At 46.9% G+C, this 237,914-nt stretch overlaps 26 protein-coding genes, 1 long non-coding RNA gene and 3 other non-coding genes across 40 annotated transcripts; 15 read left to right on the forward strand and 15 right to left on the reverse strand.

The window, feature by feature from the left end:
- The first annotated feature begins 356 nt into the window (after positions 1-356).
- Positions 357-1,297, forward strand: LOC6597108. The gene is made up of 2 exons (XM_002022261.2): positions 357-768; positions 832-1,297. The coding sequence occupies exons 1-2, from the start codon at positions 360-362 to the stop codon at positions 966-968; spliced, it is 546 nt and encodes a 181-aa protein (XP_002022297.1). The 5' UTR covers positions 357-359; the 3' UTR covers positions 969-1,297.
- Positions 1,298-4,582: 3,285 nt separating this feature from the next.
- Positions 4,583-24,074, reverse strand: LOC6597107 (mediator of RNA polymerase II transcription subunit 13). The gene is given in 15 exon segments (XM_026989955.1): positions 4,583-5,298; positions 5,364-5,479; positions 5,543-5,660; positions 5,726-10,538; positions 10,614-11,248; positions 11,368-11,548; positions 12,880-13,113; positions 13,115-13,192; positions 13,246-13,371; positions 13,881-14,529; positions 14,623-15,086; positions 15,343-15,426; positions 15,493-15,586; positions 20,629-20,944; positions 23,700-24,074. Coding segments are annotated over 15 exon segments (8,361 nt in total). The 5' UTR covers positions 23,769-24,074; the 3' UTR covers positions 4,583-4,914.
- Positions 15,161-15,304, reverse strand: LOC113566048. Its single transcript, XR_003408918.1, has one exon.
- Positions 24,075-28,318: 4,244 nt separating the features above from the next.
- Positions 28,319-30,434, forward strand: LOC6597106 (decaprenyl-diphosphate synthase subunit 2). The gene is made up of 3 exons (XM_026989438.1): positions 28,319-29,203; positions 29,259-29,448; positions 29,527-30,434. Exons 1-3 carry the CDS (start codon positions 28,851-28,853, stop codon positions 30,331-30,333), a joined length of 1,350 nt encoding a protein of 449 aa, XP_026845239.1. The 5' UTR covers positions 28,319-28,850; the 3' UTR covers positions 30,334-30,434.
- Positions 30,435-30,534: 100 nt separating this feature from the next.
- LOC6597105 (methyltransferase-like protein 22) lies at positions 30,535-31,404 on the reverse strand. The gene has a single exon (XM_026989439.1). It carries the CDS (start codon positions 31,372-31,374, stop codon positions 30,535-30,537), a length of 840 nt encoding a protein of 279 aa, XP_026845240.1. The 5' UTR covers positions 31,375-31,404.
- A 1,341-nt stretch (positions 31,405-32,745) lies between these two features.
- LOC6597104 (DNA-directed RNA polymerase III subunit RPC5) lies at positions 32,746-34,297 on the forward strand. The gene is made up of 3 exons (XM_026989621.1): positions 32,746-32,778; positions 32,838-33,893; positions 33,956-34,297. The coding sequence occupies exons 1-3, from the start codon at positions 32,746-32,748 to the stop codon at positions 34,295-34,297; spliced, it is 1,431 nt and encodes a 476-aa protein (XP_026845422.1).
- A 99-nt stretch (positions 34,298-34,396) lies between these two features.
- On the reverse strand, positions 34,397-35,026 carry LOC113566003 (nucleoside-triphosphatase THEP1). The gene is made up of 2 exons (XM_026989622.1): positions 34,978-35,026; positions 34,397-34,923 (listed from the first exon to the last, which is right to left on the reverse strand). Exons 1-2 carry the CDS (start codon positions 35,024-35,026, stop codon positions 34,397-34,399), a joined length of 576 nt encoding a protein of 191 aa, XP_026845423.1.
- Positions 35,027-35,155: 129 nt separating this feature from the next.
- Positions 35,156-37,330, reverse strand: LOC6597103 (polycystic kidney disease 2-like 2 protein). The gene has a single exon (XM_002022256.2). It carries the CDS (start codon positions 37,328-37,330, stop codon positions 35,156-35,158), a length of 2,175 nt encoding a protein of 724 aa, XP_002022292.2.
- Positions 37,331-39,250: 1,920 nt separating this feature from the next.
- Positions 39,251-73,691, forward strand: LOC6597102 (glypican-4). The gene is made up of 9 exons (XM_002022255.2): positions 39,251-40,012; positions 67,102-67,266; positions 67,598-67,832; positions 69,455-69,611; positions 69,684-69,950; positions 71,404-71,704; positions 71,744-72,026; positions 72,101-72,270; positions 72,341-73,691. Exons 1-9 carry the CDS (start codon positions 39,703-39,705, stop codon positions 72,787-72,789), a joined length of 2,337 nt encoding a protein of 778 aa, XP_002022291.2. The 5' UTR covers positions 39,251-39,702; the 3' UTR covers positions 72,790-73,691.
- An 8,049-nt stretch (positions 73,692-81,740) lies between these two features.
- Positions 81,741-83,373, forward strand: LOC6597100 (protein bfr2; the record flags this gene model as incomplete). The annotated part of the gene is made up of 4 exons (XM_026989623.1): positions 81,741-82,068; positions 82,108-82,390; positions 82,465-82,634; positions 82,705-83,373. Coding segments are annotated over 4 exons (1,230 nt in total), but the record flags the coding sequence as incomplete, so codon positions are not given.
- A 9,216-nt stretch (positions 83,374-92,589) lies between these two features.
- Positions 92,590-93,972, forward strand: LOC113565983 (protein PFC0760c-like; the record flags this gene model as incomplete). The annotated part of the gene is made up of 3 exons (XM_026989563.1): positions 92,590-93,209; positions 93,284-93,453; positions 93,524-93,972. Coding segments are annotated over 3 exons (1,239 nt in total), but the record flags the coding sequence as incomplete, so codon positions are not given.
- A 6,664-nt stretch (positions 93,973-100,636) lies between these two features.
- On the forward strand, positions 100,637-102,049 carry LOC6603885 (protein bfr2; the record flags this gene model as incomplete). Its single annotated transcript, XM_026989624.1, has 4 exons — positions 100,637-100,964; positions 101,004-101,286; positions 101,361-101,530; positions 101,601-102,049. Coding segments are annotated over 4 exons (1,230 nt in total), but the record flags the coding sequence as incomplete, so codon positions are not given.
- Positions 102,050-108,462: 6,413 nt separating this feature from the next.
- Positions 108,463-109,877, forward strand: LOC113566004 (protein bfr2-like; the record flags this gene model as incomplete). Its single annotated transcript, XM_026989625.1, is given in 5 exon segments — positions 108,463-108,790; positions 108,830-109,112; positions 109,187-109,356; positions 109,427-109,536; positions 109,539-109,877. Coding segments are annotated over 5 exon segments (1,230 nt in total), but the record flags the coding sequence as incomplete, so codon positions are not given.
- An 11,647-nt stretch (positions 109,878-121,524) lies between these two features.
- LOC6597120 (venom dipeptidyl peptidase 4) lies at positions 121,525-190,346 on the forward strand. 5 transcript variants are annotated; one of them, XM_002022241.2, is made up of 12 exons: positions 155,664-155,791; positions 180,004-180,117; positions 182,943-183,665; positions 186,616-186,870; positions 186,933-187,709; positions 187,768-188,221; positions 188,291-188,511; positions 188,577-188,746; positions 188,806-188,966; positions 189,033-189,238; positions 189,304-189,468; positions 189,531-190,346. In XM_002022241.2, the coding sequence occupies exons 2-11, from the start codon at positions 180,070-180,072 to the stop codon at positions 189,418-189,420; spliced, it is 3,132 nt and encodes a 1,043-aa protein (XP_002022277.2). In that variant the 5' UTR covers positions 155,664-155,791; positions 180,004-180,069; the 3' UTR covers positions 189,421-189,468; positions 189,531-190,346. The 5 variants fall into 5 exon arrangements, with proteins under 5 accessions (XP_026845599.1, XP_002022277.2, XP_026845598.1 ...); XM_026989797.1 differs by having other exon boundaries at positions 189,304-190,346; XM_026989798.1 differs by lacking the exons at positions 155,664-155,791; positions 180,004-180,117; positions 182,943-183,665 and adding exons at positions 121,525-121,872; positions 128,373-128,952 and having other exon boundaries at positions 189,304-190,339.
- Trnam-cau lies at positions 122,382-122,453 on the reverse strand. The gene has a single exon. It is a non-coding gene; the product is annotated as a tRNA-Met (tRNA).
- Trnam-cau lies at positions 122,815-122,886 on the forward strand. The gene has a single exon. It is a non-coding gene; the product is annotated as a tRNA-Met (tRNA).
- On the reverse strand, positions 123,059-126,400 carry LOC6597096 (venom protease). Its single transcript, XM_002022251.2, has 2 exons — positions 125,664-126,400; positions 123,059-123,885 (listed from the first exon to the last, which is right to left on the reverse strand). The coding sequence occupies exons 1-2, from the start codon at positions 126,011-126,013 to the stop codon at positions 123,114-123,116; spliced, it is 1,122 nt and encodes a 373-aa protein (XP_002022287.1). The 5' UTR covers positions 126,014-126,400; the 3' UTR covers positions 123,059-123,113.
- On the forward strand, positions 135,815-136,736 carry LOC6597094 (protein PIH1D3). The gene is made up of 3 exons (XM_002022249.2): positions 135,815-136,023; positions 136,088-136,338; positions 136,409-136,736. Exons 1-3 carry the CDS (start codon positions 135,894-135,896, stop codon positions 136,670-136,672), a joined length of 645 nt encoding a protein of 214 aa, XP_002022285.1. The 5' UTR covers positions 135,815-135,893; the 3' UTR covers positions 136,673-136,736.
- Positions 142,075-142,574, forward strand: LOC6597093. The gene has a single exon (XM_002022248.2). The coding sequence runs from the start codon at positions 142,075-142,077 to the stop codon at positions 142,555-142,557; it is 483 nt and encodes a 160-aa protein (XP_002022284.1). The 3' UTR covers positions 142,558-142,574.
- Positions 147,097-147,705, reverse strand: LOC6597092. Its single transcript, XM_002022247.2, has one exon. It carries the CDS (start codon positions 147,703-147,705, stop codon positions 147,256-147,258), a length of 450 nt encoding a protein of 149 aa, XP_002022283.1. The 3' UTR covers positions 147,097-147,255.
- LOC6597091 (myosin-1) lies at positions 147,840-150,015 on the reverse strand. Its single transcript, XM_026989575.1, has 2 exons — positions 149,951-150,015; positions 147,840-149,856 (listed from the first exon to the last, which is right to left on the reverse strand). Exons 1-2 carry the CDS (start codon positions 150,013-150,015, stop codon positions 147,840-147,842), a joined length of 2,082 nt encoding a protein of 693 aa, XP_026845376.1.
- LOC6597124 lies at positions 154,350-154,880 on the forward strand. The gene has a single exon (XM_002022245.2). It carries the CDS (start codon positions 154,362-154,364, stop codon positions 154,800-154,802), a length of 441 nt encoding a protein of 146 aa, XP_002022281.1. The 5' UTR covers positions 154,350-154,361; the 3' UTR covers positions 154,803-154,880.
- LOC6597123 (thioredoxin-2) lies at positions 173,124-173,635 on the forward strand. Its single transcript, XM_002022244.2, has one exon. It carries the CDS (start codon positions 173,176-173,178, stop codon positions 173,599-173,601), a length of 426 nt encoding a protein of 141 aa, XP_002022280.1. The 5' UTR covers positions 173,124-173,175; the 3' UTR covers positions 173,602-173,635.
- Positions 190,347-190,967: 621 nt separating the features above from the next.
- LOC113566030 (protein roadkill) lies at positions 190,968-192,528 on the reverse strand. The gene has a single exon (XM_026989805.1). The coding sequence runs from the start codon at positions 192,524-192,526 to the stop codon at positions 191,627-191,629; it is 900 nt and encodes a 299-aa protein (XP_026845606.1). The 5' UTR covers positions 192,527-192,528; the 3' UTR covers positions 190,968-191,626.
- Positions 192,529-192,541: 13 nt separating this feature from the next.
- Positions 192,542-200,113, reverse strand: LOC6597119 (transcription factor GAGA). 4 transcript variants are annotated; one of them, XM_026989803.1, is made up of 7 exons: positions 199,902-200,113; positions 197,346-197,811; positions 196,936-197,280; positions 196,639-196,862; positions 196,387-196,416; positions 194,571-195,131; positions 192,542-192,604 (listed from the first exon to the last, which is right to left on the reverse strand). In XM_026989803.1, exons 1-7 carry the CDS (start codon positions 200,091-200,093, stop codon positions 192,542-192,544), a joined length of 1,881 nt encoding a protein of 626 aa, XP_026845604.1. In that variant the 5' UTR covers positions 200,094-200,113. The 4 variants fall into 4 exon arrangements, with proteins under 4 accessions (XP_026845604.1, XP_026845603.1, XP_026845605.1 ...); XM_026989802.1 differs by lacking the exon at positions 196,387-196,416 and having other exon boundaries at positions 194,571-195,127; positions 196,725-196,862; XM_026989804.1 differs by lacking the exon at positions 192,542-192,604 and having other exon boundaries at positions 193,787-195,131.
- Positions 200,114-200,224: 111 nt separating this feature from the next.
- Positions 200,225-204,397, reverse strand: LOC113566031 (tRNA-splicing endonuclease subunit Sen34). The gene is made up of 6 exons (XM_026989806.1): positions 204,334-204,397; positions 204,189-204,275; positions 203,866-204,126; positions 203,694-203,801; positions 203,324-203,639; positions 200,225-200,285 (listed from the first exon to the last, which is right to left on the reverse strand). Exons 1-6 carry the CDS (start codon positions 204,380-204,382, stop codon positions 200,267-200,269), a joined length of 840 nt encoding a protein of 279 aa, XP_026845607.1. The 5' UTR covers positions 204,383-204,397; the 3' UTR covers positions 200,225-200,266.
- Positions 204,398-206,082: 1,685 nt separating this feature from the next.
- Positions 206,083-210,011, forward strand: LOC6597118 (alpha-1,3-mannosyl-glycoprotein 4-beta-N-acetylglucosaminyltransferase B). Of its 2 annotated transcripts, XM_002022239.2 has the most exons (4): positions 206,083-206,477; positions 206,857-206,919; positions 206,997-207,055; positions 207,210-210,011. In XM_002022239.2, exon 4 carries the CDS (start codon positions 207,398-207,400, stop codon positions 209,156-209,158), a length of 1,761 nt encoding a protein of 586 aa, XP_002022275.1. In that variant the 5' UTR covers positions 206,083-206,477; positions 206,857-206,919; positions 206,997-207,055; positions 207,210-207,397; the 3' UTR covers positions 209,159-210,011. The 2 variants fall into 2 exon arrangements, with proteins under 2 accessions (XP_002022275.1, XP_026845325.1); XM_026989524.1 differs by having other exon boundaries at positions 206,860-206,919; positions 206,997-210,011.
- Positions 210,012-210,869: 858 nt separating this feature from the next.
- LOC113566018 lies at positions 210,870-213,444 on the reverse strand. Of its 2 annotated transcripts, XR_003408888.1 has the most exons (6): positions 213,388-213,444; positions 213,210-213,313; positions 212,957-213,146; positions 212,788-212,890; positions 212,721-212,725; positions 210,870-212,656 (listed from the first exon to the last, which is right to left on the reverse strand). It is a non-coding gene; the product is annotated as an uncharacterized LOC113566018 (long non-coding RNA). The 2 variants fall into 2 exon arrangements; XR_003408887.1 differs by having other exon boundaries at positions 212,788-213,146.
- Positions 213,445-215,170: 1,726 nt separating this feature from the next.
- Positions 215,171-222,155, reverse strand: LOC6597117 (tyrosine-protein phosphatase non-receptor type 23). The gene is made up of 10 exons (XM_026989945.1): positions 222,023-222,155; positions 220,957-221,706; positions 217,889-220,900; positions 217,284-217,823; positions 216,631-217,224; positions 216,434-216,562; positions 216,197-216,378; positions 215,951-216,138; positions 215,763-215,882; positions 215,171-215,700 (listed from the first exon to the last, which is right to left on the reverse strand). Exons 1-10 carry the CDS (start codon positions 222,104-222,106, stop codon positions 215,588-215,590), a joined length of 5,712 nt encoding a protein of 1,903 aa, XP_026845746.1. The 5' UTR covers positions 222,107-222,155; the 3' UTR covers positions 215,171-215,587.
- A 1,000-nt stretch (positions 222,156-223,155) lies between these two features.
- Positions 223,156-230,918, reverse strand: LOC6597116 (1-acylglycerol-3-phosphate O-acyltransferase Pnpla3). 2 transcript variants are annotated; one of them, XR_003408880.1, is made up of 8 exons: positions 230,759-230,918; positions 225,049-225,731; positions 224,807-224,973; positions 224,641-224,749; positions 224,483-224,571; positions 224,146-224,414; positions 223,898-224,040; positions 223,690-223,746 (listed from the first exon to the last, which is right to left on the reverse strand). XR_003408880.1 is itself a non-coding variant. In XM_026989646.1 (7 exons), exons 1-7 carry the CDS (start codon positions 230,916-230,918, stop codon positions 223,565-223,567), a joined length of 1,659 nt encoding a protein of 552 aa, XP_026845447.1. In that variant the 3' UTR covers positions 223,156-223,564. The 2 variants fall into 2 exon arrangements, 1 of the variants encoding a protein (XP_026845447.1); XM_026989646.1 differs by lacking the exon at positions 223,898-224,040 and having other exon boundaries at positions 223,156-223,746.
- Between the last annotated feature and the right edge of the window lie 6,996 nt (positions 230,919-237,914).

Below are 237,914 nucleotides of genomic sequence, written 5' to 3' on the forward strand. Positions count from 1 at the left end.
GATATGAAGGCTTATCTTCCACTAAACAAGAGCTTAGGAATAATGAACAAACCCTCCACAAAGAGAATGAAGGTTCCCTAATTTACCTGGAATTAAATATATTACCATTCATCTGATATAGCGTAAGAAGAAGAGAAAATATATTATGCAAGTGATTAAGAAAATATTCAAATTTCTGTGACCTCTGCGGGCTACCTCTTCCCAACACTCCAGCCCAGCTTAAGTTTTGCGTTGTCGCACACTGTCATTGGACAAAACGAAATTTCCCTCCATTTTTTTTTTTGGTTTATAATTTGCAATCGACCGGCGTAAGCTTTTCCAAAATGCAATTTGAGCGTGGCAAAGATAAACTCTGCAAAATGTCCATGGATATACGCTACATGACAAAGTCCTGGCGAAGTTTCGTATGCAAGGGCCGCACTGCCATGAAAAGTATTTGCCACCTTCGGAAGCTGATTTCCGATGCGGAGTATCGGTTGAACAATCTTCACAATGAACGTGGCCTTAGAACGGGGGACAAACAGATTCGAGTGTTGAACGAACGACTGGCCAATCCCATGGCCACGATGAAAATGATTCTGGATAAGCTGCTCATTATCCGGGACAAGACCTGTCAATATTTGAGCACCACGCGCATGTGTATGGACGATGAAATTCTTTGCAACTACGAGATAACCCCGAATCTAAGGACACCGCAGCTGCTGGAGATCCTCGAGTTCCTCCGCTCGCGCTTCGATCCCGAGTGGGAGGTCAAAGAGATGGTAGTCCGTGAGTATCAGTGGTAATATCCGCGCAGCCGCAGCTTGCTACATATATCGCTTCGTTTCACAGTGGCCTTGGACAACATTGGCAGCGCCGAAGATATGGAAATGCTGATAGATGCCTGGGGCAACTGCCGCCATGCTGGCGGAGAGGAGTTTTCCCAAAAGCTGAACGAATACTTGGATGCGCTGATGGGCAACCACTAACGCAACGGCCACCCGCCATTTTTATTCTAAGACAATCACACAGCCAAACTGAGAGATACAAAGAAATGAATACTATAAGTTTGATACATACATAAGCCATAATGAAACTAGATATCTGCCTGAAAGAGCGATTGATTGCTAGAAGCCAGCGATGCCAACACTTCCAGAACGATCCTGAGCCTGGGGAGGAAGCAGAAGAAGAGCAGTTTCCTCCTCCTAGAGAATGTCCCCATGATGCGACTAATGAATACAACAAAAACACTGAATGACCTGAGAGAATCTCCACCTCCATCGCCTAATTAGCGAATGCACGAACTGAATTTTTTTTGAATTTGATGTTAGTTTTTATTTGAAAAAATGTTCTTGTTTTAGTTTTTGTATTTGGTATCGCCTGTAAAAGGAATTACAAACAATGTCGTCAGTTATTCTTTCGTTTCGTCATCTTAAAAATCTTGACCCACTTTTGACCTTTGCTATACATATACATATATGTTATATATGCGGTTTGGTTGGTTTTCTTGTTTCTTGTTTTTTTTTATTTTTTGTTGGTTTTACTCTGGATTGGTGGCAAAACAAAACTTAATTGTAATTGCACTACAACAACATTTTGTTTTTGCCCAATATATATAAAGTGTACTTGTATATGTATATATATGTATGTATATAATATGCAATTCTGTAGCTAGATTTTGACAATCATGTTCTCATTCCGATCCTAATTTAGGTGTGTTGTGTACATATATATATACTATATATAGTGTGTGTGTGTGTGTGTGTGTGTGTGTGTGTGTGTGTGTCCGTGTGTGTAACATGACACCCTTTTTTTGTGTGTGTTTTGTTTTAGAAACAATTGCATCTTCGGGGGTGTGTTGTCTACTTCATCCGTGCCATCCATCAAAACCACGTCATCTTTTAGGCTCTCCAACTAAGTTCACTTAATAATTGAATACTTTTAGGCTAGTAAATGGTTTTCTTTGCCTTCCCCTCCAACGCTTAATGCACTTAGTATTTGTTCGAATCCTCCTCCTCCTCCTCCTCCACTCTCTCTCTCTCTATCTGACTTATTCTCTAGTTCTCAAGCCCTTAACTAACTTTACAATGAACATCTCGTGTATATAACTTTTTCTTTTTTTCTTTTTTCTTTTTTTTTCTTTTCTTTTTTTTTGTTTGTTTGTTTGGTTGTTGTCTGCTAGTCCTAAACCGCACGGACATTAATTGGTTTTACTTATGCAGTTTTTTTGGTTTAGTTTTTGTTGTTGTTTTTTTTTGTTTGTTTTCCTTTAGGGCTAGTGTCTTTAATTTTAGAAAATTTTCAGCTCGTAAATCGAGTTGGCTTATTAAAAAAATCTGTTCCCACCATGTTTTTGGTTTTTAATCATTATATATGTATATATATTTTATTTAAGTTTTTCTTTTCTTTGCTATGAATGCTTGTTGTCAATTGTTGCGGGGTTCTCTCTATCTTTGCTTGCTGCCTTCCCTCCCTCCTTCTTGAACATACAATATATATATATATATATATGTAAATCTCTATTTTTGTTTTTCTTGTGCTTTACACCCTTTTATTGCTATTAATTATTTGCTCTTTATTGGCGGCCCCCAGAATATTCCAACCGGGGAAATAATCGAGAGTGTTTTGTTTTTGGTTTCTTTTTTTTGGCGGCAACTCAACTGAAACCTTAGCTAGGAAAAAACTCTTTAAGCGCAATCACATCAATCAGTGATTGTTTAAGCGTTTTCTTATGTACAGCAGCGTGTGATAATGCTTTTGCGGAGGATATGGATATGGGGGGGAGGGGCGTTGGTTTTCAAGAGCGCAGGAAAATAAAAAATCACAAATCAAAAACTGTTTGCAAATATGTTTGTTGTTTATTACACAAAAAAAAAAATAGTAGAATAGAATAGAATACTAAATGAAAAACCAAACTACTTAAAAGATATGCATGTGTGTGTGTGTGTGTGTTTTTAGGAGTTAGGCGGGGGAGAGGATGTTGTTGGTGTTGTTTTTGTTGTTGTTGTTGTTGGTGTGTGATAATTACTAGAAAACCGTCTTTGTAATCGTACTTTCTTGTTTATACAATTTATGCTAATTAAAATACACAGGTAAAAATATAATTTCATTGTTTAATAATTGTTTTTTGTTTATGTTTTGTTTTTTTTTTCTCATTACTTTTAAACCTAAGCCTAGCGAAAATCGTTTCAACGTGCAAAATCAATTTTGTGGTGTGTTTTTTCTTGTTGTTGTTGTTGTTGGTGAGTGTTGGTGTTGTAGAAAGCTATCCTTTTTGTTTTTGTTTTCGTTTTCGTTTTGTTTACAGGCATTATATATTAATTTGTACACATTTTCTTTTAAGTATTTCCATTATTTGACAATTGGCTATGTGAGTGGGTGTGTGGGGCGTTGGGGGGATGCAGGGGGAAGTACAAGAATCGCCCTAGGGATTACACGAATATAGTACAGTACGACGAATACAGACGAAACAGAATACACAAAAAATTCAAAAAAAATAAAAAAATAACTGATCCTAACGCTCATCATCTAACTCTACATGCTACTCCTCTCTCTATCTCTCTCTCTCTCTCTCTCGATCTCTCTCCGATCTGCGCTTGGCGTCCAGATATATATAGTATATATATATAGTGTTATATATATGCAATTTTACAGTATACCGTTTATATGTTTCTGGTTTTGGGATGGGGTTTTGTTTTGGATGTTTCCTCTTTTTTTTTGTTTGTTGTTGTTGTATAATTTAAATTTAAACTAATGCTCACTTCGCACAAAAAAATTTACACAATTTATTAATTTAATTTAATTAGACTTAAACGACTCCTCCGACTGCTCCTCTGCACTCCATCCAATTTGTTGTAAACTAATCCTAGTATTTGTATAATTACACGTTTCTTTTTCGCTTTTTTTTTGCTTTGCTTTGTTGCTGCTTGTTGTTGTTGTTGTTGTTGTTGTTGTTGCTGTTGTTGGTTGTTGGTTTTTGAATCGGTTTTGTTGTAAATATGTACAAACTGGTTACTTAATCCTAAACATGCTCTCCTTCGATCCGATCCGACCCGATCCTCTCTCGTCCTTTTGCGTATTTTATATGCTCTATGTGTATGTATAATATATGCCTACGTGTGTGTGTCTGTCTGTGTGTGTGTGTGTGTGGTGGTTGTGGTTCGCTCCTCGATCATTCATCTGCTCCTCTGCTCATCCTCCCACTCCATCAAATACGTTCCTTCTTGTATATTTATAAATATTAAACACTAATCGAACGCCCAGGCCTATGTATATGTATAAAAAATAATATAGGTGTTAAAAAAACAAAAAAAAAAAAAAAAACAATCTTGCAAACGACAGACAGTCCGTCTACACTTGTCTACACTCTTTAAACTTTACACATGACAATTCTCGATAGTTTAATAAATAGTAATGCTGTTGCTGTTCAAGACTTATGGGTAAACTCTACTCCTCCTATCCTCTATCTATCTTCTATCTCCTATCTCCTATCTGCTACAGCTGCTACTGCTGCTCTCTCTCTCTATCTCTCTCTCTCTCTCTCTGTTTGTCTCTATCTTTCTGTGTGTTACAAGGCCCTCCGGTTAAGTAATGCTAAGTAATCTGTGCGCTGCTGTTGCTGGTTGCTTCAACTTTTATTTCTGTTTTCTTCATCTTCTGTGTCTAATTTCATCTACGGCTAATGGTTGCTCTGTTGCTGTTGCTGTTTCTGCTTCTTTCTTGCTGTTTGATTCTGTTAACTTCGATTGTTTTGTTTCCTTTTTGTGGTTTGGAGCTGGACTTCGTTTTGGAGTTTTTGTGGAGTTGTTGTGGAGCTTTTGTGGTTTATACGGAGTATGTATAGCTAGTGGAAGTATAGCAAACGGAAGCATGCGACTGCGTTTAATTGAAGATTGTGAAATGGTCTTTCGGTCTTTCGGTCTTTGATTGAGGTCCTTAGGCTATAGCTGCCGTCAGATAGTACAGATCCATTAGCGTCTGCACATTGATGGGCAGACAGGAGAGACGGTCGTGCGTGTTGGAGTCGAGGGCCAGCCAGGAGAGGGCGTTGTATCCCTCCAGCACGAAGCGGAGCACGTCCGCCGTCAGGCTGGAGTCCAGCGGATGGTCATTCGCCGACTGATGGGCATTCGTAGAGTTGAGAATATCGTCGGCTATCTGGATGTTCGGCACATGCAGATGGAGTGCGGTTTTCAGGAAGACCGGACACACTTCCTCCAAATGCGGACACGCGGACCAAAACCAGGCGGGCATGCGGCCCGTCGGTGCCGTTGAGACCATATAGCCCACCGATATGGGCTGCTGATTGAGGGATCCCACCTGAAAACGATCGAAGAAACGGGCTTTAGAGATCCATCTGAGGCCAGTTAACGGGTATCCCTTACCTCCTCCACTTCCTGGGGCGGGGTGCACTTGAAATTGTTGCCACCGGCGCTCTGCCAGCTACGATTGTCCTCCATGCGCCCCGGACTGCCGTGATTCGACACGCGATCCATGTGTGCTACAACGGGAAGAGGGATAGGCATTAGAATCGGCAGCAGATTGCCGGAGAGCATCGACTCACTGTCTCCCCAGAAGAGTTCCCCGATATCCGCATCGCTGAAGTCCTCGTTTCCCTCCTCTTCGAAGGTGAGAAAGTCATCATCCACCTGGGGCTCGTTCTGGAACTGGCGGGTAAAGGGCTGCACAAGGAAAAAAAATCGATTAGCAACGATCCTCGAGAGAAAACCCATCTCAGAGGACTCACCGCACAGACAGCACTCGTGGGAAAGACCAGAATGTGGGTACAGGTCACATCCTGCGGCGTGGAGAGCGGATTCTGCATCGAAATCTGGGAGAAGCGTTCGTCGGGCGTAAACTGGTCGGGCATCACGCGCAGCTTGGCGTCCGGCTCGAGGGTGACGAGGCAGGCGCTCAGGATGGTGGGCGGATACATGAGGGTGCACTGCTTGCACATGTCCTTGAACTGCTTGGAGGCCTTCTGCAGCTGCTGCTTGCTGAGCAGATAGCTCCACGACTTGAGCTCGCTGTGGCCGATGCGGCCAATGCGCCCGATGACCAGGCGCCACATCTGCGACGTCTGCGAGATGATGCCCATGACGAAGTCCATCAGCTTCTTGAGGGCCACATAGCGGGCGGGTGCCTTGCGGCGACGGGCGCGATTCGGCACGTCGATGTTGATGCACACCTTCTCGAGCAGCTCGCCGCGCTCGTCGGTGGCGGTGGCCAGCAGCCAGGCCTGGTCCTCGCTGAGGCAATAGTTGCAGTACATCACCGAGTAGCGGTGCTCGTTCTGGCCGTGCATGCTCCCCGCCGAGCGCGAGAAGTCCGTCTTGTCCGTCCGCTCGTACATGGGGGCCAGCACAAAGGGGGCGGTGTACATCTTGTAGGCCCGACGGTTCGGTTCGTCCTTGGTCTTGAGGAAGGCCTCCATGTTGGCGGCCGTGCCAAAGCCCGTGAGGCTCTTCACCGACTGCGCATGGACCAGATGTCGCCGGCACTGCGAGAATATGTTGAGCGCCAGGCACTTGATCTCGTCCGAGAAGCGTTTGCGGTTGCCGCACGGCCCCAGCTCCATCACCGCTTCCAGCGATATGATCTGGATGTTCATCTGGGCGCGCACCGAGTCCGGCACGGCCTTCAGCAGCTCCGCGTAGCATCGGAGCAGCGCGATCAGAGCGAGGCGCTCCAGCTCGCAGCTGTCCGAGGCGAAGGTGAAGGGGTTGACCACGTACAGGACGATGGCTGCTGGATTGATGTCCTCCAGGGTCTCGCCCACGCCCAGGGGATCGCCCAGTATCAGGGCTGGCTTGGTGTCGCCACCGGCGCTCCCCTTGACGCCGTCCTTGCTGTCCTGTTGGTTGTTGTTGCTGCTGCTGCTGCTGCTGTCCAAAGTCGGGGCTGCCGACAGCGGCGTCTCTGTGCCCGGCTCCTGCTTGATGGGATCGTTGTGCAGTGGATCCGTTCCAGAGCCGCCGGAGTGGTGGCCGCCTTTCGAAGAGCTGCCTCCGCTGGCACTGCCGTCGGGCGGATTGAGCAGCGTCTTGTCGCCGGGCACGCGACTGAGGTACGGCGCCAGCTGGTGGAGGAAGGCCACCGCATAGCGGCGGATCTGCTCGGCCAGCGGATGATCGAGGGTCCGCAGCCAATCGTCCAGCGGCGTCTGCTCTCGCTCTGGCGGCACATTGCGGCTGGCGGCCACCTGGAGGATGCCCTCCCAGCCGCGGATCGGGGTGTGCCGGCCCAGCTTGCACATCTCGTAGGTGCTGCTCAGCTCCCGGAAGTAGCTGCGCGTGCAGCCCGCCACGTGCTCGTTGTCCGGACACACCACCACATAGACCACGTCCCGGGCATAGGAGTACGGCTCCAGGAGGAACTTGTCCCAGTAGTGGATCGAGTGCGGGGCCACCGAAATCCAGTCCTTCTCGTAGCCCACCACCACCGAGGGTATGGGCTGCGGCTCGCACTGGCCGGAGGCACGGCCCGCCAGGCGGTGGAACTGGCGCCACGTGAGCGGCCCGCTGACCGTGTTGTAGGAGCTGGCGTCCTTGGAGCCTGCGGCCCCGCCGCGCGACTTGCAGTGGAAGGCGTTCTGCAGCATCGGCTGGATGGAGTTCATGGTGCGCACGATCTCCTTGTTGCTGCGCGTGAAGCCCACGGGCAGGTACGGCCACTTGTGGACCGTGAGGCAGCCGCTGCCGAGGATCGACAGCTTCTGGCGCAGAGCGGGCGGATGGGCGTGGAAGGCGGTGAGCTGTTGGCTCGAGTTTCCGTGGAACTCCAGCATGTTGTCCATGCGCTGGTGCTCGAAGGCCATGCGGGCCTGCTCCAGCGCCAGGCTGATCACATCGTGGGCATCCATGAACTCGAGGACATTGGCGATGGAGGCCATCGAGGCGGCCGGGGCGCCGCCAGTGCCGAAGAGGCGTCGCTGCCGGGACATGCGTCGGCGGTGGGACTGCAGGGCGCGGTGCACGGAGCTGCTGGATGTCTGGATGATGGAGCACTGGTCCAGCAGCAGGTCGAAGATGGCATGGGCGAGATGCTCCAGCTGCCCGGCGCTGGCCGCTGCTCCCGTGACCTTCTCCAGAGCGGAAGAGCTGCTGGTGTCGCCGCCGGGCCCGGACGCCGCCTTGGCCTGGTTCTTGCGGCACAGGCTCTGGATGAGGCTGAGCAGCGAGGGCTGCTTATTCCGGCCCGGATCGTCGGCTTTGCCCGTGATCTCCACCTCGTCCTCGTAGAAGAGTCCTGCGCGGTGCGAGAGCCTGCGATTGACGACGGCACTGAAGCCGCAGGTGCACTCGACGGGATCGTCGTCCACGTAGCCGGTGATGTGCGGATTGCTGCTCGGCGGCGTGCAGGAGGAGGAGTTGGAGCCGCCATTGGGCCCGTGGCCGTGTCCGGAGCCAGCTCCGGGCATCGACGAGGAGGCGGGCGACCCTCCAAAGGCACTGATCATCCTCAGGCCGCCGCCAAACGAGGCGGCCGATGAGGAGGAGGAGCTGGGCCCGTTGAGCAGCCTCTGGCCGGCCGTGGCCGCCGCATTGGCGGAATGTGCGGGGAACGGATTGAAGCTGACGCCCGGCAGCGGGACGTACACCCCGGAGTCGGCTCCGCGTATGTTCCCGATCTTCTGGGTGTCCGCATTGCACACGCACACGCTGCTGCTGTCGAAGTTGTGGTCGCGGAACACGTTCAGCGCCGTGTCGTACAGCAGGATGTTGACCAGCACCGAGTTGACCTCGGGCAGCTCCTGCAGCAGCCCGGAGGGCACCGCCACCGCCGATGCTGGCCCACTGGCAATGCCCGCATCGCCAGTGTAGGGCATCATGTTGCCCAGGTGGTGGTGGCCCGCTCCTCCAGCCCCCGATCCAAGGCCGTGCATGCCCGACTGTATGTGGTGCATGCTCTGCGGCGTGTGCGGATGCGGCTGCGCCTCCTGCGAGTGGAGCTGCCGGTTCAAGTACGAGGAGGTGGATGTCGCCGGACTGGCCACGCCCAGGTCGTACGGATACGGGGGCGGCGGATGGGTGGGCGTCTGCCGCAGCATGGGACTGTTGCGGGGGAAGGGCACTCCCACGCCGCCGGGTCCCGGGGAGATGGGCGACATGCCCGCCCGCTGCATCAGCTGTTGCATGGAGCTGCCGGGCGGCGCCTGGGGGCAGTTCAGCTGATTCAGCAGCAATTGGCTGCCGCCGCTGCTCAGCGGCTGGGGCACGGTGGAGGGCGAGGGCATGGCCGTTTGCGGGGTCCTGGGCGCCGCCGACAGCAGTTCGTGCAGCTGCTGGTGCCTCTGGTGCGCATGACTGGCCGCCGCCGCCTGCTGCTGCTGCTGGTGCTGATGCTGCAGCTGCTGGAGCTTCTGCTGGTGCAGCTGGATGCACTGCTGGAGGGCCTGGTGCTTCTGGTGCTTCTGCTGCTGGGCGGCGGCTACCTTCGCCATGGTGGCCGCCCGCGACTTGTGGGTGCTCCACGTGGGCTTGTAGTAGCAGTTCGTGGGCATGCTGATGCTCGGCAGCGTCTGGCTGGGCAGGTTCGTGAGCGGGGCGTAGCGCGAGGAGCCCACGAACTTCTCCTGCTGCGGCGGCCGGTACACGTAGTTCCAGTCGTCGATGGGCTCCTCCAGGGGGCTGCCCAGCTCCACGTTGTACTCCTGCTTGAGCAGCTTCAGGCTCGACTGCGTGCCCAGGGCCACCACGGCGGACACCGTCGTCACAGAGGCAGAGGCGGATGCGGCAGCGGCAGCGGCCGCAATGACCGCCGCCGGCACCTGAATGGGGGGAGCCACTGCCATAATACTGCTGGTGTCCACACTGAGATCCGTCATCACCACGTCCGTCTGGCAGGGACTCGAGTTCGGGTGCTGCTGCTCGTGGGAGGGCGGCGTGGGAAACATCTTGGTGAGATCCTCCGCCTGGATGTTCCCAGCCCCAGAGCTGGCCACAGCCGCGGCCGCCGCTGCGGCTGCCACCACAGCACTGGCCACCGCTGTGCTCCGCTTGAGCTCGTCGATGGTGTTGGTCACGGCGCTGCAGCCGCCGTTCGAGGGATTGTTGGAGTCGGGCGGCGTGTGGATCTGCACGCTGCTGCACTCGTCGTTGGAGCTCGTCTCGAACAGCTGCTCCAGGTCGTTCAGCGAGGGATTGAGGCCCTCGGCGGTGAAGAGATTCCCTCCGCCGCCGCTGCTGGCGCCTGTGGTGCCGCCCGACGATGACTTTGTCTCCTTGCACGACGGCGAGTGGAGTCCCGGCTCTGTTTTGATGTCCAGTCCGTGGAAGAAGCTGCTGCCCTCGGCCTCCGCATCGCTGCCGTTGGCCGTGCTGTTCACGATGCCCACGAGGCCACCGCTAGAGCTGCTTCCCGCTGCCCCTCCACCGCCTGCGCCTCCGCTGGCCGCTGCCTGGACGTCCAGGGAGAGCAGCTGCGAGCCGTAGACCGCTCCGGGCGAGGGCATGAGCGGTTTGACGTGCGTGTGGCCCTCGTAGAGGTTCTTGGCGTACCGCGTCCTCTTCTGCTTGGACGTCTCCTCCATCTTTGGCCGCTTCACGGTTAGGTAGTCCCTGAAAGAAGCACAGAAAATCCAATGTTTAGCAATCCAAAACGGATTATGCGATCACATGCTCTCCGCCACTCACCAGTTCTCCTGGAATTGAAAGTCGTAGATGACCTCCTTGAGCCACTCGTCGTCGTAGAAGCTGTCCGGGTCCTTGAGCTTCAGCTTCGGCGGCTTGTACAGGCTCAGCAGGTTGTTGATGGCGTCCGTGGTGGACGTCACCGTGGTCCCCCGCACCGTGCCGGGCTCTGGCTTGATTGGTATCTGATGGGCGGCCGGCGTCTGTTGCTGCATCTCCAGCTTCTTCACGCTGATGGTGCCGCACTGCGCCGTCGTCGTCGTCGTCGTGGAGGCCGCTCCACCCGGTGTTCCGGCCGTCCCCGAGGCGGCTCCTGCGGCGGATGCGTTGGCCCCGCTCGTCGTCAGAGTGCCGCCCGCCGTGGGCGTCGGTGGCTGCTGCTGCTGCTGCTGGGGCGGCACGCTGCCGGGTCCGGTGAGGGACTGCGACGCCCCACCGCCTGCCGCATGGTCCGTGTAGGAGGGCGGCTCCACGCTGGGCGTCTGGTGGACATACGGCGAGGCGGTGATGCTCTTGTTGTCGTGCTGGTCCGTGGGCGTCGGCGCGGGCGTGTTCTTGTCCAGCAGGTGGTCGATGGGCGTCGGCGGCTGCTGCAGATTCGAAACGGACGTGGGCGCATGGGGGCTCATGTTGAGAAGCTGTCACGAGGATCGGGTGGTAGAAAGCAGAGTGGATTTTCGGGGGTTAGTAGGGCAGCCAGGCGGGGGGGAGGGGGTAGCTGTGCTTCTGCATTTTTTGGGTCGTCACTTGCACTCACTTGCTCTGCGGGCGGCACGGACGTGGGCTGCGAGTGCGCCGAGTTCGGATGGGGCGAGGGCGCCGGCGTGGCGGGCGATCCCACGGAGGCCACCGGCAGCGACGAGTCGCCGCCCAGGGAGTTGCGTGAGTACGTGGAGGCGCCGCCATGCGGAGTGCCGTGCGGCGTGCTGCACAGGTGTCTGTCGAGAGAGAGAGAGAGAGAGCAGAGTGGGAGTCTGGTTAGCAGGGATGCCGTCTGGAGCCGTCTCTCGGGGGTTATGTACAATGCTCAAGCTACGGGGCTAAGCTAGCCATGGCGTAAGTACTGATTAATGGACGAGTATGCAAAACATCGTTAGGCAAAAGTATACAAAATAAAACCACATCCAAGGCGGTTAGGGGGATCTCTAATCAACCAGTTCTCTAGGTTTACATGTGCTATATCCAATATAAAATATAATGTCTATAATCTATAAAATGTTATTTACAGCGAAACCAAAAAAGAAACATCTGGGCATCCTGCTGCCAGGATAACGAGCGTAAACGAGCCTCTATGTCATGCAGAATGCACCGAAACCAAAAACCAACCAAAAAAAAACAAAGTAATTCGAATTGAAGTTCATTCGAAAGATGGCAAATGCAAGTGGGTGGGTGGTTGGTGGGTGGGTGGCAGCGGGGTGTAGCCAATAAACTAAGGATATGGTTAAAGGAAAAATGAAAGAATAATCATCACATATCGCATCATTGGCCACGGGTCTGTCATGAGGTCAAAACAGTGTTGATTATGGCTTTTGAGTGTTGCGAAATACCATTCACCATTTTCACCCCTCTGGGCTGTCAAGCAGTGTCTCATCGGTCGACACTGTCAAGCAGTTTTGCGCCTCTTTAGTGTTGCACAATTTTGACACTGTCAGGCAGTGTTCTCTTTTTTTTTAGTGTTGGAAAATACCATTCACCGGAAACGGAATAAAACAGTCGCCCAAACACTTTCAAGACATGTTTTTCGATTTTTTAGTGTTGCAAAATACCATTCACCGAACCGAAAACAAAGTGAAAAAGTGAAATAGTGAAAAACTAGAACTAGCACTTGTTAATGCAAAATGGCAAAATGATTCGTGGTGTTGTGGGGTTGGGTGTGAGTGTCGTGTGTGTGTGTGTGTGTGTCGTGTGTGGTTTTTAATTTGTTAATTATTTAAGAGGCAGCAAAGGTGGAAGGAGAAATAATGCTCAAATCTTGCAACCAACCAACAATAAAAGAAACAATAAAAAAGTATAGGGTTAAACAGAGCGGAGCGTGTTGTGTGTGAGAGAGAGACAGACAGAGAGAGAGAGAGAGAGACAGAGAGAAGGAAGACAGACAGAGAGAAGAGTGGGTTAGAGAAGGAGAACGGAAGAGGAGAAGCTTTATAGCGGTTACTAAAAAACGCTAGCCAGCACTGGCTCTCCACACACACACGCACACGCACGCACGCACACAAACACTCGCTCGCTCGCTCGCACACACACACACACACACAGCAACAACACAAACCTTGCTTTTGGTGTATTGGTGTCTGTTGCCGCCTTGTACCTGGCGGCGACGACGGCCGAGGACGACGACGACTGCGTCAGCGTATTGAGTAAACGCTTGTGGAACGGCACATTGTGGCGCCTTGGGGCAGAGGAAGAGCTCGAGTTCGAGTTCGAATTCAAATTCAAATTCAAATTCAAATTCGAGTTTAAAGTGTTGGTGGTGTTGGTGGTGGAAGCAGAAGAAGAAGAGGTGGTTGTGGTGGTGGTATTGTTGTTGTTGGAATGATGCGTTGCTGCCGCTGCTGCTGCCAAGGCGGCTGCTGCTGCTGCTGCTGCGGCGGCTGGTGTTCCGGGACGCTGCTGTTGGTAATGATGCTGGAAGGACGACTTGGAGCTGCTGCCACCGACAATTCCTGCGGCAGCCCGCAGTGACGGAGAGCCCAGCGGCTGCTGAGAGAGAAACTGTTGCTGCTGCTGCTGCTGCTGACGCTTGCTGCTGCTGCATTGGGCGCTGAAAGTTGTTCGTTTTAAGTTTTAGACACACTGTTTTTGTTTCCCTTCCCCGTTTCGCGACCAAAAGCTGTCTGCTGTGTGATTTGGGTACAGTACAACAAAAGAACAAAAAAAAACAAAAACAAAAACAAAAGAAAGAGAGGAGAAGGGGGATCTACCGCCTATCGCATGCATATATAATATAGATATATATATATATCGACAAAAAAAAACAAATAAAGGAACAGTTAGCTATCGCGATCGCACTGCTTGCTAGGGGGGGGTGGGGGGAAGGCATGCCATCAAAGCAGGAGCGAAACGGAACGGAACGGAACGGAGCGGGGTGCTCCGTTACATCGATTAAATCAGGGCATACGAGAGAGAGAGATAGATAGATACAGAGAGACAGAGAGAGAGAGAGAGAGTAGGAATAGGAGTAAGAGCAAAAGTAAGAGAGAGCGAGGCCTCTCCATCCATTTCAACGGTTATCTGCTTGCTGTGCGGCTCTCTCTGTGGATCGCGACTTACTTGGTGCATATACAGGGCGCCTTCTGCATGGGATCCACAAAGTTCCACAGCTTCTGGCGCTGCTGCTGCTGCTGTTGCTGCTGCTGCTGCTGGATCTGCTGCTGCACCAGCTGCTTGGAGTCCGCCGGAGGCTTGTTCTGCTCATCCTCATCCGGAACGCCTGACGTCGCAGACGCTGCAGATCCTGATGCCGCCGCCGCCGACGCCGCTGCCGCCGCCGCTGCTGCTGCTGCTGCCGCCGCCGCCTCCACATGAAGGGTATTCATGACGCAGTCCTGCCACGCACGCTCCGGCATCTCGACGGCCGCCGCGGCAGGTATATGAGTATTGTGGGTGTTGAAGGAGAAGCCCGAGGTCGGGCGTTGGTCGTAGTAGGGCTGGAAGGAGAGGCGCTCCAGAGCGCTGACGGCCTGGGGCACAGCCTTCCGCGAGGCGCCGCCATCCTTGGCCTGGGAGGCACCGGGTGGCGTGGCCGCAGAAGCAGACGCAGACGGAGCTGGAGGACAGGAGGCCGAGGAGAGGGCAGCTGCCTCAGCCCCGGACCCCACACCCGCACTGGCCCTCTGCAGCTCCGCGAATTCCAGGTGCTCCATGTCGTCCAGATCCGTGACTAGTACATAATTCGTAGGATGGTACATCTTATGGCCACCTGGAGACGGAAACGGAAATGGGATTGGGAATGGGAGAAAGGAGCGGAATGAGTTGCAGTTCCACACTTCTTCGGGGCGAGGGGGACACTCACCCGACACCACCTCCACGACGGGGGGCACGTCCGTGTTGTCCTTATTGCACAGCGGGAAGAACGAGGCCCAGTCCTCGAGGATCTTCTCGGCCACGGGGTCGTTGGCCCTGTAGCTATTGCCCGTGAGGATGGCCGCAATGCCGAAGGGGGCCAGCATTACCTTGCGCGCATGCGCTGGCGGCGCGGCCTTCGCCTCGGCCCCCTCATTTGGTTCCGTTCCGCTGGTTCCGTTCGAATCCGGTGTCTGGCTCTGGCCCGGTCCCGCTCCCGAGCTGGATCCTGCTCCCGATCCCGATCCCAGGCCCGACTGGCCGCTGGAGCTGGCTGCGGCAAACGCTGCTGCCGCCTCGGCCAGATGCTCCTTGGTCAGGGGCCGCACGGCGGGGTGCTCGCGCAGGTCGATGGAGGCGCACACCGTGTCGCCGTGCACGAAGAACGTGAAGGAGAAGGACAGATGCTGGGAGCTGTAAAGTAGCGCGATTAGCGAGGATTAGCCAAGGACATCACAGAAGAGGGTCAGGGAGAGGGGCAGGGGGGAGAATGTAGCAGGAAGAACGATGCAGTGCCACAGACTGGGATGCCACTGCACAGAGTTCCTGAGGTCCTTGCTCTAGGATGACGGGGGGGAATGTGAAACGGCCAAGCTGTCAGCGTTGCCACATCGTTTGTCCCTGCATCCACAATGGGAAGAGAAGCCCTCAGTGGAACGACGGCACTCACCTGCGTCCAAAGAGACGATCGCTCGACGTGCAGGGCTGCACGAACCATTTGCCGAAGCGCACAATGTCCTTGGTGAGCACGAATCTGCAAAGGAATGGGAGATTGTTAGATATTTCACATCACCTCTCTCCCACCGCGATCTTCGCTTACCTTTCCATCAGATTGTGCAGCGCCTTGAAGAGCAGCGAGCGGCACTCGTACGTGAGCGCGCCCTTCCAGGTGCCATTCCAAAGCGCTTGATTGGCTGCAAGGAAGAAAAAAAAAAGAGTTGCAATTAGCCAGTGGATTCCATGTGGATGCTGAGCGGTGGCAGCGGGGAGGCCATTCCATGCCAGTGACGAAAGCAGCCCCAAAAAGGTGCCTTGCGACTTTTGGGTTTATTCCAATGTAACTTATGGAAAAATACCCAAAAAAAAAACCCGCAACAATGAACAACGAAAAACAACCATAGAAGCTCGCTCTTTCCCTCTCTTTTGGCCTCCCTCGCTCTTGCTCTCTCCCTCTCTCTATCGTCTGTCTCTTTCTGGGGAAAAGTCAACGACGCAACGCACGCCTCGAAAAACACTTTTGAGGCAATTTATTTTTGTTATTGTTTGGTTTTGCATTGTTTTTGTTTTGTCGAGCCGCAAATGACAAATGGGCAGGAAAGAGAGAGGGAACTGGATACATCAGAAAGAAGAAGCAGTGCAAGCAGTGAAACAGTGAAATATGTAAATGCAACATTTGCCAGAGAGAAACGTGAGAAGAACAAGAGGAAACACTCAAACACTTGAGAAGGTAGAGGAGGGGAGGTAGCGTCATGAGAAGAAGGAAGTGGAGAGAGAGAGAGAGTGGAGGGAAAATTAATGGCAAGCAAGAGGGGAGGGAGGTTTAAATCACTGGAAGAAAGGACAGGGAGACGACACTTTGAGAATGAATCCAAGGCGGAAGTGCAAACCCTTGAAACAAAAGAGTGCCAGCTGTAGGGGGAGGGGAGAACACACACACAAACACCGAGAGAGCGCCGTGTAGAAGGGCCAAGAAATTTTTTGGAAAATTCCAAGCATCTCTCAAACGCGCCGCCTACAAGCGAAGAGAGAGGGAGAGAGGAACCACCTACACACACACACACACACGCAAACACCTCTGCTGGCGCTTACAAGGAGGCACTGCTTGCGTCTGCTGCCTCAACAAATGTTGCAAAGATAATTACGTAAAGGTAAACAACATTATAAATAACAAAACGCAACAAAATAGAGAGAGAGACAGAGAGAGAGAGTGAGAGTACATAAAAAAAAGTGAGGAGAGCAGACCAAAGAGCCACAGAGTGGAGGCAGAGCAGAGCAGCGAGTAAGAGGAAACAGAAAATAAAACACAAATGCAGCCAGGCAGGCAGGCAGCGGCGCCGATTTGAGCAGATTTACAATGTTGCGTCTTCCTATTCGTTTTTCTTCTATTGGCTACGGCTGCTGCTTTTGTTGCTGCCTTTACAAGCCACTGCGTCACTGCTTTTGCGGATTACAATATTTGTTTGCATTGGTATTCGTAGTCGTATTGGTGTGCATACTATGTATTTCTTGGGCGAGTTAGGTTTACTCTTCTTTCAATGAGATCAGCGTAGGGTTTTTTGCTTGGCTAAAGCTCACACTCGCACGCAGAGCCATACAGAGGCGAGAGGGCAATGTACGATTATGTTTGTGTGTGTGTGCGTGAGAGAGTCTGGTCTGGCGAAAAAGTGTAACTGTTGGCCGTTTGCCTGTTGCCTCCCTCCGCCCGCCGCCGTTCCGCTCTCAACCAACCAGCCAGCCAAGCCAGCCAAGCCAGCAGCCGCCCAAAGCCGGCACTCGGCTCGGCTGTGAGGTCAGACCATCGGCCAAACGCCAAAAGTTCAAAGCTCGCCCAAAAAGCCCACTAGGGTAGGCAGCACGGCAACACAGCACGCAAGCAGTGCAGCCTCTCTTAGCCACTGCTTCGGGTCTCGGCAAACAAGCAAAAGAAACGAAACGAAACGAAATGGAACAAAACGGGACGACAAACAAAAAATAAACACACACAAAAAACGCCAAACGCAACAACAAGTCCACACAGACACTGCTCCTCCCTCCCCCCAGCGTCCGCAACGGAAAGTCCGGCTTCGTCTGCAAACCATCCCTCCGCTTGCACTCCCTCTTAAGCACAGCTGCTGCAGCCGACGCATCTTCGGCTGTAACAGGAATCGGGAATCGAAGCGACGAACCGACGACGACGGCTCAATGCAAATTCCACATACATATCTCTCGCATTGTATGCGTATGCGTGTGTGTGTGGGTGTATTTTTTTTAGCACGTGTGGTTTGTGCACATGTTGCTGCCGAAAGACTCGCTCAGAGAGAGCGTCAGAGAGAAAGAGAGTGAAAACTATAGCGAGTGTGTTTGTGGGAGAGAGAGAGAGTAAATGTATCTGCTGCCAAGCGAACGATAATTTGGTGGTTGGAGAGTGACGGAGAGCGAGAGAAATGTTGTTTGTAGCAAAAGTGCCGCTAGCTAGGCTCTCCGCTCTCCGCTCTCCTGTCTCTCTCTCTATCGCTGTCTTGTTTGTTGTTTGTGGTTTGAAAAAAACACAACAATAATGGTATTTTAGGTTAACAAAACCCCCCACCCCATCCCACTCACGAACCCTCTCACTCAATTACAGGTGGATGGAATGTCACACAACAGCCGTTATGTTTAATTGACGGGGGAAATGGGGGGAAAGATCGGGCGGTGGGGACGGGACTGGCATTTCATTTGCGTGCAGCAACAAATGTTGAAATCAAGGTCAATAATCTGCCGCTGCCGCTGGCGCTGCCGCTACCGCTGCGAGAACCGCGCGCGCATTATGAAAATTGTTTAGTATGCGAAAAGGCAAAAACAAAGACAGAATCAAACACACAAAAAAGCAGGTAGAAGAACCTCCACACGAATGCAAAACTTTGCAACAACAAGAAAGCGCAGTGTAATTAAAGCTTGCTTCCAAACCAGTTTAAGCTCTCGGGAGAGCGACAGAGTCTCTCAGTCAAAGACAGAGAGCATATGAGAGAGTGGCACGTATGTAATTATTGGCTCCAATTGTGGAGCGCACACACACATATACACACACACGCACACAGTAAGAGACAGAACCAAGTGACAGCTGTTTAAGGTAAAAAAAAACATGCTATGAGGAATGCAACAACAACAAATACAATGACAACAAGTAGAGCTGGTGGGGAAGAGGGAGAGGGAGAGTCCGACGCATGTTGGAGATTGTAGGCAGCCTCTGCCACCGAGATGCGTAGGCGTGTCTACGTCTACAACACTCTAATGACGTCGTTGGAAGCGACCAACATAAGAAGAGACCTACAAAAAGGCAAAGCCCTGATGATTGCCTGGGAATGTGGCCAAGGCTCTGCGTAAAAGAATGCTTTGATTTTCCATGAATGGCGGTTTAGCTTTAAGCAGTAGATTATACCGGTTGTGTGTGAATAAGATACGAAAATTATAATTTAAGCACAGCAAATGCGTTTTTCTAACAAGTAAAACTGTACTGCCTGGCGGTGCAGCCATTAATAACCAATATTAACTTGACAATTTCTAGAAACAACCTTTCCCTCACATTTTAGGTCCACTGTGCCTGGGTTTGCTGAGATTTGCGGCGTTGCCATTTTCACCTATGTAGCTTGAAAGCAGCGCTACTTACTACCCACAGCAACAGCAACAGTAACAGCATTGGGACGCGACGCGACGCGACGCTCGCTCTCATCTCCCTCTCTCACGCTTTCTGTCACAATTTCATTCACACGCACACTATACACACTCTCTCGCACACAGAGAGACCGTTTTCATGCGTGTGTCGGCTTCTCGGCCCGTTTTGTTGTTTATGGCAGTCCGGTGGCGGCCGCAAAGTAAAAGGCTATAAAAAGAAAATGAAATTTCGCACACACACACACACGCACGCAAAGGCAAGCAAACTCAAGGGGTGAACGGGAACAGCAGGAGCGAGACAAAGTCATGTCAATGCAATTAGTCAATGTCCTTGTCATTACGAGAAGCAGGCGACAATGACAAAAGCACAAAAAACAAAGGCAACGAGGCAGCGAGGCAGCGACGCGGCCGCGGCAATAATTTCATCAGCGAGAGACGGGACAAGCAGAGCAGCGACGTCGCGTGCATTCAACTCAAGGCAGCGGACAGAGGCCAGGGCAGAACGCAGACGACGCCGACGTCGCAGCCAGAGAGCCAGGTTAACGGTAAACGTAAATGAGACGCGACAGAATGACGTAGTCGAACAAGGTACACAGATTACGGCGTTTAGTTCTGGGGGTCGGGTCGGTCTCTGGTTATGGAATTTGCCGTAGTCCCACAGCCCCATCGTGAGACGAACGGACCAACGGAACAGAAAACAAAACCCAATTCCGAGTACCACCACACCATAGTTTTTGTGGTCAGAGATAATGGTGGCAATAGCAAAAATATTGAATAAATAGTAGCCACACCAAATAGCTGATAAGAATGGTGCCGAATGATGGCCGCGCGCACTGCCCGAAGGCCAGCCATGATGTTCGTGTGTACAGAACCAAAAACCCTCCCAGTCCGCCCACAAGTAGGGGAGCCAGTAAAGAGAGCCAGAGCCAGAGCCAAGACCAAAACCAGTGAGAGCCAGCCGTTTTGCATAGTTACGCCAGAGAGCGTAAGAGTGGACAAGAGAGAGGGAGAGAGAGAGAGCGAGATACATAGTTGGCAGAAGAAAGAGAGCGAGAGAGCACCGCAAAAATACTGCAAGTGACAGGTGACGTTTCACTCGTCTTTGTCTTGGCTGGAGGGGGCAGTGAGTGGGCGAAAGAGGTACGGCCGCCTACGATTGACGTTTGTTGCTGTTGCTGTTGCTGTTGCTGACAGACGCTGACGTCGACGCCAACGTCAACGGCAACGGCAACGCCAAACTCACCACCATACCATGTGAGTGACGTCGAAAGGAGAACAATAATCATCTGCGGCAATCGAAAATATCTCGCGTGTGTTTGTGGCCTGTATTTGTGTTTGTGTTTTGAATGTTTTGAGTTTTCTCATTCCGAGTCACACACACACACACACACACACACACACGCATGCATTTTGGTGCTGCTGCTGTTGTTGCTGTTGCGGTGCATGCGATGCGGCCTTGAAGCTTTTTATTCAATTCATCATCGCTTGCACGTGTGTTTGTGAGTGTGTGTGAGAGAGAAGGAGACTGAACGAGTGCATATAAAAAAGGGATCCCAAAGATAATACACTCCATCAAAACAGGAATCTTGAGCGTTTATCAACTTACCCGCTACTCTCAGCAATTCGGCGTCGACCAGGTCACTGAGATCGGGCTCCTCCCCGTACCAGAATATCCACAGCTCCTTAGCGGCGGCCAGCGATAGGGGCGGGTGGACCTTGGTCGATGTGGTAATCTCAAAGGTTAAGGCATTCGGATCGGTGTTGTCCGGCTTGTGGGACTGCACCCGGCGCCACACACAGAGCATGTCCGCCTGGATGCATCGCGAGTAGGAGCGCAGTATGGGATCGGCCAACGGATCGCTCGACGCATTCGGCCGTTCCCCATTGACGAACTTCCGCCATTTTATTCCACATAAATCAGTCTGAAAGGAAGAGTTAATGTTTCAATTAATTATCGTCGCTTTTTATTGATTGTCCGTCCAGATCCCCAAACGATTGCCTCTGAAGGCGGGTCGGCTAGGGTCGGGCCGGCCATTGATAAGCCCCAATCGAAAGCAAATAATTGTGTAATATTGCCAATCGATACGGATATCTACGCAGGAAAGTGTCTGCGCCCCCGTCACTATCTATAGAGGCCTGCGCCATCCCATCCCCACTACTGCCCCTGTATTTGTAATAAATCCACGATTCAGCTTTGTTATTGCAGCTGCAACACGACTTTCACAACTGTGGATACAATACAATATAAACAGACGCAGACCTACAGACGTGTCAGCGAAGCAAACAAATTTCAATCTCAATCAAATTCGTGTTAATTCCTCTTAAATGGATGTCCTTTTGTCGGTATCTTCTTGGTACAGAACTTGTACAAGTTTTAAAGCAGCTTTGGGGGGGAATTTCACAATAATGCCAAATACCATCGATCTTCGGCCACTTCAAATTACAAATAAACAATAATACCTGTTTCAATTTAAGATATTCATGCATTTGGCCCTTTTCCCCGTGCAACCCCCAACCCCCCCGGTTTTCACTGCAATTCCCTCTCATTAAATCGTTTAGGCATGGCATTTATTTCCTTCTTAGCAGAAATCCCTTGTGAACTTTAATAAACATTTATTTGACCTGTGGGTTGGTGGGGATGGGGCTCGAAAGTATGGTTTCCCCAAGGGTATTTTCATTCCTGTTTGGAAGATACTTCGTTCTGGGCATAAAACAGAAATGCTCATCCCATAGTCTCAGTGTTTCACAGCCGCGCAGATCACACACACACACACACACACACACACGAATTCCACGGCGCTGCACTTGGCGGCGGCGGCCCCAACGGCAACAAAAGAAGAAAACGACCAAAGCGAAGCTCGAATCTGCTCGAAACTCAAAACAAAAGCACGAAAAAAAAGGCAGAGAGCCACAGCAGAGGCAGAGGCAGAGTCAGAGGCAAGACAAGAAAAACTTGAGCAACGAGAAGAAGAAGGACAGGGACGGGGACGGGGACGGGGAAGGGGATGGCAAGCTAGTGGCTTGGGCCTGGCCAAGTCTCGGCTTGGGGTCGTCATTGGCGGCTTCCGCTGAGTATTTTTTTTTGTTTTTGTTTTCGTGTTGGGTCTTTGGCTGGAAACAAGTTGCTGGCTGCTTGAATTCGGATTCCTCTGCTTGGCGGCGGTCGCGCCTGCTGCTGCAAGCAGTTCACAAATCAATGGCCCGTGGGTGCACAAGCGAGATAGAGCCAAAATAAATAACTGCACCGCTCACAGACACAGACACAGCCAAGCGGACAGACAAGCGGACAACACACAAACGCACACAGACACACAATAGCAACCGAAAGGTATTCCCCCAAACCACGAATGAAACGGAACGAGCCGGCCCCCATCCTCTCTGCCGCACCGCACCTTCTGGGGCTTGGGCCATACACTGCTTCGCCCATAGCCATAGCCATAGCTCTCTCGTCGGCCCACCGAAAAATGTTCCACATTCTTCCGTTTTTTGCTTCTTTTTCTTTTTGCATTGCTGTGTTTTCATTTTCGCTCTCATTTCGTCTGCCTGCCTGCCGACTGACTGCCTGCTGGTGCTGCCACTCGCTGCTTTCTTGCTTCGTTTTCGTTTTGTTCTTTTATTTATTGGCTTTTATTTTTGGGGCGAGCGCTATCGCATTTTGACCATAGCACTTGTACGCGGAGATTCTTTGGCGAATTCCCCCCCGTACATTGTCTCGGGGCAGAGCCCCCAACAACAGTTGTATGTAGGTTTCTGCCTGCTGTCTACGTCAGCGTCTCTGCCTCACCATACCGCTTTGCAATATTCATGCGCTCTCTCAGTCTTGGCCTCTCTCTCTCTCAATGTAAGTGTATAAGTGAGAGCGAATGCTGCTCTCCTGCTGTTATCACGACATATTTTTTGCTTGTGTTTGTTCACGCGCGCGTGCCTCTCAAGTTCAAACTGATTTCTGCTCGTTCTCTCTCCCTCTCTCTCTCTCTCTCTATCTCTGTCGCTCGTTGCTCTCTATCTCTCTCAGAGAAAGTTTGGCGCGTTTGTTATTGTTTCGTTATTTCGTTGGCGTCGAGTCTCTTTAGGGCAGCGACGGCGGCAGCGGCAGTGGCGGGGGAGAGGAGATAGCAACGGCGAGTGGAGCACGTTGACTTGTACGCACTGTCGTTGACGTCGTCACCGTTTGTTGTCCGTTCCGTTCCGCTTCTCATTCCGCCTTTCGGGGGGATATTCATTAAAGAAACAAAAAAAAAAAAAAAAAGAGAAAAGAAAAGCAGCAGCAGCAGCAATCGCGGGGCCAACAAACTAGTCGCAGTCGCTGCCTCTGTTACTTGGAGAACCTGTTATGGGGAGAGGCGGCAGTTGTCTCTTTTGTGTCTATTCCTTCGCAGCAACACTTCCTTTTCACACAAACGCGCACACACACACACTCTCCAGAAGCATCTACTTCCTTCTCACGCTCTTTTTCACAGCGGCTACTTCCTTCCCACGCCACGCTCCTCCTGCAGCTACTTCCCCTTCACACACACACACGCACGAACACACAGACACACTTTTGCTGCAGTGACAGCAGTGTTTTCCAAACGATCGTAACACTCGCCGTGTGGGTGGTTCCCTCCCCGCTCCTAAGGCCCTACAATTCGCACTGACCTAGATCTTTCCGTCACAGTGGGACAAATGGGTACTTACCAGGGCATAAAAGTTTGTATGGCAATCCTCCAAACTAGCGCCGTTTGTCTGATGGTTTTGATGCGTCATAGTTCTTGGCTTTTCTTGTTTCCACGGCAGCAGCACCTCATTTTCTCAAATGTGTGTTTTATTTTGTAATGGATTACTACTGTCTCTCTGGTATTTTGCACATTTGCGTTTTGAATTTGTATACTTTTTACTTTTTTATTGATTCTGCTGCGACAGAATATGCACACATACACAACTACACATAGAGGCACTGCAGGCAGACGAACAGTAAGAGAGACAGGGACGCACAGAGATACACAAAGTGAACGGTTTACTGCTTCTTCTTCTTCTACTTCACTCCTTCTCCTCCTCCTCTATGATGTTGTTATTGCTGTTGATTCGTTTTTGTATTTTGTATTTGTTGCTTTTTTGGTTAAATATTCAGTTATATTTTCCTCTCGTTCTCTGCTTTTCTTTCACAATTATTTATTTAAACGTTAACGTTGTTGCTTTGGCAATGACACACACACACTGCAGCACATTTCTGGAAGATAAAAAGCATTTATTAGATTTCCACGCACCCATTATCTACCGTTGTATTCCACTACACACTGCATCCACACACTCACACACATACACCCCCAACAATAATGAACAATAATTTGTGCTTTTTCTTTTCTTATTGTTTTTGATTTTGGCTTTTGGCTGCTGCTTATTTGTTGCTACTGTGGCTGCTGCTTTCCTCACTCACACATGTACTCGCCCAGAGAGCCGAGCCACACAGATACACGGCAATTACAAGGGTGGACGACGAACGTTCGTTCTCATTCGATTGCTCTCTCGCTAGTCTGTCCATTCATTCCGCTGCTGCTCACAGTGAGAGAGAGAGAGAGCAGTGCTGAGAGCGTGACTTTTTTCAAGGCAGTCGGCAGCGGCGACGTGACGACTAAAAGAGCGAGTTTCATACATATATATTTCTAGAAACACAGTCACACACACTCGCTTACACCGACGCACGACTCGCGACGATGAAAGTCGTTGGGGTTTTCGTTAATCGTTGATGTAGACAAAAAACTAAAAAAAAAAAAACCTGGCAAGTTTTTTTTTTCAAAATTTCTCATATGCATGGCTTCTGGCTGCCTGAACCACCCCACCCCCCACCGTATTCACCCACCCAACCAACCATCCATAACTCTTTAAATGCGTCGCCATTTGTCTGCTCTGCTCTGCTCTTCCCTCCACTGCACTTTGTGTATACACTTTTTCGGTATTTCGATTTTTCGATCGCCGCTCTGCATTTCTCGAATACGGTAAATATTTGTGGCTGCTTGAGGAGTCGGGGGGGAGGGAGGGAGGGTGAGCAGCAGCAGGCAGATGAGTAATACACACACACAGGCACTCTTACAGAGAAGCAGCAGCAAAGACAGGGACTGGGAACGTACTGCTTGGCACTTTTTTGTACACAGCTTTGCACTAAATACACGAAAAAAAAGAAAAAAAAACCAGTGCGATTGCGATTTTAAAACACACATTATTTTTAATATTATTACTCAACGTTTAACGTATATGTGCACCACACCACACATCTCTCTCTTTGCAATCGCCTTTTGCTGGCGTTTCGCACAACACACAACACAAATGACGAGTCAGAAAATTGTAGACCGACTGCGGGCCGACCCGAGACCAACCGTGTTCCGTTGGCTGCTGCTGCTGATGGCTGCGCGGGGCTGCTGCTTCTACTCTGCCACACACAATGGAAATTTTGCTCGCCTAGCTGTGCCTCTGTCGCTGGCTCTGCTTGCTGTTGCCACTGCTTCGAAGTAGTTGTGTGAGCAGCGAGTAGCGAGAAGCAGCAGCAGCAGCAGCTAAAGAAGATTTGTCAAACACTCTCACACACACACACACGCTCGCACAGAGCAACAGAGAATAGCGGCTTTTGCTCTTTTTGCAAAGACCACAGAGAGGGAGAGAGAGCGTCCAAACAAGTTTTATTGCACTAGTATGTGTTTTGCATGGCGGCGTCTGTTTATTAAATGCGCGGCTCTCTCTATCTTGCATCGCATCGCCTCTCTCTCTGACGACACTATCGAATGCTGGTTGGGGATGCAACCAGATCGATTGGGTCCTAGGTGTACCCTATATGAAAAAAAATAAACTGTCTTTTTTTGTTTAAAGATTATAGCAAAAAATCAAGACAGATTCCATAATTTATGCACTATACAACACTGCACACACACACACGCAGTGCGAAACGTGATACATAGACAGCATTCCTCTCGCATTCACACACACACAGTAAAACACACAACACATCCATATAGCCAGAGCAGCAGCAGTAGCAACCACTTTCGTAGTTTTCTTTTCGCCCCGTTTTCTCTTGTTTCTTCGCAGTAATCTGTGTGTACACATCGGATTTTTGACTTTGGGGATACTAAAAAAAAATAGACAAAAAAATGTTACAGTTGTTGCATTCCCCTCCAGGGCGACTCTGCGGAGGCGGCATTTCCTTTTGGTCCTTTGAATATCACCTCCTACTCCACCTCCACGAACACACACAAGCAGACAACAGCCGCTGTCTTCCTTCCTCTGCAGCGGCAAATCGACCGCTTAAGCGATTAAACTATTAGCCGCTTCACCAGCAGGAAACATTTAAATGCCGCAACATTTTGCGGGAAAAAACACATTCACAATCCCCGTGGAACGCAACGGCACTTGATACTGTTATTTATTTTAATTTGTTGCAGCGCAGCTATCTGCGGTATCCCCTCCACCGCACTAACACACACACACACATCCAAACACACACGCAATCGGTCTCTCTCCATTACACACTGGCATCGAACGGGTTTTTTTTTGTTTTTCTGGGTACATTTTTGGAGACATTTCTTATCGCTTTATTCTGGGTTTTTTCCGTTTATTTTTGTGCCACTTTCTCACGGGAAAAATCTGCGATCGATATTTTTTGTAACAAATTTTTGCAACAAAATATCAGGGAAAAACTGGCCGGTGTGACCGTCGAGCGTTACGGAAAAATACTACGGCTGCAAAGTACTAGAGCTGGCACGACCATCGATTTATATATCGATATTTCTATCTAAAACCTTAGTGTAGTGTGGTGTGGGAGGGATTTGTAACGAATCAAATGACAAGTGCCGCTTTTGTGGTTAGTAAAATTTATGTGAAACGGGGAGGATGTTTATTATTTCACCTGACCAATACCCTTGTTGTACTAATTATATTGTAATGAAATATTCATGCGATAGGTGTAATCGTGAACTGAGTACGAAAAATACCAAAATATATGAAATTCGCCTGAGGCTAACGATGCTATCACGATAACAAAATAGCTATCGACAGTTGTACACCTCTTATCAGGGTGACTACTTACTTACTTCTATTTTTACGTGAAATTGAGTAGGAGGTGTACTTATAGTATATTTGATTAGTAGATGGTATTTCATCAATCTATTAAATTTCAAGTATAAATGTATATTAGGTATATTATTATTCCGCTGGATTGCATTGATATCCTTGTCGCTCATTCACTATTAACTTACGCGCGCTGTTCTACTATCCTGTCGATAGTATCGCTATCCCTTTGTTACAATTACAGAATATCTGTATATCCCTGGGAAGGGGATATTATAGAATTCAGGAAATGTTTGTCAGCTCAGGCTCCAATGAATGCAGAAACTAGGCCTTTCTGGTTTAAAGCTATTGACGATATTTCCAGTTAGTGGTCTTTTTACAGAGACCAAGAATAGATATTGGCATCGAGTTATATATACACGAACAAATTATATGGCTAAATAGGTTTAAAGCTTGTCAATCTGAGAAAAAGTTATTAGTAATTTTTCAAATCAGCTTGGAAAACCTAATTTTAATATTGGTTAAGGAAAATAGGGTATAAAGATGTCCATACTCAGAGCGGATACCTGTTGACCAACACACATGAACACTTACGTTACATATACACTTCATTCTTATTTAAGACACAATCAAATGAAAGGGAGTAATTAAATTAGGAAATATTATAGAAAATTGATTCATTTATCGACTAAACTATGATTTCAGTGCTGAATGTCCTAGCTACCTAGTACATAGAACGATTAGCCCACTGTCGACGAGTGGGTATTTTAAAACCTTTACAAAAATTATGAATCTTGAAAAGCTTTAGCGCAGTTGAGCTGAAAGATATCGTGGTATTTGTTTAAAGTAAATATGAATAAGACGTAAAGATGATAAAGATATACAAGGAGAATTAAAATTATCATTGAATTCCGCGATTTAACTCAAGTCGTTATCCTGTTTAAAGAGAGGGGGCCTAAGTGGGCTATGTTCTTTTTTCATTAGTATATTAACGATATATTATGAAAATGAGACGGTATATGTCCGAAGGTCAGACGGTCACACTGCTGCTCTCTCCTGCTCAGACATGCAACAACAAAATTAGTCGCTATAGAGAGGGGTATGGACAACAGACGAAAGCAACCATGGCAAATTGCAAAGCTCGTGCGAACCTCACCTCGGCGTGTTTGGGGACAATATGCTATGAAGTTATGGTATGTTAGGCAAAAGGGGTGGTAGGTACCTTGCAAGCGTTGGCTTTTCTGGGCCGTTTTGCCTCTTGTCCGTACCCCATTTTTCCTCAGCAATTTCCCAAAACGGGATTGATGCAACGGGTCAAAACTTCCAATTTTTTTGAACCGAACGGTTGCTGCGCGTCCATGTGTCGAATTTTTGAATTCAGACAAGTCCGTTGATCCAAACATGCGGCCCTGTTCAAAAACCTGTTCCCGCTAAATACCATCGCGCCGTTGCACCACCGTTGACGCCTCACCCGAAATTCCATGACAAAGCGTGGGGCTATAAAAACAAACAGATTTCTTGGCGGCCGCTTGAACAACTGTAAAAGTGGGCCGCCAGCAAAGAAGCAGCAACAACAATAGCAGTGGCAGCGGCAGCGCTGCGACGCAGCCAAAACGAGAGTCGAGACGTCGCGTCGTCGGAGATTTCACTTTTCGATTCGGAGCGAGCGAGCGGTTGAACGGTGCGCAGCCAACGATTTCTGTTTAATTGAGACTGAAAGCCAGCTTAGAGGAGCACTTTGTACCTGACCCCAACCGAAGCGAGAAACACCCCGAGAAACCCCACGATAACGAGATGTACCGCGCCAGTGGACGAATTATGCAACAGCTGCGCCACAGGATGCCCGCGCCAGAGGGTCGTCTGGCTGTGAGCCTGGCCGCGCCTGCGCTGAAAACTTTCACTCTGCGACAGCAGCAGAGGCATGAACAGGTGCGCTGGACTGCAACGTCGACGGTGAGCAGCAAACAGGTGACGACACCGCCGCCCAGACACGACTGGAATCGTGCCGTCAGCGAGGCGGAGCGAATTGTCGGCTATCCAACGTCGTTCCTGAGCCTGCGGTGGCTCCTGAGCGATGAGATCGCCAATGTGGCGCTGCATCTACGCAAACTGGTGGGCAGTGCCCATCCCCTGATGAAGACGGCCAAGTGAGTGCATCATCCATGAAGTCCTAATCCTCGTTTCTAAATCGCTGTATCGTAGGCATCTGCTCTACAATGGCAAGAACACGATGCAGGCCTGGGGACTGATTGTGCTGCTGGTGTCCAAGGCAGCCGGACATGCGCCCAGTGTGCCCGATGTGGAGCAGGACAAGAGTGCCGGCGTCCTGCACTCCCAGCGCGCCCTCGCCGAGGTCACCGAGATGATACGGATCTCCCATTTGGTGCACAATGTATGCTGATCCTTTCCACTTTCCATTGAAACGATTCTCTAACACAAACCCAAACCCAAACCCACTCTTCTCTCCCAGAGCGTGGTGAACCTGCAGTCCAGCACGGAGGCTGGCCAGGATGCGGCCACCTACGACGACATGTCGTTCGGCAACAAGATCGGCCTGCTCACCGGCGACTATCTGCTGGGACACTCGAGCGCGGAGCTGGCCAATTTGCGCAACCAGGAGGTGGTGGAGCTCATCTCCTCGGCCGTGCGGGACTTCTCCGAATCGGAGTTCATCGGGGAGCGGGACGAGCAGAACAATCCGTTGCCCTACAAGCCGGGCACCTTCCAGCGACCCTCGCTGAGCGTGGCCGTGGACTTCAACGAGCACGACGTGATGACGCCCATGCCCATTGCCCAGGTGCTGGGCAATCCCGAGCAGGAGTGGGAGTGCCGGAACATCCTGAATGCGGGCAGCCTGCTGGGCAAGTCCTGCCAGGCCTCGCTGAAGCTGGCCGGCCAGAGCGAGGAGCTGCAGCGTCATGCGTATCGCTTTGGCAAGCATCTGGCCCTCGCCTGGCAGGCCTGCCTGGACGCCGAGCCCTTCCAGTGTCCCACCCTGCCCCTGGACACCACCTTCAGCCTGGTCAGTGCCCCCGTGCTCTTCCACCTGGAGCACGATCCCAGCCTGTACGCCCAGCTGGAGCAGGGCAAGCAGTCTGTGGACAACATCGACTACGACAAGATCCACAAGGCCGTCCTGGCCGGCCCTGCCCTGGCCAAGACCAAAGAGCTCCAGAGGAAGCACACGGCGGCTGCTCTGGCCGTGCTGCAGCACTTTCCGGCCACAGACGCGCGGCAGGCTCTGGAGAACATCATCCTGGCCATGCAGGATCTCTGACCAGCAGCAGGCACCAGCATCACAATTTCCATGGGTTCAGGTTATAGTTAAGTAATATTTATCACTCCATCCACATTAAAGGGGACGGCTCACATAATACATTTGGGAATACTCTCTTCTCTGTGTGGGGGGGATTGGTTTCGGTTACGTTTATTCATGAATGGCAGGGAACAGCCGGTGGTATGCTCCAGCGGCTAGCGGCTAGCGGCTGGTGATCCTCATTAGAATCAGCTGACGGCAGCGATCGTAGTCAAAATACTGCGGAAAGTCCAGGGGCAGGTGCTCCAGTTGCCACGGTTTGTGGGCTGTTTGCTTGAGGAAATACTCGTACATGGGCGCTACCGAGTCGCAGTCCTCGAAGGTGAACACAACGCGCTTCTCGAGGGCCATGTAAATCGTCTTGGGCCTGCCAGTCGGTCGTCCTCTGGCCAGGATCTGATCGACAACGGTCACGAAGGCGTCGGTGAGGGTGTCATCGTAGATCACATCCGCAGCCAGAATCACATCGCTGGCATCGATGGCGGACAGGAGCTCTGGCGCCTGCTCTTCTCGGGGTATCAGAAAGTTGAACTCCAGGACCGACACCTGGCTCCTCAGCAGGCCTGCATTCCGCTGCACGTTTCCACGGATAAGCTTCAGGATGCAGCCCAGATCCACGTCCGTGCAGTAGACCTGTCCACCGCTGTGGATGGCCGCTGCTATGCTGGTCAGTCCCACGCCGGCGCCCAGCTCCATTATGGTCTGGTTGGCCAGCTGCTCCCGCTGCGAAAACAAATAGTCCGCCAGGAGCAGCGCTCCGCGCCACACCTGCAGTCCCACCAGCTTCAGCTCCGTGGCCTCGGAATGTTCAAGTTCTATGACGCCCCGACGCGGCCGTGGCACGTCCAGATCGCCATCTTTATCGGCGGTGGTGCGCCCAATCCGCTCCAGCTTCTCGTCGGGATACCGGAAACGGAACTTGGAGACCACTTTGTGGCCATCCTCCGTCTTCGTCGGCTGGTAGTTGGTTTCACTGTAGATTTCCGATGTGACCGTGAACATGATCGCGTGTTATGTGCGCCCCGTACATATACATTTTATATATTATATCTAGAATTTTAGGGCCAAAATTGTTCTCCAAGGTCTGGGGCACAGATCACAAAATTCAAAATATACCGTAAATATACTGACGAATTATTTGTATACAAGTTGCATCATATTCTCGTTTTTGATATTCGCTTCATTATTACTAGCTAGCTAAGACTCTCAGCTCTGAACTTATAATTTCATCTGATTATTAAATCAATTTTCTCCAAGACTGGTTAAATTAAAGTTTTCATCTTTAGTGCATTGCTTTTAAAATAAGGTTTAAACAAAAACGGTCAACAAAATGTCCACTAAATTAATGTCTTTACATTGTAACTACACTATTAACTACATTTTTATGTAATTACCAAAAGCGACACCTGAAGGGGAAATGTGTACGTTTTTGGCCATTTTTTTCATATAATTTTTTCATAATATACTGCAAAATATTAGAAAATACTAATACTAATATACAAGTGGAGATGTTTTCATGTTTGTAACTTCTTGTATGCTTTTTATTGAATTTACCTCCTACAAAATGTGGTGCATTGAAACTGCTATGCATTCTCTAAGCTAACTTTTATAATTAATACGCCCCACAATAGATGAAATATACCATTAGATACCAAGAGTAGTTTTTCGACTTCAAGATTTATCAAAAATTAGCTCCAATCGGTATCGTAAATTGATTTTGAATTTCGACTCGTTTCCCACGGCACAGTGAGCCAAAGACAGGCTCAAATTGTTGTTAAGAATTGTTTTATCAGGGAATATAATTATGATAATAACATATTTTTTATTTCCAATTGCACCATTATAATATAAATTACAATCAAAATAATTAGAAATAAATAAATAGTTTAACAATGTAGAATAAAATATGAACTTTTATGAAGAGATCTTGATACAATTCAGTTAGTTACTTATAGTATTATCACCAATTAATTTCAATGTTTTCGCAGTGTTATGTATGTTTTTTGTGGAGTTTTCGTTGTTCTTCGACCACTGTCTTCCAAAGCAACAAGTGCTGGAAAAGCACCTAAGATTCAGTATTTTGAATGTTTTAGTATTTTTCGGCTGTGGTTTTGTAGTATTTTGTCAATTTCATCAATCTATTGAAATTCATTTTCAACGTTATATAGAAATCCAATAAAAGCAATTATTTAAAGTAAGCCAGTCAAGTAGAAAATTGATCTGTTAATCGTATAACTTTATATATATATATTTCGGTATATTTCTGAGGGTAGGACGGTATATTTTATCGATAAGTCTGCGGTCACACTGGTGGCATGCGGTATTAAGTGCTCCTCAAATCAACAAAAAATTAGCTAATTTTATTAATTAAAAATGGACGAGGAGGAGGATCCGATTGTGGAGGAGGTAAGTCCGAGTGGAGTACCAACGTTTGTAGCCATAACTCAATTGCAAATCCCCCCCAGATGCCCGTGTTTCTGTCAAAGACCCTGCACGACAGCTTGTACCTTTTCCAATACCCCACAAAGACGGAGCTGCCAAACCACGACGAGTCCGTGGTCATCAACTGCTGCGTAAAGCCGTTCACCCAGGAAGTCAAGGTGGACTTCGCCCTGAACACGGAATCGAAACACTACGATCGCTTTAAGGGCGAGCAGTTCGCGGTGGCCGCCGACGGGAAGAACACATTCGGCGCCTTGCCGTCGAAGGGCGGTGAGCGGCCCACCTACAAGCGTGGGATCATGGACAAGCAGGCCTTCACCAGCACGCGCTCGCTGACAGACATTTCCAAGTATATTGTGGGCATCTACGCGGATAAGGAGATGCACCTATCGCCGCTGACAAGCATTGTTCAGCTGCGGCCCGCCCTGAGCCACTTCGACAAGGAGGACAAGCGCAAGAAAGCGGAGCAAAAGGCCCAAAACGACGATGTGGACGACGACGAGGTGCTGCAGCAGGTCACAGTGAAGTTCGCTCGCGACAAGGGAGCCGCATCCAAGAAGACGAAGGAGGAGCGTGGCACGTACGACAGCTTTGTCCAGCGCATTGTTGACGAGCCGTGGTGCGAGACATTATGGCACGCCCGTACCTCAGCCGCGGTGGAGCTGGAACGCCAGAAGCTCTATGCCACCAACCACCAGTCGAACCTTTCGCTGACTCTCAGTTCCAGCGACTACCTGCACAAGCTGCTGCCGTACAACGAGAACGTGCAGAAGGTGGACGAGTCCAGTGTGCTGCCCGTGTACAACAAGGCCATGCTGAAGACTATGCCGCTGCTGGACCAGCTGCGTATCCTGCTCAAGGACGCCAGGATGCTGTCGTTCGGAGATGTCCTCCAGATACTCATGGAGCAAGTGGATCCCCATGTGACGCCCGACAAGGTGCTGGCCCTGCTGCCCCAGGTCGGTATTCTGCTGAACGGCAACTGGGTGCCCAAATCGGAGGTGGTCTTTCCCGAAAAGATGCTTTCCCACGCCAACGGTGTCACTGCCGAGCAAATGATACGCGCCAGGGACTATATAGTGAGGCCTGAAACATTACATACATATCCTTCATTTGTCTATAAATGTCCGACCCTCTGCAGCTCTATAGATTCTCGCGAACGGCGTGCCTGCACCGTACACAGGTGATGGCCGCCACCCAGCTGCCGCCCGCGGAGACCTTCGATGTCCTGAGGACCGTGGCCAAAGTGAACACTACGAAACGCTGGGAGCTGCTGCTGCCGCCGGACAAGGAGTTCGAGCAGAAGCATCCGGAACTGGTGCAGCGCCAGGAGCTACACTGGCGCGCCTCGGAGCAACACTACAACGAAATGGACTGGGCCAAGGAGACGAAGCGAGTGCGCAAGCGCTCCACCCGCAAAAGCGAGTCCCAGTCCTCAACAGCCATGCCACCGCCTGCCCCAACAACACCAGCGGAAGCGTAGCACCACCACAGGGACCACTGGGAAATTTGACGATGATAAGGAGGTGGTGGAGGAGGAGGTGCAGCCCCTTGGGTGCTAATAAACAGACCAACAAGATTATTATGTTAAAAATTTCCACTGTGTAATGCGCTCCGTAATCTGACCTACCAGGGAATCCCGATTGGTTTTGGTCACCTCGAAGATGACAGCGCCGGGGGCGCTCTTCAATCGCTCCACCAGCGGCATAGACTGGCGGGTCGTCTGTGGAATGGTGGCCAGAATGGGGCGTTGTTGCTGGAGGACTTTGGCTATGGCAGTTTCGAAGCGCTTGCTCAGCAGCTCCATTTTGCCCACTTCATCGATGACCAAGAGCTCGCAGCCGGAATGACTGCCATCGAGCAGTGGCAGCGTCAGATCCTCAAAGTCCTTCACATAGACCGAGTACTTGCCCACTTTGGGGCGTCGCAGGTTGTCCAGCGGCCGCTCCCGCGCCAGTATTCCTCGCTCGCCGGTCAGGGTGACCACATCAAAGCCGATGCGCTGCCCTTTTCCATCGGCACGCACCTCCTCCGTGTAGAATCCCTGGAGCTTGCTCTGCTCGCTCAACTTTGAGCAGATCTTACGAACCAACGTGGTCTTGCCAACACCTGAAGGGATACTGGAGATGAAGGGGAGATTGCTGGGTGCACGACAAGACTTACCCGGGGGCCCTGTGATCAAAATAGCCGTTAAAATATTAGTTTTTTCCATTTAATAATTGTTTCGTGGGGTAGTGTTGGGAAACGTCAGCAGAAATGTCGATAGCATGTTATCGGATATCCAAAAACAAAAACAGATGTAATGCGCGGGCTGGAGGTTTTTTTGTTCTATACGAAATATTTATGCACGACTAAATAAACGCCATTTCTGTTTGGGACGAATTGCTTCTTCAGCTTTTTCACCGAAGAGCCGCAGACGCAGCAGCTGCAACTGGGTCTCCATGTGCTCGCCAACGAGAAGCAGTTGCTCGCCGCGCATCTGGAAGTCGCTTTCCTCCTTGGCCTCATCCACAATCTTGATTTTCTTGCGGCGACGCTGGAATCGAATCTTCCGCTCAATGTAGTCCGTCGTGATGCTGATATTCTGACCGACGGTGCGCTTGTTTCGCTTGTATCCCCGCCGAAAGCAGGGCAAACGCATGTAGAAATCGAATAGGCCTTGATACTCGACGCGCAGGAACTGAAAGAAGTCAAGGTGCTGCACCTCCTCCAGGTCGCGCCTTTCCTTGGCCATCGTGAAGTAGTTGTTGATCATCGCCACGAACACATTGATCAGGACGGTGCAGATGAAGAAGCCCAGGATGGCGTACAGTATCAGTCCGACGGCCTTGCCGCCGTGGAACATTTCGCTGGGATGGATGTGGGAGCTGAAGCCGAACGAGAAGCACATGCAGGTGATCAGGCTCTGGAAGAAGCGATTGAAATAGATGCTATTGTTCCCATTGATGATGACCATCATCATGCAGAAGCCGAACAGAAAGATCAATATCATCATGGCCATGCTGACCACCGGCTGCCAGGCCATGCGCAGCGTTTGGTTGAACAAATGAAAGACATTCGCGAACTGCAGGATCCGCCACAGCCGCAGCGTTGTCAGACAGATGAGCACCCCGATCAGCATATGCACGAGCCCTTCGAGCCGCGATCCTCGCCGAAAGTCCACAAAATCCATGTTCCCGAAGACACTCACATTCTTGAGCATTGATCGGACCAGCGAGGCGCGAAAGAACATCACCCAGAGGACCACTGCATTCAGTCCGAATATCAGCAGGTCCATGATGTTCCACACGTTCTTGAGGGTGCGCGAATCGTACCACACCTTGTTCACCGTCGCCTTCCCGAACTGCAGCAGCACCAGTATGTAGATCATATAGACGAACAGGTCGTACCATTTGAGATGATCGAAGTCCCGCAACAGGACGTACCCCTCCACGCCCACGTGCGGCAGGACACCCCCGAAGGGCAGCTGCTCCAGGCGCAGCGTGATCACGCTGAACAGATTCATGTCCACATTGTACATGGTGAAGTCTATAAAGATCGCCGACGTGTTCCTTGTGAGCCAGTGCTGTTCGGTGAGGAAGTCGAGGACCATCTTGGTGCTGACTTTGCTGCGCGACAGCAGTGTCGAGTAGCCCCTCAGCTCCGGATAGTAGTCGAAGAAGCCAATGTGATGGAAGTTCAGCAGGAAGCTATCAATCGCCAACCACTTCATGGGCACCCAGGGGCGTGTGACGCGCCAGTGCAGATCCTCGTACGGCACCACTTTGTAGGGCTTTTGCCAGCCGGGCAGGTAGGACGAGTCCGTGTATTCGGGAGCACTCCAGCCGATCTTGCGGCTGCTCCGCCGCAGCTGCCGCACGCGGATAACGCCCAGCATCACCCATTGCTCGGCGTGCACCCAGGGGGGGCTGGTGAAGGTGGTGCCCAGGGTGGTGGAGTTCGTGTCGAAGGTGTTGATCAGATTGATCTCGATGTAGTCGAATAGCTGATTGATGTGCACCAGCTCCTCGAGGCCATAATAGTCCGTGTGATTGAACAGCATGAGCTTCTTGATCATGTCCGAGCTGCGGTAGACGCGCGGCTCCCAGGTCGCCAGCATGGCCAGCATCAGCCAGAAGTAGTAGCGCCCGAACAGCCACAGATCCCTGCTGATCTCCTTGTACATCTCGTTCAGCTTCTCGTTCCGATACTGCGAGGTGATCAACAGGTTTCGCCGCTGGCGCTCCACTTTCTGCACCAGAAAGTCCTCCCTATCGTATTCCGGCCTGCTCTTGTCCATGTCCGGCACATAATGATCCCGCGGCCAAATGGTGCGATCCACTGCGATGATGATAAACTTGATGGGATCTCCGACAAGGTACTGGAACATCAACACCATGATGATCCTAACGCCGTTCGTCTTGTCCCGCACCAGTTCCTGGTGGAAACCGAACCGAATGAAGATCGATCCAATGCATATCAAAATAATAGAGATGGTGATCGTGAACAATATTAAATGGGATCTAAAGGGCGTCATTTTTCCCAATTATATTTACTCTGACACCCTCTAGATTGCTTTGTTTCTCTATACAATATTCTCCATTTACGATTTGACAACGCGTGGTTTTTATCTTAAATCTGTTCTGTTTAAATTTTTTAATAATATGTAACCGAAAAATCTGTACGGCCATTCAAATTTTTCATCCACCCAGGTATCATTTAACACGAATATCGATATCGATAATCTGAGTACAAGGCTTTATTGTGGGGATTTCTGAAAGTGATTTTGATTAAACTCAGTGTAGTTGTTGCAAGGGGGGCAGCTTAGCAATACAAAGAAAAGGACAATCGGCTAAAGATTAAATCGCTTAAGTTTAGTACTCAGACAACAGACTAATTTCAGTAGCTAACTAGTTAATCGCTAATTAGTTGTCTTAGTGGACAATTAGTAATGCAATGCATAGGTTATCTAAACTTCGGAGGCCAATCGTACCTGTTGCACAATAATAATATCGGAACAATTCAATTCAAATTTTGTATGACCATTTTTCATGACGTATGACCATTTGTAGAGTTCGATTACTGGAGAGATTTTAAAGTTGATAAAAGCTAATAATAGTCGCAATATATTTAAGGTATTCTTAAGATATATTTAACCATATTTTTATTTTTATTTTATATCTTATTTCTTATATATTCAGATCTTTTTAAGGCCAAGTACTTAAATCAACAAAGATTTTCATCACACAAATCACCACCAATTCAAAAAGACATAATTTTTTGCTGCTGTTTGTTCGCCGACTAGTTCTCAAAAACACTCATTACCAATACTTGATTAACTAAAAATTATGATATGAAAAGTGTAAGATTCTATCATTTTTGCAGAAAAAGCTGATTATCTCGATCATATTTCTCCCCAACTAAAAAGCACATAAATCGCTTTCACTGCATGCTTTTCTCATAGGGGCATCTCTGTTTTTGCAGCTAGTCAGATCTGAACACAGAATTACCGATTAATACTAGAAAAGCAACCGATGGTATTTCCTGGGATCGAGCGATATAGCGATTTCGTAGCAGAATAGGCGGTAAATTTAAAATGGAGGGCAGCAAGCGAGGCCAGCTAATTATAAAATTATATGCGGTCGAAGAAAATCTGATTATACGGATACAATAATTTATTCATTTTATATCCGGTTAATATATATATGAACTATATTAGAGGTGCCATAAACTGCAAAGCCAACCGAATTCCAATACTGTAGGCTCTCTCGGTTGGTTTCAAAAACTCTAGTGCTCTGCCTGGAGATTTAATGTAATTCTCTATGTGGGCAGGGCTGAAGTTTTTAGTAAGCCCGCATTATTCAACGGAATATCAAAATTGAGCAATAGGAACGATTACTCTCTTGCGGTTTTTTTGTTTGACCTTTTTCGCCAAAGCCTTTTTTAGGTGAAATCCAATAAAAAAAAGTATTTATATTAAACCAATCAAGTAGAAAATTAGGTTCATTAATTGGATAAAATTATGTGGGCAGAGCTGAGAGATCCATCTAGCTTGTAATATTCGATGGAATATCAAAAACTAGGAATATGTATAAAGAATTTCAATGCATCAGTATATTTACGGTGTATTTTTAAGATGAGACGGTATATTTTGGTATATTGCTGAGGGTCGGATGGTATATTTTATCAATGAGTTCGCGGTCACACTGCACACAATATTATCAAAACCTCCAATTTTTTTGAACCAAGCGGTTGTTGCGCGTCCATGAAACAACAGGACAGTGTCGAATTTTTTTTGAATTTAGAAATGCCCGTTGTCCATATATGCGGCCCGAAAATATCTATTGATAACTAACAAAAATTAAAAACAATCTTGTCGAGTTTTTTTTTTTTTATTACGAAAGTCCGTTGATGGACCATAAAAATATAAAAAAATCCGGCCCTAAAATATCCATTGATATTCTAAAAAATAATAAATAATAACGAACTCGCGTCGTGATCTAAGAAAGCTAAAGAAAGTGAGATGAGATTTCGTACGATCGGTTTTTGACAAATTCTTTTGGTGTCGGTGTCGCCTAACGTTTGCACTTTCGAGATTGGTTTGAGGTTTGAGGCACAAAAAACAACACAACAACAGCGAGAAGGTCGTCGCCGGTAAACAGCAACAAAGTAAACGCGATGCATTAGTGTGATTTTTTTTGCGTGTGTGGGGGTGTCAGCGTTTGCCCGAAAATATTTACCGTTCAAACAACAGCAAAAGCCGGCAAAGAGTCGTCCGCTCTCTCTCTCTCTCGCTCTCGTTGTATCGGGCTTACTCTCTCTCTCGCTGTGCAAACTGCTTCCCGCCGCCCCGCCGCACTATTGTGATAAGCTTTTTTTTCCGGGTGCAAAGCAAAAAAAAGCAACAACATGTGTGCCACCATGCAAAAACAACAGCAGCAACAATGTCCGCCCTGCAGAAGAAGAACAGCAACAAATGGCCTCCTTGTGATACTCAGCTGCCTTCTGCTCCTGCTCCTGCCCAGCCACCCAGTGACGGCCCAGGAGGGTATCGCCCCCGCATCCCCCCCTCAGGTGGCCGCTCTGGCAGCCCCGAGTCCCGCCGCCGGGGGCGCCCCCTCCATCCTCGATCAGTTCAGCCCCAACTGCAGCGCCGTGACGCACATCTTCCAGGGCAGGGGTATCGATGCCAATGAGATACCGCAAAAGCCCAGTAACGGTAAGTGTTGTGGGTAAGGGACTGTCTCTATGGGAAACAATTTAAGTGTAAGTCTTCGAAAAATTCGGTTCTAATTTGTCAGATTCGAGCCCATTGGGAAGTTTAGTGAAAAAAAAGTTAATCTAAAGAAAAGACCCCTCAAGATTCGATCGGATAGAAGTTATTTGTTCACTCCTAGGAGTTACACAACATTTCATAATATTACTAAACCTCGAAAGATAAGAAAAGAAGCCCCGAAGACCGAAGATCGAAAAGAGCAAAGAACAAAGAGAACTTTGAATTGGGCGATCCCATGATTCATGCCGCGTCTGCGTCTGCAGCAGCCGCACTCCTCCGCCTCTCGCCCTTCGCCTCCCCCGGTTGAGGAAATGAAATTCCACGCAAATCAACTCAAAAAAGATTCAACACAGCGCGGTGGGGGCGGGGGAGAGAGGAGAAGCATCCGAATACCTTTACAGCCCGAGGCGATGAGCGATGAGAGATGAGAGGGAAGAGCAGCGCAGAGCAGACCAGAGCAGAATTCCCCGGTGGAGAGCGCTGTGTCCAGTCGGCGGTGCTGTTGGCGCATGCGTGACTGCCCCTCCCCCTCTTCCTCTCCCTCTCCCTCTGCCGCTCTCTCTTCCTAGCAAAGGGTTCCAGTTTCCAAGACCAGTCCAAAGCAGAGCTGAAAAATCTCGAGAAATTCCTTTTCGATCGAAAAACAAGAATGAAGTGCGGCGCATAGGAGACCGAAGCCTGCGATACCCTCCGAATGTGGTCTCTGACCGATGTTTCCTAGCATATCTTTACTCAAAAGTTAAACTGAATGGCACGCGGAGTAATATCTGCGATGAAAGGGTATCAAAAGCGGCTGGGAGCAGAGATATTGCACACTCGAAAGGAAAACGGCTCTTCTCTTTTGGGAGTGCGAGAGCAAGGAGGTTGTCACACCGCTTTTACAAGCTGTTCGGTGGGAGTGGGGACGAGAGTGGGGCCTCGACCTCGGCCTAGGCATGGACCTACCTTCCATGGTTTCGATCCGCCTGTGGCTTTTTACTTAATTTGTATAAATCCTGAATTAATCACGCTTAATTGCAATGACTCTCTCGGTCTCGCTCTCGCTCTCGCTCTCGCTCTCGCTCGTTCTCCCGCTCTCTTGTGCATTTCTCTGATCTTCTGCCCTGCCGTCCCGCTGTCCCGCAGTCCCGCAGTCCCGCAGTCCCGCAGTCCCGCAGTCCCGCTTCCCCTTCCATTCGCTTTGTTTGATTTGCGGCCAGGTAAACTGTTGCAGCCTCTCTCCCTCTCTCACTCGCTCTCTCTGCCCGTTTACCTGAGTGTTGCTTTTGTTTATTTTTGGTTTTCAGCGTTTCTTGATTTGCTTTTGTACCCTGTGCTCGGACACAGAAACCAGAATAAGTATTTTTATTCGAGGGTATCTGCCAGTCGGTTCTCCTAGTCTCCATCCTTTCTTGCTTTTATCTTTTGGTCAAATGCATTGCGTTTTCGTTCATAATTTCATGGAAATGCATAGGGCTGGGGGGGGGCCCGGCACTGCTGTCTGAGGGGGAAAGGAGCGAGCGCTACAGGTAGAGAAGAGTGGAGAGGAAGAGTGGCGTGGCGTGGAGTGGGGAGATGGGATGGTCAGTGTTCTTTTGCGTTCTCTTTTGTGTTTGGTCTTTGATATTAATCAAGGTGTCATTGAAATCGTTTAAATTATGCAGTTTGGGATTTTTATATGTGTGCATGGCATGTATGTGTGTGTGTGCATGTGTGTGTGTGTGTCGGTATTTCTTATGTGAACCTCGCGCTGTCTGTGGCCCTCTCTCTCTCTCTCTTTCTCCCTCTTCCTCATTCACAATATCAATAACTTATCCAAACAGCCTCTGCTCTTCGCTCTTTTTTTACTCTTTTCTCTTTCGCTTCTTTCTTCATGCGCGCTGTGAGTCATAAATCTCGCCGTCGACAGAGGACAGAGGGCGCTGGGCAGAGGGCGCTGGGCTGTCTTCTCTTCGTCCCACCTTATCCCCGTTCTTCTGATAAGCGCCAGCATTTAGATAAAGTCCCTCCCGACTTGGACCCGTTCCCAGGCCTCAAACTGTGTAACTTTGCCCTCTCTCTCTCTCCCTCTCTCTCTCTCCCTTTGGTCGTACGAGTATGTAGGTTAGTTTTGCTCGTGAGGCTGTGTGCGTGATACTTGGGCGCTGATAAAGCGATATTTCCATTTCCAAACAGACTTTTGATGGAGCGGCAGACCCATTGGGGCCGCTACATTGTCTGAGGGTAGTTATGCGGACTGCCCGGGAGTGTCCATGGAGGCTCCTTGGGGCAACTGCCCGACACCTTCCATGCAACAGCTGCCTGCCACTTAAACGCTTCATTAAAGCTGCACTTCCTGTGCTCTCGCCCATCTTCTACCCCGCCCTCTCCTTCTGCCTCATCATCATCAGTGGTAGGCAGGCACTTAGCTGAAATTGTTTGCACAATTTAAACAGTTCACAAAACATTATAATACGAGTATCAGCGGACAAGGAAGAGACCGAGAGACGATTGAGCATTCCCCACTCCCTGTGCGCCCCTGTCGCTGTCGCTGTCTCTGTCTCTGTCTTGGCCAAAAGAAATTTGCAGTGGAGCTGATGCCAAATCCGGAGACTGGCGGCGGCTGCTCCATTTTGTTGGCGTTGCATCCGCCGCCGTTGCTGGAGCGGCAGTGGCAGTGGCAGTGGGGCCAAGGCATGACTATTAATCATTTTCCAGCAACCAAAACCTAATGGCAGACACTCGGTGGCTCTGCATCCACAACTCCTTCGGTTTGCCCTTTTGCTGCATTGTCGTCGCATTCCTTGGCCGTGGAAGAAGGAGGAATCGAGGAAGGATCGGCGAGGATCAACATTAGCATATTTAGTCCTAAGAATCGCCATTAGTTGGTCTCTAGTGAGGCCATATAATCACAACAGATTCATGATCTTTGGGTTTCGCCTACAAAGTCAACACTTGCCCTCCTCCTCCTTCTCCTCCTCCTCGTCGAACCCTGGGATCAGGGGAAGTATCTGGCGATCTGGGGAATAAATATCGCGCAATTAGCCGACACTCGCACGAGTGTGTGTATCCCTCGGAACGAGCGAGGAATGAGGCTACAACAAAAGGCAAAACGTCAGCGAAATTTCAAACACTGAATCACGGCGATGGTGGCGATGCTTAGATGATTCGATGGATGGATAAAGTGAATGAAAACGAAACCAGAACGATCATCGCCCCCTCTCTTTCCGGCGGAGGATACCAAAAATAGAGGTTGAGAGCAGTTGCAAAGAAGATTCCCAGACGAAGCCGAAGACAGACCCAGAAACATTCCCAGAGTCATTCCTAGGAGCCTCAGCGGGTCAAACGTGGCCACTTTAAGGCCAGAGAGAGGGAGGGAGAGAAGATGAATGCCTGTGTGGTCTCAACACTGTCTCTCTCCCTCTTGTGTCTCTGTCTCTGTCTCTGAGGCAAGCAACTCCTTAAACAAGTTCTTGCGTGCATTCCATTTTCCATTCCAGTGGAACAGAGAGTCCGAGCAATGAATTTCATATATGGACAAAGCCAATGGTGGAATGCCTTTTCGGGAGGGACACGAGAGCCACAGAGAGGCAGGGGGCGGAGGCAGGAGGCACAGTTTTAGCTAATTTTGTGTGGTTTTAACCCAACACCTTCCCGCCCGGAAAGGATATTCCACACACTCCTTCTCTCGGGCGTTTGGGCCTTTTCTCACGTTCCGCTTAGGTCTGGCCGTAGATGGTAATTACACAAGCCACGGCCCAGGCCACGCCCCCCGAACGGCAGCCAGCTCCAAATAACAATTACATTTAACATGTTTATTAATAAGCAACATGGCCAAAAAGGGGGGCACTGCGGAAGGGCTTTGGCGGCACCATTAGAGCCCACCCCACCCCACTCCAGTCCAAAAAAGTAAAAGAGAAGATAATTAAGTAGTTGGAGCCTCCCTTGTGTGTGGCACACACAAAACCAATGCCGGCTCTACGAGCAGGGGGGGTAAACAGTGGATTAGGGCCTTGGATCTTTGCAGAACATTTCCTGCTCCAGCCTGCCACCAGATCTTGGCCCAACCCCATTAGCCGTTTCGATGCAGTAACTCCCTCAGACGCTGTTTCCCATGGCCAGGTCCGAGAGGCCAGGCCAGGCCAGAGTGGGCCCTCGGCGGCGGGCATGACGAATGCCAAATTGCTGCAGAGGCCGGAGAGAGACTCGTTCGGGGCCTGGACTGGACCCGACTGGCGGCTCTGGGCTCTGATTTAATTGGGTCACACGAAAGATTTGTTAATTTGCGCCACCTACTTTGATTACACTTTGCAGATAGCCGCGGGGAGGGGGATGCTACGCCTTGGAATGTCCGCCCCGTCCTCGAGCGGCTCTGGCAAGTCTGTAATTAATGCCGGGCAGCCCCTACGTGCGTGCCCAAAAGTTCAAGACCTTCTCCCTGGCTGCCAAAAACCGTAGGATCTTTGCTCACTGGCAATTACAATAAAATGCAATTGCCTCTGCCTCTGCTGCTGCCACGGATACGGACTCGGATACGGATTCAATTTCCTACAGTTCGTTAAGGGTTCGGGTTCGGGTTCGGTTCCATGCAAATAACCTTGGCCATTTGTTGTGCTCTCCTCGCACTCCTCGCACTCCTCGCTCTCCTAATCCGGCAAATAATGGTTTTCAATTAGTTTTGGTCCAGTTTCTGGCTCAAATGCTCAAGTGGAGATGAATGTGCAGCTCAGGGATTGCTCAAGCGAGCAACAAAGAGAAAAAAGGTTCCATAATCTGCTAGTCCTAATCCTCCTCCACCTCCTCCTACTCCTCCTCCTCAGAGGCAGCCCTGCCTCGCATCGTCTTAAATCTGTTGACAATTTTATTATACAAAACACATTAAATGCCCATTTAATAGAAAATACAAAAAACGCGTCTCGAAACAAATTAATTCTCGTGTGTAAAATATTTTACAATGAACAAAGTTTCGATGGCCATAAATTTGTGGGTTTTATTGACCAAAAGCTACCGGAAACCCGTCAGCGCTGCTGTCTGTCCCAAAATACAAAAAAAAATGCGTAGAAGTCGATAAATTTGGAAGACAACAACCCACACACAATCCGCCGAAGAAGAAGATGAAGAAGAAGACGTCTCCACGTCCAAGTCCGGCGCGGCGCTTGGCATTATAACCAGATATTGCCTGCCTGCTGCCTGCCTGCTGCTGTTCCCCAAACGAGTTTCTCGGTGGATGGCCGCTGGCCCACGCCCACTCCCAACTCCCACTCCCACGCCCGGAGATGTCTTTGCCAGAAGATAGACGTTAAAATGTTTATGCATTGCAGTTTATGATATGCGAAGATGATCCTGCAGATCCCCCCTCCTCGAGAGCGAGAGAGAGACACAATCGAAGGGCAAATAGAGACATTTCCGGCATCAGAGAGAGGGGGGGAGAGGGGAGAGACAGAGCAAACAATGAGACGAAATCCGGCCCAAAGCAGTTGTCCTCATTGTCGTATTGATTTTGGTGTATCGCAGTATCTCATAGATATATATTGCATTTTTTATCAGCTATTTGTTTTGGCTGTTCGCCGGGGTGGCAGTTGCAACATTTTGCGGCAAAAGGTAGGTTCATTGAAATCGAATGAAAGACCAGCGACAGCAAAAGATACGCAGATAAAACGCGGAGCGGAGCAGGGCAGGGGGAGCGGCAGCGGGAGAGAGAGAGATAAAGAAAATCTCTTCTTTCACCTCGACTCCGATTCATCTTTTGGTTTGTGTGTTTTTTTTTTTGTTTTTTGTAGTTTTACCGACGGTCTGCTCTCGTGTGTATCCTGTCTGGCGGCAGTCCTCCTCCTCCTCCTCCTCCTCCTCCGGGGGTTACCTGTTTCACAGTTGAGTGGCCTTCCTTCATTCCATAGTGTTGGATTCTTTATGGCCATTTGCCAGAGCCAGAAACAGAGCCAGAAACAGAAACAGAGCCCGAAAGAGATACAGAAACAGAGCCGTATCTTTTGTCGGCATCATCCATCGCTTCCATCGCTGTAACTCATTTCCATTCAGTTCGTAAATTGTGCAAAAAGGATCAACGGGATCCAGCAGGATATCGTATCCTTCTAGTATCCAAGGATCTGGGTCAACTATCTGCAAGGGAATTGGGGGGAAAAGGGCAATATACGGGGATACACCCGTATTTAAATTTAAAATTCGGGTTTTTAAATGCAAAAATAGTGAAATTAAAAATTTGATTTGATTTTAATTTGATTGTAAAATAAACGTATTAATAATTCGTTTTTATTCACGGATCATATTTAATCTAAATATAAAAACACTTGAAAATATATTATTTATATTACATTTTTTAGGAAGTATATTTTATTTGAATACGAAATATATTTCACTTAAATATGAAATATATAATATGAAATAAACAATATAATATATATATGAAAAATATATTTAATTTAAAATTATGAAAATATTTGTATTTGAAATACGAAAAGATTTGTATTTTAATTACGAGAATAGCACGAAATATTTTTATATTTTAATACGAAATATATTTTATTTAAATACGGAATATATTTAATTGAAATGTGAAAATATTTGAATTTTAAATATGAAAACAATTGAACTTAAATACGAAATATATTTAATTTGAATGTGAAATATAATTTACTTAAATATGAAATATATCTCATTTACATACAAAAAATTTATATTTAATATTAATATGAAAATATTAGTATCTTAAATGCGAAATATATTTAATTTAAATATGGAAATATTTGTGTTTCAAATATGAAAATAACACGACATATTTTTATTTTGAGTACGAAATATATTTAATTTAAATCAGAAAATATTTGCATTTTAATTACGAAATATATTTAAATCAGGTACTTTTTTTTTAAATTTTCTTAGTGTAAATATTTAAATGTCACGGTTTCTTTTCTCTGGGTGTATGCATATATATATTTGTATTCCTCCTTACCCCCTCAGCCACCCCCTTTTTGGATCCACTTAAATCTCTCTTTGGATCGCTTTGATTTTCTTCTTTTTTGTTGTTGTTGTTGGTTTTTTTTTTTTTTTTTGGTAATTCAAGCAGCAAAATTGCAGTTAATAAGAGACTGAACGAAAATGAATGAAAACAATTCGAAAAGATACTTTTAAGTAAACTGCTCACGCGCTCACGAGGCAGCTATCGAGTGAAAGAGGGAGAGGGAGACAGGGAGATATCGATGGAATGGCGTCTGGAGGCTCACCCAAGACGAGGCCTGGGTCGAGAGGCGTCCGAAAGGAACTCAACCTGAATTTATGTGTTTCATTAAAACCGTTATGGGACGCGTGTTTCGCTGCCATTACGGGAACGGGATTGGGATCGGGCAGTGGTCCGAGATGGAGATGGAGATGGAGATGGGAGGGGGGAGCAGCATGATGGAACATTACACTGTAATGATGTGGACTCCTCTCTGGTCGCTCAGTCGGTATCTTTCAGATTTCTTTTGCGCCTTGGACAATGCCTAAATGCTGGCTGTGGCTGTGGCTGTGGCTGGGGCTGGGGCTGCGGTTGTGGCCTCGTTTCACTTTGGGGTTTCAATTATCCGAGATTGAGGTTTTATTTTTTTTTGCAGCGGATAAAATGTTGATGATGTTGTCCAATGTGCAGATCCCGAAGGTTTTCTGATGAAAGTTTTGCCATAGCATCTGCTGGCCATTGATCTGTGAAGGGAGCCATCCAGCCCCCCAACCAGCCCCCCAACCAGCCCCCCAGCACCGTTCAGTCTGTCACTGCTCTACAAGTGAGATGTTCCAAACGATTGACTCCGATTCCACGTCCACCCCTAGTCTAGGGCCCACCAGTCCTGGCTTTGGCCTGCGATCGCGTCAAGCGGCTGAGAGCCAAGTTCAGCGGAAAACCCAGAGAGCCGGACCCCGCAGCCGCACCCTCACCCGCAGAGAGTTGTAACTTCCAAACTCAGTCCCAAACCCAGTCCCAGTCCCCGTCCCCGTCCCATGTGTGTTTGTATCTACAACACCTTTTACCAAGAAACAACAACAAGCAGCAGCAACAATTACAGCAGTCACCACCTTTGGTGGTTTCCACTCCTCAGTCCGCAGTCCTCAGTCCTCATTCCTCGACGGCGTCGGCGCCTTGTGAACCTGCTCAAGAAGTCTCGGATCGCCAGAAACTACCTAAGCAGCCGACACCAGAGAGAGAGAGGGAGAGAGAACCCTTCTCCATGGAGAGTACAGGAGGTGGGGGCGGCGGCCATGGAGACCTGTTGTTTATTGTCTTATGACTGGGAAGTTATAAAACAAAGCGTCAATTGACGACTGCCGCCGCCGCCGCCGCCGCCGACTGACTCGCCGACTCCTTGAACCTTCTTTGGGGGCTCTTTGGCTCTGAGAAATTTACATGAATGTTTGCCCCACCCCCCCGAAACACTCCACTCCCGGGGAGTCCGGGGAGTCCGGGAGTCTGTTCAGGTCTTTCGAGCATTAAAAATCAATAATAAAAGCATTGCATGATCTGCCGCACTTGGACGTAATCCAGGGCCATCTTCAAATGTGATTTAATACAATTTTCATTTGCTTTCTTTTGCAGGTAAGTACCCCCCTTCACCCTTCCCCTACCCCCTGCCGCCATTTCCTGTACAGATCAACGGGGATCCGCTGGTGGCAAGCGGCGTCTGCAAATTAATAATAATCAAGCCCAAATTACACAATGACACGCACTTGATGATGTCCCCCGGTCCCCCCTTACCCCGGTGCCCCCTTACCCCGGTCCCCCCTTGCCCCGGTGCCCACTTGTGCTCTCTCTCTCTCTCGACCATCAATTAGGCACATCTTTCAATCAACCGAGCGACAGACAGTACGTACGGGCCTGAAGCCGATGAGATTTTTGAGATGTACAAAGAATTAGCGCTAATAATTAGAAGACAGCTCTCGAGAACAAAAAGATACATTTGATGATCAGCAATTACCACACGCCAACGCTTAGACCGGAGTACCCCCTGCCCCCCTTCACTGCCCCCTTCGACCGCTCATCCCCTCGACTTTGATGTCTCGAGTACATAATCATAATTTGTATTTTTATCTCCAGTTTGACAGGTGCGCGGGTTGCGGTTGCGCACATTTTCAGCCACTCTGCCGCCGAGTATCTGAGTATCTGAGTATCTTTCGCTGTGAGTGTGGCTGTGTGGCTGCTCCTTTGTTGTGTCTGCATTCCACATATAATTTATGGTAATCTCCAACTTGTCGGCAAATGTCGCTTAATTACGAGAGACTCTAGGGCCTCCCCTCCATTCAGCCCCTACGGAATGGGCCCCACGAACGAATGAAGGACCCTTCAGAGAAAATACCGTCTGGGAAATGGGTGTTTTTATATAACGATAATTATATAAAAATGTGAGTTCAAGGATCTCAGAGACTGTAAGGGCTAGAGCAACCAAATTTGGTATCCACACTCCTGTGATATCGGACCTTGACGAGTTTGATTCAAAATTTCGATACAACCCCTTTTGCCCCCGCAAAGGACGCAAAGTTGGGGCATCCACAAATCTCAGAGACTATTAAGGCTAGAGTAACCAAATTTGGTATCCACACTCCTGTTAGATCTCACTATTAAACGTATATTTCAAAATTTCGTTTCCCTCCATTTTTTTTTTAAAGTTCTTAGAGTTAAAAAAAAAAAAAACACTAAAAATTAAAAATAATAATTAAACAATAAGAATCCAAAATAATAATTATTCATTAAAAATCAAAAATAATCATTATTCAATCAAAATCAAAAATAATAATTATATAATAAATATTTTGATCAAAAAAGAATAACAATTCAATAAAAATAATAATTATTCAAAAAAAATCAAGAATAATAATTATAATAATAATTATTCAATAAAAATCAAGAATAAGAATTATAATAATAAATTTTCAATAAAAATCAAGAATAATATTTATAATAATAATTATTCAATACAATAAAAGAATAATAATTATTTAAAAAAATCAAGAATAATAATTGTAATAATAATTATTCAATAAATATCAAACATTTTGTCTCTCTCGCACGCACTCTTTGTCCTGTCGTGCAATGTGAGCGCCGTCTGCCGGAGGAGAGCCGAACTGCCTAAGTATCGGGTATAAATGTAGAGTTGCGGTCGCAGCAGCAACACACATTTTTCCGCCTCGTTTTTTGTGTCTTTAAAGGAAAAGACTTTTTTCCGCACTCCCCGTGGCATTCCATTCCCACGCATTCCGTTTTCAACCAATTTCAATGCTAATTTGTCATCTCTCCCTGCCCCCCGGTGCCCGTGGCAACCCCCCTCCCCCCACCCGCTAGCCACTCATTAACAAATTATGCAATAAAGGGAAAGGGATGCCAAAAGCTAACGACGTGCCAATAAAACTTGTCCGCTACTCCCTCCTCCTCTGGAATCCCCTGCTGCCCCTGCTCCCCCCCTCCCCTGGTTTCTCGCTGCCACTCGCACTTAATTAAGAACTTCATTTAGCACCTTTGACTGGCCCCAGCAGCAGCAGCAGCAGCAGCTCCAGCCCCCAGCTCGCCAATTCCAGGCAGGAGCCGGTTTTTGGGGCCAGGAATTTAATCGCGCTTTGCATATCGCCCTCTACACGGCCGGCCCTCTGCGTTCCTTGGGCTCTGAATCAATATTTTGCTTTCTCACGCTATTTTCGGATGCAAGACCAAGACCAGGTCCAAGACCAAGTCCAAGACCAAGACCAAGACCAAGACCAGGTCCAGGTCCAAGCCCCGAGAAGAAGTCGAGCAGGAATGCTCGAATGCTGGAATGCAGAGCACACAGTTGGCAACAATTCTGCCTGATTGCATTCGTTGCCAGGCCAGAGCGCAGCGTCTCTCCATCTCCCTCTCCCGCTCCCGCTCCCTCTCTCTCCCTCTCGCTCTTTCCAGGTTTAAATGGTATCACATGTCGACGTCTCTGGTTTTTGCTACTCAAGTGCATTTGCATGGCTGTGCCTATGGCTGGGCCTATGCCATTGATACTCTCCCCTCGGCGGTGGGGGGGGGGGCACAGTTTTTTCTCTGATCATTTGCTGGGGCTGGGCCCCTGAGAACGTGTAGAACGTTTTTTTTGTAGAGCAAACAAAAACCTAATGAAATATGCATTCTGTGTGGCATTCCTGGACTTCTTAAGGGTATTCCAGGTTCTTCTATTTCCAGGACTGGCTGGGGCATGCCCCCATGCCCCCCCTGCGCCTCCCATCTGGCTGCATTTGATGATAAATAGGCGCAAAGGTAAAAAGCCAAAACGTGAATGCGAATTTCGTAAGTCTCGACTCATGTTCAAGAGGCACAAACTGGTGGAAGGCACAAGGTGCGGGGGCAGGGGCCGGGGGCGGGGCAGGATGCGGCAGGTGAGGCAGTCGCTGCTGCTGCCGCTGCTGCTGTGTTGTTGTTGTTTTTTGCATTTCAAGTGCAGGCCGGGCCAAAATGGAGGCGAGAAAGGCAGTTGAGGTCGAGTGCCTCCTTCTGCGCTTTGGCTTTGACTCCTTTCTGTGCGGAGCCTCTTCGGTGGCAGCCGCTGGTTGTTTTTTGCTTTATGCGCTGGCATGTTTGTTTGTCAACCAACACACACACACACACACACACGCGTCTCGACAGGAGCAGCAGCAGCAGCAGCTGTTGCCGGCAAACAAAGGGGGGTATGCCCCGAGGGCGGACAGGGGGGCAGGCGCAGGCGCTGGGCACATGGCAATATTTCATTACCCACAGACTGTCGCAGTCGCAGTCGGAGCTGCCTCCACACTTTTGTGCCGGCATTTGAGGCATTCAACGTTGGGCCTCCACCTCCGTGCCTCTTATCTGGCCACAAAGTTGCATGCAACAACAACGCTTACGCACACCAGAGGTGGAGAGGGGGGGAGGGGGGGGGGGGGGGGGGGAGGGGGAAATGGATACACACCAGATTTTATGATGTAATCCAATATATAGAAAACGATCAGGCTTTAGAAAGGACAAGGACAAGTCCTTCCCTGCCACAGGGACAGGTGCCACGCCCCGTCTGATGGGCGCGAGAGGCAGATGCAAAGCTCTCGTCCCCAGCCACGTTTTTACGCGCATCTGCAAATTAAAAACGCATTTTATTTGCGTTGTGTGTGTGTGGCAGTGGCAGCAGTGGCACTGCCAGTGGCAGTGGCAGATGCAGGGCTTGGCTTTGACAATGGGCCAGAGACAACACTCGACACGGGCGGCGCATGGCGACAGGGCCGTGTGCCCCCCTCCCCCTCCCCCCTCCCCGCCGAACAAGCGAAATATGTTGCAAAGTCTTGCACTTTTTGCCCCAGAGACGGGGGACACACGGGGCGGGGAAGGGGAAGGGGAAGGGACACCCTACCTGTGTGGAGGGGCTTAATTGTTGGGTTGTGTGTAGGATACACAGAGATACACGACACAACTCGACACTCGACGACAATGGCGATGCTGGAGGGGGCACAGAGGGGGCACAGAGGGGGCACAGAGGACCCTGTTGAAATCAAAGCTTTGTGGTGCCGACATGATGTGTGCTGTGTGGATGATGATGACAGGTAGCCGAGTGTTTAATTTATGTCTTTTTAAGCACTTTGCCCAGCCGCCTCTTCTGCATAGAAACAAAGAGAGAGAGACAGAGACGGGGAGACAGGGAGAGGAAGATGCAGATGCAGAAGTTGCATCTGTGGCCGTTGATAAGAAAATGTTGGAAAAACTTTTGCCAGCGAGTGGGTATTTTTCTATTAATCAAAGCTGCTGGAAACCCACTTGCCTGCAGATACATTCTGTATCTTTTGGCAGGCAATCACAATGGTCCTTATTCTCATTCTGCCCACAATCTGAGAAACATTAATTACGAAACACTAAAAGCATTCCCATTCCCACATTCCCACAGAAAAAGGGAGCTCTATAAATTTGTGCGACTCCTGGGACTATTATTAGAGCTAATCATGCGATATCCTCGATGCCCCGCTGTGCTGGGTGTTTGGTTACCAGGAAGAAGGCGGCACGGCCATAACAATGGGCCTCCCTCGAAAGGGATAATGCGTAACGCAGGATACGGCACCAGAAGAGCGAGAGGTCGTTTCCTTTTTGTTTTTTTTTTGGGAAAATCCCAATCAATGCAGCGCAACGAATCGGCCCTACAATGGAGGCACCACCGGACAACTGCTGGACTTCTGGGCGACTTCTGGCCGACTTCTGTGCGACTTCTGGGCTGACTGACAGCTCTCAGACCACTGGAAAAATGTGTCAATTTGCAGCAATCTAATCTCTGTGTGTGCGGTCCGACGACCGGCCCGAAATTCCATTGAAATACAAGCATTCTCCTTTTGGCGTTTACCATTTAATCAATTATTATGGAAAGAGCATATATAGTACGTTATCTTTTGGCATTCTGTTTGTACAAATCGATCACCGAACGAAACTGGCACACACGGAATGGAGTGGAGTGGATCGGATCGGATCGGTGGAGTGGAGGAGTGGAGTGTTGCTTGCTTTCAAAATCCTCAATTAGTTGTACACATAAATCAGGCGAAATCACAGAAACCCTTTCTTCTAGCGGGAGTGCGGAACGCCTTTTGATTTGGGTTAAAGATTTCTTGTCAACGCGTGGAACGGGGGGGCGGATTGATAGCCAAGGTTTGAGGGGGCGGGGGGGAGGCATACCCTATCCCCCTGTGCTAAAAAATAGAGATACAAATATATCTTTTCCTAGGCAGAGCGTGTGCGAGAGATGAGTGGCCCCCGATTTGTTTACCGGCGATCGCTCGATGCCCTACCGATGATATGTATAGAATGTGCTAATGAATTAATTACCCCTGTCCGAACCCAGCTGCTGGGCAGGCGGGGGAGGGGGCGGGGGGTAGGCCCACAAATATTATTTGATTTTGTTAATTGTCGAAATAAAAACGTGGCCCGCAGTGGAATGTGTTAATGGCCTTAATCGGATCTCGAAAGAACCCATTGAGCAGCGACGAGTCTCCCCCTCCCCCTCCCCCATCCACCGCTCGGGGAGCAAAGTTGCAGAGTCATATCCTAAAGCGTCTCCCATGATCATTGGCTGTTATTGGTTGTGGCATTGGCGATGCGAAGCGATGATCTTATCATCAGAGCATCAGGCCCGAGCAGGCCAGAGCAGGGCAGAGCAGAGTGCGGCCTACAACTCAATTTTTTGGGTTCCCATCTATCTGAATCGTTCATCCAATCACGTCCGGTGGGTATTTTCTTGTGAGCGTTTGCTTTTCGACCTGTTCTTAATGGCTTTTCAATTGAGCCATTCAATTGTTGTTATTAACGTTATTTGTTTGTTTATTAGGTGGAATCGTAGTCTGGGTCTCTGGGTTCTAGGTTCTATATTCTAGGAATGGGGAGGGGAATATGACACTTGTGGCTGAGTCGTGAGAGAGTTGGGAATGAGTGGCCGCATATTTCAGGCCATTAAAGTCCCACTTTGGGCCTAATAAACCCAACAGCCAGGCAGGCTCACACACAGCACCGCCCCAAGAGGCAGCCTAGAGGACCCAGACCTAGCCCTAGCCCTAGCCCTAGCCCTAGCCCTGGACTGGCCTCCTTGGATCATGTTGTAATGCCACCACGTACAAACGTCAATTAAATAAATACAAGATACCAAAAGCGTTGTAAACGCCCCGATCGTGGGCTCCCCAGACACCGCCAGACACCCAAGAACGGGTAAGGGGCGGGGCCGGGGGCCGGGGGCGTTGGGGAGGAGGAGATTCATTCTGGAGCCAAAGAACGATTCATAAATTCTGAATTTTCCACTGCCTCGGCGACTGGCGACTGCCTCTGGACTCTGGAATGTGCTCTGGCCGGACTCTCTGGCCTCTCTCTCTCTGTCTCTCGTTTATTTTTGGTCTAGAACGAGTTTTCGTTGCATACCGCTCCCCGTGGCGACTGCAGTGGCAACTTCCTGTGGCCACTCCAGCCGCAGAGTCGAGATATCCGCCGTAGGAGGAATTGTCATTCGCGCAAATTTAATCAAAGTGCCTGGAACCACGAGGAGGAGGAGGAGGAGGAGGAAACTTGAGAAGCTTTTCATTTATTTGCTCACTCAATTAGTGGCAGGGCCCTCTCCTCGTCGGATCATTCAGTTTTTCCTGTTTATTTGTACGATCTCTACCTCCCTCTGGCACTCGCCTGGAGGAAGGCAAGGGGGGGGGGGGGGGGGGGGCTGGCCTTCTGTTTAAACTCTTTTTTGCATTCCTTTGATTTCCGATCGAAATGATAAATGAACGTCCGCCCCTCCCCCCCTCTCCCCCTTGGCTCTTTGATTGTTCTGTTCGATTCGATTCGATTCGAACCGACTCTCGATGTCTCTTAATTGTCCAGATTCGCTTCCTAATGAATTTTTAATAATTTCCAGCTCTGTTCTCCACTCTATGCAAATTAATTTGACACAATTCTGTACAAAACATACACATGTCTCTCCCTCTACCTCCCCCTCTTCCTACCTCTCAGATCTGCTCAGATTGGTTCCGCTTGCGTCATTCGATATCGGCAGATACACATGTATCTATGTATCTGGGGTACACGCATTTGGGTCTTTGAAAGATAGACGCACCCTAGGGTGCTTTAGACCTTAGAATACCCCAAAAGGAAACCTCCCCCTGAAGGTATCCTCCCGTTGAGAACCTTCTTCTAAGAGTCCTTGCCATGGCAATCGTCTAAGGAGTGCCTGACAAGCGACTGTGTGTTTTGTTGTTGGATTCGTGGGATCGCAAGGCCCAACACTTTCCCTGGGCTGACTTCTCGCTCTCTCCCAGTGTGGCTTGGCAGCAACTCCGATCTGTTTCCAGAAATAGGCATACCCCAGATACAAATACTCGTCCCATCCCCCTTCCAGTGCACACATCTCGAATCTCTTCGCGCCACTCGACTCGCCTCGACTGGCCTCGCTTTAATGGAGTGCAACACCATTCAATTCCGATCAATTGCCATTGATTGATATCAGCCACACCGAGTCGTTGCAGAAGGCGCTGTCTGGGGGTCTCTGGAGGTCTCGGCAGCTGCATTTTGCGCCCAAACACTCGCCCTTCCCGCCTGTTAATTGCTGATAAATAAGCCAACAAATTTTCAGCAATAGCTTTGCGTCCAGCCGCAGACGCACACACGCACAAAGGGACTTGGGGCAGGCATCATTTGCATCTCTTTTGTTGCATTTCAATTTAAATAAATGTCTTCGGGGGGGACTCTCGAGGCGAACAAAGGCGCAGAATGCCATTTTTCATAATTTGCGGTTGTCAGCAAAAGGTTTTTCCTTTAGTGGAGGGGAGTCGAGGGGAGTGGAGGGGAGCAGAAGTCTGATAAATGAATGTGGGATGGAAATCCTGGGCGAACGACTTCCTGGAGGGCACCTGAAAATTCCGTGGAAACCGAAACGAAACGAAACGAAGAAAACACTCGTAAATTTGTAAGAAATTTGTTGTTCTGTCGGCAAGTGTCGCGATCTATCCCCCACCCCACCCCCAGGGCGGGAGGGGCAGCCATAAATCGTTTAAGAGGAGCGACAGAGAGGCAGAGAGGGGGGGAGGGGGGCACACGCCCACCAGTGGAACTGTGGCACTGTGGAGCGTGGAAGAATTGCCACAAGTCTGCCACAATTTATTTAGTTTAGTGCACTTGTCATTAAAGATAATTTATAAGTGGTGGCAGACAGACATGAGCCGAGGGTGCCCCTCCCCCCCACCACCACGTGGGCGTTGTAGTAATTGGGAGGGAGGGGGAGAGTGAGCCAGAGATCTGTTGCAACTCCAGCAAGGGGCTGTGTGGGTCTTGAGTGATATCTTTATTTGATGGTTTCCCAAGTGCCATAAAAGCTGATCTCGCCCCTCGGATCTGATGACATTTTTGACTGTGGCCTGTGGCCTCTTCTCTGGCCAAATTTATGCCGCATTGCTGGCCATTAACTGTCAAATAAAAGCCTGCTTATTGGACGTTCGAAACTCATTAAATATGCCGCTCTGGGGTCGGCTGGCCAAACAGCAATTTGTGTGATTAATAATCGTAATCATCGGAGAAGAGTCCGGCCCACAAATTATGTTGTCACATGCGAAACAGAGGAGGCACCGCGGCGGCTCTAACAGGATTATGTGGCATGCCACATTAGCATTTTCATGCCATCGCCATCGCCGTCGCCATCGCCGTCTCCTACCTGCTCGGACATGGCCTAATTTGTTGTCTCACTCTCTCCCGTTTCTGCCTGTTTCACAGCTGGAGTTCAAAGGTCGATTCTCTCTCTCCCTCTCTCTCTCTATCTTTTTTTTGGGGAATTTATGCTCGATTATGTCCACATGGACCTTTGCCGCTCTCCCTTTTTGTTGTTCTTCTGCAGCTGTATCTATGTATCTGTGTATCTGTGTATCTGTGCTCTGTGATGCGTGGAACTGCCATCGATTATTGATTTAATTAATTATCAACGCTCTGTGTGTGTCTCTCTGCCTCTCTCCCTCTTCCCCTTTTGTTGCCTTAATAAATATTAATAAATTCCATTTGAGATTTTCTTTTATTGAAAATTACTTTATTGTTGCGCTGGGCACCCCCCCTCCTCCCCCCCAGCGGTGCTAAATGGATTCTCAAGAGCAAATCAATTGTTTATCGAGAAATTAATTTTCCCCAGAGAATCCAACAACACCTGTTGCACATCTCTGTAGCTGTAGCGGCCCTTAAAATCTGTATCTTTCAGATACTTTATCTTGTGCACAACCACAGACACGAGAGTGTTTCAGGTCTCGTCGCGTCTCTGATTTCCCAGATTCATTACCGACCCGAACCGAACAGATCTTTGAAAATCCCACAAAATTAAATCATTTATGAGCTTTAAAATGTTGGCCAATTTATTTGATGCTCTCCCAGCTCCCTCTCCCCCTCTACCACCCCTCTGCTTCTGCTTTTGGGTCGGCCACTAAATTGTTTTGTGGTTAGCAGCAGCAATTTGAGAGAGAGAGAGAGAGAGAGGGGGAGAGAGAGAGAGAGGTGGAGAGATTTGGTTATTATTATTTTTTTTTGTTCCACCACGAGTACCTTTTGGCTCTTTGGAGGAGATCGCAGCTCAGCTTTTATGGCTTTTGCGGTTGAATGTTTTGCGGTCTGCGAAATGTCTGAGAGCCGGGTACGGGTACGGGTACGGGTACGGGTTCGGGTGGGGGGCAGGCACATCCGAGCCGGGGGCTGATGGGCTTATGAGTCGCTCTTAAATGCTCTTTTATGGCTTAAGCCAAGTTTTCCAATTGAATCGATGACTCGTCTCTGGCGCACTGCTCACATTTTTAATTGGAACACAAAAAATGTACGTCCAAGCTTGACAGCCACACGTACCGCAGTCTCCAATGTCTGTGGCAGTCGCCGCAGAGTTGCAAAAACAGACAACACTCGACCAGAGGAACGTGCTTTGAATACTCACTTCTACTATATCGAGAGAGTGCCCCCGTAGCCCCGTAGCCCCCACCAGACGCTGCCTGCATTCAGTAAATCTCGTGTCTCTCTGTCGCTCCGTCTCTCTGCCTGTCGCTGGGCTTTTATCTCGTGTCCGAAATCGACTTTTAAATCCAGTCAAAACATCAGGCCGGCCATCAACTGTGGGCCTCCCTCTCCCCCTCCCTCCCTCTCTCTTTGATGGTGCGAAAATTGAAATTTCGGTCTATTTCGGAGGTCCCTTCCGACCCCGTTGAGAATCCTACGCCTAATGGGATCCAATCACAAACTTGATCCCATGCCATAATCCGATTAATCAGCGGATCTCTTGCCTCACCACCCGACCCGCCCGGACCCGCCCGGACCCGCCCGGACCCGCCCGGACCCGCCTGGACCCGCCTGGACCCGTCCGGACCCGCCCGATCCACTATGAATAAATGCCAAATAAATAACAGAGCGGGCAAAAGTAAATACAAAAATAATAATAATGATTGTCAATTGGAGAGGTAAACAGAAGCAAAAGCCGAGTGTCTGGACCCCGTCTCCCGTCCCCTGGCCCCCAGATGGAGACGGGTGCGGTGCGGTGCGGTGGTTGCCTTTGAAATCGAATCGATGGCGAATCGAACGCCATTTCTCAGCTATTTCTGTCTGGATTTCGGATTTTTGTTTGTTTTGACCCGCCGCCCGCCTCCTGCCGCCTGCCTCCTTCCGCCTGCCTCCTCCTGCCTCCCGCCTGTGTGGTTCATTCAAGCGAAATTAATTAAACAATAAAATTTGATTAATGGCATTGTTCGGGGAGCGTGTGTGTGTGTTTGTTTGGTCTCTGTTTAACCTGTTTTGCCGTTTACGCATATTTTTCGTTGCGGCCACAATCGACCCCCAAAAAAATTGGACAATGGGGCGTATGAGCAATGTGCACAGAGCCCGAAAATGTCTCGCACAGTTTGTTTCATTTTCCCGTAACTCACTAATTAGAGCATCGTAAATTGAGTGTAAATTTCGGCACACCACTCGAGACATACCCTGCACACGCATTCCGAAGGGGAAAAACCAGCGTCTAACATTCCATATTTCGTGTATTTCGTATGGAATGCAATGCACTAGAGTGCGAATTCCTTTTGGCAATTTTGCATTCCCTGGAAAAAACATCAAACATCTGATTCTCTGATTCTCTATCCCATATGGTTCCTAAATATAACCTTAAATCCTTTATTCTGCCCTAAAACATTGCAAAGAACTCGTCTTTATTCCACCAAAACTTCATGAAGAATCCTAACGCATGTGTCGGTACGCTTATGGGACATTTGTGCAAGAAATGCTTGCCTTATTTTGAAATATTATTATCTTTATACACGTACTGAGTGCTGCTGTTTCTGCTGGCTGGGTGTACTCTTTTCTTAAGTAAATTTATTCATGTCCGTTACTCTTTTCCTTTGCATATTCATATGCTTTAAACGTTCGAAAAGAGTATCATAGAAGCGAGTCTTAGCTGTTGTTGGCGTACTAGAAGAGTAATACTTGTACTCTTTGCTTAAGTGGGTCTCTGGCTCTCCGTTACTCTTGTCATTTGCTTAACAAGATTAAAAAGAGGATCATGGAAGCGAGACCTCGGCTTTGGTATGTTAGGAGTGTGTCTGTGCCTTGTCTCCGTTGTTCCAGGCTGTCCGTTACTCTTGTCCTTTGCCTATTCCTATGCTTTAAACGCTCGAAAAGAGCACCATAGAAGCGAGTCTGCGGCGTTAATCGCGCGGCTCTGTGGGAATTAAAACTACCAGTGGATGATTAATGAAGTGAAAGCCCAACCAAAGGTAACCCCGCCCCCCCAGTGGTAACCCCAAACCGAAAGCTATGTACTCCATAGTGCACATAGATGGATCTTTCTCTTTGTGGGCGGCGTTTGAGGAAGTGGTGCTGCCAGAAAATCTGCATTTATCAAATTGACAAATGCAAAAGACTCCATTCAGCGTTGCACACACGCGTGTGTCTGTCCGTGCGTATTCTTTGGGCGTTACCGTGAGCTTTTCTTTCCTTTCTTCTGCGGAAAAAAGATGCATCTCTTTTTAGATAATTTCCTGTGGAAATTATCTTTCTGTCAAAACATTCCTTTTCACAACATTCGCATGAATAACGAACTGGGCGTGGGGTGGAGGAGGAGGTGCAGGCGGAGAGCCATTCGTTGGCTGTTGGCTCTTAATGTTGCCTCCGGGTGCATGCAACATTTAGCATGCTCCACCTTTGGACTCCTCACCCTCACCCCCACCCCCCCCTCCGACCCCTACCATCCGACTACGTATAATTATACAAAACGTAGGCTAAAATGTTGCATGGGAGATTTTCCTATTCGTTTTTCCCTGCCTGTGCCTCTGCCTCTGCCTCTGTGCCTTCGTCTCTGTCTCTGTCTCTTTCGCTGCTTTCTTCACGAACAGGGCGGCTCTTTTAGGCGTAATTAAAATTACTCGACTGCAAGCGGTGCAGAGGCGGTGGAGGCGGTGCAGCGGTGCAGCGGTGGAGGAGTGGAGGCGGTGGAGCCGGTGGATGGGGCATGGGGCGTATGTTTGTGCTGCAAAACACGTTCCGTGCAACTTTCAAGAAGTCTTCCTGGTCCGCGAGGAGGTTGGAGGTCGTCTCGTCTCGTCTCAGTCGAAATGCTTTCTGCCTGATGAAGTGACGACAGCGACACCGGCACAGACTTTTCAAAAGTGTTGCACATGTTTTCTTCACTCATTTGTTCGGCTGCCAAGATGTCTGCGGCAAGTTGTAACAATCCCAGCCCCCCCCCTGCCCCCTGCCCACGCTCCACGCCATTGAATGACAATTTCAAAATGCGCAAAAATGTGCGAAAATGTTTCACACATAAATAGCACAGCGGTGGGCAGCGGTGCACAGAGGGCGGGACGGGGGGCGCAGAGGGGGGCACCCCAAAGAAAATAAACATTTTCCTTTCCATTGGCATCAATATTTTTGTGAGGCGTAATTAGCAGCAGCCCGGGGGGGTGGGGGGCACCGGGGGGGAGGGGTGTCGGTGTCTGAATGCGAAACATCTGCTAATGGAAAAGCGTGGAATCCCAAGAACCAGGGCGGCCCACCGAACTTTACGAAACTCACCGAAACCCCGAAAATCCGTAATCATTTGTGCCGCTGATTATCTGTGAATATTTGGGCATGTATATGCCCCTTCAACAGGCTCTCCGTCTGTGTGATTTGTGCTGTGCTGCAACCAGATCTCTGACCCAGCCACAGCCCCGGGGGGGCAGACGGGTGGTCCGCGTCCGAGTTCGATGAAAATCTGTAAAATTAATTAAGTGCGAGGCGATGGGGAGTGCGAGAGGAACTAATCTCAATGGCAATCGCAGTGGTCCAATATTTGTACAAATTTCTCTACAGCCTGCTGTACGTACGTGTATCTCTATTTGTTCGCGGCGGGTGGTGGTGCCTGCCTGCCTGCCTGCCTGCCAATTGAGTCATGTGTTGCACCGTCCAGCGTCCAGCGTCCGAGTGGAGTGGAGTGCCCTGTGGCTCCGTCTGAGGCAGAGGCAGGGGCTGGGGCAGAGGCAGGGGCACCATTTGTTTGTTTCCATTCGAAGAGGGCTCGCCCGCCCGTGCATTCCTGTGCATTTTTGAAGTGCACGGCAAGGGCCATTAAATAAAATCCAAATCAGAAACAGAAACAGAAACAAAAGCGAAACAATTCTGAAAACGATTCAGATTTAATTGCATTTTTCTGACCTGAAAAGTAAGCCAAGAGCCGAAGCCAGAACCAGAGCCAGTACCACTTTTGTGCAGTCGAAAAGAAAATCTTGTGTTCCAGCAAATGCCTGGGAGAGCCTGCTGTGTTGACCCAATAAATAACCCAAGTCCCCGGCCCCGCCCCGCCCCCTTTCGTTGCTCATTAAATGAGCCGCCGCCCCACGTCACGGGCAGATGTTGCTGCCGGAATTTGAATAATGCCAAAAGGCCCAAAAGGCGGCTCGTAGGAGAAATCATTTTCAATCTACGTGCGAATTCAAAAAAAAAAAAAGAAGAAGAAGCCACCCCAGTGGGTGGTGGGTGGTGGGTGGTGGTGTGATTGCTGGCTCTCGCTTGCTGGGCGCCTAATTAAAACTCATTACCATAAGCATCAGAACTTGAGCAAGCCACAGACCAGGGCCGTCCCGGGCCGGACGGCAGAGACGGAAGGGACTGCCAGTCAGGAAATTTAAATCAATTCACAAACAAGCCAAAGAGAGAGCGGGAGAGAGAGAGCGCAAGCGGGACAGGAGACAGGAGCGGCTACCAGGCCGTTTAACCTTTTCTTTGGCTAATGCAATTTCCTTGCCAGACGGCGGCATTTTCTGCTTTCGATACCCTGTACTGAAGGGGTGTCTGTGTTCCAGCCACAGTTCCGATGAGGACTATTCCATACTGATCACTTTTTAGCCCATTGTTTTTTGGTTTTCGTTGGATTATTTTTCACAATTTTGACGTGGATTATCCCGATTATCGCTGGTTTGCAGAACTTAAACGCGCTCGTAGTTCAGTCGATGAGGACTTCTTGTTGTGCCCCAAAACATCGCTAGTATCCTCCTTTTTAGGGGTCTTCCAAGCAGAGTTGGTTCCATCTATGGAGCAGAGGGTATCGCTTGGTCGGCTACCCAGCCCCAGCTCTACTGCAACCTTCTGCCTTGCTTCTGTTGCTGTTTCTTTTTGGCTTCCGCTTTTTTGGGGTTGAATTTGCCTGAAATTTCCGCACTATCCCACCCCGCTGCCTGCTTCCTGCCGTGTGGCAGTCACCCACCCCTGCAGCATAGTAAAAGTGAAAGCTACATGCGTGCAACGACCCCTTTTTCATATGCCCCGTATGCCCCGTTCCCACCCTCTTGCGTCTGCCAGCGCGCTCTCCCTCTCTCGCTCCTTTGGCAGCTCTCTGCTCGCTTGACACTCGCTCTCGCTAGCTCTCTGTCTCGCTCACGCTTTGTCTGGCTATTCATTTTCCCTTTTGCACTGTTTGCTGTTGTTCTTTTCGTCGTCGAAAAGTTTTCGGCCACATGTGCAACAGTTCTGCCGTCGTCCTGCTGGCGGCTTCTGGGCGCCTGTTCCCGTGCCGGCTCGCATTTTTGTGCCAGGCCAAAAAGGACGAAGCGATGAGCGAGTTTTGCTCTCCCTCGCTCGCTCTCGCTCTCTCTGTACTTTGTAATGGCCATTGAAACTCAACTTAAAAGTAAAGTTTGCACAGCATTTCAATAGAGAGTGGCGTAGGGTTGGGGCCAGGGGCAGGGGGCAGGGGCCAGGGGGCAGGGGCAGGAAGCTTGAGTTTTAGTTTTTGGCGTCTGCTTTTGTCTCGCTGCAACTTTTCTGTTGTTTGTTGCCGTTTCCACTTGCCGGCTCGGCTTTGTTTCCGTTTCGGGTCCGGGCCCGGGTCCGGGTTCTGGGGCTCGCGCCAACTTTTTGAAATGTTTGTTGTTGTGCGCGCCTCTTTATCTCCAAGTGGAGCACAAAGAGTGGAGCCACGATGGGGTCGAAGGGGTGTACAGGCTGGAAAGCAGAACTGGGACACTTACTCGGAATCCCATACAGAGTGCATCAATGGGAAAAGCAATCAGTACCAAGGAATACCTGCAATTATCGATATCCTGCACACTCGTACAGCCTTTTAATGGAAGCCATATCCCCCCCATACACCTACCATATTTTCCTTCTTTTACATTTCCCCAATTCAAACCAGAAATCTGTGTATCGATGTTACAAGCCCGTACAGCAGGAAGCATAACGAAAATGTGCGTGTGAGCAAGTCGCAATTGCGTAAATCTCAATCAAAAGAGGCACGAGATGAATGAAATCAACAAAGAAAATTGACACTCACAGGAAAAATGGCGGGACACTCTACCGAGTACATTGTAGAAAGTCTTCCGCTTAACCGAAAGTGCTGATTGGTGCTTTGAACCCATTGTCATGCTCTGAGAGTCAAATGGCATGTTTGGAGCAGCGGAAAAAGTGCAAAAGCGCAACAGAAATAGTTCGCAGCACTGCGGCAAATGGTTTGTCGGATCTCATCACGACATATCCTTTGTTTTTTCTCGTCGTCGCATAGTACCATTGAAGAGCAGAGAATTTCGGTTGCTTTGTTTATCATTTTGTGTGGGTGTTGGGTGGTGTTTCGTGTGGGTTTTGTGGGTGGCAGCTACTCGTAAGTTTCGGTGTCAAGCACCCTGTTGAGTGCCAGTTAGGGCCTGCTTTTGGCACTCTCTGAGAGTGCTTTGCTCCCTCTGTATCTGTGCAGAGATACGTGTGCCGAAAGTATGCCGGATGCCGGCTACCGACGACCGACTACCGGCTACGGCACTCTGGGCGCCCATTCCTCACTCACCCCAATTGTTGGGCTCGGCCTTCCTTCTGGCGGGCTCTTCGTTATCGCGGCTGGATATTGACTGCGATACGCCTGCTAAACTTTCGCACCCTTTTAGGGCCCTCAGGGGTGGACGTGGACGTATCGTCTCGTCTCGTCTCGCCTGTCTACGGGCGCCGCTGGGGCAATTGCTTCCTTCGTTTGTTGATCGTTACAGTAAATCATTTGAAATGAAATTTCACTGCCACTGCCATTTCCACCTCCGCTTCCCTCCCCCAGCTGGAAACTACGGGTAAGTGGATTGCGCGTAGGAAATGGAAAACATGTGACCATCTCCCAACCCCTCTACTGCTGCCGCTGTCTCTCTACTCTTTAAGGGGGGTGGATGGGATATTCCTGGGTGGTTTTTGGTTACTTTTTTGCTTGTGCCAGCCAAAGCTTAAGTTTTCTATTAGACAACAGGGCCACGGCATGGCCACGGCAGCGCCACGGCATGGCAGGGTGATTTTTACAGCGTCAGCTAGAATAAAAAGGGAAACCGTAAGCCATATCCGTAAGTTGAGGTCATTTATTATGCTCATGACACCTTCCCTGGCATCCAGCATCCAGCTTCCAGCCTCCTCCCCTCCCCCTGGACCTGGCATTCCCCTCGGTATTGCCGCCTCATGGCCACATTTGTTATCTGGAATCTGGAAGCCCTCGTCTCTGGTACACCCATTGTTGTCTGCTGGCCAAATTATGCATCAATTCATAAAAATGGCTGGCAACAGTCCCGTTACTTTAATGCCGTTACAGTGTTTATCGATTGCAGCCTAGGGATGGGCGAAAGAGCCGAATGGATTTACCACAAAATGACTCGAAAAGAAGGGATATATGGATACATTCAGTGATGGACGATTAGCCGGGACTCCATTGCCATTAGTTTTATTCGTATGTGCTTCGTAGATACTTCTTGCTCGTTTCAATTATGCTCCTAGCTCGCTGTCGAGCAGTTCCATCCTACCGCAAATTCAATTAACCCCCGAAAATGGTCTCCGCACCAAAGCACCGAAGAAATCTGAGCAAAACATGGCCCAAACGACACACAATTAAAACGGGGACCACAAACTGTGAGCCAATTTAGATAAGCCCAAGGATATGTGTGTGTGCAGCCCCCAACCAGCCTCGGCAACGGCAACCCCATCTGGGCAAACGACTGCCTCTGCGCCACACTCCATTCATATCTTGTGCAACATAACAATTAGTAGAGACCATAAAACGAGGCGGCCGGAGTGGGATGTTTTGGGAGCACGGAGCCGGAGCCGGAGCCGAAATCGAGTTGAAGTTGAAGTTGTTTACATTCCCCAGTCGAGAAATGTGCACTAAAGTATCTAAATTTATAAGAGAAGAATACAGAGCAGAACGGAGGGGAACGAAAGGGAGGCGGAGCGGGATAGGGGGGCACATGCATATGCACTCCCGCTCCCGCTCCCGCAGATGCTGTGCCCTGCAGATGAGGCATGCAACCTGCCACCGGGCAACGGGCACCGGGCACTGGGAATTTATGACTACAGTTTAGAGTAAATACCGAAAAATCTCAATTTGAGAACCGAAAATATACGAACTTCCAACTTGTGTTTGCCTTCAATTAGCGTGGAACTTTCGGCCTGGCCCGGCATCTAAATAAACAGAAAACCGAACCAGCAGAAGCTATAAAAAAAAAAACCCCCGCCCCCCCCCCCCCCGACGAGTCTTCATGGTCTCCAAAATGAATCCATCGGTGCATGGAACTAATGCACTCTCCCTCTCCCTCGCTCTCCCTCTCTCTCTTAAGAAATGTGTTAAATGTTTGCGTAAATAAAACAAGCAGAGAACCTGGAATTCTCAAACAACATCACATCTCCTACTGCCCGTGCCCGAGCCGGAGCCAGGGCCAGGGCCACGCCCATAGTCGTCGTGGGTCTTGGGTTCAGGTTGGGCTTCGTTTGTGTTTTTCCGCTTTTCCTGGGAAACGCTGTTGGCTGGTCAGGCTTTGGTTTTTTGGTATTTGGTTACCATGTCAAGTGGCAGGTTACCCCTCACGCGGCCCACTCGAACCCCGACCCCACCGCCACTGCCAGGCCAAGAGTTCCAGGAATGTTGATACTCATATTATGCATGCCCCTTCATCGGCGACTACCTATAGAAGAATGCGTCTCGGAATTGGTCTAATGCTCATGCAAACAAATTGCATTTGTGGGGAAACAGAAGCCAACGATGTGTGAAAATGGAATGCATAACAGATCTTCTCTTTTCTCTTTTCTCTCTCTCGGAACATTTATTAATGCCATCTCTCGTTTGTTCTCTTCCTGGTAGAACGCGTCCTGCGCTACTGTGAATCCCCGTCGGTGGGTACCTGCTGCACCTACAACATGGAGACCCGCATGGCGATGCAGTCGCGCCAGCAGCTCGAGGGCCACACCAAGGAGCAGATCACCCGAATGTCGGGCATACTGGGCAGCAAGGCCGTCAAATTCAATGGTAAGTCACTCCGCGAGCCACTTGAAGGGGACCTCCCCGCCTCCCGATTAGCGATGGTTTTTCGGGCTGCCCCACGCCACTGCCACTGCCACAATCGTGCGGGCCTCGAGTTACAGACAATGTCAAGTGGCAGACGACAATGCGGATGTTGTTGGGATCTCAGCGGATGCAGCATGCAACAGAAATACAAATAAAATCGAATTCTAAACATTTAGTCGGGCGGATGTGCGCCATTTTTCCCATCCCCCAATCCCCATTCCCCGAGTCCCCCCCACTTTCTGAAAATTTCTCTCTAATTTGATTTTCCTCTCGCTCTGTGTCTATCTTGCAGATATTTTCAGCGAACTGCTGGTGGAGTCGAAGGCCCAGTTCCACACGATGTTCATGCGTACCTACGGAGTGATCTACCAGCAAAATTCGTACGTCTTCTCGGATCTGTTCAAGGAGCTGGAGAACTACTTCGCCCGCGGCCGGGTCGATCTGATGGAGGTCATGGACAAGTTCTTCAACACGCTCTACCAGAAGATGTTCACCGTCCTGAACACCCAGTACGCCTTCGACGAGAAGTGAGTCCCACACGAAACAAAGACAAACGTGTGAAACCGCAAAGTGTCTCGGGCTGTCAGCCAGCGACGATGGAACTTTGACATGGCCCAGAGGCAGGGGGGCAAAAGGCAGGGGGGACCGGCGACCGGGCCTGGTGTGCAATTTCAGTTGACGATTCAATATACTTTTACTCGGAGATCCCTACGCCCTAAAGTGGCTTTTGTTTTGTGTGTTTTTGTCTGAATTTGATTGCGGTTAATACGCTTAAAGCATAGAGAAAACGACTCCGCGACTCCATCCTACACGCATCAGAGATCTCTCTTCTGCCCACAGTGTGTAGGCAGGCAACCCACCCAATCATCTGCCCGATGCTTAGAGCAGCCCCCCCCCCACACATAGAGCCATCCGATCCGATCCGAACCGAACCGAAACCGCACTTTATGCCAGTTCCTGTTCCTCAGTTGCTCTCATTTCCGCAGACACAACCACACACAGAAAAACATTGCGCCCTCTTGGCTCATTGCCCTGGAACGGTCTAGGGATGAGGAAGGAGTAGGGGCAATGGCAGGGGCAGGGACAGGGGCTACTCCGGTAACCAACGACTTGGCCAAATGACTTTTGGTGCTGCCCCAACCCCAGCCCCAGCTCCAGGACAAGGCTCGTGTTACCCACGCGCTTTCCCATGCCAACTCTGGCTGTGACATTGCTGGCGATTCGGTTTTATTGTCATCGTTTTAGTTTGTCGTACGTGCTTTGGCACGTTGTTGTCCGTTTATTGCCATTGGACAGGCTGGGGATGGCCGGGGCAGGGGCCAGGGGCAGGGGCAGGGGCAACAACCACAGGAATAGCGATGTCGCGTAATTGCCGGCACTTGCCCTGCCCCTTTGGCTGTTGCTTGGGCGGTTTTTTGTTTGCTCTGGTCTGTGCGGTTGGTCGCTGCAACTGCTCGCCGGTTCTCTCCCCCTTAGAATGGAGCAGCGAAGGCCCAGGCACTTAATGAGGGGGTAACCTCAGCAGTTGAGCAGGCGATAACAAGGATATCGAGTGGATGGAAGGGCAAGCAAAGACTAGAACCCCATTAGAAGCTGGCAAACTCTTGGATCTGCCCTCGCCCGCCCATATCTTGGGTGCTGTGGCTGCTGCGGCTGCTGCTTGACTGATCTGTCGGCATTGTGAATGCAGCTGGCAGTAATTTCTAAATTGTTTAGCCGTGCTGGTAGTGGTAGTCGATGGTCGCTGGTCGATGGACACTGCTGCTTGACCATGGTGACAGGGACAGGGACATCGTCAGTCCAGTCGGAGCCGAAAGCAGAAGGCAGAAGGCAGAAAGCAGCCGTACAAGTGCATTGACTGTCATGCCTGATGGCCGAACAACCGTAGGACTAGACACACACCACACACACACACACACACACACACACTCATATCCGGTCCTAGGTGCACCACTTGATGGGCGGGGGGGAGCAACAGCACATGGCGCGGCGGGCAACTATTTTTATGATTTTTCCGCATAAAACAGTGTGTGTGTGTGTGTGCGTTGTGTGGAGGCGTTGAGCCATGCCATTTACAAGCGCAGATTTCCGCTAACAAGCAATGCAAATGTGTACATTTTTCCTTTAATTGCTCTTCTCCCCTCCGTAGATACATGCGGTGCGTCAGCGAGCACATGAAGGAGCTGAAGCCATTTGGGGATGTGCCGGACAAGCTATCCGTTCAGATCAAACGCTCCTTTGTGGCCACACGCACCTACGGACAGGCCCTGGCCACGGCGGCCGATGTGGCCAAGAAGGTTCTCAATGTGAGTTCTAGCCCAAAGATGTAGAAAAAACACCATTTAATATCTCTCCCTCTCTGCCTTTCGACCCTTTAGATACGCCTCAATGCCGACTGCACGGGCGCGTTGACCAAGATGCAACACTGCGGCGCCTGCAAGGGATACACGGAGAAGCCCTGCACCAACTACTGCGTGAACGTGATCAAGGGCTGCCTCCACTACCAGCACGAGTTCGACGGCGAGTGGGAGAACTTCGCCCTGGCCATGGACAAGGTGGCCGAGCGGCTGCTCGGCTCCTTCAACATCGTCATGGTCGTGGAGCCCCTGAACATCAAGATATCCGAGGCCATCATGAACTTCCAGGTGGGTTCTGCTCCGCCCTGTTCTGGCGTACATCTCTGTCGGGCGGCATTAGCATAAGCCAATGAATGGCAATTTGCAACTCGTTTTCGGCCACAGCAGCTGCCGGTTGACTCTTTAAGACTCTGCGTAGTGGGATTTTAAATTATGCTCGCATAAAACTGTCACGGTCTCGGATTGGTTTATGGACGAGACCCCAACCGGGGGGAAACCCGTGAGAGACGGCAGCAATTGAGTTTCGGGGCAAATGAAATATACAAACGAGTATTCTAAAATGAATTTGTTGCCTCATTAAACATACACTCGCACTCTGGGATCGCGTTTAGAGGTAGAGGTCATGGAGATACCAAGATTGGTACGCAGATGGGAAGGTGTGATCGCTGGGCACCACTACACATGTTTCCCGGACTCCTGAGAGTCTCCTCCTTCCGATCTAGTCGACAAAACTATCCCCGATCGAGATACTCAGCGGGCTGGAAAGCGACTCCTTCCGATCTACCACATGAGGCCGTGTGCCGTGACATTTACACAGAATTCCGAAGAATAGTTCGCAGATGAATGGCCATAACTTATTGAATTCTGATCACTGCTATATGTATATATATTTTAGCCCGCCCTCCGGGGTCTTCTGGCCAGATGATGTGCTTTTCTGTTTGTTTTGTGTGCCATTTGAGCGATTTGATTTATTTGGACAACATTTGGCTCGCATATGAATTTAATTTATATTTCCATCTCAAATTTATACATTTCTCGTTTCATTTTTCGCTGCCTTTTGTTGTTACCTATTGTTGTTGTTGTTGTTGTTCGGCATTTTGCTTTTAATGTGTTTACTTTTGGCAGTATGTATTTGTTTGTTGCTTTTTGTTGCCCGTTAAAGGCTATTTTGGCAAAATGCGAAATAGTTTTTAATTTTAATTTGAATTCTTATTCATTTTCCTCTCCTCTCCCCTCCTCCCCTCCTCCACGACTCCGACTCCGACTCTGTCTCTGTTTCTGGCGGCTGCCTAATTTGAAGTTGGCCGAAGCCGCTTTTGATGATTGCAATCTCGTGCGGATTGGCTTGGCCCTCGAAGAACGGGATATCCAGCATTTACCACTTGACCCATCCCGACGTAACCTCTTCCATTGCGGGCACAAACAAAACATACATCAACCGTAGACTGTAAACCGCGAGTGGCTGATGGATGGGTATCGTATCCCCACGTAGGGGAAGGAGATGGGGATGATAAGACAGTAGTCGGACAGGCAGAGGTCTCTGATCGCTCGAGTGGCTCTCACTGAGTAGCTGGTGGCAATCAATTCTTATCTGCGGAATGGGGGATAGGTCAATAGAACCTATTAATAGCCATTAAGAGGCTATATTCCACGGGGTGTTAATGGAATTGATTCTGAATGTGTGACCTTTAAATGGGGATTTTAATAAAATTTAATCTCGAACTCTTTGTTTTCATTACAGGACTCTGGCCAAGACATCACCAACCGCGTGTTCCAGGGCTGCGGCAGACCCACTCTGAGACGAGCCAAGCGTTCCGTTCACCCCAAGCTCCAGGCAGTCCAGGAACTCCATGTGGAGAGCCCCGCCGAGGCTGACACCCTGGACATAGACGCCACATTGGATGAGGCGATTGTGCTGCGAGAGCGGAGAGCTGCAGAGCCAGGCTCCCAGGAAAGCTCCGTCTCACAGCAGTCCCAGGAGCAGGGCGTGGGCAAGAATGGTGGAAACAATGGTGGAGCTGGAGGCGGAGGAGGAGGAGGAGGTGGCAGCGGTGGTGGTGGTGGTGGCGGTGGCGGTGCAGGTGGCGGTGGCAACAACCGTCGCCAACAGCAGCGTCGGAAGCAACAACAGCAGCAGCGACGCAAGCAGCAGAACAACCGCAACGACAACGACGACGATGAGAACGAGAGCGGAGGCGGCGGACGCGAGCCGATACTGGACAGGATCGTGCGGGACATTCGGCAGCGGGTGAAGGAATACAAGAAGTTCTGGTCGAATCTACCGCACTCCATATGCAGCAATGAGGACATAGCTGCCAGCTCCGATGTGGATGTTTTGTGCTGGAATGGACACACCATCGATAGGTACGACACCAGAAGATAGCAGCACGAGTACGCGAGTTACCAGAGCCGTGTTTAACACATCATTTCCCCTGTAGATATATGCACTCGATCACAACGGAGCACGGCTCCAACCCGGAGTTCAGTGGCAACCCGGCCAACACCCGGCAAACGGCTCAGATGTCCTCGCAGCTGTTCCACCTGAAGAACGCCGTCAGCCACCTGCGCAATGCCTACAACGGTCAGGACGTGGAGTGGAGTGAACAGGGTAGGTCGACAGAAAATTCAATAGGGCACGCCCACTTATTCCTAATTCGTTTCTTTTTGTTGTTCTGCAGAAGAGCCGTATTTGGGCAGTGGAGCTGGTTCGGGTTCCGGTTCAGAGGACGACGAGGACGATGACGAGGGCTCTGGCCTGGGTCCTTTCGAGCCGAGCCACAAACCCGATGTGGACCGACCCTCGGTGGATGCCGACAACGATGACGACGAGGATGGCCATCCTCAGATTCCCACACACACATCCCGGCCGAATGTGGACGAGAAGAACCCCTTGGTCCATCCCACGCACTTCGATCATAACGATCTCGACGATGATCAGCATGGTGAGGGCGACGACGACGACGATGAGCTGGAGGGAGGGCATGGCGACGGCGATTCGAATGCCGATGGCGACGCCACTCGCTCGTCCAGTGCACCGGAGAAGATGACGCTACGTCGCGCTCTGGTTGTCTATTTGCTGCCTCTCTATATGGCGTGGTTCGGTGGCGTCTGCGCCGATTTGCTGTGATTAATCAATGTGCGACCTCGCAACCTGGAGCTCCCGCCTCCCGCCCCCACACCACACCTCTCAGTCATTCATCCGTGAAACAAAAAACAAAAGAAAACGTTATTAGGAGAACTACAACTTTATATACGAAATGCGAGTCCAAAATTTTATAAAAACTTTTGATGGAAGCAATCAAAATGCAATCAATCGGGATAGGATTAGGTGTAGGCGTAAGCGTGCCAGCTTAGGAGGATAAGAATTTAGAGGAGGAGCGAGAGAATACGTAACGATCCCCCAATATAGTTCACTAAGAGCCCCACTACCCCTGCCCCAGCCTAGTTCTAAGTGCGAAATTCTATTTTCTAAGTGAGAGAGTGAGAGAGCGAGAGAGCGCGTGAATGTGTTGAATGAATGCAAGTGAATGAATGTGAGTACGAGTGCGAGTGCAAGTGAGTGCCTGTTCAATGTGATCGTTTAGCAAAAATTAACTATAAACTGTGTAGCCCCTAGAGACCTAAGCGATAAACACACACACCTACAATTATAATTTGTATTATATTTATGCATATAGAGAACAGCACAGCACAGCACTGCACACACCTCTGTCTGTCTCAGAGCGAAATCAATTAACCCGAAAATTGAAAGCAATAACTAATGTCAACCGTAACACTGACCCCTAACCTGAGTTAATCCTTAGTCGACTTATCGTATGGCCATAGAAAAGGGTCCGTCCCCTCATTTGTATCTTTCATAGACACCCCTTAACAAAATATATGTATCCTTATATAAATGTATTTATATGGGTTGTTTGCGTGTGTGTTGCCTAGACTTTTGCCAGAAAAAAAACGCATTTCAACTAAACACACTTCGTAAGCCTAAATATTTATTCTAATTTTTTGATTTTGAATATTAAAAAGAAAAGAAACCACAAAAATACAAAAAGTAACATGGAAAATCTATGCAGTTTTAATGTGAACTGGAAAAAGTTAAATTTAAAAAAAAACAACAATTGTGTCGGCAGAGGGAAGGATGTGCCGACGACACAGGAAAGCGAGACAAGGGCTGCGGATCTACCCAGTACTCAGTCAGCACTTTCATATAACTATGAGAGCTTATGATTTATGTAATTTGTACAATATATTTTGTACATTCGCGCCACAGTTGGTATCGCAGTCGATGCTTGACTCGCATGCATTTAACGTCCGATGCTCATAGATTTTAATGATATATTAGGTTTATGGTGGAAGTGGATGTGCAACCCGATAAAGTGTATATATTCTTGATCAGCAAGAAAAAAATAATAATAGATTAGGGTTATTCAGAAAGCTTTTATTTACTTGTCATCGAATGACATCTTAAATGTTGATGCATTTTGAAATTCATTTCAAAAGTGGAATGAAGAAGTACTTCTTCATATTAACCCACAAATAATGGACGGACCCACTTACAGATATTACATACCCTACGCACTCTGTTAACCAGCCATTACCTCTGCTCAATTTCCCCTATCGGTACTCCAATATCTTCCGCTTTAAAGGTCAGTTCCAACAAAAGACTTAAATTTCAATTTACTGGCGATAAAATTGTGGGAGAACATAACGCGTCGTGGTTAAAAAGCAATGTCAAGCTTACATATGTACTGACGGAGCACCGTACCGGTTATAAAAGTCAAGTCGCAGCCCTTGCCGCGGCTAACAGCGTACCGCCTTGTCTTCTTTTAGATTAACATGCTGCATGGTAACTACATGTTAACAGTGGCGCTTTGGCATGTGAAATGCCGTATGTACTGTTAAGCGCAAAAACAGACGCACTTAACGGTCCACTAGATAGTCCGGTTGAACTGGGGATTTCCTGAATCTGTGCGCCAGTTTAAAAGTTAAAACGGTACGAATCTTGGAGTTTTTTAAAGATTATTTTTAATGGCTGCTACACATTTCTTGGTGAGGTTTGCATGTTTTTTGCAAGACTGTCCGAATATTAGGTGTTATGATGTTGGGTTAATGTGGATTGTTTGGTCCAAAAGTGTCTTTGGTCGATTAATAGTGTGATATTGAAAGGTTTTTCATGCTCCTCAATAAGTGCATCGTCCACCTTGTCCATCTTGAAGTTCTCCTTAAAGTCGAAGTCATCGTCATCTGTTTCATCTGCTTCATCAGCTTCATCTTCTTCATCTTCTTCATCAGCTTCATCTGCTTCAGCTTCTTCATCAGCTTCATCAGCTTCATCAGCTTCATCAGCTTCATCAGCTTCATCAGCTTCATCAGCTTCATCAGCTTCATCAGCTTCATCAGCTTCATCAGCTTCATCAGCTTCATCAGCTTCATCAGCTTCATCAGCTTCATCAGCTTCATCTGCTTCAGCTTCTTCATCTTCTTCATCAGCTTCATCTTCTTCATATTCTTCATCTTCTTCGATTTCTTTTCTATCGAAAGTTTGGTTCAATTGTTGTAACGAAGTCCTCAAAGAAATGACGCGATTCAGGAGATTATCCAAGCGTTGACCCATTGATTCCATCCCCTGAAAGCTGGCATTGGGTTTGGCTGCACCTTTTTCCTCTACTTCCTGCCCGGCAGAGCTGGTGCACGGCTGCTTCTCACTCGATTCTGATGAAGACATTTTAATATTTTCGAAAAAATGTATTTTGATTTTCAGTTGATGTGTCTCGACTTTTGCGGAAATTTATGTTTTTCTCAGGTTTTTGTAGTCAGCTAGTAAGAGAGCATAAAACTCCAAGCCACCCGAGACCGAGACCAAAAAGAATCTCGATATCAGACGAGGCTCTTTTGAAAAATAATCAAGTTGTCCCTATTGCGAACAGCTAAACCAAACACTATATAAAATATATTGTATAAATTACATAAAACATAAGCTCACATATGTACTGACTGAGTTCCGTACCGGTTATAAAAGTAATTTCGCAGCCCTTGCCGCGGCTAACAGCGTACCCGCTGGTTGTATATTACATCACATACTACATGGTGACACCATGTTGACAGTGGTACAGAGGCTCTGTGGCAGAATTAAGTAGTGTTAGGCGCGCAATCAGCGGCACTTAACAGTACCATAACATAGTTCGGTTCAACTCGGCTCAAACACTGCTTTGCTTATTTATCCTTCATTTTGATCACTATTTATGATTATTTTATAATGATAATTATTTCATTAGCTGAAACTTGCATTTTAAGCTCTTGGAGTTTCTATCTAATAGGTTAGGTTAGGTCAACCCGGACGGCCCTCAGCGGGGCCACGCATAGGCCAATCTGGCCCTTAGTTATCCGGATAGGGGGGGTGTATGAACCGTCGCGGGAGTGTTTATGTGGTTTTAAAGTCCCCGAGAATCGAGGGGTTTTTAGTCCTTTTGGTCCTTTTGGAGGCATCTTCCAGTGATGCCAGCACTGGGGCGCCCAGGTATCTCCTCCTTGCCCTTGAGAGAGCCGGACAGTAGCAGATGAGATGTTCCAGGGTTTCGATAGCCCCAGGTTCATCACATTTCCTACAACTGTCTCTGTTGGTGATGCCTAGCTTTGCTGCATGTGCAGCAGCCAGACAGTGACCTGTAAGTATTCCCACTAGCAATCTACAGTCCTTTCGTGGTAGGTGCAGTAGGTAGTGGCTAAGTTTCTCGTTGCGTTCCTTGCACATTATCTTCGAGGTTCTGCAGGTGGTGGTACTGCTCCACCTGCTATCAGTCGCCTTCCTTAGCTAGTACGTCCGCCGCTTCGTTTCCTTCGATGCCCTGGTGGCTGGGAACCCAATAGACCCGCACTGTCTTTGTCGTGCTTAGGATGTCTAATGCCTCCCTGCTCGTCAAGACACTTCTGGAACTGACCGCGGACGACTGCATGGATCTTATCGCCGCTTGGCTGTCGACGAATAGGTTGACCGCATCGTGTGCTCGTTCGGTGAGGAGAGCGACCTCCGCTGCTTTCCCGATGGCAAAAACTTCTGCCTGGAATATGCTGCATTGGTCCGGTAGCTTATACGACAGCCTTATTTCAGGGTCTGTACAGTATAGGCCCGCTCCTACTCCTGCGTCCATCTTGGAGCCGTCTGTGTATATATTGAGGTGCTCAGTTTGGTCCCCTCCAATTTTGCAGTCTTCAGGTCCCAAAGATGTGGTTGTTTTGACGTCAAGGCGGGTTTGAGGGGTCATGTAATCAGTTGATCTACTCATGTCCCTGCCAATTGAACTGTGCCCGTATCCTTGTATCGATAGATTTCCTGATGCTATAAGGCGTTGTGCTGCCTTTCCCGCAATCAGGCGAGCGTGAATGTCCAGGGGGTCGATTCCGAGTACAGTTTCGAGTGCTTTTGTTGGGGTTGACCTCAGCGCCACTGTAATACAGAGCAGAGCCTGTCGCTGAGCCTTTTCCATAAGCTTATGGTATGTCTTCTTTTCAGTAGCCTGCCACCACACTAAGGCTCCATACAGCAGAGTTGGTCGCACCACCGAGATGTAGATCCAGTGCATTAGAGCAGGTGACAGGTCCCATGTGCTGCTGAGCATCTTCTTGGATGCATAAAGCGCAATAGTAGCCTTCTTCACCCTTTCCACTACATTGGGCCTCCATGCCAGCTTGCTGTCCAGTACTGTGCCTAGGTATTTCACCTGTGATTTTGGAGTCAGCCTAGTTTGGTCAATTTTCGGGGGGTCCATATCGGTACCTTGTACCTCTTGGTAAAGAGGATGAGGTCCGTCTTGTCCGCGTTGATACTGAGTCCTACCTCTTCCGCCCACTCACGTATCTCCCTGAGTGTACGTTCCATTATTGAGCTGAGGGTCGATGTAAATACACCCGTAATAAGTGTGCTTATGTCGTCTGCATAAGCTGTTATTTTTGGGGCCTTCCTTTCAAATCTCTTAATGAGGTCGTCGACCACCAAATTCCACAGTAGTGGCGACAAGACTCCACCTTGAGGTGTGCCTCTGTGTGCCCCCTTTACCATGGAGGCAGTGCCCCACTCCGATTGCACCCGTCTACAACTTAGGAGTTTTTTGAGCCAAACGTTGATTGCAGGGTGTATGTTATTCGCTTCTAGGCGACTTGTTATTGCGGTTGTGGCCACGTTGTTGAATGCTCCTGAGATGTCCACAAATGCTCCCAAAGCATACTTTTTGTTGTGAAGGGCGCTCTCGATGGTGGCTAATAGCGAGTGTAGTGCCGTCTCCACTGATTTCCCCTTGGTGTAGGCGTTTGTTGGTTGGTTGACATCAGTCCCCCTACCTCATTCCTGATGTGTAAATCCAACAGCTTTTCTAGTGTTTTTAGTAAAAAGGAGGTAAGGCTTATCGGTCTGTAATCCTTGGGACTCACGTGGCTGCACTTTTCTGCCTTAGGGAGGAAGACAACTCTCGAGGTTCTTCATTGGATGGGGATATAGCCCGTACTTAGGCATGCTGAGTATATTGCGAAGAGCCATGGGGTAATAACCTCTTTGGTCAACTGCAATATGGCTGGGAATATCCCGTCCAGTCCTGGTGCTTTTATGTCCGCGAAGGAGTCTATGGCCCAGTGGATTCTCTTAGTGGTTAACAGACCTATTGGGGGGTGCTGTTCCTCAGTTGCTAGGTCCTGATGCTCCTTGGCGTCAGTGACCTCGGTGCATCCAGCGAAGTGCGCCTCCATTATTGCTGTTAGGGCTTCTTTACTGCCCTCTGTCCACTGTCCGTTGTCTAGTTTTAGTTGGCTCTGTACTGTGGGCTGCTTTGAAAGCAGCTTCCGGAGCCTAGCCGTTTCGGGCCACGAGTTCCTTTGTGCCTTACGTATTTCCTTCTTGTAGCTCCTAAGTAGGATTTAATATTCCTCATTGACAATCTCTTCGATCTCTTTTTTTTTGGCGATCTTGAAGAATTCCTTGAGGTTGTTCCTTTGGAGAGAGAGATCTCGGCTCCACCAGAGTGGCTTGGACCTCCTCTTCGTTCTCGAGGGTTTGCACGATGCATGGTAGGCGTTCAGTAACTCGTTGGATAGGGTCTTTAGGGACTTCTCTATATCCTCCGCGGATTTCACTGAGCCCGGATTCGCGAGCTTCGAAGTAACTGTCTTTTTAAACTTTACCCAGTTTGTGTTCCGGGGGTTTCTATAGACTGTTATCTTCGAAGAGTGTTTGAATTCGCACTTGAACTGAATGTACTTATGGTCTGAGAAGGATGGTCTTTCGAGGACTCTCCAGTCAGATACCAAGGTACTCTTTCCCGTGACAAGAGTTAGGTCTAGCACGTTTGACGAGGTGGGACCCACGAAGGTGTGTTCCTCCCCCACGTTTTCTACGTCTAAGTTAGTGGATAAGATAAAGTCTAGGAGTGACTCACCTCTATCGTTGATGTCAGGGATTCCCCACACATTGTGATGGGCGTTGGCGTCTGCACCGATGAGGAGTTGGAGATTTTTGGAGCCGGCTTCTGTCCCCAGACTCCTAAGTTCTTCCGGTGGGGCGGACCTGTCGTGTGCCATGTAGCAGGAAGATGCCATTAGGCGCTTTTCCTCGCTCTCCAGCATCACCACCGTCAGGTCATCCGTGCTGTAATGAGACATAAGATGAGCATGGATTCCCTTCCGTACGAGTACGGCGGTTCAGTTCCTGCTTACCGATGTTGAGTAGAGAAGGCTGTAATTTGAGGACTTTAGTCCGGCCACAGAGTTGCCTGACGCAATCCACGGCTCCTGGACTAAAGCTATGTCGGCGGGCCCTTGCTCCATGGCAATGAGGAGCTCCGCCGACGCAACCTTGCTTTTATGAAGATTGAGTTGCAGCACCCTTAGTGTCATGGGTGGCTAACTCAACCTCGCACGACGGGTTGACTATGATTGTCAGGTCACCGTCCTCCTCCTCCTCCGAGTCGTCCAGCGCAAGACCCTGGGCGGTCTCCACTATGGTCTCCAGACCTAGGTCCTTCTCGACCTCGCCTGCCTGGAGGGTGTGCGCATCTTTGTCCTCGGGGTGGCGCTTTTTCAGCCGTAGGTATACGCTACCTACGCCCCACGCCATCTTCCCGAACTTGGGATACAGGATGTCCTCCGCCTCCTTGCTGATCTGGAGGATCACGTGCTGGCCCCCCTCGTTGTGTAGTGGGCTACCGGCATGCAGAACCTTCCAGTCAGCCGTTGGCACGTCCGGATTTTGCCTCTGCAGCAGCTTCAGTGCTCGCTCCCCCTGGACAGCAATGGGGAAGAGCACCTTCGCCTTTGGTATGGACTGGATCAGCTCCCTGTCTACCACCTCCAGCTTGGCCCCCTCCCACAGAGCTTCCAGTAGGGACACCTTCTGCACCAGCCACTGCCGCGTTGGGTCGTCGTTACACTTGAGGATTTTGACCCCGTTCAGCCATCCCGCTCCATCGAACGTGGGCATGGGAGCGCTAGGGTCCTCCTCCATTCGCGAGAACAGTTCCTCGACGAGCTGCGCGTGGACTAACTTCCACTGCGCCGCCGTCATCTTCCCGTTCTCGTCGCTGCGGTCGATCAAGGCCACAATGAGATGTCTCTTGGACACCTCGCTCATGGCCTTCTGTCTCGGCTTCCTCGTCTTCGGCTGGGGGGTGGCCACCTTGGGCCCGCGTTGCCGCTTGCTCGCCGGAGTGTCTTTGGCAGCATTCTCGATCGAGCGTTGCCTCTTGGTGGCCAACATCTCCTCCACCTTGTTGGCGAATCCACCGTTGGTTGCCTTCATCTGGGGCAACTGCGCGTAGTGTTCGCGGCCCTCCTTTACCCGTTGCTCAGCCCAGGCTAGCTTGGACTTCTCCTCTTGGGAGATATCCGCCTTGCCCCGGAGCCGGCTCAGTAACTTGAGGGCCGCCTTATACTGAGCTTTTGCCTTCATCCCCTCCCTGGAACGCTTCGGACCTTCCCTACGCAGGGAGCTGGTACCTGGTTCCGGCGAGCGGAGAAGGCATAGCGTTTTATGCCTGGCCGCCAGGCACCTCTAGCCATGGCCTTGGTTCAGTTCCCCCGACTTTAGATCGGGAAGACGATGGACCATAGCCTTAGCTAGACACTGCATTACCCCGGGCAGGGCAAGCGACAGTGCATTATCCTCGCCCGGGATAATGCAGTGTCCATTGCCCAGCCGGCACCCTCGTGGAGGATTCAGCTAGAGGGTTTTTGCCAGACAGATTCTATCTAATAAACGATAATGTAATGTTTTGTTACAGTCTTAGCCCTCAAGTATGGCGCACTTGCTTAAGAGGAGCCAGTGCCTTGTACCCCTTCCGCTTTTTCCGTACACATGGAATTGGATGCTCATCAAGCTGCATAAACCTCGTGGCCAAATAGAGCCGTTTGCTCAAATTTATACATTTCTCGTTTCATTTTTCGCTGCCTTTTGTTGTTACCTATTGTTGTTGTTGTTGTTGTTGTTCGGCATTTTGCTTTTAATGTGTTTACTTTTGGCAGTATGTATTTGTTTGTTGCTTTTTGTTGCCCGTTAAAGGCTATTTTGGCAAAATGCGAAATAGTTTTTAATTTTAATTTGAATTCTTATTCATTTTCCTCTCCTCTCCTCTCTCTTCCTCCCGACACCGACTCTGTCTCTGTTTTTGGCGGCTGCCTAATTTCAAGTTGGCCGAAGCCGCTTTTGATGATTGCAATGTCGTGCGGATTGGCTTGGCCCTCGAAGAACGGGATATCCAGCATTTACCACTTGACCCAACCCGACGTAACCTCTTCCATTGCGGGCACAAACAAAACATACATCAACCGTAGACTGTAAACCGCTAGTGGCTGATGGATGGGTATCGTATCCCCACGTAGGGAAAGGAGATGGGGATGATGAGACAGTAATCGGACAGGCAGAGGTCTCTGATCGCTCGAGTGGCTCTCACTGAGTAGCTGGTGGCAATCAATTCTTATCTGCGGAATGGGGGATAGGTCAATAGAACCTATTAATAGCCATTAAGAGGCTATATTCCACGGGGTGTTAATGGAATTGATTCTGAAAGTGTGACCTTTAAATGGGGATTTTAATGAAATTTAATCTCGAACTCTTTGTTTTCATTACAGGACTCTGGCCAAGACATCACCAACCGCGTGTTCCAGGGCTGCGGCAGACCCACTCTGAGACGAGCCAAGCGTTCCGTTCACCCCAAGCTCCAGGCAGTCCAGGAACTCCATGTGGAGAGCCCCGCCGAGGCTGACACCCTGGACATAGACGCCACATTGGATGAGGCGATTGTGCTGCGAGAGCGGAGAGCTGCAGAGCCAGGCTCCCAGGAAAGCTCAGTCTCACAGCAGTCCCAGGAGCAGGGCGTGGGCAAGAATGGTGGAAACAATGGTGGAGCTGGAGGCGGAGGAGGAGGAGGAGGTGGCAGCGGTGGTGGTGGTGGTGGCGGTGGCGGTGCAGGTGGCGGTGGCAACAACCGTCGCCAACAGCAGCGTCGGAAGCAACAACAGCAGCAGCGACGCAAGCAGCAGAACAACCGCAACGACAACGACGACGATGAGAACGAGAGCGGAGGCGGCGGACGCGAGCCGATACTGGACAGGATCGTGCGGGACATTCGGCAGCGGGTGAAGGAATACAAGAAGTTCTGGTCGAATCTACCGCACTCCATATGCAGCAATGAGGACATAGCTGCCAGCTCCGATGTGGATGTTTTGTGCTGGAATGGACACACCATCGATAGGTACGACACCAGAAGATAGCAGCACGAGTACGCGAGTTACCAGAGCCGTGTTTAACACATCATTTCCCCTGTAGATATATGCACTCGATCACAACGGAGCACGGCTCCAACCCGGAGTTCAGTGGCAACCCGGCCAACACCCGGCAAACGGCGCAGATGTCCTCGCAGCTGTTCCACCTGAAGAACGCCGTCAGCCACCTGCGCAATGCCTACAACGGTCAGGACGTGGAGTGGAGTGAACAGGGTAGGTCGACAGAAAATTCAATAGGGCACGCCCACTTATTCCTAATTCGTTTCTTTTTGTTGTTCTGCAGAAGAGCCGTATTTGGGCAGTGGACCTGGTTCGGGTTCCGGTTCAGAGGACGACGAGGACGATGACGAGGGCTCTGGCCTGGGTCCTTTCGAGCCGAGCCACAAACCCGATGTGGACCGACCCTCGGTGGATGCCGACAACGATGACGACGAGGATGGCCATCCTCAGATTCCCACACACACATCCCGGCCGAATGTGGACGAGAAGAACCCCTTGGTCCATCCCACGCACTTCGATCATAACGATCTCGACGATGATCAGCATGGTGAGGGCGACGACGACGACGATGAGCTGGAGGGAGGGCATGGCGACGGCGATTCGAATGCCGATGGCGACGCCACTCGCTCGTCCAGTGCACCGGAGAAGATGACGCTACGTCGCGCTCTGGTTGTCTATTTGCTGCCTCTCTATATGGCGTGGCTCGGTGGCGTCTGCGCCGATTTGCTGTGATTAATCAATGTGCGACCTCGCAACCTGGAGCTCCCGCCTCCCGCCCCCACACCACACCTCTCAGTCATTCATCCGTGAAACAAAAAACAAAAGAAAACGTTATTAGGAGAACTACAACTTTATATACGAAATGCGAGTCCAAAATTTTATAAAAACTTTTGATGGAAGCAATCAAAATGCAATCAATCGGGATAGGATTAGGTGTAGGCGTAAGCGTGCCAGCTTATGAGGATAAGAATTTAGAGGAGGAGCGAGAGAATACGTAACGATCCCCCAATATAGTTCACTAAGAGCCCCACTACCCCTGCCCCAGCCTAGTTCTAAGTGCGAAATTCTATTTTCTAAGTGAGAGAGGGAGAGAGCGAGAGAGCGCGTGAATGTGTTGAATGAATGCAAGTGAATGAATGTGAGTACGAGTGCGAGTGCAAGTGAGTGCCTGTTCAATGTGATCGTTTAGCAAAAATTAACTATAAACTGTGTAGCCCCTAGAGACCTAAGCGATAAACATACACACCTACAATTATAATTTGTATTATATTTATGCATATATGTAGGAAACAGCACAGCACTGGACACACCTCTGTCTTTGTTTGGTCCAAAAGTGTATTTATGTGTTACATTGAGAAAAGTTTCTTGATTTAGTTACTGTGAAGATCTAAATCTTCAGTCTCGTCCACCTTGTCCACCTTGAAGTTCTCCTTAAAGTCGAAGTCATCGTCATCTGTTTCATCTGCTTCATCTGCTTCATCAGCTTCATCAGCTTCATCAGCTTCATCAGCTTCATCAGCTTCATCAGCTTCATCTGCTTCAGCTTCTTCATATTCTTCATCAGCTTCATCTTCTTCATATTCTTCATCTTCTTCGATTTCTTTTCTATCGAAAGTTTGGTTCAATTGTTGTAACGAAGTCCTCAAAGAAATGACGCGATTCAGGAGATTATCCAAGCGTTGACCCATTGATTCCATCCCCTGAAAGCTAGCATTGGGTTTGGCTACACATTTTTCCTCTACTTCCTGCCCGGCAGAGCTGGTGCATGGCTGCTTCTCACTCGATTCTGATGAAGACATTTTAATATTTTCGAAAAAATGTATTTGGATTTTCAGTTGATGTGTCTCTCGACTTTATCGGAACTTTATGTTTTTCTCAGGTTTTTGTAGTCAGCTAGTAAGAGAGCATAAAACTCCAAGCCACCCGAGACCGAGACCAAAAAGAATCTCGATATCAGACGAGGCTCTTTTGAAAAATAATCAAGTTGTCCCTATTGCGAACAGCTAAACCAAACACCATATAAAATATATTGTATAAATTACATAAAACATAAGCTCACATATGTACTGACTGAGTTCCGTACCGGTTATAAAAGTAATGTTGCAGCCCTTGCCGCGGCTAACAGCGTACCGCCTTGTTTTCTTTTAGATTAACATGCTACATGGTAACTACATGTTAACAGTGGCGCTTTGGCATGTGAAATGCCGTATGTACTGTTAAGCGCAAAAACAGACGCACTTAACGGTCCACTAGATAGTCCGGTTGAACTGGGGATTTCCTGAATCTGTGCGCCAGTTTAAAAGTTAAAACGGTACGAATCTTGGAGTTTTTTAAAGATTATTTTTAATGGCTGCTACACATTTCTTGGTGAGGTTTGCATGTTTTTTGCAAGACTGTCCGAATATCAGGTGTTATGATGTTGGGTTAATGTGGATTGTTTGGTCCAAAAGTGTCTTTGGTCGATTAATAGTGTGATATTGAAAGGTTACATTTTCCGCTTTTCGAGTGTTTTTATGTGTCAAATTGAGAAGAGTTTCTTGATTTAGTTACTGTGAAGATCTAAGTCTTCAGTCTCCGAAGGTTTTTCATGCTCCTCAATAAGTGCATCGTCCACCTTGTCCACCTTGAAGTTCTCCTTAAAGTCGAAGTCATCGTCATCTGTTTCATCTGCTTCATCTGCTTCATCAGCTTCATCAGCTTCATCAGCTTCATCAGCGTCATCAGCTTCATCAGCTTCATCAGCTTCATCTGCTTCAGCTTCTTCATCTTCTTCATCAGCTTCATCTTCTTCATATTCTTCATCTTCTTCGATTTCTTTTCTATCGAAAGTTTGCTTCAATTGTTGTAACGAAGTCCTCAAAGAAATGACGCGATTCAGGAGATTATCCAAGCGTTGACCCATTGATTCCATCCCCTGAAAGCTAGCATTGGGTTTGGCTGCACCTTTTTCCTCTACTTCCTGCCCGGCAGAGCTGGTGCATGGCTGCTTCTCACTCGATTCTGATGAAGACATTTTAATATTTTCGAAAAAATGTATTTGGATTTTCAGTTGATGTGTCTAGACTTTATCGGAACTTTATGTTTTTCTCAGGTTTTTGTAGTCAGCTAGTAAGAGAGCATAAAACTCCAAGCCACCCGAGACCGAGACCAAAAAGAATCTCGATATCAGACGAGGCTCATTTGAAAAATAATCAAGTTGTCCCTATTGCGAACAGCTAAACCAAACACTATATAAAATATATTGTATACATTACATAAAACATAAGCTCACATATGTACTGACTGAGTTCCGTACCGGTTATAAAAGTAATGTCGCAGCCCTTGCCGCGGCTAACAGCGTACCCGCTGGTTGTATATTACATCACATACTACATGGTGACACCATGTTGACAGTGCACTGTACCACTGCAGTGGTACAAACCACTGCAGGTTTGGGGGGTCATGTAATCAGTTGATCTGGTCATGTCCCTGCCAATTGAACTGTGCCCGTATCCTGCCCGTATCGATAGATTTCCTGATGCTATAAGGCGTTGTGCTGCCTTTCCCGCAATCAGGCGAGCGTGAATGTCCAGGGGGTCGATTCCGAGTACAGTTTCGAGTGCTTTTGTTGGGGTTGACCTCAGCGCCACTGTAATACAGAGCAGAGCCTGTCGCTGAGTCTTTTCCATAAGCTTATGGTATGTCTTCTTTTCAGTAGCCTGCCACCACACTAAGGCTCCATACAGCAGAGTTGGTCGCACCACCGAGATGTAGATCCAGTGCATTAGAGCAGGTGACAGGCCCCATGTGCTGCTGAGCATCTTCTTGGATGCATAAAGCGCAATGGTAGCCTTCTTCACCCTTTCCACTACATTGGGCCTCCATGCCAGCTTGCTGTCCAGTACTGTGCCTAGGTATTTCACCTGTGATTTTGGAGTCAGCCTAGTTTGATCAATTTTCGGGGGGGTCCATATCGGTACCTTGTACCTCTTGGTAAAGAGGATGAGGTCCGTCTTGTCCGCGTTGATACTGAGTCCTATTATGGCGCTGAGAGTCGATGGACATACACCCGTAATAAGTGTGCTTATGTCGTCTGCATAAGCTGTTATGTTTGGGGCCTTCCTTTCAAATCTCTTAATGAGGTCGTCGACCACCAAATTCCACAGTAGTGGCGACAAGACTCCACCTTGAGGTGTGCCTCTGTGTGCCCCCTTTACCATGGAAGCAGTGCCCCACTCCGATTGCACCCGTCTACAACTTAGGAGGTTTGAATGAATTCAAGTGAATGAATGTGAGTACGAGTGCGAGTGCAAGTGAGTGCCTGTTCAATGTGATCGTTTAGCAAAAATTAACTATAAACTGTGTAGCCCCTAGAGACCTAAGCGATAAACACACACACCTACAATTATAATTTGTATTATATTTATGCATATATGTAGGAAACAGCACAGCACTGGACACACCTCTGTCTTTGTTTGGTCCAAAAGTGTATTTATGTGTTACATTGAGAAAAGTTTCTTGATTTAGTTACTGTGAAGATCTAAATCTTCAGTCTCGTCCACCTTGTCCACCTTGAAGTTCTCCTTAAAGTCGAAGTCATCGTCATCTGTTTCATCTGCTTCATCTGCTTCATCAGCTTCATCAGCTTCATCAGCGTCATCAGCTTCATCAGCTTCATCAGCTTCATCTGCTTCAGCTTCTTCATCTTCTTCATCAGCTTCATCTTCTTCATATTCTTCATCTTCTTCGATTTCTTTTCTATCGAAAGTTTGGTTCAATTGTTGTAACGAAGTCCTCAAAGAAATGACGCGATTCAGGAGATTATCCAAGCGTTGACCCATTGATTCCATCCCCTGAAAGCTAGCATTGGGTTTGGCTGCACCTTTTTCCTCTACTTCCTGCCCGGCAGAGCTGGTGCATGGCTGCTTCTCACTCGATTCTGATGAAGACATTTTAATATTTTCGAAAAAATGTATTTGGATTTTCAGTTGATGTGTCTCGACTTTATCGGAACTTTATGTTTTTCTCAGGTTTTTGTAGTCAGCTAGTAAGAGAGCATAAAACTCCAAGCCACCCGAGACCGAGACCAAAAAGAATCTCGATATCAGACGAGGCTCATTTGAAAAATAATCAAGTTGTCCCTATTGCGAACAGCTAAACCAAACACTATATAAAATATATTGTATAAATTACATAAAACATAAGCTCACATATGTACTGACTGAGTTCCGTACCGGTTATAAAAGTAATGTCGCAGCCCTTGCCGCGGCTAACAGCGTACCCGCTGGTTGTATATTACATCACATACTACATGGTGACACCATGTTGACAGTGCACTGTACCACTGCAGTGGTACAAACCACTGCAGGTTTGGGGGGTCATGTAATCAGTTGATCTGGTCATGTCCCTGCCAATTGAACTGTGCCCGTATCCTGCCCGTATCGATAGATTTCCTGATGCTATAAGGCGTTGTGCTGCCTTTCCCGCAATCAGGCGAGCGTGAATGTCCAGGGGGTCGATTCCGAGTACAGTTTCGAGTGCTTTTGTTGGGGTTGACCTCAGCGCCACTGTAATACAGAGCAGAGCCTGTCGCTGAGTCTTTTCCATTAGCTTATGGTATGTCTTCTTTTCAGTAGCCTGCCACCACACTAAGGCTCCATACAGCAGAGTTGGTCGCACCACCGAGATGTAGATCCAGTGCATTAGAGCAGGTGACAGGTCCCATGTGCTGCTGAGCATCTTCTTGGATGCATAAAGCGCAATAGTAGCCTTCTTCACCCTTTCCACTACATTGGGCCTCCATGCCAGCTTGCTGTCCAGTACTGTGCCTAGGTATTTCACCTGTGATTTTGGAGTCAGCCTAGTTTGGTCAATTTTCGGGGGGTCCATATCGGTACCTTGTACCTCTTGGTAAAGAGGATGAGGTCCGTCTTGTCCGCGTTGATACTGAGTCCTACCTCTTCCGCCCACTCACGTATCTCCCTGAGTGTACGTTCCATTATTGAGCTGAGGGTCGATGTAAATACACCCGTAATAAGTGTGCTTATGTCGTCTGCATAAGCTGTTATTTTTGGGGCCTTCCTTTCAAATCTCTTAATGAGGTCGTCGACCACCAAATTCCACAGTAGTGGCGACAAGACTCCACCTTGAGGTGTGCCTCTGTGTGCCCCCTTTACCATGGAGGCAGTGCCCCACTCCGATTGCACCCGTCTACAACTTAGGAGTTTTTTGAGCCAAACGTTGATTGCAGGGTGTATGTTATTCGCTTCTAGGCGACTTGTTATTGCGGTTGTGGCCACGTTGTTGAATGATCCTGAGATGTCCACAAATGCTCCCAAAGCATACTTTTTGTTGTAAAGGGCGCTCTCGATGGTGGCTAATAGCGAGTGTAGTGCCGTCTCCACTGATTTCCCCTTGGTGTAGGCGTGTTGGTTTGTTGACATCAGTCCCCCTACCTCATTCCTGATGTGTAAATCCAACAGCTTTTCTAGTGTTTTTAGTAAAAAGGAGGTAAGGCTTATCGGTCTGTAATCCTTGGGACTCACGTGGCTGCACTTTTCTGCCTTAGGGAGGAAGACAACTCTCGAGGTTCTTCATTGGATGGGGATATAGCCCGTACTTAGGCATGCTGAGTATATTGCGAAGAGCCATGGGGTAATAACCTCTTTGGTCAACTGCAACATGGCTGGGAATATCCCGTCCAGTCCTGGTGCTTTTATGTCCGCGAAGGAGTCTATGGCCCAGTGGATTCTCTTAGTGGTTAACAGACCTATTGGGGGGTGCTGTTCCTCAGTTGCTAGGTCCTGATGCTCCTTGGCGTCAGTGACCTCGGTGCATCCAACGAAGTGCGCCTCCATTAGTGCTGTTAGGGCTTCTTTACTGCCCTCTGTCCACTGTCCGTTGTCTAGTTTTAGTTGGCTCTGTACTGTGGGCTGCTTTGAAAGCAGCTTCCGGAGCCTAGCGGCTTCGGGCACTTTCTCGATGTTGGAGCAGAAGTTTCTCCACGAGTTCCTTTGTGCCTTACGTATTTCCTTCTTGTAGCTCCTAAGTAAGATTTTATATTGCTCATTGACAATCTCTTCGTTCGCTTGTTTGGCGATCTTGAAGAATTCCTTGAGGTTGTTCCTTTGGAGAGAGAGATCTCGGTTCCACCAGAGTGGCTTGGACCTCCTCTTCGTTCTCGAGGGTTTGCACGATGCATGGTAGGCGTTCAGTAACTCGTTGGATAGGGTCTTTAGGGACTTCTCTATATCCTCCGCGGATTTCACTGAGCCCGGATTCGCGAGCTTCGAAGTAACTGTCTTTTTAAACTTTACCCAGTTTGTGTTCCGGGGGTTTCTATAGACTGTTATCTTCGAAGAGTGTTTGAATTCGCACTTGAACTGAATGTACTTATGGTCTGAGAAGGATGGTCTTTCGAGGACTCTCCAGTCAGATACCAAGGTACTCTTTCCCGTGACAAGAGTTAGGTCTAGCACGTTTGACGAGGTGGGACCCACGAAGGTGTGTTCCTCCCCCACGTTTTCTACGTCTAAGTTAGTGGATAAGATAAAGTCTAGGAGTGACTCACCTCTATCGTTGATGTCAGGGATTCCCCACACATTGCGATGGGCGTTGGCGTCTGCACCGATGAGGAGTTGGAGATTTTTGGAGCCGGCTTCTGTCCCCAGACTCCTAAGTTCTTCCGGTGGGGCGGGCCTGTCGTGTGCCATGTAGCAGGAAGATGCCATTAGGCGCTTTTCCTCGCTCTCCAGCATCACCACCGTCAGGTCATCCGTGCTGTAATGAGACATAAGATGAGCATGGATTCCCTTCCGTACGAGTACGGCGGTTCTGTTCCTGCTTACCGATGTTGAGTAGAGAAGGCTGTAATTTGAGGACTTTAGTCCGGCCACAGAGTTGCCTGACGCAATCCACGGCTCCTGGACTAAAGCTATGTCGGCAGGCCCTTGCTCCATGGCAATGAGGAGCTCCGCCGACGCTACCTTGCTTTTATGAAGATTGAGTTGCAGCACCCTTAGTGTCATGGGTGGCTTACTCAACCTCGCACGACGGGTTGACTATGATTGTCAGGTCACCGTCCTCCTCCTCCTCCGAGTCGTCCAGCGCAAGACCCTGGGCGGTCTCCACTATGGTCTCCCGACCTAGGTCCTTCTCGACCTCGCCTGCCTGGAGGGTGTGCGCATCTTTGTCTTCGGGGTGGCGCTTTTTCAGCCGTAGGTATACGCTACCTACGCCCCACGCAATCTTCCCGAACTTGGGATACAGGATGTCCTCCGCCTCCTTGCTGATCTGGAGGATCACGTGCTGGCCCCCCTCGTTAGGTAGGGGGCTACCGGCATGCAGAACCTTCCAGTCAGCCGTTGGCACGTCCGGATTTTGCCTCTGCAGCAGCTTCAGTGCTCGCTCCCCCTGGACATCAATCAGCAATCAGCCCCCTCCCACAGAGCTTCCAGTAGGGGCACCTTCTGCACCAGCCACTGCCGCGTTGGGTCGTCGTTACACTTGAGGATTTTGACCCCGTTCAGCCATCCCGCTCCATCGAACGTGGGCATGGGAGCGCTAGGGTCCTCCTCCATTCGCGAGAACAGTTCCTCGACGAGCTGCGCGTGGACTAACTTCCACTGCGCCGCCGTCATCTTCCCGTTCTCGTCGCTGCGGTCGATCAAGGCCACAATGAGATGTCTCTTGGACACCTCGCTCATGGCCTTCTGTCTCGGCTTCCTCGTCTTCGGCTGGGGGGTGGCCACCTTGGGCCCGCGTTGCCGCTTGCTCGCCGGAGTGTCTTTGGCAGCATTCTCGATCGAGCGTTGCCTCTTGGTGGCCAACATCTCCTCCACCTTGTTGGCGAATCCACCGTTGGTTGCCTTCATCTGGGGCAACTGCGCGTAGTGTTCGCGGCCCTCCTTTACCCGTTGCTCAGCCCAGGCTAGCTTGGACTTCTCCTCTTGGGAGATATCCGCCTTGCCCCGGAGCCGGCTCAGTAACTTGAGGGCCGCCTTATACTGAGCTTTTGCCTTCATCCCCTCCCTGGAACGCTTCGGACCTTCCCTACGCAGGGAGCTGGTATCTGGTTCCGGCGAGCGGAGAAGGCATAGCGTTTTATGCCTGGCCGCCAGGCACCTCTAGCCATGGCCTTGGTTCAGTTCCCCCGACTTTAGATCGGGAAGACGATGGACCATAGCCTTAGCTAGACACTGCATTACCCCGGGCAGGGCAAGCGACAGTGCATTATCCTCGCCCGGGATAATGCAGTGTCCATTGCCCAGCCGGCACCCTCGTGGAGGATTCAGCTAGAGGGTTTTTGCCAGACAGATTCTATCTAATAAACGATAATGTAATGTTTTGTTACAGTCTTAGCCCTCAAGTATGGCGCACTTGCTTAAGAGGAGCCAGTGCCTTGTACCCCTTCCGCTTTTTCCGTACACATGGAATTGGATGCTCATCAAGCTGCATAAACCTCGTGGCCAAATAGAGCCGTTTGCTCAAATTTATACATTTCTCGTTTCATTTTTCGCTGCCTTTTGTTGTTACCTATTGTTGTTGTTGTTGTTGTTGTTCGGCATTTTGCTTTTAATGTGTTTACTTTTGGCAGTATGTATTTGTTTGTTGCTTTTTGTTGCCCGTTAAAGGCTATTTTGGCAAAATGCGAAATAGTTTTTAATTTTAATTTGAATTCTTATTCATTTTCCTCTCCTCTCCTCTCTCTTCCTCCCGACACCGACTCTGTCTCTGTTTTTGGCGGCTGCCTAATTTCAAGTTGGCCGAAGCCGCTTTTGATGATTGCAATGTCGTGCGGATTGGCTTGGCCCTCGAAGAACGGGATATCCAGCATTTACCACTTGACCCAACCCGACGTAACCTCTTCCATTGCGGGCACAAACAAAACATACATCAACCGTAGACTGTAAACCGCTAGTGGCTGATGGATGGGTATCGTATCCCCACGTAGGGAAAGGAGATGGGGATGATGAGACAGTAATCGGACAGGCAGAGGTCTCTGATCGCTCGAGTGGCTCTCACTGAGTAGCTGGTGGCAATCAATTCTTATCTGCGGAATGGGGGATAGGTCAATAGAACCTATTAATAGCCATTAAGAGGCTATATTCCACGGGGTGTTAATGGAATTGATTCTGAATGTGTGACCTTTAAATGGGGATTTTAATGAAATTTAATCTCGAACTCTTTGTTTTCATTACAGGACTCTGGCCAAGACATCACCAACCGCGTGTTCCAGGGCTGCGGCAGACCCACTCTGAGACGAGCCAAGCGTTCCGTTCACCCCAAGCTCCAGGCAGTCCAGGAACTCCATGTGGAGAGCCCCGCCGAGGCTGACACCCTGGACATAGACGCCACATTGGATGAGGCGATTGTGCTGCGAGAGCGGAGAGCTGCAGAGCCAGGCTCCCAGGAAAGCTCCGTCTCACAGCAGTCCCAGGAGCAGGGCGTGGGCAAGAATGGTGGAAACAATGGTGGAGCTGGAGGCGGAGGAGGAGGAGGAGGTGGCAGCGGTGGTGGTGGTGGCGGTGGCGGTGGCAACAACCGTCGCCAACATCAGCTTCGGAAGCAACAACAGCAGCAGCGACGCAAGCAGCAGAACAACCGCAACGACAACGACGACGATGAGAACGAGAGCGGAGGCGGCGGACGCGAGCCGATACTGGACAGGATCGTGCGGGACATTCGGCAGCGGGTGAAGGAATACAAGAAGTTCTGGTCGAATCTACCGCACTCCATATGCAGCAATGAGGACATAGCTGCCAGCTCCGATGTGGATTTTTTGTGCTGGAATGGACACACCATCGATAGGTACGACACCAGAAGATAGCAGCACGAGTACGCGAGTTACCAGAGCCGTGTTTAACACATCATTTCCCCTGTAGATATATGCACTCGATCACAACGGAACACGGCTCCAACCCGGAGTTCAGTGGCAACCCGGCCAACACCCGGCAAACGGCTCAGATGTCCTCGCAGCTGTTCCACCTGAAGAACGCCGTCAGCCACCTGCGCAATGCCTACAACGGTCAGGACGTGGAGTGGAGTGAACAGGGTAGGTCGACAGAAAATTCAATAGGGCACGCCCACTTATTCCTAATTCGTTTCTTTTTGTTGTTCTGCAGAAGAGCCGTATTTGGGCAGTGGAGCTGGTTCGGGTTCCGGTTCAGAGGACGACGAGGACGATGACGAGGGCTCTGGCCTGGGTCCTTTCGAGCCGAGCCACAAACCCGATGTGGACCGACCCTCGGTGGATGCCGACAACGATGACGACGAGGATGGCCATCCTCAGATTCCCACACACACATCCCGGCCGAATGTGGACGAGAAGAACCCCTTGGTCCATCCCACGCACTTCGATCATAACGATCTCGACGATGATCAGCATGGTGAGGGCGACGACGACGACGATGAGCTGGAGGGAGGGCATGGCGACGGCGATTCGAATGCCGATGGCGACGCCACTCGCTCGTCCAGTGCACCGGAGAAGATGACGCTACGTCGCGCTCTGGTTGTCTATTTGCTGGCTCTCTATATGGCGTGGTTCGGTGGCGTCTGCGCCGATTTGCTGTGATTAATCAATGCGCGACCTCGCAACCTGGAGCTCCCGCCTCCCGCCCCCACACCACACCTCTCAGTCATTCATCCGTGAAACAAAAAACAAAAGAAAACGTTATTAGGAGAACTACAACTTTATATACGAAATGCGAGTCAAAAATTTTATAAAAACTTTTGATGGAAGCAATCAAAATGCAATCAATCGGGATAGGATTAGGTGTAGGCGTAAGCGTGCCAGCTTAGGAGGATAAGAATTTAGAGGAGGAGCGAGAGAATACGTAACGATCCCCCAATATAGTTCACTAAGAGCCCCACTACCCCTGCCCCAGCCTAGTTCTAAGTGCGAAATTCTATTTTCTAAGTGAGAGAGTGAGAGAGCGAGAGAGCGCGTGAATGTGTTGAATGAATGCAAGTGAATGAATGTGAGTACGAGTGCGAGTGCAAGTGAGTGCCTGTTCAATATGATCGTTTAGCAAAAATTAACTATAAACTGTGTAGCCCCTAGAGACCTAACCGATAAACACACACACCTACAATTATAATTTGTATTATATTTATGCATATAGATATCAGCACAGCACTGGACACACCTTTGTCTTTGTTTGGTCCAAAAGTGTATTTATGTGTTACATTGAGAAAAGTTTCTTGATTTAGTTACTGTGAAGATCTAAATCTTCAGTCTCGTCCACCTTGTCCACCTTGAAGTTCTCCTTAAAGTCGAAGTCATCGTCATCTGTTTCATCTGCTTCATCAGCTTCATCAGCTTCATCAGCTTCATCAGCTTCATCAGCTTCATCAGCTTCATCAGCTTCATCAGCTTCATCACCTTCATCAGCTTCATCAGCTTCATCAGCTTCATCAGCGTCATCAGCTTCATCAGCTTCATCAGCTTCATCTGCTTCAGCTTCTTCATCTTCTTCATCAGCTTCATCTTCTTCATATTCTTCATCTTCTTCGATTTCTTTTCTATCGAAAGTTTGCTTCAATTGTTGTAACGAAGTCCTCAAAGAAATGACGCGATTCAGGAGATTATCCAAGCGTTGACCCATTGATTCCATCCCCTGAAAGCTAGCATTGGGTTTGGCTGCACCTTTTTCCTCTACTTCCTGCCCGGCAGAGCTGGTGCATGGCTGCTTCTCACTCGATTCTGATGAAGACATTTTAATATTTTCGAAAAAATGTATTTGGATTTTCAGTTGATGTGTCTCGACTTTATCGGAACTTTATGTTTTTCTCAGGTTTTTGTAGTCAGCTAGTAAGAGAGCATAAAACTCCAAGCCACCCGAGACCGAGACCAAAAAGAATCTCGATATCAGACGAGGCTCTTTTGAAAAATAATCAAGTTGTCCCTATTGCGAACAGCTAAACCAAACACTATATAAAATATATTGTATAAATTACATAAAACATAAGCTCACATATGTACTGACTGAGTTCCGTACCGGTTATAAAAGTAATGTCGCAGCTCTTGCCGCGGCTAACAGCGTACCCGCTGGTTGTATATTACATCAAATACTACATGGTGACACCATGTTGACAGTGCACTGTACCACTGCAGTGGTACAAACCACTGCAGGTTTGGGGGGTCATGTAATCAGTTGATCTGGTCATGTCCCTGCCAATTGAACTGTGCCCGTATCCTTGTATCGATAGATTTCCTGATGCTATAAGGCGTTGTGCTGCCTTTCCCGCAATCAGGCGAGCGTGAATGTCCAGGGGGTCGATTCCGAGTACAGTTTCGAGTGCTTTTGTTGGGGTTGACCTCAGCGCCACTGTAATACAGAGCAGAGCCTGTCGCTGAGTCTTTTCCATAAGCTTATGGTATGTCTTCTTTTCAGTAGCCTGCCACCACACTAAGGCTCCATACAGCAGAGTTGGTCGCACCACCGAGATGTAGATCCAGTGCATTAGAGCAGGTGACAGGCCCCATGTGCTGCTGAGCATCTTCTTGGATGCATAAAGCGCAATGGTAGCCTTCTTCACCCTTTCCACTACATTGGGCCTCCATGCCAGCTTGCTGTCCAGTACTGTGCCTAGGTATTTCACCTGGGATTTTGGAGTCAGCCTAGTTTGGTCAATTTTCGGGGGGGTCCATATCGGTACCTTGTACCTCTTGGTAAAGAGGATGAGGTCCGTCTTGTCCGCGTTGATACTGAGTCCTACCTCTTCCGCCCACTCACGTATCTCCCTGAGTGTACGTTCCATTATGGAGCTGAGAGTCGATGGACATACACCCGTAATAAGTGTGCTTATGTCGTCTGCATAAGCTGTTATTTTTGGGGTCTTCCTTTCAAATCTCTTAATGAGGTCGTCGACCACCAAATTCCACAGTAGTGGCGACAAGACTCCACCTTGAGGTGTGCCTCTGTGTGCCCCCTTTACCATGGAGGCAGTGCCCCACTCCGATTGCACCCGTCTACAACTTAGGAGGTTTGAATGAATGCAAGTGAATGAATGTGAGTACGAGTGCGAGTGCAAGTGAGTGCCTGTTCAATGTGATCGTTTAGCAAAAATTAACTATAAACTGTGTAGCCCCTAGAGACCTAAGCGATAAACACACACACCTACAATTATAATTTGTATTATATTTATGCATATAGATATCAGCACAGCACTGGACACACCTTTGTCTTTGTTTGGTCCAAAAGTGTATTTATGTGTTACATTGAGAAAAGTTTCTTGATTTAGTTACTGTGAAGATCTAAATCTTCAGTCTCGTCCACCTTGTCCACCTTGAAGTTCTCCTTAAAGTCGAAGTCATCGTCATCTGTTTCATCTGCTTCATCAGCTTCATCAGCTTCATCAGCTTCATCACCTTCATCAGCTTCATCAGCTTCATCAGCTTCATCAGCTTCATCAGCTTTATCAGCGTCATCAGCTTCATCAGCTTCATCAGCTTCATCCGCTTCAGCTTCTTCATCTTCTTCATCAGCTTCATCTTCTTTATATTCTTCATCTTCTTCGATTTCTTTTCTATCGAAAGTTTGGTTCAATTGTTGTAACGAAGTCCTCAAAGAAATGACGCGATTCAGGAGATTATCCAAGCGTTGACCCATTGATTCCATCCCCTGAAAGCTAGCATTGGGTTTGGCTGCACCTTTTTCCTCTACTTCCTGCCCGGCAGAGCTGGTGCATGGCTGCTTCTCACTCGATTCTGATGAAGACATTTTAATATTTTCGAAAAAATGTATTTGGATTTTCAGTTGATGTGTCTCGACTTTATCGGAACTTTATGTTTTTCTCAGGTTTTTGTAGTCAGCTAGTAAGAGAGCATAAAACTCCAAGCCACCCGAGACCGAGACCAAAAAGAATCTCGATATCAGACGAGGCTCTTTTGAAAAATAATCAAGTTGTCCCTATTGCGAACAGCTAAACCAAACACTATATAAAATATATTGTATAAATTACATAAAACATAAGCTCACATATGTACTGACTGAGTTCCGTACCGGTTATAAAAGTAATGTCGCAGCTCTTGCCGCGGCTAACAGCGTACCCGCTGGTTGTATATTACATCACATACTACATGGTGACACCATGTTGACAGTGCACTGTACCACTGCAGTGGTACAAACCACTGCAGGTTTGGGGGGTCATGTAATCAGTTGATCTGGTCATGTCCCTGCCAATTGAACTGTGCCCGTATCCTTGTATCGATAGATTTCCTGATGCTATAAGGCGTTGTGCTGCCTTTCCCGCAATCAGGCGAGCGTGAATGTCCAGGGGGTCGATTCCGAGTACAGTTTCGAGTGCTTTTGTTGGGGTTGACCTTAGCGCCACTGTAATACAGAGCAGAGCCTGTCGCTGAGTCTTTTCCATAAGCTTATGGTATGTCTTCTTTTCAGTAGCCTGCCACCACACTAAGGCTCCATACAGCAGAGTTGGTCGCACCACCGAGATGTAGATCCAGTGCAATAGAGCAGGTGACAGGCCCCATGTGCTGCTGAGCATCTTCTTGGATGCATAAAGCGCAATGGTAGCCTTCTTCACCCTTTCCACTACATTGGGCCTCCATGCCAGCTTGCTGTCCAGTACTGTGCCTAGGTATTTCACCTGGGATTTTGGAGTCAGCCTAGTTTGGTCAATTTTCGGGGGGGTCCATATCGGTACCTTGTACCTCTTGGTAAAGAGGATGAGGTCCGTCTTGTCCGCGTTGATACTGAGTCCTACCTCTTCCGCCCACTCACGTATCTCCCTGAGTGTACGTTCCATTATGGAGCTGAGAGTCGATGGACATACACCCGTAATAAGTGTGCTTATGTCCTCTGCATAAGCTGTTATTTTTGGGGCCTTCCTTTCAAATCTCTTAATGAGGTCGTCGACCACCAAATTCCACAGTAGTGGCGACAAGACTCCACCTTGAGGTGTGCCTCTGTGTGCCCCCTTTACCATGGAAGCAGTGCCCCACTCCGATTGCACCCGTCTACAACTTAGGAGGTTTGAATGAATGCAAGTGAATGAATGTGAGTACGAGTGCGAGTGCAAGTGAGTGCCTGTTCAATGTGATCGTTTAGCAAAAATTAACTATAAACTGTGTAGCCCCTAGAGACCTAAGCGATAAACACACACACCTACAATTATAATTTGTATTATATTTATGCATATAGATATCAGCACAGCACTGGACACACCTTTGTCTTTGTTTGGTCCAAAAGTGTATTTATGTGTTACATTGAGAAAAGTTTCTTGATTTAGTTACTGTGAAGATCTAAATCTTCAGTCTCGTCCACCTTGTCCACCTTGAAGTTCTCCTTAAAGTCGAAGTCATCGTCATCTGTTTCATCTGCTTCATCAGCTTCATCAGCTTCATCAGCTTCATCAGCTTCATCAGCTTCATCAGCTTCATCAGCTTCATCACCTTCATCAGCTTCATCAGCTTCATCAGCTTCATCAGCGTCATCAGCTTCATCAGCTTCATCAGCTTCATCTGCTTCAGCTTCTTCATCTTCTTCATCAGCTTCATCTTCTTCATATTCTTCATCTTCTTCGATTTCTTTTCTATCGAAAGTTTGCTTCAATTGTTGTAACGAAGTCCTCAAAGAAATGACGCGATTCAGGAGATTATCCAAGCGTTGACCCATTGATTCCATCCCCTGAAAGCTAGCATTGGGTTTGGCTGCACCTTTTTCCTCTACTTCCTGCCCGGCAGAGCTGGTGCATGGCTGCTTCTCACTCGATTCTGATGAAGACATTTTAATATTTTCGAAAAAATGTATTTGGATTTTCAGTTGATGTGTCTCGACTTTATCGGAACTTTATGTTTTTCTCAGGTTTTTGTAGTCAGCTAGTAAGAGAGCATAAAACTCCAAGCCACCCGAGACCGAGACCAAAAAGAATCTCGATATCAGACGAGGCTCTTTTGAAAAATAATCAAGTTGTCCCTATTGCGAACAGCTAAACCAAACACTATATAAAATATATTGTATAAATTACATAAAACATAAGCTCACATATGTACTGACTGAGTTCCGTACCGGTTATAAAAGTAATGTCGCAGCCCTTGCCGCGGCTAACAGCGTACCCGCTGGTTGTATATTACATCACATACTACATGGTGACACCATGTTGACAGTGGTACAGAGGCTCTGTGGCAGAATTAAGTAGTGTTATGCGCGCAATCAGCGGCACTTAACAGTACCATAACATAGTTCGGTTCAACTCGGCTTAGTGGTTCCAGAAAACTAATGAACTAGAAGTTGTGAGGCGCGGGAAATTCAAACACTGCTTTGCTTATTTATCCTTCATTTTGATCACTATTTATGATTATTTTATAATGATAATTATTTCATTAGCTGAAACTTGCATTTTAAGCTCTTGGAGTTTCTATCTAATAAACGATAATGTAATGTTTTGTTACAGCCTTAACCCTCAAGTATGGCGCACTTGCTTAAGAGGAGCCAGTGCCTTGTACCCCTTCCGCTTTTTCCGCACACATGGAATTGGATGCTCATCGAGCTGCATAAACCACGTGGCCAAATAGGGCCGTTTGCTCAAATTTATAAATTTCTCGTTTCATTTTTCGCTGCCTTTTGTTGTTACCTATTGTTGTTGTTGTTCGGCATTTTGCTTTTAATGTGTTTACTTTTGGCAGTATGTATTTGTTTGTTGCTTTTTGTTGCCCGTTAAAGGCTATTTTGGCAAAATGCGAAATAGTTTTTAATTTTAATTTGAATTCTTATTCATTTTCCTCTCCTCTCCCCTCCTCCCCTCCTCCACGACTCCGACTCCGACTCTGTCTCTGTTTCTGGCGGCTGCCTAATTTCAAGTTGGCCGAAGCCGCTTTTGATGATTGCAATGTCGTGCGGATTGGCTTGGCCCTCGAAGAACGGGATATCCAGCATTTACCACTTGACCCAACCCGACGTAACCTCTTCCATTGCGGGCACAAACAAAACATACATCAACCGTAGACTGTAAACCGCGAGTGGCTGATGGATGGGTATCGTATCCCCACGTAGGGGAAGGAGATGGAGATGATAAGACAGTAGTCGGACAGGCAGAGGTCTCTGATCGCTCGAGTGGCTCTCACTGAGTAGCTGGTGGCAATCAATTCTTATCTGCGGAATGGGGGATAGGTCAATAGAACCTATTAATAGCCATTAAGAGGCTATATTCCACGGGGTGTTAATGGAATTGATTCTGAAAGTGTGACCTTTAAATGGGGATTTTAATGAAATTTAATCTCGAACTCTTTGTTTTCATTACAGGACTCTGGCCAAGACATCACCAACCGCGTGTTCCAGGGCTGCGGCAGACCCACTCTGAGACGAGCCAAGCGTTCCGTTCACCCCAAGCTCCAGGCAGTCCAGGAACTCCATGTGGAGAGCCCCGCCGAGGCTGACACCCTGGACATAGACGCCACATTGGATGAGGCGATTGTGCTGCGAGAGCGGAGAGCTGCAGAGCCAGGCTCCCAGGAAAGCTCAGTCTCACAGCAGTCCCAGGAGCAGGGCGTGGGCAAGAATGGTGGAAACAATGGTGGAGCTGGAGGCGGAGGAGGAGGAGGAGGTGGCAGCGGTGGTGGTGGTGGTGGCGGTGGCGGTGCAGGTGGCGGTGGCAACAACCGTCGCCAACAGCAGCGTCGGAAGCAACAACAGCAGCAGCGACGCAAGCAGCAGAACAACCGCAACGACAACGACGACGATGAGAACGAGAGCGGAGGCGGCGGACGCGAGCCGATACTGGACAGGATCGTGCGGGACATTCGGCAGCGGGTGAAGGAATACAAGAAGTTCTGGTCGAATCTACCGCACTCCATATGCAGCAATGAGGACATAGCTGCCAGCTCCGATGTGGATGTTTTGTGCTGGAATGGACACACCATCGATAGGTACGACACCAGAAGATAGCAGCACGAGTACGCGAGTTACCAGAGCCGTGTTTAACACATCATTTCCCCTGTAGATATATGCACTCGATCACAACGGAGCACGGCTCCAACCCGGAGTTCAGTGGCAACCCGGCCAACACCCGGCAAACGGCGCAGATGTCCTCGCAGCTGTTCCACCTGAAGAACGCCGTCAGCCACCTGCGCAATGCCTACAACGGTCAGGACGTGGAGTGGAGTGAACAGGGTAGGTCGACAGAAAATTCAATAGGGCACGCCCACTTATTCCTAATTCGTTTCTTTTTGTTGTTCTGCAGAAGAGCCGTATTTGGGCAGTGGAGCTGGTTCGGGTTCCGGTTCAGAGGACGACGAGGACGATGACGAGGGCTCTGGCCTGGGTCCTTTCGAGCCGAGCCACAAACCCGATGTGGACCGACCCTCGGTGGATGCCGACAACGATGACGACGAGGATGGCCATCCTCAGATTCCCACACACACATCCCGGCCGAATGTGGACGAGAAAAACCCCTTGGTCCACCCCACGCACTTCGACCATAACGATCTCGACGATGATCAGCATGGAGAGGGCGACGACGACGACGATGAGCTGGAGGGAGGGCATGGCGACGGCGATTCGAATGCCGATGGCGACGCCACTCGCTCGTCCAGTGCACCGGAGAAGATGACGCTACGTCGCGCTCTGGTTGTCTATTTGCTGGCTCTCTATATGGCGTGGTTCGGTGGCGTCTGCGCCGATTTGCTGTGATTAATCAATGCGCGACCTCGCAACCTGGAGCTCCCGCCTCCCGCCCCCACACCACACCTCTCAGTCATTCATCCGTGAAACAAAAAACAAAAGAAAACGTTATTAGGAGAACTACAACTTTATATACGAAATGCGAGTCAAAAATTTTATAAAAACTTTTGATGGAAGCAATCAAAATGCAATCAATCGGGATAGGATTAGGTGTAGGCGTAAGCGTGCCAGCTTAGGAGGATAAGAATTTAGGGGAGGAGCGAGAGAATACGTAACGATCCCTCAATATAGTTCACTAAGAGCCCCACTACCCCTGCCCCAGCCTAGTTCTAAGTGCGAAATTCTATTTTCTAAGTGAGAGAGTGAGAGAGCGAGAGAGCGCGTGAATGTGTTGAATGAATGCAAGTGAATGAATGTGAGTACGAGTGCGAGTGCAAGTGAGTGCCTGTTCAATGTGATCGTTTAGCAAAAATTAACTATAAACTGTGTAGCCCCTAGAGACCTAAGCGATAAACACACACACCTACAATTATAATTTGTATTATATTTATGCATATAGATATCAGCACAGCACTGGACACACCTTTGTCTTTGTTTGGCCCAAAAGTGTATTTATGTGTTACATTGAGAAAAGTTTCTTGATTTAGTTACTGTGAAGATCTAAATCTTCAGTCTCGTCCACCTTGTCCACCTTGAAGTTCTCCTTAAAGTCGAAGTCATCGTCATCTGTTTCATCTGCTTCATCAGCTTCATCAGCTTCATCACCTTCATCAGCTTCATCAGCTTCATCAGCTTCATCAGCTTTATCAGCTTCATCAGCTTCATCAGCTTCATCAGCTTCATCAGCTTCATCAGCGTCATCAGCTTCATCAGCTTCATCAGCTTCATCTGCTTCAGCTTCTTCATCTTCTTCATCAGCTTCATCTTCTTCATATTCTTCATCTTCTTCGATTTCTTTTCTATCGAAAGTTTGCTTCAATTTTTGTAACGAAGTCCTCAAAGAAATGACGCGATTCAGGAGATTATCCAAGCGTTGACCCATTGATTCCATCCCCTGAAAGCTAGCATTGGGTTTGGCTGCACCTTTTTCCTCTACTTCCTGCCCGGCAGAGCTGGTGCATGGCTGCTTCTCACTCGATTCTGATGAAGACATTTTAATATTTTCGAAAAAATGTATTTGGATTTTCAGTTGATGTGTCTCGACTTTATCGGAACTTTATGTTTTCCTCAGGTTTTTGTAGTCAGCTAGTAAGAGAGCATAAAACTCCAAGCCACCCGAGACCGAGACCAAAAAGAATCTCGATATCAGACGAGGCTCTTTTGAAAAATAATCAAGTTGTCCCTATTGCGAACAGCTAAACCAAACACTATATAAAATATATTGTATAAATTACATAAAACATAAGCTCACATATGTACTGACTGAGTTCCGTACCGGTTATAAAAGTAATGTCGCAGCTCTTGCCGCGGCTAACAGCGTACCCGCTGGTTGTATATTACATCAAATACTACATGGTGACACCATGTTGACAGTGCACTGTACCACTGCAGTGGTACAAACCACTGCAGGTTTGGGGGGTCATGTAATCAGTTGATCTGGTCATGTCCCTGCCAATTGAACTGTGCCCGTATCCTTGTATCGATAGATTTCCTGATGCTATAAGGCGTTGTGCTGCCTTTCCCGCAATCAGGCGAGCGTGAATGTCCAGGAGGTCGATTCCGAGTACAGTTTCGAGTGCTTTTGTTGGGGTTGACCTCAGCGCCACTGTAATACAGAGCAGAGCCTGTCGCTGAGTCTTTTCCATAAGCTTATGGTATGTCTTCTTTTCAGTAGCCTGCCACCACACTAAGGCTCCATACAGCAGAGTTGGTCGCACCACCGAGATGTAGATCCAGTGCATTAGAGCAGGTGACAGGCCCCATGTGCTGCTGAGCATCTTCTTGGATGCATAAAGCGCAATGGTAGCCTTCACCCTTTCCACTACATTGGGCCTCCATGCCAGCTTGCTGTCCAGTACTGTGCCTAGGTATTTCACCTGGGATTTTGGAGTCAGCCTAGTTTGGTCAATTTTCGGGGGGGTCCATATCGGTACCTTGTACCTCTTGGTAAAGAGGATGAGGTCCGTCTTGTCCGCGTTGATACTGAGTCCTACCTCTTCCGCCCACTCACGTATCTCCCTGAGTGTACGTTCCATTATGGAGCTGAGAGTCGATGGACATACACCCGTAATAAGTGTGCTTATGTCCTCTGCATAAGCTGTTATTTTTGGGGCCTTCCTTTCAAATCTCTTAATGAGGTCGTCGACCACCAAATTCCACAGTAGTGGCGACAAGACTCCACCTTGAGGTGTGCCTCTGTGTGCCCCCTTTACCATGGAAGCAGTGCCCCACTCCGATTGCACCCGTCTACAACTTAGGAGGTTTTTGAGCCAGACGTTGATTGCAGGGTGTATGTTATTCGCTTCTAGGCGACTTGTTATTGCGGTTGTGGCCACGTTGTTGAATGCTCCTGAGATGTCCACAAATGCTCCCAAAGCATACTTTTTGTTGTGAAGGGCGCTCTCGATGGTGGCTAATAGCGAGTGTAGTGCCGTCTCCACTGATTTCCCCTTGGTGTAGGCGTTTGTTGGTTGGTTGACATCAGTCCCCCTACCTCATTCCTGATGTGTAAATCCAACAGCTTTTCTAGTGTTTTTAGTAAAAAGGAGGTAAGGCTTATCGGTCTGTAATCCTTGGGACTCACGTGGCTGCACTTTTCTGCCTTAGGGAGGAAGACAACTCTCGAGGTTCTTCATTGGATGGGGATATAGCCCGTACTTAGGCATGCTGAGTATATTGCGAAGAGCCATGGGGTAATAACCTCTTTGGTCAACTGCAACATGGCTGGGAATATCCCGTCCAGTCCTGGTGCTTTTATGTCCGCGAAGGAGTCTATGGCCCAGTGGATTCTCTTAGTGGTTAACAGACCTATTGGGGGGTGCTGTTCCTCAGTTGCTAGGTCCTGATGCTCCTTGGCGTCAGTGACCTCGGTGCATCCAGCGAAGTGCGCCTCCATTATTGCTGTTAGGGCTTCTTTACTGCCCTCTGTCCACTGTCCGTTGTCTAGTTTTAGTTGGCTCTGTACTGTGGGCTGCTTTGAAAGCAGCTTCCGGAGCCTAGCCGTTTCGGGCCACGAGTTCCTTTGTGCCTTACGTATTTCCTTCTTGTAGCTCCTAAGTAGGATTTAATATTCCTCATTGACAATCTCTTCGTTCTCTTTTTTTTTGGCGATCTTGAAGAATTCCTTGAGGTTGTTCCTTTGGAGAGAGAGATCTCGGCTCCACCAGAGTGGCTTGGACCTCCTCTTCGTTCTCGAGGGTTTGCACGATGCATGGTAGGCGTTCAGTAACTCGTTGGATAGGGTCTTTAGGGACTTCTCTATATCCTCCGCGGATTTCACTGAGCCCGGATTCGCGAGCTTCGAAGTAACTGTCTTTTTAAACTTTACCCAGTTTGTGTTCCGGGGGTTTCTATAGACTGTTATCTTCGAAGAGTGTTTGAATTCGCACTTGAACTGAATGTACTTATGGTCTGAGAAGGATGGTCTTTCGAGGACTCTCCAGTCAGATACCAAGGTACTCTTTCCCGTGACAAGAGTTAGGTCTAGCACGTTTGACGAGGTGGGACCCACGAAGGTGTGTTCCTCCCCCACGTTTTCTACGTCTAAGTTAGTGGATAAGATAAAGTCTAGGAGTGACTCACCTCTATCGTTGATGTCAGGGATTCCCCACACATTGTGATGGGCGTTGGCGTCTGCACCGATGAGGAGTTGGAGATTTTTGGAGCCGGCTTCTGTCCCCAGACTCCTAAGTTCTTCCGGTGGGGCGGGCCTGTCGTGTGCCATGTAGCAGGAAGATGCCATTAGGCGCTTTTCCTCGCTCTCCAGCATCACCACCGTCAGGTCATCCGTGCTGTAATGAGACATAAGATGAGCATGGATTCCCTTCCGTACGAGTACGGCGGTTCAGTTCCTGCTTACCGATGTTGAGTAGAGAAGGCTGTAATTTGAGGACTTTAGTCCGGCCACAGAGTTGCCTGACGCAATCCACGGCTCCTGGACTAAAGCTATGTCGGCGGGCCCTTGCTCCATGGCAATGAGGAGCTCCGCCGACGCAACCTTGCTTTTATGAAGATTGAGTTGCAGCACCCTTAGTGTCATGGGTGGCTAACTCAACCTCGCACGACGGGTTGACTATGATTGTCAGGTCACCGTCCTCCTCCTCCTCCGAGTCGTCCAGCGCAAGACCCTGGGCGGTCTCCACTATGGTCTCCAGACCTAGGTCCTTCTCGACCTCGCCTGCCTGGAGGGTGTGCGCATCTTTGTCCTCGGGGTGGCGCTTTTTCAGCCGTAGGTATACGCTACCTACGCCCCACGCCATCTTCCCGAACTTGGGATACAGGATGTCCTCCGCCTCCTTGCTGATCTGGAGGATCACGTGCTGGCCCCCCTCGTTGTGTAGTGGGCTACCGGCATGCAGAACCTTCCAGTCAGCCGTTGGCACGTCCGGATTTTGCCTCTGCAGCAGCTTCAGTGCTCGCTCCCCCTGGACAGCAATGGGGAAGAGCACCTTCGCCTTTGGTATGGACTGGATCAGCTCCCTGTCTACCACCTCCAGCTTGGCCCCCTCCCACAGAGCTTCCAGTAGGGACACCTTCTGCACCAGCCACTGCCGCGCTGGGTCGTCGTTACACTTGAGGATTTTGACCCCGTTCAGCCATCCCGCTCCATCGAACGTGGGCATGGGAGCGCTAGGGTCCTCCTCCATTCGCGAGAACAGTTCCTCGACGAGCTGCGCGTGGACTAACTTCCACTGCGCCGCCGTCATCTTCCCGTTCTCGTCGCTGCGGTCGATCAAGGCCACAATGCGATGTCTCTTGGACACCTCGCTCATGGCCTTCTGTCTCGGCTTCCTCGTCTTCGGCTGGGGGGTGGCCACCTTGGGCCCGCGTTGCCGCTTGCTCGCCGGAGTGTCTTTGGCAGCATTCTCGATCGAGCGTTGCCTCTTGGTGGCCAACATCTCCTCCACCTTGTTGGCGAATCCACCGTTTGTTGCCTTCATCTGGGGCAACTGCGCGTAGTGCTCGCGGCCCTCCTTTACCCGTTGCTCAGCCCAGGCTAGCTTGGACTTCTCCTCTTGGGAGATATCCGCCTTGCCCCGGAGCCGGCTCAGTAACTTGAGGGCCGCCTTATACTGAGCTTTTGCCTTCATCCCCTCCCTGGAACGCTTCGGACCTTCCCTACGCAGGGAGCTGGTACCTGGTTCCGGCGAGCGGAGAAGGCATAGCGTTTTATGCCTGGCCGCCAGGCACCTCTAGCCATGGCCTTGGTTCAGTTCCCCCGACTTTAGATCGGGAAGACGATGGACCATAGCCTTAGCTAGACACTGCATTACCCCGGGCAGGGCAAGCGACAGTACATTATCCTCGCCCGGGATAATGCAGTGTCCATTGCCCAGCCGGCACCCTCGTGGAGGATTCAGCTAGAGGGTTTTTGCCAGACAGATTCTATCTAATAAACGATAATGTAATGTTTTGTTACAGTCTTAGCCCTCAAGTATGGCGCACTTGCTTAAGAGGAGCCAGTGCCTTGTACTCCTTCCGCTTTTTCCACACACATGGAATTGGATGCTCATCGAGCTGCATAAACCACGTGGCCAAATAGGGCCGTTTGCTCAAATTTATAAATTTCTCGTTTAATTTGTCGCTGCCTTTTGTTGTTACCTATTGTTGTTGTTGTTGTTGTTGTTGTTGTTGTTGTTCGGCATTTTGCTTTTAATGTGTTTACTTTTGGCAGTATGTATTTGTTTGTTGCTTTTTGTTGCCCGTTAAAGGCTATTTTGGCAAAATGCGAAATAGTTTTTAATTTTAATTTGAATTCTTATTCATTTTCCTCTCCTCTCCCCTCCTCCCCTCCTCCACGACTCCGACTCCGACTCTGTCTCTGTTTCTGGCGGCTGCCTAATTTGAAGTTGGCCGAAGCCGCTTTTGATGATTGCAATCTCGTGCGGATTGGCTTGGCCCTCGAAGAACGGGATATCCAGCATTTACCACTTGACCCATCCCGACCTAACCTCTTCCATTGCGGGCACAAACAAAACATACATCAACCGTAGACTGTAAACCGCTAGTGGCTGATGGATGGGTATCGTATCCCCACGTAGGGGAAGGAGATGGGGATGATAAGACAGTAGTCGGACAGGCAGAGGTCTCTGATCGCTCGAGTGGCTCTCACTGAGTAGCTGGTGGCAATCAATTCTTATCTGCGGAATGGGGGATAGGTCAATAGAACCTATTAATAGCCATTAAGAGGCTATATTCCACGGGGTGTTAATGGAATTGATTCTGAAAGTGTGACCTTTAAATGGGGATTTTAATGAAATTTAATCTCGAACTCTTTGTTTTCATTACAGGACTCTGGCCAAGACATCACCAACCGCGTGTTCCAGGGCTGCGGCAGACCCACTCTGAGACGAGCCAAGCGTTCCGTTCACCCCAAGCTCCAGGCAGTCCCGGAACTCCATGTGGAGAGCCCCGCCGAGGCTGACACCCTGGACATAGACGCCACATTGGATGAGGCGATTGTGCTGCGAGAGCGGAGAGCTGCAGAGCCAGGCTCCCAGGAAAGCTCCGTCTCACAGCAGTCCCAGGAGCAGGGCGTGGGCAAGAATGGTGGAAACAATGGTGGAGCTGGAGGCGGAGGAGGAGGAGGAGGTGGCAGCGGTGGTGGTGGTGGTGGCGGTGGCGGTGCAGGTGGCGGTGGCAACAACCGTCGCCAACAGGAGCGTCGGAAGCAACAACAGCAACAGCGACGCAAGCAGCAGAACAACCGCAACGACAACGACGACGATGAGAACGAGAGCGGAGGCGGCGGACGCGAGCCGATACTGGACAGGATCGTGCGGGACATTCGGCAGCGGGTGAAGGAATACAAGAAGTTCTGGTCGAATCTTCCGCACTCCATATGCAGCAATGAGGACATAGCTGCCAGCTCCGATGTGGATGTTTTGTGCTGGAATGGACACACCATCGATAGGTACGACACCAAAAGATAGCAGCACGAGTACGCGAGTTAACAGAGCCGTGCTTAACACATCATTTCCCCTGTAGATACATGCACTCGATCACAACGGAGCACGGCTCCAACCCGGAATTAAGTGGCAACCCGGCCAACACCCGGCAAACGGCTCAGATGTCCTCGCAGCTGTTCCACCTGAAGAACGCCGTCAGCCACCTGCGCAATGCCTACAACGGTCAGGACGTGGAGTGGAGTGAACAGGGTAGGTCGACAGAAAATTCAATAGGGCACGCCCACTTATTCCTAATTCGTTTCTTTTTGTTGTTCTGCAGAAGAGCCGTATTTGGGCAGTGGAGCTGGTTCGGGTTCCGGTTCAGAGGACGACGAGGACGATGACGAGGGCTCTGGCCTGGGTCCTTTCGAGCCGAGCCACAAACCCGACCCTCGGACCGACCCTCGGTGGATGCCGACAACGATGACGACGAGGATGGCCATCCTCAGATTCCCACACACACATCCCGGCCGAATGTGGACGAGAAGAACCCCTTGGTCCATCCCACGCACTTCGATCATAACGATCTCGACGATGATCAGCATGGTGAGGGCGACGACGACGACGATGAGCTGGACGGAGGGCATGGCGACGGCGATTCGAATGCCGATGGCGACGCCACTCGCTCGTCCAGTGCACCGGAGAAGATGACGCTACGTCGCGCTCTGGTTGTCTATTTGCTGCCTCTCTATATGGCGTGGTTCGGTGGCGTCTGCACCGATTTGCTGTGATTAATCGCCCCCACACCACACCTCTCAGTCATTCATCCGTGAAACAAAAAACAAAAGAAAACGTTATTAGGAGAACTACAACTTTATATACGAAATGCGAGTTCAAAATTTTATAAAAACTTTTGATGGAAGCAATCAAAATGCAATCAATCGGGATAGGATTAGGTGTAGGCGTAAGCGTGCCAGCTTATGAGGATAAGAATTTAGAGGAGGAGCGAGAGAATACGTAACGATCCCCCAATATAGTTCACTAAGAGCCCCACTACCCCTGCCCCAGCCTAGTTCTAAGTGCGAAATTCTATTTTCTAAGTGAGAGAGTGAGAGAGCGAGAGAGCGCGTGAATGTGTTGAATGAATGCAAGTGAATGAATGTGAGTACGAGTGCGAGTGCAAGTGAGTGCCTGTTCAATGTGATCGTTTAGCAAAAATTAACTATAAACTGTGTAGCCCCTATAGACCTAAGCGATAAACACACACACCTACAATTATAATTTGTATTATATTTATGCATATAGATATCAGCACAGCACTGGACACACCTTTGTCTTTGTTTGGTCCAAAAGTGTATTTATGTGTTACATTGAGAAGAGTTTCTTGATTTAGTTACTGTGAAGATCTAAATCTTCAGTCTCGTCCACCTTGTCCACCTTGAAGTTCTCCTTAAAGTCGAAGTCATCGTCATCTGTTTCATCTGCTTCATCTGCTTCATCAGCTTCATCAGCTTCATCAGCTTCATCAGCTTCATCAGCTTCATTAGCTTCATTAGCTTCATCAGCTTCATCAGCTTCATCAGCTTCATCAGCTTCATCAGCTACATCAGCTTCATCAGCTTCATCAGCTTCATCAGCGTCATCAGCTTCATCTGCTTCAGCTTCTTCATCTTCTTCATCAGCTTCATCTTCTTCATATTCTTCATCTTCTTCGATTTCTTTTCTATCGAAAGTTTGCTTCAATTGTTGTAACGAAGTCCTCAAAGAAATGACGCGATTCAGGAGATTATCCAAGCGTTGACCCATTGATTCCATCCCCTGAAAGCTAGCATTGGGTTTGGCTGCACCTTTTTCCTCTACTTCCTGCCCGGCAGAGCTGGTGCATGGCTGCTTCTCACTCGATTCTGATGAAGACATTTTAATATTTTCGAAAAAATGTATTTGGATTTTCAGTTGATGTGTCTCGACTTTATCGGAACTTTATGTTTTTCTCAGGTTTTTGTAGTCAGCTAGTAAGAGAGCATAAAACTCCAAGCCACCCGAGACCGAGACCAAAAAGAATCTCGATATCAGACGAGGCTCTTTTGAAAAATAATCAAGTGGTCCCTATTGCGAACAGCTAAACCAAACAGTATATAAAATATATTGTATAAATTACATAAAACATAAGCTCACATATGTACTGACTGAGTTCCGTACCGTTTATAAAAGTCAAGTCGCAGCCCTTGCCGCGGCTAACAGCGTACCGCCTTGTTTTCTTTTAGATTAACATGCTACATGGTAACTACATGTTAACAGTGGCGCTTTGGCATGTGAAATGCCGTATGTACTGTTAGGCGCAAAAACAGACGCACTTAACGGTCCACAAGATAGTCCGGTTGAACTGGGGATTTCCTGAATCTGTGCGCCAGTTTAAAAGTATAAAACGGTACGAATCTTGGAGTTTTTTAAAGATTATTTTTAATGGCTGCTACACATTTCTTGGTGAGGTTTGTATGTTTTTTGCAAGACTTTTTTTGTCCGAATATCAGGTGTTATGATGTTGGGTTAATGTTGATTGTTTGGTCCAAAAGTGTCTTTGGTCGATTAATAGTGTGATATTGAAAGGTTACGTTTTCCGCTTTTCGAGTGTTTCTATGTGTCAAATTGAGAAGAGTTTCTTGATTTAGTTACTGTGAAGATCTAAATCTTCAGTCTCCGAAGGTTTTTCATGCTCCTCAATAAGTGCATCGTCCACCATGCCCGGCAGAGCTGGTGCATGGCTGCTTCTCACTCGATTCTGATGAAGACATTTTTATATTTTCGAAAAAATGTATTTTGATTTTCAGTTGATGTGTCTCGACTTTTGCGGAACTTTATGTTTTTCTCAGCTTTTTGTTAAACTGAATGTAAAATAAAGATTAATTCGCACCAGTCAGCTGCCCGCTGGTTGTATATTACCTCACATACTACATGGTGACACCATGTTGACAGTGGTACAGAGGCTCTGTGGCAGAATTAAGTAGTGTTATGCGCGCAATCAGCGGCACTTAACAGTACCATAACATAGTTCGGTTCAACTCGGCTTAGTGGTTCCAGAAAACTAATGAACTAGAAGTTGTGAGGCGCGGGAAATTCAAACACTGCTTTGCTTATTTATCCTTCATTTTGATCACTATTTATGATTATTTTATAATGATAATTATTTCATTAGCTGAAACTTGCATTTTAAGCTCTTGGAGTTTCTATCTAATAAACGATAATGTAATGTTTTGTTACAGCCTTAGCCCTCAAGTATGGCGCACTTGCTTAAGAGGAGCCAGTGCCTTGTACCCCTTCCGCTTTTTCCGCACACATGGAATTGCATGCTGATCGAGGCCTAGGCCCAGCAATGCTAACACCCCCAGCACAGGAGCCTGCTCCTCGGCGTCGGAGTCAGCGTTAGCTAGGGTTTTTCCAGCCAGGCAAGCTCCATTTACACTCAATGTTAATGTCGAAATAACATCCATATAGGAAGCATTCAATAAAGGCCGCACTGGCAGCCAGAATTCGCAGTCCCAGACGGCTGGGTATCGTTCTCAGCAGCAGAAATATAAACGCGAAAATCGCCTCATCAGAATCAGGATTTCCTGAATCTGTGCGGCAGTTTAAATGTATAAAACGAAAAAATGATTTTTATTATTATTTATTTATTATCTTTACTGACTGCTACACATTTCTTCGTGATGACGCATGTTCTTTATAATACGTTTTGTGCCCGACTGACATTAATTTTAAGGTGTTAGTGTTCCTAGTTTGGCCCAATAGTGTCTTTGTTCGACTAATAGTATGACATTTGGTGGTACTTTTGTGTGTTACATTGAGCAGATTTTCTCGATTTAGTTACGGTCAAGATCCAAATCTTCAGGCTTCGCAGTGGTTTCAAAAAGTGTATCGTTCTCAGATAACTGGTCCTCCTTAAAGTCCCAATCATCGTCATCTGCTTCATCTTCTCCGATATCATTGCTATCGAAAGTTTTGGTCAATTCTATACACGAATTCTCCAAAGTAATGACGCGATTCAGCAGATGATCCAAGCGTTGACCCATTGATTCCATCGCCTGAAAGCTAGCATTGGGTTTGGCTGCACCTTTTGCCTCTACTTCCTGCACGGCAGAGCTGGTGCATGGCTTCTTCTCACTGGATTTCAATGAAGACATCTTACTATTTTCGAAAATATTTATTTTGATTTTTGTTGATGTTTCTCAGACTTTCGTTGAACTGAATATGAGTGCGATAAATGTATATCTCGGACTACTCGGATCTCCGATCTCCGATCTCCCAAATAAAGATTCATTCACAGCAGCTAGTAAGAGAGCGTAAAACTCCACGCCACCCGAGGCCGAGACCGAGACGCAGACGGAGACCGAAAAGAATCTCGATCTCTGACGACGCAGACCTCCATCGGCATCGGCATGCGTGCAAGTTAACGTACCCAATTCCATTGAGCTCTTATACGAGTTGTAAACAATCTTTGGTTTTCCAAAACGAAAACAATTTCAATCTTGGGCCTCCGCCTAATTGATTTCTAAGATGTACAATCTCAAGCGCCCCCGCCGCAATCCCATTCTTTGACACTCGCCTAAATGGAAAACCAATGTTTGCCCACACCCGGCTTCTCATAAACAATCTCACTCCCGGCTTTCTGCAGATCCTGCACTTTAGGCCTTTTACAGTTCTCTCTTTGGATGACGAAATCTAATACTCGGGATGGCGAAATCAATTGAAATGTTTATAGAAAAACGATTCCCGAAAGGGATCAACGATGCAAAGATCAGAAAGTTCAAATCAGTCTTGATCCAGCAGCGACACCGCAAAGTCTAGCTAAATATTAAGATCGCGCAATCCCTTGGCCCGGAATTCCTTTGTGACCCTCTACTTAAATCTATATCAGTGAAGTTCGAAGTAAAATAAAAACTTTTTAAAAACACAATCCGCTACCGCAGTTGTGTAATTGGCGCCCAACGTGGGGCGACGTTGTCTAAAAAGCACCGAATGATAAAAGTGTTGCGTCGTGCCGAAACCCGAAGGACAATTAATTAATGGAATAAATCCTTCAAAATTAAAAACGCGGAGTGACTGTGTGATATAGATAAAAAAAAGTGAGATAAAAAGGAAACAAACCGGAGCTTAGGGTGTGCAAAAACAAATACAAATACAAATACAAATACAAATACAAATACAAATACAAATACAACGCAAAATACAAATAAAACAAAAAGCTAATCAAGGCAATTCGTAAATACAAAAAAAACCAAAGAAACCCAAAGTTTTTAAAAAAACAAAACCAACAAAACCGACAAAACCAAAATACAAAGAAAGTGAAACGATCAGCGAAGCCAAAGAAGGAAGACCCCCAGAAGACCCAGCTGAGCAAAGAAATTTAAGAAGGAAGACCCGTTCGAAGATCTGCCAAACTAAGAAGGACGACCCCTACCGGATATTTCGTGAGCAAGAGTTGTATTAATAAATATATAAGTTCAATTAGGATATATAAGATTATAAAAACTAACATATAAGAAAAATTAAAAGTGGATCAGCTAACTTTAGATTTTGAAAAACTAAAAATGATTAACTCTCAAGCAAGGACCGATCTCACAGCAGATCTGGTCAAACAATTGATAGCACTTCAAATTTCACAAGTACAAGAGCAAATTGTAAATTTAAAACAACAAATAGAAACTAAATCCGATCAGGTATCGGATTATCAGGCAGAAACAATAGACGAGACAATAAGAGACGACACCACATTGAAGGTAATAGAATCCCTACCAATTTTTAATGGTGGATTAAACCAATATGTAGGATGGAGGGAAGCTGCAGAAACTGCAGTGAAGTTATATAAGAAAGGAAGTAAGCAATATTATATTGCATTAACAATTTTGAGAAACAAAATAACAGGACCAGCACATGACGCACTGACCAACCACGGGACAGTTCTAAATTTTGATGCCATACTTTCACGGCTTGACTTTGTTTACAGTGACAAGAGACCTATTTACATAATAGAACAGGAATTAAGCGTTCTCCGACAAGGGAACCTTTCAATTATAGATTTCTATAACGAGGTTAACAAGAAAATGACCTTGTTAATAAATAAGACAATAATGACTCACGGAAAGGACAGTGAGATCACCAAGGAATCAAATAAAAAAATTAGAGACAATGCCTTACGCATTTTTGTCACTGGCCTAAACGGCGGCATTGCTGAAATCCTATTTTCATTGAATCCCCCAGATTTACCGAATGCCTTAGCAAAGGTACAGGAATTGCAATCTAATAACATTCGGGCCCAATTTGCCTACCAATTCAGCGGTCCCAGAAATTCAGGGAATAATAATTTTAATACCTTAAGATTCAACCAACGACAACCTAGGACTAACAGTTCACCATTCGACCAAAAAAGGGATTTGCAGAGGAATAACATGTCTTGGGGACAACCCTATTTCTTGGGTAATAGACAACAAAATCAGGCCCCAGAACCAATGGAGGTAGACGAATCTATACAAATCCGGAACCGACAGAACAGCAATCAATTCAGGGGAAATAATAACAATAGAAATTATCGGGAGAATACTAACGGTTATTTTAGGAGAAATAATAACAATTATAGCCAAGCCCAGCATTTTAGGGCAAACGTAGTCCCGAATAATCAGTCTAACGACAATCCAGCGCAGAAACGAAAACTAAACGAAATGTCGGAACAACCGGCTAATAAAGCAATGAGGATAAATAACATTGAGGAGGATCATTTTTTAGATCAGCCCCCGAAGTAGGTCTGCCCTACCTAAAAAGAGTAGACAAAAAAATAAACAGAGAATTAAAAGTTTTGATAGATACGGGAGCAACTTCCTGTTATATAAAAAAAGGAATTTACGACAATAAAAATGAATTACCAATCTATAAGAAAGTTGCTACAGTGAATGGGTTTTCAATAATTAAATATTTCCATAATATAACAATTTTCAACACAAAGCAAGTGTTTTATGAAATAGATGGAATGGAGGCAGATTTACTAATAGGATTTAACCTATTAAAGAAAATCGGAGCGGTTATTGATACAGGAAAGGGGACTTTAAGTTATAAAGACAATGAGGAGAAACTAATATATGACGAGGTCCTTTCTTTAAACAAATTAACCTTTATAGAAGGAAAAACCATCCTTCCGTTGAAGGAATATATAATAAAAAAATATTTTGAAGAAGAAAAAGAAATGAAAAGCGATTCAGTAAAGGTAGAAGGAAGTTTATATAGCTTGGGATCAAAAAATCCTGAGCACGCCGACGAAGAATTATCCGTCAATAGTTTGGGATTCAAATATCCTGAGCCCGCCGTCGTTGAATTATCCGACATCCAAAGTTTTAATAGTTTGGGATTAAAATATCCTGAGCACGCCGTCGTTGAATTATCCGACACTAAAAGTTCGAATAGTTTGGGATTAAAGAATCCTGAACACGCCGTCGTTGAATTATCCGACAATAAACAATTTAAAAGTTTGGGATGCAAAAATCCTGAACGCGCCGTCGTAGAAATATCCGACATTCAAAATTATGCAAATTCTGAATTGAAAAAAATGAAATTGTATAACACAATAACCTACAAAGAGGACAATTTAGAAAATCTCAGAGAGAAAATGGTATCTATCATCGAAGAAGACCATGCCAATATAAATTTACAGTTACCGTTCAGAACGGATATAAAAGGAGAGATTAACACTGAACACGATAGACCGGTATATGGCAAGCAGTATCCATACGCTTATTCGGTTAACGATTTCGTTAATAACGAAATAAGTAAAATGTTAGATGAAGGTATAATCAGACCTAGTAAAAGCCCATATAATTCACCGGTAATAGTAGTACCAAAGAAGGGAGTAAATGAGGACGGAACTCCTAAGCATAGATTAGTAATAGACTTTAAGAAACTTAATGAAAACACTATACCGGATAGATACCCTATGCAAGATCCTTCAGTAATCCTTGCCAATTTAGGTAAAGCGAAATATTTCTCGGCCATTGACTTAGAGTCAGGTTTCTATCAGATTTTAATGAGGGAATCAGATATTGAAAAAACATCTTTTTCCATAAATAACGGCAAATATGAATTTCTAAGAATGCCTATGGGATTGACGAACGCTCCCAGAATTTTCCAAAGGGCAATGGACGATATACTTAGAGAACAAGTTGGGAAAACTTGTCACGTTTATATGGACGATATAATAATATTTTCAAAAACTATAGAACAACATTATAAAGATCTAATTCATATAATTCAGATATTGCAAAACGCTAACATGAAAATTTCACTTGAAAAGTCTAAATTCTTTCAATTGGAAACCAAATTTCTGGGATACATTGTTTCCCAAAATATCATTAAAACAGATCCAGACAAAATCTCCACAATACAAAACTATCCAATTCCTAAAAATATCAGAGAGCTACGTAGCTTCTTAGGACTAACAGGGTATTACAGAAAATTTGTCCGAAATTATGCCACAATTGCCAAACCTTTAACAAAATATCTGAGCGGAGTAAATGGGAAAGTTTCACGAAGGGCATCCAAGAAAGCATTAATACAGCTGGATGAACCAGCAATTGGAGCATTTAATAATTTAAAGGACAGTTTAATAGCACATATTGAATTAGTACAACCAGATTACAATAAAAAATTCACATTAACCACAGATGCATCGGACATAGCAATAGGTGCAGTTTTGTCGCAAGATGGGAATCCCATAACATTTATTTCTAAAACTTTAAGTAAAACCGAGCAATTATATGCTACTAATAAAAAAGAATTATTAGCTATTGTATGGGCATTAAAAAATTTGCGAAATTATTTATACGGAGTGAGTGGAATTGAAATACATACAGATCACCAACCTTTGTCCTTTGCAATGTCGCAAAAAAATCCAAATGTTGAAATGAAACGTTGGTATTACTTCATAGAAAGTTTCACACCAAAAATCATTTATAAGCCAGGCTCAACTAACGTAGTAGCGGACGCGTTATCTCGGATTAAAATAAATCATATGACAGATAGTGATGTCGACCAGACAGAATCAGAATCAGACATAAATACTCAGCATTCAGCAGAGAGTAGTTTCGAAAACGTCATTCAAGAGACTAGCAAGCCTCTAAACCAATTTAAACAGCAGCTACTATTAGCGCAAGGGAGATTCACAGTTCATGAGTTAGTAAGAGTTTATGAAAATACCCGACATATTATTGAATTTGATACGGTTGACAATCTGCTAATCATTTTAAAAGAATTTATTCAGCCTCACTTAACCACAGGAATACACTGCACTTTAGAAGATTTATACCTTATCCAAAATAAGCTAAAGGAAAACTTCATAAATAAATTTCTCTTCACAAGAAAGTTCCTCCAAGATGTAGTAAATTCAGAAGATAAAGCTATAATTATAGAAGAAACACATTGCAGAGCCCATAGAGGACTAGACGAAAATTACAAACAAATAACTAAGCTGTATTATTGGCCAAACCTGCACAAAAAATTAAAAGAATATATAAAAAATTGTGAGATCTGTAACAAAAACAAATATCGGAGACACCCTGTAAAAATTCCAATTGGGGAAGCTCCCATTCCAGCAAAAGAAGGAGATCAATTACACTTAGACATATACTATGCCCAAAACCTAACATTCATAACTTGTATAGATTCTTATTCCAAATACTTGGTGGTCAAGGAAATTCAAAGTAAATTAAACATTGAAAATAAGGTAATGGAAATTTTACAACACTTTCCGTTAGCAACATCATTAATGACTGACAACGAACCAAGCTTTACTTCAGCACAATTTAGATCATTCATACAAAGAAGTAACTTAACTATTTATTATGCTGATCCCAGACACAGCACCTCAAATGGTCAGGTAGAAAGGGTACATTCCACACTAACAGAAATAGCGCGGTGCATCAAGGATGAACTAAATCTAACAGATTATTCAGAAATAATAATAAGGGCGGCACTGAAATATAACCTGACGATACATTCAACGACCAATCAAATGCCATATGACATATTGTATAACAAAATAGAACACAAACATAATCCAATATTACTTAAGGAAGCTCAGACCAAAATGCTTAAGATACATAACAAAGATAGAAGAGAAAAAGATTATAAAATAGGAGAAGTAGTCTATGAAAAGAAATTCGGGGAAAGAAATAAACTTCAATCCCGATACAAAAAGCAGGTAGTTAAGGAAAATCGACCGAATAAAATTATAATCAACAATAGAAACAGAATTATACATAAAGATAACATCAAATATTAAATATTTTTTCCAGAAAATGTATGCGAATATACTAATACTGACTTTTGTTATATTGACGACTGCGGAAGTAATTGACTATACGCATAGTGACTATCTATTGCTCAAAGACGACAGAGACGTTTACACTTATGAAACATACGCTGAACTTTTCCATATTACTAATTTGAGTTTTTATAGAGAGATAATTGATAAAGAATCCAAATATGTCAACAAATCAATTAATTCAGACGATGAGTGGGAAATATCAATGGACTTAAGTCTATTAAAATTAATGATTTCAGAATTAGTTCCAAAACGGAAAGAAAGGGGAATAAATGAATTAGGTACCATTTGGAAATGGATAGCAGGCAGCCCTGATCATGACGACTTTTTGAAAATACAAAATAAAGTAAATGAATTAACTGAAAATAATAATAAACAATTTGTAATAAATTCCAAATTTTTCAAAGAAATTGAATTGCTATCAAATTCATTAAAGAATGTCATCTTCAATGAAGAAACGATACTGAGAAAGCATCGTTTAAAATTAATAACTTTTGACCTACTAAATTTAGTTGATACCATAACCCTCTTAAAAGTAAACATTTTCAATACAAAAATTTTAAATAAAAACGAAATAGAGGACATTTATAAGCATGAAAAACATAATGTTGAACTGTCTGATCTGTTGGACATTGCAACGGTTAAAATAATTCGAAATGCAGATTTAATAATCATTTACATAAAATATCCTCAAATTAAAGATATTTGCAAGTTTTACCATGCAAGAGCCATCTCACAAAATGATGGAATGTTAGTTATAAGTGAAAAAGTTTGTGAATGTAAGGAGAAATACTATTTAATGAATAATTTTAAAAGTGAAACTTTTAACAATTACGCACAAATAAATTTAAAGAGTACCTGTTTCACCAATTTACTTAATGGCTTTAAAGCCAACTGCACTAAAAAAAGGGAAAAAAAACAAAGAAATAGACATCATTCAGGATGGTGCCATATTAGTTTCAGGCAAAAATATCGTAGACAATACTACTTTGTTAGGATCGTATCTCCTTATATTCAACAACACAATTGTAATAAATAATATAAGCCACATAAATGATAAGGGTAAAATTCTAAAATATATATCGCATCATAGATATAGCGATTTTGAATTAGTTGATTATATACAATCAAATGATAAGCAATTTTCTTTTGATAATGTTAATATTTTAAATCCCCTTATAACATTAGGTAATACGGCCTTACCATTAACAACATTATTTTTAATCATTTTGATATTGTTAATGTTATTTTACTTCTGCTATAAATTAACCAAATTTGTACTTATTAAATCAATAAGAATACCGTCAGAAGAAATAGTGGAAAGCAACATTCAAATACTGTCAGAAGAAATTAGAGCTCTATCAGAACTTCAAAATGTATCGGGACGAAACATTTAAGAATGGGGGGAGTTAACGTACCCAATTCCATTGAGCTCTTATACGAGTTGTAAACAATCTTTGGTTTTCCAAAACGAAAACAATTTCAATCTTGGGCCTCCGCCTAATTGATTTCTAAGATGTACAATCTCAAGCGCCCCCGCCGCAATCCCATTCTTTGACACTCGCCTAAATGGAAAACCAATGTTTGCCCACACCCGGCTTCTCATAAACAATCTCACTCCCGGCTTTCTGCAGATCCTGCACTTTAGGCCTTTTACAGTTCTCTCTTTGGATGACGAAATCTAATACTCGGGATGGCGAAATCAATTGAAATGTTTATAGAAAAACGATTCCCGAAAGGGATCAACGATGCAAAGATCAGAAAGTTCAAATCAGTCTTGATCCAGCAGCGACACCGCAAAGTCTAGCTAAATATTAAGATCGCGCAATCCCTTGGCCCGGAATTCCTTTGTGACCCTCTACTTAAATCTATATCAGTGAAGTTCGAAGTAAAATAAAAACTTTTTAAAAACACAATCCGCTACCGCAGTTGTGTAATTTGCACGGTACGTTCATGTGTATTTCTTTGGGTGCGGGGAACTTGTATCTTTTTATCTCGTGGAGCTTTCAGTGAGCGAGCGAGCGGCGAACGGTAAACAACAGCTGGCGAGGCAGTAGCCGCGGGACCGCGACAAAACAGGGAACAAACAAGAGATTGAGAAGAAAATTTCGAAGCGTCAACCTGAACAACAGGCCCACGAAAATGTGTCTGTGAGATGAGCAAATTTCGATCCAGTGCAAAATTTCCATTTGAATAATTACGCAAGGCGCCGCCGACACGTGAGTGCAGGAAGACTGATGTCTTGAGATGAAAAGTGGGCAAAAGCGAAAGTGGAAATTGAAGTCAATGCTCATACAGAGTACAGATCTGCATATATCTCTGTGAATATTTTAATATTTAGCCAATCTCTTGAAGTGTGAGGCAGATACAGTATTCCACAGCTTCGTCTGAAACAACAGCAGTTCCAATTGCGATTCCAGTTCCCCGTAAGTTTCATTAGGCAATGTATTAAAATTTCATAAGCAAACAGTTGGGATCGGCTCCTCTCTTCTCTTCACTTCACTTCTCCATTCCTTTCCACTCCACTAGAGAAGTACGAGTATATGTACGTTTGACTTTTGCAGCCATCGCCGTCGCTTGAGAGCCGTTCATCTTTTATTTGGCCCCTTGTATTTACAGCTGTTTGATGGTAACCGGTTTGGTAGCCAGCTAGTCAGTGCTTCTAACGATATTTCCTTTTTGGGTATCAGGCCGCCGAAAGCTATACAAAAGCCAAATTAACCTGCCTGCAATTCGGTTTCGAGCTGCAACGAGTTGTTGAAGGTTGTCGTGGCACATTATCTGGGCTTCCAAACTGTGTTCTTTGCGCCTCGTTAGGCAACTGTAATTTAAAATAATGCTATGCACATTACCCATCTTGTAAAGAGTTTTTTCTGATAAAAGAAACAAGAAAAAGAGAAAAAAGAAACGCGACGGGCGATACTTACAACAACATTAGCAGAGCAAGGTTTCGATCCTCGGACCTCTGGGTTATGGGCCCAGCACGCTTCCACTGCGCCACTCTGCTTGTTGCCGTTGGACTGCCAGAAACTAGTTACGGCTTCTGTGCTGCCGTCAGCAGAGCAGCCCGTTCCACCCCGCAATGCTTACACGAAACATACCCTCTTTTGCAGGAAATTGTTGACAGTGGAACTTAGTAAACCTTTTGTTTTTGTATTTAAGCAGATAAGATATGGGTTTTGTAAATTATCTATAAATAAATCAGATAGCATTGTTTTCCTCTCAAATAAAACGAGATAAAACGCGTAGAATAAATAAATCGTAGTCGAGTACTGTGGATAATAAATACTTTAGCCAAACGGAAAAAGAATTTTGCACTGCTTGCCAGCCGTAGGGTGTATAGCGCTTTAGACACAACGGTATCAACGAGCAGAGTGGCGCAGTGGAAGCGTGCTGGGCCCATAACCCAGAGGTCCGAGGATCGAAACCTTGCTCTGCTAACGTGTAATTTCGTTGTAGCGATTCTTTTTGTTCTCTTTTTCTCAATTTAAATAATTTTGAAAACATAAGTGTATGTTTTTTGGATATCTAACCTACTGCATTGTTTAACTTTATTCAGTTGTTTTAATATAAGAATGCAAAAAAAATAGAAAAAAATATATGGACTACAAAACTAAGAGATAAACTAAAACTAGGGCGATGAATCGTTCACTGCCGTGACTAACAGTCAGTAATCCTCGTCGCAGAAGCAGCCATCCCGCGAGTTCTCCACAATCCAGTCGAGATACTTAGTCACTCGAGTGTAGACCCCCGGATAGTTGGGTCGCGCACATCCATTTCCCCAGGAGACGATACCGATCTGCTCGAACCGTTTGTCGTCCGGACGCAGCCGAACCAAGGGCCCGCCGGAGTCGCCCTGACAGCTGTCGCGTCCACCCACTCCCGGATAGCCGGAGCACATCATGTTCTTGGTGATCATCTTCTGGGTGTAGTTGGTTTGGGCCACGCACTCCTCGTTGTCCAGCACCGGGACCTCGACCTCCTGCAACAGGCACGAGGGCTTCCCGTCCTCCTTGAGGGTGCCCCAGCCGGTTGCGATAGCACGGGTGCCCACGAACAGCTCGTTGCGCTGCTCCACGCGTGGCAGGCAGATGGGGCGAATGAAGCTGGTGATGGGCACCCTGTCGTTCAGTCGGAGCAGGGCGATGTCGTTGTCGAAGTTGGAGAAGCTGAACTTCTGGCTGAAAGCGCGCAGTACGAAGCGCGTTTCGGGCCGCTCCTTGTCGTTGCAGCGGTCGTGCTCTCCGAAGGTCACCTTGATCATGAACCACATGAACCCCTTGACGCAGTGCGCCGCCGTCAGCACGTAGCGGTCGTTAATCAGTGTCCCGCCACAGTAGAACCTATTGAAGTAGCTCAGCCGAGCCATCCAGGGGTACTCGCTGACCCCAGCCGTGGTGCCTCCCACTATCCTGGACTCATCGTTCCGCTCGCCACATCTGCAAGGGAGGAAGGGAAAGATAACGATCAGATTGATTGGGTGTTGAAAACCAGTTCAAATGGGCGCTCGGCTCAGAGTTCAGAGTTCAGCAACCTCGCCATAAAGAAAGTGTCAAAGTCTTTATGACCGGCCATAAAACAAATGAGCGATTTTTGCAGATTTTATTGCTGTCATCTTTGGAAAGACGACGCGTTCCATTAAACAGGTTTTTAATTGCCGAAACCATGGACAAAAACAGAGAAAGAGAACTGCATTCAGAAAAAAACCGAAAACTCCACGCCAAGGAAGCGTAACAAGTTCGTTCTCGTCTTCTTAGTATGTATTTTTTGGCCACACAATCAATCGACAAGCCCCAAAGCCCCAAAACCCCAGTGTGTGTGTCTGCTTAATCGTGTCATTGCCCCAAAATGGTGGCCCCGGCAGGCGAGAGGCGTCCCGAAACAAAGAAGTAAAATGTGCGACGGCGACCCACTTAGGAGACGGCGCAGAAGAAGGCGAAGACGCGGCATTCCCCGTGCCTCCCTCGCAGACAATAATGTGACGCATTCGGATTGGATTGGGCTTACGCCTTATAAAGCCAGGCCTGTGCCTGGGCCTGGGCCTGTATAAATTACAAGTATTCATGTATCTGTGGGCAGTACAAACATTCGTTCTTAAAGCCCAAAACAGAGCCTGTTATCAAATCGTATGCAAATAAGTCTTTTTTATTCTTTTAAACGCAAAAACGAAGAAATATTACGAGTATATATATGAAATAAAACAGGTTTTATGCTTTTAACAGAACAGAACACAACAGAACAGAAGATTGAATGGTTAAGAATGGATTAACATTAAACTTATTGATTGTTATTAATGATTGAGGGGAAATTTTCAGAAATATATGAGTATAAGAGGCGTCACAGCCAAAGAGTTTTGATTCAACCGATTGCCCACTTTTCCCACAAGTAATCCTTGGGATTCCTTTTATCCAACCTCGTCAAACCGAGGCTGCATAGCCTTATTAGATTCTGTGGCCAATTGTTCAGCTATTTTTGGCTCAACAGCTCCTCCCTGAGGAGTACGTTTCCTGTCCATCTCGTGCCTTCCACTGACTTCTTAAGTACCCTGGGGTACTTCCTTATGCCAAAAGCCACAGCTGAATTCCCAATTGGCAATGCAATTTGTTTAATAGTCTCTGGAAGAATGCATTCCAAATACAATTCTTCAGTGAGAGAGACAGAGACTGACTTGGGGGTCAACAAAATTCTTGGCATTGAAAGCGGTTACCAGATAGGGGGAAGAACCTTTTGCTGTAAGTTTGTTGCGCACCGAGTAGGATATAGTGGAGTTAAGAGCGTGTACCTGTGGAATCTGTGTGGGTCTTGCTGACTAGAATATCTATTATAGTGCATGGTATTCTTTTATGAGTGAATTTTTGGTTGAAAAGTCTTGAATCAAGAGATTGTCTTTTGCTAAATATGGATTCCACGCAGACTAACAATATTTTAAAGCCTCAGCTATGTTCTGTGTATGTTCCAAGAGATGGGCTTCAAGGAGAGATGAAGATGGGGAGATTATCTCTTCCAAAGAATATCGACGCGATTGCGTGATCTCCTCCTCGCAGGCACTCAAATATATCAGTGACTTTAACTGTTTGTGCCATTTGTGTGCCGGGACAATGACAGCCCCAAAGTTGTTTGTCACTTGGCTGTTTGTGTTGTTGGTGTTGTTGTTGGTGCTGTTGCTGTTGGCTAACTGGAAGTTGTCATCATGACCATGACAGCTTTTGTGGCTCACCTGCAGGAACATGTCGGAGATGTTTGGTTCTGAGCTGCCGGCGAATTATTGCGATTGAAGGAACCAAGCCAATTCTTGATCGGATTTTGCCGGAATACAGGTTTACGGCCGCCACCGCCGGCTGCTGCACCCAATGAGGAAGCGTTGACTGCCGCTCCAGCTCCAGCACCAGCTCCTATTTTCAGTTTCTTGGGCTGGTGTTGAGCTGCTGCACCCAAGGCCTGATATTTGCCTGGTATGGAGGATAAAGATGATGTCGTTGTGGATGTGGATGTGGCTGTTGTTGAGGCCGGGCCAATGCAGGAAGCGATGGCCAGCATTAATGGCCAGTGACGTAAGTGGAGCATCATCTTCTACTCGTTCTGATTCTTCTTCAGCTGGTACTGGTACTGCCACTGCTGCTGCTGCTGCCGCTGGGTTATGCAATTTAATGCATGTAAGGCTAATGAGCCTCTGCTTGAAACAATCCTCTTCGCTCCTCTCTCACCCGGAAAGCGGGGTTCCGTTACGAATATATTTCGATTCTAGTTCTTCTTGTTTGATGGGACTTTTTGGAATTTCTTTCACACTCCACTTGATAATTATGTAAATCAAACACAGCTTATTCTGCTACAGCTACAGTATCCGCTGCTGCGAGTTGTTCTCGACAATAATTGAACTATTTCCCACTCGCTTTGCACTTGATTCAAACTGTCAACAAATCTCGCCCTAATCCGAGATTCCTCGATCTCCACATATGTACATATGTATGTTCGTTCTCTTTCTCACTGTTTCTCTGTCTCTGTCGCTGTCTTTGGCGGCGTTTGTTGCTTTTTGCTTATTTGTTAGCACCGCACACGCGAAAGTCTGCAAACCGACTGATTTGATACCAACGGCCGCGCCTGCTCCAGACCCCAAGGCCCCCGAAACAGCGCAGTCGACGCTGAAGCTGGCTCCGCCGCAAAGAAAGTTGCGCATGCGCACGGGATGCGTTGGCGCTGGGAAGCGAGCAGAGGAAACGCAGGCAGGCAGAAGAACCCACAGAGAGAGAGACAGTAGAGGCCGACACACAGATAGACAGAGAGAGGGAGACAGTTGGAGTTCGTTGCGTTCTCAATATGCTAATATGACAGTTTGGTTTGCAGTGTGTGCGTGTGTGTGTGTGTGTGTGTGTGTGTGTGTTCTTGATTCTTGTCGGTCCCGGTCCGTCTCTATCTCTGGGTCTGGGTCTGGGTCTGGGCCCTGTCGTCAACATCGTCTGTTTAACGTTTGTTTATTATGCACGAAGCGTCCATACACCGTAAACATTTCAACCGATAGCTGGATAGATTAATACATCTGAATGAGCGATAGCCAGTTTAAAATCATTAATACTATACATAATTATCCAACAAAAGGGAAGCAAACATACAAACACATTTAGAACCGAATCAATCATTTTTCCGAGTGTAGAGGCAGGCTATACAAATTTTCTAATGGCGCATAAACACTTACAAAGTGAAAATGGAAACAAGTATCCACTTCTCAGCCAAGACAAACATCCTTAAAGTTGGGCAAATACAGTTAATGCTCTCTGGGGTGGACAGCCGCTGGTCTATTACTCATTTGTGTCCACCCTAAGAACCTGGACTAAGAGATGTTTCAGTTGAGTCCATAACCGATATACCTATTGAGGAAGGGTGGCAAGGGTCACATATGGCTTACGATCTGGGTCTTGGATCGATTGGTACACTTCTTTCACCACACACACACACAGCAGGGCGCCAACTGCGGTATTTCCTTCAACTTGTTCATCATTTCTTCCCTTTCATCTTTTCCGACACCTTTTCACTTGTTCAGATGCAGCGAGGGAGAGGGGAAAATCCGACTGTTTCTTTTTATTTTTTCGCATTTTCATGTTCATTTGCCGCTGCATGAATTAACACAAAAAAAAAACAACAAATAAATAAAGGAAAACGGCTGGATAATTTACGAGTAACTTTTCGCATTTGTGCAGCGAGTGGGGCTTAATTTGAATTACTTTAAATGACTGTTGACCCAATTAAGTTAAATGGAAATTGGAAATTGGAAACTGCAAACTGGTTAAACGTGTCCCTCGTCAAATCATTTAAAAACATCATTATAATGTATCGAGTGCCTGCTGTCATACTATGAAATTTTTAATTGTCATTAAATTACATTAACTTCTGTCCGCAGCTTGGGCATAATGCATGATGATGCTCGCAAACAATTGAAACAAGAGCATTATTTATCTCCAGTAGAGTGGAAAGCCCATACTCAGATTTGTTCAGAATCGACATTTAAGTTCTTCAAGCTATCTCTCTACAAAAATGTTTATTGTAAGTTCATTGATTTGTAGGGACTCTTTAGCAATTGTCAGGCGGAAGAGGCTCTGCCTGCATTTCAATTGGTTCACCATATCTCGATGAAATTTACTTCAAACATGTTCTCCGAATTTCACTGCAATTCTCTTAATGGCACTTACTTCCTCATTCCCAGTTTTCTGTGGCATGTTCTTCACCTGTTGCAAGTGCAACTGAATCGCTGAATTTCCATATACGCCCAGGGCAAACATAATCATCGACGCTTTTCTTGTGGAAAACTCAACAATCCATGCCGAAAATCAGAGAAAAGAGATTTCAATAGGTTCCTTATTAATTGAAAGCATGCATGCAAATTTTCCCCTAACTGAATTTCTTTTTTACATACATATGTACTCGTATTTTGCAGCACTCGTAATTGTTAATTGGAGAGAAACGAAGTGAGACACCCCGGATACGTGAGCAAAAGGTTAGAAACCCAAGAGAGCAGAAAGCGATTCCCTGACATGCGAGGCAATCATTGCATCACAGGTTTCTAAGAAACGGAGATTGGAGCAGATTAGGAGGAGTAGCCAAGCAGGATGGATATGAGGGGGGCCAAGAAGTCGCCCGACGAGGCAGTGCCCAATCCCAGGCCCAAGCGACGGAGCAGCTATGCCGGACGCACCGCCCCGGTGGCGGCCATCCATGGGCGTGGCAGCATAGGCAGCATAGGCAGCATAGGCAGCGTGAGTGCCGGGATCTACAAGGCATTCCGAGAACGCTTCCTGAGCAGCGACGATTCAGGGGACTACCGCAAGTTGAGGCAGCGCGATGCGGAGGCCGGCCAGCAAGGATTGGATCCATATCAGTCCAGTGGCAGCTCTGGCGAGGAGGGGGAGCCCAGCAGCAGTAGCAGCGTGGAGGATCTCTTTGCCAGCGAGACGGAGCGCCGCCAGTGGCGACGCAGGTCTGCGGGGCATCGTCGCAGAGGACCAGGCCGAAAAAAGGTAAGTGTCTCGACCAGTGTCTTCCCAGCTAAGCCTCTTGGCTGGCTGCTTTCCATTTTGATATCTGATTCAGCCAATTAGGGATTCTCCTCAGGTATATCGCTCGATTACAGTTACATACTTGTACATACATACATACCGTATGTATGTATAAGTAGTACGTACGTGCCTTCAGACGTAGAGAGGAAACCGAAATCGGTCGACTCTCGTTTGAAATGATAGCATATTCCCTTTACAGTTTCGCTTTCGTTCACTGACTCTCTCAATTTGCATCTGATTTTATTCATTTCCATTACTCGATTTGATAATTGTCATAATCGGAGTGGTGTGGCCAGCGTGTAATGAGGTGTAATTTGGTAATGGGGTTAGTGGACGCCATGCTCTGTTTCAGGGGGTATGGGATTTATTTTCGTTTTCTGCTGGCGGCGGGCTATTGTAGTGATAGTTATACGAGTAGTGATAGTATCCATGAAGTGAATTTCGTTTCATTCATTTTAATGATTCCAGCTGGCTTGGAGCCGCCCCCTACGGGTCCCACTCTTTCCAGTGGGTTAATATTATTATTTTAATTATTATTTCATTATCTTTGTGTGTACCATTTTTATCGTTTGTTTTATATTTAATTTCAATGTGAAAACGTCACCCACTACAAATCTACATCTAAAACGAGTGGGAACGTTGTGATGTATGATTTATGTAACTTATAGAATATATTTTACCTATAATTATACGTAAACACCGGGATTGGTATCAGAGTCGATAACTGCCGAATGCTATCTCTTTCTTTCGGTATCGCTGTTCGCAGAAGGAACAATTGGATTTAATGGTTAATGCGGGGAGGGCAGGTCTCTCCGCCATCTCCCTGAATGGGAAGAGATGGGAAAAACGGAGAAATAGATAGGAGCCACGACCGGCGCGCCGGTTATGCTCTGATTTTATTTCTTGCACTTTTCTGATTAAAATTTAAGAATATTTTATCTGTTTCGATTTTGCTCGACTGTTTTGTATTCCGCTACATCTTTCTCTCCCTCTCACTTCTCAACATACTCCAGTCGTTATATCTCGCTCCTCCCCTCCAGGGCGTGGCAAGAGGGGGCACGAGCCAGAGTGGGTGAGAGAAAGGGAATGAGCCCCGCATGGAAGATGTAGCATGGCCTTTTAGCCATGATAATGATCCTATACCGATTCTGCGTTTTCGGTTTTCTCGTATCTTCAAAATTGTGGATGTCAAAGATTTTCGACCTTTATATTCCATGAGTCTGCACCGAAAATTTGGTTGCTCTGGAACTTATGGTCTCTGAAAACTAGGCATCAAACAAGGCAGACCGATGGACAGACGGACAGACAGACATGGCTATAAAAATTCGGATGTTGATGCTGATCAAGAATATATATACTTTGTGGGGTTGGAAACGCTTCCTTCTGGCTGTTACACACATTCACCACAAAACTAATGTATCCCGAAACTCCTTGAGTACCGGTACTATGAGGTTTACCAATACATAGATGGCTCGATTACTGAATTTATGGAATATTTCACTACGCTGTAGTGTACTGTACTAATCCTTGTAATTAATTTTTAATTTTTGGTTCTATGGACGATTTGTTTGTGACTGCCATCATGGCTCTTTTTGAGGGAATTCCAGAGCATTTAATTGCAACTATTTCTTTTAACGTATTTTATTGATCACAGAAGAAACATCAAGCCAAAAATATTTGTAGTTAATTTTATTTATTTTATATATTTATATATGTATATCCATTAACCAGCCAAAAATAATCAAAATACTCCCCTCTAACTCTTTTTAGCCACTGCTTTAGCCCGTTCCACTTTGCAAGTTCCTCTTTCAAGCCAGCTGTTTTCAAAAGCTCTCACTTTGTTTACAAACAAAAGCTTCGTTCGGCGTAAATACTCCATTTGGAATCTATTTTCTCTTTCCAATCTTGTTCTCTCTTATTCTTCGAGAGCGTCTCTACTCTTTTCTTTTCTCTTCTTTCTTCTCTCAAATAATCTGGCCGGCTGTTGGTGTTGTTGGCAGTGATGCCTTTTTAGCATATTTCAAGCTATGTTAAAGCCACGTTCCGGTTGTTGAAAATCCTAAGATTATTACGATTTAAGGCCGGTTGCTAATGAATTCTAAATCGCACATAAATACCAAATCTTATGAGCGGGGAAAAATATAAATATATTTGCAAAAATCTGCGAAACGGAGCGGAATATTCTTAAGCGATTAATTTATTTTACAAGAAGATTAAGCTAGGTTTCTATCGAGTATTTACGCAATAAAGTACGGGTCGCGAACGTACCATACGTTCCATATGCTTGTTTTACTTTAACACCTCACATTTTCTCATAAATCACTTAATCTTTCCTTAACTGAGAAAACTGAAAAAGTTGAAAAAGTTGCTAAGAATGTTTGAAATAAACAAACAAGTTGGGGTAAGCCGTTGAAAGAACGGGGAGACGCCTCATGGTCATTCATGGTATTGAAAGATACTGAGAACAGTTACAATCGAGTTGTGCGTTTGTAATATGAAATAAAGCCAATAAAGTGCGCGGATGGATCATCAGATGACGGTGATGCTATCTACAACCAGTAGGGGGAAGCCTTTTTGGCTTTTACCCTGTGAATAAGGATATTTGGGAATTCCGAAACGAATTTGCCGAAAAACCAACAAAGCTGTTCCCATGCAAATGGCAGGATCTGTGAACCCAAAACAAAAATTTAGTAGCTTTTTTACAGAGACTTTGGCGAACAACTTTTAACAAGAATCATCTTTCTTATAGGAGAAAATAGTAAACGAAGTTTATTATATATAAATATAAAATAAGAAAATAAAACGAATAAGTGCTTTTACTTATTTTAATACGTTTTCAAATCAAAGTTCATTAAATGGTTAAATAACTTAAGTTTAATTAAATTTAAAAAATATTATCGGAACAAACGTATATGGAAATGGGTTTATATTAGCTTTTATGTATATATTTCGTGTCGTTGGACTTTTCCACGGAAATGCCATAAACTTTAAAACTTTTTTTTCTAATCAGACCTCAAATACTAGATATCAATAGCTGGAATGGGAATGGATATCAATAGCCGTAGGAAAAGTCTTGTGGGAAAAGCATGAAGTGAAGCATGGCTTTCCAGTTGAGCTGGGAGAAACGCTACGGCAATTAATTTTTACAATTTTCAGAACCAATTTTGCTAGCTGGCTGTAAGTGTTGGAAAGCATAATTTTGTGACGACTTTAGAGACGGCTACGAACACCTATTTTACGTGTTGTCTATCACGCTATCTTTCTCTTCGAAGCTAAGTTTGCAAATGTCTAATGTCATACAGCTATTACAGATGTCGAAGGCATATTTAATTAAAATATTTCAATTTCCGAAAGAAAAACAACTTTTTTTTGCAAAACAATTTGGGAATGAAATACTTTCGCTAGCAGAAATGTGTGAAACCTGTAGAAACCGGCTGCTAAGAAATTTAGCATTTCTTTTACAAATATTCCACGAGTTTTTTGTGAAAATCGTGACGAGAAATTTGTTCAGAGTCTACATTTCTGCCCACAAATGAGCTGTGTGCAAAATACAGCCGATGATACTTCGGAAATGTTGAAAAATTGTATGTTCACCGACGAAGCTAAAAATAAAATAATAAAACAGCAGGATAGTATGTATTTGCTGTATCGTTAATCTTTTATATTCAGGTTTCGTTTAGCCTTGGCCCAATTTTTAGCTTATTTCTTCTCGGTTTCAGCCGATTTTGGCAATTCCGGCAGCACTGGTTGTTGGCTTGGTGTTGGGTGATTGTTGGCGGCTATTTCGTGGTACTTTAAAGTCCACTCCGCTGGAAGTTGCGCGCCTTTTTGGCTTGTGTTTTGTTGCTATTGCTTAGCAATTTCTTTTTTGTTCTTCTGTATAAACATTCGACACGGATAAAGACACTGAGCGAGGGAGAGAGAGTGAAAGCGGAGAAAGAAGAATTTAACGTTTATAGTTTTATTTTTATGCCGCTACTTTTTCTAGCTGCTTGCTCCTGTCCTGCTCCTGGTCCTGCTCGCTTGACTGCACATCCTGTTCATCGTGTTTTTTCCATTTCGGAATTGTGGCCGGGTGCCTCTACTTGTTTTTTCTGTTGTTCTGGCCAAATGGCTGCTGCTGTGTCTGCTCGGGGAATCATTTGACTTGGCGCATTCATTTCACACACACGCACACCGATACCATTCTTACACTACAAAAAACCAGAAGAAATACATATTTAGATCACATTTCAAGAATCACCTAACTTGAAGCAAAATGTTACTCTTGCGGGATATTATAACTTCAGTTGGGGAATCCTTTCTAATCCCACAAAGTTCTCTATTTATTTGTTCTACATACATATGTATATGTTCTGTATGGGCAAATTTTGTCTCTCCGAAAGGGCCTCGGAAAAGGGACTGCTTTCTGTAACTCGAGTTTTGTATGCCAAAGTTATAATATATAAAGCATATTTTTCGAGTGTATAAAAGAGCAGATTGTTCACAGAAAAAAAAAAAAAATGAATGTATAAATAAACAGCCGAAAAATTGTGCGCCAGTGTGTCACCAAAGAAAAATGCAATCAACAGACCCAGATCTTTGACGGTACCCCACCCCGTCGTAAGCCCCATCGCCAGTTCCAGCTCCAGCATGAGTCCCAGCCCCAGCCCCAGCCCCAGCCCCAGCGTATGCTATGTATATTTTCCGCCTTCTATTCAAATCTATCTCGTGCTCGCCCCCTATTCCCGCTCAGCAGGAGAAATATCACGTAACTGCCCCGCCAGGTGCCCCTCCTCACACACACACACACACACACACACACACACACACACACAGACACAGACACATGTGCCCGCTGGTGCTGCTTTCCATGATTTATGCACGCTACTTAATGCCTTCTTAATTACATTTTATGTAACAACCAAAAATAATAATATCTTGCTGAAAAACAGCAGACAAGAATTCAGAGGTGGAGAAGGACCCACACAAATCGCATTCCTCGGGCGGGGGGAGGAGGTGTACGGTGTAGGGGTGTAAGGGTGTAAGGGTGTGGGCAGCACGTCACGTCCCAGCTGCCAACAAAATGCGGAGACCGATTTCACTTTCACTTTCACCCTACTAACTGCAGCTGCTGCTACTGCTGCTGTCGCCCAGCCCGCCCAGTGTTCTATCTTCTGAAACAAAAATCTATTTGGCAATGGCCTTGTGGGTGCGGGAAAATGGATGCTCTCGGAGAGGTCCCGCCAGCGGGTTAGCCGGGACAGACGGCCGTGTGTATTCAGTCAACACAAATTTCCCTTGCCTTTTTCCCTGCTCTGCAGTTCATTGAAATGTGTGCGACAACCAAAATACAATTACACCATGGATTCATGTTGATTGTCTGGATGCGTTGCGGCATCTGGGTATCTGGCTGCCCTGGGGACCTTGGGGACTCTGCGGATGTGATGGCACTGGCGCGCATTCCACAGAAAAGATACCCTGTGCCGACAGTCGATAGTTGTTGGAATACTCGTAGAATGGCTGGAAGTTGTATGTGTGCGCGGAACAAGGTTAAAATTCAGTTACGTGATGTTTGCAATGCTGTTGAAGGGCAGCTTCGAAAAAGAGGGTTTTGTTTGGGTTCCTTTCAACAGCAGGAGGCTCTGTGGGGGGCTCTCTGCGGTAGAAGGCACAAAGGGCCGAACCTTTAGGCTCAAAACTTGTCCATACCGTAATCTTTGGAGGGAAATAAATTGTGCTAAGAACACATCGAAAATTCGAAATCAAAGCACACCCAGTTGTAAATTGATATAGTTTGCTAGCAAAAAATTAAATATGCATGTACTTTCCATCATTGGTATTCAGCTCTGGTTCAGTAGGGAACCAAATACCTCTGGAATCGCTCAAATTTGGAGACAGGATAATGTCAGCTGCAAATGACAGACCCTTGGGCGGTGGTCAGGTCGAGTGTCGCTAAATAGCGCTGTCAAGTGCCAGAGGCTCTCCGTCCTTGAGCAGGGATGAGAATCCCTTTCGTTTTCGCTTTCACCGACAGCTCGTGTTAAACAAATTAAACACGTAGCTGGCTAGAGGACAACAACGCGAACTCTGAAAATCTGTGTTCTTTTTGTCCAATGTCGAATTCAGACCCCACTGCGCTATGGCTATGGCTTTGGCTGTGGCTATGGCTTTTGCTGTGGCTCTCGCTGTGGCTATTGTATCTGAGCCTTGTTGTTAACGGGGCCCCGTTTTCATGTTTTTCACTGTTCGCCTCCCACTCCGGCAGACGGAAAGTCAAATTAGCGTTGACCCAGTAGGGGGCGCGTGAAAAATGCAAATTTCTGTTTGGCTGTTTATAGTCGTAATTTCTGCGGCCCCTGGCCGCCACAAGGTCAAACCTAGAACAATAATTACACAATTTATAATTCGCAAAACAATTGTTTCTGACAAGTGAAATATTTTGTTCGAGTGCAGTTGGCCCTCGGGCGAAAAGTTTCCCACTAAAATGGGAGCCCAAGTTTATAATTGAAATAGCCCCAGTGGGGCCATAGCGTCGGAAGCCGTTGAAGCCGGAACTGCGCCGGAGGGTAGGAAACTGGGAAACTGGGAAACAGGTCCGACTCTACGATTTTCCCGTTGGCATAGTAACCTTTTCTATTTATCACATCAAAATAAACAACGACTGAACCGAGTTGGCCGTGGAAATCCTTCTCCGTATTTTCATGTGTAGGATTTGGGGATCCAACCGATTTTCCTCAGTTGAAGTCGACAAGCCGAGCCGAAAACTTGAAAACAAAAACTGTATAAATATTTCGAGTTTTATTTTACAAGTGCGAAAAGATAAAGTGACAAGTGCTAAGAAAAAAAAAAATAAATAAATTTATAGAAAAAAAGAATTTGAAATACTTCAATACTTTTACTCGCGTGCGGGTCTCACAGCAATGTCGGTCTTCGACAATCCCGACCAGCTGCGTCAGCTGCAGAACCTTCTGAATCCCCGGCAGACTCGTGCCGGCATCGACTGCAGCAGCAGCGAGGATGAGGAGGAGTCCTTGGTGGTCCACAAGCTAAGTGAGTAACCGCGGAAAGGGCCTATGAAAGAAGTGTTTATAACAGAGATCCCTTCATGGTCCAGCACCTGGCAGCATTGGTCCTCAGGCGCCAACGGCAGCAGGATCGTCCGCTCAGGCCAAGGCCAAGAAAAAGAAAAAGCCCAATCCATTGGCCACTCCCCTGGTTGAGGAGCAAAAGAAGCAGCCCGATACCCTCGAGGAGTGGCAAGAGCAGCAGGAACGTGAGGACACTGATATTCTGGAGACGAGAAGGTGTCCAGAATACACCATGACTTACAGCCAGGCCGTGGGCACTGAAGATGTCTTCCTGCAGGTTTGCCAACCTATCACTGTTCGCTGGTGAAAGGCCGCTTAGTAATCACTCGCACTCGCACGCATTTTAGATGGGCAATCGCACCGGCTCGTCCGCCAGCTGCGAAGACCTTATTCTGGACATTCATCTGCCCGATGAGGAGACGACAGTCGACAAGATCAAGCTGACTCTGCAGGAAACGGATCTGGATCTGGCCACCGCCCTCTATCGGCTCCACCTGCCTCTGCCCCATCCTGTGGACGTGGATCGATGCCAGGCCAAGTACAGCACGGAGCTTCGGAAGCTGCGCCTGACGCTTCGCTTGCGTCGGGAGCTCGATTATGTCAACTTTTAGACATAGAACACAGTACACACGATACACAACACAACACATGACACACGCTACACGTTACCCGCTACACGCTACCCGCTACACGCTACCCGCTACACGCTATCCGCTACACGCTATCCGCTACACGCTACACGATATACGCTACACGATATACGTTGCTCGCTAAACAACGACAGAAATTCCATTTCCCTCAACATTTTCTACACTGTCTCTTTTCTGCCCCTTCTGCACCCCTCTGCTGTTGGTACACAACTTCGAATACAATCGCAGCACTCTAGCACCCGGCAGCGACGATTCCTTTTCAAACGCGACCTTTGAATTAATTTGACCTTTCGCAACCCAACCAGATCGAACAAAATTTGATGTGCTCGTTGAGCAAACGTGAAAGCCAAAATTAAAATTGTGAAATAAAAATTATTAAAATGTGAGTACACCACTGCAGTGGTTTGTGTCTAGTGCAATTCATTGGTCTTGGAAAAATTTGCCGCAAGTGGATTTGTCGCATTTGCAATTCAATTGGCGGTACGTTTCGAAAATAGCGTATACGCCGCATGGGCCGCATGGGCCGCTGTCGCACTCGCTGTCGGGTCAAATGACGAATTACGCTCAAACGGGGCATGAAGTACGGGTATTCCTCGGCCTCTCCGGTGCCTCCGATCCTTTATGACGCTGTCAGAAATCACTTTGGCTAAATATTTGTCATACACAGGCAGCCAACGGCATACGAAAGTACATATACAAATACAAAAAAGTATGCAAAAAAAGCGAAAAAGTTGAAAATGGAGATTTCATTTTACTACGGCAAAGACTTTGTCAGGCAGAGCAGTGGCTCGGGAGGTTGGGGCCCACAATTACTTCCCGCTGGGTCTGTGGCTGCGTCTTGCCTCATTTACTCTGACTGACGCTGGCAGATTTCAATTTGTGCGCTCCGGGCAAGCTGAGCCCACAATCTCCTAACGCCGGCCTCCCGCAACCTCCCGTCGCCCTCGGAGACATGATAAAGTGTCGACTAACCTCCCTTTTTTCAAACCAAACAAAACCAAACAAAAACCAAAAAAGTTCACACAAGAAAAATAAGAAAATTCACAAGTTTTCGGCCAATGGAAATGGAAGTGCGTGCATTGCCTGGCGAAATAGTTCGGACAGGGCCAGAGGACCGTGAACCTAGGACGGAGGACGGAGGACCTTTGACCTTCGCTTCTTCATTCTTATTTTCCTAATGAAAGTTTGGCCCGGAACTATGATGATAAATCATCAGACAGGGCCTGGACTCCACTCCTGTCAACGTGGAACTTTCAATTCACTTTAAATGCCACAGCCATGGGGGCAGGTAGGGCCAGTGGGGGCAGTGGGGCAGGAGGTGGAAAAGGAAAGTGAATTATTACACAATTATTTATATTTCCTTTTCGAGCGCATCCAATTATTATTAGTAATGACAGCTCAAAATTGATGTCTCAAATTATATCCTTTGATTTAATTACTCTCAAAATCCCAAACAAAAATGAAAAGCAAACGGCACTGGAAAAGTTTGTGGCAAGTATTTTAAACTGTATTGAAATTTCACCAGTATTTCCCAAAGACGACCGACGCGTCGGTCTTAGGGTTTTCCTGGCGTTTTCTTGGGGTTTCCTTCCGTTCAATGAAATTCAACAGGGAAAACAAACAAATCAACGAACCACCAACAAATTTTCCATGTGTTGATGCTAAATTTCAACGAGCAAACAAAAGGAAAACTACCCCTCAAAAACAGAAAACTACACAAAACTAACAGAAGGGAAATGACAAAAAACACATTTTTTTGTCGGCTCATTTAAACAAACGCACGTTCCAGCATCATCATGATCATTCGGGCAGAGCCGCACCCTTCCTATCATCTGTCAGAAGGGGGTCCGGTCCGGTCCGGTCCTGTCCGCTCCGGTCCATTCACGCAAATACAAATAGAACTTCAAATGCAAATAGAGAACACAGATTTCAAATGCAAATTGTGCTCACTATTCCGATGTGCTATGTGTGGAGAGACGGAGCCGGCAGTCCGGGACGGAAAAATTGCCAAAAATGTTTAAATTGTAATAAAGTTTGTGTGCAGCACTTAAAGCCGCAGCATATTTATCCTTGAATGGAGGCATGTCCTTGGCTGTGCTTCTGCTTTTCAATAAATAATTGTTGCACTCGGCCACACTTGAAAAATGTAATAAGCAAAGGCCGCAATATCCTCAGTGGCAATCAGTTCCGCTGAGTATTGACGAGTGGTTAGCCAGGTGGAAACCTCTAGTGTGTCAGAAGCGGCTGATTGGAATGCAAAGCCAAGGCACATCGTGGAACAGTCGGCGGTCGGTGGTCGGTGGTCGGTGGTCGGCCCATGGTTTTTCCTTTAAATTTCCATTTTAACTCGGCCACACTTTCGGCCCTCCCTTCTTTGCTAATTGCCTTCAGATTATTGTTAACTCGGATTACAGCTTAAAGCCCGTTTGGCAACAAGTCACCAAACTGAAACCGAATCTTTCCTGGGACGTTCCTGTCCTGTCCTGTCCTGGCGTGTTGGTCACTGGAAACTTTTCTCTTTATAACTTTTTGTTTCTTTTTTTGGTCCGTGGCTCGGTTCCACATAAATCCTGAGGTTTTTTTTTTAATGACCTGTAAAACCATTTCCATGTCGCCACAGTTAAGAGGAAAAATCTGAATAAATTTCGGAGAACAGGAATAATAAATACAACGTGCAATATTTTGGCTTAAGGGATTTTAAATTTGGGGTAAATCTGTGAGAAGAAGAGAGACAAGTGAGAAGAGAGCTAATTGAAAATAATCTGGCGATAATTTATTAAATATATTTACAGCCATTCTCTGCTCAATAGGCAGTAATGTAAGGATTGGTCGAGTCTGCGCGTTTTTTAAAGAGGCAGAAAATATTTGTAAGAAAAATACATAATTTCACTCCTTAAGTAACCATTCATACAGGGCATAGGTGTGTATGTCTTTATGAGTATAGAGTTCACTCTTTAGAGAGATTTTGTTTCGTCATCCCATTATACACAAGCTGCACGCGCAGGGCATCGCAATTTTCTCACGCAGTTTCTTCGACATCCGCAATTTACCAATTTTCGTAGAGAATACTTTTCACAGCTCATTAGTACTAACAAATTAGAGGGAAAAACAGAGAAAAGAAGAAGGCAGAACGCAGGCACAAAGCCACAAGAAGGAAGAACGTGCAGGCGGCGAAGGCGGCTTACAAATATCACACATACGCCATGTACGCCATGTGGTGCGCTATGTTTTGCCGTCTCCTGTAATTGTAGCTACATCTGCAGCTGGAGAAGCTGCCGTGCCTTGTTGCTACATGGCGAAATAACAAAATCATTGTGGAATTTAATTAAGTTGCTTGGTCGGAGTCGCAGTTGGTTTAGGGCAGCGCAGAACGACCCCATTAACACATTTTTCAAGTTTAATTCAACGTAATAACAAATTTTGCTAGAAGGAGCTAGCGGAAACGACCGGGAGAGTGGGCCGAGTGGACCGGGTGGGAGCTGGCACTCAAGCAGCCATATAAATTACAGACAGACATGAGCGGCATACGAGAGCCGTAAGGATACGAAAGTGTTGCCATTAAGTCGCACACGTGTTGGCCCACGCCCACGCCAGAGCAGGGGGCAGGGTAGGGGCCATAGGATAGAAAAGTCAGACCAGTCAGAGCAGAAGTGCCAGCGGCAGATGATGGCTCTTCTCTTTCGGCATACTTCCTCAAGTGGCTTCTATTTCCCCCCCAACCCCTAATTAAGACAAATGTAAAAACTACAACAAAAGCCAGCAAAGGCCACCGAAAGTTGATAAAAAGACATTTTCACTTTACTTCTCAGCGACCTGGATGTTGACACACGGCATTTACGAGTATGTTTGCTCCGACATTGTCACGTGTCTCGCCCAGAAGACAAAAAGTGAAAGAGCGCCAACAAAAACAAAGGAAAAGACGAGGGCGAAGGCGATGGCAATGGCAACGGCAACGGTGAAGGCAAATGTCAAAGTCTAGCTAAAGTGAATGGCTTTTCCTTCGTTGGGAAGGGGCTGGGCTGGGCTGGGCGTGACCTTTTCACATTAATCTCAAGCATGATGGGATTTTAATGTAGGAAACACTCCTTATAACTATATGGTTATTTATTGTGATGGATCTGACAGATGTTGCAGGGACAAAACGAATGAGAAATGGTTGGACAGCATTCAATTAGATCATCAATTAGTTATGTGTCTGCGTGGAAGCCACATGTTGCAATGTGATTTGGGCAACAGATTAGCCAACAGCTTGTCCGTGGTCTGAATGGGAATTTAATGGCGAATTAAAGAGCGGCATGAACTGGTAATATCAGTGCCCAAGCTCGGAAAAGAATGAAAGGAATCTAGTTTCCATGAAGCCCACGATGGACCATTTCTAGCTCGACTTCTGTTCATCTGGCATTGATAGTTGATAGAGTCACAGAGTACCTGAGTCCCATATCAAGGGGGATCTGTTCATACCTGGCCACAGCCATAAACATGCCTTTAAGCCCATTCATGGGATAGATATATGTGTACATAGAGACATGGCATTTATTTCCCTTAAGAAAGGCTCATTTGTAAGTGTTTTTATGCGTAAAGGAATTTATTATAAGAGGACTATGGACTGTGGAAAACCATTGCAAAATACTTAAGCAGATTTATTGGTTTATTGCGCTGGGGGAGAAGATCGGAGCGAGCGGCGACAAAGGCCAGCCCAGAACGAGTATGAAGAAATGGCGGGCCAATATTTAGCACATGAAGGCGAAAGCAGACTGAAAGAGTAATGGCACCGAAGGAGGAAGCGGCAGTGCCAGTCCCCCCAGCTAGGCGAGAGAATGAATGCTGCATTTCCGTCTTTTGGGTTTTGTCTTCTTTTTTACGCTTTTTGGTTTTTCGTTTTTCGTTTTTCGTTTGGGTTTCAGTGGGGTTCGAGCTGTGTGTGTGTCTGTGTGTGAACCTCGAGGACATCGTCATCAGCATCACTCTCATTGCAGTCGTTAAGTTATAGACTTTGATTTCGTTCCCTCCATTCAACTGTGGCGCAACTTTTATCCCCAACAGACCCCACCCTTCGCCAAGTCGTTTCCGAGATTTATTTGCCTGGCGCCCTGGCAACGACGACAACGACAAAGACGGCAACGACGGCAGTCGACATCCATATCCTTTGGTCGTTTTTCTCTTAAATGGCTTTAATTGATTTCAGCTTTCATATCTCAGCTGGACACATTTTACACTTGATTTCGCTTCAAGGAGGCGACGACTGGATGGATAGCTCTCTGTGACATTTCCCCCTTTCGTTCCAATTCCAATTACTATTCCCATTTATAATTCTCAATTTCTGAATAACTAAGCTCAAATATATATATATTTGTTTTTCTAAAATGTCCGATAAACCATCAGAGGAATCTCTGAGCAAGGTCCTTTTTAAAGACGTGCAATTCGAGGAGGGCTCCGACAGTGATGTCGACTTGGCCTTGGGAGCTCCAGGTACTCGAAAGCGTACTGAACAGGCCAGAGAGTTCGATCAGATTATGACTGGAATTCAAGAGCGAATGGCGCGGGTCATGAGTCGCGTGAGTTTGAGCTGTACTATGATTAATCAGCTACACCGGGACCTGAAGGCCAAGCTCCCCGGCAAGTTGGGGGATGAGGACGAGGCCAAGGAAGCGGGTGGTGACGGTGAATTCCAGAACACCGATTTCGATAATGCTGCCCTGGAGAAGATAACTGAAGGTCCTTTACCCCTTCAAATTACCGAGGAGATCCTTACAGAAGAGGGGGAAGACATGCAACTTGAATGCCAATTCAAAAATGCCCAAGAAAACCGGTCTACTTCTGAAACAATTTACGGATTGACTAAATAAAAATACCTATCATAATACTATACACAAAATAAATGGTTTTCCCTTCTTTATTGCCATTAAAGTGGTAATTCTCAAACTAAAGCTGCGCCCAAAACAGAATATCATTCATATGAATGTGAACCCTTCCACAATAATCTGGGCCCCTTTGCCTGACATTCAAAATTTATTTGAGACTTTCTTTACGCACACAACTCCCCAGCGAGACCTTCCTGCTCTGCTCAAGTTCTGGCTTTGTTCTTTCGGCAACAAATAAAGTTTTCATTGACCGCCCTTCAAAAATTGTACCCGAAGCACTTCCGAGCAGCTGCACTTTGTCAAGGGCTTTTTGTTTTCCCAAAAACTTTGCCGAACCTCAAATGAAAACCAGAGTCGGAAAATTTGAGACTGAGAATTTGCATTTTGGCCCACACAAAGACAGATTGCCTGGGGCCCCGACAAATATGCTAAAAGCAATAAATATGAGAGAGAGAGCATTCTCCAAGTTTCTCAGCTTCTGGCCCGGCTATTGGCAGAATCTGTGACAGGGTCGAACCCGAACCCGAGTCCGGGCCAAAGCCAAAGCCAAAGCTGAAGATAATTCGCCATAAATTGTTGACACAGCAGCGTTAAATTATATGAAATATTTTTATTGTTAACTTGCGAAAATGTCAAAAGCATTTTGTCAGATGGCAAATCTCGACGGCAACAGCAACAAAAGGCAACAATTGCGCAGCGCGTTTATCACTTCAACTGCTGCAACTGTGGCACGTTGCAGCTGCTCCCCCCACGGGGAGCTGCCACTGCTGCTGCTCCTCGTTCTCTGACATTTTGTCATAGTCGGGGAATGCAACTGCTATGGGTATGGGTCGTAGTCGTAGTCGTAGTCTCGGAGTCTCGGAGTCCTGTACTCCTTCACAGTCGTTCATTTTGCAACAACTTCAGCTTCACGCTTAAGTTAACTCTGCCTCAATGTTGTGTGTGTCTCTTCTGTGCGTGTGATAACCGACTTGGCGGAGGCCAACTCGCTCGGATGAGTCAGTGAGAGTGGTTCTGGGTTCTGGGAGTGCTCAGATGCTCAGAGCACTGCAAGGAAAGTGCTGCACTGTGCTCCGAGGCGAAGATAAATTGTAAGACTTTATGCTGACTTTTGGCGGAGAGGAACCCAAAAGGCTGCCTACAAAAACATGGCAGGGCAAGACTCCAGAAATCATTCAGTGACTGAACGAAAGAAGACAAACGGAATGATTGAAGATACTTATTGGTTACAATCAATTACTGTTTTCCATATCTGGTCTGCCAGATGAGAGGTGAGAGAATCATTTAACGCCTCGTGGTTTTGTTTAATCGCAGGAACCAATGAACTATGTGTAAAGATTCAAAGCCTTTCATCTAAGGCCGCGTTCATTCAGGCGACATCTAGCCTGGGTGTTTCTGATGATGGACCAAGTGGATCGCGTTGAAGTTCTGTCCCAAGCAACTGTCCCGACAACCCCAAAACCAAGGGCTAACCCTAGAAGATTCGTTCAGACTGTAAATCATGCTGAAAAAATCATCATGAACTCACGCACAGGTGAACAGCACTTGGAATATGTAGCCCACATTGAATAAAAGAGACAGAGCCAAAGCCAGTCCCATTCAATCCCCAAGTTCAATGTTACCTGTCACAGGCAGCGGACAAACTAATAACGATTCGATAATCGCTGCTGAAAAAGTGAGTGGGAAATGAGCATTCGTGGAAAATCAATCGCATTGAAAATGAAACCGAAATTGAAACTGAAACTGAAGCTAAACAGGGCTGCGGTTGATGGGCTTCGACTGAGAAGTGTCCTGTCATGCCATGGCTTTGAAGCTCCTCCTGATGATGATGATGACTAAGTCCAAATGGAGCTGTCCATCTACCAAGGACTCGAATTCTTTTCCTGAGTGAAAAACTCTTGGTTGTAATCTGTGGAAATTAGCATTTCAATCAAATCTTCTTTTATGTGTCTGACTTGTTTTATGCCTCAACGACAGCGACAAGGGCATCCCATCCTCCAAAACCTCCTGCCCATTCCTTTGCTCATTCCCATCCCCATTCTCAATCTCAATCTCATCAACCTCATCATTCCTATCACCATCATCATCATGGGTAGATGAAAATGTATCCGTTCAGTTTATGCATTTGACGAGCCTCGAAAAAGGAAAATTGTCGAAATTGATTGATTAAATATTTATTCATACGGAAGTGCTTAGCGTGTTTGCCTCTGCCCCTTTGGGGATTCCTACATATTTATGAGCTGTGCTGTGTGGTCTTTCCAAGGAACTTGTTCGGTTTTTTCTGGGTCTCTATTTTCGGTATTTACCCCCCGACTGTGCCATTAATTTAGTTAGCTTGGAATCTCTTTTGGGCCCGACTCAGCTGCACGGTTGAATGAGTAGTTGAGCTTCATAAACACACAAATAAAGTGCTGATCCAAACAGGTTCTATTAACCAATTTTAACATACTGATAAAATATTAAAGTAATTACCTATATTACCTATGTATATCTAGAAACCTAGAGCGATTGATCAGGGCGCATCAAAAATCTCTAAGCATTGAAAGCATTCCCACTGAAGGGTTTCTTGTGTGTGGATTTTACCAGACACCCTCATCTGCTCATCTCTTCTTATCCTGCGGCGTTTCCTGGGGCTTCCCTCATTAATTCGGTTAGTTTTCGGCACTTAAAGTCAATCAACTGACCCGCAGGAAATCTTAATTAAACAAACTTGTTTGCGAAATCTCTCACAAATGGCCTCAGTAACGCACACAAAGGGGCCGAACCCACGGAGAAGTTTGCTGCGGTTTCCGTCGGTATTGAACCAATTCCGGATACACTTAGCCAGAGCATGAGGTTGAAAGCATACAGGATACAGGCTCACAGATACCCACAGACTCCCGTTCTGTGGGGTGGGGAGACGTGAACAACGGTTTGGTGATGTTTTGACTTTGATTTTTGGCTTTTGTTTTGACTCAAGCTTGGCCAGACCCCGACCCAGACCCAGACACATCTGGTCTAAAGGAAACTGTTGTTGTCTGTGAATAGGTCTCAACAACTAAGAGGTGTGGCTGCACCTCTTACACCACTTTCGGTTTGCTTTCGGGAACGGCAGAGTCAGAGCCAGAGCCAGCACTTTTCATTATTCCAAGTTGGGTTTGTTCTGTGGCCCCGGCCTGGTCCGACTTGGTCCGACCTCTGTAGGCCATTAAAGAGCTAATAAATTTTCGTTCTCCTATCAATCGATGGCCGAGCAGAGACGTAGGCCCCATAAAGCGGATTTTAATGGCAATGTTAGCCGTGGCAGCCACATTGGGGCACAACTACGGGTAGCAGGCATCGAAGTAAAAACGGAAACTCGAGCAGGTCCTCCTATCATTTATGGGGGAAAGAAAGTGCCATGAAGTTTGCCATTTTATGGGCTTACAATGAGTGCAGAAAATGCATCAGAATGACGATCCGATTGAGGTGAATGAGCTCTGTTCAGCTTGAACAAGCTTAAAGAAAACTAAACTTCATTTTCATTCAATACGCAAGTTACCTGCTCTTCTGGCTTATGGCTTCTGGCTTCTGGCCGCCCTCCACTCCATCTGAAAGTCCTCTCCACTCTGTCCTCTGGGTACTCTGGACCCCATCATAATGAATGACCGCAGCACTCACTCAATGAACACCTTTTGAACCCAATTGAGGACCCCTGCTTGTGTGTCCTTATTCAATGGAACAGAGCGCACTGCCTGCCCGCATTTCTACCCCTTGGGGTAATAACGCAAAAAATAACAGAAAACAAGAATAATAATGAAAAAGAAAAGTTTCGTTTTCCCCTTGATATTACTTTAAATATGCAAAACTTCACTGTTTTATGTCCCTTCCCAGTCCCGCCGTCCAGCCGTCCAGCTGGCCAGCTCCCGGCTACTTGTTCCTCTAACGAAGTGCGGGGATTCCCCTTTCGAGGCAAGCTAACAGGCAACACAAAAAATAATGTTCAACTTGGGCCCGCACAAATACCCTCGGCAGGGCAGAGGGAAAACGCAAAGTTGGAAAAGCGTTGGGAAAAACTTGCGTCTGTGTCTGGTCCCGGTCCTGGCCCTGGTCCTGGTCCAGGGCCACTTTTGCATTACATTATCTCAAGTTTTGCGCTGGCAATTTCTCATATTTTCCCATATTCTTTCGCCTGTCCCGAGTATTTGTATTTACCCATTGTCGTGCACATAAACATGCATCTGACTTGTTCCTGTTCTACGAGCATCATCGTCCGCCCGTCGTGGGGCCCAGCAAAGGACATGTAGTCGACATTCCGTCTGCCAAATACCCGTTAGTTAGGAACGAATCGCCAACGCGTTTGATCACTGCCAATGGGAGCATCATTTACCCGCCTGGAATCCACGACAGAGAATGGAACAATGTTGGAAACAGCTTGGATCATCGGAATGGGAAGGAAACAGTGGTCCGTTGCACACATTTCGCGAATAACATATATACCCCTGTGCTCTAAGACTACCGGGTATGGAAACAGTGAAAAACTTTGCCTTATTTTCATGTCAAGCCAAATTAGTTTTGAAAGTTGCTCAACTTCTCTGTCTCGTCTTATGGTGACAGTAATTTTTAATAAAAGCTGCCAAATGTCGAGAAAATTTGCAATTTGTGCGTCCCGATCACCGGCAGCCAAAACTTTGATTGTTGCACCATTGTTCCGAAGATTTCTTCCTAGATTCTCCAGGTAGTCGGCGGTTTCTCCTCTGGAATGCTATAGTCCCTATTCCGTTGACGATGGGCCAATCCGCTTATGTGTTTGGCGAGCGACACTGTGCCTTCCAGCTCGCGCTTGAGCTTAATGCATTTGGTGCGTATGTCGACGTAGGAGCTGCGCAGCTTCTGGCCGCTTCTGGCTTCCGCTGGAGTGTTCATCTGGTTCCCCTCCGAGTCCTGCAGCAACAAGGAACTGCTACTCAAGTCAGGGCAGCTGCTTGTCTCTATAGTAGAGACTGAGCCCAGGCAGTCCACGGAAAGGCGACCCTCGTCTGGATCACTGTTTTTGCGGCTTAGGCGCTCAACGATATTCAGGCAGTCTCCGAGGTCGTCCTTCAACTTCTGGCACTCCTGCAGGCCAGCATCGAGACCCGTCTCCTCACATCGCAGTGCTTTTGATTTAAACATTTCGATTGAACATTTTTGACTGTAAAATCTGAGCACCAAGTCAAAGTAGCTAAATACTCAAAGTGGGGTTCAGTTTCGATTTCTAAAAGTATAAAAACACCGCCGGATTAGCTGTCAAAGTTTAATACGAACATTTAATTTGGCTGAACGAATGGGGTCACCACGTCGATCCCGCCCACCCAGGCCTCTACCCTCGTTGTGGCTCGCGTCGTACTCCGTGGCTGCTTCTCTGTGGTTGTTTCTTGGGGCTTGATCGCCCTCTCCAGATCCTCAATGCGATCAATGAGATCATCTATCGAGTCCATGGCCTTGCACTTGGTAAGGCAACTCTTCACCTGGATCTCCAGTTTTTTTTGCCTTTCCAACGCATCATCGAGGAGTTTCTCCAGGTCCTTAATGCGCTGGACTACCTTCAGCGTCTTATCAATATCCTTCCTCAGGTCTTCGACAGCTTCCTCCAAGCGAAGCAGCCGGCTGTTGAGATCTTCTGTCATGGCGAACCTATCCTTGATGGTTTTCGTTAGCACCGCAATGTGAGCCATCATATTATCCAGCTGAGTCTGAAGATTTTCAATATCTTTCGTGGAGTTGTGCAGATTCTGTTGGAGTCTGTCCAGATCCGTCAGCAGGTCATCATTGCCACTGCCATTGTCAGAGTCTTTTTGGGATCCAAGCGCCTTTATCTTTTCCAGAGCTTCATCCACCCTTTTTTTGAGGTCCCCCGTTTGCTTTTCCAAATCACTAATGTGATCGGTATAGGTTTTATTTGTTTTTTCGACATTACTGCTTAGGTTATCCGCATCATTCCCGATACCATCGAGGAACTTACAGCAGTGCCTGGACCTGTCTACTTGTATCTGCAGGTCTTTCACCTGCTTTTCGAGATTGTTTCCCTTTTTTAGCCCATTTTTACTGCTATCGGCTGATTCTCCCGCTGGATTCTGTCCTTTAATAGCCTGCTGAAGCATAGTTTCTATGGTGGCTAGCAGTTTTCCAATCTCTTGACAAGATTTTATTTTCTCTTTAATGCCGGAAGACCCTTCCGAAGGACTCAGATCAGCAATCCTTTTGGAAAGATCCTCGACTAATTTCCGTAGGGCTTCAACTCTCGTTTCCAAGTCGGAAGTGCTTGCGTTTGATCCTCCAGTCGATCCATTGCCGCAGTTCTCTTTGCACATGTCAATGGCGCTCGCTATATCCTTCAGTCTATCGTCCATTTTCTTCTGGATGTCCTTCAGTCTGTCGTCCTGATCCTTTTGTCCTTCTGTGAGATCCTCTAGCTTTTTGTCAATCTCCTTGGCCTTGTCGATAGCTTCAGTCTTGTCCTTCTTAGCTTGGCCCTCTAAATCTTGGAGCTTCTCACCGAGTTCCGCGCAACATTTGGTGCCGACACCTTCTCCGCTCTTTCTTAATTTCTCCTCAATCTTTTCCATCTGCTCCCGTAAATCCGCCAGTTGCTCCTCCAGGTCTGCTTGCTTTTTCTTCAGCTCCTCCGCCGCCTTGCCTTGCTCTCCATTAGCTTTGTCCAGCTTCCTCCGAAGCTCCTCCAAGTTTTTCCCCAGATCCGCTTTCTGTTTCTTGAGGCCCTCAGCCAGCTGGTCACAACAGCTCTTTATGTCCTGGTTAATGAGCTTTCCCATCTGGCCCAGAATGTTGTCCAGGTCCTGGCCCAACTCCCCGACCAGCTTGAGGGGGTTTAACTTCACCTCCGTCGAGCTAGCTTGGTCTTTGGCCACGCTGTTTAAATAGTCCACGATCTTCTTCATCGTGGTCTTCTCGTAGAAGCAGCAGTGCTCCACCGGGGCCGTGTTGTTGAGGCCGACTAGCAGTTTGCCCAGACGCTGATTGAACCGCGTTACCTTCCCGTTCAGCACCACCTGGAGGTTGATCCATCTCGCTATCTGGTTGAAGTCATGGCACTCCTTGTCCACCGCACTTGTGATGTTTCCCGGCATGAGGCTGGAACTGTTGGCATAGTCATAGATTATTCCTCTATCATCGTTGTTGCGGTACTTGCCAGAGCTCGCCTCCGTAATTGCTGATAAGAGAAGCAGCAGCGACTTCAACGATATCTGTGCATGACATTGGCAGTTTTTAGTGAGGCTCTCGCTCTCTCTCTCTCTCCCTCTCCCCCTCCGTCTATGTAGACATCTGCCCGATTCATTGAACTCACCTTTGGTTTCATTTTTGTCACGTTTGTTGCGGTCCACATTGCTGTGCCACCGGTCGGCCAAGTTGTACTAACGGGCCCCCACCTACAGCAGAAAGGTCTGGGTTCTCTTGGAGTAGAGACCACCAATCGATTTGCATGGTGCGTTCATTAAAAGAAAGGGTAGGCTGAACAGTTCCAGCACTAGCAAGAGAGAGTGTCTTCCCGCAGAACACCTCCACATGAAATTAAGACCCATAACGCCTTATAGAGTCGGAAATCTAAAAGGATATTTAAAATACAAGTTCCTACAACGAAAGTTCGCATGGTAGGACATTTTTAGAGAGCACTCGCAGAACACTTGAGCCTCCCCGATTACTTTCTACAGTCGCGGGGCTTATCCAAAACAGCGAATACCCCTAGTAAATAGAAGGATGAATTATGCGGCCAACCCAATGCAATTCCCAATGCCCAGAGCAGCATTTACTCGTTATCATCGCACAGGTTGTGGGCCCTGTGCCACTTGAAACAGATACCCAACAGGGAACCCCAAATTGCAACTCTAAACCGTCCCCAGCCCTATATCTCTTGTGCTTCCTTCTGGCATCCCGACTTTCGACTCCCCGAGGGCGGGGGCGGAGCGAGGCGAGGCAGACAACCTCAAATGGAAAACAATTTCAGCTACGCAAACATGGCGAGTAAGCTGGAAAAAAGAAAAGCATAAAAATTAAATTGCAAAGCGGGAAAACCCCTGAAAAATGGGGAAAGCGAAACTGAAATCACAGCAAATGTTGGAAATAAAAGTGAAATATACTTTTGTGCTGCGCTCTGGGAAACAGACGAGTAGCGCAGCACAGCACAGCAGGGGAGGCAATCCGGAATAATTTCAGCTCAAGGTGTTTGCTCAGCCATCGAGGCAGGCGGAGAGATTAGTTTAATTAGTCAACGATTCGCGTGGCAACGTGGCGTATGCGTCTTTCCGCAGACACGTGCCGTGCCACACACAAGTGAAGAGGCGGAAAGCAAAGCCTCCCAACCACCCAACCACCCAACCACCAAACCACCTAACCACCAAAAATGCAATCGAACTTTTCGTGTTTGACTTGCGATGGCTGCCAAGTGACACGCACACGGACACGGCCACGGACACGGCCACAGACACGGACACAGACACGGATATGGATGCCTCTGACACCCAAGAGGAAGTGTCCGTGAGACAGCGGTGAAAGACAGATGCAAATGATAGGTGTTGCGAGTGTGCCCTGGGGGAGTCGGGGAAACTTTTGTAAGTAGTTGGCATAGTTGAGTCGAGCTCCAGCTTCCAGCTCTGCTAGCGAGTATTGCGACACGGCTGTAGAGCGACAGTTAATAGTAGGGATAATGAGTAAAGTTCAAGGCAATCTCCGCGATGCCAGGCAACTTTTTATTCCAACACAACTACACAACTTTAAGGCAAACATTTTTCAACATCTTCAATCACTTTATCCACTCATGGTCCCGAAAAATTAATAGAAAATGCTCGGTCGAGTGTAAAATTTTCATAAAAGATTGTTTGGCATTTCGTGCTTCTCTTTTATAGCTGGCATTTTTATATTGATTTGGGTCGAAAGCTATTTAGACTGTCAAATGACTTACGAGCATTCCATCAAGTTTCATTGGAGTGAAGTGAGGCGGAAAACTTTATATACTCCTTGGTTTTTATTGTATTATATTATTATTTTATCGCTGCGGAGGCCAACGAACAAGAAGAAGCATCTCCGATCCCAAGTTATTTGGAGGAAAACTGTTTTGTTGCCAGGGATAATCTAACCAAAGGATCGCGGTTTCTCCAAAGTTTTTGCATAACTCATAGCTTCCTCAGTTACGAAATATACAGATTTAGAGGGCATTTAAACTGAGGCGAACCGAAGTTGGATTCCTTACTGATTTTCCATTTTGGCGGGCTTATTCGATTCGAACTCATACACGTACCCACAGTATGCATGTAGCCGATATTATGCTATAAATTATTGACCTATCTGAACCTCTCTCTTTTGTGACATTTAGCCTTTAGTATTCGGTGTTCATCATCAATAATGCTGGAAGTGCTGAAATAGCTGAAAAAGGTTTGCTTGATTGAATTACAAAATAAAATAAAATAAAATATAATGAAAACCTAACCGAAACTTGTTGGCCGAAATACAAAGCCAGACAGACAGACAGATAGACAGAGAAAGTCAGAGAGAGAGAGAGAGAGAGAGAGAGAGAGGGAGAGTCCTTTCCTTCATTGGTCGCAATAAATCACCTTTCAACCGCACATCAATTTCAAACTGGGCTGGCAGGACAGCTGGATGGCTGGATGGCTGGAATAGAGAATGGTTAACTGCAATTCTGGAGCCAATTTCGGCCTGCTGTCAATTCCGTTCTACGTTTGGCTTAAAGAGAAAACGTGTACAGGCTATGGTATTTTGTCGGAAGTGAACTACAACCCTTGGCAATGACATTGGCAAGGTCCACAAAGGGCGGCTTAAATTTGTCAATTAAAAGCTTGGAGATGTCGGAAGGTGATTGCCATTCACATTTTCTGCAGATAAAATAAAAATGAATGAAAAGAAATGATAAGAACGAATATGAGCTGAGAGTATGTGGAATTTTACGCACAGCTCTCCTCACTGAATCGATGAGCAGTTTAGTCTATCGAAACCAGAACGTTTCGTGTCCTTTAAACGATTATAGTGTGTACTCCTGTCATGCTCCCCAGCCAGGCGAAAATACTTTAGGCATTGCTGCATGATGTCAGCTTCCAGTTAAAGCCAAAGTGTACTACTTTGAAACAGTGTTTCCAAAAAGATGGTTTATCTGATATGTGTGTGCATGTATGCACATGAGTTCGACACCAGCTAGAAAATGTGGAGAGAACTGTGGAAAATTCGCAAAGCTTTTTCCTTTGCGATACCAGATTATGGGTCTGTGTGAGTGTCTGCAGTCATGCATAGGAATAAGCCGATAAAGCCCCGACAATTGTGTCATCGAGTAGCATTTTAGTTTCGGGATTCGACTTAATGCCTCTTGACTTCAATTTGCATAGTCGGCTTAGGAGCGCCGGTGGAAGAAATGATTGAATGGAAAATTGATAGAATTTCCCATTTACATCATGGCTGCTGGGGCGAGCTATGGGGGGAAAAGCTAACTAGTTTGCAACCAAAATAATGATGTTTTGGGCATATTCAAATTAAAGTGTGTGCTTTCTCGCTCTTTGGAGAGGCCTAAAGTAAATTATTTATTAACTGTTGCCACTCCACTTGATGACTTTTCGATGTGCCGAGCTCCCTTTTAAAGTTGATCCCTTTCTGGCGTTCAATTAAGGCCAAATCTTAAGCTTCGCATTGTGACTCCTCTCAGCTTAGCTTCCTTCTGCCTTCTTAGACCAGCTGACAGAGCAGAAAAGGCAGTTACCAACCCCACTACACCCTTATCATATTGACACTGACCTAGACCGCAAGGCGGCCGGGGCAGTCGGGCCAGTATTATTTGCCTATTAATCTAATTAGAAACCATTAGGGAATATAATTTCGTCGCACCGATGTTCATATACTCTCGAACGTCTACTCTTAGACGATAAATAAAACATACCACCACGCAACATTCCAAGCATCTTTTCTGGCTACTTCTTGACCTATCATCAATCCCATGGCCAAATGGTATAGTGACACCTCAGCTATAGAGCCGAGCATGCACACTGATTTTATTATACTCTCTTCTTGGGCCCCCATCTTCAAGTCCCCCTCTTGAGGGAAAATCAAGGACTTTGACCAATTAACAAAGGATTTTTTCCACCATTCTGGCACATTTAAAATTGAATGAAATAAAAGGGCTACGGATAAAGAGATTTAGGTAATGTGGCAAAGGAATCCCTTTGGTTGGGGCACCAAGCGAAATGATACTAAAGCTCTTAGTCTTCACTTTGCTTAATCGCCTATCCCGTACCAAAGGACACGCTGGTGCCCACAGGTCGATCAATTATGAATGCACCACCAAGCAGAATCAGAATCAGAATCAGAAGCAGAGGCAGTGGCGGAGGCGGAGGCGGAAGCTGAAGCCAACGATGCCATCATAAAAGTGTCCTTCCTCTGGTGTACTGTGGTGTACTGTGGTGTCCCTCGGCCTCTTGAGCAGCATTAAATAGGATAATGACGATTATGTTTATTGCGACATTGATTTTTCGCCTGCCGGTAGAGGAGGAGAGGTGTGGCCTGTGGGAAACTCTCATAATGTTTAATTGATAAGCCACCTAATCGGCTTACTCAGTTAATTATTATAATTGATGACAATCATCTAATTGAGCAACAAACCCAGCAGGCTACAGTTTCTCCTTCACCCTCCCCCTAGGCATCCAACATTTGAAACTATCAGTATAAGCCCCAGCTCGTACGGAATAACAAGTTATAGTCCTACATTTAAATAAAAATAAAAAAATATTATATTTTGTGTGTATTCTGTGTATTCTGTGAATTCACAAGTACGCAAGATGCCTATGAATATCAGCAACCGCTTCATGATGCTGGAATGTCTTCGGGAGAATGCGGCCAACAGGCGTATCGAGGATCAGGCCCTGTTGGATCGCATCAGTGCTGCCCTAGTGAAATCCCGCGAGAGTCTCCGGAAAATACAGGATATGAACAATCAGCTGAAGGTGATAAATATTTCTGTTAAAAATGCCCTGGCCTCGATCCGTGACCCAGCGCCAGCCGATGTGGCGTATGTTGTCAAGGATATTTACAATATATTGGTAGACAATGTCGTTGCGTCTCTATCCAATCCAGTATATGCATCCGTGGCTCAACGTCTGGAATCTGAAACGATCATCCCATTGGACTCTGCTCCAGCTCCAGAGGAAGTTCCCCATCCAGACTCGGACCCTCAGCCTGTTGCAGAGCCTTCTGCTTCTCCTGAGCTTTCTTCTGAATAGACGCTGCTACACCGTTGACGACAGACACGCTGACAATTCTATACACACCTACTATGTTTTCAAATTTGTGTTATTTTTTTCGTATTAATTTGTATTAAAATTTGGGTTTGAATGCAGAAATTAATAGAAAGGACTTTGGCCACTCCAGTTTTTATACTCGCTTCGCTCATGGCTCGAACGACCAGCAAGTTTCCTTGACTTTCCCATTGTTAGCACAAACTAGTCCTTAGACGTTGAAAATCCTTAATTATATAATCGGTATAAATTATACAAGAGCCGGAGACCGGACTACAAATCCCATACTTACGAGTATTTAGATCTATGCCCAGTTCTGCGCTGGTCTCTCCATTGTACAATTATTGTTTGTGTAGGAACTTTGACAGGCCACAGCTGGACGAGACGGCCAAGGCAGGAGCTGGAGCTTGAGCAGGAGCTGGAGGCTAAGACAAACCCATTTCGTAATCCGAGTCATGTGCACTTTCTGAACAATTTGTCGGCGATTTGCCGGCACGCACACACACGCGCACCAGCACACCGATACCCATACGTACATATGTACATATGTATGCACATCGCCCATACGCAGAGTGTGACCCAAAGAGGAGCATGGTCGTGCACTCTTAACGAGGCTAAATGACCAGAAGAGCAACCTGTTGCGCGAGCCCACTCTCTCTGGGCCCTCGCTGTTCTGTTTTGCTATGCTCTTTCGCCGGCTTTCCACTCACGGCAGGTTTCGCTCTGAGCCGATTCCGCTCTGCTCCGCCAGCTCTGGCTGAACGCTCTGCTTCTGTCTCTGCCTCTGCCGTTCTCCAGCTGAGGCTGAATTCAGTTGCTGCTTGACTGTCGCCACGTGCGGTTCGCTTCGTTTCGTTTCGGTTCGGTTCGGTTTCGGTTCGGACTTCGAGAAAATCTCCTCCGCGGAAGTCAGTTTTCGTGTGGTTTCTGCCTCCGTGTGCCCTGTGCCGTGTGGCGTGTGGGAGTATCCATCTGTAAGTTCGACCTCGCGTGTCTCAACCAGCCTCAGATACTCAGATACTCAGATAATTGCATCGAGCGCTCTATTGGGCTCGATCTATTGGCATTTTGAGAGGAATTCCTCTGCAATTGCCGCCGAGCAATCATCCATCTGTCTATCCATCTGCCTGGGTGTCTGGGTGTCTGGTTCTGTTCCCCTAACTGTGTCTGTGTCTGTGTTTCCCTTCAGTTTCCATTCAAATTAACAAGTTCTGCAATTCCCATACCCATTCCGACTCTCTGACATCCACCGTAATCAAATTTCGCCTAGTTATAATTCCGATTCCGTTCTCAACCGGAAGACGTGCCCGCCGCCGTTTTGTCTGCGGAACGAAAATAGGAAAAGCCAACTAAAGAGCCAAAAACGAAATAAACTTTTCCAACGGCACTACCAAGCCGTAAAATATATTTTTTGTTTTGTTGTAGCCGCATTTCTTGTTTATATAAAAACAACATCAGCAACAGAGAAACCAAAAAGCAAAATGCCAAAAAGCACGAATGCAAGCGAAGACATTTGCCGTCGAGTGTTATGAAGTGGTTACAAACTTGGCTTGTGCCTGTCTAAACAAAATACATAGTATATACTTATGCATATATGCACTATATAGACGTGCAGTATGTGTATGAAAGAGTTTTCCTTGGCTTCCTGCCGAAAAGACAAAATGATGCATTAAACTAATTGGAAAAGCTCTGCGGTTCTGCCAGCCAGAATCGAGAAGAGCCCGTAAGAAGTGATCAAAGGAATGTGTCAAGTGGAAGAGCATTACAGAGCCTGAAAGAAAATTAAATTAATATCAATAAAATGCATATAGAAAAGGAATATTGTATACTGATTAGAAAACAATATTTTCTTTAAATTAGTATTTTTTTTTTAATATAAAGAATATGTATGTTTATAAAAGATATTGGCTATACATTTTTTTTTTTTTTTTTTTGAATGCAAAAACAAAAGTGATAATATTATCAAATACAGCCAAACTTGAATATTCCTAGTACTTAATAAGAATACCAAAGTTTATAAAATAAATATAATAAGTATAAAGTAAATTTCATTCACCACGCAGCTTGTTTTTCCATTTAACTCCCCTTCGAAATGCTGCATATTAATTCATCCATGCATTGTCCCAAGATTTTGCATATCCACACGAACTGCACAGAAAGCAGAATACTAAAAGCATTATTTAAATAATGATTGGCTTTCCCAGAAAAGAGCTTAGTGATGTTTTGGGCCAAAAGGTCAAAACCCAACAGCTTCAGAGCGAATTAGGGGGGGAGATAAGGCAACTGATAAGGTGTTATAATGGGGGAATTCCTCGGAAAGACCTGTGTGCGAGGAGGAGGAGGAGAAGGAGGATGGGAGACCTCAAAATTTTCACAAATAATTGAAAAATAGAACTCGTGATGCTTTCAGCGTACGAGTACGAGTATGAGTATGAGTGTGAGTATGAGTATTTCTGTGAGTGCGGGATTGCGAGCGAGCATTCAACCAGCTGTCCACGAAATCTAGGCCGTTTAAATTGCTCCACGCTCTCAGCATATACACACATTCACACTATTCAAACTATTTTTAGCAGTGTTCTATAGATACAAGCCACTCGGCGTATGAGTAATATTCCAAAAACTGATTGATGAAAGCCCAACATCGAATTTATGGCCACATTCAGTGAAGAAAACTCACCTTAGCAACCGCTTAGCGCCACTGGGCGGATTCCAGATTTGCTATCTCATTCGGCAAATAATCTACGCTAGCTTAAACAAAAAAATCCCATTAAAGAAAGAGTTCCCCTGCCAAAACAGAAATAAAAAGAGTAATCATGCAAAATTTTCCCGATTCAACAAAAAGCCAACTGCAAACACACAAGCTCGTACTATATGGACCTGGAGCTGTGCTACATACATATATGGCGCTCCAGTCAGAGCTTATCAAAACAAAAGCCGACAAAATCTTGTATTTTTTGGTCTTAGTTTTATTTTTTGCATTCATTTGTTCTCTCGTTTATTCTGGTTTTGGCCCGCAAAAAGTTCGTTTTAATGAAATTAAATTAAATTAAAGCGAGCTTTTAAAAGTTTTCAATCGAAACAAGTCTACAAAAACCGTTGGGCAAAATGGAATTGAGTCATGATATATTTATATTTATATTTATGTGTTAGCAATACAAAAAGAAAAAATGTAATGGGGCGTGGCTAATTAAAGCTAAAATGTCATTCGTTTTAACAATTTATTTCCATTTACATATACATATTTGGGAGGTATGCAAACTAAACACCGGTTCATCGGTGCATTGGCTCATCAAATTTAAATAAAATCAAATTAGTTTCGGCAAATTTCGATTGAAAAAAGGATTCCCAAACCGACTGCAATCTTGCACAATGAAATCTGAAATATGCAAATAATCTCAGTGGCCAGCCATTTAGCATTTCAGTGACACGCTCGACAATAATAAAACATAAATGCAGAGTAAAAAACGGGGGGAAATTAATTGATTTAATATAATGAAATGACCACAAACAACCAAAAACACTCGACAAAAGGAAAAGCGGACGGGAAATGTGAACGTAAAACTGTAAATGGAAAAATCATGAAAATAATTAAGCTGCCGCCAGCTAAAACAACAGCGGACAGGCCCAGGGCAGGACAGAAACTTAACAGCTTTATGCCGCAGCCGCAGCCGCTGCCCCTGCCGTTGCCCCTGCCGCTGCCTGTCCCGTTGCCTGTGCCGTTTCTGGTCCTCGTTCTGTAAGCTTAATTAACACTAGGATTGTGTCTGGGATGGGGATTCTCTGTGGGGTGGGGGTGGATGCTGGGTGGTGGGGGCAGATCAGCCTGGCGGCGCTTAATGTCAACAATAAGCTCGAGTGGGGCTGTTGCACTTTTCATTCCCTCCCAGGCCTCTCTTTGGGCCTTTCTCCTACTCGTACTCGTACTCGTCGCCGTTCTCGTTCTATGAATTTTGAGCATCGGATTTCCAGTGCAGATTCTGTGGCAACAAATCTCCAGCGATAGTCACGGAAATTGCTTAAATGTTGCAACGAAAATAACCGAATAGCGCGTTTAATTTATGCAAAAATTCAAAATTTGTTCGACTGGAGCTCTCTTGCTCCCCTGAAACTTGTTGTTTTTTGGTGGCTGCTGGCTCCAGCTCCAGCTCCGACTCTGACTGTCTCTGGGTGGCAGCTTCATTGCGCATTCAAGTGGCCCCGTTTGGCAAATGAAAATGAAAATAAAACCAGAACTTGGCCATCGCCATGCCCAATTGAGTTCGGTTGAGCTGACGGAGATTGGCCCCGTTTCCGTCTGCCCCAACTGCCCCGGCTGCCCCAACTGCCCCGACTGCCCCGACTGCCCCGACTGCCCCGGCTGATTTGACAAAAGTACTGCATTGGTTTTCTGATCCCTGCTTGACTGGCATAGTTTTCATTACCGTCGACCAAATTCCACAGCCTCATTTGAGGCGGGAAAATTGCGTATGCGTCGCGTGTTGCCAGTGCGATATAAAAAAACACGCCGCCTGAAATACAGGCCCCTATTAAAAGGCAAATAAACAAGGCAGGGACACATTGACACTACGATACACGCAAGTATCCGAGCGCGTAGAGGGGAAGGGGCCAAAAGGTCCGTCTTCTTGAGTTTCTTCACACGAAAACTCATAGAAGGGAGGGCGTCTAAGGGGCAATGGAATACCCTAGATAGTGAAGAAGAAAGTGTCTCCTTTATGTGATTCGATGCACAGCATACACGATCTTATTCGGATACTCCAAGTTCTACAAAGGCCAGGCCAAAACAAAAGGGCGGTTCCAGCACGATCCTTTGGCACAGCTGAAAGGGGTATCTGAGCGGTAATCAACCGTCACATTCCGCTTGAAACGGGCTAATTAAAGGACCATTCCGAATGGTGAACACATTTTCGTTGACCGAAACCGAGTCCGAGTCCGGGTCCTGCTCTTTCCCTGGCTCCCTTCCCCCCCCCCGTCTTAGCTGAGTGATTAATTTTAATATTTATAATAAAATGCTGAAATGTTGGACACGCGAAAGGAGCAAAGCGCGAGGTGAGAAGCTGAAAAAATACTAAAACGGCCCACGCAAATGGCTTTACAAACGTGTGCCGTGCCGTGGCGTGGCATGGCGTGACGTGGACGGAAGGATGAGGGTGGAAAATCTGCTGAAAACATGCTCACTTTTATATGGTTTATATGCTCCATGGATCCCATATGAACTGCATAATGAGTGGCATTGGGAGGGGGTGCGGCGAAGGGGTGTGTCCAACAAGTATAATTAACATTGAAAGCCGAGCGAGTGCGTCAAATGAGAAATGTGCAAACAAGTGAGGCAACAGGAGGCGTATGGGTATTATGGGTATTATGGGTTTTATGGGTGTGGGTGTGGGTGTGGGTGTACGCGTGGACGTGGACGTGTTAGCCCTCTAATACTTGAACACTCCTGCTCAATGGCCTTTCATGCAAACCTCACACATAGGCACACAAGCAAACACAAAGACCTTTTCATATTTAGATGAAAATGGCAAAGAGTCCTGTCCTTCTGTCCATCTGTCCTTCCGACCTTCCGTCCCCCCGTCCTTCGTGTGAGCGAATAGCTTTCGAGGCTGATTAAAGTACAAATGTAATAGATTCGTTTTTGGTAAAAACCACCAGTAAATCAGTGTTGACGCCTTGACGCTTTGAAAATTGTAAATTTAAACCAAAAATTAAATCACACTCATTTCAAAGGGACAGGCCATGACGGTAGTAATTACATTGCACATTGCTGCAACTGTGGCAGTCCAATGAGGCATTTCCAATTGCGGCTTTGCGGCAAGGCCTGTGGTCGGTGGCATTGTTTATGGACCCTTTGCCAGAGAGTTTGCCGGATTGTGTCTAATGCAAAGTTAATAACATTTACCTCATTGCGGTATTTTCGCTGGACAATTCAATTAAATTCGATTGGGCATCTACACGCTCATTTGACTAGATTGTTAATAACCAGAATAGAATATATACATGGCCGTGGAACGGAGCAGATGGACACCGAATTTAATTATAAATATTGGCTCTGTTTGTCCTATCGATTGGGATGGAGCTTAGCCTTCTGTAATGAGTAACATGATCCGAAAGGACGAGCCTGTAGCCGAGCAATGCAGATGTCTGCCGCTCGATCTTAATAGGGAATGCAATTCAATACCAATTAAAACCCGACTAAGATCCATATGTGGGTAGGTACTTATTTTTCAAGTTATTTGCACTTATCATTCCGCACTCCAATCGTGGCAGTGCTCTTGCCAAGCAGCCCAGTAAATCAAATAAAATCTACTTAACTCTCGAGTATTGGACGCCTAAGCCTCAGAGTAAATACCAGAAGAAATAGTAAAACTAAAAACAACATCTGAAGCGATAGCAGCCAAAAACTTTTTATTAAGCGTTTAGTGGCACATCCGACATCCATTGACTGACAGAGACAGACAATGAGACAGAGCCAGAGAGAGAGAGAGCGAGAGAGAGGGAGCCGGAGCATTCTCGTTGGGATTTCCTTTTTTGGATAGCTTGTACTGTGCGCGCAAGTGGCACTCCAATTAAAATGATTGTCTTAATGCTTGGCCCAGCGTCAGTGGCTATTACAGCCCGTCGAGTTGATTCATTCAGTCTAGTTTTTGGAGAGTGCTCCATCCGGCAAGCCCCCCGCCAGTGCCCCCCCATTGCCCACTCACTCATTCGCCCATTCTCTCGCCCAGTCGGTCCGTCATTGCGCTCGGGGCAACAAAAACAATATCATCACTTAATGTGCTGAAAATAACGCACTTGCACGTACTTGTCTAATTTATTTGATTACCCCAACAATTTCTGCAAATTTTTATTCTCGCACTTCTTTTCTGCGAGTAACTGAAGTTTCAGAGAGAGAGAACAAAGGCTGCAGCCTTTGTCTAATTTAAAGTTTTCTGTCGGGCGGGGAATGTCGCGGGGGGAACGCTCGTTCGCATTAGTCTAATCGGATTCTCGAGTTTATGGCTAAGAACGGGGCAATCTAATCGGTGAATTATGCCAGTATTACGGCATGCTCTGTTTTTGAAGGGTGGCAGAAGTGTGCAGCTCATAATTCAGAAACTGGCGATAATGTAGTTAGAAGCTAAGAAAAGACTTTCCTGTTCGAATCCAGTGGGTAAACAAAATATTCTTTATTTTTAAATTTTAACGAATTTGAGATAATACCAGGCTTACGAATTAACCATGTTTTTAGTGTCATCACTCTCTTAACATTGCCATTAGGCATCACTGAAATGCACATTAACATTGTGCAGCACTTGTATGCCTTAACTTTTATCTACTGGCACACAATTAATTAAATACGTTTTTAGTGTCATTATTCTCTACATACCATTATTATTGCCATTATGCATCACCAGATGGCATAATATCAATGTGCAACACTGTTATGCCTATACTTTTATCTACTGGCATTCATTTGATTTGATTTTATTCATCTTCTTTCACGAAACAATTAGGTTTTTAGTATTATTATTCTCTACATTCCATTATTGTTGCTATTTTACAACACTAGATGGCACAATATCATTGTGCAACGCTGTAATGCCTCTACTTTTATCTACTACATTATCTACATATGATTTCTTTTAACTTTTTCACAAATCAACTATGTTTTTCGTGTGATCACTCCCTTAATGCAAAAAATCACTGTGCAACACTGTTATGCCTCTACTTCTATATACTGACATTCATTCCATTGGATTCCTTTCATTTTCTTTCACCAATGAACTATTTATTTAGTGTCACTATTCTCTACATTACATTATCATTGCCATTATGCAACACTAGATGGCACAATATAATTGTGCAACACTGTTATGGCTCTATCTCTCTCCACTGACACTCATTATGCAGCTCTTGTCTGCCAAAGTTGGCAGCTTCTCGTCAGGACTTGGAAACTAATTATCTCTTTCCTCCCCCACTGTTTACCAGCCCCCCCATCGACGGCCCTTATCGGCACTCTTTTTCCGCCCCTTACCAAAACACTTCTGGACTTTGAATTTGAATAATGCGGCTAATTTTGGCATGCAAAACGAATTAGCAAATGCAATGACCAAAGTTGGTCGGCAGTTTTTTGTTTATCAAATGTGTATAATTTCATCAGCAATCAGCAGCAAAAAGTACTCCACATCACACCGGCCATATAAATCACATGTCTGCCCGCTTAAGCAGTCATCGATAGCAGGAATACCAACTTGAGCCCGTCAACGATATGATTATCAGGGACCGTTTGCGGTTGCTAAAGGGGTGCTTGTGGCTGGATTATCTAATCAAGTACCCGCCGTCCTATAAATTAGCAGACATCAGAATTAAGTGTGACTTTCATTCCGTGATGCACAAATTTCAAAGGTTCTCCCCCGAGCCAAGGCCCAGGCCCAGGCCCAGACCCAGACCCAGACCCAGCCAAACTAGGAGTACCAGCGTAGACCGAGTTCAGCTAATTCCGGACAAATACTCGTAGATTCTGTATCTATTTGCAATTGAAATTTGCGTTGAAATTTTCATTAGGCACGCAAATTATGCCTAAGAGGAGGCCTTTGATGGTGCGGCTCCGAGTCCCAGCAAACAAAAGTATTTGCAACATGTTTGCGAATGCCCAAAAGACAAAAGCAAGGACCAAGACTCCGATATTATTTGCAGCTCTCCCACTACCGCCAGATGCCCATTCCAGGGGCTCCTCTTGCTCCAGCTCCGGCTCCATCTCCGGCTCCAGCTCCAGCTCCAGCTCGAATTGCAAATATTTGCTGTAGAAGGGAGCGGGCTCAAAATCAATATTTAAATTTTCGAGCAACTATTTTTGGAGGCTTTCTTGGTAAACACACATAGAGAGAGATTGGATGGGTCCTGCTTCTGCCTCACAGCGCCCATTATGGATATGTGTGTGTGTTGGTGTTTCTGTTTGTGTTTGCTTAGAACAAAAGGAACTTTGTGGCCAAAACCTTGTAACAGTTTATACATAGAGCAAAAGAGACGCTAAAAAACAATTGCAAAGAGAGGCAGACAGGAACGACTGTTGCTAATTTGTTGCTTCTTTCCTTCCATGGTTTGCTTTGATTTGGTTCTTTTTTCCATGTTTCCCCCTTTCCATAATAATTTATAGTGTTTTGGGTAGACCATGGCAATTTGTTTGTAATCAGCTGCAGGCCTTTCTCCCCTGATTAGCCGGAAAATCAAAGAACTTGAGGCAGACAGTTTCCCTTTGCCCCGTTTTCGAAGGTGTTTTCAATTAATCTTTCAATTTAATGTGATCAAAATTGTGCAACTTTATAATCCTAGCGCACAAGTTTATAATCATCCAAGTTGAACTCAACTTTTGCCACTCGAACCCGGAAAAGTGTGCTAGAAAAATTTGTAGCCCATGCAAAACGAACTCAGTGAAATTTTCGATAAAGTTTTGTGAAGGACAAAAAAATGGATTCAAAAGTACGAAAGTTTGGAGGCCGCCATCAGGCCAATTGGGGGTCCCCGAATCTGGGCGGCAGACTCATTTGATTAAAATTTGTGCGTGATCTTCGGTCAAGTTGCCTTGTTATTCATTCGCGTATTATCATAATAATCAACTCGTCAGTTCACTGGACCTTGTGTCTGGCCAGAAACTTTTACTTTTGCTTTTGTTTCATTGATAATTCGTTGACAGCCCTCGAGAAAGTTCCCTTATTCGGGGAAGTGGATGGAAAAGCCATAAATTGGCCCAGTGGCGGCTTGGCAAACATAATTAGTGTTACATCGGTCTATTATAAATCAAAATGATCCGGCCTGAATTGTGGGGGGGGGGGGGGTATAAAAACCATTTATTACCGAATTAAGGCACAATAAAAATAGGGAATATACATATCACACTTTTAGGAATGTATTTGGTTCACACTTTTCATTTGAATTTTCAGCCAGATTTCACTGCTATTGTTCTTCAATTGCAAGCTTGATATCCTGCAATTTGCTTCCCCTCCACTGCCCTTTAATCTCCTGATCCTGATCCTGCTTCTGCTCCTGCTCCCGCTCCCACTCAATCCCCCCAAACAGCTCCCGACAGACATCTAACCTGGGGTGGTGCTCATCCGGGCTTTTGTTTTCCATTCTGTTGATTCCCTATCTCAGCAGAGACACTGGCACATTTTCAGCTTTTTGTCTTGAATTATAATAATATTGTAAATATTGGATTTTATTGGGGGAGTTTCTGCTGACGGAGGCTTAAAGGTTTACCTGTATAGTAGGTTGTTTGCATTTCCTGTTTCCTTATCATTTTTATTGAGGCCATATTGGGCTTTTTTCGGCCTTCGCTGGGGCTCAACGTGTCCGCTCTTAGGCTGAGGGCGCGCAGAGTAAATTCTTTAACTGGTAGTTTGTCAGGGTCCTGTAAGTTTATTATTATTATTATTAAAACTATTTTTACTGCCAGTCCAGGGCGTGGGGGCGATTTATTTTGCCATTTCGTTCAGCTAAACTTGACCCAAAGTGTCCGTATTTTTATTACTCTCGGGTTGCTTATTAAATGCAATCTCCCTCCTTTGTGCGGGAGCGACATTATGTATGAGCGTCTGTGCATGTGGGCTGCAAGGACACTTTCGGTGCCTAGGTCCGCAGGCCTAGAGCCTTTTTGCCTTACATTAAATTAAATTTATATGCTTATTTATGAACTTGCAACAATAAAATATTTTTGCGACAAATAAAACTTGAGCCCAACGAGGTGGAATACGAACGGAAAGAGACAGGGAGAGGGAGAGGCAGAAGGAGAAGGGGAAGGGGAAGCAGCGCTGCGCCAGCTGTGACGCAGAACTATGGAAAAAGAGCGAGAGACAAGTAGAAAGCGAGAGAAAAGAAACAAAAACTGGAGGAAAATAGAGTGAGAATGGAACATGAGGTGCGGCCATTTGTAGTTTGATGGGTTTTCTGAATGGCGACAGGAAGAAAGGACCTGCAGGCTGCAGAAGTGGGCAAAAGTAGGCAGAAGTAGGCGCATGGAGGAAAGTTGGGTCGAAAATAAATTGCTTCGTTGGCTTACCGTTACCTTGAGGGGTGGGGGCGAGATGAGTGAGCAACCAACCCACTGTTGCCAGTGCCAGCATTTAAGGCCAGCCAACTGGCTCAGAATTGTATTATTGAGCACTGGCTAGAGGTTTTTACTCCCTTGATGCGTCATAATCCAATTTATGTGACAGAAACAAGCACTCATCCCAATGCATAGATTCCTTTAAGTGTTAAAGCACACCCTAAAAACTCTCTCGAATCTCAACCGATCGTCAAGTACACTTCAAGCCACTTCAGTATCGATTTCGTTCAATATACCCAGGATACGTTTTCAAAACTAATTACATTTCACACTTTAAGCCCTTCTTTCACCCATTTTCCAACCAACCAAACACACACACACACACATACATATATAGGTATATGTATGTATGTATAGCTCAATGCCACAAATGCCGAAGTGAATCCTAATTGAGCCATTTAATTGTCATATAAATCTTAAATTGTATCGCCTAGAGGCAGTCTCGAGCCCACAGCCACCGCAGAGACAGCGGTGGTTACGTTCTCCAGATGAGAGAGGGGGAGCGAAGGGGAAGCAATCATCTTTAATTTGACGCGACTGTACTTGAATCTGTACGATGCGAAGGGAGTGACTTCTTGTATATCGTAACCATTTACGATATTCAATAAACTTTTATTCCCAACTTCTGGATGGACATTTTAAAGTATTTTTCTGTATTTCTCTCTGGTCAGGGACACACTGGCTCTGGTAAAACAGTTAATTGAAGTACGTACTTGAGAGCAGTGCAGAATTGTGAAAGCGGGAGAATGAAGAGCGAGTGAGAGAGAGACAGATACGGATACGGAGAGAGTGAAAGCTTATAAACTCTCAGCCAGTAGTTGGCTTCCAATTTGTTCCACTAAGTCGTTTTTAGTGCAGCAGCAGCCCTCTGTTTTTCCGCTTTTCCCACCACACCTAAGCCGCAGCTCATGAGCGGACCATCGGGGCGGCGAACGTGGAGCTGTTTTCCACATTTAAAAAATATTTGTTTTGTTAGTTTTAGTTTTGCCCTACTAATTTCGAGAGCTGTAAATGGAATCCGTTTTTTCCGCTCTGCCCGACGCCCGAAATGATGTGTTCCCTAAATAGAAGGTGACTTTCAGTTTCCGACCAACTCTGGCCATGATTCCATTCACTGGACCAAAAACTCCCAAGGAGTGTGCCTGTAATTGCTGCACGTTTTTGCATTAGCCCCATTTCAATGGGCCGCATATGAAACGTGTTCCAGCGCCTGGGGACCAAACTAGAATTTCCAAATTTCTTTGCAGCTTCTGTTTGATATGTTCGGTCTCGGTCCCCTTTACTCGGCTCCCTGCACCCAGCTCCCTCCCAGAGCTGGAGCTGCAATGGGCTGGCAAACATTTTAAGCTCTTGGCAGGCAAACAAGGAGCTCCTCTGCTTCATGGGAGGAGGTCTGGCTGGCAAACCAATTCCAATGCTCATTTGGGGGGCCGGGCTGTTGACATTTTAATAAAAATTATTCGTCGCATTGCAGTCGAGGAGAGAGGAGATTGGATTGCACGGATCCAAGGGAGAGTGAGCAGATAAATGGATCCAAAATGCATTCATTGCATCCCAATCATTGGGGCAACTACAATTTAAGGAATCTCCAACGACAACAGAGCCCAGCAGAGAGCTGGGGGAAATTTATTTGAAACGAGTGTGTCCCATGGGATCGTTTAGTTCTCTTCACCGCCATGTTAACCGAGTTTTTAATTGGTTTTTAATTTATTTACTAAAAATGATGCATGCCCTTAATTGGTATTTCTTTCCGAACTCTATACGAATTTATGACATAATTAAAATTCAACACTCTCAGCCATCGCCAACCCATATTTAACTGTGCAAATATTGACAGCCGCCGACAGGACGGGACAGAGAGTGAGAGAGAGAGAAAGAGAGAGAAAAGTCACACTCTGAAAATATTTTTACAAAAAATTGAACACAGAGACTCGTAAATTTTGCCCACAAACATCGGGCTCCCATAAAGTGCACATTTTTTCAATTTAATGGGGCCAACGAAGACCAAAAACGACATTGGCAAAACGGAAAATAATCCCAATGCAAATGGGGTAAAAAAGGAAGGAAAGAAAGAGCGAGAGGGCTAGAGGGCGAGAGAGAGAACAAGAAGATGCTGGCAGATAAATTGCATTATCGTTGATTTGCAAAGAATTTATTGCATATAAACAAATTGCTGACGCATCAAATCTATTGTTTGGATATTTCTCTCCCGGGGGAAAATTGCAAAGCGAACGGAATGAGAATCAAATAGCAATCAAATCGTTGAATATCCACAAAAGAAGGCATTTCGGACAAAATAATTCTTAATAGAGTGTGGGTGAACAGAGCATAAAAATGCCATGAAAAACCTATCGAAAGGGTCACAAAGGCATGACTGAACATTGCTTGGGACGTGTCCACGAAGGGCGAGAGCACTCCGAATGCTCCGCTATGCTCGAGATCCTTCAACCACTTTCGATACATTTCGTAATGGTTTCATAACCACCAATGACTTTGAGTTCCAGCTATAAACTGAAATGAACTTTTACAACTGATAAGAAAAGCATGCGAGAAAGTCACATTGCAACTATAAAGATTGTAAGATTGATAGAGCCGGACGATAGCTACCCGTCCCGTCAAGAACACAGCCCCCACTATGAACTAATCTAATTGATTCCATTATACAATACCATACCATAGGCTAGATTGTGTCGGTTGTACGTTATGGGCGACGCCTCCAATTATACCAATAAACTCTGGCAATCCATTAGAAAACGTAGCCCCGAAAGCACTTCAGTCCTTAAATATTTCCGCACAGTTTGCTTTTGCTGTACTTGCACTTTCCGGGCCCCAAGCCTCTAACTAATTTTGCTCTCACTCGGGGAAAACCCATCCAAACATAAATTCTGTAGGGTCAGTTTTCGGTCGTACAAAAATTCTAAAAAAAAAACCAAACAAAAAATAATCAAAAAAAAAAAAAGGAGAAAGCGAAAAAAGTTGAAAAATTGTTTTGGTCTGGCTGGCAGAAGGAAATGTCGGAACGGAATTAAACGGGCTGCAGACTCGAAGGGTTCTTAAGGGTTTTCGTTTTCGTTTCCTTAACCTTGGCGGGTAACTAATGGGTTAAGGCAACTTAGAAACAGATTCGGATCCAAGGAGCAGCAGTGGCAGCAATGGCAGCCACGGCAGCAGCCACGCAAGTCTCTCGTTAGGCGGCGGGAGAGACCAATTGACACTGAATTTAATTCCGCATGAAGTGTTATACCATAGCCTGACATTTGAATTGGTAATTTCAGTGCCAGTGCCAGTGGTGGATGGCACCTCCCCAGCACCAGCACCAGCACCAGCGCCAGCACCATCCCATCTCCTCCCATCCCCGTTTGCCATATCCTCTGTTGCTTAGACCACACAACGGAAATTGCCTTTTTTGCGCGACTTCCGTTTTTGTGCGATTTCTGCACGCAGCATCAAGCGATACTTTAGTAAGTGACAGCTTGCCATGCTCCCATCCCAACCCATCCCATCCCAACCCATCATCCCGTTCCAGCTGGATCTGGCTGCTTCTCTGTAGGCTCCAGGATCCAGGCTACCGGCTCCTGGCTCCCGGCTCCAGTTCCAGTCCTACTTACCGCGACACTTGGCATGCCACGCATAAAGCTGTCAATGTCAATGTAACGTGTTAATTTCAAAGTGGTTTAGTTTGTTGACGCAGCTTGTTAGGCGTCCGCCTCCACTCCCTGCGGATGGCTCCCTTCTGCCGTCTGGGGCACAAAATGTTGGAGCACATGTGCTTATTATGCCACTCGCTCTTTTGCGTTAAGGGGGTTACTCAGAGGCTGCCTCCCTTATCCCTTTTTGCCGGCTGTCTGTGTTGTCTGATGCCTGCTGCAGATGATTTCTATCGTGGAATTTGATTGATTGAAACCTGGTTCACGTGGGGGACGCTACGGGGGCCTGCACGAAAGCGGCCGGGGGCAGAAAAAAGCAGCTGGTTGTGGCATTTAACTTAGTTGGAGCTGTTAAAGCCTGCGGTCCAAATATTTGCATTTTAAAGTGATTAATTATTTAGGAACTCCAGGCGGGAAAGAAACGATTTGTTATGTACAGTCACCGCAAAAGTTTATCGTCAGAGATGCGGTTCTACATATATGTATAAACTACATGTGTACACAAGTTGATGGCGTAGGAAATAGGCTTAAACGGATACAAGAGAAGCAGACTCAAAAGCCAACAAATACCGTTTAGGTTAATCGAAAGCTTTGAGGTATTAGAAAGTGAAATGGGCCAGGACAGGTAACTACACACACATTTCACCCCACGGCAACGGTACTCGCTTCCATAGGGTCGATAATAGATTGTGGACTCGTTGCAAAGCCCAAACATAATGGGACTTCAGGGTCCTGCCAAATCCACAAACCGAATGCAAATCCCGTTCCCTACACCCGGAACAGAGCCACAACAGCCACGCCCACATTAGCAGCTTGTAAAAACTGTAAATGCTCCGAAGACCCGGCCTTGTTCGTAGTCCTGTTTATGCGCCAACGCCTCCTGGCAGTCCTGCCCAACCTCATTACAAGGCTCAGGCCCGCCAAATGCCAACTGTCATGTGGTTAAGGGTGAGGGTGCTGCTGGTGTGACTGGTGCCGTTAGGCACCATAAAAGCAGTCGGAAAATGGGGAAAATCTCCAGCTTTGGTTCCAGCGTCAACATTTTTGGCAGCAAATAAAATTTGCTTGTGTTTTTCGAGAGATTTTCGCACGTTGACAAGAGGCACGCGCGCCTGGAGATGGGGGAAGCAGCTCCATTGAACCTTATTGTAGGTTCTCCCACCTCCACTCGCAGGCAAATGAGTGTGCAACGGAGGCCAGGCAGTGTCGGTGGCGGTGGCAGTAGGCAGTAGGCAGACTGTAGGGCTGTAGGGCTGTAGGGCTGTAGGACTGTAGGTCTGTGGGAAGCAGCAGCACTGCGACGCACTCAAAATCTAAATGCATGAGACTTTCATTGTCGCCTGGAAGAGCTCATAAACTTGTTAAATGAAATTGCCGTTTGGTGTTGGTGTTGGTGTTGGTGCTGCTGCTGGAGCTGTTGTTGTGGTTGTGCTTGTCTTTTGTGTTTGGATTGTTCATCATTTTGTCAGCCAACATCTGGCATTGACATGCTTAAACGTGTCTCCATAATGCTGTTCATGTTGTTCCTCCTCCGAATGGCCGACAAACAAAAGCCAATTACGAGTATGTGGCATGGCAGCCAGAAACATCTGCCAACCTGCAAAACAGAGCGCTGAAGAAAAGTTTTCTAACACAACCGCACCCGCACTGAAGGGGCTGAAGGTGATAGAGCCTGGAACATGGCCGTTTATCTGGTCATGGCTTTGGCTTTGGCCGATGCCGATGCCGATGCCAATGCAGCTGCACACTGAGGGCTGTGCAGCTATGCGGCAGGAATTTCTGGGATTTCTAAACAAATTTTATGGTCTTTGGAGCGGAGAGGAAGACAGGAATAAGATTTGCCACATGTAACCATCAACATGAAACTGTCTGAACTAAGTCCAGAGTAAATCCATCACATACTCGCACATAACACACACGAAAACCATTCAAACATAATTTAGAATGCTGATCTCCTCAGCGACAAAAACTGCTAGCCAAATATGATTTGTGGCACGCGACCGAAGGCGACAAGAGCGACAAGAGCGACAATAATCTAGGGCCCATTGCATTGCCGACCCCATTTTGGAGCTGACCGCAAAAGGAATACTCGTACATATCTTTATTCCACATGCGGACCACATGGCGTATGCGCAATAAAAATAACTGAATAACTGACTAGCCTGAAAGGAGAGACAAAAGAGGACTGAGGGCTGAGGGCCGAGGACTGAGGACTAGAACGGAGGACCGAGAGTGACTGAATGACTGAGTGAAAGTACACTTGAAGCAATTTGTCTTGCCAGATACGTGACTTATTCCACTCGCCTAGTAAGTACTTCAAGAGCAATATTTTCGCTAGATGGTTATTCGTATGGCTGTGACTGTTGCTGTTCCTATTCCCGCATTTTTATAGCATTCCATTCCTCGTTGGCTGGGTTGTGTGTCAAGGTGCGACGAGGTCAGCACTTTCGCTGCCAGAACAAAAAATCACACTCACAAAGCGGATGTAAAACTGATTGCACAACGTGTCACTGCGATTCCCGTACTATTCCATTCCATTTGTTTCCGCCGCTTTTGGCCTCTAAGCGCTGCCGCACCGTACTCATTAGGTTATGCAAGATGAAAACATAGACAGATTCAACGACAGGGCGACATGAACAGTGGGATTGAGAGGACTATTAGCGAGAATCTCAATGTCAAGAGCTAAGAGCCTTAACTCCCACCCACACACCCACACACCCACACAGCCACACGCACAAAACACAGTAAATTCAGCCAAAAGATACACTTGAAACGGGCTTAGAACGACGCCAGCAGCGAGAGCAGAACAGAACAGAATACCACACAAGAATACACAAAAAATCGAGCAAAGCAAAAGAAAGGCTTTAAGCAAACACACTCACCAGATAGCAGACACCCGCATTGTGGCGAGCAAACACATGCCACAACATGCCACAAGGAGTCTTTTAGGGGCTGGGAGCCTTATACACACTCAAGATGTTGCGGTGCATTTGTCTTAATTTGTGACAAATGCATGACAGAGCAAACAAGCGGCCAACACCAAGAACAATGGTAGTAATAGCCCTTGCCAGCCGCATCATAGATGCCCTCACCTAGAACCCCTACTAATACCTTCTAAACAAAATTCAGCTCTTTAGTGGGGGAATTCATCATCATGAAATATATACTTAAGTGCAGAATTGTCTGAATTTGAAACCAATGATCATGATGTGAAGCTTTAATTCATGGATACTCTATTGAGGTTTTCCCACCAATTTGGTAACCTTTTCTCTATCCTTTGATAGATGTAGAGTATACAAAATACAAGTACCATTACGAAGCTGTTCAGCAGAAAAGTTCAACCAAAGCCTGGTGGAAAGAAAATAAATCTAACCCGCAAAAGAGCAGAGTGTAAAGTGCTGGCCCGTGCAAAAAAGTGCATCAAGAGATGGAAAACCTCCCAAGCCCAAACCCAAGCCCAGGCTCCAGAAACAACAAAAAGAAATAAGCATTGCACAGATAAATCCCGAGCTCACCCAGCTGGGAACTCATTGTCACAGAAACATACACAAAAGATCTCACAGAAAATTGTAAACTTTTGGACAAAAATCATTCCATTTTAGGCCTAAATTCAATTCAGAATATCAGATCCATGGCTAACGCTAACAAGAAGGTAATCGTGGTGGAGTCGAAGACCAATTTCGAAAACATTATCGGCGAGGCGGGCAACAAGCACGTCCTGGTGGAGTTCTTTGCCACCTGGTGCGGCCCCTGTGCCCTGATCGGGCCCCGGCTCGAGCAGATGGCCAACGAGTATGCTGGCCGCATGATCATCCTCAAGATCGACGTAGACGACCACGAGGAGCTGGCCGTCGAGTACGAGATCACCAGCATGCCCACCTTCCTGATCATCAAAAACAAGGTGACCCTGACCCAGTTTGTGGGCAGCAACGCGGAGAAGGTCGAGAGCAACGTCGTGAAGTTTGTCGGCAAGCCGGAAGGCGTTAAGACGGCCATCCCCGAGGCTGCTGGCACCTCGCGGGCCGTGACCGAGACTACCAAGATGGATAAGAACTGAACACTTAATGCTTAATGCTCTAAATTAAATATTAGCCACCATTCCTTGAGCCTACTATTGGGGGTCTCAACGACTTTTGGGGTAGACTCAATTGCACATATACATATGTAGGCTTGAGACTAACCAAGTTTGATAATTGGTTAGAGATGCCACGGATGCAAATGGACCTGTGTATAAGGTTGGTGGTGGAATCAACTGAACAGTTGTAGTATTTTTGTCACCATTTTCAAACATACGAGTAGGTAGAACCAAAGAATCCCAACTAAGTTGAGTCCCACTGGGTGCTTTCCCTGAATATGCTTTCTAATTGAAGGACTCTCGTATCATCTGCCCACCTGCCACCTGCCACCTGCCATCTGCCATCTACCATCTGCCACCTTCTGCACGGAAAACAATGAACCCTTTTGTTTGCCCGAATTCAGTGTAAATCTGCGATCTATTTTATACCCAAGCAGCCATTGTCTCCATCCATTGTTGGTTCCGTAAGCCGGCCGGCCATACATGTGCGAGTACACACATATGTGGGACACTCGTCTCATCTGTTGTTCGCATTACGCATATTTCAATTAGATTAATTAAGCAAAAGCCAAAGCCAAAGTTAAAGTCAAGCGGCTGGACGACCCTATGCTAGGGGAAGCGGCATCTGGCATCTGGCGGGCGGCACCAGCTTTGAGCGTGAATCGGCGATAAGTTGTGGAAGAGAGACAGAGAAAGAGAGGCTGGGACTGAGGCAGAGGCAGAGAGACGAAGACAGCTTATGTCCCTCGGGGCCTGACAGCTGTAAACTGACACTTTGTTTTACTTAACCTCCAGCTGAGTGATGCACCCAGAGGCGGGAGGCGGTGTTAGAAGAGGAGAGGGCCAATGCTCACTTGCCAACCACCCCCCCGCCCTCAGAACTTTCATTCCTTTTAACATTCTTAAGGACCTTATTGAAAACTTATTTGTGTCTCTTGCTCTTTTTTCCCGTTCGCCTCGCATTGCTGCCTGCAGTTATACCCGATACTCAAAATGAGTATAGGGGTATATTAGATTGGTGGTGATGTGTGTAACGTCCAGAAGGAAGCGTCTCCGAACCTATAAAGTATATATATTCCTCATCAGCCATGTTGTGCCCTTTGAGCCGTGTCTGTCCGTCCAGACTTCTGTTATACATATGTACATATGTATGTCACTGTTACAACTTTTAAACTTTGAAGATACGAGAAAATTAAAAACCCATAATCATGGAGAATGACTATATCTACCAGATTGCCGAATCCAGATCAGATCGCATCATTTTTACAGCCACAAGGAACAAATCAATTTGCAGTGGCTACGCAGCGCCCGACGACATGTTCAGACACATTTTCTGTCTCTCTCGCACGCACTCTTCGTCGCTCAATGTAGCCGTACTGACTATGTGTGTATGCATCGGGTATAAATGTAGAGTTGCGGTCGTCGCAGCAGCTCACAACGCTCCCTCTCGTTTTTGTTTGTGTTTGTGTCTTTTTTTTCGTGCTTCTGCTTGTGTTTTCGTTTCACCGTAAAATCGAAAAGCTTCGCTGCATTTAATATAGCGAGAGCGAGAGAGCGAGAGTGGAGAGTGGAACATGGAGAGTGGAGAGTGGAGAGCAGGGAGACAGCGTGATGCTTCCTTGACTTTCTTCAGCCAGAGACATTTGCATTTTTATTAAAATGAAAAATTGCAGCAGTTGCAGTTGACTGAAATGCTCTCCGGCTCTTCCTCCTGGAGCCAGAAGAGTGGCAGCAGGGACTGGGCGGCGGCTACGGATGCCAGAGGCCAAAGCAGTTCAATTCCATTTAAAGGTGGTTAAGTTCCCTTGCCAGCGAAAAGCACTTCTGTCAATGATCTCCACATTATCGCAAACTTCGGCGGGGAATCCTTAAATTCAGATCCATCCCGGCATATGGGAATGCGGCGGTTAATCATACAGACAGATAGCCCGCAATGTCCCGCAAACTGCCATAAAAATCTTCAATTTTAAATAGCTGCTTCCTCAGAGACCCGCCTACCAACCTCAGAGATAAACAACGCAGAGCAAATCTCTATCCATATGCCACACTGGGCATATGGGAGGTGCCATTGTGTGGAGGACATGTGCGCGAGGCAGCTGGCGAGTGTGAGCTATAAATTTGGAACTCGACCAATACCGAGTCTGGTGGAAATTTATACATATTCTAAGCTCTGTCTTGCCCACGCCCCCTCCTCCGCACTGCATCTCTTTTGTTATGCAAGTTAATCCTTTTTATGGCTATTGTTCAGCGCATCAACACGCCCCCTTCAGGAGAGCAAACGCAGCAGCAGCCGCCCATACCCATGCCCACACCCACACCCATGCCCACGCCCACGCCCACGCACATTTGCTACGTATGAAAGGAGGCAGGGACATGGACATGAGCGGGGTAAGGGTGAGCAGCAGCAGCTGTGGCACATGTCAGTGCATTTTTCAACGGCTCCAAGAGGCGACACTGCCAGCCAACATATTAGCTGCCACACATGCCACACTGTAGGGTATATGGTGGGTGGCGTAGAAAAGGTGGGAGGGGAATTGGGATTGGGACTGGGACTGGGATTGGACTCCAGCTTGGGTTGATGCATGTGCATCTACTGCTGATAGTCGGAGCTCAAATCTGGCGCATGTTGCGGGCGGCACCAAGTGTTGTGTGGCATGCCGCAAATTCATTATTTTTTCCCTCCACAGACTCCTCCTCCTCCCTACCGTCGGGCTCTGCACTGTATAAACACTTCCACACATATAAAGTGCTGCTAAGAGTGTGGGAAACAAAGGAGAAGAAGGCGCCACTGGATAAGGGAACTTTAAGTCTTTCAACTTCCAACAAGTGGCAAGTGCCAGTGCCGAGCAGCGGCAGGATCGAACAGAGCACAGAACTTTCAAGGCAGCCATCCACTTGGGTCCATAAAGGTCCCGCCAACCACCTGGGCCACGAAAATCGTTTAAGTGAGGTTACGTGTCACAGAATAAGGGGACAGGTTGTCATCCAATAAGGTTATGTGACCATAATAGTGCACATCCTTCTGTTCTTAAACATATACATAAGCATAAGCATAAATCGTACAAAAGCAAAACATTTGCCCAACAAAAAACTCTATTTTTTTGCAAATTCCTTAAACATATTCGCACCATCAAAGCTTAAAGCAACATAATTTCAGTCATACGATCCAAGTTTGGCGTGTTAGGACTACGTTGGGTGTTAGGGTACGTCTTCTCCTCAAACCGCCTCAGGCGAGCCATTCGTCAAGGTCCTGATGGCTTTCATCTTCATCATTCGGATCGCTGCTGCACTGGCTGCAGTCGCTCACGCTGTTGCCGCGTGTCGGGACACGAGCCAGCACCGTTTCAGGAATGCGGCTCCACTCGTTCTCATCGTCCTCTGAAGAGGCGGTGCTACTGGCTCGAATGTCCGGAAAACCCATAAAAACCTGATTATCCCAAGCCAACCGGTTCTCCCGATGCTCCCGATGCTCCCGAGTCGCCTGGATATGTCTCCGTATAATGAGCCGACGTCGTTCAGAATGGTTCCAAGTATAGTTTCTCCTCAGGTCGGACATGTTCCGTCTCATGGCCAAGGGGAAGCGAGCATGGCGCGATAGCGACGAAGACGAGCGTGTCTGCAAGTTTGACAGAGAGGTCGAGCGGCTCAAAGGGGCCAGTAGGCGTGGCCGGGATGGCCGCACACTCACATCTTCCGACACCGATGGCTCCGAACTGGTCCAGCCCCTTTCTGCCCCGGTGCTGACGGCCCGTTCATTGAAGTTCAGCAACACAGAGCTGGTCATCGAGCTCGATCCGCCGCTGACAGCCACGGAACTAGAAGACGGCGACGGCGAGACTGCCACGGATGCTGAATTGGTGTCACTGGGATTCAGCATGGGGTCGAGTTCCATCGGTGCGCGTGCGGCCTCCTCTGAGGTGTACTCTGTGTTGTTTTCGGACATAATTGCTTGAGAAGAATTAATTAATGTTGCTGCAGTGTTCTGAATTTGACCGAATTTCAATATGGAGTTTTATTTGGCTTGTCATATAGACATCGACAAAATGTGGAGACAGAGTTATCGATACGAGGGTGATCGATAGGTGTGAAATATTCATATACGTAAAGCCAGTGTGGCAGTGTTATCCGTTCCAATTCCAAAAGCCCATATGGCAAATTTCAAAATGGTTTGCAGGCACTCGGCCCTTAAAGAATTAAAGATTTTGCTGGCTTTCTTGATCGCATTTTCATTTATTTTCAATCCTTTTCGTATCTATCGACCACAATTAGCTGCCAGTGCTACCCATACCCGGCCTTGCCATCTTTTACCACAAAAGAAATTCAAATGAAGTGAGGGGGTCTCAGAACTCTTTCCTTGTTGCCCTGACTGACTGCCTGCCCTGCGGTCTTTCAAGTTAAGTGGATTGTACAAAATTGATGAAACCTTTTCCGAGAGTACCCTCGCTGTATCCCTGTCCCTGCTCCTTCAATGGCCGGCTGCTTGCCCATCAGCTGCCTGTCGGCTGCCACTTGCAATTTCTTGTTCTCGCACTTGACAAATGCACAAATGAAAAATCAAACAGTCTGCCAGCGAGCACATTGGAGATGCTGGATTAGTAGACACCCAGACATCCGGACCGGGCACATGCCGCCCAGTACCAGTCCCAGTCCCTGTCCCACTCCCACATCAGGGGCAGGGCGATTTGTCAGTTGAGAGCGGCTTATACTCAAATTGTTGTAATTCCTCATTCCGAGCCAACAAATTACTTTCCGCTTTTAAAGTCATTAATACTTAATGCATCTAGGCAGCACCACAGCTGGGACCAGCACGCTGCGACATCAAATTCCTGGCGAACCGCAAGTTAATGAACTTAAATGGTTCATTTTTGGGTAAACATACAGTTTACCCAGTTGCCTAATGGACAGAGACTCGGATTTATTCGGGTCTCATAAAACAAACATGTGGCAGTGCGTTTTCTCTTGCTGTAGTCTGCCAAAGGGAGCTCTTTCTTTGGGGTCAAGCCAATACTTTTAAGGCGATTGCAGATGTTGCAAAAAGCGGAGAGTCCTAAGCGCAAGCTTTTAACTTATTTGTCCAATCAAACACAGTCTGATCAAATCTCTTAGCCAGATAATCGAAACACAATCACATCTTTGCCTGTTTGAACTCTTTCGGCGGCTTCGAGAGTACTGAAAGAGGTTGTACCTCCCTTCTCTCTGCTCTGTCCTCTCTCCTTTGACAATTTAGACCATTTATCACAATTGTTCTTTCTGTACTTGGGTTCCACTCCCCTTGGGGCAGGTCCTCTTTCGCTGGTATCTCTCGTATCGTTCCAGTTCGCTTTGCCCCCACTCACCTACGCCGGCTGTCTCTTTATAGCCTGCTACGCAATTCAATTTATTTGGTATTTCTTATTTCTTATTTATTTTACTTTTTCCTTTTTTCGGTTCTTGGGTTCCCAGGCTCCCAGGTTCCCGGGTTCCCGGCTTCCCGGGCTCTCGGGCGGTTCTCATCGCTTTGTTGTTTGTTGCCGGTTGGCACTGACAATTGAAAACCGCAGCCAAGCAGCCGGGAGGACAAGCAACCAGGCAGCCAGGCAGGCAACCGAACAAACAAATAAGCAAACAAACATTTCCGAGTATAAACGTGGCCATTCCCATTCCCGTTCCCAGCGCCGTACAACGGGGCGTATGAGTTACGAGTTATGTGCAATGCGACGGGAAACAAACGAAGCGAAGCGAAGCGAGGCGCACTCTGGCTGTCTGTGGCTGTGTGTCCCTTAAAATATCCTACTACTATCTCCGCCTCGTGGCTCCGTCTTCATTTCAGCCCCAATTGGATTTTCTGGCTTTGTTTATTTGCTCGTTTAAATTGTTTAATTTGCATTATGTGACAGGCAGGGGCGCGGGCGTGGGCATGGGCGTTACTTTTTTATTCTTATAAATGCTGGGCTGGGCTGGGCTTGGCTCTCGGGATGCCAATTCGGATCAAAGGAATGTAAAATATATTTGAATAAATGTAATTAAAAAACAGCTACAAAGGTTCTGTTGTGCTGTGCACAAAGAGTCATAAAAGAGCAAACATTTGATTGCCTAAAAAACCAAAATAACATCGCCAAAAAGTGATTCCAGCAAATCCATGCTGCAGTTAGAATACACAAAATACATCATATATAAATAAATATCACTTTTGAAACAGATGGCATTTTTTGAAAGTATGTGCGAAGTGGAAATACAATTTTGTGCTTTTGGGCAATAAATCAAGACAGACTGGTATAATGTCAGGGCAAATACGGAAGCGGAAAAATGTGAAATGGGAATTTCAGAACGGGAAACTGCAAAAAACGTTATAAAATAATTGATTTTTAAATGCATCTACAACAATGGTCTTTTGTCCCAATACAGCTGCGAGCATAAAACACTCTTGATGCAAATAAAACGCACAAATTCAAGTAATTAAAATCCAATAAAATGTCCGGCAATGATGTTTCGGTGACTGAGACAGCACAAAGCGATCAGGTAAGAAACCCTCAAATCCCAAAACGGTCTAGCAACCATTTGAATCCCCAACCTGCCTCTACGAATGAATAAATCCTTCCTTCCTCTGTCGCTGTTTTTCGCCAAAAAAAACCTACTGCATGCCAACAAAAACTACAAATAAATAACACTATTCCTAGTAGTTGTGATACGTATCCTTTGATCCCACGCAATTTAAGTACCAAAGTTTATTTACATGTTCGCCGTTTGATTGCCGGCATGATGCATAGTAATGCACGAGCCGAGTATTTTCTATGATTTGCGCAGACAGATTTTCGGTTGAGTTTTGATCCCCGCATATTTACGAAAACAATTGTTTGCGTTGCATATTTTATGGTTGCACTTTCGCGTGCCGATGACAGAAGGGAGGCCGATGAAGGGACGGCTGCCTGCCATGTTTGCATATTCATTTTGCCCACAAAGGTTTCTATTCTGTATGTATGTATGTATGATTTTTTTGTTTGTTGGCATAAATTATGCGCTACGCCTATTTAAGTCCATTTTGGAGCATTTGGTTATTCACGTGGCACTTAAAAATATTTATGCATCTGGTTGTTTTGTTGAACTTTTATTGCCTACTTTTTCGCCACACGTAAACACCCATGCACACACACACACACACACACAGACAGACACATATACTATATCCTAAATACATATACCATATATATGTATGCATGTGCAGATCTGTTTCTGAAATATAATTTATTATTATGGTTACGCATTTGAATTTTTGTGTTTTCGCTCAAATGAAATGCTATTTCTAGGCCAGACCCAAAGGGCAAAATGTTGCCAAGTTTTAGGTGCCAAAATGGTGGAAAGGAGATATGTAGGTGCAAGCCGAACAACTTTTACAGAACAATTATTGAGTCAGCATTAAGCTGTATCTGTGTATCTGTGTATCTGTGGGTGCATCTAAACACACACACATATATAGCATATTTCTGGGACGGATACCTGGGACTCTTCTCCTTTTCCGATTTACTACTTATGTATATTTATGGTATAACGGAATGGCACCCCAGAAATTATACGAGTACTTCTTCAGTACTGTGGCTGCCAAAAATTAAGCGATTGCTCTCTATTTTTGGCGCACTGATCAAGCTCTAATCAAATAGGGCCTCAAAAGCGGCAGTCAGCTCATGGCAAATTGTTTGGTATTTGCATATCATTTGTATACCCAGACCCCAGATACCAGACCCCAGACCTCTTCTTCTCGTAAAAGAGAACTAAAAGACTGCTCATTACGCCAGACGACCTCAGAGGAAGGAGCACGGAAAAGGGGCAATGCCAATGTGTGGATAGTGGGGCTGGCGCTGGGGCTGAGATAGAGACAGAGACAGAGACAGAGACTGAGTGCAAGAGACTGGAGAATGGAGAAGAAGCTGCTGGCTCGACCAAACCGTGACACAGTTAAAGGGCGAGAGTGCACAAATTTTGCTGGTGCCCTGCCAACTGGGCTAACGATTTTGTGTCCCCTTTGTCTGTGCGAGCACGACTATATATGGCCTATCTGTGCGGCTCTGTGTGGCTCTGTGTGGCTCTGTGCGGCTGCTGTGTGTGAGTCGGTCGACATTTGGTCGTTATTTGATCATCATTAGCGATACGAATCGGGTAAGGTCGGTCCGTGAGTCCGTGGGTCCGTGGGTCCGTAGGTCCGTACGTAAGTATTGTATGGCCGTGCTGTATGTGGGCGCCTCTTCATTGCTTCATTGCCCTTTTATACTGCTTCAGCCCCAGCCCCAGCCCCAAACACTCTTCATGCCTCCTGCTCTCTCTGGGCAACCAATGATGTCCGGGTCCGCTTTGCTTGGCTGCATCGAAAGTTGCAACAAAAGTTTCCTTCCCTCGCTGGCCCGTTCCCCTTTGTGTGTTGTGCTTGACTTGGCTGGCTCTTTGATTAAACCCAAAATCCGCCGGGAGTGCTGGTGGGGGTGGCGCCGGGCACCGAGCACCGGGCACGGGGGCCAGTACAGAGTGTTGCATAGTCAGAGTGTAATTAAATATTTGCGGTGAGCACCGCTCGCCGACCATATCGGGCTAATGTATTTGGTGCAAAATCTCACTTGGGATTTTTGTTCTCTTATTTTGGCTTTAGCTAGTTTCGGCCCGCCGTAGTTTTTGGCTTCTTTTCAGTTTGATTTCGTTATTTACTTTATAAGGCTTTTCGGGGCGCAAATTTCATTTCGTTTCATAACTTTGTTGGTTCAGTGTTCCAAGAATTTGCCGTCTGTTTAAGTGGGACTCTAATGTACGACGAGTAGTAGTTGGGTCTCGTGATTGCGACTTTCGTGGGCTCAACATTAATTTGGGTATTACATTTGAGCCCCCCAAGAGTCAACTTTTATGATTGGGAAAACTGTTGGAATCTCTTAAGAGCTCCATTAAGTTTGAAGTGTACTTTTGTGTTTCGTTGCAAACTATTTAGTTCAATTTTTAAATTACTTACATGCTTCTTCTATAATCTTAAAGCCAGTTTACTCGACTAGTTTTAATTTTTGCATGCCCTCAATAATACTTGACCACTAGTGACACTTCTGTACCGCCAATAGGCCTAATCTGAATCTCCTTCAACAGAGCTGGTTGGAATATGATTTATCTCCCACTCCTTTTGCCTTGTTCCTTTTGTGTTCTGTTGTTTTCAGTCGTGTTCCGTCTTGTAGTTAATGCCTGCCCCTTTGTTGCTTCTTCAATTCCACTTACTTTGAACCAAAACAAAAACAAAAAACACACGTACCGGAGCATCCTGGGATGGTGCTATCCACTAGCCAATTTTATATGTGTGTTCCCTTTCTCCTACGGAAAAGTATCACCTGCCACCCACTGCCAATGCGGCTGCACATCATCAATATTATCGCTACCAAAAGCAGCAGCAGCAGCAGCAGCAACCACAGCAACAAAGCTGCATGCGACAGCAACAGAGACAATTGCAGTGGGAGCAGCAGCAGCAGCAGCAACAGCAACAGCTTCAACACCAACTGGCAAACAGCTCCAGCGAGTTTGACGAGTTCCATTGGCCCAGCAAGCAGCCGCAGCAGGGAGGCAGCGCCGGCGGAGGGGGCAAAATCTATATAACACCTGCAGACATTCCGCCGCCGCCCCATCCGCCCCATCAAGGCGGCAACAGTCACCACAATGGCAACAAGAGCCGGCAGCACCATGCCCATCCCCATCCCCATCCCCACCAGCATGCCCACACCCACCAGCATGGACCATTGACAACGCCGCCACACCGAACCCCGCCGCACCGCTGCAAATGTGAGCATCCGAGCATCGAGCTGATGGGCTACGAGGAGGCCGTCATAGCCAGTGCCACCGCCACCAACACCGCGGCCAACGTCACTATGCACCGCCACCAGCATCCGCCCTACTACTACAAGGCGGGCACCGCCACCGGCACCGGCACCGGCGCAGGCACCCGGCGACCCAGTGGCAAGCTCCACGAGTCGATGCTGGGCGGCGGCAGTAGCCTGGACGACGACGACTTGGCCAGCGCCGGCAGCTTCGGAGATGGCATGTCGCGGTTTAAGGTAAGCCCGGACACGAACACACCTGGTGGGCCCTGGCTGCTGTTCAATTAAATTGCCTTGTCAATAACTGTGGCCAGATTGTCCGCAATGGCCGTCCAAGATAACACACAAGACAACTGCGGCCGATACGAGTACGAGAAGGGGAGAATATGAGCCTAACCGCTAATTTGTCAATAGGGGCTGGGGCTCAACAAGTGGCAGGCTCGACTGTAGGCACCGTGCCCCATCTTCTCCACTCCATTGTCCCGCCCTGATGGTGACTCCATCAGACCCATGCTAATTATTCCCACCCCCCCGGGAGCGCGACTTGTTTATGTACCTAATTTGTCCAACACGTTAAAGTGTGTTCTCATTTAGTAGGGAAAAAAATAAATAAACCAGTCAGAAGGGAGAGCCGGAGAGCCTCTGGCAAATAAAAATTAATTAATTTTTTTGGGACAGTTTAATGAAAAAACAAACGACAAATGGCCACACACCAAGCCCCTGGAAAACCTTGGGCGGAGGAAGCCAAGGCCGGACAACAAGTCATACAGTTTTTTGCGGAGTCGCACAGGATATCTGTCGAGAGCCCCAAATAGTTGTCAAGCCCCTCACGTCACGGCCATTATGTCCGAGCGGCAAAGCAAAAAAGGGGAAACAGGGAAAGCGAGAAGCTTAACAAGTAACAAGTACACAAGTCCACAAGTCCACAACATGTGGGGCAAAAAGAGAAGGAATTTTCGAAGCGAGAAAAACTTCAACTAATTGCCGGAAGTCCAGAAAACGATTCCGGCAGCGTTCCGGAAAACGTTTCCATGGCAAACTCTTTGCTCTCGCAAACCTTTCAGTTTCATATTTATTAAATGAATCGCAAATTGGTCGGGGGATAGCCGGAGGGGGCCTCGCACAGGTGCCCAGAGGTAAGCTTACTAATTGCGCCATATTGTGCAACGCATTGAATGGTACTCGTAAATCCCAAAACAATCAAGCGAACTCGAAAAAATATGCCAAAGTACTCGCATGAATAGAAGAATGGACATTGAAATGATGGGACTCGGCCAGGCGTTCTCTCGACGGATAAATTGATTTTAGCGGGTCCGGGCACCCGCCCGGGTACGGAAACACGAAATGGGAAAGTTGACATACTCTTCCACGGACCGAGGCAATGAAGAGCTTTCCATTGGAATTAATACAAACTACATAGCCAGTATTTCTATATCATAAATCCAGTAGGTTATACACATGTACTAAGGGCTCCTCACACTCGTACGAGGCGCCAGAGCCTGCCATCGGAAAAGAGTAGCACGAGTTAAGGATTGGTAAATCGGAAAACAATTTCCATTTTGAATGTATCGCCCTGGCCTCAGTTGCCATCAACGGAAACCCTAAAGGAAACATAAATCGTATGTACATGTGTGTGTATGTACATAAGCTCGTATAAAATGCTGCAAAGTTGTAAGTTACGTGTCTTCCACATTGCCAGTTGCGCCTCCATGGGGCTATATATTATAGACTGTCTGCCAGCAGAGATTGGGTGGAGCACGGGGCTACGTACGTGGTCAATGGGGACTTTTCATACACGTGTCGTTGGGTTTTAGGTGCCAGGTTTTGGCAGGATTGCGTTGCTACTGTAAACCCCCGATAAAGTACGAGCATTAGCAAGTACATATGTATATATTTTGTATGTTAATGTGCGAATGTCAAGAGCTGCACTGGAGCTGGAGCTGGAGCCCGTTGCAACTGGTTTTTCTAGAATTGTGCCCTCTATAGACTTAGCTGAAGCTGGCTAAATGGCAATAGACTAGACTGTTGGCCATTGCACAGAGTATTGCGAATAAGAGACATGGAATTTATTTATACAAAAATACTCGATCTTCAAAATATCACCTTGAACAGGCCAACAGACAAATCCTATTAAATAATCAACCAAAACGGTCACGCTCGGAATGAAAAATTCCATTTAATGACAGATTTCAGCACCTACTCGTACTTTCAATTAAATACAAAGTTCAGAAAAAAACAAAAGCACTATCATTTCTTTGTGTCTTTGGGGCGCGGACAGCTGAAATTTGTCGCTCGCGCAATTGAAAATTATGTAAAAGAAACTACAGACTTGGCAATACCCAGAGACCAGTCAAAGCTTATTCGATACGTAAAAAACCATTTCTGACTTTATTTGCTTACGTCATGCGACCAGTCCGCAGTCCCCCAGTACCCAGTCCCCAGTCCCCAGTCCCCTGTCCACTGTCCACACCTCTCTTACTATACAATGTCCAGAGCATAAACCAGTTGGCGGCGACGGAGACGGCGACCCAGTCTGGAGTTGGTTAACAACAAGACTACTTTCATTTTCGCTCTCTGTTTTCTGTTTTCTGAATTTTGCTTTCGTGGCTCATTTGTTACTGCTGCTGCCTTTTCTCTCCCTGTGTGCACTTTGCTGGGTTTTCGGCGCCGCTTTGAGTGGAACTCGGAGATGCGAAAGAAAAAGTCATTGCGCATGCGCAACCATACTTTCCATTAAAGCGCACACAGACACTCTCCTACACCTACTGTACATTCGCTTAGACGTGCCCAGGGTCTCTGATTAGCCCGAAAGATTGTATCCAAATTGGCCAAGTGCGCGTTTCCGACCAGCTTGCACCGTTTTGGTTAGCTGAGAAGTCGGCTGGCTTGTTATGGACGTCCCAATGGGAATGGAGGAAACGAAACACACTCTAAATGAAAGCCGATTTCCCCGCTTAGACTCGACGTAGGGGTCAACCAACTCCGCACCTAATGGATCGTTCCAATGTGGAATGGGTACGGGTATTCATGAAAACGTTTTTCCCCACTTTTGTAATCTTTCCTGTGCAACTTGGGAAGTTGGATTCGAACTCAAGGGATATCTTTATCTGATCTTTATTTTAAGACAAAGATTCCACAATTTCGTGATACTAATCTTTCCCTGTTCCTCCCCGCCCATCAAAAAAAGAACCTCATGCATTCCAAGGAAAAAAAGCGACGAGTCCGGATCATTCTCAGCATTGTGACGGCTGTCATATTCGTTGCTCTGCTGGCCACCGCCCTCGTGTTTATCCTTAAGGCGGACGACGACAATGGCAGCAGCTCGGACAACTCTGGCAACAATGGAATAGACCTGGAGGATGTGCTAAGCGGTCAATTATACGCCAAACGCTTCAACGGCAGCTGGAGCAATGACAACAGTGTGCTCTACAAGGATAATGCGGTAAGTGGGAATAACAAGGATAGCGATTCCACAACACCTACATGGGTTACTCCACCTCGCAGTCCATCATGGAGTACGATGTCAAGACGGGAGTTCGCACGGCGCTGCTCCACAATGCGGCGCACTATGTGCTGTACGAGAAGTCCGCGGACGGGGAACTTCTGCTGCTGGCCAAGAACTACAAGAAGAACTTCCGGTACAGCTTCCTGGCCGAGTACGATATCTACAACTTCAGCACGAACCTGATCAAGCCGCTGACCATTCAGAACCAACAGCTCTATCTGAGCATGGTCCAGTGGGCGCCGGTGGGCAATGCCCTCATCATCAACTACGACCGCAATCTGTACTACAAGAAGAGCGCCCTGGAGCCGGAGATAGTCATCACCAGCGACGAGCAGGCCGGCATCCTTAACGGCATTCCGGACTGGGTCTACGAGGAGGAGGTCTTCAGCTCAAATGTGGCCACCTGGTTCAATCCCTCGGGCACTCAGCTGGCCTTCATTAAGTTCGATGACTCGTCGACGCATCTGATCAACTTCCCCTACTACGGCGATGCTGGGGACCTCCGCTACCAGTATCCCCTGCACCAGGTGATTGCCTATCCCAAGGCGGGATCCTCGAATCCCCGTGTCGAGCTGGTCATGGTCGATCTCCAGCGTGCGGTGTCCGGTGGGGATTTCATCACCACCATGCCCGTCCCGCCTGCTCTCAACACGGAAACGGATTACATTGTCACCGTCGTCAGCTGGGTGGACGATGCACACGTCCTCTCCATCTGGATGAATCGCATTCAGAACGCCGCCTATGTCGTAACCTTCGATGGACTTAATCGGAAAGTGGTAAGTGCCTCCCAGGGCCGGTTCTGCTCCCCCAACTGTAGCATATCGTCCCTCGTAGATCTACAGCACGGAATCAAAAACTGGCTGGGTAGATCTTTACACGGCTCCCTTCCGGAACCGCAATGGATCCCGACTGGCCGTCGTCCTGCCCCACAACAACTACAAGCATCTGCAGCTGCTCAGCTCCAGTGTCAGCAGCGCGGAGCAGCAGCAGCTGGAGCCGCTGACCGAGGGAAAGTACGTGGTGGACAGCATCCTCCACTGGGACGCCACCAACGATGTGATCTTCTACACGGCCAACACGGAGGAGCACCCAGAGCAGCTGCATCTGTATGCCATCAGGGCCCAGGCCAAGCAGAACGCCAAGTGCTTGACCTGCAAGCTCATCAAATCGGGTGATGTGGAACAGACCTACTTCTCGGCGACGTTCAATGACAATAACCATATGGTGATCACCTCGCTGGGACCTGGCATTCCTACCACCCACCTCTACGAATGGAAATATGTGGACTGTTAGTATAGATACTCCAATGGAATAGGATTCACATCCCCTAACATTTTCGATTGTTCTATGCCTACAGCTCAGGTTGTCGTCACGAATGTGCTCGACTGGGAGACAAATGAGGCACTGCGGGCCAAGCTGAAGGGCGTGGCCCTGCCCACGCACAAGATTCTGACGGTGAACATTGACGGGGGCTTCCAGGCCAAGGTTCTCCTCCAGCTGCCACCCAATTTGGATACCAGCGGCAACACCAAATACCCCATGTTGGTGGATGTCTATGGGGGACCCGACTCGTATTCCGTAAGTTCAAATGACTGCAGCCACAGCCACTACTCGTAAGTTACTCTATGAATTGTGCTGCTTAGGTAACCAACAAGTGGATGCTGGACTGGGGCACATATCTAACCTCGAACCAGTCGGTGATCTATGCCAAGATTGATGGGCGTGGCTCGGGACTGCGCGGCGAGAGCCTGCTGCACGCCATCTACCTGCAGTTGGGCACTGTAGAGATCAGTGATCAGATCACGGTTACTCAGTAAGTTTTCTCGCAAATAACCCGCTCATCTCTGGCTCACACGTCCCCCCAATCTGCAGGAACCTCACCGAAATTTACAAATACATTGATCGCGACCATATCGGCATTTGGGGATGGTCATATGGTGGCTATGCTGCGGCCATGGCTTTGGCCAACGATGGTGATGAAGTGTTCAAGTGTGCGGCTTCCATAGCTCCGGTCACAGACTGGGCTTACTACGGTGGGTGAACTCTTGGCCTCCATCCATTAGGGACCCCGTCTAAAAGAAACCCCTCTTCTTTGGCAGATTCAATTTATACGGAGCGTTATATGGCCCTGCCCAATACGAATGAGGTGGGCTATGCCAACTCCAGGCTGAGCACACGGGCCCAGAAGTTGAGGGGCAAGAAATATCTGCTGGTCCATGGCACACTCGATGACAATGTGCACTACCAGCAGGCCATGATCCTGGCCAAGAACCTGGAGCGTCACGATATACTCTTCAAGCAGATTGTAAGTGGTCCACTCTACACGTAGCTACTCGAATCTCGATTATTGACTATGTGTATCCCTTGCAGAGCTATGCTGACGAGGATCACGGTCTGTCTAATGTGCGCCCGCATTTGTATCATTCATTGGACCGCTTCTTTGGCGAGTGCTTCGCCAGCAGTCGCCTGATGAAAAGTGCTAAATAAACAACGCAAAAATGCCAATATGCGAAAATGCAATAATATAAAATAAAGGTAATATACGTATGCTCGTAATAGAAGAGAAGTTATAGGTATTTATATCAAATCCTGATTAGCTATGCCCACAACAGAGAGGAACATTTTCCAATGCTAGCAAATGATAAACTAAGCCACAAATTGGTACTTAAAAAGTTATTAGATTTCTGCTTGAATTCAAAAAAAGTAAAACAGAACAACATTAAACAAAGTAATTAATCCATAGTGTTCAGTATGTTGAAAAAAGGAAAACTTAATGCAGGTCCAAAAATGTTATAGGATAACTTGGTACAATAATAATGATATTTCCAAATTGAATTTTAAGAAGTTTTAAACCCTATGGACACCAGATCCATGCTACATTTACTTATAAATGTAGTGAGTATAGTATAGAGCGAAATGCATTTTTTTTTTTTTGTCTAGCTAGTGCCTGATTATAATGCTTAAAACATAAATATTTAATGTAGATATTGCAATTAAAATTATAAAAATTTAAACGTGTATTCAACGAAACTTTTCAGGCGCTCCATTTAATGCTTACCGATTCTAAGTAGGTCAAAGTTCGCTTGATGAAACTATTGCTGCAAATTGAAAGCCAGAAATAGAAAGTAGTTTGTAACATTTTATAGTTTTTTAATTTGCTACTTGTATAAAAACAATGTTAAAGAACTTGTACATATTTAAATAAATAGTTGTTTAATGGCTTTTTTTTAGAAAGAAACATATTGTGTATAGGCAACAGTTAAAAAGGCAAGCAAACAATAAACATAAATAAATATATTTAAATGCATTTTTAATGTGGCTCTGCTTGGAATACGGCTGTCCGCAAGGGCAACCAAGGGCTGCTCGAAAGAAATAATAAACTGATACAACTAAGTGTTAGGGGCTCCGAATTTGGGAATATTTGTGAATCATTAAATAAATAACCAACAAAGGAAACACACTCTTATAACTATAGTATTTAGTCCTCTTATCTAGAGCATTGATGATCGAAATCCGGGGCGGGGGATAATTTAAAAGTGAGTCAAAAAATGTAAGCATTCGAACTCTAGCAAGAACCGGAACCAGAAGATGGCCTCCTGATGCTGGACCTTGCAGAACCTTGAAAAGAGCAGAAGGACACACGAAGCTGGGAGCCGATTCAAACTTTTCTTTGCTTCATTAGAACTTCGAGTACACTCCCAAAGCTTAAATTACCTATTACTGTCCATAGAGTTGCAGAAAATAACAGAAATTCAATGACATTTTACTTTCAGTAGAACGGTTCGCTTTATTTCCTTAGCCCCAAAAACCGGGTTACATCAATATTTTTGCCTGTGGATAAGACGCGCATGTGTCGGTCTATTCCATTTGTAATCCTAAGGGCTCTTTTCTGCCTCAACAGTTTCAAAAAATCGCATTACAATTTTTGGGAAATGGTTCGGTTTTTCGGGTTTTCGGTTTTTCTCTAGATTGAAGTTGATATTCGTATATTACAATTGATTACGTTTCTATACGTTCTGCTGGTTGATCTGCAACTGAACCATAAATAATGCACCTTAAACGGTTAATTATAATGTGCAGATAGCTGGATCGAAAGTCGTAAACTAATTTCTATAAATATCGGTATTCGTATGGTACAAAAATAATCTGTCAATTTTATCAACTATTTAATTGAACGTTTCCATTTCCGTTTCGTTCTGTAAATTTTAATTTAATATTTTCAATTGAAAATACTTTCCTACTTGCCACAGAATATACATATATCTAATATATATATGTACAAGTCTAAAAATGGTATTCATTATATTCTATGTTCTATATTGGATCATAATCATTATAATTAGATATATTTGATATAATACGTGTATGTACAGTATATGAATTGGACTTTCCCAAAATGTGTAGGTTTAAGTAGGTTTCTCTAGCGAGAAAAAATGTGAATCTTAACAAAATAATAAATGTCCGAGTACTTGGTAAGTCTTATAACAGAATAACCTTCTTTTACTGCTGGATTTTTTTTCAAAAATTACCGAATTAAAGCTATAAACAGCGTTAAAACCGATTGCATCTATCGCCAACACATTTTGGGAGTGGCTTCCAATAGCTAAAACTTATCTAATATTACTTAAATCTCTATTAGCGGTATATACTCGTAGTCGTATAATCTATATATGTATTTATTTTGGGATTTCTTTTACTGGAGATAAACCTCTTGGACAACTTCATGTTGCTGCTGTTGCTGCGGATCGTGGAGATCCTCCTGCAATTGCATCTGATGGTGATGCTGCTCTTCGATTACCCCGCCATCGTACTCGATCAACTGATCAGCCTCCGTCTGCTGATTATGATCGATATTCATCTGCTCCTGCTCCAGCTGGTGATGATCCACCAGCTGATCCTCCTGATGGTAGTGGATGTGATGCGGATGATGAGTGAAAACGAGAGGTGGCGGCGTCGTTGGCGTTGCTATGTGCTGGATCGGCTCGTGCATGGCTGTTGTGCTGGTCGATGTCGATGCTGTGGCGGTGGTCGTTGTCTGGTGGTAAGCTGATTGTTGGTTCCGTACAATATGACCAGCGGCGGTGACACTGGTGACGCTGGCGCGCTGATTGGTTCGCGTCAACGTAACCGTCACCTCAGAGCCCAAACCGGCAAACGAGACAGCTGGCGTGGATGTGGATGTTCCAGAAGCAGTCGAGGAAGATGCAGTTGCTCCTCCCCCAGCTGCTGCTGCCGCCGCTGCTCCTGCCGTGGCTCTGGCCTGGAGGATTTTACGAGTGGGCAATTGGGACGTGCTGTGGTTGGAGCCAGCCGATGTGGATGCTGCTCCCGATCCCGTCTGGGATCCCGACTGGGGCACGTAGTTGATGAGCAGAACACGCTCGCCGCTGGTTGTCTGCGCTGCATGGCCGCGCAGTATGCGACGCTGAAGTGTTCCTGCGCCAGATGATGCTGTTGCTGCTGTCGATGTTGCTGCTGCTGTCGATGGTGTGTTGCATCTGCTGTTGCTGCTCACTGTTGTTGCCGTAGCTGCCGTCGCACTACTGTGCGCCGGCTGCCCACTCCCCCCGCCTCCTCCAGGGCCGCTGGTCATATCGTTGGATCATCATTACGTATTGTTACCTCCTTTCAAAATGAAAACCTTCTTGACCAAAATGTTCTTATTGTTGCCCTGTTGATGATTGTTTCATTGATGGTTGATGTTGTTGATGGATTGATTGATGGCATGAACACAGTTTTTATACACATAGATTTCGATATTGATTCGATTTTGATTTTGATTTGGTTAGATGGTGAGTTATTAACGAGGCAGCGAGAAAGAGAGAAGAAGACAAGATAAAACGATTCGTTAATGATCTGGTTATGTGTTGTGTTATGAGGAGGTGTTGCGTGGGGTGGGGTGGGGGTTGGTGGGGTTTTGTTCTTGTGGTGTTGGTGCCTTTTGGTCCTTTGGTCCAATTAGTCACCATTCGTTTGGTATGACTACAGATCCAGTTCAATCAGTAGTTCCTTGTGTCAAACTTAAAAAACAATTAGCGTGCAAGTTAATTTTCTACTCATGCCCAATGTTACAAATGAACCAAAAAAGAAAGTGTTGAAAGTATAAAGTATATAGATTCGCCATCACCAAAACAAATACTCGAACATAAAAAAATACTTTTTGAAAATTTTGTGTTTGTTTAAACAGTTTTTGGTTTATTTTCTGGTTTTTTTTTTCTTGTTTAAATAAAATTAAATTTTATTTAAGTATTTAAAAAGACTAAAAATAGGTTTACAAATTCCAGATAGATGGAACATTCTCGTGGCGCTCAAATTTACACAATTAAATCATAATTTCAGGAGGCACTCCATCTATCTGAACGAGCTCTGGGGGGTTCAAGGATCAAGGGTTCTAAGGTTCAAAAAAAATGTTCAACTATTAAAGTTAGGAAATATATGAATGTATACTAGATATATAAAAAAAATTTGTTGGGTTTAAGCAAAGACTATACAATACCAAGTCGTTGCATGAGGAACAAATGCTTTTTCAATTTTCGTTTGACGCTTCATGGTACGGGCGCGCGGGGCTAGTACTTCAGTTCTCTTTTACGCTACCTTCTCCTCCGAAATGCTACTCGGCTTCGAGTCGGTGTGTCTCGAGAGAAAGAATACAAGCGTGGTCGCTGATGTCTTTGGCGCGGCAAAGTGGGGACTCAGCCGAAATAGTCAAAAAATTTTATGAGATAAATTTAATGTACTCATCTAATAGAGAATTTTCCAATCGAATTTTCAAGATAGTTTTAGTTTAATAGATATAAGCACTCAAAGTTTAACAGCTTTTTGGTCGCTCATGCAACATCTTGGTATTGTATAGTCTTTGGTTTAAGATTAAAATTAGAGCGCATTGTTCTTAACCAGGGAAACGTCAAAGCCAAGGCCTTTTGATTGGTTGATTGGTTGATTGGGCCACCGAATGGATCGAGCTCTTATACAAGCACATTCTCTCTTGAAACGATTATTTAAAAATCTTTAAGCTATCTATGTAAATACAGTACGAATATTTAACTAAATTGGTTTAAACTTTAAAGCCAAGGTGCTGCTGCTCAGGACAGGCAGAGCTACCGCTATCGCTAGCCCTGGCGCTGGCGCTGAGCAGGAGAACCTTATGAAAGAGACACACTACGCAATATTGCAAGTTTTCAGGGGGTTTCAGAGTCTGACTAGCGTACCTCTAGCATTGGGACGTGGATCAAACTACGAGTATCCAGAATTAAAATAGCAATATGCAGATAACCATATCCGATAACCATAGCGCACTTAAACATAAATCTAGCAACGAAACTAAATAGGTATGTGTAGGTAGAGCGAAATCAACAATTAAGGTCATTGAATTGTACAACAAAATGGTAATAGCTAGAGGCTCGTGGTGTACGGCAAGAGCGGGGACAGACCCGCCCCTGGCCGTCCATCGAGAGCCAGTTTTGACTTTCCCTTCGTTTAGAAATGAGCTACGCAAGCAGTTTATATACGAGTAGAACAGATTATAATAATAGATTCTACGTTTCGGTCTTGTCCGATCAGAGCGTCTGTTGGGGTTGTGTTTGCTGTTGTGGTGGCTGCTGCTGTGGCTGCTGTTGTTGGAAATCAGTCATATTCACCTGATTCAAGTTGCCTATGATCTGATGCCCCTGCAGGGTCTGCACCTGGGCAATCGACATCGGCGCCCCACTCTCGCTGCCGTCCGCCGCCTGGGCCACCAGCTGCTGCTGACCGGCCGCCTGTTGCTGCACTGCCGCCGCCTGGGCACTCGTCGTGGCCGTTGTTATATTGCCGGACGAGTCTATGATCTGATGATGCTGCAGCTGTTGTTGCACCTGAACCTGCTGCTGCTGCTGTTGCTGTTGCTGCTGCTGCACTTGTCCTCCCGACGAGGTGGTGGTTACTGTCATTGTCGGTTGCTGCTGCTGCTGTTGTTGTTGCTGCTGCTGTTGCTGTTGCTGCTGCTGTTGTTGTTGTTGCTGCTGCTGCTGCTGTTGTTGCTGGGCATCGGGATCTTTCTTCACCTGCACACCTTGCAGCGTGTGCAGGGACTGCACCGTCTGTACCTGGGGGACTCCTCCTGCACTCGAGCTCAGCGCTGCACTCCCACCCGAACCAGAGCCCGATCCCGAACCCGAACCGGAGGTGCCGCTGCCCGACTTTTTGCCACTGGATGCTGAAAGGAAGGCAGGAGGAATAGCAGATGAGAATATTGGCTTTGCTTTGTGGCTGGAGCTACTGAAAGGCGAATAGTAAAGATTAGGCTATAGATATGGCGGACGACACTACGGGCTGTCACTGTCTCTGTCTCTCTCTCACTCTCTCTCTCTCTCACCTGAGACTACAACAACGCGGCCTTCAAAAGCTACAAGTAGGGGAAAGATGTACGAGTACGAGTACGAGTATGTGTGTGTAGATGTAGATGTAAGTGTGGATGCAGATGTGGATGAGTGTGACATTAGGGATGTTAGGAATGTTGGATCAGATAGATCGTGAAACGACTAAACTAAGGTTAAGTGTCAAAAATAGGTTAGTAAAAAGATGCAGAGATTTAAATGCGAAATGGAAACATTTAGTTTAGAAACTTTTACAAGGGTAAACCAAAAACAGAACAAAACACATTCAAAAAAATATGAAAACACATCGAACACTGAATGGACAATTCTTCAAACTCATTCAAGGTTTATCGGGTTAGGAAAAGAATAGTTAGGAATCGTGGAAAACAGTATTTTCTTGCACAAAGAACAAAAGCCAATGGAAAAAAACGTAGCATTGCACACAAAAAATGAAGTCCGTGCCACAGGCAGTGATTAATTTTGTTTGTTATATAAAAAAATATATAATATTTTATTAAACAATTGGTTATATAATAGTTAAAAAAAGCAGCTTAAACTGATTTCGATCTGCGATTGTAATTGTACAGCTATTCTTTACAACAAATATATTTGCGACACTAATTACAATTATTTAAGTAAATTAAATCGAGTATTTTTTGAAATTATACTCTCTTCGCTTCTCTTTATCTCTATCTATTCAAATATGCAAGAAAATACTGCATACTACTAGTGATTTTCGATTAAGGAATGGAATTTTGAAAAGCTTGGAAAAAAAAACTTACGCAGTAAAAGAGGGCAAAAAAAATATACGGGATATGAAGACAAATCGATCAGATCACGGGGATTTTTGCTTTTGGTGTTATTTACAAAACGTTTCTGTATGCGTGTACGACTGTACATGTGGATGAGTGTGCGGTGTGTATGTGTGTGGGTAGGTGGAATGATGAAAGGCGCGACAGGCTGTAGGCAGGAGCCAGGAATCTGGATTCTGATGCTGATGCTGCTACTGCTACTGCTGCTGCTGCTGCTGCTGCTGTTGCGGCATGAACACCTGATCGCCCACAATGTGTATGACGTTCTGCATGCCCTGCTGCGCCTGCTGCTGCGCACCGCCAGCCCCACTGCCACCCTCGTGCTTGATATTGACGCCCATTATGTGTGTCTGGCCTCCACCCGCCATTGCTGACGTGGACATGTGCTGCTGCGCTGTTTGATGGTGCTGTTGCTGCAGTTGTTGCTGCTGCTGCTGCTGTTGCTGTTGCGGGGGAAGCACACTCTGCGCCAGGATGGTGGCCGATCCGGCGACTGACGCATTCGATATCACTCTCGTCGGCGTCAGGCCCGCTTCTGCTTCTCCTTCTCCCACAGTAGTGTCGCCCTCTGTTGTGGTGTTCAGCTCGGCGCTGGTGTATAGTGTCGAATCATTACCGGACTTACTTTTCTTCTCCTTCTTCACCCCAGGCTTGGCGAAGTGCCGCAGCTCGAGATGGCGCCGCAGGTTCCGCGACTGACGTATGACAGCATAGCAAATGGGGCACGTAGCAGGTTGTTCCGATTGAGAGCGAGAGCGAGGTTCTGTAAACGGAAACGACCAATATGGCTTTAGACTAAGGACTTTAGTCCCTTCCTGACGGATGCTGCGACTTACTTTCTGTCCCGGGCGGGTGTTTGGTCCGCTTGGTCTTTGGCGTGGATGTCGTACCGCTCGAATTACCTCCGGACGTGCCCGTGGTGCCTGTTGCCGTCGTGATTTCGCCTGTGGCCGCGTTGGCCGACGTTACCGGTATCATGTTGTTCGGATCCATGGTCACAATCGTTTCCACCTTTTGCCCTTCGCTTTTTATGATAGGCGTCGACGTGAGCATCTGGCCCTCGGATCCGTTCTCGCCAAGAACTTGCTGCTGTTGCACCACTCCACCGCCGCCGTGGGATGAGGTCGGTGTGCCTATAATCGTATCCATTCCTTCAACTTTGCTGATTTTCGGAGCCGTAGCTGAAGTGTGGAAAGATTTGATGATGAAATCTCTGAGACTGGGGCTTTGCCTTGATTACACTTACGTGACATTTTCTTGACCCTGGGTTTCCGTTTTCGTGCCGGTAGGAAGGCCTGAATTACCGCCTGGTCGTGCTTTGCCGCATCCGTGGTCACAATCGTTTGCTGTTGTCCCGCTGCATTGGTCTGGGTGGTCGCCTGCAGAATCTGTCCCTGGTGGTGAATGTCCTCGACAACCTGGGCGTGCACCGTCTGCTGGGGGGCCGTGGCAATGGTCGCTATCAACTGGTCCTGGTCGTGGTGCTGGGGTATCATGTGCTGGAGCTGGATCGAGTGCGTGGTGTAGTCGTCCTTGGTGACGGTTTGAGGCGCCAGTCCCTGGATATTCAGGCACTGGGCAGCCTGAAGCAGGGAGGGCAGCTGGGCATGGTCGACGCTCACTTCGCCGCGGTAGACGAACTCAAGTAGTGCCTCCAAGTCGTTCGCATTGACGCCGGCCAGCATTACCACAGGGTGTTTGCATGGTGTGTTCTATGAAATATAAAAGATATCAGGGAAAGCAAATGAAAATCGCATTCGTCATAAATGTGAAGAATAAACTGGTTTCAAAGGAGCGGCAAAAGCAAATGAAAATCTTAATAAATCAGTGCCAACAAAACGATGGCATTTGAAGGGGGGTTTGAGCGCGTCAAGTGCGTGGAGCAAGACAAATGCCGAGACGAGACCCAACCGAAACAAAAACAGACAACGACGGAGATAGAATCCCAACGTGCTCGTACTCTCACAGAAACTCAAAAAGAGACGGGCACTCTCTACTCACTCACACATAAGAAAGCCAATGCCAACCGGCTTTTACTTTTCCCGCTCTGCACATTCTGCAGCAGGATTGGAGGAGGTAGGACGAGGAGATGCTGACGAAAGAAAACAGAGCTCAAAAGAGCGCACTCCTCTCCCTCTCCCTCAACCTCTCCGTCTCCGTCTCGCGCTCAACACGTTTAATTAGCAAACGTTGCTCGCTGCTGCAAAGTCGAGCCTTACACACAGAGCAAAACCAATGCCATCTCTTTAAATGTCATTTACTGCTCTGCTCTGTTCTGGTCCCTCTCCCTCTCCCTCTCCCGCTCCCGCTCCCGCTCCCACTCCATGATGCGCTCTTTGAACTCTACACTCCCTTCTGCTGCTGCTCTTGTGGCTTGTGGTGCCTTGTGTGCCTCTCCTCTCCCTGCTACGTTACGTTACCCACCACCGTTCCATTCATTCCACATGCTCATCGATTTTTCTCAGTTGCATTTCGCTGCGAGGGAGCGGGAGCAACAAAGAGAAACCTCCATGTGTTCTGGCCGCGTGTGTGAGTGTAACGAGATCAGTACGCCGCACATCTCGCTGGCGACCGACGGATTTTGGACTCTTGCAGAGTTCACAGCAACAATAAGAGCAGCATTTTGACATTTCCCCGCCGTCGACTCTGAGCGCCGTTTTTAAAAATTACGCTCTGTTTACTTTTTTCACTGATGCCGGCGTCAGGTGTTTGGCCGCCAGTGCTCTGTTTTGGTCATCCGTATGATAAGAGAGGGTTTCTAGCCATGCGAAACAATGGTCTCAAAGAATCTGATTCGACTGAATAGCGGGAAAAGCCCCCCAACGTAAATACATATGTACATATGTATGTATTCTAATGATTTTGGGACATGTAAATGTAATTTTCGATAAAAACTACAGCGGACTGAGGAAAATTCATACAATCATTCCATGTATACAAAATTTGAAAAAAACATGGCCTCACTGTTGAACAATCCCCCCATCGACAGGTTCAACTGTACATTCAGCCAGCAACAGCAGAAAAGAGGTCGCGCTCGTGTGCACCCAACAACAGCAAAAGCTAAAGCTCCAACAACTATACCAACACTCTGGCAGCCGTCGCCTCGTTGCTTCGATGCTTTTGGCGCTCTCGTTTGCGCTCGCTCTAACACATTCGAACAGAAAGTTGGCGCAGCAGCTTTTTCTGCTTTGACGGACTGGTTCTCTCGCTCTCTCACACTCTCTATCGCTCTGCCTCTCACTGTCCTCTCGCTCTCTCACTCTCTCAAATGTAGTAACTTTATGAAAATAAGAAATACAAAAAAAAAAACAGAAAAGTTGATAAGAAGCAGGGGAGAAATAAGAACTGAGAGGGGGCCAGAAGGTGGGGAGAAATGAGAACTGTTAAGGGGCCAGAACGAGGCCTGTGTGGGGCATTGGCAACGTCAGCGACGGCGACGGCGCAGAGTGCGCAACTCATTCAACTCAATTGACAGTGGAAAACTTGTACCAAAATCTCTGAACAGAAAGTATGAGACGGAGAATTGTATTTTTGGAGCAGAGAAGAGCAGAGCAGGGAAGAGCGAATGCTCTGCCATCTGTAAGTGTGTGCATGTGTGCGTGTGAGTAAGTTTCTCTGAATGCTTTTGTGGGAGCCGCGCTCCAAACATTAACCTATTTTTGCGATGGGTTTCTCTGTTTACAAACTGTACGCGAGTCAAAATCTCAGACTGGCCACGTTTGTGGTTATGTCGCCCCGACTCCACACAACTCTCTCTCTCTCTCTCTCTCTCTAGCTCTCTCCACACTCTACTCTCGCTTACCTTTAGCAAATCCAGGAGGAACGGCGAGGCGGCACAGAGCACTATTTTGTGGGCCGGAAAACTGCGTCCCCCGGCGGCCAGAGTGCAATCGACAAGGTCGCCATGGCAGCGCAACAATTGTATGGCCGATACCAGGCTCGTGCCGTAATCGCCCCAGGTGAGCGAGTACAGCGAATTCATTGGCAACGACATCAGGGCTGTCGTGTCCAAGTCCAACAATTGTTGTTCCTCTCCAGCGTTGTGGTTGTATTCACTGCTGTTTGTCTCCAACACGACGGCTGTTCACTCAGCGATGGGAGGAAAAGTGGGGGCGAAGAAAAAGTGTTTCGTTCAGGATTCGCGAATCCTGAAATCCCTATCCCTCCTCACGGCGCTTTCACGAAACTGAAAAAAATGTAAAGAGTAACCAGATGTTAGTGTAACTTTTAGACACAGCTCGTGTGCTCTCGCTCTCTCGCGAGAGTTGGAGCCCCCGTGAGAGCGAGACAACTCATGTGTGAGCGCTCCCAAGAATTTGTTTTTGGGCACCCCCCCCAAACCTACCAACCGACCGCCCGACCGACCCGACCGCCATAAAGCATGACTTTTTCGACGTGGGGAGAAAAATTGTTTCAAAATTTGTTGCTGGGAAAAATCACACAAAAATAGCGCGCCAACACACGAAAATACTCATTGAAAACGGCACAGACACTCGCGCAGGCACACACACGCACACATATATACGTTTTATCCACAATTGTACAGTCGAGCCCTGAGCCACGCATTTCGTTTTTTCTCGCCATCTACTCTCCGTTTTAAATGTTTTATAACAAACCTAGTGTCTCTTGGTGCTTGGTGTTATTTCTGTTAATTTTTTCCCGCTCCCGGAGCGCACACTTTTTTGCTGAAATTATCTTCTCACCGGAGCGCAAAGAAAATCTGCCCGTCTGCAGTTGGTGCTTTCCCCTCTCGTTCACTTCTCACTTCTCCTGACTCTTGATTTTCTATTTCTTTCTGTTTGTTTCACTGTCCACTCGCCAACTGAAAAACTCGCACTGTGAGCTCTGCTGAGCAAATCGCTTCGATCGAATTACGTTTTCTGCTCTGTTGCTGCCAGCGCGGCGACTTTCTGTCTCTATACGGGGGAGAAAATATTTTCTGGTCATGCGCTCAATACATGCACACGCTTCGCTTCGCTGTGCTGGTGGTGGTGGTTCCCACGGTAGAAATGTTCGTGAGGTGTATCCGACCTGGCGAGCGGCCTCCATTGCTTTCATCATTTTGGTGATATTGCTTGTGCTGTTGCAAGGCAGAGAGGGTGGAAAACAACTTAGGCCAGCTGATGAGCAAAATGGCCGAACCTTGCATAGTCATACCATGGCGTGTATCTGTGTGAGCGCTCGCTGGCAACGCTCTTGAAGTACAGTTGTGAAACGGCATTGCCAGATGCGAGCGGACTTAAGTGAAACGTTCACTAAAGAAGAGTATTTTTAGGCAGGGAGCGGACCAAGATAGTAAACAAAACTATAAAAGGTGGTAAATATTAAATAATGGAAATACTGTTTCCCTTCTACACACATTAAGAAGACGTGGAAACAGCTGTGCAGCGACAATTTTTCAGATACAAATATGTGCATATGTATGTATGTATCTGATGCCCCACCACATCAGGTTCAGAAATGATAAAAATGGTAAAAATATGAACTTTTCGTTTCAAGATTTAAAAAATGAAATTTAAAATATTTTGAACGGGAGTAGACAATTTAAGTTAGATTTCGAATTGGAATCCACCTCTTTAAAGTCAGATGCATGCTAGAAAGCGAAATATCAACAGATCCTGTAAACAATAATAACAACTACCCGAGAGAAAAGCCGGCTCGGCTCGGCTCGCTCTTACGCCCTCTGAATTCTCTTTTTCTCCTTCCCAATCACCTGTTACTTTTGACATATCTCAGAGATAGCTCTGACCCTATTTTTATATGCAGATCAAGTCCCGCTTAAGAGCAGAGACCGCGTTCCGTTGTTTTGGTTTTCAACGGCAGGCGGACAGGCAGGCAAGCAGGCAGGGGAGACACAATGAGAGGAGAGGAGAGTCGAGTAGAGTAACATCCAGTACCAGGGAGAGTTCTATCCATTCTTTCCACCTCTCAGAGACCAGAGTTTTGTTTGTCTCTGAGTGCGCTGAGAAGCAGTAGAATAAGTGAGCACCCACCCGAAAAACGCAGCGGCAGCAACGGCGCGAATTCAAGATTACAATTTTCTCTGTTTTGATGCTGTTTGTGGCGGGACCATGAGAAAATGAGAAACGCACCCTGGGCAAAATGCCCATATTCTGGGCATGTAGTTTGAATAAAATGATTTTCTAGTTATAGACCCCTAATCAGGAGAAATATGGATCACATTTTATTTGGGCGTCATTCACTGTTATTAGGGCAAAAATGGGCCTCTACTAACCGACTTAAAGCCAAAGAATGTTTATTTTGACCACTGTGCGCTGTTTGTAATGCCTTAACCGTTCCAATCAGCATTTAAAGTGAGCGTATTTTACAGCTGGCAATGCTGGCAGAGAGGGAGAGCATGGCGAAGAGTGTGGCATGAGTTGGTGCTTTGTTTTTAGAGGAGAGCATGGCATGGAAGGGAAGTAGAATGAGCGTGTGCAGAGGACAGTGGGCCACATTTCATTTGAAGCTGCCTAAAAGTTCCCATTCTCCTCTGGGCTTGCTGAAATTTGCTTATTGTTGGTACCAGTCGCACAGAATGGAATAAATGCTCCTATTACAATGCACCTGTATGAAATGAAGAGCTCAAAAAAATGCATAATGTAATTCAAAGTACCAGAGTGACACTCGACCCACTGTGAGAATGCTCGACAGAAATTCGAACGGCACGACTTTGGCTGGCCTTCCCCGCAACGCCACGCCCGGTCAGACCGCTTATCGATGTTGTTTCTATTTAAAACAAAACCAAAAAACATGAAGAATTCAGCACAAATTTGTTGAAAACAAATGCCTATCGCATATTGCGGTGGCTCCGCCTGACTGTGTTCATGGGGGCCTGCATAAGTATTAGTAGGAGGGGTCGCAAAATTCAACTCATTTTGCAGGCCAACGCATGTATCACTAATTAATTGAACAATACTTTAGTCTTTGCCTCCTTTCCCACTGGAGCTCCGAACGGAATGGAACCCATCGCATCACATTGCATACCGTAAATGAATTTAACACATGTGCTCAGAAACAAACTCTTAAACCAGAGACACTAGACACGGCTGTGCTCCTGCTCTCCTCTGCTCTGAGCAAGACAGCGAAACGCAGAGAGGAAAGGTTAGAGAGGCAGAGGCAGAGGGAGAGAGTGAGAGTAAGAGTAAGAGGAGAGGAGAGAGGTTATCTGTTATTCTATCCAGTTTGCCTCAATATTTTGGGTTTACCCGCCACTCACTCTACCTGCTTGGATTGGACCAGGCCACTGTTTGATAGGTGATTCCTTCACCTCTCTTCTCATAGGCAAACACGCAGCTCTTGTTCACAATCACCGAGAGACGGACTTTGGCAATCAAGTCCAAGGGTCTTATCGGTGAGGTATTTTGTACAATCACGATGTGCGAGGCATGGTAGATAAGGGGATCTCCGGGATAGACTAGAAAATCTGCGCCGAATGCCTCGCCGGAAGTCACGAACTTTCCCCGCAGCCAGAGGTCCCGAAATATTCGGTACCTGATGCAACTGGTGTCCACAATTGGTCCTGGAATAATTTCCGCAGCTGTGGGAAAAGAGGTAGTAGTTAAAGGGCCTTAAATCTTCGAATAAAACCTACTGTGCTTGCTTAGGTGTTGGCAGGGAACTTCCATTAGCGCATTCTGTAGGTCAAACTTGAAGTTGTCCGCCACTTCCTTGAGCACATCCTCTCCGTCTAAGGCAGCAGCTGGAAGGAAGAATACGGGAGATTGAGTACAGATACATTTATTTTATAATTCATATTTCACTACCTTGCGTAGACAGACCCTGCTTCAACAACTTGTTGCGTTTTCCAAGCAGAATCTTGTCCATATAACGCTCGGTCTCTCGTAGTTTCTCCCCCTTCAGGGCATCTGCCTGGCCCTCCAAACGCTCTTTAAGGTCGGCTTTATATTCCGCCAGTTCTTTGGGCGTAGGAGATGTACTAAATGTTTTTGATTTATTGACCAGCAGAGCTATGCCCTCGTCCAGGATCAATTGTGTCTCGAATTTCGTGAGCTCTACGGGAAGAGCTATAAAGAAGAAGGTTTTTTGAAATTCAATTGTTTGTATGGAAACACAAAGCAATACCCACTGGACTGATTGGGGCTCCAGCCTTTGGTGTTCGCCGTGCCGACGAGAGCGCCCATTAGCCGATGTTTGGTTCGCAGCTCCATGTAATCTAGCAAGTGCGGGATGTAAGTGGGTTTCCATGTTGTGTAAACTGTTTTCCTGCTTACCATCCACACTAAATACATAGCCAGTTCCATTTAATAGAGTTAAATACATTTTTTTCACGCTATTGTCTTGTTATTGCCGCCTATGATAAAATATACCATCTGACCGGCAGAAATATACCGGCTCATTTTCAAAATATACCGTAAATATACCGATGGAAAAACGCGCTTAGCCACCTTGACCCCCCTCTATTTAAAAAGGTGATCGGATGTAGTTTATCCGCGGAAAATTATTCTGTGTTTAAACTCTTCTTGTAGATCCACCCTTTCTCTTTACCTTAAAACAGAAAACACCACGGTATCGTTAGCCTGAACTGCGCTAAAATTATTCAAGTTTCATCATTCTAATTTTAATACCCACTGGTTGACAATGGGCTAAGCTAATGGTTCTCAATCATCAATCAGAAATCATATCCCTCTATTTTTATATGCGGTTTTATATTACTAGCTTCATATTACTTTTATCACATTTTCATCAAATTTGTATACCCGGTACTCGAAGAGCATAGGGGTATTTTAGATTTTTGGTTTAAAGCATGTATATAAAGTATATATATTCTTGATCTTGATATTTTTCTTGTTCGACGTCTAGCGCCTAGTTTGACGAAACTATCAAAATACGAGGAAGCCGAAAGCCGAAAGAGGATCATATAGAATTATCATATCTACCAGATTGACGAATCCGGATCAGATCATTATTATAGCCAGAGTGAAGAACATATTTTCCGTGGGTAGGCAACCCCCTTCCAACCGCTTACTCATTCTCTCTCACTCTTCTTCGTGCGAGGGAAGCGAGATAGCAACAGTTGTTTTATTTCGACTGCCTGTTGGACTTCCTTCCCACAAAGATCGAAAATCTGTGGCATTCACAATTTTGAAAATACGAATCCGAAACTAAAAACGCAGAATAATATCTACTAGATTTTCGAAAATGGATCATTATTACATTCAGGAGGAAAAAATGTAATTGCAGTGGCTTTGCTACGACAGTGCAGAACGTCAATCGTTTGCTATCTCTTTTTACTACTTGTCTCTCTTAAAGCCGAGAGAGCGAGTTAAAAAAGTGGATAGTCATCATTACAGCGGACGACACCACCTTATAGTAAATTCACCTTGGGCTGGCTGGCTGAGCCTGGGCTCATGGCGGGCGGAATGCCAGAGCCGAAGACCTGGTATCCGATCCAGCAAATTCGTTTGGAACATATTCGTTGTATGAACTTACACATCTTTTTACCGCATATTCTATAATTAATTTTACACCCGGTACTCATTTAAGTAACTTATGTTGAGATAAAAAACATGTTGATTGCTTATTTGTGTCAAAATAAAAGGAGATATCCAATATTGCGGTGCTTTCTCCGTCCGTCTGAGAATACATTCTTGCTTGGTTGCAAAATTTGAATTTGTAAGCGATTTTATTTGTAAACAAACACAAAACAGTGTGACCTTAGTGCATGTAGGCCTGGTCTCACTTTTTCCCTATCGAATTTTTTGACACTTTTAGATGGTGCAAATTTTCGTCGAGCGGAGTACTATGCTTTTAGGTCACACCTTGCCTCTTTTTATAGCTTTTTAAAGTATTTGTTGAGAATTAATGCCAATGATAATGCTTAAAATGCTAATTTTTGAATATTTTCTAGTATTTTCCAGTATTTTTTAAGACGCGTTATAGACACACCCTCCTGTCCAATGCACCATTATAGAAATAGTGTAGAATATCAACACAATCACGGATGGCAGCGCTGCCGACGTCGCTGCTCCACTCGTTTTTTCCACTCACTTGTTCCACTTTTTGTTCCGCGAGCAGCTGCTCGGACCCGCCTGTTGTTTTTTGTGCTCTCGGGGGCGTTATTAACCGAAATTCCCCGCCGTGTTAATAACGCAATATGAAACAATCGTGCGTGTGGCAACCAATTGTAACATTTACATAATAGCCAGCCAATGCGATCCGAAAGCGATGCAAAACCAAACCTGAGCGAAAACGTATGGCGAAAAAACGACGGCAGAGCAACATATATGTAGTGGGGAAGGGTCAGAGAGGCCAAAGAGGAGAGGGGACTACACCCATCGTACAAAAAGAGCAAAACTACGTTCAATCTGTTCCTATTTAATGTTTACTCGTTTGGCCGTTTGTTCAGCAATTAAATGTGAGTGTTGTGCGCGATGTGCGGGCTGTGCAGGAGGGGGTGGGGTGTGCGTGCTTGGGTATTTGGTTTATTTCCCCAAAATGCCGAAACGAGTGCGAACTTGATGATCGGATCGGGGCAATGCTAATGTTCACACCTTGCCCCAAAAGGTGGGAGAACGAGCCGGGGGAGACTGCCCGATACCCTTCCTGAAATAGACGAAAACCACTCCCACCTGCACTCATTCACACTCTGCCCTGTTTGAAAATACCCTCCCCATGTGGCCCCTCCAATTGAGTCTAGGCCAATTGATACCCTACATATGTACATGCATATTTGTACGAGTAGGAGACTGAACCGGCAAAAACAAGCTATAAACCGCCCTCCTTCTTATTTTCAGCAGTCCCACCGATCGAATCCCGGCGACAAGGACAACGCCTTTGCACTCAGGGCTCTTGGCCATGTAAGTCGATTGTCATCGTCTTGAGTACGTATTATATAACAAAATATTATTATTTCCTTCTCCCTGCTCCCGGCCAGGCCATGTGGCGAGAATTGCGACAGCTGCCGCCACCTCCATCGTTAATCCAGCGGCTGGGGTAAGGCAGAAGCAGCGAAACAGAAACAGAAACGGCAACAGAAACAGCAACAGCAACAGAAAGCTGTTAAACGTTGCGACCTTCGCCAACAACCCACAACCCAGACTCCTCCCCCAACCAAAGCCCAACCCATCTAATGCCGTTTTTGTTGCAGTGCCTGCATTAGTCATCGGAGGAACGAGGAGGATGACAGCCGCCCCAAGGGAAAAGCGCCACAACGAACCCCAAGCGGAAGCAGAGCAGCCATCAAGCAAACAGTTGGCTAATTAATATAATAGTCAGAGCCAGAGGCAAAGGCAAAGGCAGAGGCAGTGAAAGAACGTATCGTATCCACTGGACAAAATGTTCAAGATTAGGCAGAGGAATTGTATGCTGATTGTGACGGCCCTCGTGCTGGCGCCCTGCATTGTGATACTGATGGTGATGGCACCAGAACTATCCACCGAACAGTCGCTGACGCAGCGCCTGGCCGAGTGCCATATGCGGCTGCAGTACCTGGAGTCCATGTACAGAGCCAGACAGGAGGACGTGGCCCTGCTCTCGCAGTACTTGGGCCAGCTGCAAGCGGGAAACGGGAGCGCGGCGAGTCCTAGTCCCCCGCCGCCGCTGCCAGTGGCTAATCTGCTGGACGGACTCAGTCCCGAGGCGAGACAACTGCTGAGGAATGCCTCGCACGCAGCGAAAGGTGGGGGATGGAATGGCACGATGGCCAGGGGCCAGAATATACGACTGCCCAACGCCTACCACTTTCTGCCCCATCTCCTGGACGATGCGGGCTCCCTACGTCCAGCCTACCTTCAGAGCAAGGGCCGCACCGATATCAGCATCGTTCTGGGGGTCCCCACCGTGCACCGGGAGAAGCAGTCCTATCTTCTGGGGACTCTGCACAATCTGATAGAGAACATGAACGAGGAGGAGCAGAACGAGACCCTCATCATTGTGTACATCGGCGAGACGGACATCGAGGCGGTGCAGCTAATAGCCCGGCAGATCGAGACCAGCTTCGAGCAGCATGTGGAAAGCGGACTTATCGATATCATTGCGCCGGCGCCCAGCTATTATCCCAACTTTGAGCGGCTGCGCATCACGCTGAACGATCCGCTGGAGCGGGTGAAGTGGCGAAGCAAACAGAACCTGGACTTTGCCTACCTGATGGCCTATGCCCATTCGAAGGGCACCTTCTATGTGCAGCTGGAGGATGACATCCTGACCAAGCGACAGTTTATAACCACAATGAAAAAGTTTGCCTTGATCAAGAGCGCGCTGACCAAGCCGGATCAGCCGGCCTGGTTTGTCCTGGACTTTTGCCAGCTCGGCTTCATTGGCAAGATGTTCAAGAGCGCCGAGCTGCCCTACCTGATCACCTACTTCCAGATGTTCTACAACGATAAGCCCGTCGACTGGCTGCTCACATACTTCATCGAGTCGAAGGTCTGTCGCACGGACAAGGACCAGAAGCACTGCAACCAGGAGAAGGCCAAGTACTGGCAGCACTTCCGCAAGTCTTTGTTCCAGCATATCGGCACCAGTTCCTCTTTGAAAGGAAAGGTCCAGAAGCTGAAGGACAAGCAGTTTGGCAGCAAGGTGCCGCAGTACTATGCTCACACCCACAACCCCCCGGCGCTGGTCAAGTCAAACATTGCGCCGTACAAGAACTATCTGCTGAAGCGCGCCTATCGCGGAGAGTCCTACTTCTGGGGTCTGCTGCCGCAGCCTGGTGACCTGGTGCAGTTCGTCTTTGAGCAGCCTACGCTCCTGCGACGATACCTCTTCCGCAGCGGCAACTCCGAGCATCCCTCGGACCGGTTCTACAACACCACCGTGGAGCTGCTGCCGGCGGACACCCTTAGCGAGAACTCGTCCGTGTGGAGCAACTACAACACCACCACCGACGGTTACTTGGTAGTGGGCTCCTTTGACCACTTGGGCGTTGCCGAGGGCCTGCTGGACCCAAAAATAGGGGCCATCAAGGAGCTGCGTCTGCATGTCCACTCCGACAGCGAGAACTGGGCCCTGCTCAGTGAAATTGAGCTGCAGGAGCTGACCGCTGACGGCAAGTCGGAGGCGAATCTGGCCAAGCCGCGCTTCGTGGCGGGCAGCTGATTGCTGCATCGCCACAGGCAGCGTCAGGACGTGGAGGACTAACTACTCCTGTTCCTGCTCATGCCCCTAGTCCTGTGTCTATATCTGTATATCTGTGTGTATATTTTTCGAATGATACTTTTACCCTCGATTATCTATCTCAATGTGTAAATAATCTCCAAGCATGTAACGCTCTCTCTCTCTAAACTGTAAGCAGTCAATGGATGGGCTGGCTCATGGCATGGTCTCTCCAGATATCTCCAGCATCCCCAGAACCAATTTGTGAGTGTACCACGAATGTCCCGAGCTTGCAGCCCTACCCCGTCCGCACCAACAGCAGTCTCTCATTGTATTCCTGCATTGTGCATCCAAATGGATTCTGTACGCTCCAAGTTCCCCTTCCAAATGTTCATACTCATAACTGAAGCGGATCCGTTCCGTTTACCCCCCAATTCCTAATTTATGCGAATATTATCCTATGGTTTATTCTGTTTTAGTTGTAAGTGTTAACTTGATTTTATTGGCAGATGAAAAAGAGACCATTCCATTTTGCTTTTTTCCATTTGCTGAATCACATGATTTATTTAATGGCTGGCATCGATCAAAGTGTTTATTTATTGTTATATAACTTATGTTTATGTTTCCCCTTTTTCCCCACATCTCTTGCTTTCAAGAACTTCTCTAGGCACGCCTCATTCAGCTGTAGACCGCCATAGCCACATAAATATACGAGTATGTATGCATAGACCTAATAACAACAACAAAAATTAAACGATTTTCTAGCATTGTTGCTTTTTTACTGTGATTTGTTAATAATTTTTGCATAAAAATGAACAAAACTTAAAAACTAAATTATACATACATAAATACAATACATATAAATATATACATATATACATACATATACACACATTATTATATATTTAACGAACGCTGATTAGTAATTGTAAAAGCGAAAATTCCAAAAATGATTAAGAAACGAAAACTTATACAATCGAAATTGGTTTGATCGAATTGGAAATGCCAAATTTTTTTGATAGAATATGAAAATGAAAAGAAATAACAAGAATGATAAATATTTCAACTTAGTTCCTGTTGAGTAAAGAGTAACGAGTAACGAGTAACGCGTAACGAGAATTGTAATATATAGCGGCAAAGATACCTATGTTAAACACTTTGTTCGGGCGCCTCAGGCCCTGGAATTGTCTATTTTCGAAATATAAATACAAACATAACAAACTTTCCCTAAAACTAATTTTGAACGCTGCTATATATGATATAACAAATAATTTAGACTGCTTTCGATAATGTGAACAAATTAAATTGCTTGATATTGTATACACGATATACACATGTACGAGTATATATTATATATATTTTTATATATGACAACAATCAGCAACAATAATTTACAGCACTTGCGCTCCTCATATTCTCGAACAATTCGTTTTGCCAAATCTCAATTAGCAAGCTACAATAATAGTTGATAGTGGAAGTGCAAGCAAGTGGATGTTGATCAATTTCGAATTATACATTAGCTGGCATTGTACGAATAGTGTGCCCCCCTCCTCCCCCCCTCCCCCCCCCCCCCCCCCACCCCCACACACACACACACAGCCGTTGAAAACAACTCAAAACCTAATCGACAAACAAACGAACAACAAAATAAGCGTGTAATATGTGTATAAGCTTAATAAATAATACAAGTATTTCAGAAAGGAAGTAAGCTCAGTTTTATTACGGGTGTTGAGGGGCGGCAAGGGTACAGCCACAGGAGCATCTTTCAGCTACCGCCCATGGCTTTCACACTGAAACAGTATCTGTATCTCCAGTAATTACTGATCGCCGACAGACGACAGACATCTAGAGGAGCTGAAAGGACTCTGGATTCTGGACTCCCGCGACAAGTAAAAAACTTATCCAGCTGACACTGTGAGCCAAATCGCCACTGGATCTCATATTGTGCTGGGGCTTGTAAACATTTAAAAGAAAACGAAATAAAAGTGAATCCCAAACTGTAAGGAATTGGTGTAGAAGAGTTCTTTTAATATGGTTTTAAGATCAGGGCCATATAAAATGTATGGGTGGAAAGGAGGAGAAAAGGTGGACACTGAAAGCGACAGTTGAAAGTCATTTGGCTGATCCGATAGGAATCATGATTCCTTTTAGAATTGGGCTTTCAAGCTGTTACCATCGACCGCATCGACCGCTCTGTGAGAGTATTTTTAAGCGATTTTTTTACCGAACGGACAGTTCCAAATCTAAAGTTCCAATCAGTTAAAGAGAGAGGGGATTAAGGATTAAATTTTTCGAATTTATGCCAGAATATCGGCCGTCTGGCCCAAGCGGATATTCCATATTGTTTTGTGGTGCCCAGGCTGTGTGACTCAGAGACTCGTTTCTCGGATTATTAGCTTTGGCAGTGAAGCAGCTAAACGAAGCACAGCTGATTCTACAATTACAAAGATCGAGAGAAAGGGAGATAAAAGTTACATCATTCCATGCCTTGGCAAGCAGCACATTATTCTGAAAGGGATAAAGTCTCCGAATGTCGTGTACACGAGTTAGCAAAATGGTCAAAATTCTAATTTCTCTGGTAAAAATTCGAATTTAAAGGCATAGTCAGCCACTAAGAAGTGCAAGACCAGGGCATGAGAGATCAGCGATAGTGGTTTATGCAGGCACGTAGGGTAGAGCGAGAGAGAGCACTTAAATTTGTGAGAGCCGAGTCAAAGAAGAGAGAAGATAGTGAAGCTGCGATCTCGTCTGAAGGAGTAAGCGAGAGAAAGCGACGCTGACCCACGACGATCGTTGCACGATCGGGCCTATCTTTGTCACGTCCAAGCTTTCAGCTCTCCAGGTGTCCCCGACGCGATCACAACGTCGTCCAACAGTCAGTCAAAATAAAAGAACAACTGTTGCTGTCTCGCTTCCCTCTCACGAGGAAGAGTGAGAGAGAATGAGTCGGCGCTTGGAAGGGGTTCCGTAGACACGGCAAATATTTACTTCACTCTGGCTATAATAATGATCCAGATTCGGCAATCTGGTAGATATGATAATTCTCTATGATTCCCAGCTTTCGGCTTTCTCGTATCTTTTTGGGGCGGACGGGGGCATAAACAAATTTTGAAAGAATCTTTATTCAGTGTGATATCACAGACAGACTCCGTCATTGCAAAAAATTAGGTTGCTATAGCTCTTATAGTCTCTGAGAACCAGGCGTCAAACAGACAGACATGGCTCGTCTCGCTTGTTGATGCTGTTTAGGAATATGGGGCTGGAAACGATCGCTACCCACGTTCACCACAAAACTAGTATATCCCTAAACTCTTCGCCTGCAGTACGGGCCTTCGATGCTGCTGACACGTCGATGACAGCGTCACTACCCCCGATGACATAAGCGATGACACACCATACGCTACATTATCAGGGCGATGTCTCAAGGCATTGGTCATCTAGCAGCTCGGAAAAATCATCATATACATATGTATAGATGAGTGATGAATTACGCGTTTCAATCTGTTAAATTCAAGAAAATTTAATATTCATCTGGGTTTTTTGATCTTTCATTCTTCAACTTTACCGCCGCTGAAATAATATGGATAAATTAATTAATTATTATGTTTTCTTTAAGGTATTGTTAGACCTACATTTCTTGAAACTTCTTCCGAGGCTTCATCCAAATGATACGACAACATCAGCCTCTCGTGCAGCACATTTTTTAGGCAGATTTTTTAGATGGGCTCGTCCCCACTATGTTCCGTAATTTGTTTATCTAATAACAGAAAATAATGAAGAAAATGATATGCCACCACTCACAAAGAAATCGGTGAGCTCCGGAGTTATAATCCGTGGAAATGCTCCAACTCCACCGTCGATTCTATCAGGAAACTAATTTGGCTGTCTGCTGCCTCTGGATCTTTTATACCCTGCAATATAATAAGGGTCACCGCCTCCGCCACAGCTTCCGTTAGAACGTCAATTTTTGATTTTAGTTCGACAATTTCTTCTGAAATAAAAAAAAGAAAAATATTATTAGTATACACATTAAACTTTCAAATCGATAACTTACTTTTAAATGCAGCAATTATACGTTGCTCTGCTCTGCTATAGCGTGCAAAGTAATTAAAAATACATGTACATTACGCGATATTGGCTGTTCCTTTGGCACAGGTGCTGTGAAAACAATGTTAATTAGGGCTTAGGTCTTATGTATTTTAATGTATTAAACACGTAAATGATATACTTACGCTCTGCATCCAAGATAAAGCGCTTCATTTTTTGCGTGGGTGTATTTTCCATACTGAAAATGTAAATAAAATACGTCTCATGCTAAATATTTTCACTGTCCACATTTAGATGTCCGCTACTGTATGTATGAACAATTACACCACAGCTATTTTCCTTTACATATGTATATTTTACTAAGCTACTACTAATTTGGTTTAATTGTATGAAAAGAATTTGCAAAACAGTTGTTTCGCCAAAAAAAAACAATGTGCAATGTATGTAGATCAGCGGTGCGCTGTTCATTTACGCCAACAACAAAAACAAAACGCATGCCTCGCATACGAGGGCTACTTTTTGTTGCTTTCGTTTTGTTCTTTGTTTTGCAGCAATTAATTTCGCATACGAGAAGAATAAAGACACACAATGTGAATGCAGCGAAACATTAATGTAATGTGCACACAAATTTAACATTTTATACAATTGATATTTGCATTGTTTACTGGACACACAACACAAATTTTTATTTAAACACTGCACTTACCTGATAATAATAGATAATTTATAGATTTTTCAATAAATCACAACGCTAATTGTTCCTTACTCTCTTGCGCCCACGCAAAGCGAAAAAAGCAACAAAGTTCTGCCGACGCAGGCGCCAAAGAGACGAAAAGAAAAAACGAAGTTCCCTTCTACTGCGCAGTGCGCACGGTCGGCAGAACCGAATTCTGTTACGGCGCGAGCGGAAACGAAAGAAGCAAAGAGAAAACAAAGGGTTCGATTTGGCTAGCGTAATCGCTTAGATGGCATGTTGAAAAGATAGAAAGATAAAACTATTAAAATCAATTACCTCGCGGGAGTTCCTTGAGCTGGATGCCCAAGGAGATGGCTTATCTCCTCCGAGAAGGCAGTCTTCTGCGCCTGCCTCCTAAGGCCGGAGCCGGCGTGGGAGGAGCGGCAGCACTACGTCTGCCAACTGATGTCCAACAGGCATTTCAGCCTTCTCCCAGCCGCCCTGCTGCGCTTTCTCGACACTAGGTGGGAGAGCCACATGATCGCTGAGGTTTTCCAGTCGGCCCACTTCCAAGACTGGCTGGCCCTTGTGCCTCTGACTGTTTCTGGCACTCACTTATTTTGCGGCCTCCCCCCTTTCGCTCTTTGGGAACTTATGGGTCTGATGAAGTCTCTGCTGGCTTCGCTTAAGAGGCCTTCCTGCCCCATGTACATATGTATATTGGACCAGGGTCCTGAAGACTTCGCGTTGATTGATTGATGACACATGCCTGGACCAAAGCCTCGACTTGGTTTGATGTGCTCCGGCCAATGCCAATGCGGCATCAGCAGCTTTGTGCCCTGGTCGTGCGAGCTTGTCTGTCATTTTGTGTGTTGGCTGCTTTCGGACTGCCATTAAATATATTTAGGATTTATACTATGAATTTGGCTCTGCCTGGCACTTCCACCGCACATCCAGTGTGCAGACATTTACGGGTGCTGTATCCTAGGCAAGGCCTAGCCCGAAGCGCCTTTACGCCAGTCCAAGTGTACAACTCTGTAACACCCGATGGCTGACGTCCCGGGAAGTATTAGAAGACCAATCCTTTTTGGAATCGGCTCTACAAGGCCAAAGCCATACAGCAATACCTTCAGTTTTGAGCTATGGGACCGTCGTATCGCGTGATCTTCTAATTCCATTTCGTCTCGCTGAAAACATAATTTCCCGAAGCTGTTGGCCATACATTCTTAGTGCAAAACGGAACCCAGGAAGCGGCCAAGTCCGACTGGGCGCATTCGTTTGATTTGATTTGATTTGATTTCGAATACGTTTTATTGATTGACAATATCATTGATAGTATAATATGTATATATATATAGATAGTGGTTTGAAACGCTTGACAATATTCAATAAACATCACGATCGCCTCACCATTCGTTTTGGTTCGAAGCAGACATTCCATGTAACAGTAATAGGGACAAAAATACAATACAAATTTCAAAATGGTTTCGATATTCCTCAAATACTTTGCTCTCTCCTCGCATTGTTTGCAACAATGTCGGATTACTATATGTATGCTCCATGCTCCTCGTAGCTGTGGGTGAGAGCGTATGCATAGTTGAATAGTTGTATAAATACTCGATTTGATTACAGTATGGGGTTAGGGGGGGCTATTTGTAGGCATATTACGCCGTGCAGCTGCTCAATTGGTTCGGTTCTGGTTCAGTCATTTATTTAAGTTTCCAGAGTGCATCCAATTCGTTTAGAGGATCCTTGGTCTCCTGCTGTTCCTTGGCGTTGACCTGCGGTGCCATTTTCATTTGATATGAGGTCATGATGCCACCTGTAGGATACAAGCAATTGGATTTCTGTTTGATGTCGGTTGGAATGTCGGTGGGCACTTACGCTGGTTGAGCACGTTGTGGGCATTGCAGAGCACGATTTGCATGGCCTGCTCCAGGATGGCCGAGTCCCGCAGCGAATTCTGACGCTGCGCACAAATGCGGGACCAAACATCAACCACATCTGGTGGGGAGAAGGCACATTAATCAACAATCTACAGCTAATTATTTCCCCCCCGAACTCAAACTCACTTATCAGAGTGGGTTGCTTGCTCTGAGTGGCTATCAGGGCGCAGACGCCAATGACCACCATCTCGGAGCGCTCTGAGCCCGTCAAACAGCTCATGATCAGGGGCGAACTGGGTGCACTGGCTGCCTGGCAGCGCTGCCGATGTGTGTCCAACGAGTTCTCGGCTATGCCCAACAGTTGGGCGCAGGACCTAGATTGATAAATGCTGATAAGTCCCTCTCAGAGGAGGAGTAGTGCCAAGTACTTACCCCTTGGTCCACTGCTTCAGCTGCAGCAGCGACAGCTCCAGGACAGGATCAGCCCCATGCATGGACAGCCTCAGCTGATACTCGGAGCAGTGGCTGAGCTGCTGCAGCTTCACACAGGTCACCGTGTAGTCGTCGTAGTGAGTGGGCTGATCCAAAGCCTGCGGCCAAAACGGATCGAAGAGCTGCAGGACAGAGCAGAGTTAGTGAAGGACATACATGGTGGTGGACAAGTCCCACCTCGTTTGTGGTATGCAGGCAGACCACCGTTCGCGACTTCTCCGACCAGATCATGGACCAGAAATCGTTGATCGTATTGGCCTGGGGCGTCTGAGCAATGATGAAGTTGGGACATCTGGCGCTCAAGTTCTGGCAGGGATATTAAGTGGATCGATCTTAGTGGAAAGGGAAATGGAATACTGACAACAGCAACACACCTTCATGTAGGCCGCATTGATGTAGTCATCTGTCTGCTTGTCCAGCTTCACGCGCGCATGGTCGAAGGGCAGACAGTCCAGAGAGCGATTCTTTTCTGGGAACAGCTTGGCAATGGTCGTTGATCGCTTGCCACTGGCACTCTCCTTGTCCAGCATCTGCTGCAGCTCGTGCCACTTGGCCCCCAGCTGGGTCTTGCCGTTGAGCATCTTAACGTGCAGATTCTCCAGCAGCTTCTCGTAGCTCTCCACCTCTTTCTGGAAATATTTGGTGGTCTTCTCGTCGGTGAACCTTTCGGATTGGAATGCAAAGTTATTGGGATGTCCATTGGCGGCAGGCCTGGGCTTGGGCTGCTTCTCGCTGCTGACGGAATGTGTGAGCGAGACCGAGTCCCAATCAAAGTTATCAAGCGAACTCAGATCCGAGCAGTTTGAAAGATTGTCCAGGCTGGTTGTCCTTGCCGGCGGAGCTACTGGAGATGAGTCTGCTGCTGGGGCTGGGGCTGGGGCTGGGGCCGGGGCCGGGGCTGTGGCTGTTGCTGCTACTGAAACTGTAGGAGGTGATGTCTCAGGGGATGTCTCAGGGGGAGCAACAGGCTGAAACAGATTACATGGATAGTCACTCGTTTCTAAGGGATTCCGTCTCATACGCATACCTCCACAGTGCTCTCCGTTTTGATGGGTGCCGACACCTGGCTGCCTGGCGGAGTTCCACCAGCCACCAGCTGAGGCTGCAGCAGGGGCTGCGGCAACATCGGAGGCGGCACAGCAACAGAGCAATCTATATCCAGGTCGCTCAACAGGTCAACATTGCTGGGAGCAACAGGAACAGCAGCAGCAGCAGCAGCAGCCGCATCCTTGGCCGCGGCCGAAGAGGCGTAGGGCGCACTGCTAGTGGTCGTCTGAGTGTTGGCAATGCTGGTGGCTCCGCTCTGCATGTAAATGGAACCCGATGGACGCGGCGTAGGCTTCGGGGTGGGCTGCTGCTGCTGCTGTGGCTGCTGTTGCTGCGATTCAGGGACTCCTCCGATGTGCTCGCTCATGGAATGATGGCCGTAGGGTGGCGTGTAGTAATTGGATGTGTCTGCTCCTCCTCCCGGCTGCTGGGGAGCTGCTTCATTGGCAGCTGTGGCTCTGTCTGGGCCTGTGGCTGTGCCTGTGCCTGCTCCCGCCTTGGTGTGCGAAACAATGGGCGACTGAGGAGGGAAATCGTGAATATAAATGTATGTCGAAAGGACTCTACTGCGACGACTGTACTCACATCGAATCCTGTGGCTGGATTACTGCGATTGGCACTCTCCGAGTCCGTAGTCCCAACCACGGCTGCCTGCTGCTTTCCACTCTGGCTGAACTGATAGTTCAGGGAGCCCTGCGGCTTGGAGATGTTCTCCTGCTGGTAGCCACTGCTGTACTCGTAGGCGCCTGTCTGCGGATTGTAGCTGTAGCCAGGATGGTTGGAGTAGCTGATGTACGTGGGAGCGGGAGTTGCAGCGGGAGCGGGAGCTGGAGTGGGAGCTGGAGTGGGAGCTTGAGCTGGACTGGAGGCTACCGGAGGATTGGAAGCGGTGGCAGCAGCTGGAGCCGGAGCAGCAGCAGCAGCAGTCGCGGGATATACTGTCGCTTGGAGATCACCGTATTGCTGGGGATACTGCTGGGATGCTGGCACCGAAGGACCCGGCGAAGATTGGTGTCCCGCCGTGGATCGGGGGGATGCCTGGACAGCCTGCGATGGATACAGCGAGGGTTGTTGAGGCCCATAGCCCATGGCTGGCTGCTGCTGCGCAAGATATCCGGAGGGTTGCTGAGAATATACCATCGACTGCTGCGGTGTCTGCGACTGGGACTGGGACTGGGGATATCCCGGGGGCTGCGGCTGCTGCTGCTGGGGCGTCTGGGCATGAGGATAACCGGTGGCTGGTTGCGGTGCCTGGGATTGGTGATATCCTGGGGGCTGCTGCTGCTGGGGCGTCTGGGAATGAGGATAGCCTGCGGTAGGCTGATGCTGGAGCGTCTGGGACTGCGACTGCGACTGGGCATATCCAGCAAGCTGTTGCTGGGGCGTCTGTGATGGGGGATATCCCGTGGACTGATGAGGTGAAGCATAATTCATGGCCTGCTGAGGCTGCTGCGCAGAAGGATATCCCGCCGAGGGCTGGTGATAGGCCTCTGACGATTGAGGCGGATATATCGAGGCAGGGTGTGGGTAGCCTCCTCCTCCCGTTTGATAGGCCGCCGAAGGAGCGGGATTGACCACGTACGGGGCCTGCAGCGAAGCTGGTATCTCGCCGGGATTCGAGCTCGATGATGTGGCCACATACAGGGGCTGCTGGTAGTTGAATCCCTGCGCGTTGGACGCTGCTGGAGCTGCGTAGGGCAGCGGAGGCTGCAGGGGCACTGCAGCATTCGGATTGTAGTTGTAGTTGTAGGCCGATCCCGACACCGATCCCACCTGACTGCCGTCCTGCGACTGCTGCAAATTGAGCTGCCCCATGGCCCCGTGGAGGGTCTGCGAGTTGGGCGAAGGCTGCGCCTTGTAGGCCGGCGGAGCGATGTTCTGCTGCTGCTGCTGGTACATGGGATTCGTGTAGCCCGCCGCACTGGGATCGTAGTACTGCTGCTGCTGCAGGCTGTACGGCGGCGGGGGCTCGTTCGGCGGAGCCGTCGCATAGGCAGAGCACGCCGCCTGCGTGGGATTCTCCGAGCCCACAGGCACTGGACGCACTGTGTGCACATACGAGGAAGCTGCTGCTGCTGCGGGAGTAGCAATTGTGGCATCCGGAGTGAGCACCATGCCGGAGGCAATGCTGGCCGCGGTGGCTCCCTTCGCCTTGAGGTAGTCCCGTAGCTTTGGTGTCCCCACTCCTACTCCTACTCCTACTCCTACTCCTCCTCCTGCTCCCCCTCCACCATTGACCGCTGGCGGCACTTCGGCTGCGGGTTTACTGGGCGTGACGGCGGCCCTGACGCTCTGCATTCTCTGCTGCCGCTCCTCCGACTGCACGTCGCGGGCGGACTTGAAGCGGCTGAGCAGCTTTTGGATATTGCCCGCCAGCTTCTTGTAGAACTCCAGGCCCTTGGCGGACTTGGCCAGCAGATCCTCGTACACATCGTAGGAGGCTGCCAGCGAGCTGTAGAAGTGCTCCCGCTTCTGCTTGACGTCCTGGAGGGTCTTCAGCACGGGCGCGGCCTTGGCGTAGTTCTCGGTGAGCGCCTGAAGAATGTTCTGCTGGGCCAGCAGGTTCTGGTCCAGCAGCTGGGTGATCCTTTCGTGCTTGGCCATCTCCGCGACGAACAGGGCCTGCAGCCCTTCCTGCCGCCCTCCCCCGTGCGCAATGACCTTGCCCGTGATGTCGTCCTCGTTTATTGCTATGCGGAGGTCGGCATGGAACTGGGCGCGCTGGGCCTTCATCTCGTTGACCTTGTTGAGGACCAGCTTCACGTCCTTGAAGATCTCCGCGGTGTTCAGCTCGGAGCTGAGCTTGGGCATCAGCTGCTGGATCTCCTGGAGGGGACGGGCCAGGATCTTCAGGTTGTTCACGTGCAGGCTCATGGCCTTCCGCAGGGTGTTGTTGGACTCCCCGGCCCGGGCATGGGCCTCGCTGTACTTCTGAAACTCCCGCGTCAGCTCGGTGATGTGGGCATTGGGTGTGCGCTGGACACCGCTGGCCGCCTGGAACTCCCTCTCCGCCCTGGCCTCCTCCTCGAGCATGTGCGTCAGCTCGCCGAGATTCGTCTCCACGTCGGTGGTGATCTCGGCCAGCTGCGACATGGCCTCGATCAGGTCGCTGATCGCCGTCTTGTTCGCGTGCAAGGCGGCGCAGCGGTCCACGATCCCCTGGGGTAGCTTGTTGGCCTGCTCCTCGTTGATGTTCAGGTTGTCGAGGGTGAGGGAGCTCATGTAGCTCTCCAGCTGGGCGTCCTTCTCCTCCAGCAGGGCCCCGTACTTGCGCAGCAACTTGGCCTTCTCCTCGCTGTACATGGAACTGGCCTCGTGCGCCTTCATGGGCACCAGGCGGGCAAAGATGTCCGCCCCGGCGTACTCCTCATCGGTCACCTGGAAGCCAATGCCATTCACCAGGTTGGCCCCCTGCACAGCGGCAATGGTGGACAGCTCTGGCACGGCCTCGTGGTAGATGAACTCGTTCTCGTTTTTGGCATTCTTGCGCTTCGCCTCTACCACGTCTGCGGTGAAGCTGAGGGACTCATTGATCTCCGTTTGATCGGGCAGCCCCTTGGACTCTTTGCGGGCCTCCTCCAGCTTATCCCAGCTGGCCTGGAATGGAATTTATGGGTTATACAGTCAGTCTAGAGGGAGCTCTAGGTACCCACCTGGTAGAGCGTTACGCGCTCGCCCATTTGGCGCTTCTCCTCCGCGTTCTGGCCCTGGTACAGGTAGAGGATGCAGTTCAGATAGTTGATCTTGAAGCGCACGTATTTCTTCCACAGCTTGTAGACAGAGGCGTTGATGACCTGGGCCACAGGACCATCGTCGCCTCCGGTGAGTAGAGCTGCCAGTGCGGCACCGTAGTAGACAACAATCTGGGCCGTCACCTTGGCCACAATGTGCGGCTTGCGGTTGTCGATCAGCGACTTCTCCAAAATGCACTCCTGCGCCTGGGCGAGGCACACCTGCTGCTGGTAGACCAGCAGCTCGGTGGTCATGAAGTCGCCGCCATTGTTCACATTCGCATAGCGTTCCCGCAGCTCATTATAGGCCCAGGCCGCGGCCTGGAAGTCAGTGCACGCCATTTTCATGCCATCGACATCGCCGCGCATCGCCGAGGCCCCCGATTGGGTGTGGGAGGCAGCGATGTTGAAGAGTACGGCTGCCCGCTCGTAACGTATATCGGTGACCTCGTGCACGGTACTGTGGTGGAGGTCCTTCCAGGTGAAGGTGAAGATCCCCTTGTCGGCCAGCTGGGGGAAGCGATTCTGCAGGGCGTGAAGCTGGCAGTAGTAGCGCTTCATCACGGGTGCTCCATCATTGGTGGTGCGCATGGCCTGATTCCGCAGCGTTTCCAGGGCATGCACCTCCTTCGAATATGCCTCGGGATCCTCATGATAGAACTCGGCTATATACTGTGGGGGGGAATAAGACGGGCAGATCAATTATTTGCTTATGACTCGGCTCACGGGTTTGTTTTCCCTCTGCCCACACATCTGGGAGGGCTAATCAGACGATGACTCAGCTCAGAGCGCACATAACAAAGGCAGGCCAATGCACAGACCGAGTTGCAGAGGGGCAGTGTGGCGGAGGGGATGTCTGCCGACTTTTTACCAGCTGCAGCGCAGTTATTTCGCTTCTCGAAAGATACTTGCAATTTTCAGGGGAGTCTATTGTTGCTATTGTTGCTGCTCTCTCTCCATTTTCGGCTCTCTTTTCTTGGGTCATTACCTTCTTCAGAGGCGCAAAGGAGGTGCCCTCCGGGCTGGATTTTAGGGCAAACCATAGCATATGCAGGCGTGGCACAGCTTCCATGGTGAGTCCGCCTCTCTGCCTTTTCACTCAGTGTATAATTACAATTAATTGTTTTCTTTGCAAGTAAAATTTAAACAAAAACAACAGGAGTAGATTCTGTCCAGTGTGACCGCGGATTTATTGATGTATATGTTATCCGGTCCAAGCCTCAGAAATATACCGAAACTATTTCCCGTATTTCAAAATATACCGTAAATGTACTGACGAATAATTGAAGTCCCATCATACATATTCCTCGTTTTTGATATTCCGTCGAATATTACTAGCTAGATAGAATCCTCAGCCTTGTCCACATCATTTTATCCAATTAATGAATCAATTTTCTACTTGACTGGTTTTTTTAACTGCTCCTTTTTATTAGATTGTGTCTAGAAAAAATGTTTTAGCGAAAAAGGCCAAACAAATAAAACGTAAGTGAGTAATCGTTCCTATTGCTCAATTTTGATATTCCGTTGAATAATGCTGGCTTACTAAGACTCAGCCCACGTAATTTTAGTCTATTGATGAATACATTTTCTATATGATTAGCTAGTTTTTAGTCCTTGCTTTTATTGAATTGTGTTTAAAACAAGGTTTAGGAAAAAAAGGTCCACAAAAATAAGTAAGTATGGAATGTCAGGTAACTTCTCCCTTCATTGCTGCAGGGAAATTGTACAGACGAAAAATCCCTCCACGAAGGGAGGATATCCTACCACAAAATAGAGAGCAACTTCCAAAAAACAGAGAGCAAGTCCTACCCAACTTGAGCGCCCAATAGAAATTGCTTGAAGGTGAATGAGCGACAAGGATATTTAAATGCAATCCCTTGAAATAAATTATGCAGGGAAGTACGATTTGAGAGAGACAAAATTTAAAAAACCTGCAAGTGGAAGTTTCTGTACCCTTTGTTCAAAAGTATACATACATATGTACGTTTAAAAATTGATTACAAGAAAAAGCAGTGTAGCCTTCCGTTGAAATGTATCGAACTTTAAGAATGGTATCTTTTCCCGAAAGTTATCGGTCGTGCAATCGTTATTGGAATTTAAATTTTTTAATTGAAAATTGTATTTTGTTTCTTCGCGATTTATTTTATTGTATTTTATTTTATTTTATAGTTTATCAACTTAGATCTAAGACAATTGGGCATGGGTATTACAAGTCGTGTGAGGAGAGCGAGTTCCGCCTCCATTTCTAATAACAAGAAGGCAATTACTTTCTAATTGCCGCTTACAGGCTGACGGGATGTGCGGGGAGAGGGGATACAATGGCAGCATACGCGCTATGTTAAGTTAGGTACATACGTTGGTCGTACTAAAACTAGGATTACATTCTAATGGAAACTAAGGCTACAAAGGCCTTTCGCTTTGCTACGAGCCGCTTTGGAGATGTTTCGTTACAGTTCATATGACGAGACTAAAGTTACGTTCGCTGCTAGCTGCTGGCTGATGGCTGCTGGCTTATGGCTCATCTCATCTCTCATTCAATTTCTATGTACATGTCGTTGTTTTGCGTAGAGGCACTAAAACTTTGATCCGCCTCGGGATCACTGAGGACACTAGCGTCTGACTCGGCCTCAAAGTCCAGTCGGGGAAGAAATTGTGGCGCGTTCGTTGGTTTCGGTACATCCACGTTTGGCGTCTGAGCATCGATGAAAAAGTCTGCGAAGAATACAAATGAGTTAACATCAATTTTGAAGACATCATACTATATTCGTTGTGTGTTTTGTTGTGGGAATGAATGAATGAATTTTTTACGGGGAGACAATCAACATGTGTGGTGTGGACGTTCAATTTGGATCATATCATTTACCTGCCAATGGTATACGATTTGGACTTTAAGAAGGCTAAATATACATATATGAGGTGCATGAAAAGTACGATGAATAGTGTGCTTGGATGGAGTGCTTTAAAAGGCTACGTCGTGCAGTTCGGGAGTCGTGGGCATGATTTGTACTGTAAGAAAGTTTTGGTTTTCGTTCAATTTACAAATAATGTTGAATCCCGTCTAGTGGATGATACGATGCGTCGTACTATGATGGGGCTGTTTGGGCTACCAACCTGACTCGACGCCATTCCACTCGCTGACGACCGTGTTGTGGCTGTGCTGGTGGGGATTCGGATGGTCCTCGACGGAGCCCTCGTAGATCTGCAGGTCGGTGGCCAGTTCATCGTGCTCCGTCATATCATCGAAGTCGAAGATCTCGGTCACCTTCACCTTGTTCGTGTTGTTGTCGGTGTAGTAGTAGGCGTAGAGAGCATCGTTGTGCGTGGTCATCTTGAGAACGTGCTCAAAGTTGTCGACATCGTCCTCCAGGGGAGTGGCACCGCTAAAATTCGTTCATTTCGTTCGTAAGCAACTGTTCTTCTGAAGGCTTTTCGTTCTAAATCTCCTTACCACTCATCCACCAGAATGGAGACTCTGGGTCCATATAATCGGTTCGAGTGAAGCAGTCCAGTGGCATCGAAGTGCGGCTGATCATACAGCTGCAAGATCATGCGGTCAAACGATTGTTACTTTGTATTCCTCCAGTGAAATGGTTCAAATCTACTCACCGTGAATTTATTGAGCAGGCGTATTTGCATGGCGTTGTTCAATTGGTTGATCAACTCCTCCACCATTTGTCGCGCTTGCTTGGTGAGTTTGGGTGTCAGGGTCGTTATTCTGGGGAAAGTTCGAGAGTTACATTCGATTCGACAGTGTGTGCTGGGGCGAACCTACTTGGATATGGTGGCCAGGAAAAAGTCCATGGGCACTGTGGCTGGCAGCGAGAGCAGCTTGATGCCCCGATGCTTGAAGATCCAGTTGGCCAGGCCCTTGTTCGCCTGCTCGATGTAGTCCTGTATCACATCCAGAACTGTTTGTGGCATGTTTGAGCTCAAAGCGTCCTGCAAATAGTCAAAGGCATGGACTGTAAGATGAGCTCTGCTTACAGCGAGTGAAAAAGGTGTAGAGCCTCGTACCTTTCTATGCTTTTTGCACTCCCTGCACTCTGGGTCGAACTCCTGCGGCTGGGCCACTGTCTCGGAGACGACAAACGTGGACTGTACCGCCACGCAGCGGCGGCAGTTGATTAGATTGTTGCGATGCAGGAATTGTAGGGCATCATCGAAGCCCTGCTGGCAGAACTTGCTGAGAAACTCGGGCCGCGGCGGGAACAGAATCCGTACAAATCGATTGATGTTCTGCCTGGAGATCTCGATGCTGGTGTTGGCCCAGTTCAGGTGGAACAGCTGGGAGCTCTGGTCCCGCGGACAGATGTCGCTCTCCCCGCAGAACGGACTGACCGTGATGGTGTTCTCGTCCAGAATGGGCAGATTGTCGGAGAAGGCGCCGTCCATGTAGCGAACGCCCCGGAACCGTGGCGGCAGAATCCCCGAGAAGCCCGGTATGAAGCACGCACAGAGCAGCGCCTGCAGCACCTCCTCGCGCGACTCAAACTCGGAGATGATCACATTCTTGCCATCGTAGACGCGGGTCAGGGAGATGTGCAGCCGTCCGTTGACGCGCTTGTGGGCGTCGTCGGGCAGATGCTTCTGCAGCCCCTCCAGCAGGCAGGTCTGTATGTTGAAGGAGGGACTGAAGGGACCCAGTGAATAGCGCCGCGCCTCGTTCACCACCCGAAAGAAGTCCGATGTCATGCTGCCTGCAAAGAGAGGAGGTGCGAAGGAGGACGCTTTCGATTAGTAGTTGTCGTATTTTGATAGTTTCCGCTAATCAGGCTTGTATAATAGATTTTGTTTGTGCCTTTGTTTTTGGCGGGGCTATCAGCAGATCTGCCGTGTCTGATGATGCTCTGGGGTTTGTGCGTCATTGTGTCATCCAAAGGGTCACATAGTGTTCCTGGCTTTGGCACTGCCGCTGCCATTGGTGCTCTACTCGGTTATGATAGGAAATGACGCGCAAGCCTTGAGTGCCTTGAGTGGTTTGGAAGTGTTTGTTTTTATTCGACCCCCAAGGCACGCAATTAATTAACGCGCCCGCTGATAAGCCACGCAACTATGGAGCCCCCGACCACCATATGGTTTATACGCATACACACACACATGTAGTGTGGAATCGCAGATACAGTGCGTTGCCTAAATGTATGTAACTATTCACTCCTCCATCGGATAATAGTTACGAAAATCCACCAGACTCCACAGGAGTTATGCCAATAATATGCGAATATTAAAAGTGCCATCGAGTTATGAAACGCACTGTATGTGTGGTACATTAGTTTCGCGTGTGGCCTGTGCCATGTGCCAATGCTGATAAGAAAACTGCTTCCCATGGCCCAGCACTTTCCAAATATTTCGATTAGATTCGAACGGAGAGGCAGAGGCCTACATCGAATGATAAGGCCACCAAACACACACAGAGAGAGAGAGTCGTGCACATCTAAAGATCTGCCTTCCATGTATTTAATGTATTCCAGAAATTGACGCAAAGCGAATTAAAATCAGGCCATCAGACAAGACAAAACGATAGTCTGGTCTGTTGTCTGGGCTTTGGGGTTTGGGGTCTGCCCGATAGCCCCCTCGTGTCATGTGCATTGGTACTAAGATAAGGGGGAAAAACTAACCATAGTTAGTTACTGATTATATGATGATTTAATGCATCTTATCGTCGATTATGAAAGCACCTAGTATCTACAATATGTTTGACATTGAACTATCAATTGAAGTTTGGAATCGTGCCGAAGAGCTGGCCCGTGGCCACAAGTGTGGGGTCCCATTCCCTCCCCTCGCCCCCGTTGCCACCTACATATCAAATTTGTTTTCGTGATATTCTGCTTTCCGTTCTGTCAACAACAATAAACTAGGGAGGTACATACATACATACATATTTCTATGCAAATAAACAACGCTATCGGATTATCGGATTACGTGCAGTCTTTAATTGTTGTTGTTATTGTTTTGCAGGGGACAAATAATTAATTAAGGGATACATTTATATGAGAAGAATCAGAAGATCATTTCCAGATTCATTTCTCTCATTGCCCGTCGGGCAAACGTAACCGCAAGTCAAGTGCACAACTGGCGGTTGCACATAACGGGAAACCGAACAGCCACAAAACGACAAACGTGGAGACAAAGAGAAACGAAACAGAGAGCTGCTGCTGCAACAAAAATACATATGTACATATGTATATGCATGTGTACAATTTCTTGGGGGCTCGACTCGAATGGAATGGATAAACAAACAAGTTTTCATCACATGGCACGGGTGCGTGTGCGAGCAGACAAGATACATATGTATGTACATGTACACGACATACAACACAAACGCATGCATTTGTTGCTGCTTTCCATGGAACGCCGAAGGCAACAAACTTTCAACAAAAGAGAGGTGCCAGAGGGCAGCGGCTTCGGGAGCGGGAGCGGAAGCGGCACACACCCCCGTTTCGCTGGCAAGAAGCCACGCCATGCTCCGACTCGACTCTCCATCTCCTCTTCCGCTCGCACTTGTGAGGGCAAAAAAAAAAAAACGCCTCATCACGTGATATTGTGGTTGTATTGGGAAAGAACTTCTGCTTCTTCCGCCTCTACGCAATGTGTGTGTGTGTGTGTGTGTGTACGCACAGTGGGAACAACAGTTTTATGGATATAGAGAGACAAGAACTGTTCGTTCAATGAAGCTTAAAAAGCTTCCCACCGAAAGGTGGGCATACTTATTGTTTGGACTGTACAAGTTTTCTGTTTTCATGTATATGTATGTAGGTCACGTTGCAATGTCAGGAGAGGGCAGGCGAGGCCATGCCCGTTCTGCACTTGGCAACGGATTTTGGGATGCATTTTGGGAAATGCTACGACTTTCTTTTGCTGTTTTTCAGGGTGGTTTCAAAGCGAGAGGGGGAGAGGGACAGAGAGCTGTGCCACAGCTGCCCTTCAGCTGGATTTACGCGAATGAGAAGCAGCTTGTGTGTAACGCTATCTACACGCTCTGCCGATTAGTTTTTTGTGCCGCAAAAGAAACTGTGTCAATCAACAATGATGCTATAATGCTCAAACCCCATTTACATTGCCGATTGATTGTGTCCGAGATCGCTGAAAGATACGCCGCTCATAGAGGACCCCACCACAAAGCAGTCGGCTGATAAGCGGCCATATGCATATTATAAAAGCCAGCTGCAAATTAACTGTAAATACACACATATGTACATGCATGCGTATGTACATGTGCATTTGTAATTATTTGCTTTGTGCTCTAATCGGTTGGACATAGGGAACTAAGCCCCAAAGCAATTGACGTCAAGTGCGGTGCAGGGATATGTATTTATATTGTTGTATTATTATAAGTGCCAGTATGTACATAGATAATGATCAATCTAAGCCAAACAAAGAGCTCATTGTGCGACTTAAATTAACACACAATCTGCACTTGACTCATATTGCAATATGTAACAAAAATCGAATCACCCAATGTGCATATATGTATGTATGTACGTATATCTGATACACCCTAAACTTGGACTTTGGGCGACGGCAATCAGAGGACACGGCATGGCACGGCACGGCACGGGCACGGCACACAATAAACATGACTCCCACCACATGATAAGGTACCGGTAAAGGTAATTTCTGCCGATAAGCAATGAATACACATACAGATTCGTACGAATGTGTGCGCGTGTGTGTGTGTGTCCGATGATGAATTGCAGTTAAGATTTCTAAAATTTTTGATTGCAGGAGAGTAACACGACGCTTGAAGGTCGGCCATTGGCTTGTATTAACTAAAAATAAATACATATACATATTTGCATTTAGAAATTCCGCCGCAGGTCTGACTTTGCTCTTGAACTCCATGGAAAATCAATCAAAACAAGGCAATTTACACCCACTGATAACATCTCGGGGAACAGGCCCTTGGCAGCGTCATTGCAGTGTAACTAAATATGTATTGTATTTACAATGCGAAGAATATTGAAAACAAAAATCAGATGATCTCTAAACAAGGGCCACACGAATGAATGCCGGACTCGTTCGAGTGGTTCGCGAACAGGAAACCACGGCTGATAAAAATGGTTATAAAAGCGCGATCATGAATGGGAATGGGAATGGTTTCAACTTGAAAGGCTCTTATCAGCCAAGTACAGTTCGTTTCATAAGGTAAAATCTGATTTGTGGCGCAGTTTTCTCTGGTCATCGCTTCCTAAATGTGGGCCCGGGGCTGGGGCAAGGTACATTTCGGATAATAAAAACTTTCACATATCCCATCTGCTGGCGGAACAAATCATCTCTTTGTTTTGCGGCTACGCTACTGTACTTAGAACCGACGCCAAGCCGGAGGTTACCCAACTAAAAACAATTAAAAGTCCACACTAGATGCAGCACTTGGGTGAATCAGAGATCAAAATGCAGTCGACCAAATTTAATTGCCGCAATTAAAGTGGTTACTGAAATTACGGTTCCCACTGTCTTGTGTGCGTGTATGTGTGTGTGTGTGTCTAACGAATTGCTTTACCTGTTACAAATGCACAGGCATCTGACGGACGAACTTTCTGGCATAAGCGAGAGATTCGGAGAGACAGCAAGAGGGTTCCAGCAGCAAGCTGCAACAATGGCAGGCAGGTAGGAGAAGGAGAAGGAGGAAACAGCAGTGAGAGTGCAATGAGAGGAGAGCCAAATATGCAAAAGGGAATAATATAATCCAGAGTGATGCACTCCCCCTCTGCGTCGTTGGAAGCAAAGTCAATGGAAATTGAGCATAGCAGAGACATCCATCGGCAGCGGCAGCGGCAGTGGCAGTGGCAGCGACAGCTGGGGGTGATGATCATCATCGAACGACCCAAGTCGATTGATTATTTTAACGATCGAACGCTGCTGACGTTATTCCCTGCCGATTGTAGATGGCGACCGCGTGCCACTGCTCCATTGGTCAAATGATAAGGCCGTAAGGCAACTGTGCATACTCGTAGTCGAATCGTATGTACGTACATATTACACAAAAACCATGAGTAATACTCTGCCACATTTGTTTTGATCTCCCCTTAGTTTGTGTCCCCTTTTGATTGACATGTTTATACCCATTCTACAAGCGGAGCGTTACACACCCACACGCACACAAGCACATTTAAATATATAACAAAACGCAAGACTTATACATATCCCATCCCACAGCTATTTATATACTACATACATCGACTTTTACAATAACAAAACCTATTTTCATCACATTCCGAAATATGTAAGTTCCGTTGAACGCGCCTCCCAAGCTAAACAAAACAACCAGCTTGCTCGACCTTCAGCATCTCGATAAAAGTATATGTATACATGAACACACACACACACAGAATGCGTACGAATGTAAATGCGATGTGTATGCGTGTGTTTGTGTTTGTGTAGCCCGCCCATTTATTTGTTTCTGCTGTTGGTCGCTGCTCTACAAAAGTACGTTGTCCCGGCCTATCGAATATGTTTTCGTGTGGATTTCAGCTGCGTCGTAGTTTTCATAGCAGAGACGAGCCCCCTTCGACAATTTGGAACACTCTCACACAACAGACAACCCGTAGGTTCTCGAACTAAGTTCGTTGCGACCCACAAACCATAAACAGGCCATCAACTAATTTCATATTCACGCAATAACAAGTCGCTGAACCGGAGTCAGCTGTTCTATGTACTTAGGCATATATGCATGTATGTACATTCATAGGTTCAAACGGCAAAAAAAATAAAATAACACAAAACTCACCCAATGGCAAATCACAGAGCAGGCAGCATGCTGCCAGGGAACCGGCCGAAGCTCCACCAATTTTCTCTAGCAATAGGTGTGGAGCATATTTCTTAAAGCAAACGGCGACTCCGACGTGGTAGATGCCCAAGAATCCGCAACCCGCAAATGATAGATTCATGCTTTGAATACTATTTAAGTATGTATGTATGTGTTTCGACTGAGAACGGGTTGACGTTGTTTCTATTTATTGTCCGTTTGTTCGTTCTTGTCTCTCGCACTTTTCAACGAATTGTTTGTTGTATTTTTTACAATATTCGTGCTCAGCTCTTTTGCGATAAAAATTTCCGCAAATTTCCGAATGTGCAACAGAGCTCTCGTTGTGGTATCACTTTCAATAATAAAATAATTTCTGCGCCGCACTTCCGACGTCGTCTTCCCGAACCGTTATTTGTAAATAAACAGTGTGCAGTGTGACCGCGGATCTATCGTTAAAATATACTGCCCGACCATCAGAAATATACCAAAATATACCGTCTCATTTTAAAAATACACCGTAAATATACTGACGAATTCAAGTTCTACTAAACGTTTTCCTCTTTTTTGATATTCCTTCGAATATTATTAGCTATATAGAACATTTATCAATGCCCACATAATTTTATCCAATTAATGAACCTATTTTCTAAATGACTGGATTATTTTAAATACTTGCTTTTTGGCAAAAATGGTAAAAAACAAACAACCAAAGAGGGTAGTCATTCAAATTTTTCAATTTTGATATTCCGTTAAATATTACTGGCTAGATGGAGTAATTAGCCATGCCCACATAGTTTTATAAGATTGATGAATTAATTTTCTACTTAACTGGCTTATTTTAAATACTCGCTTTGTTTGGATCTTGTCTAAAAAAAGGTTTTAGCGAAATAGGTATAACAGGAAAAGATTTTAGTGAAATTGGTCAAACAAAATAACGAAAGAGGATAGTCGTTCATATTGTTGAATATAGAGATTCCGTTGAATAATTCTGGATAACTAAAATCGTTATTTCTGCCCACATTATTTTAGGTCATTGATGAATCAATTTTCTACAATATTAGCTAGTTTTTAGTACTTGCTTTTATTGTATTTTGATTAAAACAAGGTTTAAACAAAATAGTTCAACAAAAAAAACAGTCGCAATGTTGCTGGTATTTGAAGATATATATTTATATATTTTACTCGGGATAGAGTGTGACCAGATGTGCATGCTATATATTTAGACAAGCTATATTTCACATATGGACGGACATACATGCTTAACGGTTACACTGTTTAGTGTTGGCTTACAAATAAAATCTGTTAAAGATTCAAATTTTGTATGCAACAGCTTGTTTGAATGTATTTTTGGTGACGATAATGCTCGGAGAAATCACTAGAATATTGTATAAATCCGTTTTTGCGGAACAGAAATGCAATTAACATGTTTTTATCCCCTTATGAATTAATAAAATGGAAGCCTGGTATAAAGTTAAACAATTTTAATGTCCATATAATTATCTTTCGACAGCCCTAATGAGATTAAATGAGTTTTCACTATTGCATTTTTCTAGCCGACCTCGATCAAACATAGACATCCGCGAGATTAAGGAAACAACAACTTTAAATGGCCAATTCGGCCGAGATAGGGTTAATTTTTCTGTTAGTATTTTTTTGTATTTGTACTTGTATTCGTCGGCAGAATCTAGGTTATTAATTAATATTGTAAAAAAAAATGGATAAATAAGAAAATATAACATGAATATAATATGAAAGTGAAACGTAGTCATGAGTGAATAGAAAACGGTAGTTGGGTGGGACGAGAGCGAGAAGAAGAGCGGGACCCTGAATATGAAAAGGGAGCGCGCGAATTCAAAAGGTGGCGCTCATGGAAGGGTGGGACCGTGCTAGGGATAACAAAACCAACTATCCCCGCTGACGAAAGTGCCAAAGGACAAGTCTGTCCTATAAATTATATTTGTTTTTTTTTGTTTTTGTTTTGTTCAATCCGTCCCCTGGCTTATCGGGTCGGAAACACCCCTGACTTCCCCGTGAGCTAGCTGGGAAAGATAGGCCAGGGTGGCAAAGAGGCGGATCATAACAAATGGCGCCCAATGGTAATAGAAGGGATCGATTTTAAACGCGAGTCTTAAAGACCCGGTGTAAAATGGAACCCTGGTAGAACGAAACTCAGCCGGTCCGCGAGCCGGGAATAAATCCTAGCCGTCGTAGCCGCTGAGAGGAGTAGAAGTGAGGAAAATGGACATGGTAGTTATGTATCGGAGGTAGAAGGAAAGGAAGTGTGTGTCCCGAGTTGTGGTCCAGGTATTAGTAGGTGGTATTATCAGGTATTACCAGGTGGTAGTAGCCTCGTTGTCCGACTCGTGGAGCTCGCTGTCCGGATCTGAAAAGAGGAAGAGGTGCCGGAGGATCTGCCGAGTCTGTCACCTTTTTTTTTGAGGACTGACGATCCTCGCTAGCATTGTTTGGAAGCAATTTTAGATGTAGGCATTAGGCAAGTCATCGGAAAAAGAGTTTTTGTTTGGGAGAGGAAGTATTTAGTTATTTAGTGTTGTATTTAATTAGGCGATTAATTGTAGATGTAGGTGTTTATTTATTTGATTGAATCAATTTAGATATTTAGATTTATCAATTTATTGATTTAAATTAACCGATTTATGTATTTAAATTTATTTATTTGGTTATCTAAACATTGAACTAATTATTCGCTTATTTATTTATTGCACTATTTATTTATTTGTTTTCTCGTTACGATTGAAGGTATTAAGGATTAATTAAACATGAACTAGGTGTTTAGAGGAGTAGGGTAGTCGGATAATAAACAATCCAATTTATTTATCACCAAGATAGTTAAGTAAATAGGGAATAGACGAAGGAAAGGAGTACGTTAGGAGAATTGGTTGATGAGTGAACCGGAGATTTTTAAAGGGTCGGGATAGACAAGGCGTAGCCCAGAGGCACAGCGCAGGTACCAGCCGTACAACATGCCGACGACGCGGTCCCAGGACGGTAAAGCCGGCAGTAGGCCGGAAGGGCCGTCGCAGGTGGCGGAAAACGTACATGCGGGGTTGTACCAGGAGGACCCAGAGGCCGGAGCGGTAGGAGGTCAACAGCCAATCCGTAAGGACCTGGTGTTACCGTCCGAGTTAAGCTCAGCCGTGAACGCAGCGTTAGCCCAAGCACAGGAGACCTACCGAGCGTCGCTCGGGCAGCAAATGGAAGCGCTGAGATCGTCAATGCAAGCGGACATGCTAGAGTTCATGCGAGAGATCAACGCTGTGGTGGGTTCGTTAAAAGCGGAGCGAACGGCGAGTGATGCGAATGGAAGGAATCGGGGATCAAATGCAACCAGTCTGGGAGGAGGTCAACAGGAAGCACCCGCGAACCAGCAAGCACATCCAACGCACTTGTTCGTGGACAACCGAACATTGGAGGCCGATCAGAGGACCCAAGCCGATCAGAGACCCGTGGATGAGTGGCTGTTCAACGGGATGGGCGCAGGAGCAAACCGAGTTTCGGAGAGGCTAGGCAGGAGCAAGTGCAGATACGAAGATGGGGACTTAGCTTCGACGGCGACCCAAAGGGGATGCCCGTGGTGGAATTCGTATTCCGGGTGGAGCATCTACAGACGCCGTATCAGGTACCGTGGGCGGAGGTGTTGAAAGCCTTTCACACATTGGTCAGTGGCCACGCAAGGGATTGGTACTGGATGCATGTTCGGACGGTAGGAATGCCGGACTGGCCGAATCTGAGATATGGTCTCCAGCAGCAGTTTCAAGTTCGTCGGACAGAGTTCGAGCGAGAGCGAGAGCAAGAGCTCAGGGAACGCCGACAACGCCACGGGGAGTCGGCGGACCAGTACATCCAGGAGATGTTGGTGTTGAGGTCGAGATTGCTGAATCCGTTCTCGGATTATGATCTAATAAGGATCATAAAGATCAATATTAGGGATGCAATTTCGAGGGTGATTTATCCAATGCAGATACCAAATCTACAGAAGCTACGAGAAGAGTGTGCGGACGCCGAGAAACTGCTGGCGACGCGATGGACAAGGAGCGGTCCAGACCATGGGGGTAGTAGGCGCAGGGAAGAGCACAAAGTACATGAATTGGATGCGAACACTCACGACCCGGAGGAACAGACCGAGGCATTGGATGCTGTCCATAGGACGAGGGAACCCGGAGGCGATCGCACCCAGCTGAGGTGCTGGAATTGCGCTTAGCCGGGTCACACCTATTGAGTGTGAGTCGGCCGTGCGTAACCTGTTCTGCTACAAGTGCGGGCTGGCCGGGGTCATCCTCCCTAAATGCCCTAAATGTCGGCCGGGAAACGCGAAAAGGAGCACGACGCAATTGGAGGAGTCGAGTTCCACGTCGCCGCGAAGCAGCCAATGGATAGGTTCTCCAACGTTAAATTAGATACCCCTAAGGAAAGAAGTAGCAATAAGGATATTTACACTACCATATATAAGGTTAACCAAGCTGTATTACCCGAAGCTAGATGGTCCGAACGGAAGCCGGAAGGCCAGGAATCGGATAATGGGGGACGAAGCCGATGAGAGTATCCGAACGGGAGCAGTCAGAGCACAGCGGGCTCGGGACAGGTTTCAGGGGCGCAAGAGGAGGCGGCTCCAGGTGTGTGCAGCAGTCCACTCGGCAATGCGTCAGGATGACAGGCCATTCGCACGAGTGAAGTTGGGCCCGAGGACGCTGATGGGACTACTGGATACAGGGGCATCGGTGCGCCTTCTGGGGAAAGGTGGCCTGGAACTGATAGGAGAATTGGAGCTGAAACTTCAAGACATAAAGAAATTCTCAGTACAAACAGCGGGCGGCACTCCTCATAAAATACTGGGACATGTGCCGACGGTAATGACGTATGGAGGCCAGAAGCAGACTATGGAGTTGTTCCTGTGTCCCTCGCTGAAACAACCGCTGTACCTAGGGGTCGATTTCTGGCGGAAGTTTGGTCTGGCTCCGCATATAGTAGGCCTAGAACGACACAAGGAATTAGCCGAAATTGATGCTGAGGTGCTGACTAGGAGTAGACCAACGGAACCGCACGAGTTGACGCACACGCAGCAGACACGTCTGGACCAGGTGAAGAGCAACTTCAGGGCATTCGACACACATGGTTTGCGAAGAACGACGATCGAAAGGCACGAAATTCAATTAATCGAGGGAGCCGTACCCGTAAAGGAGCGATTCTACCCGGTATCTCCCGCGGTGCAAGAGCTGTTGTTTGCCGAGGTGGACGAAATGTTGCGTCTGGAGCCTGAAAGTCGGACGTACACAGCATTCACGGTGCCGGGCAGACCACTCTATCAATTTTAATCGATGCCCTTCGGGTTGAGCAATGCAGCTCACCGGCTGTGTCGGTTGATGAATCGAGTAATTCCACAACGACTCCGAAGCCATGTCTTTGTATACTTAGACGATCTACTAGTTATTTCCCGGACGTTTGAGGAGCATATACACCTGTTAGAGGAAGTGGCCAAGTGTCTCAAGGAGGCAAACCTGACAATTGGAAGAAAAAAATCGAAATTCGGCTATAAATATTTAAAGTATTTAGGGTACATCGTAGGCGACGGCGCACTTAGGACAGATCCGGAGAAAGTACAGGCGATCACCCAAATACCAATGCCAAGGAACGTGAGACAAATCCGGAGGTTTTTGGAGACAGCTGGCTGGTATCGGCGGTTTATCCGAAATTTCTCGGCACTCTCGGCTCCTCTGACTGACTGTCTGAAAGGAAATGGGCAATTTAAGCTGACGGAGGAGGCAGGAAAATCTTGCGATGAGCTCAAAAAAGCACTTACCAGCGCCCCCGTGCTACATCATGGATAAAGATCCAGTGTGATGCGAGTAACGTGGGGATTGGAGCAGTTCTCTTCCAGAGGTATGATGAAGGAGCAGAGCACCCGATCGCATTCTTTTCAGCGAAGCTAAGAGGGGCACAGCTCAACTATAGCGTACCAGAGAAGGAGTGTCTGGCGGCGGTAAGAGCAATAGAGAAGTTCCGTGCATACGCAGAACTGATGCCATTCACGGTGATAACAGATCACGCGAGTTTGCAGTGGCTCATGCGATTCAAAGCACTGGATGGGAGGCTAGCCAGGTGGTCGTTGGCTCTCCAGGCTTATGACTTCGAAATCGAGCACCGCAAAGGAAAGGAAAATATCGTCGCCGATATGCTGTCACGTCCCTTTTGGCGTTGACGCTATCGACTTCGTGGAGTTCGACACCACAGCCTTCGAGGATGAAGAATACCGAAGAAAAATCGAGTTGGTCCAGAGCGATGAGGATGAGTTCCCAGACCTGAAGGTGGAGGAAGGACTGCTGTTTAAGCGCACACAATTTGGCCGGCCGGAATTAGAGGAGTTTTCGTGGAAGCTATGGATCCCGGAAGCCCTGACGAGCACACTGATCCAACAGGCTCTCGACAGCGATGTGGCAATGCATGGAGGAATCGCGAGGACACTGGGACGGCTGCGACAGTTCTATTATTGGCCCCGGATGACCATGCAGGTGAAGGCATATGTGGCTGATTGTGACACCTGCAAAGAAACAAAACATTCAACACAGGTTTACCGTCCACTCATGGGGGCCGAAACCAGAACGGAGAGGCCGATTCAAAAACTGTACCTGGATTTCCTGGGCCCATATCCGAGGACTCGAAGTGGCAATGTAGTCATACTAATAATCCTCGATCACATGTCCAGATATGTCTGGTTGAAGGCTTTGCCTAAGGCGACGTCTTCGGCCGTGATCCGATTCTCGCACGCCGAGGTCTTCGCGCAGTTTGGCGTGCCTGAAATAGTACACACCGATAATGGAAAGCAATTTGTGTCAGCTGAATTCTCTCAATTCCTGGATAGGAGAAGCATAACGCACCTGAAGTCGGGGAACTATGAACCGCAGGCGAACGCGGCCGAACGAGTGAACCAGACAGTACTGGCAGCACAAAGGACGTACGCTAGTGAGGATCACACGCGCTGGGAACGATAGGCCAGGGTGGCAAAGAGGCGGATCATAACAGTTTATTAGAATAAAACTACAATAAAACATAAGACATGTGTTTTTAATGGGTTTTCGCGCAGAATACTTATACAAACACATACTCCATTCGGTTTATTAAC

Source organism: Drosophila persimilis, unplaced genomic scaffold (genome assembly GCF_003286085.1).
Source record: "Drosophila persimilis strain 14011-0111.01,24,50 unplaced genomic scaffold, DperRS2 tig00000431-arrow-pilon, whole genome shotgun sequence".
Lineage (NCBI taxonomy): Eukaryota > Metazoa > Arthropoda > Insecta > Diptera > Drosophilidae > Drosophila > Drosophila persimilis.

Coding starts and splice junctions, on each gene's coding strand:
- LOC6597108 (XM_002022261.2), top strand. CDS start 360: ATGTCCATGGATATACGCTACATGACAAAGTCCTGGCGAAGTTTCGTA. Junction 769..831: donor GGTCAAAGAGATGGTAGTCC/GTGAGTATCAGT, acceptor TTCGTTTCACAG/TGGCCTTGGACAACATTGGC.
- LOC6597106 (XM_026989438.1), top strand. CDS start 28,851: ATGTACCGCGCCAGTGGACGAATTATGCAACAGCTGCGCCACAGGATG. Junction 29,204..29,258: donor CCCCTGATGAAGACGGCCAA/GTGAGTGCATCA, acceptor GCTGTATCGTAG/GCATCTGCTCTACAATGGCA. Junction 29,449..29,526: donor TCTCCCATTTGGTGCACAAT/GTATGCTGATCC, acceptor CTTCTCTCCCAG/AGCGTGGTGAACCTGCAGTC.
- LOC6597105 (XM_026989439.1), bottom strand. CDS start 31,374: ATGTTCACGGTCACATCGGAAATCTACAGTGAAACCAACTACCAGCCG.
- LOC6597104 (XM_026989621.1), top strand. CDS start 32,746: ATGGACGAGGAGGAGGATCCGATTGTGGAGGAG. Junction 32,779..32,837: donor AGGATCCGATTGTGGAGGAG/GTAAGTCCGAGT, acceptor AATCCCCCCCAG/ATGCCCGTGTTTCTGTCAAA. Junction 33,894..33,955: donor TACGCGCCAGGGACTATATA/GTGAGGCCTGAA, acceptor GACCCTCTGCAG/CTCTATAGATTCTCGCGAAC.
- LOC113566003 (XM_026989622.1), bottom strand. CDS start 35,026: ATGGAAAAAACTAATATTTTAACGGCTATTTTGATCACAGGGCCCCCG. Junction 34,924..34,977: donor TTTGATCACAGGGCCCCCGG/GTAAGTCTTGTC, acceptor GTATCCCTTCAG/GTGTTGGCAAGACCACGTTG.
- LOC6597103 (XM_002022256.2), bottom strand. CDS start 37,330: ATGACGCCCTTTAGATCCCATTTAATATTGTTCACGATCACCATCTCT.
- LOC6597102 (XM_002022255.2), top strand. CDS start 39,703: ATGTGTGCCACCATGCAAAAACAACAGCAGCAACAATGTCCGCCCTGC. Junction 67,267..67,597: donor CAAGGCCGTCAAATTCAATG/GTAAGTCACTCC, acceptor TCTATCTTGCAG/ATATTTTCAGCGAACTGCTG. Junction 72,271..72,340: donor CGTGGAGTGGAGTGAACAGG/GTAGGTCGACAG, acceptor GTTGTTCTGCAG/AAGAGCCGTATTTGGGCAGT.
- LOC6597096 (XM_002022251.2), bottom strand. CDS start 126,013: ATGATGCTCCACTTACGTCACTGGCCATTAATGCTGGCCATCGCTTCC. Junction 123,886..125,663: donor TCTCCGACATGTTCCTGCAG/GTGAGCCACAAA, acceptor CCTCCCTTGCAG/ATGTGGCGAGCGGAACGATG.
- LOC6597094 (XM_002022249.2), top strand. CDS start 135,894: ATGTCGGTCTTCGACAATCCCGACCAGCTGCGTCAGCTGCAGAACCTT. Junction 136,024..136,087: donor CTTGGTGGTCCACAAGCTAA/GTGAGTAACCGC, acceptor TTCATGGTCCAG/CACCTGGCAGCATTGGTCCT. Junction 136,339..136,408: donor CTGAAGATGTCTTCCTGCAG/GTTTGCCAACCT, acceptor CACGCATTTTAG/ATGGGCAATCGCACCGGCTC.
- LOC6597093 (XM_002022248.2), top strand. CDS start 142,075: ATGTCCGATAAACCATCAGAGGAATCTCTGAGCAAGGTCCTTTTTAAA.
- LOC6597092 (XM_002022247.2), bottom strand. CDS start 147,705: ATGTTTAAATCAAAAGCACTGCGATGTGAGGAGACGGGTCTCGATGCT.
- LOC6597091 (XM_026989575.1), bottom strand. CDS start 150,015: ATGCAAATCGATTGGTGGTCTCTACTCCAAGAGAACCCAGACCTTTCT. Junction 149,857..149,950: donor TCTGCTGTAGGTGGGGGCCC/GTTAGTACAACT, acceptor TGAATCGGGCAG/ATGTCTACATAGACGGAGGG.
- LOC6597124 (XM_002022245.2), top strand. CDS start 154,362: ATGCCTATGAATATCAGCAACCGCTTCATGATGCTGGAATGTCTTCGG.
- LOC6597123 (XM_002022244.2), top strand. CDS start 173,176: ATGGCTAACGCTAACAAGAAGGTAATCGTGGTGGAGTCGAAGACCAAT.
- LOC6597120 (XM_026989797.1), top strand. CDS start 180,070: ATGTCCGGCAATGATGTTTCGGTGACTGAGACAGCACAAAGCGATCAG. Junction 188,222..188,290: donor CGAATGGAAATATGTGGACT/GTTAGTATAGAT, acceptor CTATGCCTACAG/CTCAGGTTGTCGTCACGAAT. Junction 189,239..189,303: donor ATATACTCTTCAAGCAGATT/GTAAGTGGTCCA, acceptor TATCCCTTGCAG/AGCTATGCTGACGAGGATCA.
- LOC113566030 (XM_026989805.1), bottom strand. CDS start 192,526: ATGACCAGCGGCCCTGGAGGAGGCGGGGGGAGTGGGCAGCCGGCGCAC.
- LOC6597119 (XM_026989804.1), bottom strand. CDS start 200,093: ATGTCGTTGCCAATGAATTCGCTGTACTCGCTCACCTGGGGCGATTAC. Junction 197,281..197,345: donor CAGGGTCAAGAAAATGTCAC/GTAAGTGTAATC, acceptor TCCACACTTCAG/CTACGGCTCCGAAAATCAGC. Junction 195,132..196,386: donor GGGCTGGCGGTGCGCAGCAG/CAGGCGCAGCAG, acceptor CCTGCCTTCCTT/TCAGCATCCAGTGGCAAAAA.
- LOC113566031 (XM_026989806.1), bottom strand. CDS start 204,382: ATGTATTTAACTCTATTAAATGGAACTGGCTATGTATTTAGTGTGGAT. Junction 204,276..204,333: donor CTATGTATTTAGTGTGGATG/GTAAGCAGGAAA, acceptor CGCACTTGCTAG/ATTACATGGAGCTGCGAACC. Junction 203,640..203,693: donor CCAACACCTAAGCAAGCACA/GTAGGTTTTATT, acceptor CTTTTCCCACAG/CTGCGGAAATTATTCCAGGA.
- LOC6597118 (XM_002022239.2), top strand. CDS start 207,398: ATGTTCAAGATTAGGCAGAGGAATTGTATGCTGATTGTGACGGCCCTC.
- LOC6597117 (XM_026989945.1), bottom strand. CDS start 222,106: ATGGAAGCTGTGCCACGCCTGCATATGCTATGGTTTGCCCTAAAATCC. Junction 216,379..216,433: donor GCCTGCATACCACAAACGAG/GTGGGACTTGTC, acceptor TCTGTCCTGCAG/CTCTTCGATCCGTTTTGGCC. Junction 215,701..215,762: donor CCACAACGTGCTCAACCAGC/GTAAGTGCCCAC, acceptor TGTATCCTACAG/GTGGCATCATGACCTCATAT.
- LOC6597116 (XM_026989646.1), bottom strand. CDS start 230,918: ATGAATCTATCATTTGCGGGTTGCGGATTCTTGGGCATCTACCACGTC. Junction 224,974..225,048: donor AGTGCAAAAAGCATAGAAAG/GTACGAGGCTCT, acceptor GACTATTTGCAG/GACGCTTTGAGCTCAAACAT. Junction 224,572..224,640: donor GCCTGCTCAATAAATTCACG/GTGAGTAGATTT, acceptor ATGATCTTGCAG/CTGTATGATCAGCCGCACTT.